At 49.1% G+C, this 280,092-nt stretch overlaps 11 protein-coding genes and 1 pseudogene across 33 annotated transcripts; 5 read left to right on the plus strand and 7 right to left on the minus strand.

Moving 5' to 3' along the window:
• Positions 1-257: 257 nt before the first annotated feature.
• ZPBP2 (zona pellucida binding protein 2) lies at positions 258-10,033 on the minus strand. Of its 2 annotated transcripts, XM_003278244.2 has the most exons (8): positions 9,791-10,033; positions 9,583-9,648; positions 7,310-7,435; positions 6,500-6,661; positions 5,635-5,853; positions 4,998-5,080; positions 2,687-2,867; positions 1,003-1,470 (listed from the first exon to the last, which is right to left on the minus strand). In XM_003278244.2, exons 1-8 carry the CDS (start codon positions 9,840-9,842, stop codon positions 1,343-1,345), a joined length of 1,017 nt encoding a protein of 338 aa, XP_003278292.1. In that variant the 5' UTR covers positions 9,843-10,033; the 3' UTR covers positions 1,003-1,342. The 2 variants fall into 2 exon arrangements, with proteins under 2 accessions (XP_003278293.1, XP_003278292.1); XM_003278245.1 differs by lacking the exon at positions 9,583-9,648 and having other exon boundaries at positions 258-1,470; positions 9,791-9,995.
• A 3,856-nt stretch (positions 10,034-13,889) lies between these two features.
• On the plus strand, positions 13,890-116,977 carry IKZF3 (IKAROS family zinc finger 3). 16 transcript variants are annotated; one of them, XM_030808174.1, is made up of 9 exons: positions 14,014-14,082; positions 41,378-41,431; positions 44,013-44,114; positions 81,572-81,832; positions 82,910-83,077; positions 86,400-86,516; positions 96,740-96,865; positions 96,983-97,099; positions 108,222-116,977. In XM_030808174.1, exons 8-9 carry the CDS (start codon positions 97,015-97,017, stop codon positions 108,923-108,925), a joined length of 789 nt encoding a protein of 262 aa, XP_030664034.1. In that variant the 5' UTR covers positions 14,014-14,082; positions 41,378-41,431; positions 44,013-44,114; positions 81,572-81,832; positions 82,910-83,077; positions 86,400-86,516; positions 96,740-96,865; positions 96,983-97,014; the 3' UTR covers positions 108,926-116,977. The 16 variants fall into 16 exon arrangements, with proteins under 16 accessions (XP_030664035.1, XP_004091442.1, XP_030664030.1 ...); XM_030808175.1 differs by lacking the exon at positions 82,910-83,077 and having other exon boundaries at positions 13,890-14,082; XM_004091394.3 differs by lacking the exon at positions 96,740-96,865 and having other exon boundaries at positions 13,896-14,082.
• LOC100606402 lies at positions 33,861-34,016 on the plus strand (annotated as a pseudogene).
• A 10,402-nt stretch (positions 116,978-127,379) lies between the features above and the next one.
• GRB7 (growth factor receptor bound protein 7) lies at positions 127,380-136,285 on the minus strand. 2 transcript variants are annotated; one of them, XM_030808230.1, is made up of 15 exons: positions 136,208-136,285; positions 132,162-132,321; positions 131,902-132,052; positions 131,567-131,723; positions 131,320-131,441; positions 131,151-131,228; positions 130,433-130,570; positions 129,977-130,087; positions 129,685-129,783; positions 129,346-129,426; positions 129,131-129,247; positions 128,881-128,941; positions 128,669-128,756; positions 128,469-128,562; positions 127,380-127,911 (listed from the first exon to the last, which is right to left on the minus strand). In XM_030808230.1, the coding sequence occupies exons 2-15, from the start codon at positions 132,314-132,316 to the stop codon at positions 127,765-127,767; spliced, it is 1,599 nt and encodes a 532-aa protein (XP_030664090.1). In that variant the 5' UTR covers positions 132,317-132,321; positions 136,208-136,285; the 3' UTR covers positions 127,380-127,764. The 2 variants fall into 2 exon arrangements, with proteins under 2 accessions (XP_030664090.1, XP_030664091.1); XM_030808231.1 differs by lacking the exon at positions 128,669-128,756.
• A 7,889-nt stretch (positions 136,286-144,174) lies between these two features.
• MIEN1 (migration and invasion enhancer 1) lies at positions 144,175-145,754 on the plus strand. 2 transcript variants are annotated; one of them, XM_030808235.1, is made up of 4 exons: positions 144,175-144,494; positions 144,610-144,707; positions 145,141-145,217; positions 145,304-145,754. In XM_030808235.1, exons 1-4 carry the CDS (start codon positions 144,406-144,408, stop codon positions 145,385-145,387), a joined length of 348 nt encoding a protein of 115 aa, XP_030664095.1. In that variant the 5' UTR covers positions 144,175-144,405; the 3' UTR covers positions 145,388-145,754. The 2 variants fall into 2 exon arrangements, with proteins under 2 accessions (XP_030664095.1, XP_030664094.1); XM_030808234.1 differs by having other exon boundaries at positions 144,362-144,494; positions 145,141-145,754.
• Positions 145,755-146,218: 464 nt separating this feature from the next.
• Positions 146,219-189,354, minus strand: ERBB2 (erb-b2 receptor tyrosine kinase 2). Of its 2 annotated transcripts, XM_030808232.1 has the most exons (27): positions 174,736-175,091; positions 167,936-168,087; positions 166,539-166,752; positions 165,622-165,756; positions 165,193-165,261; positions 164,873-164,988; positions 164,593-164,734; positions 163,033-163,152; positions 162,632-162,758; positions 159,589-159,662; positions 159,412-159,502; positions 158,996-159,195; positions 158,502-158,634; positions 158,329-158,419; positions 157,451-157,611; positions 155,082-155,129; positions 151,446-151,584; positions 151,243-151,365; positions 150,897-150,995; positions 149,992-150,177; positions 149,699-149,854; positions 149,501-149,576; positions 149,052-149,198; positions 148,241-148,338; positions 147,877-148,065; positions 147,337-147,589; positions 146,219-147,194 (listed from the first exon to the last, which is right to left on the minus strand). In XM_030808232.1, exons 1-27 carry the CDS (start codon positions 174,806-174,808, stop codon positions 146,839-146,841), a joined length of 3,768 nt encoding a protein of 1,255 aa, XP_030664092.1. In that variant the 5' UTR covers positions 174,809-175,091; the 3' UTR covers positions 146,219-146,838. The 2 variants fall into 2 exon arrangements, with proteins under 2 accessions (XP_030664092.1, XP_030664093.1); XM_030808233.1 differs by lacking the exons at positions 146,219-147,194; positions 147,337-147,589; positions 147,877-148,065; ... (8 more) ...; positions 155,082-155,129; positions 174,736-175,091 and adding exons at positions 180,158-180,351; positions 183,720-183,784; positions 188,634-188,744; positions 189,160-189,354 and having other exon boundaries at positions 157,274-157,611.
• A 13-nt stretch (positions 189,355-189,367) lies between these two features.
• PGAP3 (post-GPI attachment to proteins phospholipase 3) lies at positions 189,368-206,781 on the plus strand. Its single transcript, XM_003278230.3, has 8 exons — positions 189,368-189,604; positions 191,438-191,535; positions 192,820-192,972; positions 203,218-203,280; positions 203,842-203,903; positions 204,247-204,383; positions 204,641-204,845; positions 205,037-206,781. Exons 1-8 carry the CDS (start codon positions 189,424-189,426, stop codon positions 205,098-205,100), a joined length of 963 nt encoding a protein of 320 aa, XP_003278278.1. The 5' UTR covers positions 189,368-189,423; the 3' UTR covers positions 205,101-206,781.
• A 651-nt stretch (positions 206,782-207,432) lies between these two features.
• On the minus strand, positions 207,433-209,643 carry PNMT (phenylethanolamine N-methyltransferase). Its single transcript, XM_003278232.4, has 3 exons — positions 209,220-209,643; positions 208,072-208,279; positions 207,433-207,957 (listed from the first exon to the last, which is right to left on the minus strand). The coding sequence occupies exons 1-3, from the start codon at positions 209,569-209,571 to the stop codon at positions 207,519-207,521; spliced, it is 999 nt and encodes a 332-aa protein (XP_003278280.1). The 5' UTR covers positions 209,572-209,643; the 3' UTR covers positions 207,433-207,518.
• A 1,698-nt stretch (positions 209,644-211,341) lies between these two features.
• Positions 211,342-214,129, minus strand: TCAP (titin-cap). Its single transcript, XM_003278233.4, has 2 exons — positions 212,426-214,129; positions 211,342-212,178 (listed from the first exon to the last, which is right to left on the minus strand). The coding sequence occupies exons 1-2, from the start codon at positions 212,533-212,535 to the stop codon at positions 211,785-211,787; spliced, it is 504 nt and encodes a 167-aa protein (XP_003278281.1). The 5' UTR covers positions 212,536-214,129; the 3' UTR covers positions 211,342-211,784.
• A 271-nt stretch (positions 214,130-214,400) lies between these two features.
• STARD3 (StAR related lipid transfer domain containing 3) lies at positions 214,401-241,136 on the minus strand. 4 transcript variants are annotated; one of them, XM_030808239.1, is made up of 16 exons: positions 240,960-241,096; positions 225,811-225,854; positions 224,109-224,378; positions 220,801-220,878; positions 220,031-220,108; positions 219,857-219,910; positions 219,361-219,478; positions 219,064-219,162; positions 218,778-218,833; positions 218,332-218,424; positions 217,609-217,671; positions 217,356-217,451; positions 216,991-217,070; positions 216,795-216,899; positions 215,534-215,627; positions 214,413-215,076 (listed from the first exon to the last, which is right to left on the minus strand). In XM_030808239.1, the coding sequence occupies exons 3-16, from the start codon at positions 224,325-224,327 to the stop codon at positions 214,972-214,974; spliced, it is 1,338 nt and encodes a 445-aa protein (XP_030664099.1). In that variant the 5' UTR covers positions 224,328-224,378; positions 225,811-225,854; positions 240,960-241,096; the 3' UTR covers positions 214,413-214,971. The 4 variants fall into 4 exon arrangements, 3 of the variants coding, with proteins under 3 accessions (XP_030664096.1, XP_030664099.1, XP_030664098.1); XM_030808236.1 differs by lacking the exon at positions 225,811-225,854 and having other exon boundaries at positions 214,401-215,076; positions 240,960-241,136; XM_030808238.1 differs by lacking the exons at positions 225,811-225,854; positions 240,960-241,096 and adding an exon at positions 224,663-224,816.
• Positions 241,137-241,574: 438 nt separating this feature from the next.
• PPP1R1B (protein phosphatase 1 regulatory inhibitor subunit 1B) lies at positions 241,575-252,453 on the minus strand. The gene is made up of 7 exons (XM_030808240.1): positions 251,618-252,453; positions 249,820-249,880; positions 249,489-249,511; positions 249,006-249,081; positions 244,925-245,128; positions 242,474-242,593; positions 241,575-242,384 (listed from the first exon to the last, which is right to left on the minus strand). The coding sequence occupies exons 1-7, from the start codon at positions 251,696-251,698 to the stop codon at positions 242,335-242,337; spliced, it is 615 nt and encodes a 204-aa protein (XP_030664100.1). The 5' UTR covers positions 251,699-252,453; the 3' UTR covers positions 241,575-242,334.
• An 18,770-nt stretch (positions 252,454-271,223) lies between these two features.
• NEUROD2 (neuronal differentiation 2) lies at positions 271,224-275,553 on the plus strand. Its single transcript, XM_030808226.1, has 2 exons — positions 271,224-271,609; positions 272,737-275,553. The coding sequence occupies exon 2, from the start codon at positions 272,742-272,744 to the stop codon at positions 273,888-273,890; it is 1,149 nt and encodes a 382-aa protein (XP_030664086.1). The 5' UTR covers positions 271,224-271,609; positions 272,737-272,741; the 3' UTR covers positions 273,891-275,553.
• Positions 275,554-280,092: the final 4,539 nt, after the last annotated feature.

Consider the following 280,092-nt stretch of genomic DNA (forward strand, 5'->3'; position numbering starts at 1 on the left):
AAAACAATAAAATACCACCATACACCTATTAGAATGGTCAAAATAAAAAAAAAACTAACAATACCAAATGCTGGGAAGTATAAGGGTAACAGGAATACTTTTTCATTGCTGGTGAATGCAAAATGGTAAGCCACTTTGGGAGACAGTATGGTAGTTTCTCATAAAACTACACATAGTCACACTCCGGCAGTCATATTCCTAGGTTATTTACACAGTTGGGTTGAAAACTTATGTTCATACAAAAACCTGCACACAAATGTTTATAGCAGCTTTATTTTTAATCACCAAAAACTGGAAGCTATCGAGATTTCCTTTAATGGGTGAATGGATAAACACACTATGCTATATCCATACAATGAACATTATTCAGCAATAAAAAATGAGCTATCAAGTCACAAAAAGACATGGAGGAACCTTAAATGCATATTGCTAAGTGAAAGAGGCCAGTCTAAAAAGTCTACATACTGCATAATTCCAACCAACTACATGACATTTTGGAAAAGGCAAAACTGTAGAGACAGTAAAAAGATCAGTGGTTGCCAGGGCTCAGAGGGAGGGATAAATAAGTGAAGCACAGAGGATTTTGAGGGTGGTGAAACTATTCTGTATGAGACTGCAATGGTGCACACATGCCATTATGAATTTGTCAAAACCCACATAACCTCACAACACAATTAATCTTAATGTGAGCTATGGGCTATAATTAATAATAAATTAATATTGGTTCATCATTTGTAACAAATGTGCCACACTAATGCAACATCTTAATAATAGGAGAAATTGTGTAAGGAGGAATGAGGGTATGGGGTGCGGTGCGTGTACGGAACTCTATATATTATCTGCTCTATTATTCTGTAAACCTAAACCTATACTTTAAAAAATACAGTATATTAATTTATCTTAAAAAATAAAATCATAGGGACCAAAATAAATAACTTTTTTGGTTCTAATACAAAGATAATATACATGCCTTTATATCATACAAGAGTGATTCCAAACAAATATATGGAGAGTATAAAATTTTTATTTTATTATACTTTGATACTGTCCTTGACCTTACTATACTCTTAGGTACACAGCAACATACCGTTTGTAAACAATAAAACATTTCATTAAAAATCATCCATTAATACTTGAAGTTTCCTTTGTACACTAGAGATACTGGATTAAATGCCTTCTTAGAAATGCCATGTTAACCATTTATTTTAAAGTTTCTAAAATGCATGTTTTCCAGTGGTTTGGTCTTACTGATTTTACTTAACAGAACTATCTATGATGCTCTGGGATGTGAAAATCATCTCATGTCCCCGACTTCCACAAGTAAGTAACAATGCTTTCGCCTCTAATCTTCATATTGTTGATTTTCGTTTGAAGTTTGTGGGCAAGATTTAGCTCCGTAGGTAAGGACGGAAACGCAGGTCTGACAAGTTACATTAACATCAGGACTAAAAGTTGCAGGACTACAAACCACTGCAGAGGAAAACACAGGTAGTAATTATAATTTAGAGGTATTTTATGCCTCTACCACTTGGAGGTATTCTATACCAACAATATAAATCTGCCTTTAATATCACACCATTTCAGTACCTATATTATACCAGGTAGTGTTCAGCCCATTTAAGTTGTGGAAGATTATGTGAGTTTCAAACTTTATAATTTGATGATCTTAAACATAGGAGAAAGTAAGAATCCTATTTTTTCTTTTACTATCAGCATTTTACAGTATCTTCTGCAGTGCCCCATTTATGAGTTCCTATTTCTAGTTCTCTAGTTCCTATTTCCTAGTTCTCTGCTTTCTAGGTAGGACCATTCTGTTTTCCTTCATTGTACAGTAGCTTAAGACAGAACATTACAGAAATGTTTATAATACAAGAGAGTACATCATGAAGAGTTAATATACATTAAAATAACTATATTTAGAAATTTGGGCTTTGGCTGGGCGCAGTGGCTCATGCCTGTAATCCCAGCACTTTGGGAGGCCAAGGCGGGCAGAGTGCTTGAGCTCAGGAATTCAAGACCAGTCTGGGCAACAGGGCGAAACTCTGTCTCTACTAAAAATACAAAAATTAGTCAGTAAAAATACAAAAATTACAGCTTGCACACTTGTAATCCTGGCTACTTAGGAGGCTGAGGTTGAAGGATGGTTTGAGCTTGGGAGTCAGAGTTGCCGTAAGCTGAGACTGTGCCACACTGCACTGCAGCCTGGGTGACAGAGCCAGACTCCATCTCAAAAAAAAAAAAAAAAAAAAAGGCCAAGCATGGTAGCCCACACCTATAATTCCAGCAGTTTGGGAAGCCAAGGCAGACGGATCCTTTGAGGTCAGGAGTTCAATCGAGACCAGCCTGGCCAACATGGTGAAACTCTGTCTCTACTTTTTACAAAAATTAGCCAGCTGTGGTAGCTACTGGGGAGGCTGAGACAGGAGAATCACTTGAACCCGCGAGACGAAGGTTGTGGTGAGCTCAGATCATGCCACTGCACTCCAGCCTGGGTGGACAGAGTGAGACTCTATCTCAAAAAGACAAAAAAACATTGGGGCTTTGAATTTTTACTTCCCTTTAGCTAAATATATTTTTTTTTTGGTAACAGAATCACTGTAAAGATTCTATTCAGTTATGCCAAGTGAATTACTTATTCTTCTGACTCTATAACCTAAATATTTAGAAATTTATATTTTATAGTTACCACAACAGCTAGCGCAATTACTGTGTAGACTTTCATTTTTTCCAAAGCCTGGTTGACAGCTATCCAGACGTACTACTTGCAAACTGTGGTCCACAAAATGTACTGCTGGTAGAGTTTTATTAAGGTTATGATAGAAAATATATGCTTGGCTCCGAAAAAATTCTTCTATTCGATCTCTTGCCTAAGGTTGAAAAATATCAGAGAAAGGTACAATTACTAAACCATGAACCAAATTTATCCTCCAGTATCACAGGCAATAATGTACTATAAGCATGCCATACTTTATGTAGATAAATTCCTGAAAAGGTGAGTGTTAACACCAAAATTAGTCTAGCCTTGACCTTATCAACTGTTGTCAATTAATATGTGCAATGGTTAAGAAAAATTGGCTGGGAGCGGTGGCTCATGCCTGTAAACCCAGCACTTTGGGAGGCCAAGGCGGGCAGATCGCGAGGTCAAGAGATCGAGACCATCCTGGCCAACATGGTGAAACCCCGTCTCTATTAAAAATACAAAAATTAGCTGGGCATGGTGGCATGTGCCTGTAGTCCCAGCTACTCAGGAGCCTGAGGCAGGAGAATCGCTTGAACCTGGGAGGCAGAGGTTGCAGTGAGCCGAGATCATGCCACTGCACTCCAGCCTGGCGACAGTGAGACTCCGTCTCAGAAAAAATAAATAAAAATTAAAATTAAAATTAAGATTAGGCTGGGCGTGGTGGCTCACGCCTGTGATCCCAGCACTTTGGGAGGCAGAGGTGGGTGGATCACTTGAGGCCACGAGTTCGAGACCTGCCTGGCCAACATGGTGAAACCTCGTCTCTACTAAAAAATACAAAACTTAGCCAGGTGTAGTGGCAGGCACCTGTAATCCCAGCTACTCGGGAAGCTGAGGCACAAGAATCACTTGAATCCAGAGGCAGAGGTTGCAGTGAGCTGAGACTGCACAGCAGCCTGGGTGACAGAATGAGACTCCATCTCAAAAACAAAACAAAATAAAATGAAAAGAAAAAATAAGATTAAAAAACTTGTTTTGAATTATTTGCAATGTCTATCCCATATGTAGATAATTGGGTGTTCATTATATCTAATTTCCATGATCATCGAAGAAAAAGAGCCAAGCAAAATGGAAAGTAAGACTTTTCTTGGCCAGGCGTAGTGGCTCACACCTGTGATCCCAGCGCTTTGGGAGGCAGATGTGGGCAGATCACGTGAGGTCAGGAGTTTGAGACCAGCCTAGCCAACATGGTGAAACCCCATCTCTGATAAAAACACAAAAAATTAGCTGGGTGTGGTGGCGTGTACCTTTAGTCCCAGCTACTTGGGAGGCTGAGGCAGGAGAATTGCTTGAACCTGGGAGGTGGAGGTTGCAGTGAGCTGAGATGGCCACCACTGCACTCCAGCCTGGGCAACAGAGCAAGACTCTGTCTCAAAAAAAAAAAAAAAAAAAAAAAAAAAAAAAAAAAGACTTTTCTTTAAAAGCATTATAAACCGATGATGTAAATTTTGGGTTTTTGAGCACAGAATTTAATAATAACTAATTTTAACTAAGTGCTTCTCATAAGCCATGCACAATACCAATTAAGGATATGAGCTCAGGAACTAGACCAGAGAGTGAAGGGATTTTTAAGACTATGTCCTTAGCCTCTGAGGATGGTAGAGGGAAGAGCAACTATTATGACCAATATAGATATAATTTTGGAAGCACCATTGGCTTAACGTAGGGTGACATGTTTGTGAAGTTGTTCTTTAAGCCACTATTTAATCATCATTTGGGGAACAAAGACCAGGGATCTATCCTTCGGTCACAGATAAAATACATAATACTAACCTTGGGAACTATCTAATATTACAGATGTGCTACTCCAAAATAACACATCTTGATACTCCAGCTCTCTTTTGAGAAAGAAAAAAAAATCACATCTTGAAATAAGAATCTCATAATCTCAGTTTAAAAAACTGAAACCAAAAATCAATAATACTTAAAAAATCAATATTATTAATACTTTATATTCTTTTTAAAAAAATTATTTGTTTCCTCCTTAGAAATGTTTTTATTATTGATATATATTCACAAGATGGAGAAATAGGTTTTTAAAGAAACGTTTCAATACAACGAAGTATTTACAAAAATTTTTCAAATAGCTTTATTGATTTTCAAATACTTCCTCCTTGGCTGAGGCAGGAAGATCACTTGAGCCCAGGAGTTGGAGGCTGCAGTGAGCTATGGTTGCACCACTGCACTCCAGCCTGGGTGACACCCTGTCTCTAAAAAAAGAAAGACAAATACTTCTTCCTTACCATGAAATTCTCACCTGGAGGATATTATGATTAGTGGTATCTTCACAGTCAGCAGGTCCATTGCAAGCACCTTTCCACCCTGGCGCAGAAGGATTAACTGAAGAGAAAAAAAACGATAGATTCACAAAGGGATTCTGAAAAGTTCCAAACATTTCAATAAAGGTCCAAGGGCTGAATTCCGTGTGCATGCAGGCACGTGTTTAGCCCAGCTATCTAATCCTAGTAATAAAACAGGGTGCACAATTTGAATAATTTATACTCGATGGTTTCACTCCATCTGGGGGCTAATGTAAGTAACTACAAGGCTTTAAGATGAATAGAAATGAATTTGGTTTGGTTATTCACTTTTACTAAGTTTTCAAAAATACAATTTAAAATTCTGTAAGAAGTTATAAGTGAAATATTAGCTGCATAAAGGCTGTATTAACATTGATTTTTAAGAAGCAACAATATGTCATATTTGAAAGTAATTAATTAGTGTGTTAAGTTTTAAAACCATAAACAGGCTAAGGTCAACTACATACTTTAGTGCTTAACAAATATGTAAGACCTATTACTTTTAAAATATATTATATTAATATGGTAATTAATTTTGCAATCTATTATGGTTCAGGACTAAATTCAAAATTAAAGAAATTTAAAAAATTTTACCTTGAAATGCTATAAATAGCTCACGGATGAGGCCATGTTCTGGAATTTCAACAGAATGGCATTTATATGATGGCTCTATGACATGGCATGACAAATCAGACATTAGATTATCCAAGATTTTCTTTAGCACTCTAAAGAATACATCATTGTATCTCCCTATACAAGACTTTGTGGTAAAACGTACAGCCATCCGATATGAATAATCAGGTTCCCGATAGGCTTTAAAAAAAGAAAGATAAGAGTGAAAACAATCGTGCCTAGCATTAATTTCCTCTACCAAACAATTTTCAAATACCATGTAATACTAAATCCCATCAATCTTGCAATCAGCATAGAAACTTATCTAATAACGTTTTATCAGTTAGTCCTCACAAAAATACATAAAACTATTAACTTTAATGAAAATGTTATTTTCATCTGATAATTATCTACTTGGTACAACAAGAGAAATGGCTTCTGTGGGTTGGCTATATAGATAACTGTATCAAGAAAAAGAAAGACTTTTTGGGGAGGGCCTTAATTCATAGAAATTGTCATTGCTGTCAGCACAACCCAGTGAAAGGATCATTAACTTGCTTTTATAGAATTAAAGATCAGTTTTTAAATTACCTGCTAAATTGTGATAAAGTAGATGTGCTTGCATATCTAGATAGAGGCAAATAGGGAGCTGAAAGAAGATTATTTAGGATAAACTATCTTGATGTCAACTTAAGAGTTTGTTTAGTCAAATACATCCTGAAATATTTTGTAAGTCATAATTGGTGATAGTCACCTATTACAGGCTCATTTTCATTAAATGAAGAAACCATACACTTAATTATGATCCAAACTAAATGTATAAGTTAAAATGTGCCTAAATTCTTACCAAAGACCATAAAATCATATCTCTTTTTGACTGTTTTTTCTTCTTGGGTTTCTGCTTTAACAGTCTTATAAGAAAGAGTACATGTGTAAAGTCCAGACAAAGGCTCCAAAAAATCTTTCACCATCAGCTGTCCAGTTTTAGTTATATTTATTCTATTATTTCCTAAACAGAATAGTAAATTACTTATTTAACATATAACATATCAAGCATTATTTAGTACACTTGGAGTTACAAATAGATACAAAAATTTTAAAAATTAATGAACTATCTCAATTTTAAGAATCCCACAAAATCTTAATTCTGTCATATTATTCTGTGGAAGACTACATGAGTTAAGTACACTTTTGAAATATATTTTGGTTTTCTTTGTTTCTTGGCATCTAGTTTCAATTGGTTCATACCAGTAATTCAGAAAAAGAGATTACACTGCTCTGCGGTACTATACAATTTCTTCAGACAAGATGGAAACTGATTAATAATACTTACGTTCCAAGGCACTCTAACATGATGAAAAATTATATATTAGATATTTCATCTCCTATTACTGGTACTACAATGATAAATTTTAGGTTTTATAAAGACCTTTGAATTAATACAGCTCTGAGAAGCAGGGCACAAAAATTACTGCTTCAGTTTTTGCATAAAGAGAAAATAAGGAAGTGGCCAAAATATAACATGATTTTTCTAAGTAGGGAGCAAGAGAAACTGCCATTAAAACTAAATTTCAATTTGTTCTTTCCAATAAGTAATAGTGATTTTCTAAAAATATGTTCATATCATTAAAAAAGTACACATTAAAATCAAATTTACCTGTTAACGTCTTTTCATTAGGCCCAATCCATAAGTAGGTGGGGTCCACTATTTCTTTTTTAGAAAGCTTAAAATCCATACAGGTAAGGACTGGACTATTTTGATGTAACTTTACATATATTTTGTCTGTGATGAAATAAAATAATGTATAACTACATTATATAGCAAAGTTAAATTAAGAAATATACTCCTACCATTTTGTGCTGAAGACACGAATTAGTTCTTGTTGGATTTCACTATTTTAAAAATCAATATATAACATTTAGAACGCTCGTCTGAAGTCCTTTTTGCTTCTCATAGTAAGTTTTTTAAAACTCTACACTATTAGTCATGAGTCATGATATTTTTCCATATTACAGTTTTGTTTATAAAAATACACGATACATTTAAAGTTCATTTTAATGTACAGATTCAGAACTCACTCAAATCATAATTTTCTGGAGGGTTGGTGGAAGCAATTCAAAGTTCAGAAAAGGCCTGGGCACAGTGGCTCATGTCTGTAATCCCAGCATTTTGGAAGGCCGAGGCAGTGGATCACTTGAGTCCAGGAGTTTGAGACCAGCCTGAAGAAAATGGCAAAATCCCCTCTCTACTAAAAATACAAAACTTAGCTTGGCGTGGTAATGCGGGCCTATAATCCCAGCTACCCGGGAGGCTGAGGGTGGAGACTCGCTTGAACCCGAGAGGCAGAGGCTGCAGTGAGCTGAGACTGCACCACTGCACTCCCACCTGGGCAACAGAGGGAGACTCCCTCTCAAAGAAAGTTCAGAAAAAGACTTCAGCAAAACTATTTTAAAGATGATCAGCTGGGAGCGGTGGCTCATGCCTGTAATCCCAGCACTTTGGGAGGCCGAGGTGGGTGGATCACCTAGCTCAGGAGTTCAAGACCAGCCTGGCCAACATGGTGAAACCCTGTCTCTACTAAAAATACAAAAAAAATTTGCCAGGCATGGTGGTAGGCGCCTGTAATCCCAGCTACTTGGGAGGCTGAGGCAGAAGAATTGCTTGAATCCAGGAGGCCGAGGTTGCAGCGAGCCGAGATCACACCACCGCACTCCAGCCTGGGCGAGGGAGCAAGATGCTGTCTTTAAAAAAAAAAAAAAAAGATTGGCTGGTGCTGTGGCTCATGCCTGTAATCCCAGCACTTTGGGAGGCTAAGGCGTGCGGATCACTTGAGGTCAGAAGTTCGAGACCAGCCTGGCCAACATGGTGAAACCCTGTCTCTACTAAAAATACAGGAATTAGCCAGGTGTGGTGGCGCACGCCTGTAATCCCAGCTACTAGAGAGGCTGAGGCAGGAGAATCTCTTGAACCCAGGAGGCGGAGGTTCCAGTGAGCCAAGATTGTGCCATTGCACTCCAGCCTAGGCGACAGAGTGAGACTGTCGAAAGAAAAGAAAGAAAGAGAAAAAAAAGAAAGAAAGAGAAAGAAAGAAAGAGAAAGAAAGAAAGAGAAAGAAAGAAAGAAAGAAAGAAAGAGAAAGAAAAGAAAAGAAAGAAAGAAAGATGATCATGATTACCCTAAGGGAAACCTGATGTTTAACTGTAAATTTTCTCCATTGGGAACAATAATTAAGCCTATGTGAGGCATACTGGGAAGATGTGTGATTATTTCTTGTTTCTGGTTTGGTGGACAGAACGATGGTATGCTTGGAATCACTGCAACCCGGAAAGATATTAATTTTAAAGCCTACTGAATGCCAGGCTCTGAGCACATAAAGACAACGTCCTACAATTTGGTTGGGGGTCGGGGAGAGAACCCAAGCACAGAAGGAGTCTAAACATGACAAATTCTATCAACTGGCTCAATTTATCTAAAATTAGCAATGTAACTAATTTTCCTTGGGAAAGTTTCACTGCAGAGATAAAGGACATTTGAGCTGAGCCCTGCAGGATGCGTGGGAGTTTTTCCAGTTAATAAGGGGAGGATTAAAGATATTCCAAACAGAAGGCCTTGGAAATCACTCCTTTGCGTGGGTTTCCCGCGTTGCAAAGCAGCAGAGACACCTGGAAGTGAGATGGCATCAGAGAGAGAGAGATCTGGAATAAATCCCAGCCCCTTGTGAGCTGTAAGGCTTTAAGGCAAGGCGACACAATAGGGGTCGCTGTAAGGATGAAAAAATGCGACCGTCGTGAACTGCCAAGCAGATGCTTAGTATAATAGATGCTCAATAAACGCTGGCTCGTTCCCCTACTCTCCAGAAAGCTCTTCCGGGAAGAGCTTCGCAGTTCCGGCCCCTCCAATCGGCCCGCGTGTGCAGAGGCCCTTATTACCTGGCTGTCCTGTCTTGCCATAAATGAAGCCCTTCGCATTGAATAAGGTAGAACGCGGGCATCGGACTGCGGAGGGAAGAAAACACTGACTTTTAGTTAGAAGAGGAGCGGGGTTCAGAGTCGGGCAGGGCAGGGCGAGGCGAAGGAGGCAGGACCGGGAAGCTCGGGCAGAGGGAGAGGCCTGGGGACCAGGTGGAGGGAGCCCCACCTCCTGTGAGGCACCAGAGCACCGCGAAGAGTAGGACCCACGTTCGCATCATGGCTCAGGGGCTGGCGTCGCAGGAGGCGTCGAGGGACAGACTCCCTCCTACCTCAGCCCTGGCCCAACACCTCCCCACCTCCTCCACAGTGCAGAGCAGAAAGCCGGGGTCGCCTCCCCTACCAGTCGGTCGCCACCGCGAGAGCGGACGCGCAGGAGAACGCATGCGTGCTTCGATTCTCACGCGCGGGGGCGGGGCGACGGCGCTGCAGGCGAACGCCAGATCCTCTCGCGCCCACGCGGCAGCAGGCATGCGAACTTTTCGCGCCTCGCCTCCGGCGCCATTTTCCCGCGCTCCTGGCCCGTTGCTCTCTGAGCGGAGCGGAAGGGAGGAAGAGAATAAAGGAAAAGAAGCCACGGTGTCGCATTCCGGGGATTCCCCAGTCTAGGGGATGGAGGGATCAAGGAGAGAACACCGCGCGTCCCAAGGACCGTGGTGGGGTAGGGCGGCTAGGGGATGCGATGAGGAATCCCCTAGGAAGGGGACCTGAGGAAGGCAGCGACTTGTGACAATTTTCTCCTCACGTGAAGCAGAGGCCCGCGTGGGGATTTCCTACGCCTCTCTTCTCATGAACGCTGAAACTGTGTGTCGAATCTCTTTCAAACTGACACGCGATTTTTACCTAATTGCATTCTTTACCAGCAAGACCAAGACCCAGAAGAGCCACTACTGAGCCAAGAAGGCGCCTCCGGGCCTTCCCACTCTAGAGGAACGTTGAATCTTCATTTTCACTTCAAGTATGAGGCGATGTGAGAGACCTCCCCCAGTGCAAACGTATCTAGGTTGATGAAGTGACCTTGCTTTAAAAATGGGCCCAATTGTAAGGCCCATTGGCCGTTTCTGTAGGGATGGAGCCCGACTGGCCTTTTCTGTAGGGATGGATGATTAGTCAAGATCGGGGAGCTCCAAAGGGGATCATGCCCGCGTCTTTGATGGTTCCTTCGTGGCCACTAGTTTGGTGGCCCGAAAGGCCCTGTGTGTTGTCTGTTTCTTAGCAGCGGGACACCACCCTCAGTAGTGGTTTTGAGTAGGCTGGTTAGTAGAGAGAGCCCAAGGTTCAGACAGGGTGCAGAATGGTTATTTTGGGTGAGACCAAGAGTTTTCGGTTTTATTTCCTTTGAGCCGAGTCAGTACTTGGACTCTCTCATATGGTCCAGGAGCAACCTTTGTCAGTAATTTCATTTTTAGTCACTGTTAATTTTACCTATATAGCATAAGCCATGAAATGTGACTCAGTGAGTCAGATCCACCCATTGTCAGTTACCATGTCTGGATTCATGGTCTGGTCTCAACTGTTCTCTTCTTAAGGTGATGATAATGAAGACAGATTTAGGCATTATCTTTGATTCCCTACAAGTTCGTCATTCCAGTTTTAGTCAAAGCACATTATATATCCACAGTGTGTTTTATTGACTTCTCGGTTATTGTAAGTAATTGATCCTTGTAAATCCTATGTGATAAACTAAATCCTATGAGAGGAGACTTAACCAAATGAGTAATAGTTGTCTGTCAGAAGTACCCATCCACTCTTTTTACATAAACTTTTTATTTTAGAAGAGGTTTAGATTTACAGAAAAATTGCAAAAACAGTACAGAGAGTTTTTACATACTCCCTCCCGATTTTCCCTGTTATTGACATCTTACATTGGTATGGTACATTTCTTACAATTAATGAACGGATATTGATATATTACTATTAACTGAAGTCCAAACTTTATTCAGATTTCCTTAGTTTTTCACTCAATGTCCTCCCTACCTCGTTTGTTTTTTTGCTCCAGGATCTCATGCGGGAAGCCACATTACCTATAGTCATCGTATCTCCTTAGATTCCCCTTGGCTGTGTCAGACTTTTCTTGTGTTTGAAGGTCTTGACATGGCTTTAATTGGTGAGGTATTTTGTAGAATGTCTCTCTACTGGAATTTGGTGTCTTTCTCCATATTAGACTAGAATTATGGATTCTTAGGCGGCAGATTACAGAGATAAAATTACATTCTCATCACATCATATCAAGGGGACATACTATCAACATGCCTTATCGCTTGATGTTAACCTTGGTCTGCTGGCTGAGGTACTGTTTGTCAGGTTTCGCCACTGTCAACTTATTCCCCTGCTTTCATACTATACTCTTCGGAAGGATGTCACTTTGTGCACCCACACTTAAAGAGTGGGGATTTATGCTGCATCTCCTTGAAGGTGGAGTAGCTACATAGGTTATTTTACCAATCCACTTTTAATCCCCTTAAGTATCACTCTTGGGAGTCTGAAATACTCAGTATTGAACTATTTACAGAGTACTAACACGTTCCACTGTCAAATATACAGAACATTGTAATGGAAAATCATAAAGTTTCCTTACAACTTTTTTTTTTTTTTGAGATGAAGTCTCGCTCTGTTGCCCAGGCTGGAGTTCAGTGGCATGATCTCAGCTCACTGCAACCTCCACCTGCTGGGTTCAAGCGATTCTCCTGCCTCAGCCTCCCGAGTAGCTGGGATTACAGGCATGCGCCACCACGCCCAGCTAATTTTTGTATTTTTAGTAGAGACAGTATTTTGCCATGTTGGCCAGGCTGGTCTCGAACTTCTGACCTCGTGATCCACCTGCCTTGGCCTCCCAAAGTGCTGGGATTACAGGTGTGAGCCACTGCGCCTGGCCTACAACTTTTTCATAACCAAATAACTTTTCATCCTCATACCATCCCTGTGAAATTTTACGGTTCCTCTTCTGCTACTTTTGATGTGCTATTTTTGCTTTTAGAAACTAACAAACAACAAATTTCCCCTTTCAGTACTAAAATTAGACCTAGTGTTTAGAGTATTTCTCCAAAATTGACATCCTGCAGAACTCCCAACTCGTACAGTTATAGAGATGCTACTGTGGTGCTTAAAGCCAGTGTAGTTTCTTACCCACTTGAACATATTTATATATACTATATACACACATCACATAGACTGCCTATACCAACGACATACTATGGTTTAAAACTACAATTCATAAAATTACAGCATGTATACTTTAACTTGTGGATTTCTTCTGATATGGACAGCTAATGCACAAACCCTCAACCTTAAGTCTCAAATATATTTGTATGTACTAATATAATTTTCTAATAGCGGTGACAGTGGCCTTTTGAGACTCATTCGTATATTGTTCAACACGCTGGGTATCTTTAGAAGGGCTCACCTGAACAATGTCCCTTAGACCTCAGTGTGAAGAAAAGTTCTGCTTTGAAAAACAGTTTTGTGGTCACTTCCCCTTTCCTCTCTCTGCAGTCAAATGTGTGCTTTACCTCTGGACAGTAGGGAGGGTGTTGGGAGAAGATGTTGACTGATACATATCTGTATACTAACATCTTTAAGTTAATTTTACAATCTTACTGCCCCCAACTTCCACCCTTAGCTCTACTTTCTTTGCTTAATTTTCTGGTACATCATATATGTATTTTTGTAAGGTGTGTATTTAGAAGAAGGCAGGCTGGGAGAAAATAAACACACTCTATAAAACACTCCCTGTATTTATATAGAGTGGGTAGTATTGTGTGAGTGGTGGCAAATAAATCAAGCAGTTCCCAGAGGGAAAACAAAAGTGAGATAATTGCTCCCCAAAATTAAAAAGTTGAATTGATAGAAGTGCCAAAATCCTTTCCAGCTGTCTTTCCGAAAACTTGGACCAAAAACTTTTACCATGTGCAATGAAAAAGTGAGGAAGGAAAAAAAAATACTTTGAAAGAAGGGGGTTCTCACTGATACTTTCCACGGCTGTTAATCACTGAATCTAGACAAAAGTTCCAGATCTTCCTCAATTTAAGATAAACGTCTTTGAATTTGAGCTTGCCAAGAAAGCAAGGCTGACCCCCAACCCTCCGTGTGATGTTACTTTTCTCATCCATTATCCTTCTAAAATAGACATTTTGAGACAATTTAGTGATGCGACATTTCCATCCTGTCGGGGTTCCTTAGGTTTGACATTCAAAAGGGGGCTGAGGCGCGGAACCCGCGGCACTCCGCGGCCAGCGTCCTTTAAAGCCGCCGCCAGCCAGCGCCGCTGTAACCCCGCGCACCGGCAGGTCGCCGGCTCCTGCCCCTTTCAGTCTGCGCCGACGCGGCTGCCGGATCCCGGGGACTCCCCGCGCCGGGAATCTCCCGCCAGCTGCGCGCTGAGTCCAGGCGAAGGCAGGAGCACGTGGAGAGGCCGGGTAGCCACAGCTGCAGCTCCAGCCTGGCCCGTCAGCGACATGGAAGGTGAGCCTCCAGCCCGCTTCTTTTCTCCGGGGTCTTTGAGAAACTTGACCTGTGCAAGCAGCAGAAAGAGTTTCTTCTGAATCTCAGTTTTGCTTCTATTTACTTCTTTTGTCAAAAGTAAATATGAGGTATTTCAGAGGACAAAGCGCGTCGGTTCTCTTACGTCTCTCACTTGTCCTTCCCCCGCCCTTTGGAAAGTGATAACTTCTTCGCAATTTTATTTCTAAAGGGTTGTCAGACATGGGGGTCTACCCTACATCTGCAGAGGAGGAACACTTAAGGGGTGTCCCTGAAATGGCTGCAAATCTGGGGGTGGAATAACCAACCCTTTTGGATACTTTTTCCTTCATGGCCTCAGTGTTTATTGGAATTAGGCTAATCTGAGTAACTTGTTTTCTTCCAAGGGTAAATGGTGTCATATGGGAAAGGTACATTTTAAAGCGGTTGGCATTTGCAGTTCCCTTGGAACTCGATCTTCTAATGAGTCTTCTTTACCCAATGCAAAAATCAGGTTCACATTAGGAGTTTCATATGAATTAATTTTGAAAGTCGTAACACTATCCTTGCTTCTCAAACATTTTTCATTCTATACTTCCTTGGGATACCTACTGTAAACTCTTCAGTGGTCTTTTCAACAATGGTTTCTAAAACCTTGAAAATGGCAAATGCATCTCAACTCGGGGGAGATGGTGGGATTAAGAAATTCAGAATTTCATTCTATTAAAAATGAGATATTGACACCTAACTAAAATGTTACTTTGATAAATATGAAGATTGTGGATATTTTCTTCGTAATAATGGAAGGATCTCTAATTAACAATGAACTGATCTTTGGCAGCTTTATTTCTAGAGTATATGAAGTTGTTAAAATATCACAAACTTTGTGCTTTTAATTTTTTAAATTAGGACTTGAAAACTTTAAAAATTTTGCATTTTTAACGTTTAAATAATGGTTTATTGAAGTGTAATTTTTAACAAACGTTTTATTGGCCAATAACAAGAAAAAAAAGTCGGGCTGTTGTATACTATGGGAAAAATAACTTTTGAAAAGCTCTTATGCTTTAATTATTACAAATGATAAATTTGTTTTTATGAAATTATAAATCAGTACTCTGACACTATTTTTCCTAGCCTTAACCATACCACGTATCAAGGAATAATGTACAGAATCGTGTAAATCCATAGAAACTGGAGTATTTCTCTATAAATGTTAATACTTCCAAATTCATTTATTTAATGTGCAATAAAGAAACTAGCGTATCTTAGGTTATTGGTGTACTAACACAGATGTTTAATAAGCCTGGATGAAGACTCCCTTAAGAAGGAAAGAATGAAAACTTGTGTAGAATTTAATTTAGAATGTGTAGACTATAAATGGAAAGAGAATATAGATCAATAATTTTTTAAAGTTCTGTTTACATGATTAGATTAAATTTATAGGTCCATGGAGATAGATAGTATAGATTATGCTTAATGAAAAAATTTTAACATTTACATTTTAAAAAGAGTTTAATTATGTGAATTTGGCTATTTTAATGTCAGGTCCTTTGCAGATAGAGTATTTGATGTGGTAAAATATCTAGTTCATTATAGCTACCCAAAATAGACTAATCTGGCCCATGTTTTTGATATTTAAAATATTTTTATATCATCTTGTGGTTTTGATCTCAGTCTAGAATAGAGATTTGGTCTATAGTGTATACCTCTCTTGGCAATGTAAGAAAGTAGAATACTTCATGGAATACCTTTATTTTCTGCCCAATTTGGGGGTCACATTGATTCATAACAGTTTATTGTACAATGCAATACTTTATATAATTCCTTCAGCATATAAAGTCATTTAACAAATTCATTTATCTTTTAATTAATTTATTGAGACTTTCTATGTATGAAGATGTCAGATGAATAAGCTTTTGAAATAGAAATCTTGTAGAAATGAAGATTTAATGAATATACTAAATCAGAAGCTATAACTTTTTAATTTTCTCACAATCTGTGACCTTAAATATTTTCTACCCAAAGACTCTTTATGAATCACTAAATTTTATTATTTGTACTATAACATCTCTTCTGTCTGTTATGGTCGGGAAATGAGGTGGTTCACAAATATGAATTTCACAGGTAATGGCAGACTTCTTATTTAATGTAAAACATTTTTATTTTTAACAATATTGAGTAAAGATTTTTCTAAGTATATTTATTACGCAGCTCCTTGCTTTATAAGCAAGGTACACAAGAGATAAATTTATCTCGGCAACTCTTGAGTTACTGTTCTCACCATCAGATCATGTATTATTCCATAATATATTCTCACAGGGGTTTTGAGCTGAATGCCCCTACACCAAACATACCTAGGATATTGTACAATTTTTGTCTGCTTCTTGATGTCAGCTTATATTTCTTACCACATAGATTTTGTGGTAGTAGTTTTTTGTTTCAGGTCCCTTTCTATGTTCTGGATGGCTGAGATTAACAGAGATAAAGCCTGTAGATGATGGAATCTGTTTGCCCTCCGTTGTGAGTGTATGGAGGATGAAATACGAAGGTTTTAAGAAACAAAAGCCACAGAAAGGCCGTGGCGTCCTGGTAGAACATAATTTTTCAAAATTCCTGTTTGTGCTTCCTTTAATCCAGTATGCTGTTTCATGCTTCCATGTCTTTGCTATTATGTTCATCTATTCTCCACTTGCTTATGCCTACTCATCTTTCAAGACTCTGCCCAGGCATCATCGCCATGAAGGCTCTACGATGACCTTCTTCTGATGACCTCTTCTGATGACCCAGTGCCTTCTGGTGATCACCCCTACCCAGTCTCTCATGTTCCTTCACCTCAGCTAAGGGCCTCTCCTTTCTGTGTATACTTCTACCACATTGTGTTGAAATTATTTATTGATTTAGATGTTTATTCCCCTTCTGGTCTTTAAGCTTCTGGAGAACAGAGACTGTGTCTTGTTTTTGTACACTGAATGCCAAAGACAGTTTCTGGTTCATAGAAGGCCTTCAAATTTGTTGCATTCAATTAAAATAGTGCTGAAAAAGTACTTTTTATTATGTTTATTGTGATGCATTTTATTTAAATAAATTTTTAAAGTAGGAGATTGGGGCTAGTAATTCTTTGATAAAACTCAGTAATTTTTTAAGCATTTAAACTGTGTAATTGAAAAAGAAAGCTTGGAAAACAAAAATGTTATAGGATATTTTTTGCTAGACTGTCACTTAAAGCCAATTTTAACAAAATTAGATTTAGGGGGTACATGTGCAGGTTTCTTACATAAGTATATTATGTGACGCTGAGGTTTGGGCTTCTATTGATCCTGTCACCCAAGTAATGAGCATAGTTTCCTATTGGTAGTTTTTCAAGTTTTTCAACCCTTGCCCTCCTCCCACCCTTCCCCGTTTTGGGGTCGTCAGTGTCTAATTTAGGGGTCACATTAATTCATAACAGTCCATGTGTACCCAGTGTTTAGCTCCCACTCGTAAGTGAGAACATGCGGTATTTGGTTTTCTGTTTCTGTGTTAATTCACTAAGAATAATGGCCTCCAGCTGCATCCATGTTGTTGCAAAGGATATGATTTCATTCTTTTTTGTGTAAAGCCAAATTTTAACTGTTAAATTTACATAAGCAGATTTCAGGATCACAATTAGTCCATTAAAATATCCATTGAATATGAGCAGAAACTTGTTTTCTCAGTAAGATATAGATGATGCCATAAAAATAGCATACACTTTCAAGTGATACTTCAAAAATACATTATTATAAACTTTTCATTCATACATAAACGTATATACTTACACTTATTTAGGACTAAAAGATTATTGGTAGATCTTTTGTCAGACATCCAGTTTTTTTTTTTTTTTTTTTTTAAGAGATAGTCCTCGCTCTGTTGCCCAGGCTACCACAAACTCCTAGGCTCAGACGATCCTCCTGCCTCAAACTTCTGAGTAGCTAGGACTACAGGCATCCACCACCATAACATGGTAATTTATTGTACAAACCGCCATGACCTGCTAATTTATTATCTTTTATTTTTTGTAGAAATGGGGGTCTCGCTATGTTGCTCAGGTTGATCTTGAATTCCTGGCCACAAGTGATCCTTCCTCCTCAACCTTCCCAAGTGCTGGGATTACAGGAGTGAGCCACTCTGCACCTGGCCTAGATAGATGTCCAATGATAATTGGCTTATATGTCAAGCTATTGTTCCAGACCAGGTATGAGAAGAACTCAGTGATTAACACAGAAACTTGCCTATAGTAGGAGCTCAATAAATGTTTTTTGTCCTAAGCATTCATTAATTATTTTGAAAAGAGACCCTACACATCACAAGGCCATAGAATGTACTCTGCCATTTCGCCTTTATTAAATTTAGCTCCATATTAACTGGTATATTTATGATAATTAGAAATTATAAGGATGAGGCTGGGAGTGGTGGCTCACGCCTGTAATCCTAGCACTTTGGGAGGCTGAGGCGGGCAGATTGCTTGAGCCTGGGACTTCAAGACTAGCCTGGGCAACATGATAAAACCCTGACTCTACAAAAACTACAAAAATTAGCCAGGCGTGGTAGCACATGCCTCTAGTAACAGCTACTTGGGAGGCTGATGTAGGAAGATGGCTTGAGCCTGGGAGGTCAAGGCTACCATGAGCCATGAGCATGCCACTGCACTGACATGAGCATGCCACAGCCTGGGCAACAGAGCAACACTCTGTCTCAAAAGAAAAAAGAAATCATAAGGATGACACCAAGGCCTTTTGGATCACTAAAAAAAGATGCAATAATGAAACAATAATTATAATTTACTTATAATATATGTAGATTGTTTGAAAAGTAATCTGTGTATAACTTTATTAATTAATATTACTGTATAACTCATCAAGATACTTTTATCCCTAGTGATTCTGAATGAGGTTATTTTTTCAGTCTAATTGAAATCTGGTTTTTGCATCTAAAATTAAAAGTTTTTTTTTTTAAATTAAAACGTTACTTAAAAAATTTAAGGGCTGGGCACAGTGGCTCACACCTGTAATCCCAGCACTTTGGGAGGCCAAGGTGGGAGGATTTCTTGAGGCCAGGAATTTGAGACCAGCCTGGGCAACATGGTGAGGCCCGTTTCATAAAAAATAATAATAAAATAAAAATAAATTGGCCTGGTGTGGTGGTGTGCACTTGTAGTCCCAGCTACTTGGGAGGCTGAGGTGGGAGGACGGCTTGACCTGGGAGTTTGAGGCTTCAATGAGCTGTAATGACGCCACTGCACTCCAGCTTGGGCAACAGAGTGAGAACCTGTCTCAACAACAACAACAAAAAATTTAAGTCCAAAGTGGTATAGAGTAAATGAAAATAATATAGAATTACCATATTATATTAAATACCAATACCATCTGACAATATTATATTAGATATGTGTCCAATCCAGGAGATATTTAAAAACTGGATACTTGATGGTTACAGGCACCTGTAGTCCCAGCTACTCGGGAGGCTGAGACAGGAGAATTGGTTGAACCTGGGAGGCGGAGGTTGCAGTGAGCCAAGATCACGCCACTGCACTCCAGCCTGGGTGACAGAGTGAGACCCCATCCCAAAACAAACAAACAACCAAAAAACTAGGTACTTGATAATGGATATGAAACAAAGTGCATTCCTCTTTACTTATTGTCTACTTAAAATCAGCTTACTGAGTGATTTTTTGTAACAGTGGAATTGGCACTATGTCACAATTTGTACTTAGTAGTGTTCTTAGAGATGAAATTTTTGGCACATTAGGTTATTGTGGGTTTACAAAGGAAACTTTTCCTTCTTTCTTTTCTTTCTTTCTTTCTTTCTTTCTTTCTTTCTTTCTTTCTTTCTTTCTTTCTTCCTTTCTTTCTTTCTTTCTTTCTTTCTTTTTCAATAGAGCAGGGTCTCGCTATGTTGCCCAGGCTGGTCTTGAACTCCTGAGCACAAAAGATTCTCCTGCCTTGGCCTCCTAAAGTGCTAGGATTACAGATGTGAGCCACCAATGCCCGGCCAATGAAGGAAACTTTTAAAATAAGAAATGGAAAACATTTCAATACTGTCACTCATGAAACAGTACAAAACTATTATTTTTCTACTTTGAATTATCTAAGGATTATACAACTAGATTTCTTGTTTATTTTGTTGATTAATACACCTATAGCCCCTTCTAGACTGTTATTTTCCAAAGTTTAGGGATCGCTCTCTTTTTTTTTTTTTTTTAATTTTTGAGATGAGGTCTGTGTACATTGCAGGCTCATCTCAAACTCCTGGGCTCAAGCGATCCTCCCACCTCATCCTCTTGAGTAGCTGGGACTAGAGGCATGTGCCACCATGCGTAGCTAGGGATCTTTTTATAATCGGTGGTAACTAGTACCCAACCCAGTCCCCAGCACATAGTAGGCCTGTAGTCATATTTGTTTAATAAATTAATGAATGAGTTGCCTGTGTGTTTGGTCATTTGACTCTTTTCTTGCCCAGCTTTTATAGTAAAGGGAGGAAGGAAAATAGAGACATTGAAATTGGTAAATTTTGCTGGCTAATTTGTTAAAGGTACTGTTAAAGGTTTAGTAGAAGAGATTGAAGTATTGGCTAAATCCAACGGGTGAAGAAGGCCATTTTTCTAATCCACGCCCCCCACAAAGTACAACGTCTTCTAACTTTTGGCTTTATTTAATAATTTTGGTACATTTTTTATTTCAGGGAAGCACTGTGGTTTCCACAATAAACCATTTCTTCACAATAGATGTTTTGATTCTTAAAATTGTTGAACATCACTTAATTTGAATACTCTATCACAGCAACATCAGTTCATTTAAGAAGTAATGTCTATTAGAGAGACTATTAATTTACCAGACTATTTGGCACATCAGAACAATTTCCTCTAGGAGTCTGTGGATATGAGAAAAAGATCACTCTCACAAACTTATAACATTTTTATGGATATGGAATTACATCATAACTGATGGAAAATATTGTCCAGTATGAAAACTGGAAGTAACTAATTTTTTATAATATATAACAACTAATCATTTTTGCTGTCATCTACCTCTATCTCTTAGTTAAGAAATCCCTTGACCTAGACTGCGAAAAATCACTAATAGTTGATTTATATGCTTACATACAGTGTAGGCAGTGCCACAAATGTGCTTCACGGGCCAACTTGATTTAAATTTCATTTGAATTTCACATGAAATTCCAGACTTTAAAGTATGGAAGATGATCAGTGTGTAAATTTATCCTCTGACCTCAAAATAAGACTTTTTTTTCCAAATATTAACATTTTATAAACGTGATGGGTAAAATCATGGTGCTGCTGGTCTTTTTTCTCCTGTGCATATTTTCTCATGTTAAATTATTATTATTATTATTTTGAGATGGAGTCTTGCTCTTGTCGCCCAGGCTGGAGTGCAGTGGTGCAATCTTGGCTCATTGCAACCTCTGCCTCCCAGGTTCAAGCAATTCTCCTGCCTCAGCCTCCCGAGCAGCTGGGATTACAGGCACCCGCTACCAAGCCCAGCTAATTTTTGTACTTTTAGTAGAGACAATATTTTGCCATGTTGGCCAGGCTGATCTCGAACTCCTGATCTCAGATGATCCGCCCGCCTTGGCATCCCAAAGTGTTGGGATTACAGGCATGAGCCACCGCGCTGTAAAAGTTATTTAAGTGAGAATATTATTAACAGTTTGTGACTGGCCTGGCCAACATGGTGAAACCTCATCTCTACTAAAAATACAAAAATGAGCCGGGTGTGGTGGCACGTGCCTGTAATCCCAGTTACTTGGGAGGCTGAAGCGGGAGAATTGCTTGAACCTGTGAGGCTGAGGTTGCAGTGCGTGGAGATTGCACCACTGCACTCCAGCCTGGGTGACAGAGCCAGACTCCGTCTCTAAATAAATAAATAAATAAATAAGAATATTTCTAACTGTCTTATTCTCTGTACTTTATTAAGTGCCTGTAAAGGCTAAGGCTCAGCTGCTTGGGACATGCTTCTGTCACAGTATAGTAATCAACTACTCACTAACAAAGACATGTAACATGTAACCTTACAAGCATTTAAAAGATTTATAATATACATGTTATATTGTACATATACAATGTACATGTTATAATGTACATATACAATATACATTGTATATTATAATACATGTTACATCATCATTGTATATTATAAATCTTAAAGGCTTATAATAAAGTTGGGGCAATTCTTGTTTGATTTTTATGTTCAGAATGAAATAAAATGAATGTTAAATATTTTTGTGATTCAACTTTGAAGCAAAGATTATTTATCATCGTTTCTCAAGTTTCTGGGAATAGTTTAATTAAAAACTGTTCTGAAATAATAAGGTGAAGCACTCCTGCCTCAGCCTCCTGAGTAGCTGGGATTACAGGCATGTGCCAATACTGCCCGACTAATTTTTCAGATTTGAATTAGTAGGGCTAGGAGACCAGAATGCACACACAAGTACACAGCTTCTAAGTGTGCCAAGCCAATAGCATAGTATGCACATCTCAATAAAAGGAATTTGGAGATTCTCAAAGGACTCTATAGCTATCCATTGCAAACATCAATGACCTAGTATGGACTTAGTTGCCCCAGACCTAAGCAACTAGAACATTTTTACACGTAATCCAATTTGGGGAGGGAGATCCAATCTATATAATAGGACAAATAAAGATTGAACAAGTTGATATTAGGAATTCATGTAGTGCTTATAGATTTTATAACTACTACTCTACACAGTGAGACTTGATGATTATATGATGACCTTGAGGTATTTCACTGTTAGTCTCACGTTTCAACAAGAGTTAGGATTAGACACAAAAACAAGACAAAAACTTGTTTTTTTGCAACAGGACACCATTTATACCAAAATCTTATGTGGGATCAGATGCAAGTGTAATGTTCCAAATGAGAGATTGGAGAAGCAGCAAGAGACCACTGCTAAGCCTATCTTCCTCTTGCCATAGATCAGCCCTGTGGCAGCCCTCTGCAACCCTGGATTCCATAAAACACATTTTGAAAACGACTGATTTAGACCATTACATGTTTTTCTTACCAGTAACCATATATCTAGACGTGCCTCTTTTAATCTGTTTTGAGGATTGCTGCCAGAATGATCTTCCTAAAATATAAAGTTATTCTCCTACTCAGACACCATTTTAAATATTTTTTAGTTGGACATTTAAGATACTCCACAACATAGCTTCAGTACCTTTCCAGTGGTATCTTCTGTCCTGTAATGTGACTCGGGGACTGCTGCTTAGTGTTCCCTGTTCAGGCATTGGTTTCCCTCACTCCCCATTTTTCTAATGCTGTTCTTCCAACTCAACAAGTCCAAGAATGAACTAATTTTCTCTCCAATCCAAACCAACTTCTCCTGACTTCCCAACACTGTTAATAGCACCACAATCATGCCAACTGAAATCCTCACTCATCCATTATGGTCTATTCTAAACGCCATCTCCTTTAGGAAGCCATCCCTCATTCTAAGAGGTATACCTTCCTTTTCTGAAACATAGTGACATTTTGTGCTGTCTAATGACTTCTAGACTCTAACTCCATTTTATGTTCAAACATGAAGCATTTTTGCCTGGTTTTAGTACACTTGAATTTATCTAGGATTGGAATTACCACCTACATTGAGAGAGGATGATTTTTTTGTTTAGTTTAGAGCTTAGCCTCTTTTACCATTATTATTATTGTTTTTCATTTAATCCATGGCTTTATTTCCTTGTTTTTTAAATTTTATTTCCTTGCTTGTTGTTTTTTTTTTTAATTGATGCAGCATGCATCCTTCTGCATTTAGCTGTTGCATTCATGGTGATTCTACAAATATGTCTATCTACCTTATCTGTCTTCTGGAATAATTGTGCTGGTGCATTACATTTTGAAATATAGAATATTATTTACTCATTTATTTCACCTTTATATTACAATTGGGACTTTGTTTTTTTGTTTGAGACGGAGTCTTGCTCTGTCACCCAGGCTGGAATGCAGTGGCGTGATCTCGGCTCACTGCAACCTCTGCCTCCCGGGTTCAAGCGATTCTCCTGCCTCAGCCTCCTGAGTAGCTGGGATTACAGGCATGCGCCACCACGCCCAGCTAATTTTGTATTTTTAGTAGAGACAGGGTTTCACCATATTGGCCAGGCTGTTCTCCAACTCCAGACCTCGTGATCCACCTTCCTCGGCCTCCCAAAGTGCTGGGATTACAGGCGTGAGCCACCGTGCTCGGCCTTTTTTTTTTTTTTAAACCGAGTTTCGCTCTTATTGCCCAGGCTGGAAGGGAATGGTGTGATCTCAGCTCACTGCAACCTTCACCTCACAGGTCCAAGCGATTCTCCTACCTCAGCCTCCCGAGTAGCTAGGATTACAGGCATGCGCCACCACGCCTGGCTAATTTTGTATTTTTAGTAGAGACAGAGTTTCTCCATGTTGGTCAGGCTAGTCTCGAACTCCTGACCTCAGGTGATCCACCTCCCTTGGCCTCCCAAAGTGCTGGAATTACAGGCATGAGCCACCGCTCCTGGCCTGTTATTTTTTTAAAATAAAAAATTTTTTGACAAGCATTGCCTACAGTTTAAACAGTATCAGCAAAACCTATCATCACTCTGATAGCCAACATTGCATCAGTGGTGGGTCATCTTCACATACATACTTAACGTATGCTTTTTATTGTTTAAAAGATTTTAAAAGATAGTTGAAGAACGACAGTTTTATAACGTTTAATTTTGATGAATCTTGTAATACAACATTTATTATACAATATAATTCAAAAGTCAGAAATCTTCATTCTTCATTCTAAAACTATTTATTGAATACCTGTTTTGTGTCACATATGCAAAATACTGGCAATACAGTGGTAAAAAAGCCAGACAAAACTTTGGCCCTTATGGAATTTGGTAAGGTAAGGAAGACAGACCAAAGAACAAGTAATAACAATTGAAATAATTAAATTTATGCTAAGTGCCATGAAGGAAATAAAAAGAATGCTAATATGGAGAGTAATGGTAGGAGGCAGGGTCAGGGACCTCTCCTCTAAAGAAGAGGTCTGGCTAGTGATAGGAATTTGGCTTTGGCTGTCTTCTTCAGCACATAGATGATTTTTTTTTTTTTTTTTTTTTTGAGATGTAGTCTTACTCTGTCACCCAGGCTGGATTGCAGTGGTGTGATCTTGGCTCACTGCAACATCTGCCTCTGGGGTTCAAGCGATTCTCCTGCCTCAGCCTTCTGAGTAGCTGAGATTATAGGCGCGCGCCACCACACCTGGCTAGTTTTTGTATTTTTAGTAGAGAACAGGGTTTCACCTTGTTGGTCAGGCTGGTCTCGAACTCCTGACCTCTTGATCTGTCTGCCCTGGCCTCCCAAAGTGCTGGGGATTATGGGCGTGAGCCACTGTGCCCAGCCAATGATATTTAAAGCCAAGGGAATGAATGGGATCACCTAAACACAGAATACATTGAGAGAAGGGCTCTCAGGATAGTGCCTGGAGACATATCTCATTTGGTCAGTAGAGGAGAAGCCAGCAAAAGAGAAAGAGCAGCCAGTGAGACAGGAAGAAAACCAGCAGAGTGTGGTGTAACGGAATTCAAGAAAGGGGAGTATTTCATGAAGGAGTGGGTGGTCAGCTATGTTGAATGTGGCTGAGAAATCAAGCAAGATAAGGACAAAGAGTGTGGTTGGTTTTGGCAACATAACACTTGCTAGTGACCTTGACAAAAGTGGTTTCTGTGGAGTGGTGGGGATGGAAACCAAATCGAAGTGGTTAGAGTGGGAATGGGAATAGAGGAAGTAGAAACGTTGATTACAGACCATTTTTTCCAGAAGTTTAGCTATGAGGGTGAAGAAGAGAAATCAGTGGGATTTTGCTGGAGGGAAATGTGGATTAAGAGAGGTTTTGTTTGTTTTTGTTTTTCAAAGATGAGTGACATTTACACTATCTGTAGTGTAAGTTTATTGAAAGAAAAATACCAATATCGAAACATTTTGAAATCCCAATTTGCAGGGAAGTTTGGGGAATTAGTGATCACTGAAAATATCTTCATGTTTAGTTTATGCATGACATGTAAATCAATTTCTGTACCACATGATTTTTAAGCTATGTATGGAGCCCATTCAGTGAGTGTTTGGTGTAGATGCAACTTATAAAAATTCTGTAACAGAATCATGAGAAACTCTTGAAATTCAAAGTTTTTTTCAAAAGCAAGAAGATACTGTTATAATTGCATTTCTTAGGTTTAGGATTTAGATATTTGGAGATGTGTGAGTGTTCAATGGATTTTCTTTAAATTAAGGAATAACATACAATTAAAGTGCACATATCTTTTGTATATAGCTTGATTATTTTTCACCTATATACAACATTCCAGATCAATATATAGAACATTTGCACCACCTCAGAAGGTTTCCTTCTGTCCATTTATTGTTAATTTCCCCCTTTGCCCCAAATTAATCACTACTCAGACTTGTATCCTTATAGATAGTTTTCCTGTTGTTGGATTTCATATAAATTAATTATACAATATATGCTTTTCTGGGGTCTAGCTTCTTTTCCTCAATAGATTTTTGAGATCCATCCAAGTTGTTATATTTGTTAGTAGTTCACTCTCTTTTATTATTGAATAGTATGGATATACCACAATTTGTACCTTCTGCTGTTGATGGACAATTAATTGTTTCCAATGTTTGGCTGTATTACAAACATTCTTTTGCATGTCTTTTGGTGGACATATATGTATTCATGTCTCTTGAATATATACCTAGGTGGCCAGGCACAGTGGCTCACGCCTGTAATTCCAGCACTTTGGGAGACCGAAGCAGGCAGATCACTTGAGCCCAGGAGATCAAGACCACCCTGAGCAACATGGTGAAACCCCGTCTCTACAAGAAAAAGTACAAAAATTAGCCAGGCCTAGTCGTGTGCACCTGTAGTCCCAATACTGGGAGGTCAAGTCTGCAATGAGCCATGATCACACTACTGCACTCCAGCCTGAGTGACAGAGCAAGACCCTCCCTCTCTCTGTCTCTCTCTCTTTTTCTCTCTCTCTCTGTCTATATATATAGATACATATATATATATATATAGATACATATATATATATATATAGATACATATATATATATATATATATTTTTTTTTTTTTTTTTTTTTCCTGAGACGGAGTCTCGCTCTGTTGCCCAGGCTGGAGTTCAGTGGTGCAATCTTGGCTTACTGCAACCTCCACCTCCCAGCGATTCTCCTGCCTCAGCCTCCTGAGTAGCTGAGATTACAGGTGCCCACCGCCCCGCTTGGCTAATTTTTGTATTTTTAGTAGAGATGCGGTTTCACCATGTTAGCCAGGCTGGTCTCAAACTCCTGACCTCAGGTGATCCGCCTGCCTTGGCCTCCCAAAGTGCTGGGATTACAGGCATGTGCCACCACACCTGGCTGGATTTTTTTTTTTAATTGGGTTGTCTTTTTTCTTACTGATTTTGTAGGCATTTTTTTTTTTTCCTGAGACGGAATCTCACTCCGTGGCCCAGGCTGGAGTGCAGTGGCGTGATCTCGGCTCACTGCAAGCTCCGCCTCCCGGGTTCACGCCATTCTCCTGCCTCAGCCTCCCGAGTAGCTGGGACTACAGGCATGTACCACCATGCCCGGCTAATTTTTTTTGTATTTTTAGTAGAGACAGGGTTTCACTGTGTTAGCCAGGATGGTCCGATCTCCTGACCTTGTGATCCGCCCGCCTCAGCCTCCCAAAGTGCTGAGATTACAGGCGTGAGCCACCACGCTCGGCCTGATTTTGTAGGCATTTTTATATTTTGGGAATGTATATTTTGTGTGTGTGAGAGACGGAGTCTCGCTCTGTTGCCCAGGCTGGAGTGCAGTGGCGCGATCTCCGCTCACTGCAACCTCTGCCTCCCAGGTTCAAGCGATTCTCCTGCCTCCCCCTCCTGAGTAGCTGAGATTATAGGCACCTGCTACCACACCTGGCTAATATTTGTATTTTTTTGTAAAGACGGGGTTTCACCATGTTGACCAGGCTGGTCTCGAACTCCTGACCTCAAGTGATCCACCTGCCTCGGCCTTCCAAAGTGCTGGGATTATAGGCATGAGCCACCGTGCCCGGCCTCCAATAAAACTTTATTGATGAACACTGTAATTTGAATTTTGTAAAATGTTCAAGTGTATTCTTCTGATTTTTAAAAACCATTTAAAGATGTAAAAACCATTCTTAGTTCACAGGCAGTACAATAACAGGCAGTGAGCTATAGTTTGCAAAACCTTCATCTAGTGCATTCATAGGGATCAACAATAGAGATATAAAACTTCACTTGTTCATTCAACAAATATTTATTCAGTGTCCATCATGAGCAGACACTAGTGTGGGGGCTGAAGATACAGCAATACAAAACAGACAACATCACTGTTCCCATGGAGCTTACATTCTTGTGGGGAAAGACAGATTTAAAAAAATGAGTGATGGTGATCTGGGAGGCCGAGGCAGGCGGATTACCTGAGGTTGGGAGTTCGAGACCAGCCTGACCAACATAGAGAAACCCCATCTCTACTAAAAATACAAAATTAGCCGAGCATGGTGTCGCATGCCTGTAATCCCAGCTACTCGGGAGGCTAAGGCAGGAGAATCACTTGAATTGGGCAGGCGGAGGTTGCGGTGAACCAAGATCGCGCCATTGCATCGTGCCATTGCACCCCAGCCTGGGCAACAAGAGCAAAAAAATAAAAAATAAAAAATAAAAAAACAAAACTCTGTCTCAAAAATGAATGATGGTGATAATGAAAAAATTTTATAAAGAAAAATAAAGCAAGGTAAGAGGAAAGAAAATGACAATGGAAGATGACATTTTATGTAGGGTAATTAGGTAAACCTTGTTTGAATAGGTGACTTTTAAGCAGATACTTGAATGAAAAGAGAAATTGAGCCAAGTGGCTTCTAAGAGGAAAGCATTATAGTCAGGGGGAAGGGTAAATGCAAAGGCCTTGACGCAGGAGCATGCTTTCCCTGTTCAAATAACAGGAGAAATGTAGAAAATTGATGAGATTTATATTTCAACAAATTTAACCCACTCCAAGATTCTTCCATCATTTGCCCCGGATATGTATAAACACCAGTACAGGAAACTATATTTCTATCAAAAGCAATATAGGGACTCTTCCTATTTAACTTTTTAGAGCATTCTTTTGGAAAATATTTCAAAGCTATGTTGACAGCCTACACATTAAAAAGACCACAGTAGACCCCATCAAATGGAAACTTTTTGTGGGTTTGTTAGGGGGGACTGAAGTGTAAAGAAGTTACAAAATGATTAATTAAAAACTAAGATGTTTTTGCTGCATTTAGAAATATTTAACAAGTTTCTGGTCTTCAGTTGGGAGTTCCTTCACCATCTGTCCACCCCTATCTTTGAATGGGCTTCATGTTCTTATAAATACCTTGAAGTTTAGGGGGGAAATATACTTCAATCTATCTTGTTGTTGTGTTTTAATTTAGTAGCTAAGAAGAACATTCATGTGGCCTGATCACAGATGGTTTTCCTATCTCTTTTTTTTTTTTTTAAGAGACGGAGTCTCACTCTGTCACCCAGGCTGGAGTGCAGTGGTGCCATCTCGGCTCACTGTAACCTCTGCCCCCCAGGTTCAAGCGATTCTCCTGTTATGAATGCTAAGGTAGTCAGAATCTCATTTTTCTCTTCGAAACTACACTCAGTTACTTCTGGTGTTATTTACAGTACACAAAGGACACTTTAAAAATATTGAGAGCTATTTAAATGTCAGAGGGTTTAAAATGTTCAGGGGACCAAGACATTTTGCCTTTAGTTCACCAAATCAAAAGCTGTCTTTCTGTGTAGTGACTAAAAGATGTTCCCACATGAAGGTTGCTCATGTGAAAGCTTTGAGCTAGTTTTCGTTCTTTCTTTTTTTTCCCTCCGTTAAGAATCTTCAGCATGCATTTGAAAGTTTCATAGTTAGCGTTTTTAAAAAACACTATCGAACTTACAGAAAAGTTGCAATACAGCACAAAAAAACTTTTTTTCTGCAAGTTTTGAAAGTAAGTTGCTGACACGGTGCTCTATCCCTCTCCTATGCTTTAGTGTATGTGCCCTGCCTTCACAATAAAATCATCAAAACCAGGAAATCAACATTACTACCATTCAGTCCTCAGACCCCATTCAGGTTTCTCCAGTTGCTTCTATGATGTTTTTACCACAAGATATTTCGGTTCAGAATCACACATTGCTTTTCGTTGTCATGTCTCTTTCCTCTCCTTCAGTTTGGAACAGTTCCTCAGTCTTTCATGACCTTGAAACTTTTGAGGATTATAAGGCAGCTGCTTTGTAAACTATCCCTGCAAATTCGAGTTTGGTTGTTTCTTTATGGTTTGATTCGTGTTTTGCATATTTGGCAGGAATATCACAGAAGTGATGCTGTGTTCTACTCACTATCAGAAGGCACATAATTTTTGTTTGTCCCATTACTGATGATGACCACATGTAACTTTCCTCAGTTACAGTGATATCAAACAGGCTTTTCAATTATATAGGTGCTCTTTTCTTTCAACCTTGTAATTAATAAGTATTTTTGGAGAGAAGCAATTTGAAACTATATAAATATCCCATTTGTCATCACACTTTTAATTTATTCATTTATTAACATCAGAATGTACTCATGAATTTCTGGGGTTTTTTTCAACGGGTTATAGTCTAATACTATTATTATTTTATGCTCCCTTGTCCCAGATTTGGCCCATGGAAACCCCTTCAAGATGACTGCTCTATTCTTTTTAAGATATCCACTTAAAAAGATAAGTGGGCATTCTGTGAGCACTTCCTTGCCTGCTGGCACAGCAAAATGTTCCTGACTCATACTTTCAATTCTCATGCCTTAGCCACCCCAGTAGCTGGTACTACAGGCATGCGCCACCATGCCTGGCTAATTTTTGTATTTCTAGTAGAGATGGGGTTTCGCCATGTTGGCCAGTCTTGTCTCAAATACTTGAGGCTGAGGCGAGCCTCAAATGATCCACCTGCCTCAGCCTCCCAAAGCGTCGGGATTATAGGAGTGAGCCACTATGCCCATCTTGGAGTAAACCATTTCTTCAGGGAGCCTCATTCCTTTAAATGGAGAATAATATTTAGAAATTAATATCTAGAAGCTATTGTAGTTTCACTGTTCCTAGGTGCTCTCAGTGAACGGGGAAAGGGACTGTATTTATGTATGCCCATATACACACATATTTTATCTTTTTTTTTTTTTCTTTGTTGTCATCCAGGCTGGAGTGCAGTGGCACCTTCATAGCTCACTGTAGCCTTGAACTTGTGAGTTCAAGTGATTCTCCTGCTTCAGCCTCCTGAGTAGCTAGGACTACAGGTGCACTTCACCGCACCCTTCTAATTTTAATAGTTTTTTGTAGAGACAGGGTCTCACTATGTTGCCCAGGCTAGTCTTGAACTCCTGGCGTCAAGCAATCCTCCTGCCTTGGCCTCCCAAAATGCTGGGATTACAGGCGTGAGTCACCTTGCCTGGCCTATCTTTTTATATGTAGTAGAAGCCATGAGTTCATGCCAGTACATCCACTTCCAATACAGGACCACAGGCTTCCATATTTGTAACTCCTTTCTCTCACAGAAAAACCTGGCTCTCATTATCCTTATTATGTTTACTTATTTGACCATTCCTCCATTATGTAATACAACCAGTCACCCATTGGCACTTGGCATCTCCTACTCAGCACAGTTGTTCTGCTTGACTCATTTGGTTTTGATAATCCCATACTGTGGCCTCCACTCTGTGCGGACATTCTTCTCAACTGCTTGAGCTCTGACATCTCCATGCAGAACTGCCCCTAAAATGTAGATGCCCTCTTCACCCCACTCGAGTTTTGGTACTTTGCACTGGACTACTCCTGGCATCGAAGTTCTCCTCATTCCATTTAGCTTCTAGTGGGGGCTGCCAGCCACTTCATTCCCTCTTCATTCCCCTCTTCATTCCCTTTCAGGCTCCAGCAGTCCAGGCTAGGCAGTCCTCCGCCCTGCATGTCCTCTTATACTGTTTGAGCTCTGACTTTTCATGCTGTCTGTCCCTCCACGTGGAAACTTGCCTCTTTTTTTTTTTGTTCCAGACAGAATCTCTCTGTTGCCCAGGCTGGACTGCAGTGGCACTGTCTCATCTCACTGCAGCCTCGACTTCCAGGGCTCAAGTGATCCTCCCACCTCAGTCTCCCGAGTAACTGGGACTACAGGCTCATGCCAACATGCCTGGCTAATTTTTGTATTTTTTGTAGAGACGGGGTTTCACCATGTTGCCCAGGCTGGTCTTGAACTCCTGGGCTCAAGCAACCTGCCCACCTTGGCCTCCCAAAATGTTGAGACTACAGGCATGAGCCACTGCACGGGGCCTGAAACCCTCCTTACCTCATTCATACTGCCTCACCCTGCATGGACACGCTCTTCATGCTGGCTGGTCTCCAGCAGCCCACCCTGGGCTACCCCTATTCATTGCATGGACATTTTTCTCATCCAGCTTGGATTTTGACATCCCATGCCAAGCTTCCCCTTTGTGTATTTTTAAACTATGTGTATTTCCCCTGCCTTTATGCTTTGTTGGTAAACTCTAATGGCTAACATATTAAAAGTTTTAAATTAGAATACAATGTAACTATAGTGACTGTATTTTTTAAACTAAAAATTGAAATATGACCTGATTATAGACCATTTTAAATCAGTACTTTTCTAAATAGTTTTGAGTAAATGGTCACAGTCAAAATAAAGAACAAAGGAGAGTTTTAATTTCTGTAATGGAGTAGTACCTCCTATTGAACCAACCTTTCCACGGATAAGAATGATAGATTCTGGACAAAATATAAAAAAAAAATTATCACCTGAAAGCATTGGAAAAATGACCAAAAGCAGCCTGTTTTATGGCCTTTTATCCAAGGGCAGGCCCCCATTTCAGCCTCAGAGTGGCTAAAACTTTGATAGAAAATTCACAGTTTTGACAAACCATAACAACCCCAGCAACTGGGAAGTGAGGGGAGACATTCTGGAGTGGAGAAAGCCAGAGAGGGCTTTTTTGGATATAAATTCTCTGACTGATCCACTAATGTGTAGAGTTACACTCTAAATAGCCCAACTGAGGCTAAAATAACTAAACAGATTTATACTTCTGCAAAGGTGACTAACTCATCCCAGTTTCTGTGGGACTTTGAAAGTTCTGTGTTCTAGGAAACCCCTCAATCTAGGCATATTGGGACATTTAGTCACCCCAGCTGCTGCCCACAACAGGTGAGACAGAGTTTGAGTTTAAGCCAAGGCAAGTTACTTGCAAGGTTTAAAAAGTAAAAAGTCTGGTCAGGCATTGTGGCTCAAGTCTGTAACCCTAGCACTTTGGGAGGCCAAAGCGGGAGGATTACCTGAGGCCAGGAGTTTGAGACCAGCCTGGGCAACATGGCGAGACCCCCTCTCTACAGGAAATACAAAAATTAGCTGGGCATGGTGACACTTACCTGTAGTCCCAGCTACTCTAGAGGCTAAGGTGGGAGGATCACCTGAGCCTGGGGAGGTCAAGGTTGTAGTGAGCTGTGATTGCACCTGTAGTCCCGGCTACTCAGGAGGCAGAAGTGGGAGGATTGATTGAGCCTAGGATGAAGAGGGCTCAAATCATACCACTGCACTCCAGCCTGGCAACAGAGTCAGACCCTGTCTAAAAAAAATAAAAATAAAGAAAGAGTCCTCTCTTCCTTTCTCTGCCATTGTGGTGTGTGCTTGCCTCCGCTTCTCACCATGTCTTCTCACAAGACTTTCAGGATTAAGTGATTCCTGGCCAAGAAACAAAAAGAAAATCGTCCCATTCCCCAGTGGATTTAGATGAAAACTGGTAATAAAATCAGGTACAACTCCAAAAGGAGACATTGGAAAAGAACCAAGCTGGGTCTGTAAGGAATTGCACGAGATGGCACACATATTTATGCTGTCTCAAGGTCACAATCATGTTACCATATCAAGCTGAAAATGTCACCACTGTCTAGAGAGTTGAACATGTTTTATTGGGAATATATTGTTTCTCTCTGAATCTCTTATGAACGCGTTGGTTGACTGCATTCAGTAACAAACATGAGACTTTTCATTTCAAAAAATACGAAAAAAAGAAAGAAAATTAAAAGAAAAAGGGCTGGGCATGGTGGCTCATGCCTATAATCCCAGCTCTTTGGGAAGCTAAGGCGAGGATCCCTTAAGGCCAGGAGTTCAAGACAAGCCTGGGCAACATAGTGAGACTCTGTCACTACAAAAAACTTTAAGAGCCAGATGTGGTGGCACACACCTGTAGTCCTAGGTATTCAGTAGACTCAGGCAGGAGGACTGCTTGAGCCCAGGAGTTTAAGGTTACAGTGAGCTATGATCATGCCACTGCACTCAAGCCTGGGCAACAGAGCAAAATCCTATCTCTTAAAAAACAAGTAAAACAAACAAAGAAAAATTCCTACATGCTTCAGAGGAACATATAGAATTCACAATTTATGTAATATATCATTCACAGTGTCCAGCATACAATCCAAAATTATGTAGTCATATGAAGAAGCAGGAAAATATGACCCATACTCAAGAGAAAAGGAAATCAATGGTAACTGACCTCAAGATGGCATACATAACGGAACTGGCAGACAAGAATTTGTATAAACTATAATAATTACACTTCTGTAATTGAAGTTATAGAAGGAAAAGGGTGGGAGAATGGAACAGAAAAAATATTTGAAAGCATTTAGAGAAAAATGAAAAGGATGTAAAGGAAAATATGCTTTTAATTAACAAATAGAAAACCTCAGCAGAGAAATTAAAATGAACTAAATGGAAATTCTAGAACTAAAAATTACAATATCTGAAAAAGGAAACTCATTAGATAGGCTTAACAGCAAATTAAGATGACAGAAGAAAGAGTAAATGAACTTGAAGATATGAAAATAGAAATCATTCTGAATATCAGAGAAAATAACATTGTGGGGGGCTAAAATGACAAAGTCTCAGGGAACTGTGGGAAAATATGAAAAGATCTAACACACATATAATTGAACTTACAGAAGGAAAAGGGGAGGAGAATGGAACAGAAAAAATATTTGAAGAAATAATGGCTGAAAATTTCTTAAGTTTGGTGAAAAACATAACTTTACAGATTAAGAAGTTCCATGAACCCAAGCGGGATATATGCAAATAAAATTACAGCTAGGAATATTATGGTCAAACTGCTGAAAGCCAAAAGTAAAGAGAAAAATCTTGAAAGCACTTAGAGAAAAGGAACACATTACCTATAGGAAAACAACAACACAAGATATCACTGACTTCTCATCAGAAACAATAGAAGACAGGCCAGGTGTGGTGGCTAATGCCTGTAATCCAGCACTTTGGGAGGCCGAGACGGGTGGATTATGAGGTTAGGAGATCGAGACCATCCTGGCTAACAAGATGAAACCCCGTCTCTACTAAAAAAAAAAATACAAAAATTAGCCAGGCATGGTGGTGGGTGCCTGTAGTCCCAGCTACTCGGGAGGCTGAGGCGGGAGAATGGCGTGAACCCGGGAGGCAGAGCTTGCAGTGAGCGGAGATTGCACCACTGCACTCCAGCCGGTCAACAGAGCGAGACTCCGTCTCAAAAAAAAAAAAAGAAAAAGAAAGAAACAATAGAAGACAGAAGACAGTGGAATGCCATCTTAAAAGAGCTGGAAGAGAAAAAAAAACTGGGCCAGGTGTGGTGGTTCATCCTCTAATCCCATTTTGGGCAACTGAGGTGAGAGGATGGCTTGAGGCCAGGAGTTTGAGATCAGCCTTGGCAACACAGTAAGACCTTGTCTCTTAAAGAAAAAAAAAAAAAATTAAGAAAAAAACCCTGTAAACGCAGAATTCTATATCTAGTAAAAATATCCTGTAAGATTGAAGACAAAGTAAAGACATTTCCAAATAAATGAAAACTAAGAAAAGTCCCTCAGATAATTGCACTACTAAAAATGCTAAAGTTCTTTAGACTGTAGGGACATGATACCAGATCAGAACTCAAATCTTTATGAAAAAATGAAAAGCACCAGGCCCGGCACAGTGGCTCACACCTGTAATCCTAACACTTTGGGAGGCTGAGGTGGGAGGATCACTTGAGCCCAGGAGTTTGAGACCAACCTGGGCACCATAGTGAGACCCCCGTTCCTACAAAAAAAATTTTTTTAATTAGCCAGGCATGGTGGTGCTTCTATAGTCCCAGCTACTTGGGAGGCTGAGGTGGGAGGATTGCTTGAGCCCAGGAGGTCGAGGCTGCAGTGAACCATGATTGTGCCACTGCACCCCAGCCTGGCAACACAGTGAGACCCTATCTCAGAAAAATAAAAAAAAAAAGGCACCAGAAATGTTAAATATGTGGGTAAATAGAAAGAACTATTTTTTCATCTTAATCTTTAAAATACAATATGACTATTCAAAGCAAGAATTAGCATTGTATGGTAAGGTTTAAAGTATATGCAGATGTGATACATATGATAACTATAGTTTAAAGGTTGGAGGGTAGGAAATGGGCCTAAATGGTTGCAAGCTTTCTACATTTTATGTGAAGTGTATAATTTTAACTCTAAGAAGACTGGAAAATTAAAGATATATTTTATAGTCCCTAGAACAGAGAGAAATAGACAAATCAACAGTCATATTTGGAGATTTTAATACTCCTTTTTCAGCAACTAAACAACTAGTCAAAAATTAGTATATCCATAGATCTGAATGACATTGTCAACTACCTTGATTTAATTAACATTTATTAAACAGTACACTTGAGAACTGCAGAATACCTAGAAGAAGCTTCTCCACTCCTTATTGAATCTTCCCCTGGTTCTGCCCACCTGCCTCCACTCCTGCCTCCACCATGTCCATCAGGGTGACCCAGAAGTTCTACAGGGTGTCCACCTCTGGCCCCGGGACCTTCAGCAGCCACTCCTACATGAGTAGACCCAGTGCCTGCATCAGTTCCTCGAGCTTCTCCCAAGTGGGAAGCAGCAGCAGCAGTGTCCAGGGTGTCCTGGGTGCCAGCATGGGTCTGGGTGGAGGCTATGGCCAAGCTGTGGTTATAGGAGGCATCACAGCCGTCATGGTCAACCGCAGCCTGCTGAGCCCCCTTAAGCTGGAGGTGGACCCCAACATCCAAGCCGTGTGCACTCAGGATAAGGAACAGATCAAGACCCTCAACAAGTTTGCCCCCTTCATCGCGGTTCCTGAAGCAGCAGAACAAGATGCTGCAGACCAAGTAGAGCCTCCTGCAGCAGCAGAAGATGGCTTGGAGCAGCATGGACAACATGTCCAATAGCTACATCAACAACCTTCTGTGGCAGCTGGACACTCTAGGCCAGGAGAAGCTGAAACTGGAGGCGGATTTGGCAACATGCAGGGGCTGGTGGAGGACTTCAAGAACAAGTACGAGGACGAGATCAATAAGTGTACAGAGATGGAGAATAAAATTGTCCTCATCAAGAAGGATGCGGATGAGGCGTACATGAACAGGGTGGAGCTGGAATCTCACCTGGATGGCAAGCTGACAAGATCAGCTTCCTCAGGCAGCTGTATGAAGAGGAGATCCGGGAGCTCCAGTCCCAGATCTTGGACACATCTGTGGGGCTGTCCACGCACAACAGCCGCTCCTTAGACATGGACGGCATCATTGCTGAGGTCGAGGCCCAGTATGAGAAGATCGCCAACCGCAGCCAGGCCAAGGCTGACAGCATGCACCAGATCAAGTATGAGGAGCTGCAGACCCTGCCTGGGAAGCACAGGGATGACCTGCGTTGTACAAAGACGGAGATCTCCAAGATAAACCAGAACATCAGCCGGCTCCACTCTGAGACTGAGGGCCTCAAAGGCCAGAGGGCTTCCCTGGAGGCCGCCATTGTGTATGTGTGGGGAGCGGTCCATTAAGGATGCCAATGCCAAGGGGTCCAAGCTGGAGTCCGCCCTACAGCGGGCCAAGCAGGACGTGGCGCTAAGGCTGCTCAAGTACCAGGAGCTGAGGACCATCAAGCTGGCCCTGGACATTGAGATCACCACCTACAGGAAGCTGCTAGAGTGCAAAGAGAGCCAGCTGAAGTCTGGGATGCAGAGCATGAGTATCCATATGAAGACCACCAGGGGCTATTCAGGTGGGCTGAGCTCAGCCTACAGGGGCCTTACAAGCCCTGGCCTCAGCTATGGCTTGGTATCCAGCTTTGACTCTGGCTGGGACTCCAGCTCCTTTAGCTGTGCCCGCTTCTCTAGGGCTGTGGTTGTGAAGAAGATCAAGACCGCAATGGGAAGCTGGTGTCCCAGTCCTCTAATGTCCTGCCCAGGTGAAAGGCCACAGCAGCCCCTCCCAGCCTACCCCCTTCCGTGGCTGCCCCAGAGCCTGTGGAGGAGGCCACTGTGCAGGGGAGTATAGGGAACAGGAGACCCACCTGAGGCTCAGCCCTAACCCTCAGCCCACCCTTGGGGAGTTTACTGCCTGGGATACCCCCCTTGCCCATGCCTCCAGCTACAAAACAATTACATCATTTTTTTTCCTCCAAAATAAAGCCTTAGCCAGATCTGCAAAGCAAAACAAAACAAACAGAGAAAACCACCAAAAACCAGAACATACATATGTCTCAACTACACATGGCACATTCACCAAGAACACAAGTCTTAATACTTTTAAAAGGACTACAGTCACACAGACTGTGTTCTCTGACTGTAGTGCAATGGAATTTGACTTCAATAACAAGTTAGCTAAAGAATTCCCGAATTCCCCCAAATATCTGGAAATTAAACACTTACAAATAACCAGTGGATCACAGAAGTCTCGAGGGAAATTAAAAATGAATTATAATCAAAACATCAGTATTTATGAGATGCAGCTAAAGCAATGCTTACAGGGAAACTTATAGCTTTAAATGTTTATAATTAGAAAAGAAGAAAGGAATAGTCAGTCACTAAAATTTCACCTTAAGAGGGCAGAAACAGAGCAAGTTAAGCCCAAAGTAGAGGGAAGAAGCACTTTTGAACAAGTTCTAGTTTCACTGTGTTGAAACTAGATGTATGCCTCCTACCCTATAACCCAGTAATTCCACACCTAGGTATTGACTCAAGAGACATGAAAGCATATGACCACAGAAATACTTGTGCAAGGATGATCATACTGCAGTCTAATCATGAGAAAAACAAACACATCCCAGTTGAGGGACATTCTACAAAATACCTGATCAGTACTCAAAACTGTCAAGATCATCAAAACAAGGAAAGTCAGAGAAACTGTCCCAACCAAGAGGAGCCTAAGGAGACAAGATGACTAAATGTAATGTGGGATCCTGGAAGGGATCCTGCAACAGAAAAAGGACATTAGATGAAAACTAAGGAAATCTGAATACTTAGATAGTAATAATGTATGAATATATGTTCATTAATTATAACAGATGTACCATACTAATATAAGATGTTAATAATAGGGGAAATTGGGTGTGGGGTATACGGGAACTCTCTGTGCTATCTTTGCAATTTTTCCATAAATTTAAAACTACTCTAAAATTTAAAAGTTTATTATTTTAAAAAGGAATATCATAGTAGTTTGACTTATAAATAGCCCAAACTGGAAACAGTCTAGGTGTCCATCAATAGGAGAATGGATAAACAAACTGGGATATTCATATGGAATACTACTTAGCAATAAAAAAGAATGAAGTACTGATAAACACCACAGAATGGATGTATCTCAAAACATTATGTTGAGTGAAAGAAGCCTCGGGCAAAATAATTTATACCATATGTCTGTGTAATTCTGTTTTTATGAAGTTCTAAAATAGGCTAAACTAATCTATGGTGGAAAAAGTCAAAACAGTAGTTGTCTCTGGAGTATGTGGGTGGGAATTGACTAGGAAGAGATGTGAGGGAGCTTTTCTGGGATGATGGTAATGTTCTGTATCTTGATAGGGCTTTGCATTACATGAGGATATGCGTTTTTAAAAACTCATTGAATGGTACACTTAAGATCCGTGCATATCACTGTATGTAAAATTTACTTTTTAAAATCTTGTAAACAGATATTGAATTTTAGTTAATAATAATCATGCTGAAATGTTAGAACTGAGGTATACTGATATCTGCAACTTATTTTGAAATGCATCAAAAAAGCTGGATCGATGAATGGATTGAGAGATGAATGGGTGGAAAGATATGTGAGAAAGCAAAAATAGCAAAATGTTAATTGTAGAATCCAGAGGGTGAGTAATGGATGTTCAACTGTGCAGTTCTTTTTTTTTATTTTTTATTGATACATAATATTTTACATATTTATGGGGCACATGTGATAGTTTGTTACATGCATAGAATATATAATAATCAAGTCAGGGAATTTGGAATGTTTATCACCTTGAGCATTTATCATTTCTATGTGTTGGAAACAATTCGAGTCCTCTCTTCTAGCTATTTTGAAATACATAATACATCGTTGTTAACTATAGTCACCCTACTCTGCTGTCAAACATTAGAGGTTATGCCTTCTATGTAACTATATGTTTTACCCATTAACTAACCTCTCTTCATCCCCCATTCCCACCCACACACCCTGTCTATCATTCTACTTTCCACCTCCATGAGATCAACATTTTTGCTCTCATATATGAATGAGAACATGTGATATTTGTCTTTCTGTGCCTGACTTATTTCACTTAACATAGTGACTTCCAGCTCCATCCATATTGCTGCAAATGACATGATTTTATTCTTTTTAATGGCTGAATAGTATTTCATTATATATGTGTGTGTGTGTCTATATATATATACATATATACACATATATATACATATATACATATATATACCTATATACATATATACATATATATACATATATATACATATATACATATATACATATATATACATATATATACATATATACATATATATATATATATATATATACCACTTTGAACTCTTTTTTTCCGTGTGCTCAAGAGTGTTCATAATAAAATATTGGGGGAAGAATAAAGAATATATGAAATTATTTCTAATGGGACCCACTTTTTGCATATTGTTCTTGGTGTAAGTAGATCTCTGGCAGAAAGTTCTTAGGGTAACATTGCTGCATCAATATTTTTTTTTTTCATGCTCCTTGAAAGGCTTTTAGGGAGAGTATAGAGAAAGAGTAATCTTGCTCTGAAAGAGGAATTCTGCTGCTAAGTTTTCCAAAATGGTATCCCTTATTAAATTTGGAATGCTCAAACCTGTAGAAATGTACCCTAAGTAGCTAATATTTATAACCTCTTTCTTTTCAGATATACAAACAAATGTGGAACTGAAAAGCACTCAGGAGCAGTCTGTGCCCGCAGGTAACATCAGGTCTTTCCTCTCTGGAAATATACCTTTACTAAAAATACCAAAGAAAGAGGAATGTGCTTATTCTGGTTGCAGTAAAAATGCTATGGAAATGTGTGTTTTTTTTTTTAAATATGGTTGTCTCTTGCTGATGAAAAAATAACTCATCCATTTAGATCATGTAAGTTCTTTAGCATCTTAGGGCCAAACATATGCTACCTAATGTTGATCACTGTTTGTTTGTTTGTTTGTCTTTAATTTTTCAGCTCATTGTTCTGAAGACAGTTTTTGTTGAATAATATAGTAGCCTGTATTTGAATGACTTGCGATTTTTACTGTAGAACAGTGGTCTGCAAACTTTTTTGTAAAGGGCCAGATAGTAAATATTTAGACTTTGCAGGCCACATATGGTCTCTGTCACATACTATTTTTTGTATTTCTTACAACCCTTAAAAAATGTAAAAACCATTCCTACCTCCTGGGCCCACACAGAAGCAGGCTATGGTCAGACTTGTACCTCAGGCCATAGTTACTGATCCCAGCTCTAGAATAAATTATAAACATTTACAATAATTTATTACCTGAAAATAACTTCTGTGTCCTCCATTGATTAACCACTGTGTGAATCAAAGCTTACATTACAAAATTTAATTTATCACTGAAATGCCTTTTTGTGTTACTGTAAGTTGTAATCACACCTTTCTTTTTTTTTGAGACGGAATTTCGCTGTTGTTGCCCAGGCTGAAGTGCAATGGTGTGATCTCGGCTCACCGCAACCTCAGCCTCCCGGGTTCAAGCGATTCTCCTGCCTCAGCCTCCTGAGTAGCTGAGATTACAGGCATGCGCCACCATGCCTGGTGTATTTTTAGTAGAGACGGGGTTTCACCATGTTGATCAGGCTGGTCTCGAACTCCCAACCTCAGGTGATCCGCCCGCCTCAGCCTCCCAAAGTGCTGGGATTATAGGCATGAGCCACCGCTCCCGGCCAATCACATCTTTTAACTGAACCTAAACCTCATATTAATTGTTTAGGTGTCCACTGTATTTTTGTCATTTCAGGCTTGAGAAAAGTGAACCATTGTTTAGAATGGTATCTTAGAGTTCACAGAATATACATTATAATATGCAGAAATTAGAAACTTCGGATATTCATAAATCAAACACTGAATCCATGGTGACCACATTTTCAGGGGCTCTTAGTGATGGGTTTTGTGAAACGTGTGTCTTTCACTCCTGCATGTGTTTGGTCATGGCTCAGCTGAAAGGAGTGCCACTGCAGAGCTTCTAGTTACCTTCCTACTTCAGCCCAGCCTCAGTGCCACGGGATTCAGTGTCTTTGACTATTTTTTGTATTAATGGGAACTTAGCAAATATTTTATTGAAGATTGGGAAGGAGTTAAATAAAAAGAGGGTAACTTTTCAGTTCATTTCTTCTGCTATCATCTTTTTGTTAAGCTACTATGCTTATATGTGAAAATAATTCCAGTTGCATTGTTCCTTTTTCTTACTTCTAGTATTATCAATATTTATTATACATTTCTCTTAAACTTATTTTGTAACAAGTTTGCTGTTTGTTTAAGCATGTTTTTATTATGTCTGCTCCCTTTCACTTATGAACTTTAATAACACTTTGTATTTATTTAATCCCTTGTCTGAGCCTACTGTGTGTTAGAGTTGTGGGCTTCTCTTATCTATATCTCAAAGTATGAGCTCCTTGAAGACATAATGACTTATTCATATCTGTAGCCTTGTCAACATTCAGTAAATGTTCAAACAAATAAAGAAACTTGGGGTCCAATATGTTTTCCACAGAATCACATTTATAATGTGAACAGAAGGGAAAACAGAATTTGGCATACAGAAAGCTTACAGATCTTCCTCCTAGGAAAGCATCTTTCCCAAATTAGGTTATGCCAGTGTTTGTATGCTTAGTATTTCTGGTCACTACTTTGTCATAAATAGCAATGGCATCCTACTGAATATCGTGAGATATACCAATGGAGAGATAGTTTTTCTCCAGAAGGAACATGAGTGCCCTTTAACTCAGAAGAAAGAAATATTCAAGAAAGTTGTGTGTATTCAGAGGGTACATGAGCCCTGGGCATATTTCTTTTCTCTTTTTTTTTTTGTTTGAGACGAAGTCTCACTCTGTCACCCAGGCTGGAGTGCAGTGGTGCTATCTTGGCTCACTGTAACCTCCACCTCCCGAGTTCAAGTGATTCTCCTGCCTCAGCCTCCTGAGTAGCTGGGATTACAGGCACGCACTGCCATGCCCAACTAATTTTTGTATTTTTAGTAGAGATGGGGTTTCACCATGTTGGCCAGGCTGGTCTCGAACTCCTGACCTCAGGTGATCTGCCCACCTCGGCCTCCCAAAGTGCTGGGATTACAGGTGTGAGCCACTGCGAACCCTGGGCATATTTCTAAACCTCAAGAGTTTTCATGTATATATCCCTTTTGGGTATGTGTGAAGGGGTACTATCTGTCACTAAAGGATTGTGTGAAGCTGAAAGTTAAATGGGGGTCTACTTAATACGTATTTATAAAAATCCTTTAATGTTGAACCACATACTTAAAACTCCTTTTATCTTTTAGAAAGTCCAGTGGTTTTGAATGACTACAGCTTAACCAAATCTCATGAAATGGAAAATGTGGACAGTGGAGAAGGCCCAGCCAATGAAGATGAAGACATAGGAGGTGAGCCAGAGTGTGCAGACTAAACACTGATGGCTGTAGATATTGCTTAGGCTTAGTGTGGAGAGGAAATCAGTTCTCCAAGGAAAACTTGCATTTGTAGGTTTAGTTAGGAGTGATTCTGTTTTGTTAATTTCACAAATATTTGCATTTCATAGTTGTAGGTTATCAGCAAATTTTGAGAATTTAAGGTGCTTATCCAGTGTTCCAATTATATTAACTTCACTTAAAACATAATGTTTTACTATTTGCCATTATAAAAGTAATACATGTTTATTGTAGAAAGTTTGTCTGGGGTGTTTTCTGACACCAACAAACCAGTTTTCCAGTTTTCCAGACAATGACTTGGTGTCCAACAATTCAATTCAATTTAATTTTTTTTTTTTTTTTGAGACGGAGTTTCACTCTGTTGCCCAGGCCAGAGTGCAGTGGCGCAATCTCGGCTTACTGCAACCTCCGCCTCCCATGTTTTAGTGATTCTCCTGCCTCAGCCTCCCAAATAGCCGAGATTACAGGTGCCCACCACCATGCCCGGCTAATTTTTGTGTTTTTTGTAATAAAGGCGGGGTTTTACCATGTTGGCCAGGCTGGCCAGGACCTCCTGACCTCAAATGATTGCCAAACTCAGCCTTCCAAAGTACTGGGATTACAGGCATGAACTACCATACTCAGCCCACTTCAATTCAATTCTAATTCTAATTCCTGATGTTTGCATAGACCGCACAGGTTACAGGCTCAGTCTCACAGTACTGCACAGTACTCTCCCCATGTTAGACAACAGTCTCAAGTACCAGGTCCCCGGGTAACCTGCACTTCTGTCTGACTTAGCTACAAAATCAGGGACTCCCCTCCACATGTTTAGGAGTTTGCTAGGATGACTCACAAGACTTGTTACATAGCTCATTTATTCATTCCTTTACTCTCAGCTACTCTTCCTCCTTCTTGCTGTTTATGCCCAAACTTTCCCACCTTTGGGAGGAACATTAGGTTTGGCCACTGCGCTGGTCTAGATCGTAAGCAGCAATACTAGTCTAGCAAGTACCTCTCCCTCAGTCAACTCCCATACATACAGGATAGGGTTACACAGGTACAGAACTAGTGGGCTATTTCTACCACTAGGCAATATATCTGCATTCAATGTTAACCCCAGTTTTTCCAGATGGGGTAAAGGGACAGCCTGCCTCATCAGGCTCTTAGGAGTTCTGATATAAAGGTTTAAAGCTATGGTTACACTTTCTTGCTTTAGAAATCATCTCTGTTTCTGGCACTTGTAATTACAGTGCTGGTATTGCAACCACAGCATCTGGTAGGAAAGAGAAAGCTGATGTGACAATGTAGGGAAGGAAAAAAAGAATAGTCATCACACCAATGTCCTCCTCTTTGGCAAGAATTGTATAGTCATATCAGCATCCTCCCCCACCTCCTCTTCCCTAATCCACCAGAAAAACAGAGGAATCTACCTAGTGGGAACACTCCCTTAGCTCATTTGAGTGTGACCTCACACTTATACAAATGCATAAACCAACCCTTCACGCCTATACCTTACCCTATTTTAGACAATCAGTGTTTCAATTGACTGGTCCAATTCTCTATCAAACTATTACTCTGAGGAGGATAGCTCTTTGCCCGTTGTTTGACATTATGGGCTGGAAGTAGAGTGCTCCTTAGTATAAAGAAATGTGGCTCAGCCGTTCAGATTGGTGCAATATCTTCTGTTCTGGTTCTTTCGTGGTACTGACCATTTGTGTATACCACCAGGTAAGCAAAGCCCTGTCTAGAGTCGGTGTTTATCCCTGTCAAAAACAATTTATAGGTTGGGTGCAGTGGCTCACACCTGTAATCCCAGCACTTTGAGAGGCTGAGGCAGGAGGATCTCTTGAGCCCAGGAATTCAGGCCCAGCCTGGGCAACATGATGAGGCCTCATATCTATAAAAAAAAATTATAATAATACAAATGAATTAGCCAGGTGTGGTGGTGTGTGCCTGTAGTCCCAGCTACTCAGGAGGCTAAGGCTGGAGGATCACTGGAGCCTGGGAGGTTGAGGCTGCAGTGAGCTGTGATCCTGCTACTGCACTCCAGCCTGGGCAACAGAGTGAGATCCTGTCTCAAGAACAACAACAGGCTGGCCATGGTGACTCACATCTGTAATCCCAGCACTTTGGGAGGCTGAGGCAGGTGGATCATTTGAGGTTGGGAGTACGAGACCAGCCCGACCAACTGGTGAAACCCCATCTCTACTAAAAATACAAAAATTAGCCAGGTGTGGCGGTACTCACCTGTAATCCCAGCTACTGGGGAGGCTGAGGCAGGAGAATTGCTTGGACTCGGGAGGCAGAAGTTGCAGTGAGCCAAGATTGTACGACTGCACTCCAGCCTGGGTGACACAGTAAGACTCCATCTCAAAAAAAGAACAAAAACAAAAATGATTTGTAGCCCTTGGGACTACCAGCACTGGCTCTTCAATGCAATCCACTTGCCAACTATGTGTGGGGTCTTACCCCTGGGGAATCTTCCCCATAGTCACCTACAGTAACTGTCTCTCTTATTGGCAGACATAATAGTTTGTTGCTATTTTGTGCCTCAGGGGGTCCAAGGGAAATGTGTCCAAATTCAGCCCATCTTCTGCAGTGGCTGTAGCATCCCCCATCCTGTCTACTCATTTCATGGACCCATGTGCTCACCTCAAACACGCACACTGTGATACCTACTAATTGGTTCTGATCAGCTTCCATATCTGGAAGGGGGGTCTTTTACTGAGCATTGACATGTCCTACTTTAATGCACCCCTCAAATTCCCATAGTGATTTCCACAGGGCTTTGTCCCATATGACAGTCCCTTTAATATGCCAAGTTTCCATTGCACTTTTGCCTTACCACATGGCCAGGCTGTTGGCCATTGCCCATGAATCAGAAACCGAAACATATGGGCATGTATCACTGTTCAGTTCTTCCATCACTTCTAGGAAAACAGCAGATTATTCAGCTCACCGAGCTGATTTGTTTTTACCTTCTTTAATTACAGTTGTGGTGTTCCAAACAGGATGTTGTCCATTTATCTTAAAACTACCATCCACAGCCAGGCATGGTGGCTTATGCCTGTAATCCTAACACTTTGGGAGGCCAAGGCAGGAGGATTGCTTGAGCTCAGGAGTTCAATACCAACCTGGGCAATATAGTGAGACCTTGTCCCTACAAAACATTTAAAAATTAGCTAGGCATGGTGGCATATGCCTGTGGTCCCAGCTACTTGGGGGACTGAGGTGGTAGGATCGTTTGAGCCTGGGAGGTTGAGGCTGCGGTGAACCCTGATCGTGTCACTGCTCTCTAGGCTGGATGATAGAATGAGACCCTGTCTCAAAAAACAAACAAAAAAACTACCATCCACAAATCAAGCATCTCTTTGTTGGTCAAAGACTACTTTATAGGGCACTGTCTAAGTGATGATAGAATCCAGCAGCTCGTCACATAGTTCCAAAGTCAATTGTAGGGGAAAAGAGGATCCCTGCTCCTGAGTATATCATCCTTTCATTCCCAAGGTACCATGATTCTCTATAAACTATTTCTATGTTATTATAGAACTCTTCTGGGCACTACTCTCCCCATTAGAGCACTTCTCTGACATCACCCAAGACTTCATTAATATTTTAGGTTTTAAAATTTTTTTTGTCCTTCAATCATAAGAGCAATTTCAATTAATATTCAATAGCAGGCTAATAATTGCCCCTCAAATGGAAATTCTCTGGTCCAAAATCCAATTGTTGTCATTGCTGGAAAGCACTCACAGGTTTTTGCCATAAGCCATTACCCAATTCTCACACACCAAGCCTATATTTCACCTACCCTAAGTCATCCCAGGGCCAGATATCAGTCAACCAGAGACCATCTCTATGCTCTAGAGCCCACCAGAATTGTTAAAACTAGCCAATCCTAAACTGTTTACTCAGCCCTGCCTTGCCTTTTCCACAGAAACCCCAATTAAGGCTCTGACCTAAGCTTTTTCCTCATTCCTCTTTTCTGCCTCCTGACCAACACTGGTGCTTTCTCCTGTGATCTTGCATAGCACATAATAACCACCTCTCTGAGACCTGTGAATGTGATAAACTTCTTTCCAGGCCTTGTTCTTATTTTCTTTGTGTCCACACTGACTTTAGCATACCATATCTGACAGGTACATTCTTAGACACCACTTAACCATGGCATTTACCGTGAACTGGTGTATTAGTCTCTTCTCATGCTGCTATGAAGAAATATCCAAGATTGGGCAATTTATAAAGAAAAGAGGTTTAATTGACTCACACTTCCACATGGATGGGGAGGCCTCAGAAAACTTACAATCATGGCAGAAGGCATCTTTTCACAGGGTGGCAGGAGAGAATGAGTGCCAGCAGGGAAATGCCAGACACTTATGAAACCATCAGATCTTGGCCAGGCGTGGTTGCTCATGCCTGTAATCCCAGCTCTTTGGGAGGCCGAGGTGGGAGGATCACGAGGTCAGGAGATCGAGACCATCCTGGCTAACATGGTGAAAACCTGTCTCTACTAAAAATACAAAAATTAGCCAGGTGTGGTGGTGGGTGCCTGTAGTCCCAGCTACTTGGGAGGCTGAGGCAGGAGAATTGCATGAACCTGGGAGGCAGAGCTTGCAGTGAGCCGAGATCACGCCACTGCACTCCAGCCTGGACAACAAAGCAAGACTCCATCTCAAAAAGAAAAAAAAAAAACATCAGATCTTGTGAGAACTCACTCACTATCACGAGACCAACATGGGGGAAACCACCTCCATAATTCAATTACCCCATTATTCAATCCCACCGGGTCCTTCTCACAACACGTGGGGATAATGGGGGTTACAATTCAAGATGAGATTTGGGTAGGGACACAGCTAAACCATATCATTCTGCCCTGGCCCCCATCCAAATCGCATATCCTCATATTTCAAAACACAATCATGCCTCCCCAACAGTCCCCCAAAGTCTTAACTCATTCCAACATTAACCCAAAAGTCCAAGTCCAAAGTCTCATCTGAGACAAGGCAAGCCCCTTCTGCCTATGAGTCTGTAAAATCAAAAGCAAGTTAGTTACTTCCCAGATACAATGGGGGTACAGGCACTGGGTAAATATACCCATTCCAAATGGGAGATGTTGGCCAAAACAAAGGGACTACACGCCCCATGCAAGTCCGAAATCCAATAGGGCAGTCATTAAATCTTAAAGTTCCAAAATGATCTCCTTTGACTCCATGTCTCACATCCACATCACGCTGATGCAAGAGGTGGGCTCCCATGGCTTTGGGCAGCTCCGCCCCTGTGGCTTTGCAGGGTACAACCCCCTTCCCAGCTGCTTTCATGGGCAGGCGTTGAGTGTCTGCAGCTTTTCCAGGTGCATGACACAAGCTGTCAATGGATCTACCCTTCTGGGGTCTGGAGGATGGTGGCCCTCTTCTAACAGCTCCACTAGACAGTGCTCCAGTGGGGACTCTGTGTGGGGGGTTTTACCCCACATATCCCTTCTGCACTGCCCTAGCAGAGGTTCTCCATGAGGGCTCCACCCCTGTAGCAAACTTCTGTCTGGACATTCAGATGTTTTCATACATCCTCTGAAATCTAAGCAGAGGTTCCCAAACCTCAATTCTTGACTTCTATGCACCCATAGGCTCAACATCACATGGAAGCTGCCAAGGCTTGGGGCTTGTACTCCCTGAAGCAACAGCCTGAGCTGTACCTTTGCCCCTTTTAGCAACAGCTGGAGCAGCTGGGACACAGAGCACCATGTCCTGAGCCTGCACAGAACAGGGGGACCCTGGACCCAGCCCAGGAAACCATTTTTGCCTCCTAGACCTCTGGGCCTGTGATGGGAGGGGCTGCTGTGAAGGTCTCTGATATGCCCTGGAGACATTTTCCCCATTGTCTTTGTAATTAACATTAGGCATCTCATTACTTATGCAAATTTATGCAGCTGGTTTGAATTTCTCCTCAAAATGGGTTTTTCTTTTCTATCACATTGTCAGCTGCAAATTTTCCAAACTTTTATGCCCTGCTTCCTCTTGAACGCTTTGCTGCTTAGAAATTTCTTCCACCAGATACCTTAAATCATCTCTCTCAACTTCAAAGTTCCATAGATCTCTAGGGCAGGGGCAAAATACTGCCAGTCTCTTTGCTGAAGCATAGCAAAAGTTACCTCCAGTTCCCAAGCAGTTCCTCATCTCCATTTGAGACCACCTCAGCCTGGACTTCATTGTCCATATCGCTGTCAGCATTTTGGTCAAAACCATTCAACAAGTCTCTAGGAAGTTCCAAGCTTTCCCACATCTTCCTGTCTTCTGAACCCTCCAAGTCTCTAGGAAGTTCCAAACTTTCCTACATTTTTCTGTCTTCTGAACCCTCCAAACTGCTCCAACCTCTGTCTTTTACCCAGTTCCAAAGTTGATTCCACATTTTTGGGTATCTTTATAGCAGCACCCCACTCTCTGTGGTGCCAATATACTGAATTAGTCCAGTCTCACACTGCTATGAAGAAATACCTGGCCGGGCACGGTTGCTCATGCCTGTAATCCCAGCACTTTGGGAGGCCGAGGTGGGCAGATCATGAGGTCAGGAGATCAAGACCATCCTGGCTAACATGGTGAAACCCTGTCTCTACTAAACATACAAAAAATTAGCCATGCGTGGTGGCAGGCACCTGTAGTCCCAGCTACTCGGGAGGCTGAGGCAGGAGAATGGTGTGAACCCGGGAGGCGGAGGTTGCAGTGAGTCAAGATCGCGCCACTGCACTCCAGCCTGGGCGACAGAGCAAGACTCCATATCAAAAAAAAAAAAAAAAAAAAGAAATACCCAAGACTGGGTAATTTATGACGAAGAAAAGAAGTTTAATTGACTCACAGTTCTGCATGGCTGGGGAGTCCTCAGGAAACTTACAATCATGGCAGAAAGTACCTCTTCACAGGGTGGCAGAAGAGAGAGTGAGTGCCAGAGGGGAAATATCAGATACTTATAAAACCATCAGATCTTGTGAGAACTTACTCACTATCATGAGAACAGCATGGGGGAAACCACCCCCATGATTCATTTACCTCCCACTGGGTCCCTCCTATGACATGGGATTATGGGGCTTACAATTCAAGATGAGATTTGGGTGGGGACACAGCCAAACCATATCACCTGGGTAATGGGCATATTCAGTGTGTGAGTCCTGATTATCACAAAGCCAATTCCACATGGCTTGCATATGAAGCATATCAGCTGCTTCAACTGGGGTGTTCCAGTTGGCATTGAAAGGAGAAGTCAGATAGTTCCCCTTCTCAGGGTAAATAGACCTTATAATAGCTCTTATCTAGTCCATCAGGTCAGCTGTTCCCTTAGGAATGACCTGCTGTGTGTCTGGATCACGTGTAGCCATCTGTGATTGTTCCATAGTGAGCTGTGGATCCTGTATAAACCCAAACATGCTCTTCCACTCTGAAGCATTTAAAAGCCAAGATACTGCCCCTAAATTATTTATTCTTACAATTCATTTTAGTCAAAATTCTTTAGGAAGCTGATGGTACTGATCTACAAAATAAAGTAACTTTTTCACACTATACCCCCTGGTTTCAGTAGTTTCTTGGTTTTGCCCTCCCCTACCTGGACTCTCCTTTTGGTGACCAGAGATCTTAGAGGTATTTTCTGTTTTTCCTACATATTTTTTCCATTAGAGGCAGCTTTGAGTCTAGCATCCAAAGTTCAGGTCCACCAGAATCTGAGCGTGGTTCAGCATCAAGGTCCAACCCAACACTCTTTTTAACTTTCATTTTAGCTGTTACAGATAACAATAACCATTGGATTGTGTATTTCACTTTTTTCTTGTTAGTTTGCATTTCCTTAAGCATTCAGTGAACCAGCTCCGCAGGAGTTTGTTCATCTTTAAATTTCACTGGTAACTTTTATCTTTAGTAACTGATCACAGCCCCTTTGCTGCTCCGTAGGTGACTATATGGCCACTCAGGAATCAAAATTTTCTCATCCCCTACCCTTTTATTTTATCCTTCCAAACCACATGTTTCTGTGAGCCTGGGCTGATCTAGCAAATCCCACTCCAATTCTGGGGTGTTTTCCATCCCCAACCAAATCTCTAGGCAATTCAGTTGTTGGGTGTCCAACAATTCAATTCAATTCTGATACTAACTCTGAGAATTAGTACAGACCACACAGGTTAAGGGCTCAGTCCCACAGACTGCCCCTACTTCAGACACCAGTCTCAAGTACCAGGCCCTCAGGTGACCCACACTTCTTCCAACTTGGGCAAATTTGAGTGTTCCCACATCCTTCCTCAGGTTTAATAATTTTCTGGAATGACCCACAGAGCTCAAAAAGTTTCTTTACTTATCATTACCAGTTTATTATAAAAGATACAACTCGGGAACAGCCAAATGGAAGGGAGGCATAGAGCAAGGAAGGGGTGACATGGAGCTTCCATACTTTCTCTGGGCATGCCACACCCCCAGCTCCTGAAGCTCTCTGAATCTTGTTGTTCAAGGACGTTTATAGGACTCAATCTCCAGTTCCCTTTCCTCTCTCTTCTTCCCTGAGGTCACTGGGTGGGGCTGAAAGGTCCAACGCTCTAATTACCAGATCCTTCTGGTGAACAGCTCCATCCTGAGGCTGTCTAGTGGCCCCAGCCTCAGCTACCTCATTAGCATAATCTAAGGTGCTATTGAAAGGGGCTCGTTATGAATACAAAAGACACTCCTGTCCCTGCTACTTAGAAGCTGAGGTAGGAGGCTCTAGTGAGAAAAACAAAACCAAACAAAACAAAACAAAAAAACACTCCTATCACTTAGGAAATTCCAAGGGCTTTAGAAGTTCTGTGCCTGATCCTGGGAGCAGGAACAAAGACCAAATATGTTTTTGTATTATACCACAGTTTGGAAAGTTCATTGAAATAGAAAGAAAAAGGAAAACCCCACCTCTATCCTACCACCCAAAGATAGTCTCTAATAGCATTACAGAGTACTTACTTCCAGGCTTTTTTGTGAGTTTTGAGCATTATATTCACATTAATATTGCTCACATTTTATGGTAATATTTATGTTGATAAATCTAATCACTTTTGCTTTATGAATGTTACTCTGTTACTCACATTTCATCTTAAATGTCATTTCTTCAGAAAAGCTTTTCCTGACAATTCAGTCACTATTTTAACACAGCCCTATTTTAATTCATCGCATGACACTGAACACAGATAACTTTGGAGTTTTGTTTCGTGTCTACTCTCCTTCCAGCCTTCTTGGGCTATGTTTTTCCTTGCTAGATATTTACAGTACCTAGAACAGTACCTGGCCCTACTGTGGTAGGTGTGCAATAAATATTTGTTGAGTAAGTGACTAAATGAAAGCCCTAGGTCAGTTATATGTGTGTATATATGAGTTTCTTAAAGGAAGAAAAGAAAATAGGCTGGGCGCAGTGGCTTGGCTCATGCCTGTAATCCCATTACTTTGGGAAGCCAAGGTGGGTGGATTACTGGAGGTCAGGAGTTCGAGACCAGCCTGGGCAACATGGTAAAACCCCATCTCTACAAAAAAAAATTTTTTTTTAATTAGCTTTGTGTATGCCTGTAGTTCCAGCTACTTGGGAGGCTGAGGTGGGAGGATCACTTGAGCCCAGGAGGCAGAGGTTGCAATGAGCCAAGATCATGCCACTGCACTCCAGCCTGGACAATAGAGTGAGACTCCTTCTCAAGAAAAGAAAATCATTTCTCAGAGTCTTTTTCTTTTGTCTTAAATTTCTTAAGAGACCAAGAAATTGAGTTATTTGTCTAAAACTTCTGAGATTCAAATCACAGCTTCAACTAACATTCCAGCTGTACCGAGCTATACATTAATTTGTACCAGTCTTTAACCACAGAGACAGAAAAATGCTGCCTGGCACAGGATGTGGTCATTTGTGCTGAGGGAAGGCATATGATGTTGTATCAGCTTCATGCAACTTCTTGAAGGTGACATCCATGGAGTCTCACTCAGAATGAGGCAAATGATAGCTGTGCCTGTGGCTTGTTTTTTTTCTGAGTTACAGTTTCTGAGTTCTAGTAGGTAATACCATTAAGTTTGTAGTTGAAATAGTGATCCCTATGCCACTGTTGGTTTGGGAATTTATAATTTATGTTATAAATTTACTTTGGGTTCAGGGGTAGCCTATGAGTTTTATATTTTCAGATAGTTTGGGGTAAAAAAAAAAACAGATTAAATACTCAAACATAAACAAGAAACCAATAATTTCCATTCAACAATAGGAATTTAAAACAAATATTGTAAAAACCCAAGTGGTGAAGCACCTTGTTAGGAACCCATACAATAGTATCACCTTACCTCCAACTACATGTCAATGGGTTAATAGGATGTTTGTGTAGAGAAATTATTTTTCTCAGTTGCTAGGGGTCTAGGAGTGTCATGCAGTTCTTGATAGAGAATAGAAGATATGATCAATCACTCTAAATAATGTGGGAAAGAGAAAAGAAACTGTTATTTACTTTAAGCTTCATTTAGAAAGAAATGAATACGCTAATTTTGTTGTTGTTTTGTTTTTGTTGTTGCTCTGTTGCCCAGGCTGGAGTGCAGTGGTGTGAGCTCAGCTCACTGCAACCTCTGCCTCCTAATTTCAAGTGATTCTCGTGCCTCAGCCTCCTGAGTAGCTGGGACTACAGGCATGTGCCATCATGCCTGGCTAATTTCTATATTTTTAGGAGAGACGGGGTTTTACCATCTCTACTAGATGGCCAGACTGGTCTCAAACTCCCGACCTCAAGTGATCTGCCCGCCTCAGCCTCCCAAAGTGCTAGGATTACACCACTCCTGGCCTGAGTAGGCTAATTTTAATGTTGAAAGATCATTCCACTATTTTGTGATTAATCTGCAAACAGATTATAGTAGTCCCCCTTCTCTGCGGTTTCACTTTCTGCAGTTTCAGTTCCATGGTCATGATCCCAAAATAGGTGAGTTCAGTACAATAAAATATTTTGAGAGAGAGTCAACAATTACGTACCTTTTATTATAGTATAGTGTTACAATTGTTCTATTTTGTTGTTATTATTACTAATTTCTTACTGTGCCAGATTTATAAATTAAAACTTTATCATAGGTATGTATGTATAGGAAAAAACACAGTATTCAGTCATATACCACATAACGTTTTGGTCAATGATGGACTGCAAAAACAGTGGTGGTCTCGTAAGTTAAGACCTATTTTTACTGTATCTTTTCTATGTTTAGATATACGAATACTTACCATGTGTTACAGTTGCCTACAGTATTCAGTACAGTAACATGCTGTACACATAACATGCTGTACAGTCTAAGAGCAATAGGGTGTACCGTATACCCGAGGTTTGTAGTAGGCCATATTATCTAGGTTTGTATAAATACAGTGTGCTCTATAATGTTTGCATAATGATGAAATCACCCAATGATCCATTTCTTAGAATGCATCCCATCGTTAAGGAGCATGTGACTGTATATAGGGTTTGGTACCATCTGCAGTTTCAGACATCCGCTGGGGTTCTTGGAAAGTATCCTCTGTGAATAAGGGGGGACTACTCTACTGTACTATTAACACTGGCACTTAATCTGGGTCATATATGTTTGGAAAAGGTGGTTACCAGGACCCCGCTTTTATAAAATATATAATATGATCAGTATGTATAAATTATACATGCTAAATTATAAAAGTAATAGAATATAAAAACAGCATTGCCTGATAGAAGTTATACCTATTGCATAATAAGGTACCACTGCCATATGCAGCACAGGAAAACATTAAGACTAGAGTTAGGCCCGGTACTGTGACACAAGCCTGTAGTCCCAGCTACTCAGGAGGCTGAGGCAGGAGGATCACTTGAGCCCAGGCGTTTGAGGCTGTTGTACATCATGGTTGCACCTATGAATAGCCAGTGCACTCCAGCCTGGGCAATATAGCAAGACTCCATCTATAAAAAAAGAAAAGACTAGAATTCGAATTATACTTCTAAAGGTAATTAAGGGAATTTAGCTATAATGTAATAATTATTTAAAAATGTTAGAGAATTCTATTCTGTTTAAATTTAATGGAAGCATTTATTTTTTAATGTCATTTGAAAGATTTTAGGAACCAAAGACTTGTCTGGAGTGTTTAAAATTCAGAATAATTGCAATCATGTTTAATTTATATGTTAAAAAATGAAATATCATGTGCATCTTTATAAGTTTCCAGCTCTTAGAAAATTGTTTTATAGAAAATTTCACACCCTGATGGAAACACTCACTTTATTTTTTCTCTTGCGGAAAGACAGACTAATTTCTAGGGGAAAAGTCTTTACCCAACTAGAATAAGTTTGGCAAACAAAACAAAAATATTTGGAAAAAACTTTTAAAAACTATTAATATTGGCCGGGCATGGTGGCTCACGCCTGTAATCCCAGCACTTTGGGAGGCCCAGGCAGGCAGATCACCTGAGGTTAGGAGTTCAAGGCCAGCCTGGCCAACATGGTGAAACCCCGTCTCTACTAAAAATACAAAAATTAGCTGGGCATGGTGGCACATGCCTGTAATCCCAGCTACTCGGGAGGCTGAGGCGGGAGAATCTTCTGAGCCTGGGAGGCGGAGTTTCCAGCAATGAGCTGAGATCGCACCAAGTGCACTCAAGCCTGGGTGACGGAGCGAGAGTCTGTTTCAAAAAAACAAAAACAAAACAAACAAAAGTATTAACTTTGAACATAAATACACTTGCTTATGATCCCACAGACATTGTGGTAATTTTTTACAGTGTATTCCCAGGAGCCTAGTGCAGGTATTGGCAAACTTTTTCTGTAAAGGACCAAATAGTAAATATCTTAGGCTTTGTGGGCTATACAATCTCTGTTGCATCTTCTCAACTCTGCCATTGCAAGGTAAGACAACTGTAGAAGATACATAAATGAATGTGAGTGGCTTTGTACCAATAAAACTTTATTTACAAAAATAGGCAGTGGGTTGGATTTGACCTGCAGGCCATAATTTTCTTACTCCTAACCTAGTGTATACATTTATTGTATGATGAGTTAAGAAAAGATTTGGCTCTTGAGAGGAACAGTGTTTGTGTAACCATTTCAAAAGGGCATCAGTGAGGATTCTAACTATTATTTTAAAAATTAGAAAAATATATATCACTAACAGCTTTTTATCACATGCATATATAGTTGATATAGCTCTATTTACATAAATTAATTGGACATAAATAAAACCATATGTAGACTAAATGTTGTGTTACCATTTAGTTGGTTTTCTCCTTTATTCCTGAAAATTTAAGTCTAACAATCACTGGCAAATATTTACATCAACTCAAGTTTATTTCCTCCAGGAGGCCTTTTTATACTATCCCACCTCCCACAGTGTGGTCTCAGAGCTGAATTTTTAAGGGTGTGTTCAGTTAGTACTTATTTAAACATCTAATTATATTCTATTTGAAATCGTTTGTGCATGACAAGCTTTCACCCCATTATATCATAAACTTTTTGAAAAAAGGAGCCCTAACCTATATTTACATCTTTCTAAGAATACTTACCTATGAAGTGGTATAATCCAACCAGATTGGAAAGCAGAAGAAATGAAGAAATTCAGAGTTCTTTTTCTAGCCTGCTCATTCACTCTTATGAACAATTATTATTTCTCTTCCTCTTAGTGACCAACTGTAACTATCTTCAGACTAATCTTGAGCCATAGGAAATAACCCAGAGATCCCCAAGTCTTTATTTTTGTTTAGCATCCAATGAGTGCTGGGAATATCACAGCCACTTTACTGAATACAAAAGATCTGGGACCTTCTACTTGGATCTAAAATGTCAGCAAGATACTGTGATGTCAAAAGCAAGAGTTAAAACAATTTTACAACATATCATGGGAAAGAATATTCTTGTTGCTTATGTCTTGGCCTGTGATCACAGAGCAACTAACAATAAAATAAAAACCTCTGAGTATCAAGGCTAGAGGGAAGATGTGTTTCATGCTAGTGTACTGAGGGATATTAACTAGGTAGAGATAAGACTCGAGATGGTGGAATGTCATCCCAGCAAGAATTGTCATGCACAAACAATTTCAGAAAGAATGTAATTAGGTGCTTAAATTAGTGGAAAAGACATGGCCTTAAGGCCTGAATGACTGAAATAGAACTCTTGCGACTTTTTGTTTCAGTCCTTCTTCCTCTGAAATTGGATTCCCGTCTTTGCCATTTCCCACTTAGAAAATGGAAGGAAAGATTCTGTCATGAGCATGTATGTTATGAGGGTATGATGCATTTGCCGATGGTATTTTTTCCTCTTTGAATAGTTGAGGAATGAAAGTTGGGCTACTGACCCCCTGTATTTAACACTCTACCGGCCCCCCATTTTTCAGCAGCCCCCATCTCCACTATCTCTATTTACACAAGCCATTTGTTCTGGAGCTGCCGTAAGGGTAAAAAGTACACACTATACCTTGATACCCATCAACACTAGCTGTTTACCCTGCCTGAGTTGCACATTTACCCTGTCTTAGTTTTCCAGGGCTTCCATAATAAATTACCACAGACTGGGTAACAAGACACCAGTTTGTCATAAAACAACAGAAATTTTTTATCTCACTGTTCTGGAGGGTAGAAGTTCAAAATTAAGGTGTGAGCAGGACCATGGGAAGGGCCTAGGGAAGAATTCCTTTTTGCCTCTTTCTGGCTTCTGGTGACTTCCAGCAATGCCTGGTGTTCCTTGGTCGTGGCAGCATAACTCTAATCTCTGCCTTCATTGTCATGTGGGCTTCATCTCTGTGGGCATCTCTTGTTTCTCTCCTCCTCTAGGGAGACTAGTCATTGGATTTAGGGCCTACCCTAATCCAGTGTGACCTCATCTTAACTAATTACATCTACTATGATGATATTTCCAAATAAAGTTACATTCTGAGGTTCCAGGAGGACATGAATTTAGGAGGGACACTATTCAACACAGTACACGCTTCATCTCCTGGCTCTACAACTAAATATCAAACAGACCCGATACCCATCATGAAATAGATTTCTTTTTTAATTAATTGTACAGTGGTGATCAATTGGTGTATGTATTTAATTACTTCTGTACAAGCTATGGGTCTTGCCTGATTCCATGAGAAAAGTTGAATTTGATCATTTTTGAAAGGCCTTACATTTTCTCTATTGTGACATCTTATGCAGTGTAGATGCTTAGATCAAAGATAAGAACTTTAATTAGAAAGTTTGCTGAAAAAAGTAATTCTTCTCCCCCTTAGGAGACATAGCTCCCATCTTCAGTAGCTTCCCATGGCATAGCCTCAGTCCCTTTTGAGGTGTACAACTCTTTGGTGCTTATAAGAAGTACAAACTACTTTGATGCTTCTGAAAGGGGAAAAAAAAAATAAGCCACATGTGTGGTTTATGGATGCTAATTACCGCCACATTTAGATGTGTGAAGAAGGGTGGCTGGAGCGAGCTGGGAGAGACCGCGTCAGCCTCGCTTAGGCACTCGCTGAGGCTCCCGCGGTACTGCTCAGCACACGCAAATATATGCTTCAAAAGGAAGTGCCATTTTTTATCAAAATATTACATCTTTCAAGCCCAGATCAAGACCTGTCACTCATGGGATGCAGGGGTTATCTTACAAAATCAGCAGTGCTCTGCTGCAGAAGTTCACTCACAGGGGATTTCTGTAAATGCTTACCATGGGCAGAGCTTTCCAGCTTGTACTGTGTCAAACGGGTAACTTCTGTTGATGATAAAACCAAGACATTTCTCCTTGAATCTCTTTTTTTTAAATCATGCTGTCACCCAGGCTGGAGTGCAGTGGCACGATCTCGGCTCACTGCAGCCCCAACCTCCCAGGCTCAAGTGATCCTCCCACCCCAGCCTCCAGAGTAGCTGTGACTGCAGTTGCATGCCACTATGCATGGCTAATTTTTTTTTTCTGTAGATACGCGGTCTCGCTATGTTGCCCAGGCTAGTCTCAAACTTTTGGACTCAATCAATCCTCCTGCCTTGGCTTCCCAAAGAGCTGGGATTACAGGCGTGAGCCACTGTGCCTGGCCCTTGAAACTTTTTAACAGAAAACATCTCTGGATTTTTTTTTCTTTTCTTTTTTTTTCATAACTAAGCTGTGTAGCACAGCAAAGTAAAAGGAATGTGTAGGAAGATATTTGACATCTGCAAAAGAGCCATAGACAGTTGCAATGGTTAACAGAAAAATGGGGCTGCCCACTGTCCTTAGTGGATCCTCTGTAGAGTTTTCTCCCTTCTTTTTGCATTCTTTTTATTTATTTATTTATTTTTGTGAGATAGAGTCTTGCTCTGTCGCCAGGCTGGAGTGCAGTGGTGCGAACTCAGCTCACTGCAAGCTCCACCTCCCTGGTTCACGCCATTCTCCCACCTCAGCCTCCAGAGTAGCTGGGACTACAGGCGCCCACCACCACGCCCGGCTAATTTTATTTTTGTATTTTTAGTAGACACGGGGTTTCACCGTGTTAGCCAGGATGGTCTTGATCTCCTGACCTCGTGATTCGCCCACCTCGGCCTCCCAAAGTTCTGGGATTACAGGCGTGAGCCACCTCGCCCTGCCTCTTTTTGCATTCTTTGTCCGTTAAGCAGTAGTGTTGGTGCCTCCTTCCAGCTGGATTAAGAGAATGTACGAAACACCCTTATGTGCCTGCTAACTTTCATAGCAGCTTTTCTTGCCAAGTGAGTTCTGCTTCTCAAATAAACTTTGGCACCAGGCACGGTGACCCGAGCCATTGTGTACCTTGGTGGCATTTGATAGCTACAGGAAGATACCCTGCTGAGGGATAAATGAGGAGTCCCAGTGGTGTGCCAGAATCAGCTCATAGCTGCTTGTTAAATTTTCAAGAATTTTGTATGCTGGCTGACTCCATGATGGTAGCTTGAAATTGGCCATAGTGGAGTATTTATACCACTGAAATCAGCAAATGCCACAAATAAGCCCTTCCTCCATCCTGAGCTGGTTGTTAAGCAATTACCAGAACACCACTAGACTGAAGACTGAACAAAATCCTGTCCTGGCTCACGAGAACTATCAATTTTTTTGTAATTTGTCAGCCCAAAGGGATTTTGGGTTTTGGGTGTTCTGTTTTGTTTTTGTTTTTGTATTGTAGTTTGCATGAAAGAGAATAGTGTCGGAGACAACAAGAGTACATGAGCTCTCTCCACAACATAGTAGATGGGATCCTGAAATTTTACCTTGTAAAATATGGGGGTCACATTATTGCAAGTAAATGAAATATAGTAGGTGGTTTTGTGGGGGTTTTTTTATACACTGTTACAAAAAGCACAAAGCAATGACAGTGAAGTTTAAACTGGACACAATTGTAAACCTTAAAAGACCCAAATGATCATGAAGCAGTTACTTCCTATCCATTCCCATAAGAACTTTAGCTTGCTCTTGTCTGAGAAATGGGGAAGGGTGGACAACTGGAGGCAATCAGCAATCCTGTTACATCCAAATTTGTACACATTGTATCGTGGCAGGGTGTTATTGTACTTGATTGTGTCCCAAAGACATGGCAAGAACAGTCTTTTATAGTTGTGTTCTTTTGTGCTGAAGCTCTGGGAATATAGTAAATGCTCAGTGTTTATCCATTCTTCTTTCTGCCTTTCCATCCAACCATCCATTCATCCATTTATCCCCTGCAGTGTTCACAAGTGCTCACTAAATAATTATTGGTTCATTAACTAAAGTGAAGAACAGCATGTGAGTACATTTTAGCATTGGGGTCTTTTATTTTAGTAGTGTTCTTCAAATGCTGGGAAAACTTTCCAAGGATTGTATGGAATAATTTTAAGAGAATCAATTTCCAGGTCCGCAACTTCAGTATATTCTCTTCCCTTCTTCCTAAAACTGATCTGCCTAGAAGACTGCTGCCATTGAGCTTGCTTGCTTTTTCTTTTCTTTCTTTCTTTCCTTCTTTCTTTCTTTCTTTCTTTTCTTTTCTTTCTTTCTCTTTCTTTTTCTTTCTTTGTTTCTTTCCTTCCTTCCTTCTCTCTCTCTCTCTTTCTTTCTTTTTCCTTCCTTCCTTCCTTGCTTCCTTCCTGCTTGCTTGCTTGCTTGCTTGCTTGCTTTCTTTCTTTCTTTCTTTCTTTCTTTCTTTCTTTCTTTCTTTCTTTCTTTCCTTCCTTCCTTCCTTCCTTCCTGCTTTCTTTCTCTCTCTTTCTTTTTTTTTTTTTTTTTTTTTTTGGAGACGGCGTCTCACTCTGTCACCCAGGCTGGAGTGCAGTGGTGCAATCTCGGCTCACTGCAAGCTCCGCCTCCCGGGTTCACGCCATTCTCCTGCCTCAGCCTCTCCGAGTAGCTGGGACTACAGGCGCCCGCCACCACGCCCGGCTAATTTTTTGTATTTTTAGTAGAGACGGGGTTTCACCGTGGTCTCGATCTCCTGACCTCGTGATCCGCCCGCCTCAGCCTCCCAAAGTGCTGGGATTACAAGCGTGAGCCACCACGCCTGGCCTCTCTCTCTCTCTTTCTTTCTTTCTCTCTTTCTTTTTTTCCTTTCCTCCCTCTCTCCCTCTTTTTCTTTCTCTCCCTCCTCTTTTCTTTCTTTCTTTCTTTCTTTCTTTCTTTCTTTCTTTCTTTCTTTCTTTCTTTCTTTCTTTCCTCTTTCTCTCCCTCCTCTTTTCTTTCTTTCTTTCTTTTTTTCAGACAGGGTCTTGCTCTGTTGTCCAGGCTGGAGTGCAGTGGTGTAATCACAGTTCACTGTAGCCTTGACCTCTTGGGCTCAAGCAATACTTCTACCTCAACCTCCTGAATAACTAGGTCTACAGGCACGCACCACCATGCCCTGCTAATTTTTTAACTTTTTGTAGAGGGGTCTCACTGTGTTGCCCAGGCTGGTCTTGAACTCCTAGACTCAAGTGATCTTCTCGCCTTGGTCTCCCAAATTGCTGAGATTACAGGCATGAGCCACCATGCCCAGCCTTCCTTCTCCACTTTATAAAAGAAAAGAACATTTCTCACCCACCTCTAAGGTGTAAGTACTTCCAAGATGCCAAAGAATCAATTAGATAACTTCTTTTATCAAATTTTCGTAAATTATTTCCTCTCTATCCTTCTCATTAGGAGATACGTTCCCAATAAATTTTACTTTCTGTATTTGGTAATTAGTGATCAAAATTATAATATACCTAAATTGTTTTACTCAATTGTATGTTAATAATTGTAATGCTAATTCAATCCAGAAGAAAACACATTTTGACACATAGCACTTCATGTTAACAAAAGTAACTATATTTTATTGGGTTTTTTTTTTTTTTGCTGCAGATACATATAATGGGATGAACGATAGATGACTCAAGCATGCAAGAGTACTGCATTAGGATAAAATTCCATGGGGGTAGTGAAATGGAAATAGAAGTTCAAGGAGAAATTTCCTGACTTTCTTGAAAAGCTTATTTATGTATTTTTAAATTTATGATGGAGTAAATTAAATCACAGATATGTATATATTCCTAAGTAGATACATTTGAAAGGGTGTGGTAATGGTTTAAACTATCATTATTTACAATATACAAACTGTATTCTTTTGTTTAAAAATAGTTAAACTCATGATGAAAAATTATAGATGTCAACTTAGTATGTACTTAATGTCCACTATGTATAAGAGAGATATATAATTTTTCAAAATTCTTTTGAGGATGCTTGAGCAAAAAATTTGAAAAATGCCAATCACTATTACATGAAGTCTACAAAATATAACACAGAGGTGTCTTTAAGCCTGAGCCTATTTAAAGGCCTAAGGCAGAGATTCTCAACTTGAGATCTCAGGATTTGAGAAATCAATCAATAGTATGTGAAATTTTGTGTTTATGGGCATGTGTACCTTTTTCTGGGCAAAGAGTACAGTTCTCAAAGATGTTCACAACCTAGAAAAGATTAAAAAGATCTGACCAAAGCATGTAAAGTCTTAAGAAACTTGACTTTGCTGTTTTCGTATAGTTTCATATTCATTGGCATGTGGGATTGCTTCCAACATAAACAATTTTGGTTCAGTTGTTTGTATATAGGATAATACTAATTATGAAAAATAATGAAACACGCACAGAGGTGAACAGAAACTGAAATATTTTGTCCATAACTTCACAGGACGTGGCCACACTGGGTTTGCGTTCCAACCTGCAAAACACAAATACATTTTTTTAAATCAAGAAAATTTAAAAAGACAAAAAAAAGAAGAATTCATTGATAATTCTAACTCAGACTTTAACAATGGCAGAAGTTTACTATGCGCAAATACTGTGAAATGCCCGCCAGTGTTACAGCTTTCTGTTACAGCAGATAAATGCCATGTTGGGCAACTATGTCATAGATTTCTGCTCCTCCTTTCTTTTAATGAAATAACGTGACCACTAACGCAAGTAACTATTTATTGTTCACCCTTTTTTTCCTTAAGGACTCTTCCAAATATCATCCTATGAACAGCTCTTCAGAAAGCCCATTGGAAGTTAAACTATTTAACGTGAAATCCATTAACTGGAATAATTGAGTTTCTTTATTTTTACAATAAATTCACTGAGTAAATAAAAAAAAGAAAAAGAAAAATAATGAAATAGATTCAATCCCCCTTTCTTCATCATCATCCTGAAATCTATCCTATGTCAATCTTTTAATTTTATTCCTTGCTTATTCAGAGGCCTTTTCTTTTTCTTAATTTTGATGGAGAAAATTACAGGTGCTTCATCCATAGAAAAATGCTGAATGGAAATGTGGAAAACAGTTTTTAAAAGAATAGACATCATCTGCCCCTGACAGTTCTGTCTTGCGGTTTCTTCCAGGATCTAATGAGCAGTCTAGCAATAGGTTGACATAGTATTCAGGCTTAGAATTAGGAAAATTACATTTGGAAGTGACTAATAACACAGTACTTTCAAAGCTTTGGATTTTAAAGTGTCACACACACAGCAGGTGAATGAAGATGTCAGAGCGAGGCCTAAAGGAGGACCCTGGTAATCCAGCCCTTGGTGTATAACCTTCAAACACCAATAAACAAGATTATCTGGGTTTAACATGTGACCTTTCTCATTTTGACTGGGAGGTCCAGATGTTTTCTCATTTAGCTGCCTGGTTGAAATCTGCTTTAACTGACTGCATTTGGATCTAGATTTGAGGTTGCAGGAATGACAGTCTTGAAAACTACATTCTGCACTGGGTGATGCTGTCTAAACAGTAACATATGGAGACCTATGGTTTAATAATTAAAAATAATTTGTGACCTTACCCTTAATAGATTTGCTAATTATGTCAACTGAATAAGTAAAAATGGGATCCCGATAGATATTTCACTATATTCATCAGTCTGGTGGCATTAAAGACATTGACAAGATGTGTTAGAACCAGCCTTTTCTGCACCTGTGTCTACAGAAGCAGAAATCTCAGCCAGGGCCTTTGTTATCCTTTCTTACTCCTCAAGTAATTTCATAGCAGCCCTTGAGAAAATAGGAAAGGCTCTTTGTTAACTTCTGTTAAGTCAGCCTAGGCTGTGGTCATACCTCCCATCCACCGACATTTGAACAAACACTACTTAATGGTCCATTATTACTCTTTTCATTACTTGGAGCTCAGAACTCTTCTCTGGCATTTTTATATGACCTATTCCTTACTTACTATCAGCTTGATTTTCCGGTTCTAGTCCTTCAGGTTGTACTAGTTCTCTCGCTCTCTGAGACTGTATAGAAAAGATAATTCTTTATTTTCTTATTTTGTCTTGTGAGAGAACTCACATTCCTGAATGAACCCTCAGTGAACTTCCCCAGGTGCATTTATACCACTGCTGCTTTGCAGTCCAGAGATAGTGCTCATTAACTAATTAATAACCACAGCCTAGTAAAACACCCTAAATTATTAGCAGAATAGAAAGTGAGACAGTATGGTCCATAAAAGCACAAAATATGACAAAGAAGTAATATATCCTTATGTATCTGGATCCTTATGGATTTTAGCCCAATTTAGAAAGAACAAAAATCAGTGGTTAGGTATTTGTCTGAAATTGATAATAAAATAACTAAGTATGGGAAATGTCCAATCAGGCCAACTCTTTTATACTTGATTTTTTAACCGTCCTTTCCTACTGTCAAGTAGCAGGTGCCCTTGTGTTTTTCAACAAGCTAGTTCTTGTTAATTTTGTTGAAAGGGAATGAAATCAGTTGTACAGGAACAAAAGGAGTTAAAAATAGTCTTCTGAGCATTTGTCATACGGAAGTAATCATAGCTCAAAAACTATACTTACCATGATACTTCTTGTAATCGTTGGTGAATGGGTAGCTAAACATTCCCATTTTGAGACAGAGTCAGTATCAGAGTCAGTATCAGAGTCAGTATCAGAGCTATCAATTTTATTTTGTTTTGTTTATCTGTATAGATTTCTTTTTAAAACAGCTTTAATGTGGTTATAATTTACATACTTTAAATGTTCAATTCAATGACTTTTCTAGTAAATTTACAGAGCTGTACAACTACCACCATGTTTTAGAACATTTCCATCACCCTAAAAAAACCCTTTGTACTTGTTTGTAGTTGATCCCCATTCTTGCCTGCAGCCTCAGGCAACCACTAATATTATTTCTGTCTCTAAAGATTTACTGTTTCTGGGTATTTCATATAAATGGAATAATACCATATGTAATATTTTGTTTCTGGCTTCTTTTACTTAGCATAATGTTTTTGAAGTTCATCTATGTTGCTGCATGTATCAGTAGTTTGTTTCTTTTATTTCTTTTTTCATAAAATTTTTGAGATGGGATCTCACTGTGTTGCCTAGGCTGGTCTCAAACTCCTGGGCTCAAGTGATCCTCCCACCTCAGCCTCCTGAGTAGCTGGAAACATAGAGAGGCCCCGTCTCTACCAAAAAAAAAAAAAATTTTTTTTTAAATAGTCCCAGCTACTCAGGAGACTGAGGTGGAAGGATTGCTTGAGCCCAGGAGGTCGAGGCTGCCTGGTGAGCCATAATCATGCTGCTGCACTCCAGCCTGGGTGACAGTGAGACTCTGTCAAAAAAAAAAAAAAAAAAAAGAATATCATTGTATTTATATAGTACATTTTGATTATCAGTTCACTGATGGACATTCAATTGTTTGCATTTTTTAGCTTCTATGAACATTTATGTGCAAGTCTTTATGTGGACATAGGTTATCACTGCTTTTGAGCAGATACCTAGAATTGTTGGCTTGTATGGTAAATTTATGTTTAATTTTATAAGAAACTACCCCTATATTAGTTGTTGATTGCTGTGTGACAAATGACCCCAAACCCTAGCAACTTAAAACCTATTATCTCAGGAATACAGGCACAGCTTATCTGGGTCCTCTGCTTCAGTGTCTCCCAAGGCTGCTAACAAGATACTGACCTGAACTGTGGTCTCACCTAAAGACTTGACTAGGGAAGGATCAGCTTCCAAGCTCACTCATGTGGTTGTTGTCAGGATTCAGTTCCTGAAGGCTGTTAGACTGAAGGCCTGTTTCTTCACTGGAGGTTGGCCAGACACTGCCTTCAGCTCTTTGCTCTCCAGCTTACTTCATCTGAGAAGCTTGCAAGAAGCACCACAGAGAGAGAGAGAGAGAGAGAGAGATGGAAGTCACAGTCTTTTATAACCTAAACACAGAAGAGACACCTTCCATCACTTTTCCATGTTTTTTTCATTAGAAGCAATCACCTAGGTCCAGCCCACACTGGAGGGGAATATTACACAAGGGTGTGAATGCTAGGAGCCATTTTAGAAGGCTGCCCACCATACTGCCAAACTGTTTTCCAAAATGACTGTATCATTTTACACTCCCACCAGCAACAGATGAGGGTTCCATTTTCTTCACATCCTTGCCAACGCTCTTTATTGTGTCTTTTTTATAGCAGCCATTCTAGCAGGTGTGAAGTGGAATCTCATTATGGTTTTAATTCACACTTCTCTAATGACTGATGATGATGAGCATCTTTTCATTGGTCTGTTGTCCATTCATATAATGTCCTTGGTGAAATGTTAATTCACATCTTTTGTGCATTTTAAAAATTTTATTTATTACCTTAGAAAAGCTAAAGACTACTTTCGTGCATTTTAAAATTGGATTATTTGTCTTATTGAGTCGCAGGATATTTTCATTTATGAATCATGTTTTCAGTGTTGTATCTAAGAAATCTTTGCCTGTCTCAAGGTCATGAACATATTATGTGCCAGCTACTATGCTACGCCTTTATATACATTATTTTGCTTGATTTCATTACTGTAACAGCCCTATTAGGTGTAGATATTATCATTACTGTAACACAAACGAGAAAATTCACGGAAGTCAAATTACTTGCTGAGGTCACACAGCTAGTTAGTACAATTTGAAGCTGGGTTCTGTCTTACTCCAAAGCCCATGCTCTTTTATCAGAAACTTTAAAAAAAAAAGTCATTCAACTCTATTTTCAGTGGAAAAAATAAGTTAAATACCATATTGTTCCTTCCCTGTAATTACCAATACCCATCTGATATTACTTGAATATTGTTAGTAGAAACCTCTCTGTGATCATTAGAAGCTGCTGTTTGAAATAGAAAGGACATAGATTCCAGTTTATTGGCCAGATTCCATTCTAGTTTTATTCTGCCAGACGATATTCCCTCTGCAGTTTCCAGTAGAGCTAGGATGCATCTTTGCTTGCAGCCTTGAAGTATGTTACTGGGCAGCTGTTAAGCAGTTGTTACACTTTACCCCCAGGGATGAACATGTTCCAGTGACAAGATAGCTCATTCCCTTGTGTGCTTTTAATGATGTACATTCACCCAGGAGAAGTCAGTGCTGAGTTTCTTCTATTATTTCTCAGTGCTCTAATTCCATTACTTGAGAACCAGGGAAGAAGGAAGGGAAGAACCAGAGATGGGTAAAAGTCTAAATAATATGTTACAGATGGTAAATGTTAATTTTTTTTATTTTGTATTTTAACGTAATGCTAAAAAGAGCAAGAATCTTCTAATTCTTAATCCTTATACTCATTTCCTTCTCCTCCAAGAATCCTTTATACCCTTTGGGTCTGATTGTTATACCTTAAGTTAGAAATAACAATTTATTGTTTCCCTCTATCCTGGGGTAATATGCTAGCTTTAGGCAAAATTGCAATCTGTACAATTTTTAAAAACACTGTCAACCCTAATTTTGTACCTGAAGCAAATAATAGTATAGTTGTTCACGCTTTCCTTTCCTCCTTCTTATCTTCTTTCCTTCCTTACTTCCTTGTTTGTTTGGTAAGTAGTCACTGAGCTCTGTATCAATGCTAAATGTTGATAGAAGCAGCATAATATACAGACGTTGACATCAAACAGCCACTATGTAGAGAGGACAACGGGGAATATTATAGGAAAAGTGGAGAAGAAATGGGAGAGATAATGAGCTTGTTTGCAACTTGTTGAGTGTGAGAAAGTATTGGAAATTTAGGAAGTGATTGTACATGTCAGGAAGTATATGTCTATGGCTTTCCAGGTCTACTGGAAATAAAAATTTGAGAATCAACAGCAATAAAAACTTGGATCAGGAAACAGAGTATGTAAAATGAAAAGGCAAAAGTTTCAAGAAATAGGCCCTAGGAAATAATTCACATCGAGGAGACAGAGAAAGAGGAATAAACAGAGGATGTAAGTAAATAAGTGAGGTAGGAGTAGAACCAGCAAAGAATAAGCTAAGGAAAGAGGTTTAAAAAGCAGGGACTGGCCAGTGGTATCCTATTGCAAAATGGTGGAGCAGGAAGGGCAGAAACCAGACCACAGCGGGCAAAGAAGTCAACTAGAGGACTGGCTAGCACTGTGGGCCATGGACCTTATTCTGATGCATTAAGAGAAACTACATACTGCATGACAGCATCAGAATCTTGTAGACAAGTTAGGGGTATATTGTGATTTACTACTTCTTCTCTGCCTGGCCTAGTTATCATCACTAAATTGGTTCAGGCTGCCCAAGAAGTTCATTCATTCATTCATTCATTCAATTTCTTTTTTCTTTTTTTTTTTGAGACGGAGTCTCGCTGTCACCCAGGCTGGAGTTTAGCGGAGCTATCTTGGCTCACTGCAACCTCCGCCTCCTGGGTTCAAGCAATTCTCCTGCCTCAGCCTCCTGAGTAGCTGGGACTACAGGCGCATGCCACCATGCCCAGGTAATGTTTTGTATTTTTAGTAGAGACAGGGATTCACCATGTCAGCCAGGCTGGTCTCGAACTGCTGGCCTCAAATGATCTGCCCGCCTTGGCCTCCCAAAGTGCTGGAGTGTTGGGATTACAGGCATGAGCCACCGCACCCGGCCCATTCATTCAATTTCTAAAGTAACAAGACCCTTGTTAGGTTCTGGGGACACAAATATTATTTAAACCTGGTCCCCAACTTGAAAATACTCCTAGTCTATATGGGAAATAAATACACTAATTGTGATATAACACAAAACATGCTATATACACCAAGAACTACTTATGCTCTGGATATAGAAGACTTTTTCATTCCTTCCTTTACCTGTGACCCTGAGTTTGGTATTGTGACAGTCAGAATGTTTTTTAGCCAATTTAATTGTGTTTGGATGACAGTTTTTGAATTTTACTGAGAATTGTATTTTAACATGCTTTAAACTTTTTCATTCCTGTTTTAAAAAAAGATAGAGTGGGCGGGCGCGGTGGCTCATGCCTGTAATCCTAGCATTTTGGGAGGCTGAGGCGGGAGGATCACCTGAGGTCCAGAGTTCGAGACCAGCCTGACCAACATGGAGAAACCCCGTCTCTACTAAAAATGCAAAATTAGCCGGGCATAGTGGTGCATGCCTGTAATCCCAGCTACTCTGGAGGCTGAGGCAGGAGAATGGCTTGAACCCAGGAGGTGGAGGTTGCTGTGAGCCAAGATCGCACCATTGCACTCCAGCCTGGGCAACAAGAGCGAAACTCCGTCTCAAAAAAAAAAAAAAAAGATAGAGTGAATATTCTATGCAAGGGAATTTTGAATGGAAAAGGAAGTTTTTTTTCTTTTGGATTTACAAATGAAGTTTCTACCAGGTAACTACTTTAGTCTAGCTTGTTTAGGCAACATCTAAAACTTCAGCCTCTTTAAATGTATTTTCATCCATTATTTTTTGATGGGTAGCAGTTATTTCTCAAAAATATAAATACAAAAGAGTTTAATACGTAGATGAAAATAATAGAAAAAGTAATTGTTATAATGGGCAGAAATGAAACAATATACTTGTAGACTCTTTATAGTTAGAAAGACCTTTCATACATCATGGCCTTCAGTCCTCACAATTCTAGATAAAGAATTATACCTGGCCCCGTGACATTTGAAGAGCTTAGCCCAGCTGAGCAGCTGGAACCTTACCTACTGCTGATGTATATTGTATTTCTGTTGTAAAAGTAGTAAATCTCCCCTTCTTCTAATGGGGAAGCAAAGAATTGCACTGAAATTATTAAACAAAATTATTTTTATTATTATGCCCATGAATTAGCTATTTGATAGTCAGATAAGGCAAAGATTAACATTATTAGTAAAATTGAGGGTAGTTCCTTTGCAAATGAAACTTTTTACATGCTAATGCTCTTACATTTGAAGTGATGTGATTTACTGATGGCCAGTTTAGATTCTTTTTTTTTTTTTTTTGAGGCAGGTCTCACTCTGTTGCCCAGGCTGGCTGGAGTACAGTGGCATGATCACAGCTCACTGCAGCCTGGACCTCTCCAGGCTCAGGTGATCCTCCCTTCTCAGCCTCTTGAGTAGTTGGGACTATAGGCATGCTGTATTCCCAGCTATTCCCAGGTATTCTACCATACCTGGCTATTTTCTCATGACTTTAATTTTTTTTCTTTTTTTATTGAGACAGGGTCTCGCTCTGTCTCCCAGACTAGAGTGCAGTGGCACGAACACAGCTCACTGCAGCCTTGACCTCCTGAGTTCAAGGGAATCCCCTGCGTTAGCCTCCTATGTAGCTGGGACAACAGGCACACACTATCACACCTGGCTAATTTTTTGATTTTTTGTAGAGACAGGGTCTTACTTTGTTGCCTAGGCTGGTCTCAAACTCCTGGGCTCAAGCGATCCTCCCACCTCTGCCTCCTGAAGTGCTGGAGTTACAGATGTGAGCTATTGCACCTGGCCAAGAATGTATTTCAATGAGAACTTAAATCTATAGAATTTTATCCAAACCTGTATTGAGATATCAGTATTTCATCTCTCTCTCTTTTTTTTTTTTTGAGATGGAGTCTCGCTGTGTCACTCAGGCTGGAGTGCAGTGGCGTGATCTCGGCTCACTGCAAGCTCCACCTCCCAAGTTCACAGCATTCTCCTGCCTCAGCCTCCCGAGTAGCTGGGACTACATGTGCCCGTCACCACGCCCGGCTAATTTTTTGTATTTTTAGTAGAGACAGGGTTTTGCCATGTTGGCCAGGATGGTCTTGATCTCCTGATCTCGTGATCTGCCTGCCTCAGCCTCCCAAAGTGCTGGGATTACAGGCATGAACCACTGCGCCCGGCCAGTATTTCATCTCTTGTTAGCCGGATTCACCTTTTCCAGTTTTTTCCTAATTTAAAAGTAGGCATTTTCAAAATTAACAGATGTTCATTATTTTAAATCTTAAAAGAGAAAAAAAGAAAACATAATAGATTTTATAAATCAATGACCAAAAGTTTAGTTTGTATTGAAGCTTTATAATTTTACTGGTTAGCAAATATTAAAACTTTCCTTACTCTTTAGTTCTAAAAATATCATCAGTTTCTCTCTCTCATTACTTTACATACAAAAATGTAAATTAGAAAATGAAAATGACCCATCGCTTCAGTGTTCTTCTTCCTAATACAAAGAGGTCATTGTGGGAGAGAAGTATAGACATTAATTTTATAAGGAAAACTGTTCTAGTTCATCTGTCTGTGCTAGATTGGGTGACAGTAACAAACTTTGTAGACTGAATACCTACAATACATATATTTCCCATTTTGCTCTTTAGTGCTTCAAGCTTCTAAATCCTATTAACAGCTGTCAAAACCTGGTAAACTATTTAGATGCTTTCACAATTTGTTTAATTGGATAGTTAGAAAATGGCATGCTAGAAAAGCCCACCCCCCCTTTCTTTTAGCCTGGCTGAACATCTGTAGCATTAGGGCCTCATTATCTCTGAATTGGCATAGCAAATCAGTGGCATCATTAAAATGCCACATTAAGATGATTAAGCTTCTTTGTTATCCAGTTGACTTTTGCATTTGCTGAAGATTTCATGGTTATGACCCCCGATCCTTGTAAAACACTTAAATAACATCACCCTTTTGTGCCTTCCCTAACAGCCTCTATCTTGTTTTGTCCCTTCTCACAATATCTCTGGCAGACCTGAGGATATTACTTCCAACTATGTCCTTCTTAGGGTTGGATTCTGAGATCTCATAGTTTAAGGTGGAAATTCAGAATCTCTTTTTTCCACTGGGAGATTCCTAGTACCAACATGCTCTCCAAGATACCCAAGTTGTCTGTTCTGTTTGCCATCTTTGATAGGTTCTTCTCTCCAACTGAGCATTTTATGTGCCTGTAAAAACAAACTGAAGCACAGTTGGCTGAGACTGCTATTGCCCCTGAAGGATTTAGATGTTGGATCCTTTCCAGGACCCATTGTTTTTGCAGTGTCTCAGGTGAAACCAAAAATGTCTACTCTGGAGTACAAGCCTTTCATGTGATAACCATCACCCCAGGAAATGAAACCATGTGCATCAGCCCCAGTGAGCCAAACCTTTGTTCTCTTCAGCCTACAAAATTCTCTCTGGGGTGTGTGTGTGTTCGTGTGTGTCATCTTCCTAACAGGCCTGAAAACATAGACAAAGATGGGAGCAATTATACCCTAGAGTAGCTCCTTTAGAAAGAAGTTTAGTTTAATCTCATTTCCTATGGGTTAGATTCAATTTAGACATCTTTTCCCCACCTCCGGGAATGTATAGCAATTACCTTTATCAGCAATTTTTGGTTTGGTATATTCTTTTCTCCACAAGTTCAGTTATAAAAAATGTATTCAGGAAGCCTTTAACTTTTTTTTTTATTATAAAATAGATCATATGTACAAAAAGGCAAGTGTAATTACATGTATAGATTAAAGAATAATAAGAAAACATCCATACACCCACCACCTGACTTAAGAAATAAACTTTTACCAGTGTCTATGAGGCTTCTTGATAGTCTTCTAAGTGTCAACTTAAGATGTATGTCTAAGAAACCTGATATATATTATAAGAAGATTAGAACTTACAAAACCAAAACATGAAATTATTCATACTATAAAAGGTTTATTCACTTTACAAAAGACTTCAGGATACGATCAGGCAGTTCCCCAAATATATTCAAGTATTTGTTGCCAGATCTTTCAGATTTTCTGCCTTTATTAAACGAACGGGTGTTGCCAGTCACTGACAACTGAAATCAGGGCAAAATAAACATTTCTGAATGTAGAATGTTAATCAGCAGGACAGTGTTATTGGTTTTGCATGAAACATTTTATGAACACATCAACTACATAAAAGCAGATCTGTAGCAATGTAATTATATCATACTAAATATAAAGCAGAATAAGACGGATGTATGAGAACAAAGAAACATAATTTTTTTTCTAGTTAAGGGTATCAAGGAATACTTCATGGAAGAAGTGGCATTTAAACTGCATGTGGAAGTTTGAATACACTATTGAAATGGTAGAAGGATATTTTAGGTGTGGGAAAGGCTGGAGAAGAGGCTTGGAGAACTGTGATTAGTCAGGTTGCCGCTGTGCTTCTCAGAATTTAATGTGCATAAGATCCTTGAGGATCTTGTTAAAATGCAAATTCTGGTCCAGTAGGTCTAGGTTGAGGCCTGAGCACCTGTATTTCTAACAAGCTCCCAGGGGGTTGCAGAACTGCTTATCCAGGGACCTCACTTTGAATAGTAAAGTTCTAGTATAGAGAGAAAGGTGATTCAAGAAGACTGAGAAATGAGATGATTAAGTAGTCCTGGGGCAAGTTCTGGACAGGTGCTTGAATACCTCATTAAGGAGTTTGGACTTTATTCTATAAGCAAATGAAGTCATTGAAAGTTTTAAACAAGAGTTTCATTGCTACAGCATGATTATTCTGGCGATAGGATGCAGTATAACAGAGGTCACATGTGCCGTGGGCCAGTTAGGAGGCTAATGCAATGATATATTCATACACCAGGAATTTATTGGATGTCTACTTTATGTAGGGCACTGCGTCTAACTCTAGGCAGTGGCTCTCAAACTCCATTGTGCATAAGGTTTATCTGAAGAGCATGGTTTTAAATGAACATTTCCAGTCTCCACCCCTAGATTAGCAGATCTATGGTAGGAGCCCCAAATTTTCTATTTTAAAACCACACAACCTCTGGTCTTACAGATACAGGTTAAGCAGTGTCATAGGGAATACTGAGTTAAACACACACACACACACACACAATCTGTATAGCTTCTGCCCTCAGCTAGCTTACATATTTATCAGGGAGACTAGGGGAGGTAAGTTCATAAGTAGCCCAGGAAGAAGGAGCAGGCTATTTTCCAGCTGGGGTAATCAGGGAAGGCATGGTAGCCAGGAGATAGCATATTAGTTTGACCTTTAAAAATGTGTAGGACAGTGGCCAGGCGTGGTGGCTCATGCCTGTAATCCCAGCACTTTGGGAGGCCGAGGCCAGTGGATCACGAGGTCAGGAGATCGAGACCATCCTGGCTAACACGGTGAAACCCCGTCTCTACTAAAAATACAAACAATTAGCCGGGTGTGGTGGCGGGCACCTGTAGTCCCAGCTACTTGGGAGGCTGAGCCAAGAGAATGGCATGAACCTGGGAGGCAGAAGTTGCAGTGAGCAGAGATCGCGCCACTGCACTCCAGCCTGGGTGACAGAGCAAGACTCCGTCTCAAAAAAAAAAAAAAAATGTGTAGGATGTGTAGGACTTGCACCTGTGGCCATGTTGAGGAAAGATCTTTTAGGCAGTAGAAATAAGTCTACTTAGAAGTTCTTTAGTTAAAGATCTAACTAGTCAAAATTAATATGCCAAAGATAGGTTGAGGCCAGATCCCGAAAGGCCTTTTAAATTATTTGTTTCTGAGTTTGGACTTTATTTTGTTGGCAGTGGAAAATATTGAAGAATTTTGACAGGGCTATGACATGACTAGAGCTAGAATTTAGGAAGAACAATCTTGAAGCAATGAACAAGATGGGCTGGAAAGGAGAAAGAAGGGAGGCAAAGAGAACAGTGCAGGGGCTACAGCAATAAGTAGATCATGGAAAAGTCATAGGGTCTGAGAATTAGGTAATGGGCATGCAAAATACTGGAGTGGAGAAACAGATTAGAGATTGGATACACAGATAGAACCACTGAATGATTGAATGTGGGGCCCAATCAGGAGAAAGGAAAGATGACTGTAAGGATTCTAGCCTGAGTAACTGGGAAGATACATAGGATGCCTTCAGAAATAGAGGACTAAAGAAAGGGAGAGAGATTACACCTAGAGTTATATATATGGGAATTAATCATATAAGATGTTAGTTGAAGCCTTAAGAATGAATGAAATTGCCATACAAGAGGGGTATAGAGGGAAGAAAAAAGAAGGTTAAGGACAGTATTTAGGATGCAGAAGGAAGAAAAGGGGCAAGGAAGCAATCAGAAAGGCAAGGAAAGAAGGTACATTTTCATTGAAGAAACAGGAGTGCAGGGGCCAGGCACGGTGGCTCACGCCTGTAATCCCAGCACTTTGGGAGGCCAAGACAGGTGGATCACCTGAAGTCAGGAGTTCGAGACCAGCCTGGCCAACATGGTAAAACCCTGTCTCTACTAAAAATACAAAAATTAGCCAGGTGTGGTGGCACGTTCCTGTAGTCCCAGCTACTCGGGAGGCTGAGGCAGGAGAATTGCTTGGACCTGGGAGGCGGAGGTTGCAGTGAGCCGAGATCACACCACTGTACTCTAGCCTGGGCAATAGAGTGAGACTCTGTCTCAAAAAAAAAAAAAAAAGAAAAAAAGAAAAGAAATAGCAGTGCAGAAGAACAAGGAATGGTGAGTGGTCAGTAGTGTTGAGGACTACAAAGAAGTTGGGGAGAGTGGCATACCAAAAGGCTCTGAATCTAGGAATCAGGAGATTATGGTTGTTGATATTCAAGGGAGCAGATTAAGTGAATTGTGGAGGCAGAAGCCATATTACAGAGAATTCTGAGTCCTTTTTGAGGTTGTAGAGGCAGAAGCATAGTTTACCTATGTCTTTTTTTATTTTTTTCTTGAGACGGAGTCTCACTTTGTCACCCAGGCTGGAGTGCAGTGGCAGGATCTCTGCTCACTGCAACCTCCACCTCCCAGGTTCAAGCGATTCTCCTGCCTCAGCCTCTTGAGTAGCTGGGACTATAGGCGCACACCACCAGGCCTGGCTAATTTTTTTTATATTTATTAGAGATGGGGTTTCACCGTGTTAGCCAGGATGGTCTCGATTTCCTGACCTCATGATCCACCTGCCTCAGCCTCCCAAAGTGCTGGAATTACAGGTATGAGCCACCACTCCTGGACCATCTGTGTCTTAAATCTGTCTAGAAAGGAATGTTGAGGCCGGGTGCAGTGGCTCACGCCTGTAATCCCAGCACTTTGGGAGGCCAAGGTGGGTAGATCACAAGGTTAGGAGTTCAAGACCAGCCTGGCCAAGATGGTGAAACCCCATCTCTACTAAAAAAAAAAAATTTTTAAAAATAGCCAGGCTTGGTGGCGGGCACCTGTAATCCCAGTACTCAGGAGGCTGAGGCAGAAGAATCGCTTGAACTGGGGAGGCAGAGGTTGCAGTGAGCCGAGATCACACCATGCACTCCAGCCTGGGCAACAGAGTGAGACTCTGACTCAAAAAAAAAAAAAAAAAGTTGAGAGAGGATGAATTTAGGTATGATGTGATGAAAGGTGAAACCAAATTGCAAAAGGAAAGGAAAAGAGGAGTTGGCACCTAGAGATCCTGAAGACATAGAGTCGATAGATCTTGGAGACTGACTTGATGTAGAAATTGAAAGAGAAAAAGTTCCACAGTTTCATGACTTGAAGACTGGAAGAAGGGTGATGCCATTTGTCAACATAAATAAGACATAAATTAGAAGCAAGTTTGGGTTCAAAGATGACAAGTTTGATTTTAGATGTATTCATTAGTATTTTCTAATAGAATTTTTCTAAGTAGAACACCCCTTTTCTCTGCTCTAATAAGTCTTCCAGGGAATGGGATGAATCCCTTCATTAGAGCAGGCTAATGCCTTTCCTGGTTTTGGTGGACTGTGTTTGGAGGCTGAGTACTAAGCCTAATATCTCTCAGGAATCTCATTCATACCTTAAATTCTAATTTATTTTATTTTATTTTATCTTTTTTGAGATGGCGTCTCACTCTGTCGCCCAGGCTGGAGTGCAGTGGTACGATCTCGGGTCACTGCAACCTCCACCTCCCAGGTTGAAGCGATTCTCCTGTCTCAGCCTCCCCAGTAGCTGGGAGCCACCATGCCCAGCTAATTTTTTGTATTTTTAGTGGAGACGGGGTTTTGCCATGTTGACCAGGCTGGTCTCAAACTCCTGACCTCAAGTGATCCATCCGCCTTGGCCTCCCAAAGTGCTGAGATTACAGGCATGAGCCACTGCGCCCAGCTGGCAATTTATTATGGCTTACCTTGAGAAGGTAACAGAGTTGAATATTAGAATAAATTAGAATCTGGTTGGGCACGGTGGCTCAGGCCTGTAATCCCAGCACTTTGGGAGGCCGAGGCGGGTGGATCACTTGAGGTCAGGAGTTCAAGACCAGCCTGGCCAACATGGCGAAACCCCATCTTTACTAAAAATACAAAAATCAGCTAGGCGTTGTGGTGCACGCCTGTAATCCCAGCTACTCGGGAGGCTGAGGCAGGAGAATCACTTGAACCTGGGAAGCAGAGGTGGCAGTGAGCCGATCGTGCCACTACACTCCAGGCCGGGCAACAGAGCAAGACTATGTCTTGAAAAATAAAATAGAATAAAATAAAAATAAATTGCTAATCCCCAGTAACCATGCAGAGAGGTCATTCAGGTCATTCATCTAAAACTGGTAAGACTCCAAAGGCAAACCAGCAACTACGTAAGCCCAAAGGACTTCTCTAATGCCCTGTCCCTGTGTCCTTATGTCTCTGGGTCTCAAATACTGTCTTCCTTGCTCTATAGCTGACTCCTAAAGGACTAAAGCTAAGATCTGCTCTTGAGCCAAGATGGTGTCGTATTGAATTCCAGGTCAGGCCAACTAAAGCCAAAATCCTGAGGGAGAGGAGCAGCTCTCTTATGTCCTCTGTTTTCAGAAAGACTCAACACATTGATCTTACTACATTTTAAAGTTCAGTGACCATGGAGTGGCCTGAGTCTGGTCATGTTCACATTTTCTAACCAAAATGGAAAGGATCCTTTACTGCCTTTTCTATCTGCTGTTTTTGGTTTTAAGTAGCTGAAATTTTCCGTTGAGGTTCTTTTAAACGCCTACATGCAAACTGAAGAGCACTCAAGCTTTGGTGGGATATTACCCACAGCTGGAGTGATGGAGGAAGGGAGGCGGGTACAAGCCTCAGGTGCATCCTTCTCTTAAAAAAATAAATAAATAAAAAATAAACACTTAAGCAAACAAATTCCACTTGAAAGCAGGGAAGACCTATCCAGAGAAAGAAGTAAACCTCTTTCCAAGTAGGAAACAGATATCATTTCTTATATAACCCAGATTCATAGGGTGGGCAAATTTGAAACATGTTGGACTTATCCTACAGCCCTACATCTTTGCTAGTCAAAGAGTGAAAAGTTGTGAACCATGAACTGTGGTAGGAAGCAGTGGAACAGTGTGGCAGCCCTGGCTCCTCTGATGGTGGTTAGGCCCTGTCTTGCTCTATTAAGCAAACACAGTTAATATAGATGAAAGGTAACCTTGATAGAAGTGAAAATTGAAACTTGGGTTGAAGGTAGCAAGCCAGGCACAGCTGCAGTTATACTTCCTCCTGTGTGGCAAGAGGAGCAACACTTACTGATGTTTTTTGGAAGGGATGTAGTTTTTTAAAATACTTTTTTTTCAGAGTGTTTTGGGTTTTAACATTTACACCATTGATGGGAGGGTGTGTAATATAGTTGGTAAGAACCCACTTAGGCCTTATATGTCTAGTGCATGAGGTCAAATCCAAGTAATTGATAGTTCAAGCTTAAGTTTTGCATTCTAATCACACCTCTGCCAGTAACTGGATGTGTAACCTTCAACAAATGACTGAAAACATCTCTGCTCCCAGATTTCCTCATCTGAGAAACAAGAGGGTTGGATTAGATGACCTTAAATTCCCTTCCAGCCCTACACTCCATTGATTTGTGATTCCTCATGGGGAGGTACAACCTTCGATTTCTAAGGACCAATGGTTGAAAAAGGGAGCATTTATATAGCATATTTTATATATGAAAAATCCCTTACAAATGTTTATTATTCTTACATCAGGCAAATTCTTAGGTTTTACTAGTGTCAGTGCAAGTACATAAATTTGCCTTCTTTGTTTCTTATGTTCTTCATATTTTTCCCACGTTCTTCATATGTTCTTATGCTCTTCATGAAGAGTATTACAGCTCTTCTTTGAAATTTCATTCATTTACATTGCAGCTCTTAAGATAGTACTTGGTCAGCCAACTCACTTGAGCCAGTCCCTCCTCTCCTATCCAGTCCTATTACACAATCCTTGAGTCCTTGAGTTTAGTCCTCCCTAACTTGGGACCTAAGGATCCTTCCCCTTATTTAGATTGAGCCCCACTTACCTGTGTCAATGAAAGTGACTCCTTAGGTTATATGAAAGAATTACTTTTCCTTTTGTCTTTCTCAACACTTTTTCATTAGTACTGACAGCTTCCTCTACAGTCAGTGTTGTACCTTTATCAGCTCCAAGAGAGACAGAGATAAGATGTGTTTTAGCAATTCATATACGTGGAAGGGGAAGAGGCAACGCATGGCTTAAAATTAGAAAAACTATGTTAACTAGTCAACTCTTAATCTTAATGGCTTACATTGGATGCATTTGAAGGATTCAAACAATATTTTCTCCTTGAAACCTAAGAGTACATCACCTTGCCTTTTTAACTGTAGCCACCAAAACAGTACTAGATCTGAGAACCCTTCCTCTCCCCTAGTACTGGAGAAGAGTTGCTCAGTGTTTGTTTCATGGCCACTTTGAGCAAACTTAGCTAAAATCTATTATCTGTAATTATCTGGATAGCCTAAAACGCTATCGTCTATTTTTATGTGTGTAAGTATATGTGTTTTCCTCTGACTGTGGTTCCGAATTTAAATAACGTGCTGTCATGCTAATGGTGCTTTCTTGTTTTGTAGATGTACAGTGTTTTGTTAGCTTCGTTTGGTATTTAATCGTCAGTTGTGGGTCTCTGCTGTTTGAGCTGCTTTGATAGCTTCAAGTACAGTCATTGTTCATTTCTTGCATTTTCTTCCCTGCAGATGATTCAATGAAAGTGAAAGATGAATACGGTGAAAGAGATGAGAATGTTTTAAAGCCAGAGCCCATGGGAAATGCTGAAGAGCCTGAAATCCCTTACAGCTATTCAAGAGAATATAATGAATACGAAAACATTAAGTTGGAGAGACATGTTGTCTCATTCGATAGTAGCAGGCCAACCAGTGGAAAGATGAACTGCGATGTGTGTGGATTATCCTGCATCAGCTTCAATGTCTTAATGGTTCATAAGCGAAGCCATACTGGTAAATAGTCTGCTTTTTTCATTCTTCTGAAAACTATCCTAATGCAGCCACATGAGAAATGAAGTGGTGGAATTTGGAACTTTTGGTTACTTTCACTGATTTTTGCTATAATGCTGATGTATCTCTCTCTCTACATTGCCATTTACTCAGTGCTTTTTATTCCTGCCTCACCATGCATTTGGCAAACATATTGCAAATGCTATGAATAAAAAAAGACTGTAGAGAGCACGGTGTTCTAGGTCAGCCAAATACCTTTTCTTCAGTTTCTAAGTAGGAGTTGAATTGTGTGATTTGCTTCTTAGCCATCTTTTGTGTATTTTTGCATAACATTTTTAATAAGAGCAGATCTTATTGTATTGGGTTCAAATTTGGCAAATGAAAGGACATAGTTTTTATTTCCAGTTTAAAATAATGTATCTTCAGACAATAAACAGGTAGTCTATAAAAATGCATACAAACACAACCATCGCACTTGAGCCAGTTGATTCCATCCCGCATCTCATATGAAGACTTTAAAAAGGAGAATTTCTAGCCCTCAACACCTTGTAAGGACTTTAGTTTCTGGCTCTTTTTTTAAAGGAGATTATATTCAAAAGGAATACTAAAAACTTAGCCAGGCATGATGGCAAACACTTGTAGTCCCAGCTATTCTAAAGGCTGAGGTGACAGGCTCACTTGAACCCAGGAGGTCAAGGTTTCAGTGAGCCATGATGGGGCCATTGCACTCCAGCCTGAGCAACAGAGTAAGAAGACCCTGTCTAAAAAAAAAAAAAAAAAAAAAAGGAGTACCAAGTAATATAAAAACTTAGATCTAGAAAGCACTTCTAGAGCTACTCTTGTTTCTTTGCTCTGATTCAGTATGATACCTAAAATAGCCTTGCTAGTGGGTGCTTTTTCTGTTCTACAGAGGAGATTTCATAAGTAAGTCTTAGGCTTGCCTTGAAATGCAGCTCCCAACTGATCCCAATGTGAACAGTAACTGTCTAAAAGATGAGCTTTTGCCCTAGGCATCTAATCTGTGCATATGTTTCTCCACTTGCCTGTGACCAGAAATCTCCTTTTTTGTCCTTTTTAAAGGTGAACGCCCATTCCAGTGTAATCAGTGTGGGGCATCTTTTACTCAGAAAGGTAACCTCCTCCGCCACATTAAACTGCACACAGGGGAAAAACCTTTTAAGTGTCACCTCTGCAACTATGCATGCCAAAGAAGAGATGCGCTCACGGGGCATCTTAGGACACATTCTGGTAAGTGAGAGAAATGAGCATTCCATGTCTAGGAACTGCATTCCTCAGAGCCCAGTGTGGAAACTAGAAAGAGTTAAGTAGGAAGGTTTCAATCTGTCATTCTTGTTCTGAAGGGTTACAACAGCAGAGACCTCTAGGGCTAATTACACGACCATTAAGGCACTAATTGCTCTCCGTCTGCCTCAGTGGAGATGATCATCTCCTCACCATCCTCGCACCCCTGGAGAACAACACAGTCAGATAGGAAGAGCCCACCCTATAAAAAATGTCTTTTTAATTTTTGTGAGAAAATTATAGCCATCAGTATTTTCTTCTGGTAAACTTTATTAGAAGATTATTTTCCTAACACACACACTCTTTCCATTCAAAAGACGAGACAAGCAAATGATGTACAGTTTGTAAATTATGAAAAACTGTAATCTGGATATAAATCATTGTTTGGGGGCTACTTTTTGGCCATTCGGGATAAATTTATTAAATCCAACTTTCCTCTTGATCGGCCCACTTTTTTTTTTTTTTTTTTAAATAAACATGAGGTCTCACTATGTTGCTCAGGCTGGTCTCAAACTTCTGAGCTCGGGCATTCCTCCCACTTTGACCTCCCAAAGTGCTGGGATTACAGGCATGAGCCACCATGCCCAGCCAGCCTACTTATTTTAAATCTCTAAAAGATTGAACAACAGTAAGGATTTGTAAACAGGTTTGTGCTGTCTTGATGTTTTTACTCCTTATTTTGACCAAGATAATACTTTTTTTTTCAAGATTTAGAATTTCCATCCTAGAAAAATAAGACTGAGTTTATTTTCAAATTTGGGACCTCATGTTCTTGATGTTATCTGGCAAAATTTTAATTGGAAAAAAAGGCTTGTTTTTATGTCAGTTCACATCTACTGCTTTGATTAAAACCTATCCCCAAACTCAAAACTTGTTATAATTCAGCCACTAGGATTAAACAAGTCAGCCCCAACAAAACCCACCATGAGAGATCATAATTGGCAATTGAAGGGTTTCTCTCTTTTACAGCTCATTTTTCAAAGTAATGAATTAAGGATGAGTTTGGTTCGAAAAAATTAGAATAGTTCTCTACTGTTGCCTTTTTCAAGTAAGAAACAATAGTAGGCTTTTTAAAGACAGATTCCAGAGAACCCAATTTATGCAGAAACGTAACATTTTTAGCCCTAGCAAACCTGCATTTGTTTTAATTTAGGATTCCATAAGGATCTTTTAGTGCTTTAAATCCCAAAGCCTCTGTTTTAAACAGAGCAAGAGGAGTTAGAAAATAAAAATTTTAGCCGGGTGCGGTGGCTCACGCTTGTAATCCCAGCACTTTGGGAGGCCGAGGCGGGCGGATCATGAGGTCAGGAGATCGAGACCACGATGAAACCCCGTCTCTACTAAAAATACAAAAAATTAGCCGGGCGTGGTGGCAGGCGCCTGTAGTCCCAGCTACTCGGAGGGGCTGAGGCAGGAGAATGGCGTGAACCCGGGAGGCGGAGCTTGCAGGGAGCCGAGATTGCGCCACTGCACATCAGCCTGGGCGACAGAGTGAGACTCCATCTCAAAAAAAAAAAAAAAAAAAGAAAAGAAAAATTTTAGCCCCTAAAACTGACAAATGAATTGAGTATATTCTATCAACAATCAGAAAGACCAGTCTTGCACAGATAGTTGAAGTTATTACTTACATATTTCAAGCAATAAAACATTTGGGGAGTTGGCAGAATAAAGGTTGCATGAATTGTATGGGTGAAACTTTTCCTTCATCTTAGACATTTAGACGAAGTCATTTTTACAATTCATTTTTCTTTCTTTCTTTTTTTTTTTTTTTTTTTTGAGATGGAGTCTTGCTCTATTGCCCAGGCTGGAGTGCAGTGGCGTGATCTTGGCTCACTGCAACCTCCACCTCCCAGGTTCAAGCAATTCTCCTGCCTCAGCCTCCCTAGTAGCTGGAATTATAGATGCCTACCACAACGCCTGGCTAATTTTGTTTGTTTGTTTGAGACAGTGTCTCACTCTGTCACCCAGGCTGGAGTACAGTGGCGCCATCTCAGCTCACTGCAACCTCCACCTCCCAGGTTCAAGCGATTCTCCTGCCTCAGCCTCCCTAGTAGCTGGGATTATAGATGCCTACCACGACGCCCGGCTAATTTTGTTTGTTTCTTTGTTTCTTTGAGATGGAGTCTCACTCTGTCGCCCAGGCTGGAGTGCAGTGGTGCAATCTCAGCTCACTGCAACCTCCGCCTCCCAGGATCAAGCGATTCTTCTGCCTCAGCCTCCTGAGTAGCTGGGACTACAGGCTCACGCCATCACGCTTGGCTAATTTTTGTATTTTTAGTAGAGATGGGATTTCATCACATTGGCCAGGCTGGTCTCGAACTCCTCACCTCGTGATCCGCCCACCTCGGCCTCCGAAAGTGCTGAGATTACAGGCGTGAGCCACTGTGCCTGGCTAGTAGAGATGGGGTTTTGCCATGTTAGGCAGGCTGGTCTCGAACTCCCGACCTCAGGTGATCCGCCCACTTTGGCCTCCCAAAGTGCTGGGATTACAGGTGTGAGCCACTGTGCCCAGCCTATTTTTATTTCTATTATTCAAAAATATCCAGGCCGGGTGCAATGGCTCACACCTGTAAGCCTCTCACTTTGGGAGGCCAAGACTTCACCTGAGCCTGTGAAATTGGGGCTGTAGCTAGCTGTGATTGCGCCACTGCACCCCAGCCTGGGTGATAGAGTGAGACCCTGTCTCAAAAACAAAAAAACAAAAAAATCCGTAGTTAATTAGCTCAGTTTTTGTTGTTTCAGCCTAGACTTTGCTATAGCCACGTGGCAAGGATGAGCTAAATTTACCCAAATATGTCAATGTTCTGAAAAGGCCATCAGTTTCTAGCCGAATGGCTAACTCCCACAAACTACAGCAATCTTTACTTACAGCCAGATGGATGTCCAAAATAAGGAATCCTTTCCTATTTCATTGCTTATACCACATTAACCTCCTTGAAGAATAAAAGGGCCCTATTTTCTTTTTCCCAAAGGAAACAAAAATTTGACCTGGAGCCAAAACACTATGCTAAATGGTCATCACTAAATCCAAATTCTTCCATTTGTGATAGGAGGCGATCCTTTCGAAGAATACTCTGACATAATAATTGATTATAGACCATAACCTTATTTAAGCTTACCAAATTTAAAATATAGATTCAAAAGTATCCAAATAATCTGGCTTCACTCAGCAGTCTCATTTCTAGTGAACAGTTGTCACAGAGTCCCAGTGCCTGACCTGTGTGGAACCCCTGAGGGTCACTGAGTGCCCCTTATGTTCTCCTTCTAGTGGAGAAACCCTACAAATGTGAGTTTTGTGGAAGGAGTTACAAGCAGAGAAGTTCCCTTGAGGAGCACAAGGAGCGCTGCCGTACATTTCTTCAGAGCACTGACCCGGGGGACACTGGTGAGTTCACGCAACACAGGTTTAGTGAGCATCTGCTGTCCTGGGTGGTGAGATACAATAGTAAGTAAAAAGACTCGCGGAGTTTATATTTTACTGGGGGCAGACAGATTATAAAGAAAGTAAATGAGCTAACTGTAAGTTGGAAGGTTAGAGGGTGGTAAGCGCTATTGAGAAAAATGAAGCAGTTGCTGAGGAGTGAGGGTGAGAATCAGGGAAGGCTTCAAAGAGGTTAACATTTTAACAGGCTTCTTAACTGGGTGAGTGAGCCCTGCAGATAACTAGGAAACAGCAAGAGCAAAGGCCCTGGGGCACAAATTTGAAGAAGTGTATATAGTCCTGTGTGTCTGGAATACAGTGAGTAATGGGATCTGAAGCCAGAGAGGAAATGGGAAACCAGATCTTCTCAGGCCTTGCAGGCCATTGTAAAGGCTTTGGCTTTTACTCTGAGTGAAATTAAAAATCTTTAGAGGGTTTTGTACAAAGAGGTGACATCATTGGCCTTCTCATTTGAAAGAATCACTGTACTTGCTTTTGAGAAGAGATTGTATTTGGGGCAAGCTTGGAAATTGGGGGTCCAATTAGGAGGCCATTGCAATAATTCAAGCAAGAGAAAATTATGTCTTGTTAGTGGTAGAGGTGGTGAGAAGTATTCTAATTCTCTGTATATTTAAAGGTAGAGTCAACAAGATTTCCTAACAGATTGATGAAGAATGGAGTTGTCGTTTACAAAAAATGGCAAAAATTGAAGGTAGAGGAGGTTGGGGAGTGGCTAGGGAAGAGTCAATTAAAACTACAAGGATTTTCTTTGCACAGGGCCCAATTTATATCCTTTTCTACTCATATGATTTATTGTGATGCTTTTATTTGGCTTTGGGGATTCGTTGTTTTATTCAGTGATTTGAGTTAGATGCCTACTGGCAATTGGTTGAAACACTAGATGTTCTTCTATATCTCAATTGTGGTTTTATTTCCTTTTAATCCTTTGTTGAAACAGCCTGAAACTTTTTTGTGTCACATCTCTGCAGCTGTCCTTTGTCCCATTGAGTTGGCTATCAGCCTGGTTCTGCAGCTTGGGTTGTCTGACATTTTTATTTGGTAACTTGAACCAATTGCTTATTTAGAATAGGTACAAACCTCATGGGATTTAGTGTTTGACAGCAATTGTTGCAGTTGAGTAGTTTGAATAGGCTAAAACAGAAAAATTACAAAAAGATGACAGAAATAATGTGAAACTCAGGAAAAATGGAGTAGAAATGACTACTTAAACTGCCCTCATTTTGAGTGACAGGAAACTTTTGTTTTAGATAAAACCTATTGCATGATGTTAGGAGCTGGCCAACTGAATTCTGTTGGCTTGCAGTGCCTCTGCTTTTTATCCTAATGGCATTGGTTTTATCAAGGAGTTGGACTTCTAACTTGATAAAGGAAATCCAACTTATTTGGATAAAGCTTATCCAATAAAAAGAAGTGTTTACTCCCTTATAAAAAACAAACAGGTCAGACACTGTGGTACACACCTATAGTCCTAGCTACTAAGGAGGCTGAGGCAAGAGGATTGCTTGAGCCCAGGAGCTCAAGCCCAGCCTGGGCAACAAAGCAAGACACCATCTCTAAAACAATAATAATAAAATAAAAAGAAAAACCTAATATTTGGGCTTTGACATCTTCTTCTCTTTGTTTTGCTTTTATCTGAGTCTGCTTGCTAGGAAAGATTTCGACATCTTAAGTGGCATGCTTCATGGCAGTCAGGCAGTACTCGCTCAAGACGGAATGTAGGCATCTCTACTTGCAGTTCTGTATTTCAGACAATAGGCAAAGCTCCCACTGTAAGAGATTCCCAAGCTATGAAAATCTATCATATTCCAAGTAGAATCACTGATATTTAAAGATAGAATGAAAGAGCGCATCTGACCCTACTTCTTCATTTTAGAGGTGACAAGACTGAGACTCACCCAAAATTCAGTGACCTACTTAAAATTCACCAGAACTTTAGTTGTTTTTGTGATTAGTCATATTTTTTTAATTTTCAAAAACTTGAGACATAAGTCACATGCTATAAAATTTACCTTTTTAAAGTGCACATTTCAATAATTTTAGTATATTCACAAAGTTGTACAACCATCACCACTATCTAATTTCAGAATATTATCACCATCCGCAAAAGCAGTGCTGTGCTCATTAGCAGTCACTCCCTATTCTCCCTCCATCTAGCTCCTGGCAGCCACCAATCTACCTTCTGTCTCTATGGATTTGCCTGTTCTGGACATTTCACATAAATGGAATCATACAATATGTGGCCTTTTGTGTCGGCTCCTTTTACTTAGCAAAATGTTTTTGAGGCATTTATATATGCTGAAGCATTTATCAGGACTTCATTCCTTTTTATGGCTGGATAATATTCCATTGTTTGGATATGGCACTTTCCATTTATCCATTCATCAGCTAATGGACATTTGAGTCTTTTACACCTTTTCCACTTTTTGGCTTGATTAGCTATATTTCTTAAAGGTTGTATATTATCTGGTTTGCAAAAGAAATAGTAACACACATACTAATAGACACACACATATATACATATATGTGTGTCCTGATTCTCCTGGAAGGAGGGGGAAAAATCAGAAAACTACACTCTATAAACAGTAAGTTCAAAATTACTGATTTTGAAGTAAGGTCACCACCTTACTTCCCATTCTCACAACCTTTTTTAGGAATTTCAAATAAGGAAAAGTATCAAAAGTAATATTTTAGCTATTCTCAGTGATATTAGGTGATTCAGGAAATGCTGAAATACAGAGGTTGAGTTAATTTGCATTTCATAGGGTGGTTTGGTGGATGCGTGCACCATACTTTAAGTCTCAGCAAAAAAAGATAAAGGGTTAACTAAGTCAGCAAGTTTTTATTTTTTTTTTCAAACAAATATGTTGTAATGGTGGTTTCAGGTTATAAATGTGTAAATTCACAGCTTAATCAAGTTACTGCATCTCAGTTCATACATTACTCTTTTATATTTCAAATAGTTCCTATAATTTTTCCTGAGGCCAAAATTTACAGAATATTTAACCCAACATAAGCCAATTCTTTAACTATTTTGCACCCTTCCATGTATGGTTTCCATTTCTGTTTCCTTCTTAGAATTGGGAGTCCATTGTGGACATGGGGTTCCATTCTGAGCCTGAGCAGGATAGTACATCTTATGCCTCATCCGTCACTTGTAAAGAGGTGATGCTCCGTTGCTGTTGTGCCTGCAGCACTCATTCTTCAAGTGCTTATTGTAAATTGAAGTGCAGCGTAGTGTGAGAGCCAAGCCTGTGGACAAACCTGCCTGCAAGGGGAAGCAGGACTTTCTGGAAGCAAGCAGATGGGTAAAAAGGCCTTGGAGTGAAGACCAGCCTGCAAAAAAACGCAGGTATTGGGCAACAGGACTTCTGGCCTTGCTGATCATTTCTTTTATCCAGATAGCATTTGTTGAGTTCTCTATGTGCCAGGCTTCGTATCAAAGCTGTTTGTAAAGATGAGTTGAGGTTAAGCCCCTACACTTTAAGGATTTACAATCCTGGCCGAGCGCAGTAGCTCATGCCTGTAATCCTAACACTTTGGGAGGCCGAGGCAGGCAGATCACAAGGTCAAGAGATGGAGACCATCTTGGCCAACATGGTGAAACCCTGTCTCTACTAAAAATACAAAAATTAGCTGGGTGTGGTGGCGCTTGCCTGTAGTCCCAGCTACTCAGGAGGCTGAGGCAGGAGAATCGCTCGAATTCGGGAGTTGGAGGTTGCAGTGAGCTGAGATTGCGCCGCTGTACTCTAGCCTGGCAACAGAGCAAGACTCCATCTCAAAAAAAAAAAAAAGACACAAGTGATATTGCTACTTTAGTCCAAGTTTCTACATCAGGCATCACAAGTGACACCATCAGAATATTCCAATTCTGTCTTAATGGAGTATATATGAAAAGAAGGAAAAATACAAAAGACCATGGACTGAATTTTCTCATTAGCTTGATTCTTATTTCAGAAAGAGACTAACAGCTGGTATAGAGATTCATTTAACCTCATTTCACACAGATTATGAATACTTGGAGCAGGAAATATTTTTATGTAACAATGAGTTCTAGCAATAATAATATTTTTAAGTAATTGAATAATCACATCTATTTATGAATCTAGGACTCCAAACTTTTCATCTTCAATAGCTCTTCAAGCTAATACAAGCATGGGGGCTTCAGAATAAATTTATATTTTTACCAATTTAGCAGACCAAAGAAAATGTTTAAAAATTTTTAAGTTTGTTTTCCAAGCCTATTTTTTTTTTTTTTTTTTTTGAGACAGAGTCTCGCTCTGTCACCCAGGCTGGAGTGCAGTGGCACGATCTCAGCTCACTGCAACCTCCACCTTCTGGGTTCAAGCAATTCTCCTGCCTCAGCCTACTGAGTAGCTGGGATTACAGGCACCTGCCACCACGCCCAGCTAATTTTTGTGTTTTTAGTAGAGACGGGGTTTTGCCATGTTGGCCAGGCGTCTCAAACTCCTGATCTCAGGTAATCCACCCACCTTGGCCTCCCAAATTGTTGTGATTACGGGCGTAAGCCACCGCACTTGGCCCCAACCTATCCTTTTTAAAAATCAATACTGGCCGGGCGCGGTGGCTCACGCCTGTAATCCCAGAACTTTGGGATGCTGAGGTGGGTGGATCGCGAGGTCACGAGTTCCAGAACAGCCTGGCCAACATAGTGAAACCCCATCTCTACTAAAAATACAAAAATTAGCCAGGCATGGTAGCATGCGCCTGTAGTCCCAGCTACTCGGGAGGCTGAGGCAGGAGAATTGCTTGAACCCAGGAAGGAGAGGTTGTGGTGAGCCAAGATCATGCCACTGCACTCCAGCCTAGGCAACAGAGCAAGACTCCGTCTCAAAAAATAAAAAATACTATCTCACACGTAGTATTCATTTTACTTGTTCAAAAAGGCAACAGTTTTATGAAACTTTTTTGTTAGAACCTGCCTCTGTCTTTGATACCAATCTCTTGTTAGACAATTTCTGTTGCATAATAACACCACTTTTTTCCACTCTCCATTAGTTACTGACTGACCACACCATAGAAGAAACAGGAAGCAATACTTCTTATTTAAGCTCCACTTAACGCTTCAAGATCTAATGAAGGATTTTGAACAAAAACAAAAGCACAGCACAATTACATAGTTAAACCTCCAATGACTTTGAAATAGAAATTGTATCATGGAAACAGTTAACTAAAACCAAATATTAAGACTTATAGAGGGAATAAAGGTAGTAACCTAATCTGTAAATGTGACTTTATACTACATTTTATTATTTTTTCAGCACGTCTTTAAAATAACTTTTCTAATGAAAATTAGTATATCTACTATTTAGTAGGCAAGCGATGTGAAGGGAAATTGATCCACAATGACAGTCCTACTTATTCTGTTCTCACTCATGAACTGAATGTGCAAATTGTTCCTTGCCACCATCCCATATTCCCCACACCCACCGCTTGCAGCATTAAACCACCAAACACCACCCAGGAACGGATTTCCTATTTCGTCATTTAAACCCATTATCTTGTTCCCTTACTATCTTGCCAAACTGGTTTCCCTCCACTTACATTTCTGAGACATGATGTGGCAAGATAACAAGTCTAGACTGTTTGTATAAATAGACAGTTGGGTCCTAAAGTTGGAGAAAAGGACCAAAAGCCAATAGTCCTCTTTTTTTTTCTTTTCAGTGCACTGCCTAAACCGCTCAGTAATCCCAAAGAACTTGTCCAGTTACAAAGCATTTCTTTGTGTATGTGTGATGTGTGTGTGTGTTGTTGTTGTTGTTGTTGTTGTTTAGAGACAGGGCTCACTCTGTTCCTCACACTGGAGTGCAGTGGCAAGATCATAGCTCCCTGGGCTCAAGCAATCCTCCCGCCTCAGCCTCCCAAAGTGCTGGATTACAGGCGCAAGCCATGGCACCTGGCTCTTTGTGTTTCAAAGGGCGCTCATTTCATGGTATTGTGCATCAGCTGTCCAACAAGTGTGAGGCAAAAGACTAGCAGTTTAGGAAAGAAAATGAGAGTGCCATCTTCAATTGAAAACTAGCCTTTGCCTAATTTATCAACTAGAAAACAAGGTTAATTCAGTGAAGATCAACTGAATCAGTAGGAGTGTGTTCACATGTACAATGAGGGTGGGGCTCTTGTAGTTAATATTTTGAGTGAATGACCCAGAAAGAGGGCGTGGGTGAACAGGAGTCCTCTAGATTCGTTTCAGAGGATTTCTTTCAATCTAATCGGAGTTGTGGAAATGGAGAAGTCTCCATCCATGCCTCAAAATATGTCCATCCATGAACACTGCAGAATTTTATGTTTTTAAATGTCAGGCATTTGGTCACTGATTTACAGAGTAATGTTTATCTGGAAATGACTCTGAAGACCAGTTTGGTGGGTAACAAGGAATAAAAGGTGATGTTATCTCAAAAGTTTGCCATTTAGTGACCTGCCCTAATTACAGTTATTTAGGTCAATGTGTCCACACTTCAGCATCCTCCCAAATGTAGAGGATGTTGATTACGTGTCCTCAGAAAGCTGCTTGTTGTAATTGACATTGACTTCAGTAAAATGTAGACAGCGACTGCTGAGAAACAAATGGGAAAACTAGATGGGTAGCACTGTGCTTGGGGTAATTCCTGGGTAATGATTTGGCAGTGAGAGGAACCATAAGAGACTAGTAAGAACAATGGTAAAATGGGCATAAAAGGTAAACATTCCCAGAATACTGTTTTTCATTCTTTTTTTCCCTATAAATTTTTTGTTGATAACTGCAGGGTTGAGGGGAGGCTTACTTAGATTTAATCTTCTCAAAATTGCTGGAACCAGGATGAATGTTCCTAGTCAAAGCGCAAACTTAGCTGCCTCTCCCCTGATTCTAAGAAAAAAGTCTCCTTCTAACAGCCCCAGGAACTTACTGCAAATTCCAAGCTTTGTCTTTCATCTCTCTGTTCTTGGGGCTTTGGGTAGTGCCACATCTGGTGGTGGTTTTGTGTGAAAGGAAATAATATATATAAATAATTTCCTGTTTGGTCATTTAAACCTATCCCTGTGCTGGACAGAATTTGACCCTCTTCACTCAATAGCAGTGTCTTGTGGCTGAAGTGCCCGTTATTTACAACTGCTGGTCAGCCAGAGTCAATCCAGTACTTTTGCACTAGCCCAAAAGCCACTCAGGCCCCCTATTCTGACCCTTACTGCTTTCATTTACACAAATAGTTGTTAATAGCTTCACTGAAGTCTATGATTTATTTCTTTAGAGGCTAGAGTTATTTTTGACAAGAAACTCACTGTCTAGTAAGTATTGTCATTATTATCATCCTCTTCCCTTTCTCATTTTTGGAGCTGGATTTCTTTTTAAGAGATGGGATCTCACTGTGTTGCCCAAGCTGAACTTGAACTCCTAGGCTCAAGCCATCCTCTCACCTCAGCCTCCTGAGTAGCTGGGACTATGAGCTAGTGCCACCACACCTGGCAGAGCCAGATTTTATGTTATTCCAGAAAAAAAAAAAAAAAAAGCTGAGTTTTGGCTGAGTGCAATGGCTCATGCCTGTAATCCTAACACTTTGGAAGGCTGAAGTGGGAGGACTGCCTGAGGCCAAGAGTTGGAGACCAGACTCAGCAATATATTGAGACTAATAAAATTTTTTTTTTTAATTAGCCAGGCCTGGTGGCTTTAGACTGTAGTCCCAGCAACTTTGGAAGCTGAGGTAGAAGGATTACTTGAGCCCAGGAGGTTGAGCCTGCAGTGAGCTGTGATCATGCCACTGCACTCCACCCTGGGTGACAGAGTTGAGACCCTGTTTCAAAAAGATGTAAATAAATTAACTAAATAATGAAAACTGAGCTTTATAATGTATTGGGTAATGACTAACATACAGTTTTATAAGGCCACCAATAAAATTAGAAATATTTAATACTTTGGGGCTTGTTTTTTTTTTTGTTTTTTTTTTTTTTAGACACTGTCACTCAGGCTGGAGTGCACTGGCACTAATAGGTTGGTGCAAAAGTAATTGCGGTCTTTGCAGTTACCTTAATAGTTCACTATAACCTCAAACCCCTGGGCTCAAGGAACCCTCCCACCTCAGTCTCCCAAGTAGCTAGGACTACAGGTGCATGCCAACATGCCTGGCTAATTTTTTAAAATTACTTTTTGTAGAAACAGGATCTTGCTATATTGCTCAGGCTAGTCTCGAACTCTGGCCTCAAGCAATCCTCCTGCCTCAGTCTCCCAAAGCACTGGGATGACAGGGGTGAGCCACTGTGCCAGCCACTACTTGTTTTTTACTCTAATCCCTTAAACTAATTTCAATTTATTCTTCCTTAGACATAATAGAAATGTATGGATAGTTCATTTTAGTTTGGATCTCCTGAAGTGTTTATGAGAAAACAGAGAAAAATGTTTACAGCATCACAATATGTTTGCCCAGGGTAGGTGAAGACAAACTGTGGCACTCTGGGCAAGTGCAGCCAGTGGCCTGTTTGTGTACTGGGATTTTTACATTTTTAAAAGGCTGTGGGACAGGAAAAAAAAAAAGAATATAACATAGAGACTATATATGTCTGACAAATTTTTAAAATTTACTGTCTGGCCCTTTACAAACAAAAGTTTGCTGATCCCTGGCTCAGGCTAGCATCATGTGTTAAAATGTCAAGCCTTGTATTTAGAGCAGCTGGTGTCTCTTTGAACTTTATTTTATTTATTTATTTATTTATTTTTTGGAGATGGAGTTTTGCTCTTTTTGCTCAGGCTGGAGTGCAATGGTGCAATCTCGGCTCACCGCAACTTTTGCCTCCTGGGTTCAAGCGATTCTCCTGCCTCAGCCTCCCGAGAGCTGAGATTACAGGCATTTGCCACCACACCCAGCTAATTATTTGTATTTTTAGTAGAGATGGGGTTTCTCCATGTTGGTCAGGCTGGTCTCGAACTCCCGACCTCAGGTGATCTGCCCGCCTTGGCCTCCCAAAATGCTGGGATTATAGGTGTGAGCCACCGTGCCTGGCCCCCTTTGAACTTTAGACATAAATTTGGGCACTGCCTGCTGAATTGAGGTAAATTATATTCATTACAGTTTACTATTTTAGTTGATTAGATAGTGCCACTATTTATATACTCTTCTAGTAGTTCTCAATTCTGGCTGCATTTTAAAATCATCTGGGGAGGTTTGAAAATATTCTTGCCTAGGCCCCTATACCAGAAATCCTGATTTAATTGATCTGAAGGGGGGCCTGGGCATAGGTATTTCTTACATGCTATTCAGGTGAGTCTAATGTGCAGCCAGGTCGGAGAACCACAGGCCTACACCACTCACAGGTCTATTTGTGGATGGTCAATTAGCCCACATTCATAGCAGGTTTTTTTGTGTTTTGTTGGTTTCTTTGTTTTTTGAGATGGAGTTTTGCCCTTGTTGCCCAGGCTGGAGTGCAATGGTGCCATCTCGGCTCACTGCAACCTCCGCCTCCCAGGTTCAAGTGATTCTCCTGCCTCAGCCTCCCGAGTAGCTGGGATCACAAGCACGCACCATCACGCCGGGCTAATTTTGTATTTTTAGTAGAGACAGGGTTTCTCCAAGTTGGTCAGGCTGGCCTCGAACTCCGACCTCAGGTGATCCGCCCACCTCCGCCTCCCAAAGTGCTGGGATTACAGGCATGAGCCACCGCACCCAGCCCATAGGCAGTTTTTATTCACATTTTTATTAGAAATTCAATAGAGATGCGTTATACAAATTGTTCTTTAATTTCAAGGCAGAAGTGTTGCTTAGGGAAATTTTAACTGAGACTATTTTGAAATGTGAAGAGCATATGAAACAGATAATACAGAGCCCAGAGAAACAGAATATGAAAGATAGGAACTGAGAGGAGAGTGCTGAAAAAAAAAAAGAAAAAGAAAAAGAAAGAAACCACTCAGAATTTCAATACACAAATCACTGAGTAGATGTCTTGCTATCTATGTGAGTGTGTCTATTTTCAAAAGTGCTGTTAACATAAACAGAGCAGTAAATCTGGGGCACCATGGTTTTTTTTCAAAGTTGTTAAGAATTATATCAGTCTGCAGGTGTCACACGCAGTTACTCAGAATCAGAAAGAAGGCTGATCGGGGGTTAGATCTCCATCTATCTATCTTTTTGCAACCAACCACGTCCAGGCTGTTTATTTAATACTTCCTCTTGCTAATGAAGGTACTGGTTGGGGATGGGTCGAGCTTTCCCATCTCGGCATAAGACTGCAAGATTTGAATGTGCCCTGGTGTCGGCTTCACTGACCACAGCAGGTACCCCAGGCAAGAATCTGAGCAGTTATAACAGGTAACAACAATAGAGTGTGCATCCAACTTCGGACACTTCTCCTTCCAGTTTATTTCCTTTTCTCCCCATGTACCAATGTGTTCTTTTCTCTCTTCGTTTTACATTTTTCCAAACCAGCAAGTGCGGAGGCAAGACACATCAAAGCAGAGATGGGAAGTGAAAGAGCTCTCGTACTGGACAGATTAGCAAGCAATGTGGCAAAACGAAAAAGCTCAATGCCTCAGAAATTCATTGGTAAGAATACAAACCTTTTTCCTGCTGTTGTTAGCAGATAGTTTGAATGAAATAACATAGGATGTTGCTACACAAGGCCCTTCCTAGCTTAACCTCTGTTAAAATAATTAGTTTTTCATTGTGTACTTTTATTCTTCGTGGTTCATTTTGATAGCTCTGGAAAATCGAATAAAAGATATTAACTAAAGCATCATCATGACAGGAGATGGGAGTATTTGATATCCAATTTCCTAAATGGATGTGATGTTTAAAATCCTGTTCCTTCCTCTTTACTCTGAATGACATATGTTGCATGAGAGAGTTTATGCAATTTATACCAGTAAGATGTTCAAGATAGCATTTTTGTAATCTTTTGTAATTATATTTTACAAGTTGGTTCGTTAGCATGCTCAAACTTTTTTCATGCTCTAAAACATATTGCCATATTTTCTTGAATTTGATTGAGAATTGGCTTTAAGGGAAAGTGGTTGGGCAAACATAGATTTAAATAACAAGGTTTGATTTAATCATTTGTCTTACTGGAGTTCATTTTTATGCCATTGGTTTTCACATTGTCAAAAAATACAGCAGAATGAGATGGCTATGAAATAATTATGTTCATCGAAGTGTTAGGACTTCCAAATGGCAGAGATATTTTGCTGAACTCTCCCAGATGTTTACATAAATGTGACCATGATATTTAAAATAGACTTGTATTTGTGAAGTAGACAGCTGAAATTGAATGTATCAGTTTTGCTATAAATTGAAAGTTGGTGATATTGAACAAAAATAGTTATCACATGAAAATAGACCTCCCTCAACATCAGTAATATTTTAGAAACCTGTCTCAGCCTCTTTTTCCAAAGCTGCTTGCAGCTGTTGATTTTTTATTTCAGTCCTTTTGTATTTATTCTTCTCAATAGCTCTTACAGATAATAAGTTGCCTGCCTGGTTTTTAAATCTGACTAAATTTGATTCCGGTATAGATAATGTTTTGACAAGCAAACATTCTATGTGAATTATAGAGGTCTATTGAAAGAACCCATATATTTCAAAATTACCTAATTTGGTATTTCTGCCTACTTATTTTATTTTGACTAGCTGAAAGGTTTTCATGCACTTTTAGTCACCTTAAGAATAAATTTTGTCAGAGTAAAGTTGGTATATTTCAGTTTAGGGAGATCCCCTCCTCCTTGCTGTCCTCCCTCCCCTTGGTGAGACATGTCAGGGGAGCATGTAGTGACTTCCATTTAGAGTTTAGGCACAGTAAACAAATGGTGAGTTTAAGACATTGTCTACAAATATTGCCCATATATCTTTTGGGCTTTACTTATGTGAAGAGGTTCTGACTGGAGTACAAAAGAAAGCTTGCCTCATTATTCTGAGTGTATTAGTTTGGAGAAAGTTATGGGTTTTGTTTGTTTGTTTTGAGACGGGGTCTCACTGTACTGCCTAGGCTGGCGTGCTGTGGTGCAATCACAGCCTCGAACCCCTGGGCCCAAGAAATCCTCCCACCCCAGCCTCCCAAGTAGCTGGAACTATGGGCATGCACCACCAGGCTCAGCTAATTTTTAAACTTTTTTGTAGAGATGGAGTCTCCTTATGTTGCCCAGGCTGGTCTGGAGAAAGTTTTGACTCTAGAAATGGCTGAAGCCGACATGAGGAGGGACATCACAGGGAGAGCTGGGCAAGAAAAAAATGTAAAGCGACTTCATTTCTTTTTTTTTTCTTTTTTTCGAGACAGAGTTTCACTCTTGTCGCCCAGGCTAGAGTGCAATGGCACGATCTCAGCTCACCGCAACCTCTGCCTCCTGGGTTCAAGCAATTTTCCTGCCTCAGCCTCCCGAGTAGCTGGGATTACAGGCATGCACCACCATGCCTGGCTCATTTTGTATTTTTAGTAGAGACAGGGTTTCTCCATGTTGGTCAGGCTGGTGTTGAACTCCTGACCTCAGGTGATCCACCCGCCTTGGCCTCCCAAAGTGCTGGGATTACAGGCGTGAGCCACTGCACCCAGCCATGACTTAATTTCAATCCAGTTGTGGTCTATGCATTTTGGTCTAAGAGAACTAAAATTTGAGAGACAGTCCCTAGTATTTACGGTTGCCCTAAACCTATAGTTGAACTAAAGCCCTACTTAATATAATAAAAGTTGCTTTGGTATTTCATGGGTTCAAAAATATAGCATGTTTCATATGTGCAAATTCATGCCATTTTGCCTGTTGCCTCGGGGATCTATTTCGTTTGTTTGCTACAACTGCAACCAGAGGATTTTCACTTCACTACTTCCAGACTTGTGAGAGATGCTGATCTTGTAGGTGTTGATTTCTCTCATCTTCTGAACCATCACATTCTCTCTGTGCTGGAATCAGAAACCTAGTAGAGTTAGCTCTTGATTGAGGTAGCAACTTCAGGGCTTTGGGCCCAGAATAACTGGGGGAATTTTTTTTTTTTTTGTAAATTGTGTTGTAGTGCAATAAGAAGAGTACTGGATTAGAAGCTAAAAGACCCAGGTTCTGATCCTAGCTCTGTCATTTCTTAACTGTGTGTTTAGACAAATCACGGAACCTTTCTGGGCCTCTCTTTACTCATCTGTGAAATGAGGAGACTGAATAGGTGATGAAGTGACCAGGAAGTTTCCTCCTACGTACAAGTCTGTGAGATTAATTAGAAAAGAAATAAAAGGCAGCAACTATTGATACCACTGTGTGTTTAGAAAGCCCATGTGCATAACTTCAGACAGCCTTTTTCTCAAGGCTATACAGATAACGGTGTTTATGCTGTAAACCATATCCTAGGTTTTTAGGGTCTTTTTTTTTTTTTAGGAAGATGGTATAAATCTGAGAATCTAAAACACAGTCGTATCAGCCTGACATTCGTGTGTTTTACTTAGGGCAGTACTACTTGTTCATTCACTCTTTTGTCCATTCATTCATCATACAGAAGGTTAAGAGTTCCTGTCATATACGTGGTATTCTTGTTCTTGGGCACTGTTCTAATCTTCTTGCATTAACTTATATCCTAAACTTTTGTTTGAAAGGTTTTTAAAAACTAAAAATAAAAGAAACCCATTAAATTATTTAATTGAATCAACTTTTGTGATAGAAAGTAGTAATGTCAACGGAGGGAAAAAGGAACATTATCTGTGACACTGTGCAGTGTATGAGATGAAGTGATGTAAAACGTGGGGCTACTGTTTTCTCTCCATCTCCCCTCGCCTCGCCTCGCCTCGTCTCGCCTCACCTCACCTGTCCTCTCTTGTCCTCTTCCTTCTCTTTCCCTCCCCTCCTCTTCCCCCTCCTCTCTTCTCTTCTCCTCTTCTCTCCTTTCTCCTGTATTTCCTCTCTAAGGCACTGTTTTTTGAAGATTCAGCTGCCAGGGTAGTGGCAATGGGTAAGGTGTGAAGGAAGAGTGAGTCATTCCCTTTAATCCTTGCTGACGGTTGCACAGCACTCAGACCAGCCTTGACTTCCCTGACCTCCTGAACTGTGAGGGTAAAGGTGAAAATAGACCAACAGGTCAGCCCGCTGCTATCTCAGGCGGGCTGGAGATAATTACCAGTAGGGAGCATTTTGCATCCATTAGAGATGAACTGGGGAAGAGGGACAGATTGGATCAAGTCTAAATGTATTTTGAGACACAAACATGCTCTCAAGTTGGAGAAAAATAATTTTTTTTCTAATTCTCCAAGAAATTTTGTATGTCTTTGTTTCAAATGGGAAAAAAAATGGACACAAGTCCATCGGGAATCACCATCTTTACATTGTCAGAATAATTCTGTTCAAGTTGTTCTTTTCTAAGGACAAGAAGACCTTCCTTTGCACATACTGTCCTTTAGGGGATTTCCTTTCTCTGAATCTTGTTCTCCTGTTATAAACTTGTTTGACTACACTTCAAACTAGGCCATCCTCAAATACTTGGCTCAAAATGGATTTCTCTCTTGGATGCAGAAGAAAAATGACTACATTTCTGCATATTTCTCCTGATTTTTATTCTTTCCCAAAAAAACAGATGTTATTCAGACCAAATTGGTTACCATAGCATCTCCTTATTTTAAAAGTTTTATGTATTACTTTATTAAAGGAAGTTTTCATATCAAAAAGAACATGAAAAAAAGATCTCACTCACCTGTGGTAAACATGTTAATGAGGTTTTGACACTTCAACAAACCATCGGATCTCCCTGTGAAGTAACTAATGAGAAATTGCCTGCTTTGGTTAACAGCAACAGGAAGCAGTTTTAATACCTGTTTCTATGAGAAAAAAAGTATTTTTCCAACCCCTTCCCAAAGGCCTGATGTCCATAATCCTGTAAGCATTACAATGTCATAGTATTTTTGGGATATTAGGAACCACCAGTGAGGCTCTTTTACCATGGAAGGAAGGAGGATCAGAGAGGTGGAGTGACACAGCTGGCAGGTGACAGAGCAGCGCCAGACCTCGGCCTATAAGGCACTGCAGTCCAGGCTCTTCCTTCCCCAGGAGGTGAACAAGAGCAGTGCATGTCATGCGCGGGGCTTTGGACAGCGAGGAGTCTGGTCATTGAAAGTTGGTGGGAGAGGCCAGGTGCAGTGGCTCACACCTGTAATTCCCCACTTGGGAAGCCTAAGCAGGTGGATCACTTGAGGTCAGGAGTTCAAGACCAGCCGGGCCAATATGGTGAAACCCTGTCTCTACTAAAAATACAAAAATTAGCCAGGTGTGGTGGTGGGTGCCTGTAATCCCAACTATTTGGGAGGCCAAGGCACAAGAATTGCTTGACCCCAGGAAGCAGAAGTTGCAGTGAGCCAAGATCGCACCAGCTTGGGCAACAGAGCAAGACTCTGTTTCAAAAACAAAACAGAAAATGGATAGGAGGGAAAAAACCCTTGAAGAAGGGCAATTGTTCTCCCTCAAGGGTGATTCTATTTAGAAAAGAACAGTCTTCCCTGGTGACTCCATGAGAACAGATGATATCCACACAGCACTTCCCAGTGTCTCACAGAGGACAAAGACTTCTGCAGCACCAAATGTGGTCTCCAGCTCAGCTTTCCCCAGCGCCACCCCCACAGCTCTCTGTTCTTTCCTCCTTCCTGTTTCTTCTTGTTCTCTGGCTCCCCTCTGTTTTCCACCTCCTGCAAGAAGTGTTAGTTTCACTTAGGTTGAGATCAGAGCCATGATGATGATTGGATATTCCATTTTCCTGCCTTTTTTGTTCATTTTCTTTCAGATGTGTGCTGATAAGAGTGAGGGATAACACTTGTGGGAAATTATATGATGCAGCAGCAAGCACATTTAAGTGACTTGAAGAACTTTAAGACTTAAAACCTGAATATTTCACCTTACCACATCATGGTGACTATAAATATTGGATTTCTGTTATTTTTCTAAAGGTTCGATCATTTTGCCCCCCTCTTCAAGAAAACCTTTCAATGGCTCCCAGTGGAATCAAATCTAAACCATACAGTCAGGCCTTCTGAGCCCTCCACAATCTGTCTTCAACTTACCTCTTCTAATTTTATCATTTCAGCCAACCAGTCCTTTGCTTCAGCCACAGTGAACTCCTCCTCCCTCTTCTGTGTAATATCTCACTCTTGTCTGAATGGCCTCCCTCACGTCTGCCCTTAAAATACACATTGTAGGCCAGGCACAGTGGCTCATGCCTATAATCCCAGCACTTTTAGGAGACCAAGGCAGGAGGATCACTTGAGCTCAGGAATTTGAGACAGGCCCAAGCAACATAGTGAAACTCTGTCTCTGAAAAAAAAAAAAATCAAAAAATTAGCCAGGCATGGTGGCATGGGCCTGTGGTCCCAGCTACTTAAGGGGCTGAGGTGGGAGTATCGCTTGAGCCCAGGAGGTTGAGGCTGCAGTGAGCTGTGATCACGCCACTGCAATCACACCTGGGCAACAGAGTGAGGCCCTGTCTCAAAAAATAAAAAGAAAAAGAAGCACACATTGTCCACATTCCCATACCCCTGTGTTCTCTCTCTGCTCCATCCTCCCTCTGCACTCCAGGCAAGTTTACTAGTCTGCTTCTTATTATAGATACGACTGTCTCCACCACCGTCACTATCACCACCTCTGATTTCATGGAAACTTTAAAGAATAGATGAATCTTTGCCCCATATTAAGTGTGGCATATTTGAGAAGTAGCTCAGTTTTCTCTTTCTACTCTCTTGGCTACTCTATGTTTTGTTCTACCATGTAGCATTAAGGATACTGATTTGTCATGAAATGGTGTAAATGCTGCATCTCCTCTAGTGGATTGTTGTGTTCCTCAAATCACCTAACCATGGTGGTAAGCAAATAATGAGAATAGAGTGCTTACACATGCCTGGCACTGTTAAGCACTTTATAGACATCGTAGCAACTCTGCGCAGCATATACTTCTTGAGTGCATGTGCTGGTCCATGTGGAAAAAAGCAGTTGCTGCCACTAAGCCCCCTTTCCCTCTGCTATGGGAACCATCGCAGCAGAAAACCTGAAGTCACTGCTGGTGGTGGGGTTGTGCAGCCATGGGCAAGGTAGCAGCCAGGAAACATCAGTTAACACTTAAACATATACTGGGATATGTGGGCTCTTGGTTTACATCCTGGTTCTCTGTTCACCAACTGGGCAATCTTGGAAAGTGAATCAAACTGTTTGTGCTTAAGTTCTTCATCTAAGAGATGATAATTCATACCTTAAAAGGTATCATACAAAAATTAGCCAGGCGTAGTGGCACGTGCCTGTAGTCCCAGATACTTGGGAGGCTGAGGCAAGAGAATCACTTGAACCCGGGAGACGGAGGTTGCAGTGAGTCAAGATTGCACCATTGCACTCCAGCCTGGGCGACAGAGAAGACTCTGTCTCAAAAAAAAAAAAAAAATAGTATCAACCCCTAATGGGCTGGCAAAATGAGACAGTATGCAAAATATCTAGGATGGCACGGTGGATACAGCAGGGGCTTAATAAATAGTACTTATCATTATTGGGATTATTGTATATAAGGCACAATGCAAGGTACTGTGAAACATAAAGACCAGAAGTAAACGTATTAGGGTGGTGGGTCTTCCCCCTCAACCCTGCAGACAGAGTTCTGAATCCACTAGCTCAGTTAAGGGCCCTTTTAGCTCTAGCCTATAATTCTGTACTTCCAAGTTGGCATTTAGAAGCCAACAACCATATGTCCTCACCACATTGCATCAGTTCAGGTCAGGTGGTTTCTTAGTTTAGAGTTAACAAAGCCAAGATATAAGACATTGACACCTTTAAAAAGAACCACAGGTAGGGAATGGCCCAACCAGGCAGCCTTAGTTTCTAAACTTAGGACTTGCTGTTGCCGTGTGTATTTTTGTTGGAAGAAGACCTCTAATTCAGCCTGAAGCTGGTATCATGAATCATTTAAAGGCGTGGTGTGATTTTGACTAGAAGCTGGACCAGATGCTCCGTGCAGGTTTGGAAGCAGTTACACTTTTGTGGTTTGACTAACCTTTTTTATGAGTGTGTTACTAAAGAAACGTGAGCTGTTGGCTTTTCAATTACTGTAGTTTACCCTTTCTGAGTTTCATACACATTGAGTCATCGTGTCTACAGGTGACTGATAATCATCTGCACTGCTCAAGTTACCGTAACTCAGAGACGAGGGGATCTGATGATTGCAAGTTGCATGCACGTGAACATCTGAGGCTGCCCCATCTCCTTAACAATGAACAATGGTCTGTGCTAACTACAGAATTCAGTCACATATTTCCACTCATCCAGGGGTTGTTTTGCCTTTTACAATTTTAGCACTCAGCTGTTTTCTGACATATGCTGCAGGTGGTATAGATTATGAAATTGTAGGCCTTGTTAAGTAAAGCAAACTCTTGGGAGAAAGGATAAAATCAGAGTTTGTGATGTGCCTACCCCACCCAGAAACCTTCTGGAGCCTCTCTGTTGGGTGAAAAGAGAAGTTTCTCAAGGACCCCTGGTATTTAGGGAGATGAATAGAGGTGGCCACAGTGGAAAATAACCAATAACCTTAAAAAGGCCAAGAAACCGAAGTTCATCATTTCTGTGTCACATTCTAGGGAATGAATGTCTGTGACCTTAGCTGGCTCTCATGTTCTCAGTCTTCCAGATGGCCTTGACCAAAGATATATCCAATCTGGAAACTGAAAATAAAAAAAACATTGATTACTTTGGCCAAGGTCTACTCTGCTGTTTTTTCTCATTGAGTTTCCAAGACAGGGTGTCTTCCTTTGCATATTTTTTTTTCTCTCAGGTATTTCTCTGGAAACTATCAGGTTGGCCTTAAGGTCAGCTGCTTGTGGGGATGCAAAGACAAATTCATCTCATGGGAATAGATCTTTTAGCTGGTTCTTCTGGCTCCAATTTCTCACTGTTCTGGTCTTCCTTACACATTGCTGTTACGTTAACCACAAACCTGCCTTTCTCAAGGGCAGGTAGCCTTGGCTCTTTGTTAAGATTCACACCCTACAGTGGGCCATTCGGAATGCCCACCATTCGGTCCTACCATGCATTATCTTTTTTCAGTGTTTCCCCAAATGTAGGATGCAAATTGCCAGCAGGCACACGGCGCGTTTAAAAACCTGGGTCCACACAGCAGGACAATTATTTTCTTTCCAGTTCTCTTTCAGTCTCCCGGATCATAATAAGGAGAAAAATTTAGACTTAATTTGATGCCAGTTGTCTCTAACACTAATCTCACACTTGGTAATCTCTGGTTTTAACAAAGGGGGAAGGGATCTTAGTCTCCAATTTCTCACAGTAGTATCCGATCAAAATTTAATGAAATTCTGTTTCATTGTCTTTATTTTTCATAGTTACCTTCTACTTGTGGAAAGTGATTCTGGTTTTCCGTTTATGTTAGTGATATAAAGTTTCCTTAAAAACCACATTTATTTTAGAAAAGAAAAAAAGAAAGAAAATGTGAACCAAATCAAACAGAGAAAAAAACCCAAGCATTTACCAAGTGTTTTCCATGTGGCAGGCCCTGTTCTAAGTGCTTTCCAGTGACCCTGTGAGGTACATACAATTATCTTCACTTTACATGAGGACACGGAACACAGGTTAAGTGACTTGCCCAAGGTCACAAAACTGGTGACCAATGGAGCCAGCATCAAACCCAGCCCATCTGACACCAGAGTTTGTTCTCTCAACCACCACACTGCCCTGGTGTGTGGATATTGCAGAATGTGAAGGAAGAGTGAAGCCTGAGAAATACTGTATTTCATACTTCTTGATCACGTTTCAGCCAGACTCGCTTACTGTGCATGTCCCGTGTAGTCCCACCTCTCTGCCTTCATTCCTGCACTCGCCCTCAACTAGGATGTCCTCTCCCGCTTCTCTGAAAATCTAAATTCTTCCAGTTCATCAAGACCCTTCTCAAAATTTAGATTTTCCAAGAATGCTTTCCCTTCCCCAAGTACTTCTGAAGTTTCTGCATTCCCTTAATGCCTAAATATACAATTTATACCAAATTGTCTTGCCCGTGCCTGTATGTTACCTTATTATTCTTTTTAAAGAACATGTTACTTCCCTGCCTAAATGCCTCAAATGTGGGCATTTAGAATAAAAGCAAAGACCTCCATAAAGCAAAACAGTCCTTCTACAACTTTTTTGTTTTGAGACAAGGTCTCACTCTGCCACCCAGGCTGGAGTGCAGTGGTGCCATCTCAGCTCACTACAATCTCCGCCTCCCAGGATCAGGTGATCCTCCCACCTCAGCCTCCTGAGTAGCTGGGACTACAGATGCCTGGCTAATTTTTATATTTTTTTGTAGAGATGAGGTTCCTCCATGTTGCCCGGGCTGGTCTCGAACTCCTGGGTTCAAGTGATCCTCCCTCCTCGGCCTCCCAAAGTGCTAGGATTACAGGCCTGAGCCACCGCACCCGGCCAACTTTTAACTTATACTTCTTCTCGAGTTCCATATATATAGGTCTTATTTCTCATCCACTAGGTTGGAGACACCTCAAGAACCGGAACTGGTTCTTCCAAGCCTTTTGTTTTCTCATGGCATTTTTTCTTCTCCTTTATTTTCATTGCTGAACCCTTTACTGTATGGCAGTGACAAATTTTGGAATCTCAACATGCCTAGGAAACATTACGAAGGGTATGCTTTAGCAAATCTCTCCAGAATCCGACCTGACAGAATGGAGAGGCTCAACAGTGACCTCAGCCTCACCTCCAGCACTTGGCTCCCCTTCCTCGCTTTCTCTCCCGTCTCCCCACCACTCACCACTGAGCACATCTGCCCTCACTGCAGTCCCCATCCCTGCCTTCCCTGTGACCAGAGAGCCTCTGTTTTCTAACACACAACACCCACACACCCTGAAGGTGGCTAAACTCTGTTTTCAAAACTTCTCAGCAGTTTGACATGAGAAGTAGGAGAGGGTGACCACAAGTATATTTTTTCAGTTAAGTGTGAGATAGGCCCTAATGATCACATGTGTATCAGAGATACACTTGCCAAGCAAAGGAAGAGAAACACACTTTAGGAAAGGGACAAAGACCATGATCTCTTCTCAAGAAAACTTTTCTCAAACTTTCTACATTTGAAGCTCTTTCACTTCAGTCTCAGTCAGCCAGGACTGGTGAGTTTGGGGAGTAGCCAGTTGGAGTCTGGGGGGCTATTTTCTCTATCTCTGTAGCTATTTAAAAAGCTGCCAAGGTGAGGCACTGAATGTCCCCACTCCTTGCAGCACTTCCGTCCCCCTGGCCACCTAATATTGCAAGCAGAAAATAACAAGCAAAAGCAAAATAAGAGTTGGGAGCTGACTGTGTCTTAAGAGATCACGAACTATAGCAGAAGCCCCAGGCTCCTGTGGGCTGGTGGCTCCCTTGTCCCTCTAGCCCCATCCTAGTGTTCTGCTTCTTTCCCTCCTTTCTTGAGGGCTCCCCTCTGACATGCACAGTGGGCATACCTTACCATGTGGCCTCAACTGAACCACATCTCCGCCCCTCTCTTCTGCCTGCTGGCTTTATTTTAGCCATCCAAATACATTGCTGCCGACCAGTGTCCCCTGAGACAGCACCATGGGAAACCATTCTGCCAGGCTTGGTCTTCTTGAGCAGCAGGCAACTTAACTCTCCTCCCTTTTTGAGGTCTCTAGAAAATATTCACAAACTCTCTGCCTTGGCAGTGTTCCCTTTGTAACCCTTTCTGTCCCTTGTTCCAGGTGAGAAGCGCCACTGCTTTGATGTCAACTATAATTCGAGTTACATGTATGAGAAAGAGAGTGAGCTCATACAGACCCGCATGATGGACCAAGCCATCAATAACGCCATCAGCTATCTCGGCGCCGAAGCCCTGCGCCCCTTGGTCCAGACACCACCTGCTCCCACCTCGGAGATGGTTCCAGTTATCAGCAGCATGTATCCCATAGCCCTCACCCGGGCTGAGATGTCAAACGGTACCCCTCAAGAGCTGGAAAAGAAAAGCATCCACCTTCCAGAGAAGAGCCTGCCTTCTGAGAGAGGCCTCTCTCCCAACAATAGTGGCCACGACTCCACGGACACTGACAGCAACCATGAAGAACGCCAGAATCACATCTATCAGCAAAATCACATGGTCCTGCCTCGGGCCCGCAATGGGATGCCATTTCTGAAGGAAGTTCCCCGCTCTTACGAACTCCTCAAGCCCCCGCCCATCTGCCCAAGGGACTCCATCAAAGTGATCAACAAGGAAGGGGAGGTGATGGATGTGTATCGGTGTGACCACTGCCGTGTCCTCTTCCTGGACTATGTGATGTTCACAATTCACATGGGCTGCCACGGCTTCCGTGACCCTTTCGAGTGTAACATGTGTGGCTATCGAAGCCATGATCGGTATGAGTTCTCATCTCACATAGCCAGAGGAGAACACAGAGCCCTGCTGAAGTGAATATCTGGTCTCAGGGATTGCTCCTAAGTATTCAGCATCGTTTCTAAAAACCAATGACCTCGCCTAACAGATTGCTCTCAAAATATACTCAGTTCCAAACTTCTTTTCATACCATTTTTAGCTGTGTTCACATGGGTAGCCAGAGAAACACTGTCTTCCTTCAGAAATTATTCGCAGATCTAGCATATTATTACTTTTGTGAAACCTTTGTTTTCCCATCAGGGACTTGAATTTTATGGAATTTAAAAGCCAAAAAGGTATTTGGTCATTATCTTCTACAGCAATGGAATTAGTGGTCCCGGAGATGTGCTATATGAAACACTCTTTCTGAGATATATCAACCACATGTGGAAAAGCCTTTCAGTCATATGTGCAAATCCACAAAGAGGAAGAGCTGACCAGCTGACCTTGCTGGGAAGCCTCACCCTTCTGCCCTTCACAGGCTGAAGGGTTAAGATCTAATCTCCCTAATCTAAATGACAGTCTAAGAGTAAGTAAAAGAACAGCCATGAAATAAGTATCTGTTACGAGTAACTGAAGACCCCATTCTCCAAGCATCAGATCCATTTCCTATCACAACATTTTTTTAAAAATGTCATCTGATGGCACTTCTGCTTCTATCCTTTACCCTCCCATCTCCAGTGAAAAGCTGAGCTGCTTTGGGCTAAACCAATTGTCTATAGGAGAAAATCTATGCCAGAAGAACTCATGGTTTTAAATATAGACCATCATCGAAACTCCAGAAATTTGTCCACTGTGGATGATGACATTGCTTTCCTTTGGTCAAGGTTGGCAGAGCAAGGGTATAAAGGGGGAAATTGTTTGGCAGCACCAACAGAAAACAAACAAACAAACAAAAAACAGCTACCTAAAACTTCTTGAAAGAGTTCATGGAGAATTGGTGATACAGACCCAAAGCAAATTTGCCAATGATTTTTTTCCACAAAAAAAGTCCAAAAAGTATGGCTTAGCCTCCCCCTCCCCACAGGAGAGGAACTGGAGATAGATGGCATGTGTGTTTAGATTGGAGTTGAGCTCCGGAATGGGGTGAGGAGGGACACCTCTATTGAGAAGTTCTCCTTGATCAGGCAGGCTTCGGCCCTTTTTTTCCCATTGAAATGGAACTGCTGTATTCCATGAAAATTCCTGAAAGTCTGATCACGGTTCTGCAGATGTATAAGTCATCCTTGTCACTCATAATGTGTACATACTATCAGGAGGAGTGCTGTTATCATTGTAAAATTAGCACTGGAATAGGAGGTCACAAAATGCTTGCTAATTAGCTCTGTGACTTTGAGTAAATCGTTTAACTTTTTTTTTTTTTTTTTTTTTTTTGAGACAAGATCTCACTCTGTTGCCCAGGCTGGAGTGTAGTGGTGCAATCATGGCTCAGTGCAGCCTTGACCTCCCCAGGCTCAGGTGATCCTCCCACCTCAGCCTCTTGAGTACTGGGACAACAGGTGCACACCACCATGTCTGGCTAAATTTTGTTCTTTTTGTAGAGATAGGGGTCTCACTATGTTGCCCATGCTGGTCTTGAACTCCTGGGCTCAAGCAATCAGCCTGCCTCAGCCTCCTAAAGTGCTGGGATTACAGGTGTGAGCCACGACACCTAGCCTCATTTAACTCTTAAAACTCAGTTTCCGGCCAGGCTTGGTGGCTCACACCTGTAATCCCAACACTTTGGGAGGCCGAGGCAGGTGCATCATTTGAGGTCAGGAGTTCGAGACCAGCCTGACGCACATGGTGAAACCCTGTCTCTACTAAAAATACAAAAATTAGCTGGGCAGTAGTGGCACACGCCTGTAATCCCAGCTACTCCGGAGGCTGAGGCAGAAAAATCGCTTGAGCCTGGGAGGCAGAGGTTGCAGTGAGTGGAGATCGCACTACTGCACTCCAGTCTGGGCGACAGAGTGAGACCCTGTCTCAAACAAAACAAAAACAAACAAAAACAAAAAAACCTCAGTTTCCTCATCCATAAAATAGGAATTAGATTTAAACGTTCTCTTAGATCCCTTCTAGCTTTAATTCATATGTGATTATGCAGTAACCACAAGGTATTTTTTAAACCTCCTAATGTATGGATATTAAGCAGAAGAGTATTTATATGAATACATGTTTCACATTCCTTTGGTATGAAAATGGTGTGTTAAGTTTTTCCTTTAACCACTGAGTTGTGAATGTGAAGAAGGTGGTGGAGAGGAACAAAAAACAGAAAAGTATTTTGATCTTGCCACAAAGCGTACACACAAATTGGCACATGCAGCTGTTTGCCAAAGCCTTTTTTTTTTTTTTTCCTTTTTAAGAAATTATGTTAGGGAAAATAAATTCTGCTTCCAGGGACAACTTCATGGAGCCTATTTACAAATTAAGAGTCAGCTTTGTGAACATTTCTACCAGAGCCAAGAATCCCAAATTCCTGGTAGATTAGCGTTTTATTTCTAAAGGGCTTATGCATTCGGCTCCAACTCAACTCGTCTATGTGCTGCCAGTAATTAAAATGTTCCACCTCAGACTGCACAAATGGCTTATCCTTCTTTGTGGCATGGCGTCTGTCTCAGGAAAAAAGGTTTTATGAAATTCCATGGCAACAGTCCCAACATGTTTGAGACTTCAGCTAAAGGAATGGATGTATTTTGGTGTGTAGTCTTCAGTATATCACTGTATTTCCGTAATACTAGACTCCAAGCTATGCCAGATTGCTTATTCCCTTTGTGAAAGAGGAGTTGCTCATTATGTTCTTGAAATATCACACATCCTGTTGGTTCTTCAAGGGACAAGAGAAAGGGAATTTGGAAGCAGGGATTAGTAGAAGAGAAAACGAGGGAAAGGAAGCCTTTCCACCAGTTTAGTGTTCAAGTCTTTGCAGAGGAGACCAACTTTTTTTGTTTTGTTTTGTTTTGAGACAGAGTCTTGCTCTGTTGCCCAGGCTGGAGTGCAGTGGCGCAATCTTGGCTCACTGCAACCTCTGCCTCCCGGGTTCAAGCAATTCTTCTGCCTCAGCCTCCCAAGTAGCTGGGATTACAGGTGCCCACCACCAAGCCCAGCTAATTTTTGTATTTTTAGTAGAGACGGGGTTTCACTCTGTTGGCCAAGCCAGTCTCAAACTCCTGACCTCAGGTGATCTGCCTGCCTCGGCCTCCCAAAGTGCTGGGATTACAGGCGTGAGCCACCACGCCCAGCCTGAGACCACCTTCTGCATCTCAAGATTATGAAACCAAGGCCCATTCCACCAGCCTCGGGACTCTTTTTATAGATATGATCCTCCTTTTTCCTGTGACTAATGAATTTGCTGCATGATTTCTATTCTTCTGAGGTTAGTTTTCTGAGTAAGGTGACCACTCACAAAGGCACTTTCTTTGTGGCATTCTGAGCCTAGATTGGGGCCCATCAATTCCAGATAAAATTTATGTGTGGCAACTCTGCATCCTTAAGTCTTGAAGTTGAACCAGACATGCAGTGGTTACCATCACACAGATAAACGCTTCCTTCTGTACATACCCCTTATGCTGTACTAATTAACCAACCCCTTGCCAAGGCTGGGGAGGTGAGGGTGAAGGAGAATCTTAGCAGAAGAAGGGCAGAGTCAGGACTTGCATCTGCCACTGCTGGGCACTGAAGCCCTGGAGCAGCTTCAGGTAGTACCTGTACTTTCTCATGCAGACTCCCTCTGAACAAGAGCCTTGTAGGCCCCTCTCCTTCATTTCCTACCAGCCTCTTATCAGGTGGGCCTTCCACCATACACCCAGGAGGCCACGGTCTGAGGAACAACCAAACACATGCGAAGGGCCAGGCGCGGTGGCTCACACCTGTAATCCCAGCACTTTGGGAGGCTGGGGCAGGCAGATCACCTGAGGTTGGGAGTTCGAGACCTGCCTGACCAACATGGAGAAACCCCATCTCTACTAAAAATACAAAATTAGCCGGGCGTGTTGGCGCATGCCTGTAATCCCAGCTACTCGGGAGGCTGAGGTAGGAGAATCGCTTGAACCCTGGAGGCGGAGGTTGCGGTGAGCCGAGATGGCACCACTGCACTCCAGCCTGGGCAACAAGAGCGAAACTGTCTAAAACAAAAACAAACAAACAAAAAAACCCATGCAAAGTTTCCTTGCAGCCAAGGTGACAGAACTGGGCTGAGGGTGGAAAAGAAACAGAACCAGTGCTCCAGGTGTTTTTTAATTTTTTAATTTATTTTTTTTGTATATATATATATATATTTTAGAGGACCAGGGTCTCACTATGTTGCCTAGGCCAGACTCAAACTCCTGTGCTCAAGCAATCCTCCTGCCTCAGCCTCCCAAGTAGCTGGGATTACGGGCATGCACAAACAGTGCCCGGCTCTCCAAATGTTTTCTGTCACTACCTGAAGTGTTGCATCGGTACTTCCTACGGAGAGAAAACTAAATAGAAGTGTCTCTCCCTTGAGCCCCCACCACTACCACCAGAAAAAAAAAAGAGAGAAAATGAACTCATCAGTCTTTAGTTTCCTCAAGTTATTCTCCCAAAAAGACATTCGCCTTGGCACAGATAAGCCAGCTAATCTTATGCTTTATGACCCATTGTGAGCTGTTCCTGACACAGCCTCTGACTTTGTCAGTGACAAAATTTCTCACCTTTTAAATGCAGTGCTTAACATTTTGTTAGGCCCATACTCAAAATGGTCCAGATATAAAATGACCTCAGATTTTGACCTCCTAGACTCAAACAATCCTCCCACCTCAGCCTCCTAAGTAGCTGGGACTACAGGCACACCACCATGCACAGCTAATTTTTTTGTATTTTTTTGCAGAGATGGCGTTTTGCCATACTGCCCAGGCTAGTCTCAAAATCCTGGGCTCAAGCAGTCTGCCCACCTCAGCCTCCCAAAGTGCTGGGACTACAGGCAAGAGCCACTGCTCCCAGCCACAACCTCAGATTTCTTTGGCAAACAGAAATGTTTAAGAACACAAAATTTTGCTCAGTTGAAACACTGTGTTACTATCAAATCTCACATCCACATAAAGTTTTTCTTTTCGGCTTTGTTTCGTGAGGAAGAGACAGAACATAAAGTTTTTCCAGGTAGCCTCTGTATCACTATTATTCTCCTATTTCCTGCCCCACCCCCACCTCCCTAACCCCTACTGAATGTGAGGTTTAGAATGTTTTAAGGAGGGTCAGGTGCCTGTAATCCCAGCACTGTGGGAGGCCAAGGCGGGCGGATCACCTGAGGTTGGGAGTTTGAGACCAGCCTGACCAACATGGAGAAACCCTGTCTCTACTAAAAATACAAAATTAGCCGGGCGTGGTGGCACATGCCTGTAATCCCAGCTACTTAGGAGGCTGAGGCAGGAGAATCACCTGAACCTGGGAGGCGGAGGTTGTGGTGAGCCGAGATCGCACCATTGCACTCCAGCCTGGGTGACAGAGCGAGACTCCATCTCGAAAAAAAAAAACAAAATTAGCTGGGTGTGGTGGTGCGCACCTGTAATCCCAGCTACTCGGGAGGCTGAGGCGGGAGAATTGCTTGAACCTGGGAGGCGGAGGTTGCAGTGAGCCAAGATTGTGCCATTGCACTCCAGCCTGGACAACAGAGTGAGACTCCATCTCAAAAAAAAAAAAAAAAAAAAAAGAATGTTTTAAGGAAAAAAAGTAGTACTGTTACATATAATCCCAGGTGATAAACCACAATGGAAATGTTTCTTTTAAGTCCTCACTTTAAAGCGTACCCCACTGAGAGGAGGTATGTTGGACTCTAGCAGAGATTTGGAAACTCTGGGACACTCAAGATGTGAAAGAGCCTGGCTATCTGAGGACTCAAAGAGTCAGCATCGGGACTTGTGAGCTCAAGAAAAGAAAAGGGAGTGGTGAAACTTTGTCCTAAAAGCACCAGGAACAGAAGGAAAAAAAGCGATATATAGTGATACCTCATCTTTTAGAGAATTGGAAGCTATTTTTGTGTTCACACAGAAAGTATAGTTCAAAAAACCTCTATATCCAGAGTTCAGACAAGGAGAATGATTTGAGATATAAGTGCCGATGAAGGAGGACAATTTTGATCTGAAACCAGCAGCTGGACCAGGGCCACCTCAGGAAAAGGACTCTGTTCTCCAAGGCTGCACAACTGAATGGTTCTGAGAATGAGCCCAGGGTTTGGGACTCCTGACCCTTTAGGACCATGGACTCAGAAGAGCCTGAAGGAGAGTTGTGGGCTTTAAACTTCTGAGAGCTTGTAAAGTAACACAAGACTGTGCCTCTCCCTTGCCCCAGCTGTAGATAGTCTTTGCCCCACCATTGTTATGAAGATACACAGGTTTTTGCAGTTTGAATAAATTGGATACAAGTTTCCTCTCTTTTTTTTTTCTTTTTGAGACAAAGTCTCACTCTGTTTCCCCAGGCTGAGTGCAGTGGCACAATCAAGGCTCACTTGCAGCCTCAACCTCCTGGGCTCAAGCAATGAGCCATCCTCCTGTCTTAGCCTCCCAACTAGCTGAGACTACAGGCGTGGGCCACCACACCCAGCTAATTTTTGTCCTTTTTGTAGAGACAGGGTCTCACCATGTTGCCCAGGCTGGTCCTGAACTCCTGGGCTCAAGTAATCTGCCCACCTCAGCCTCCCATAGTGTTGGGGTTACAGGCGTGAGGCACCGCGGCTGGCCTGAGTTTCTTCTTAATACTGTATCACAATAGTGGGCTGTCTTATGTGTTGGTATCGATTGAGCTATTTGAAATAGGAATGTTAATGGGTGTATTAAATTTTTGTAAGGATATAACAATATCTACCTTCCAAGGATGTTGTGAGGTTTTCCATAATTTTGTATATGAGCTAATGTTACCTTTGAGGGGTGGTGTGCATTATGTTGGATGGTTGTAAATTTTCAGTGGAAAATGTACCGTGTCCTAAATTTAAAGATGTGAAAAATATCCCAAGACCATACTAGATCATAATAGTAATTCCTTTACAAATGAATTATGGAGGTAACTGATCTCTAACACAGTTTCCTTCATGTTGTTTTAATGCACAAGGGCAGAGGATCTGCTGACCCTTGGAACCAACATGAGCTAACCACGTGCTATAGATACTTCATGGTGTCGCACCCAGGGAAGTCAAAGCGCTTTGCTCCCTCACTGTCTGTGAGTCCTCAACCATTAGTACCCCACCCCCCGCTGCTCCAGAACTTGAGTTTCTTCAAATGCTTCTCACTGTTCATCTCTCCACTGACCCCACTCTAGAAAGCCTGGAGAGAGTCCCAAGATGCCACCCACCTTCCCCAATCACTTGCCGGAGATCTGTGAGTCTATCTCACACTCTGTAAGTGCCGCTTTGCTTCTCTTGAAAAGACTGAGAACACACATTTTAACATGTTAGGAAAATGGGGCAGCCTTAAAAATGACTGATCCCACCGCCAGTGACTCATGTATACTCCAGGCTAGCAGACAAGGCCCTTTTTGGTGGGCCTGCTTCTGTGGGTTCACAGAAACCAAATTACTGTGGGTTGCAAAGAATTAGCAGGTCATTTACAAAGCAGACATCCCTTCACCCAGACTGTGGTTTTGCATGCTCAGGTTCTCAGTCTATGAGCTTTGGTGCAGGATCATTTTGGCTACTGGAAAAACCATAGCTTATTTTAAATTTCTGGTTGCCAAAGCCACCACACATGTGGTCTGTGGATGACCATTGTCTGCAGAATGATGAGGAAGGAACAGAATGTGGTTTGGGGTTCAGGGTGGCCTTCCCACTGGGAGGGAAGGCGGGAGGGAGCCCTTGCCCTGGGTTTTGACACAGCCTGTGCTCACAGCCTCTCCTCTCATCTGCATTTCTCAGAAATGCCCTCCCTGCCCAGTGGTGACTTTCCCTCGTCACTCCTATGGAGTTCTACCCGGAGCCCAGCCATGTGTGGGACTGTGAAGTTTACTCCTCTGTAAAGACTGTTTAAAGAAAGTCAGCTTCTGAAATGTAGCAATGCTAACCCTTGCTGGAACCCTATAAGAAATAGCCCTGCTGATAGTTTTCTAGGTTTATCATGTTTGATTTTTACACTGCAAAATAAAAAAATCCTGGTATGTTTGAAATTAGTCCTTGTGCCTCCTTATCATTTGTGGCTGCTGGTGTCAGGATGTAGATGGGTTTCATCCCGCCCCAAGGAATACTTTCGTAATTTTGCCCCTCTATTTCTTAAAGTCCGGTTATCAAGAAAAATGAATTATCACTGAAATAAAGGTTCTCACCTGACGCCTTGCTGAGCCTACCACTGTGATCCTGCTGCTGGCCCCTGTACCCACTTGATAGAGTTCCTTGTTCCACTGGTTCTTAGTTCACTAAGGAAACTGGAGGAGGTTGAGGACCTGGACTTAGCATGATCAACACATTCAGCATGGTGCACCCCTATTCCAAGTCACTGCTCTGCCTTCCTCCCTCGACAGAGATTCTTCTTAAAATACAGTCAAGTTCTGACTTTTTCATGTGTGGGGGCTCATAGGCATCCACATTGGGAAACTTGAGTTGCAGTCCTTAAACTCGACCATATTTAAATACAGTTTTTAGATACTTGGAGACCAAAACTGAAGGTGTTAGGGGGAAAAGTCCTAGGAGAATGGCATAGGGATGGGGCTGCTTTCTTTCCATCGTGATTGTGTTCTCTCTTAGAAAACATTAGAGAAGGTAGAGAGAGTCTGGCCTTCTGCTCAGCCTCATCTAAAGCACCCTCCATTTTCCGTCTTCTGTGGAAGAGGCATGAGAAAGATGGTCTGAAGTTTTAAGACCAGCAAGTGTGGGGCCAGGCTGGCACCAGCACCCTCTGGCTCCATGATCAGCATCATCTCCCTCCCATCAGCACCCCAAAATGTCCAAACTGGCTGAGGGTCTCCTACAGGTTTCCCAGTCTTGCTCAAGCTGAGGAGGAGAAAGGAATGGCATGGCACCCTGCCTTTGCATTTTAGCACTGAATACATTCACAAACGGCCCCTCAGTAGCTGGTTTTCAGCCCTGGAGAGAAGATTATATGCCCTTCCCCATCCCCAATCCCTCCCCAAAGCAGAAGCAGCTCAGGCAGAAGAGAGGGAGACAGGGAGACCCTGACCCCCTTTGCCAGTGAGCAGGACCAGAGGTCCACACTGGCGTTGGGGTTGAATGGACTCCCAGCCTGAGAAGAGTTTTCCTTCCTGATCTTGGGAGCTAATTCGATGCCCTAGAGGGTGGTGGGCCTGGCAGTGGAGGCCACCCCACACCTGCACCCTCCTTCTCCCCCTCCCCCATCACTCAAAACCCCGGACCATTCACTTAGGTTGCTGTGCCCAAACCTCCACCTGCAGGCAACTGCCACTCAAGGGCAGGCAGGGGGAAAGGACCTAGCTTCCTGCCCTCATCTCCTGTCCCTCAGAATCCAGGGTCTGAGGAAGAGTGAAGGTCACAGCTCCAGGAAGACCAGAAACACTGGCCCAAGGGATGGTGGAGGGGCACATTCGGCCCAGGCCACAGTTCCGGCTGTGGAGCATTCCCGGATCAGACAGTTGTTTGCATAAAAGCCAAAAGCCACTGCACCTGGGGTGGGGAGGCCCTCTGGGGAGGTGCTCCCTGGCTTAGGGGAGAGGGGGGAAGGAAGGTGTCATGGAAAGTCCCTGAAGGACACGGGGTGTTGAATTTGCTGTGGTTTTGTTTTTAACTCTGTCTTGACCTGTGAAGTAGGCAGCTGCCTCCCTTCTCTGCAAATAACAGACCTTCCCCCAGAATAACACATACCCAAGGAAAGGGCTGCAGTGGAAAGGCCTGCGGGTGATGGCAGCTGCCCCCCTTCCCCAGGAGTGAGGGGGCAGGAAGCCCCAGAACAGTCTTTCCCATCACCTCGCCTCTCCACCCCAGTCCCCTGGCCCCCTGGCCCAGAAGAGCGCCTAGGCAAATAAACCACAGCACTGGGGGTGGTGGTGGATGGGAACTAGGGGGGCGATGCCACCTCCTCCCCCGGGCTTGTCCTTCCACCGCCCAATCCCCATCCCACCCCCACTGGAATTGCATTCTCAGTGTCTCACTGAGAATGTCTCACTCACAGACCTCAGCTGCCCCGCTAGACTCCTGGGGAGCTGTGTGTCTCTTTGCGTGGTGTGTCTGTCTCCATGTGTGCCTGTCTCTCTCCCTGCATGTCTGTCTGTGTTTGTGTGTGTCTGTGTATCTGTGTGTGTGTGTGTGCGCGCGTGCACGTATCTCGTGTGTGTGTGTGTTTGTGCATGTTGGGGGAAAGCAGGCTGAGTCAGTGAATCCAGCAAAGCTCTGAAGTCCCAAGCAAAAGACAGTCGCAGACTCCCGCAAGTATTTGGAGACCTGGTTCCAATCCCAGCCCTCTCTCCCTCTCGGGATGAGTCCAGACACTTGACTTCCCCTTCTGGGCATTGATTTTCCCCAGAGCCAGGGATCTCTGAAGGGCCTTCCAGCTGGTACTCCTAAGACTGGCCTCAACCTCACTGCACCAGCCAGGCTCCAGGTCATCCCTCTCTCTCCTCTCCTCACTGGGCGCTGGAGCTAGAGTAACAGTGGCCCGGCCCGTGACTCTCCAGATGTCATTTTCCTAACTGTTCTATCAAATTCCAAACCTGGGCCCCAGGGGTAGGGGACACGGTCCCCTCACCTGTGGAATTGTAGGAGGCTCGGAATAATGCGCGCTGAGGCTGGGTCTGAACCCCCGGCCCCCGCCCTTTCTCAGGTTCTCCTCTTAATTCTGCGTGGACCCAGACCCCAGATTCCCGGCTAGGGTGCCTGGGAGAGGAAAGCGAGGCCGGCGGAGGGGGGGCAGGGGTGCGGTGCGCGGTGGGAGTGAGGGGGGTGTGAGGGGAGGGGCAGCTGCACTTCTGAGAAACAGCTCGGCGTCTCAGCAGCCCGCAGCCTAACCCCCTGCCTGCGGCTTCACAGCTCCCTCCTCCCGCCGCCCACGCCGCTCGGGGCCTCTCCGGGGGTCGGCAGCCCCGGCGGAGGCGGTGTCTGCTGGGGAGGAGCGGCAGCTCGGGGGACAGCAAAGTGGAACCCATGCGGGGTGGGAGTGGACACGGAGGAAAGCGTGGGTCGCGTGACACCCCGGGAGTAAAAGGCCTCCCCTCATCGGGGTCCCGAGCGCCGGATCTCGGGGTGCCCGCGTGTCCCCCCGCCGCCCCCACGCTGTCCTATCATAGCCCGAGCAGGATCCAGAAGTGAAACTGCCCGGGTCACAGCCCAGCGCCGCTGCTGCACCCCGCCCCGCCCTTCCGGGCACTGCCGCGGCGCAGGATCTCCCGGCGCTCGGGCGCCTGCGGGGAGGAAACGGGGGAGGGGCAGGGGAAGTGCCCCGCGGGCATCTGCAGCGCGCGGCCGCTCTCCTCGGGGGTGCCCGCGCGTAACCGGGGTGGGAACCTCGAGAGACAAGAGCCCGGGAGGCCTGGCCGCGGCGCCCGCACTTCCCGCGACGGCCGCTGGGTGTCACTGCAGCCGCGCGGCTGAATCGGCTCGGCGCCTGCGGGAGTTAGGGACGCCGGGACGCCGGGACTAGGCCGCCGCGCTGCACTCCAGTCTCGCCTGCCCGCGCCTGTAGGCTCCGCGAAGTTGGGATGCGGCGCTCACACCTTCCTCCACCCGCCTGGCTAAGGGAGCACCTCCCGCCTCGCCCACCGACTCGCAGCGAGGCCCGGACTAAGCAACGCCGCGCGGCGACTGGCTCGTTGCTGCGGCTCCACGCAAGCCACGAAACCGATGGCGCATCCCCTCGCGGGGCCGAGTTCAAAGAGCCGCGACCCCGACGCGCGCCGCCTGGCGAAGCCGGCGGCCTTCCCTCCGCAGAGGCGCGAGGGGCCGCCACGACCGCGGGTGGCTCGGTGGAGCCTGGCGCCCGTCGGCTCCGGCGCGCGCATGTGACCTGGGTGGTGGCCGAAGGGCGGGCAGCGGGGCAGATCGCCTCGGGCACCGGCCCAGAAAGGCTGGGAGACGGGTCCCCCGTGTATCCTCCCCTACCCCAACCTGGCCTGACAAGTCTGGGATCCAGCCTTACCCAGCCACCCCCTGGCCCCAACACTAAGTCCCTCCAGTAGATGTGTGGGGAAGGGTGCCTCAGCCTGGGAGGAAGGAACCCTCCCTTGGGAGGCCAAAGCGGGAGGATCACTTGAGGTCAGGAGTTTGAGATCAGCCTGGCCAACATGGCAAAACCCCATCTACTAAAAATACAAAAATTAGCTGGGCGTGGTGGCACACGCCTGTAATCCCAAGCTACTCGGGAGGCTGAGGCAGGAAAATCGCTTGAACCCAGGGGGTAGAGGTTCCAGTGAGCTGAGATCAGCTACTGCATTCCAGCCTGGGCAACAGAGACTGTCAAAAAAAAGAGAGAGAGAGAGAAGAGAGATCCCTGGAATCTTTTGGGAAATCGGGGTAGTGCCAGTAGGAATGCCCTGGAGGACAGGACTCAGGGCATGGGAGTTGGGCAGGTGAATGCGGACGACCGTGCCTGTTGGTCACAGCTGTGTGAGGGTGCGGGTGGCCCGTTCCATCCCTGCTTACAGCTTCCCCTCCAACTCCAGGGTCACAGAGCCCAGTTCCACTACCCGGACCCTAAGGAGATCCACGTGGTTGTCCTGAGGGGGTGGTTTCTGCCTTCCAATCTCCCTCAGCCTGCCCCAAACCACCCTAAGATAAACTTAATCCAAGTAAGAACAAAGTGCTTACAACAAAAATGCAGCTCCAGGCCGGGCGCGGTGGCTCACACTGTCATCCCAGCACTTTGGGAGGCTGAGGCGGGAGGATCACCTGAGGTCAGGAGTTCGAGGCGAGCTTCACCAACGTGGATAAACCCCATCTCTACTAAAAATACAAAATTGCTGGGCGTGGTGGGGCATGTCTGTAATCCCAGCTACTCGGGAGGCTGAGGCAGGAGAATTGCTTGAACCCAGGAGGCGGAGGTTGCGGTAAACTGAGATCACACCATTGCACTCCAGCCTGGGCCACAGAGCGAAAGTCGTCTCAAAAAAAAACACAAAAACAAAAAAAGCGAAGCAAATAAAACGAGGCTTCAGCTAAACAGCCCCCCAGGTGCCCATCAAAGAAAAACTTGCCCCTTCCTTGGGGTAGGTGCAGCTCTGTGAGAGGGTGTCAGATGACATCATAACTCAACCCACATGGGATTGAATTTCAGGCCGCATCCCCATTTCCCCACACCGCCCCTTCCTGTATGGAGAACCTCGAGAACCCTTGTGGAGCAGCCTCAGCCCCGCCCCCACACCCCAGGATCGCGCACACCCCCAGGCTCTGGAGTCCAGTCTGCAACATCCAACTCCCTCAGGATCCAACTCCTTCTTTTCTCTCCTCCCCCAACTCAACTGAGAGCTCAGCGTCCTTTGTCCTAATTGCCACTGCAAACTCCCCCTCAAGTCCCAAAGCTGAGGTTCTGCCAACAGCACAAGACAGGAAAGCAGTCTCTGCAGACCCCCCACCACTGTGCGAGTTGGACCAAGCCCTGACCTCTCTGGGCCCTCTTTCTGTCTGTTGGACCAGATCAGTACTTCACTGGTTCAAGCCTTTTTCCTGAATATACCATAAGGCTCAAGTTCCAGATAGAAAGGCAGTGCATCCCCCATCACCACCCCAACCTGCCCCTCAAGCCCCTGCCAGAACCCTTGGGCTCTGGGAAGGAGTTAGAAAACTGCTTATGTGGATAGTTTGGAAGAAAGAATCCTTCCAAGTGGCTTTGGTCTCCCCTCTCTGTGTCCTTTCCTTCCTCTCTTCATCCCTCACCAGGGTGCCTGGCACTGGGGCCCAAGGAAGGAGCCAGGCAGGGTCCCTGACCTGATGTTGAACCCTCGGGCCTGTCCACCACCCGTGAACTTGGATGTTGCAGAACTGGCCAGGGCTTTGTCTGGATGCCCCGCCCAGGGAGGTGGGCTCACCCAGAATCATGCCCACCCCCATCCCAGAGTCCAGAGCGTTGGCAGCAGTTCTCCCTCCCCTCCACACTTGAGCAGGCAGGGAGGCCAACACTGTAGCCACACCCTCCACAGAACCCCTACCCTAAAGGCCCATGGTGCTGCCAAGGATGGCAATGTGCCCTGGCACCCGGCTCCCACTGGCCACGCTGGCCCCGGGAAGCTGGAACGTGTGATGCATGGCAGGCAGCACTTCGTGTCAGCTCCCCAGATGTGGGCCCTGTCACCCTCTCTCAGTACTGGGTCCTCCTCTGCATGGAAAGATGATGAGGAATTTCCTCTTTGCCCTCAAGTTTTTTTCTGAAATGTTTTTAATGAGTACATATAATTTTATAATGAAACCCAATAAATCAATTTTGAAAAGACAGTATCTGAGGTCCCAGCCCCCACCCTCTCCCCCAGAGAAGCCCCTGCTTCCCCTCCCACCAGCCCAGATTTTCTCAGAACCACCAGCTTCCCCGACCTAGCACTGCAGCTGTCCTTGGCAGTCCTTTCTGCTGTCTGACCACTGTAGGTCATGCTGCAGTCTCTGAGGTAGAGCAGCATCTTTCCCACATCCTCAGAGCGGGGGGATCTTACCCAGGGGTCCCACTGTGAGCTGGCCCTGAGAGGGACCCTGTCCCCCCAAACTCTTAGCAGCTACATCTCCAAAAAGCCAGAAATCTCAGACACTCACCAAGAATGGGCTGCTGCTGGTCTCAGGTAGCCAGATCAGGGCCAAATGCTGCCCCCTCTAAGGGCTCCCAGCAGCCTAGGTCCCTCGCTGTGGCCAGCACTGAGAAGGGAGTGGGCAGAGAACAAAGGCTAGAGCAGGGCAGGGCTGCATTTCACCACCTGCCACTGGGCCGAGTCTGGCCTCTGTCCCAAACTCCCTCTGTGACCCCAGGTGAGTCCCTGTCTTTCCCTGAGCCTCAGTTTCCCATTTGTAAAGTGGGAAGGACATCTGTTTCACAGTCTCCAATCAGCTGATTGACAGAGACGCTTTGTCCCTGCCCAGTGCCTCAGGCTGTGAAGGGACACTGGGTCCTCTTTTTGTGCAGTCTGAACCCCTGGACATGCCGAAGAGGTGACTCATCTTGACCCCTTTACTCTCACTGCAGCCTGGAACCCTGGCACCCACACCTCGGAGGTGGTCGTGGGCACCCATGGCCAGCCCCACAGCTGACACTGCCCTGTTCGGTGCTCGAGCCGCAGCCTGTGGTGGGGATGGCTCTGGGAACTGTGGCAGGTGGCAGGCAGCAGGTTGCACTGGGTCCTGCCTCCAGTCCTGCTAAAAAGAAGCAAAATCTGCCACCCTTCCTGCCCTTGGGCTGCAGTAAGTTCTTCCAGCAGATTCCCAGGAGGTCCCAGGCTGGGGTGTGCATGAGACCTCTCTGCCTACCTCTGTCTGCTGGACCTGGCCCCAGCTTCCCAGCCTGGAGTTAGCCAAGGATGGGGGTGCCTTGGTCAGGAGTGGCTGCCAGGGCTGCCAAACCCAGCCCAGGGGCTCACTGCAGAGGCTGCGCGGTCTCAAGGTCACCTCAGGACAACCCTCCAGGCCAGAGACCAAGGCTGCAGGGAAGGGAGGGGCTCTCTAAGGGAGGACCCCCTTAGGCCACTATTGCTGTCACTGTGGCTGAGGAATGCCACCTGGACGTCAGCCAGACAGGGGAAGCAGAACATGCCCAGACCTGGTCCTCAGACCTGGGTTGGAATCTTGGCTCTCCCACTGTGATCTGGGGCCAGGCTGCCCACTGGGCCGTCAGTTTCCTCACCTACAAAACAGCATCTCACCACCTCCTGCCCAGTCAGTCCCAAAGATTTGAGGAGGGGCTCTCCATTAAAATATATCAATATATAATAGAATATCCAAGCATATACAAAGGTGGAGAGGATAATTTAACAAATCCCCACATACCCAGTACCTGTCACCAAGCTTCAACCAATATCAACAACCAATGTCAACTCATGGCCATACCATGACGATGCCCACACCCTCTCCTTTAACCTCTGGATTTTATTTTTTTCTTTTTATTTTTTGAGACAAGGTCATGTTCTGTGGCCCAGGCCGGAGTGCAGTGATGCAATCACGGCTCACACCAGCCTCGACCTCCTGGCTCAAACGATCCTCTCACCCCAGCCTCCCAGGTAGCTGGGACCACAGATGCATGTCACCACACCTGGCTAATTTTTTATTTTTGTAGAGAGAGGGCCTCACTCTGTTGCCCAGACTGGTCTCAAACTCCTCCCACCTCAGCTCCCAAAATACTGGGATTACAGGCATGACCCACTGTGCCCAGCCACCTCTGGGTTCTTTTAAAAACAAAGCTTCAGCATTACTCAATATACCCAGGTAATAAACCTGCATATGTACTCCCTGAATCTAAAATAAAAGTTGAAAAAAAAAAAAAGGAATAAAAACAAAGCTGAGACATCATGTGATTTCACCTTTAAATACTTCATAATGAATTTCTTAAAGATAAAGACTCAGAAAAAGCCATAACCGCAATACCATTATTACACCTTAAAAAGTTAGCCATAATCCCTTAATATCATCGAATATCTGATCAGAATTCAAATTTCCCCCAATTGCTCATAAATGCTTTTTACAGTTTGGATTTGAATCAAAGGTCAACACATCATTTGGTTGATATATGTCTAAATTTCTTGAAATCTAGAGATTGCCCATCTTTTCTTGTAATTTTGTTGCTGTTGAAGAAGAAACTGGGTTATCTGTTCTGTAGAATTTCCCCATCTGGATTTTTGTCATTGTTTCCCTTGTATTTCCCGTAAATTAGTTGTTGAATCCAAGGAATCAGATTCAGGTTTGGTGTTTTGACAAAAACAATGACTAGTTGGGGTTCACATGTCTGCAGGAGGGTCTGTCTCCTGAGTTAAACAGCAAGTTGAGGTGCAGTCAATCTGACACATTTATTAAAGAGCTCCCATCAAGTAAGAGCTCAAACTAAAAAACTCTTAGACAAGGCTAGGCGCGGTGGCTTGCGTCTGTAATCCCAGCACTTTGGGAGGCCAAGGTGAGTGGATCACTTGAGGTCAGGAGTTCAAGTCCAACCTGGCCAACATGGTGAAACCCCATCTCTACCACAAATACAACAAATTAGCCAGGCGTGGTGGCGAGCACCTGTAATCCCAGTTACTTAGGAGGATGAGGCAGGAGAATCGCTTGAACCCAGGAGGTGGAGGTTGTAGTGAGCTGAGATCGTGCCACTGCATTCCAGCTTGTGCAACAAAGTGAGACTCCATCTCAAAAAACAAAAAAACCTCTGAGACAAAAACATAGACTGGCATGAGCAGTGGGCAGAGGCCAGACATCTGTCTCTTTTTTTTTTTTTTTTTGAGACTGAGTCTTGCTCTTGTTGCCCACGCTGGAGTGCAATAGCATGATCTTGGCTCACTGCAACCTCTGCCTCCCGGGTTCAAGCGATTCTCCTGCCTCAGCCTCCCTAGTAGCTGGAATTACAGGTGCCCACCACCATGCCTGGCTAATTTTTGTATTTTTAGTAGAGATGGAGTTTTGCCATGTTGGCCAGGCTGGTCTCGAACTCCTGACCTCATGATCCGCCCATCTCGGCCTCCCAAAGTGCTGGGATTACAGGTATGAGCCACAGCGCCTGCCAGGAGTGGTGAATTTATATTTGGGAAAGATCACTCTGGGTGCTGAAGGATGTGTTGGAGATGGAAGCAAGATGCAGAGGGCTGAATGCTAGCAGGCTCCATTTATATGGCTTTCTGGAAGGGGCAGAACTAGGACAGAAAGGAGGTTTCAGGTTGGGTAGGAGGGAGCATGGCTGATAGTAGGGGGCACAGGGACTTGCTGGGGGAGATGGGGCCGTTCTGTGTCTTGGTGGTGGGGCTGGATGCATTAACTGTGTGCGTGCTGGGGCCGACTGTCCCACCAGCTAGTCCAGGACTAGCGGAGGACAAGCATGCTGTCGGACTCATCTCTGAATCCCAGGCCCTGTTTGTTACCTCTCTAGACTTAGACTGTCAGAAAATCTCTCTGGGATGATGGTCTCTTGTCCATTCACTTACTTAATTAGCAATGACTGGGCGCCCACTGTGTGTCAAGCTGCATGGTGGGCACTGGAGACTCTCAGATAACCACGACCACTCCTGCCCTTGAGGAACATCCAGGCAAGCTGAGACATGGCCTCGATCCATTTGACACTTTCACCAAGGCCTCCACAGGTGCCCACCTCTCCGGGTCTCCCGCCTTTTTTTTCCAGACGGGGTCTCACTCTGTCACCCAGGCGGAGTGCAGTGGCACAATCTCAGTTCACTGCAGCCTTGACATCCCAGGCTCAAGGGACAAGGGATCCTCCCACCTCAACCTCCTGAGTAGCTGGGACTACAGGTGCACACCACCATGCCTGGCTCATTTTTTTATTTTTTGTAGGGACAGGGTCTTGCCATGTTGCCCAGGCTGGTCTCAAACTCCTGGACTCAAGCAATTCTCCTACCTTGGCCTCCCAAAGTGCTGGGATTACAGGCATGAGCCACCACGTCCAGCTCTGGTTCCCTTCTTGATTCAGCCAGCCAGAACTCATAGGTATATCAAAAAATAATCTTTATTGTCACTAGTATAAAACAGAGCAGATCAACTGGCTTCTCAGTCTGTACAAAGTGTGGGGCGTGAAACCGCCTGGGCTGCCCCCACTTCTCCCATAATGCCCTGCCCTAGAACAGCACCTCCGGAGCTAGGAGAAGGAGAGGGGGCCACCCTAGGCCTTCCCTTGAGGAGAGGGGTCAGGAGTGGACTGTAGTGCGGGCTGTTTTCTATCTGAGGGAGGCAAAGAAGCAGAGGAGAAAACTGGAGTGGCAGGACCCTCTCGCTCCTCATCCCGTCCCCCGCTGCCCGCCCCAGAGTCCACTGGACGGGTAGAGGGGCGGCGGGCAGCCTGAAGGGGGGCCGAGGCATGAGCCAGTCCGTGGCCTGGTCAGAGGGCCACCCGCGTGCAGCAATGGCGCAGCAAGCACGGCAGGATGCCGCGGTTCAGCTGGTGGAACTCCACGAGCTGCAGCAGGTCAGTGAAGCGGGTCTGGCCATCATCCATGCTGAAGTACAGGCGGCCCTCCTCCTCGCTCTGGGGTACAGTAGAGGGGGTGGAAGGTCAGGGAGGGACCCAAGGCTTGGGAAGCTCCCTCCTGGGCCAGGGCCCCACCCATTTCCTTTTATTCTTTTCTTTTTTCTTTTTCTTTTATTTTCCTTTTTTTTTTTTTTTTTTTGAGACAGTTTTCTCACTGTGTCATCCAGGCTGGGGTGTGGTGGTGCCACCATAGCTCACTGCAGCCTTGACCCTCTGGGCCCAAGCAATGCTCCCACCTCAGCCTCCTGAGTAGCTGGGACTACAGGTGTGCACCACCGTGCCTGGCTCATTTTTAAATTATTTGTAGAGATGGGGTCTCCCTGTGTTGCCCAGGCTGGTCTCGAACTCCTGGGCTCAAACCATTCTCCCACCTTGGCCATCCCAAGTGCTGGGATTACAGGTGTGAGCCACCGCACTCAGCCTCCCACTTCTTGTGCGGGGAAAAGGGAGACACACTGGGGGCCAGGGAGCCTCTGGAGCGGCCTGGTGAGGAGGACAGATTGCTGAGAGTCCTGTGTCTCATTGCAGGACTCCGGGGACGCAGGGAAGCTCACCGGCAGGATGAGATAATGCTTCACTTTCTGCAGGTGGCACAGAGAGAGGACAAAGCCCTGGGGGTTCCGCTGACTCTCCCGGACCAGGAACAGGCTGCCAGAAGACAGGAGATGGGGCAGCATTACCCAAGAACCCATGGCTGCCACCTGGACCCCGGTCTCTCTTATCCCTGGGTCTGTTGCCCGGCCCTGCCCCTTACCCGTCTACCAAGCCCTGCTGTCCAATAAGCCGCTGGCTCTCCTCACGGGAAATGCGCCCGTGGAACCAGAGTTGGGTGCGGTGGATGGCTGCGGTGGGGAAGGATATGGGCGGTCACTTTGGGGAGGGGACCCCTATACCATCTACTCCCCGCTGGGAATGCAAAGAGAAGTCGAGGCAGCCCCCGCCCCAGGACTTGGGGCTGTCACCCACCTGCACTGAGGCTCGTGCCGGAGGCCGGTGTGGGCAGGCTGAGGCGGTGGTTTGTCTTCTTCTGTGGAGCAGTGGGAGATACGGGAGAGTCGGGGCATGCTTAGGGGCATTACCCAGCACCTCAGGAAGGTAGAGCACTTCTCCCCAGCCGGGGGCCTCCCCCCACCCCCTCTTCCTCCCTCCTATTTCAGGGATCCCACCCAGAGAGTGGGTCCCCAGCACAAACACACACACAGGCAGCAGGCCTCACCCTCCAGGCCTGGGCCTCCTCCAGGGCCACACTCAGAGCCTCCCGGGGGTTCTCGATGACACGCCCAGCATGGCCAGAGAAGTCCATGGCCACCAGGGTATTATCTGAGACACTTCTCTGGAGATGGAAGGAGAGGGGAGAGGTCAGAACAGGGCCCAGATACCCGTAAGACAGGGTCTGCGTGTCCACCCTCCCATCCCCTTGTGCACACTCACCAAGGGTGGGGAGCCCAAACAAGATGGATGCAGATGGCGAGACTGTGCCTGCTGGTAATTCTTGTACAGCTGCACTCCGTACTGGGGGTGGGGAGAGAAAGAGGGCTTGAGGTCGACAGGTCCTGGGGGCGTGGCTGTGACCCCCCCCTCAGACCAGGGCTTGCCCAGACCAGGGCTGTGTTTCTGCCTTTGATGGGCGCTTCCTATAACTTCAGGCTTGGACTGGGGGTTATCAGAGAGCAAGGCCGTGATGCCCTCCTCATTCCTGCGACTTCCTGAAGGCAGAGCTGGGGATCCCTCTGGCCAGGCCAGTCCCCCATGCCACTCCCAGGGTCTCACCTTGAAGAGGCGGAAGGCAGCCAGCCAGCAGGTGCGGCTCTGCTCGTCTTCACTGCAGAAGATCCGAAGCCCCTTGTGGCCATTTCGAAGCTTGTTGGGCTGCAGAGAGAAGAAATTGACTGGTCCCGTATCTGCGTTTAGGACCACATGTCTGTCCCTGCTCCAGCAGGCCGGGGTGCAGGGAGAGGAGTCTAGGCGTCTGAATTGGGGCTCAGAAGCCCCGGGCAGGATCCAGGGGCCTGAGCAGTTCCTGCTTCCCCAAGCCAGGGGCCAGGCCTGGCCAGGTCTTCACCTTGACACAGAAACCGAAGTCGGTGGGCATCCCGTAGAGCTTGCGGCCCTGCGTCACCACGTACACGTTGGACTCGTTCACATCTGCCACGTACTGCAGGTGCCTCGGATCCTAAGCAGCACGAGAGAGCAGGACTTGGTACAGGTGGACCCTGCCCACTATTACCTCCCCCTACAAGCCAGGTGGGGAGATTTCAGGACCAGAGAGGGGCAGGGGAGTGCCCAGGGTCACACAGCAAATAGAAGTAGAGCCAGGACTTAAACGAAGGTCATCTTTTCTCCTGCTACCTCCCTGGGCAGGTGAGCTAGGCAAGGATGTAGGGAGAGATGGTAAACTGGAGGTGGCTGGCCTGGGGGGCCCAGGGGGAGAAGGGCTCAGGGGTTCCAGCAGAGAAGGGGCAACTTCTAAAAGGACCAGGGACTGGAGGGGCTGGGGCTGGCACCCTCAAGACCTCACCTTAGAGGTGCCCTTGGTGGAGTAATAGAGGCCAGATCGGCGCAAGAAGCAGAAAAAGCGTTTCCAAAGCTTCCGTCCTGAACCCCGCAGCTGCAGAAAGCCCTGGATCTCAGGAAAGCTGCCAGCATTCAGGAAGTTCTGAGCCAGAGGAGAGCAGAGGAGAGTGAGAGGTCTGACCTCCTCCCTTCCCCTCTACCACCAAGATGTTTTTCTTTTTCTTTTTGAGACAGGGTCTCATGCTAGTGCAGTGGCACGATCACAGCTCACTGCAACCTCGACCTCCCGAGCTCAAGTGATCCTCCCACCTCAGCCTCCCAAGCACCTGGGACCACAGGCTCATGCCACCATTCCTGGCTTTTTTTTTTTTTTTTTTTTTTTTGGAGAGATGAGGTCTCGTTATGTTGCTCGGGCTGGTCTCAAACTTCTAGGCTTAAGTAATCCCCCGCCTCAGCCTCCCAAAGTGCTGGGATTACAGGCATGAGCCACCGTGCCCGGCCCCCCTCAGGTTTTTACAAGAAAATGCTCCACATGCATTTCTCGCCCCCATTTAACAGAAGAAACTGATGCACAGGCAGGGAAAGTGACTGTCCCCAGTCACACAGGACTGTGATTTGGCTCTTTCTACCACATAGAGGGGAGGCACAGGACTTAAGGGCGGAGAAGCACTGGCCAGTGCTGGGGAGTCGTGAATATGCAGTGAAATGGGGGGTCCCCCCACCTGGATGAGGTCTTCATGGGATATACCAGTGTGTGCATCGAGACAGCTGGAGACCATTTTTTCTGGGAACAGGGAGTGCTGTGGGTAGACAAGTGTCAGGGGTCAGGGCTCCAGCATCCAGGTTGAGGATCAGGGCATCCCAGCACCCAGACAGCCCTCATGCACTCACTGGGGAGCTCTTGAACAGTTCGTACTTGGCGAAGTTTTTCCGGAAGATGAAGCGGCTATCTCCGCCCACGGGCCAGGCAGCCTGCACTTCCACTACGGACTCGTGGTCCTCCAAACCCCGCTCTGGGGTCAAGGGCAAAAAGCAGGGGTTATTGGAGATCAACCAGATCTCCTGGATGAGCCACATGCCTAGCCCAAGATGCAAGGCATCACCTCCCAGCCCGGGTAGTTCCATGCACCTGACTTACCCAGTGCTAGGTGGGGGTGGCACTCCACCAGCCCCCAGGTCTCGTCGCTCAGGGCGTGAGCTCGCTGCACCAGCATTTCACACACATGGCGAGCTGTGGCACCTGCCGCCACCTCCACAGACCTGCAGGCCCCATCCTCACTGTACACCTTTACTACCTGCGCCCCAGGAATTGCACACGACTTGAGGGGAGGCAAAGGGTGATTCCTTCCCTTTCCGCACCTGCTAGACCCTCAGGGACTCCTAACCAAGATCCCCTGCCTCCATGGAAGCAGCTGTGTATCTCCCACAGACCCAGAACCCCTCCCTTCCCTTCCCTTCTGAGGGACAACTCACATGGGGGCGGCTGGCATCGCGGGGGAGCAGCCCCCTTGCACTGGAGGGGCCCCCGAGAATGGGGCTCTGTGAGGGAGGACTGCAGAGCTCAGGGAAGGGGTTGGGGATAGAGGGGAGGGAGGTGGCACGCCGCTCCTCCTCTCGAAGTTTCCTGTGGCAAGAAGAAAAAGGGAGAGAGGTGTGGGGAAGGGAGCAGTGGCCTGCAAGCCTCTGCGTATTATCCAGCACTGACCTCCCCCAAGCCCCATGCCCCATCATACCTGCCGGTGGTTGGGATGAGGAGAGGCTGGGACCTCTTTACCTCCTCAGGCAGAGGGGTATCAGGGGGCTGGGGAGTCCCAGGAGGGGTCCCAGGGGCTGGGCAAAGGTCTTCCGGAGAGCTGCCAAGATGAGGTGGAGACAGATCCAGCTCCATGGCGTCTGAGGGAGAGCGGGGCTTAATGGAACCAGTTGTGTGCCCTTGTCCTGGGGAGAGGGGATGAGAGAATTCAGACCTCCCGACCTCACACGGCAGTTAGGGTGCTCCTCAGAGTTTACCTAGCACCTCACTGCTCTAACTGGAGTTTCCCTGAAGCCCTTGGGGAAGGATAGAATGAGCCTCATTTTACAAAAGGGGACACCGAGTCTCTGAGAAGGCAGCATTCTCGCCCTCAGTCACAGGTGAGTCGGGAGTAGAACCTGTGTTTAGACTCCAAGTCCAGTGCTCTTTCTGTTTTTTTCTTCTTCTTTTTTTTTTTTTTTTTGCAATGGCGTCATCTCCGCTCACTGCAACCTTCACCTCCTGGGTTCAAGTGATTCTTGTGCCTTAACCTCCAGAGTAACTGGGATTACAGGCGCATGCCACCACGCCCGGCTAATTTTTGTATTTTTACTAGAGATAGGGTTTCATCATGTTGGCCAGGCTGGTCTCGAACTCCTGATCCACCCGCCTTGGCCTCCCAAAGTGCTGGGATTGCAGGCGTGAGCCACCACGCCCGGCTCCAGTGCTCTTTCTTTAGCACAAAGTTGCTCACAGGAAGAGCTAAGGGTCCACCCACCACAAGCCTGGTGGTCACAACAGATTTCACCACCCCACAGACTCTCAGGCTCAGCCCTCAGGGCCAGGGCAAAGGCCCACTCCTTTGCTTCCATGTGTGGGGCACTCACTGCGCTGGGCTCTGCCCCCGGGTTTTTCCAGCACTTTGTTGCCAGACCCAGTTGCCAGAGCCTGTTCGTACTTGGCGAAGTTTGGCCTGCCCAAGTGATGAGTGATGCAGAGGGGAGAAGGAGGTGGGGAAGGATGGGAGCCAGAAAGGCAGGAGAGCCGGCTCCGCTGCAGTGCAAGGGGGAGAGCGGGCCTGGGGTGGGGGTCCTGGCCCCAGCAGCTGCCAAACCTTACGTACCCTCCCCAGGCCATCCTCCTGCCCAGCTCTTTCCTGAAGCCCCAATGCTAGAGCCACCTCCTCTGAGAAGCCTTCCTGGCTTTCCACATTCAGACTGAACCACTCCCTCTCAGCACTGCGCAGGGGCCGCATCATCCGTTACCGTGCACCTGTCCTATCCACCCATTTGTCCGAGGGCACCTGGTACCCCCAGGCAAGGTCAATCTCACTCATGTCTTATCACTTATAGGGGCTGCACAGACACTCAGGACAAGTAAAGACAGGATGGCGGGCAAAGACGAGCACTAGAGGTGGAGGTGGGGCTGGCCCCTCCTCCACAGGAACCCAGCAGACCCCTTTGGCCGGGCTGAGACCTGGGAGAACCTGCAATCCCAGCCCCCAGCCTCTTCTCCAAACACAGCCAGTACTATGAGGCCACCTGGGGCACCTGGGATTGATCCCTCAGGAGGGAGCAGGCACCTGACCCTTCAGTGAGGGCATCAGGGGATTTGGGGGACAGGTGAGTCAGCGTGGGCGGGACAACACTGCCTAGGGCTCTCCATTCAACCTTGACTCATCCACACAACTTCCTGGCTTAGGAGAAACAAAAACAGCCCTGCCTCTACCCTCCCCCAACTCCCCAACCCAGTGGTAGCCAGAGCGGAATGGGGGAGGCACGGGGCTGGGAACAGGATGGGGGAGGAGGATGTGGGGCCTGAGGCTTCTCTGACGTCACCTCCTCCTCCCCACCCTCAGCCTAGCTCCAGGCCAGGTGAGACCTGCGATCTGCTCTCACCCCTAGTCCCAAACCACTGCCTCGCCAGGGAGTCCCTCACCTTGGAAGGAGAGAGGCAATGCCCGGCCTGGATTCAGAGGCCTACATGAAGAGAAGCCAGCATCCCAGCGGTGCCCCTCCCCACCCAAAGCATCGCTCAGAGCCCCTGCCCTGTGTGGATGAAGTTCCTCCTGACACATTCTCCTGGGTGTCCCGGCCAGAGGGGTACCACAGGAGCAGGAGTGGAAAGGGAAAACACTCAAGAAGACGGACAGGATGAAAGGCCAGGGAGGGGGCTCAGGGTCCTGCCAAGAGGGGCAAGACACACCCACCACCCGCTAGCAACAGACACCAGCACCTCAATACCAGAACCCAATCCCCCATTCCCACCCCAGTCTAACCTCCAAACAGCCCCAGTCTCCAAACAGCCCCAGTGACTTCATTTCAGGCTGCAGGGGGCCACGCCTGCCTAGAAATCACAGACCAACAGTGGGTGGGGAGAGGAGCAGAGAATTCGGGAGGGCAGTGCTTGGAAGGGGTTAGAAGTGGATTCGAATCACATTAGAGCCTGGCCTCAGAGATCAGAGAGGGCCAGCCCAAGGCTGGGGTTTGCCTTCAGAGCCCCCCAACTGTGCCCTTAAGCCCCTTCTAAGGCTGGAGGGGGGTCCAGACCAATGGGGTGAGCAGGGAGGAGGAAGGGGTCCTGGCTGTGGGCCTGGCAGCTTAGAGATCTGGAGTTTTCAAACTGAAGCACCGGGAAAGCTTCGGTTGGAAACACCGACCCCCAAAATCAGTTTGTCCCCTCAACGAGGTAACTCCAGCCGTGGCTTCCCAGCTGCCTCCTCCCCCAGTAGCTCCAGCCCCACTCGCGTTCCCGTCCTCCCAACCTCCTTGTTTACTTCCTGAATCACGCCCCACCTGACTGGCCCTAAGGGCGGGTGGCGGGGCCCAGTGTTCAGGGCCAACAGAAAACAACTCTGCTTCCCAGAGCAGGGGGAAGGGCTTGCGGGACTGAGGCCTGGGCCAGGGGCCTGGACGTGGCGGGAGAGCCCCCGTCCGCCCAGTACTCCACACCCCGCCCCCACGGGAGAGGCTTATAACCTTTTAGGGTGCAGGGCCCAGGTGAGAAGGTGAGAAACCCCTGGATGACTCCTAGTATAAGGGAGGACCCAGGACTCTGAGGCCCCGCCCACTCTCTCACTCAGGAAAAATACCCAATGGGAGAAGGCGGGGCAGCTCTTTTAAAGTTTAATTCGGGAAGAATGCTGGAGTGTCTGTGCGGTTAATCATTACAGGCTGCCCGCCTCCATGAGGTCCCCCCACCCCGCATACAGCAGGATATCAGGAAAGGGGAGAGCAGAGTCCAAGACCGGCGGACCAAAAGAGGGCATTCCTGGGGGGCAGTGCGGCTAGTTGGGGGGGGCGTTCCGCCTTGCCAGCAGGTGCATTCTGTCCTCAATCTGCCAGGGAGACCCAAACCGGGAACCTGGGTCTCTCCCTAGCCTCATCAAGCAGAATAAACCATCTGCTACCCCCTACCCCACTCTCCCCAGGCCCCACCGCACTGCAGAGCCCCTCATACACCCCTCCAGCCTTCCTGACCATTTCGTGCTGAAGCCAGGAGGGACCCCGGCTCACCCGGCCTCCACTTTCCCATCGGAGGGCCAGAGGCGGTGTTGCTGAGAAGGGCATACAATCTGGAGAGATGGAGCCTCAACAATTTAGAGGATCCCTCTCCTTCACTGCCCTCCAAAGTGGAGGGGGCCCTCCCCACATCTCCCCGCAGCCCGCGGAGACGTCTGTCTTAGAGACTTGGGGAAACCCAAACTGGAGTAAACTGGGCGAGCCAGGGAGTGAGGGCGGCTCTCCCCGGATGTGCGGGGAGGGGCTAGTTTCAGCGGGAAAGCCAAGTCGGAGGAGAGAATCAGGTCTTCCTTCCCATTCTCAGCTTCTGGCTGCAGGGAGGTGTACAGGGAGGGAACAAGGAGGGCTGGAAACCAGGATGGGGACGAAAAGAGGGTGGGTGGGGAGGAGGGGGCGGGGTGGGAGATGGGCAGAAAAGAGAAAAGTGGGAGGCCGAGCAACCCATCAGGAGACCCAGCCTTTCCCTGCCGGCCTCCAGACCGGCCGTGCCTGCCCCCAAAGGATGAATGCTCGCTTGGGTTCTTACCTGAACCCCGACGTCAGGACACCCGGCTGGGACCACGTCTTCAGGGAGGGAGACGCCAGGCCCTTAACTACCTGTCCCCCTCCAGCCCCCGCCCCTGGCCTGACATCACCGAGCGGGGGAGGGGGAGAGCCAGGTGGCTCCAATCCGCCCACCTGGGCCGCTGGCCAGTTCAGCCGGAGACGGGCACAGCCTGGGGCCCTGGTGCAGCTGGGGGTTGCCTGGCAGGCTGTCGTCTGAGACCGATCTCGGTCCCCTTACCTGGAGGAGCCCCAGCAGGAGTAGCAGGACACCCGTTCCGAAGTCTGGCTCCGTCTAGGAATCCCCAGATTCTTGGATTTTATTTCAGATCCACTCCCGCTTCTCTACAGGTGGTAGGAGGGTGTCCCGACTTCGGACAGAGAAGTCAGGGGCGGGGGGAGCCCTGTGTGTCCAGATTCCAGGCCCAAGGAAACTAAAATTATCTTGGGCAGATGGGGGCGGGTCCAGGGGAGGCGCCTGGGAGGAGGAAACCTGGGAGGAGGGCGGAGACTCCCTGACACTATGCCAACTGGGATTGTTTTTGCCCTTCCTAGCCTGGCAGCAGGTGCCAAGGGAGGAGGCAGGTGCCTGGGGAGAGGCGGGGAAGACAGCCGAACAGACAGTACCAAGAGCGAAGATCAAGAGTCCCGACCACCTGGGAGGGAGGGGGGAGGGTCTGGGGGTTGCAAGGTAAGGGAAACCACCCCGTCCACTCTTTCCCACTTTCCCAACACCCTCCCTGAACCTGGTCTGTTCATTGGCCAAGCCTGGGGGCCTGTCTCAGCTCTGGATCCCACCCCATGGGGCAAAGAGCACCCCGCCAAGGAGGGATGCCAGCCAGGGGGGTGTTCAGCAATATGGCCTGCCCCTCAATCGGCAGTCACCCATACCGTGGTGGCTGCGCCCTGGCCCCTCAGAGGTACCCAGGGTAAGCCCCCACTCCCCCGCCCCCCACCTTCTGAGCAAAGTCCAGAGTCTTGGCTTCCCCTTTAAAATCGAGGGGGTTAGGTAGGGTGGCAAAGTGGGAGGAGCCATGGTGACCTGGAGAAAGCTCTGGCCTGGGCCCCTGGGGATTCCTCTTAGAGGGATCACTTTATTTTATTTTTTTTTGAGCCAGAGTCCCGCTCTGTCACCCAGGCTGGAGTGTAGTGGTGCCATCTTGGCTCACTGCAAACTCCGCCTCCTGGGTTCAAGCGATTCTCCTGCCTCGGCCTCTGGAGTAGCTGGGATTACAGGCGCCTGCCACCACACCCAGCTAATTTTTGCATTTTTAGTAAAGACAGGGTTTCTCCATGTTAACCAGGTTGGTCTCGAACTCCTGACCTCAGGTGATCTGCCCACCTCGACCTCCCAAAATGTTCGGATTACAGGCATAAGCCACCACGCCCGGCCTGAGAGATCACTTTAGTTCTCTCAGGGATCACTTTAGCTCTCTCGTTCATTGCTGGGCAAACACAGGGTACTTGGGAGAGGGGTTAGGAGGTGGAGATCAAAGGCTGTGGCCACCACCCAGCTTGATGTGGGTGACAAGAAAACAAACAATCCTTAGGGTGATAAGAGGTCCACCCTGGAAGGGGCACAGATGAGTGGCTCCTGCCTCAATTTTCTCCAGAGTTTTCCTAGGAAAACCGGTATGAGTGGGCCCAGCAAAGAAGCGGGGGAGGAGGCAAGGTCTCTTGGGTGATGGAGCAGCTTGTGCAAAGGCAGAGTAGACAATTCACTCATTCATTTATTCAACTATCTGTTCAGTACCTACCATATGCCAGCCCCATGTTTGGTGCTGGGGATACAGGCATAAACAACAAAAACAGACCCCGCCCCATCCTCACACAGCCAATCACGAAGATTGATGTTAATCAAAGAATCACACAAATAAGAAATGACAGGAGACAACTATGCTGGGAAAATGACTCACATAGGGAGTAAGGAAAGACTTCTCTGTGGAGGTGACAGCTGAGCAGAGAAGAAGCTGGCGGACATGGGAAGCGGGCTGGAATCGGTGGATGGGAATTGGGGAAGGAGGCCACTTTCCCCAGTGAGGAAACCAATGCCAGAGCTCTGGGCAGGAGGGGATAGGGCATGCGGAGACAGAGAGTGGGGTTGGAGGAGAAGGGAGGAAGCAGAGGCCACGTGGGTGAACCTGGACAGGTGTGGAAGGTGTGGAAGGTGTGGAGAGAGGAAGCTGTGCTTCTGCAAATGTGGCCTCTAGACCTCCCTAACCTTGTGTGGAAAATAGATTCTTGGACTCTTCTCCAGCAACTGAATCTCAGTCTCTGGGGCTAAGACCCAGAAGGAAGGTGTGGTATTGACAAGCCCTCAGGTGGCTGTTCTGCAAGCCAGGTTTGAGAGCCATCCATCCTGTTTGTCCAGATGGGCAGGAGTAGCGGTCAAAGACCAGACCCTGCAAGTTGTATTTAGACTTAAGTAGAAGCACAGAGGAGAGGGCACATTTACATTTCGGAAAGATCATCCTGGATGTTGAAGGATGGGATGGAAACAAAGCAACAGTCAGAGGGAGGAGTGCTGTAGGAATCAACTTATATGGCTTTCTGGAGGGGGTGGAACTGTGTGAACAAAAACCAGGTCTGGGGTTGGGGAGGAGGGAGAGGGGTCCACAGTAGGGGGCACAGGGACTTGTGGGAGGTGATGGGACCATACTGTATCTTGGTTGTGGGGTTGGATGCACAACTGTGTGTGTTTCTTAGGACTCACAGAAAGGTACACTCAAGGCTGGGCGCGGTGGTTCACCCCTGTAATCCCAGGACTTTGGGAGGCTGAGGCGGGCGGATCACGAGCTCAGGAGTTCAAGACCAGCCTGACCAACATGGCAAAACCCCGTCTCTACTAAAAATACAAAAATTAGCTGGGCATGGTGGCGTGTGCCTGTAATCTCAGCTACTCAGGAGGCTGAGGCAGGAGAATCTCTTGAACCCACGAGACGGAGGTTTCAGTGTGCTGAGTTCGAGCCATTGCACTCCAGCCTGGGCGACAAGAGCGAGACTCCATCTCAAGAAAAGAAAAAAAAAAAGAAAGGTATACTCAAGAGGATGAATTTTACTGTGGGTAAGTTGTATCTGAATTTAAAAACAACAACAACAATAAGGCCAGGTACGGTGGCTCACACCTGTAATCCCAACACTTTGAGAGGCCAAGGCGGGTGGATCATGAGGTCAGGAGTTCGAGACCAGCCTGGCCAACATGGTGAAACCCCGCCTCTGCTAAAAATGCAAAAATTACCTGGACATGGTGGTGTGCACCTGTAATTCCAGCTACACGGGAGGCTGAGGCAGGAGAATTGCGTGAACCCAGGAGGCAGGGGTTGCAGTGAGCCAAGATCATGCCACTGCACTCCAGCCAGGGCGACAGAGCAAGACTCCATCTCGGGGGAAAAATAATAATAATAATAATAAATAAGAATGCGTTTATAGGTCAATGGAACAGAATCCAGAGTCCAAGCAGAAACCCGTACATTTCTGGTCAATTGATTTTACAAGGTACCAAGACAATTTGATGGAGGAAAGGATAGGCTTTTCAATAAATGGTGCTGTCATCAATTGAATAGCTACATGCCAAAAGGTGAATTTAGATCTTTTGCTCACAGGATGCATAAGAAAAAAAAACTCGAAATAGATCAGATACCTGAATGTAAGAGCTAAAACCATAAAACTTCTAGAAGAAACCATGAGAGATAGTTTTCATGACCTTGGGTTAGGCAGAGAACTTAAATATGACAGCAAAAAGATAACTGACAAGAGAAAAAAATTGATGTTAGACTTTGTCAAAATTTAAAATTTTTGCACTTCAAAAGCCACCATTAAGAAGAGGCCAGGAGGCCGGGCACAGTGGCTCACACCTGTAATCCCAGCACTTTGGGAGGCCGAGGCAGATGGGTCACCTGAGGTCGGGAGTTCAAGACCAGCCTGGCCAACATGGAGAAACCCCATCTCTACTAAAAAAAAAAAAATACAAAATTAGCCAGACATGGTGGCGCATGCCTGTAATCCCAGCTACTCGGGAGTCTGAGGCAGGAGAATCGCTTAAACCCAGGAGGCGGAGGTTGCAGTGAGCCAAGATGGTGCCATTGCATTCCAGTCTGGGCAAGAAGAGCGAAACTCCATATCAAAAAAAAAAAAGAAGAGGTCAGGCATGGTGGCTCATAGCTGTAATCCCAGCACTTTGGGAGACCGAGGCAGGGGAATCACTTGAGCCCAGGAGTTTGAGACCAGCCTAGGCAAACTGGCAAGACCTCATCTCTACAAAAAATATAAAATTTATCCAGGCATGGTGGTGCAGGCCTATAGTCCTGGCTACTTGGTGGGGCTGAGGTGTGACAATCACTTGAGCCTGAGAAGTTGAGGCTGCAGTGAGCTGTGATTGTGCTACTGCGCTCCAGTCTGGGTGACAGAGCAAGACACTGTCTCAAAGAAAAGAAAGAAAAAATGAAGCCAGGTGAAGTGGCTCATGCCTGTGACCCCAGCACTTTGGGAGGCTGAGGTAGCCAGATCACTTGAGGCCAGAGTTCTAGACCAGCCTAGCCAACATAGTGAAAATAGCCTGGCCATTGCTACTAAAAACACAAAAAATTATCTGGGCTATGGTGGTGCATGCCTGTAATCCCAGCTGCTTGGGAGGCTGAGGCACAAGAATCTCTTGAACCCAGGAAGTGGAGGTTGAAGTGAGCCAAGATTGTGCCACTGCACTCCAGCCTGGGTGACACAGTGAGACCTTGTCTCAAAAAAAGAAAGAAAAAAAAAAGAAAAAAAACTAGCCAAAGACTGGGAGAAAATAGTTGCAAATCATATACAACTATATATGGTTGTATATATGGTTGTATATATTTTTGTTGGTATCCAAAATATATAAAGAACTTTTACAAATCAATAATAAAGAGACAAATAAAAATGGGCAAAAGACTTGAATAGATGTTTCTTCAAATAATATGTATATGAATGGCTAATAACTACATGAAAAGATACACAACATAGTCATTAGATAAATGAGAATTATAATCACAATTATATACCATGTCATGTCCACTAGGATGGTTATAATCAAAGAGACAGAACACAAGTATTAGTGAGGATATGGAGAGACAAATCCTCATATATTGCTGGTGGCAAAACTTTGAAAAACAGTCTGGCCATTTCTTAAAAAGTTAAACACTAGCCTGGGCAAAATGGCAAAACCTTGTCTCTACAAAAAATACAAAAAAAGTTAGCTGGGCATGGTGGTGCGTGTCTGTTGTCCCAGCTATTCAGGAGGCTGAGGCAAGAGGATAGCTTGAGTTTAGCAGGTCGAGGCTGCAGTGAGCCGTGTTTGCACTGCTGCATTCCAGCGTGGGCAACAGAGCGAGACCCTGTCTCAAAAAAAAAGTTAATCATAAACTTAACACAGGACCCAGCAGTTTTACCCTTAGGAATCTACCCAAGAGAAATGAAAACACACACCTATACAAAGACACCTAAACATTTGTAGCAGCATTATTCAAAATAGACAAAAAAAACCTGGAACCCTAAATATCCATCAATTGGTGAATTAAGAAACAAAATGTGGCATAACCACACAGTAGAATACGACTCAGCAATGAAAAGGAACAAACTACTCTAGACGCTACAGCATGAACACATCTCAGAAAACATATTGAATGAAAGAACCAGAAGCAAAAGACCACATAGTGTATTATTCTGTTTATATGAAACATCCAGAAAAGGCAAAGTTAGAGACAGAAAGCAGATCAGTGGTTGCACAGGACTGGAATTGGGAGCTGGATTGACCAGAAACAGGTGGGAAGGACTTATCAGGTTGACGGAAACATTCTGTAACTGGATTGTAGCGATGGTTAGGCAACGGTACAAATCACTGCATTTTCTTTTTTTTTTTTTTTGAGACGGAGTCTCGCTCTGTCACCCAGGCTGGAGTGCAGTGGCGCGATCTCGGCTCACTGCAAGCTCCGCCTCCCGGGTTCATGCCGTTCTCCTGCCTCAGCCTCTCCGAGTAGCTGGGACTACAGGCGCCCGCCACCACACCCGGCTAATTTTTTGTATTTTTAGTAGAGATGGGGTTTCACTGTGGTCTTGATCTTCTGACCTCGTGATCCGCCCGCCTCAGCTTCCCAAAGTGCTGGGATTATAAGCGTGAGCCACCGCGCCCGGCCATATCACTGCATTTTCTTTTCTTTTCTCTTTTATTTTTTATTTATTTATTTTTTGGAACACAGTCTCACTCTGTCACCCGGGCTGGAGTGCAGTGGTGAGATCTCAGCTCATTGCAACCTCCACCTCCCAGGTTCAAGCGATTCTCCTGCCTCAGCCTCTGGAGTAGCTGGTGCACCACCACACCCAGCTAATTTTTGTATTTTTAGTAAAAACAGGGTTTTGCCGAGTTGGCCAGGCTGGTCTTGAACTCCTGGCCTCAAGTGATCTGCCCACCTTGGCCTCCCAAAACGCTGGGATTACAGGTGTGAGCCACCACGCCCTGCCTGGTTTAAAAAAATAAAATAAAATAAAAAATGAGCCCGGGTGCAGTGGTCCATGCCTGTAATCCCAGCACTTTGGGAGGCCAAGATGGGCAGATCACAATGTCAGGAGTTCGAGACCAGCCTGGCCAATATGGCGAAACCCCATCTGTACTAAAAATAGAAAAATTAGCTGGCTTGGTGGTGGGCACCTGTAATCCCAGCTGCTCAGGAGGCTGAGACAGGAGACTCACTTGAGGCCGGAAGGCAGAGGTTGCAGTGAGCCGAGATCGCGCCATTGCACTCCAGCCTGGGCAACAGAGCAAGACTCTGTCTCAAAAAAATAATAGTAATACAAAAGTTAGCTGGGCGTGGTGGCTGGCACCTATCATCTCAGCTACTAGGGAGGCTGAGGCAGGAGAGTCGCCTGAACCCAGGAGGCGGAGGTTGCAGTGAACCGAGATCGCGCCACCGCACTCAAGCTTGGGTGACAGAGTGAGACTCTATCTCAAAAAAAATAAATAAATAAATAAATAAATAGCCTAAAGGGACACTCGAGTGGGTGGCGTGTTAGGATACCATAGTGGTACTGTAGGCAGGGAAAAGGCAGCGAGGACTTGAGCAGACTCCATTTCCAGAGCTGCGAAATGGGAATAATGACACCAGCCCCCAAGTGAGAGGCTGAATGAGAAGGGATGTGCAGAAACTGTTGGGGGCACAGAGCCTGAAGAGCATCTACTGTTCTCCAGTGCAGGCAAGAAGCAGTTGCAAAAGACTGGAAAAAGCAGTTTAGAGCTTTGGGATCAGAAACATTTGTGTATGTAACTATAGGGCGGTTCCAAATGCCATCAGCGCCGGGCGTGGTGGCTCACGCCTGCAATCCCAGCACTTTGGGAGGCCAAGGCGGGCGGATCACTTGAGGTCAGGAGTTCGAGACCAGCCTGGCGAACATGGTGAAACCCTGTCTCTACTAAAACAAACAAACAAAAAACTGGGCCAGGCGTGGTGGCTAATGTCTATAATTCCAGCACTTTAGGAGGCCGAGGCTGGTGGATCACCTGAGGTCAAGAGTTCGAGACCAGCCTGACCAACATGGTGAAACCCTGTCTCTACTAAGAATACAAAATTAGCCGGGTGCGGTGGCACGCGCCTGTAGTCCCAGCGACTCGGGAAGCTGAGGCAGAAGAATCGCTTGAACCCGGGAGGCGGAGGTTGCAGTGAACCGAGATCGCACCATTGCACTCCAGCCTGGGCAAAAAGAGTGAAACTCCGTCTCAAAAAAAAAAAAAAAAAAAATGCCATCGGCATGTTAGCGAGAAAATGTCAACTATTTCATACATCAGCCACACCCACCCCCATCCCCAGGATGCTTGCCCCACCACTTTCTCTTTCTTTTGTAAACTGAAAAGCACTTTGCAGTCTAAGATAGTCCATTAGAGTAAATGAAGCCATTAAGTCCAGCGGACACCGCGAGTGGGGAGTGGGGAAGCCCGGTACTCTGGGAGACCGGGCCAGGGAAGGAGGGTCTGGACCGGTCCTCCCAGCCCCTGCCCGGGGCGCGAGCTCCGGAGCTGCCCTACGACGTCAAAACGTAGCAGTGGCGGAGGCCTGCAGGGGGCGCCCGGACGCCACCCTTGGCCCCGCCCCGCTCCGGAGGCCCCGCCCCATCACGTGCCCGCAGCTCGCGTCACACCCGGAAGCAGGGGCCCGAGGGGAGCCGGCCGCGATGAGCGGGGAGCCGGGGCAGACGTCCGTAGCGCCCCCTCACGAGGAGGTCGAGCCGGGCAGTGGGGTCCGCATCGTGGTGGAGTACTGGTGAGCGGCCCCGGCTGGAGGACCCCCACCCTGGTCCCGCGGGCCGGACGGAGGTGGGTCCACGGGAGGCCCCACCCCCGAATCCCCAGCCCAGCCCCATATCTTGACTCCCCAGTGAACCCTGCGGCTTCGAGGCGACCTACCTGGAGCTGGCCAGTGCTGTGAAGGAGCAGTATCCGGGCATCGAGATCGAGTCGCGCCTGGGGGGCACAGGTGAGGCTCGCGGAACACCTGCTGAGTCAGTCTGTGCTCTAAATCCCAGCTCTCCCGCTTTCTAGTTCTGACATTGGCTGCTTTATGTAAAGTGCCCGCAGTGCTTGGCACATGGTAAAATGTCCGGCCAACATGAGTTCCCTTCCATAGGTCAGGGGGCGTCACAGAGGCCTGTGGGGAAAAACCTATTAGACTGCAATCGTGTAGGGTTGGAGGGGAGTCCTTTATTGAGTGTTGCGAGGGGCACACAGGCGAGGCCTCCCTCAGGTTCCCTGGAGTTTGACCCAGGGTTGGGGAATGGCTTAAGGAGCTACAAATGGGTCTCCAGTGGGACTGATGGGGGACTTGAAGGCGGAGGACCCCTTTGGAGGAACTCCTGACTTCTGCCTATGTTCTCAGTATACAATTTATTTATCTGTTGATTTCCTACCAGGTGCCTTTGAGATAGAGATAAATGGACAGCTGGTGTTCTCCAAGCTGGAGAATGGGGGCTTTCCCTATGAGAAAGATGTGAGTATTTGCAGCGTTGGGAGGACCTCTTGGTCACCCTACCCCAACAGTGCATCATCCTATCATTCCACATCTCTGTCCTGTAGCTCATTGAGGCCATCCGAAGAGCCAGTAACGGAGAACCCCTAGAAAAGATCACCAACAGCCGTCCTCCGTGCGTCATCCTGTGACTGCACAGGACTCTGGGTTCCTGCTCTGTTCTGGGGTCCAAACCTTGGTCTCCCTTTGGTCCTGCTGGGAGCTCCCTCTGCCTCTTTCCCCTACTTAGCTCCTTAGCAAAGAGACCCTGGCCTCCACTTTGCCCCTTGGGGTGCAAGGAAGGAATAGAAGATTCCGTGGCCTTGGGGGCAGGAGAGAGACACTTTCCATGGACACTTCCCCAGCCACCTCATACCCCCTTCCCAGGATAAGTGCCCACGAAAGCCCAGTCCACTCTTCACCTCAGTAATACCTGTCTCATGCCACAGATTTTATTTATTCTCCCCTAACCCAGGGCAATGTCAGCTATTGGCAGTAAAGTGGCACTACAAACACTAATGCTAACTAGTGTGTGTTTTTATATGTCCGGTCTGGGAATGTGGGGGGCACAGAGTCTGGCCAGCCCAGCCTTCGTGCCACCAGGGTGGCTGTGCTGGCTGGGTGGGCTTTCTGGACAGCTACTCCTTAGGTCAGTGAGCTCCTCTGGCATAGCCAAGGCAAGGAAAATGAGTCCCACAGTAGAGCCTGCCTCATGTTTCCCCCACCCTACCCGCCACTCTCCTCACTCACAAGGAGGAAATAACCCATTCTGGTGAGTGGCCTTAGGAATTAGTTCGTTCTAAATAAGAATGATCTGGCCATCAAAGGGCTCTCAGATCTGAATCCAGCTTCCCGATCCCCCCCAACCCTGAAGCTGGAGAACTGGATGTCTGGCTCCTCTTCCAGGCTTTCTGAAGATTCCCAGCCACTCCCTCCAGGAAAAGAGGAGTTAAGTGTAAGGTGACCAGACATAGGCTGGTGCCTAGCTGTTTTCCAAAATATATTTGCAAATGGACAAAGTGGGTGTGGAGAAGGACCCCCCACACCTACCTCCCCATACAACACCCATTCTCCCCCTGGGTCTTTATTTCATCTTTTAAAAAACAAAACAAAAAAAGTAAAAACTAAACAGAAAAGCACTCTGTACAAAAGCACTCTGTACTGACACCATTGCTGCTCTTTCCTCATGGGGGGCAGTACTAGGTCTCAGGGACAGTCTCTGAATGGGTTGCTCTTGTTCTTAGACACTCCCTTAGGGCCGCTTCCCCTCTCAGGCCAGCTTCCCTAAGGCTTTCAGTACCCAGGATCTGGAAGGAAAGGGCCAAGCTGGGCTGTGGCATCCACTGGACCCTACAGTCTCACTGGGCAGGGCCCCAGAATCCACCAAGACTCCCCAGTGCTGTTCCTCTTCCAACGAGGCTGGACCCCTTCCAGCCATCTGGGAACTCAAGCAGGAAGGAAGGTTCCTTAGGACAGGTTCCTGGCATGGCAGGTTCCCCTGGAAGTGGTCGGAGGGCCCTCCCACCTCTTGATGCCAGCATAAGTCAGGCCTTCCCTGCTCCCTGAGGACACATCAGGGCTTCTGTGGACTTGGCCTTCTGGTTCACACTGGCACGTCCAGACCCAGGTACTCTGGGTTCTCTGCCGTAGGTGTCCCTTTGAAGGTGCTGGGTGGAGCCCCCCGCTCTGATGGGTCCTGGTCCCAGTAATAGAGGTTGTCGAAGGCTGGGCTGAAGGCCGGAGGAGGGTGGGGCTGAGGGGCAGCTCCTCCCCGGGGTGCCAAGTACTCGGGGTTCTCCACAGCACCCCCAAAGGCAAAAACGTCTTTGACGACCCCATTCTTCCCTGGGGAGAGAGTCTTGGGCCTTTCCAGAGTGGCACCAGCAGGTCGGGCAGGAGGCAGAGGGCCCTCTCGGGGCGAAGGGGGTTGTGGCCGAACATCTGGCTGGTTCACATATTCTGAAAGGCCAAGAGAAGATGACCTGTTAGGGGAAGGAACCCCGGTGTCTCTGCCACTCCCTCTGCCCCTACAGTGGACCCTAGGCTGAAGGTCCCCACCTCCCCTGCCCATCAGTCTCTCCGCTTAGACTGGACTCCATACCGGGCTGGAGGCTGCAGGTCAGGGGGGTAACGTAGCCGTCAGTCTCAGAGGGCAGGGGTACTGTGGGGTCCTCACTGTACCGCTGTAGAGGGCTGGGGTCATGTGCGGGGAGGCTTTGCAGCCCCTTGGCTGCCCCCATTCCCAGGTCACCATCAAATACATCGGAGCCAGCCCCTTCGGAGGGTGCCAGTGGAGACCTGGGGGCCTCCTCTTCTGAGGGCTCCAGCCCTAGCGTCAGGTCCCCACCGCCACTCTGGGGACAAGAAAGAAAGTCATGATGGAGGTCACTCATGGATCTGGGATGGGGACTCCATGGGAGGTGACAGGGTCACAGGAGAAAAACAGGTCACCTTTGGGGTATGACAGTCACCGTGGAGAGAATGGGGTCACGGGGGTTGGAAGACAGTAAGAATTTTTTGTAGGGATAATGGGGTCTCCTTGAGAGGTGACAGTTGAGGGAACATCAGAGAAAGGGACCCTAGTCCACCGGGCTTGGGGGAGGTAAGCAGACAGCTACACAGTGTGACTGAGGGCACTGACCCTGGTAGATGAGCTGCGGTGCCTGTGGTGGACCATGCCCCCAGCACCCGGGGCAGGGTCTGGACAGAAGAAGCCCTGCTGGGGTACCAGATACTCCTCAGCATCCACCAGGTCCCCCATGTCATCATCCTCCAGCAGTGAGCGGTAGAAGGTGCTGTCCAAGGGACTGGCAGGGCCCAAGTCCTCATTCTGTGGAGGAAGGAGAGGCGGGATGGCGGCCCCTCCCCAGCCCAGCATGCAGCCTTCTGTGAGGAAGCCTTATCGCAGGTGAGGGGCCTGGCATGCTGGACTCATCTCCCCTTCCCACCCTCTGCAGGAGGGTGCTCTTAGCCACAGGCAGGGATGGGGCACAGAGGCCCAGTACCTGGATGACCACAAAGCGCTGGGGGTCCCTGGCCATGCGGGAGAATTCAGACACCAACTCCCGGAATCTCGGCCGACATTCAGAGTCAATCATCCAACCTGGGGCAGGAGGGAGGTCAGCATGCTAGTCCCGGGCCCTGTGTGCTTGCTGCCTCTCCCCTCCCACTCCCCCTCCCCCTCCAGTCTGGTCTAGACAGTCCCAAGGGACAGCCCAAAGCCCTCAGGCGGTAGAGAAGTAGTACCAGACTCTGGGGTCTTCAGCCAGAACCTTTGGGCATCTCTGCTAGTTTCCCTTTTCATTCTTTTTTCTTTTTGTTTGCTTTTTTATTTTTTTGAGATGAGGTTTCGCTCTGTCACCCAGGCTGGATTTAAGTGGCGCAATCATAGCTTACTGCAACCTTAAACTAGGCTCAAGTGATCTTCCTGCCTCAGCCTCTCCCGAGTAGCTGGGACTACAGGCACACACCACCACACCCAGCGAATTTTTTTATTTTTTGTAGAGATAGGATCTCACTATGTTGCCCAGGCTGGTCTTGAACTCCTGGCTTCAAGGGATCCTCCCACCTCAGCCTCCCAAAGTATTGGGATTACAGGCATGAGCCACTGTGCCCAGCTTAATTTTGTACAAGAGTGTTCCTCAAGAGTGGCTTTGGACTTTGACTGTAAAAGGGATACAAGAAGGTTTTGAGGCTCCTAATATACCAGGGCTCCTGGGTTTACATACATCCTGGTCCCCTTTCATGCCCCTTGGGGCTCCTCCACCCAGGACCTCCCACCCTCCTCCAGGCAGCCAGCACAGCTCAGCCACGAACATTTGACCATGATCATGTAGACATCAATGGTGCAGATGGGGGGCTGGGGCAGCCGCTCCCCCTTTTCCAGCAGGTCAGGGATCTCCCGGGCTGGGATCCCATCGTAAGGTTTGGCCCCAAAAGTCATCAGCTCCCACACAGTCACACCTAAGGCAAAGACAGGGTCAGGAGTGGGAGGGCCAGAGGGAGCTTTTAGTGTACTGAGCCAGAGGTTCTGCTCAGGAGTCTAGCATCATGGCAGCGGGGGGGAGATGTGATGCCAGGAGACAGACTCTACCCGGTCTTTCCCTAACCCTGGGAAGTGCATAGACCCTGCAAGGTGGGGCACAGACAGCCCCTTCCCTCCCTCCACATGCCGAGGTGGCCCCATAATTCTCCCCATCCCAGCTCTCATCCTCCCTCCAGCCATGGCTCCTCACCCACCCCTCCCAACACCCTCCACCACGCACCATAACTCCACACATCACTCTGGTGGGTGAACCGCCGGCGGAGAATGGACTCCAGTGCCATCCACTTGATGGGCACCTGGGAGGGCAGAAGAGGAAGTCCTCCAACTGTGTGTTGTGGGGAGGTGGCCACTCAGAGTTCTCCCAGGGGCCAGACACCACTCCACCCAGCTTCCTCTGCTCCTTGCTTCTTCACCTAACCTTGCCCCCATCTGCATGGTACTCTGTCTCGTCAATGTCCAGCAGCCGAGCCAGCCCGAAGTCTGTAATTTTGACATGGTTGGGACTCTTGACCAGCACGTTCCGAGCAGCCAAGTCCCTGTGTACGAGCCGCACATCCTCCAGGTAGCTCATCCCCTGGAATGGGAAGCACCCATGTAGACCTTCTGGGAGGGCCTGGGCCTGGCCACATGCCCAGGAAGAGTCCCCATCCTAGCCCCTTGTGGACATAGGGGCTTGCTCCAAAGAGAACTGCAAAGAGCCCAGGTGCATACCTTGGCAATCTGCATACACCAGTTCAGCAGGTCCTGGGAGCCCAGGCGTCCGCGGTTTTCCCGGACATGGTCTAAGAGGCAGCCATAGGGCATAAGCTGTGTCACCAGCTGCACCGTGGATGTCAGGCAGATGCCCAGGAGGCGGGAAACATATGGGGAGCCCACACCAGCCATCACGTATGCTTCCTGGGGACAAGGGTACACTGAGAGGGTATGGGAGACCACACACCCCCCAAACACCACACAGCCTCCCAACCATCACAAACCACAGCCATGGCCCACAGCCTGTGAAGGCTCAAAGTACCAGTCTGGACAACATGGTGAAACCCCGTCTCTACTAAAAATACAGAGATTAGGCCAGGCACGGTGGCTCACGCCTGTAATCCCAGCACTTTGGGAGGCCGAGGCGGGCGGATCACGAGGTCAGGAGTTTGACACCAGCCTGGCCAACATGGTGAAACCCCATCTCTACTAAAAATACAAAAATCAGCCGGGCGTGGTGGCTCGTGCCTGTAATCCCAGCTACTCAGGAGACTAAGGGAGGAGAATCACTTTAACCTGGGAGGCTGAGCTGAGACCGCGCCATTTCACTCTAGCCTGGGTGACAGAGCAAGACTCTGTCTCAAAAAAAAAAAAAAAAAAATTAGCGGGCGCTTGTAATCCCAGCTACTCAGGAGCCTGAGGCATGAAAATCGCTTGAGCCCAGGAGGTGGAGGTTGCAGTGAGCCGAGATCATGCCACTGCACTCCAGCCTGGGTGACAGAGCAAGACTCTGTCTCCAAAAAAATAGTCTAGGTTTGCGGGAGTCCTGTCTCCGCAAACCCCAATGAAGAGAGACCAGAGCCCAGACCTGCAGCCATGGGGTCCTTCCTGTCCTCCTAGCAGGAGAGGGTGGAGGGGCTTACGTCTAAGATTTCTTTGTTGGCTTTGGGGGATGTGTTTTCCCTCAACACTTTGATGGCCACTGGAATTTTCACATTCTCCCCATCAGGGATCCAGATGCCCTGGGCAGAAAGAGGAGGATATGAGTGAGAAGAGCGTGGGCTGGATCCTACCTGCCTTCCAGGAGATCATTACTTGTGCTCCAAACATCCTTCACCACCCTGGGGCTTGGCCCCGCTCCCTTCTTCTCACCGCCCTCCCCCAGACACTGCCTCCGGCTCTTGCCCCTCCCATCGGAACTGCTGACCACACCCCTCCAGGCACCGCCCCCATCCTCTGGGGCCGCCCACCCCAGGACCTGGCCCTGACCTTGTAGACTGTGCCAAAAGCGCCAGATCCAAGCACCTTCACCTTCCTCAGCTCCGTCTCTTTCAGGATCCGCATCTGCGCCTGGTTGGGCATCGCTCCGCTAGGTGTCAGCGGCTCCACCAGCTGGGGTGAGGGGGTGGTGGGTCAGTGCCGGGGGCCAGTGCAGACCCCACGCGGGCTGGGAGGCCTTCACCCCGCCTCACCTCCGTTTCCTGCAGCAGCCTCCGCATCGTGTACTTCCGGATCTTCTGCTGTCGTCGCTTGATGAGGATCCCAAAGACCGCCCCCAAGACCACGACCAGCAGGATGCCCACCACCGCAGAGATGATGGACGTCAGAGGGCTGGGGGCGGGAGCCAGGGTCAGGGATTGAGGGCTAGTTTGGGGTGGGAGGGACAGAGGGGGCCCACGGGGGACATGAAGGTGTTTGGCATTCGGAAAGGGAAGTCGGAAGGGTGACCCACAGGCTTGGACCCTCTCCTACTCTAAAACCTGCCTTGGTTCCCCACTGCCTCCACAATAAAGTCCAAACTCCTTGTAGGCAATCAGAACGCTCTCCGCATCTCCAGATTCTCTATACTCTTCTTGCCCTTGGCTCTGGCTTAGGGCTCCAACAATTCATGGTGTAAAAATTACTAAGGACTCTGGGCGCGGTGGCTCACACCTGGAATCCCAGCACTTTGAGGGGCTGAGGTGGGCGGATCACAAGGTCAGGAGTTCGAGACCAGCCTGACCAACATAGTGAAACCCCGTCTCTACGAAAAATACACACACACAAAAATTGGCCAGGCGTGGTGTGGGTGCCTGTAATCCCAGCTACTTGGGAGACTGAGGCAGGAGAATCGCTTGAACCCGGGAGGCGGAGGTTGCAGTGAGCTGAGACTGCGCCACTGCACTACAGCCAGTGCAAGACTCCATCTCAAAAAAAACACAAGTCACTAAGGAGACTGTTAATACACATGCCCCTCAACACCACGGGGCTACGTCCTGATAAACCAATTCTAAGTTGAAACTGAAAATGCATTTAAGACACCTAGCCTGGCTTACACGTGCTCAGAACATTTACACTGCCAGCAGCTTACAGTTGGGCAGAATCATCTGACACAAAGCCTATTTTATAATAAACTGTTAAATAAGTTTGTGTTATTTATTTATTTATTTATTTTTGGGACAGGGCCTTTCTGTGTTGCCCAGGCTGAGTGCAGTGGTGAGATCATGGCCCACTGCAGCCCTGACCTCTGGGCTCACGCAGTCCTTCCACCTCAGCTGCCGAAGTAGCTGGAACTACAGACAGATGCCACCACACTCAGCTAATTTTTTTATTTTTTGTAGAAATCGGGTCTCACTATGTTGCCCAGGCTGGTCTCGAGCTTCTGGCCTCAAAGGATCCTCCCACCTTGGCCTCCTAAAGTGCTGGGATTACAGGTGTGAGCCACGGTGCCTGGCTATGTAATTTATTGAATACTGAAAGTAGGGCTCGGCATGGTGGCTTGAGGCTGAGGTGGGCAGATCACCTGAGCTCGGGAGTTGGAGACCAGCCTGACTAACATGGAGAAACCCCGTCTTTACTAAAAATACAAAATTAGCCGGGCATAGTGGTGTATGCCTGTAATCCCAGCTACTCTGGAGGCTGAGGCAGGAGAATCATTTGAACCTGGGAGGTGGAGGTTGCAGTGAGGTGAGCCAAGATTGCGCCATTGCACTCCAGCCTGGGCAACAACAGCAAAACAACGTCTCAAAATAAATAATAAATAAATAAATAAAAATAAATAAAAGTGAAAAACAGAATGGCTGTATGGGTATTCAAGGTACGGTTTCTACTGAATGTATATTATTGCTTTTCCACCATTGTAAAGTCAAAAAATCTTAAGTAATATCATCGCAAATCAGGGTACCATCTGTATGCATACAGTTTTGGGGCCCCACCCCCAGAGATTCTGACTGCTGCATGGGTACAGGAATGTACACCCGATGATTTTGATGTTCTAGCCAAAATTTCCACCCACAGGTCATGATTTTCCACACCTCCCAGTGTTTGCATAAGCTGTCCCTTCAGCCTGTACCACCATTTCTCCACAGGGTCATCTTTTAAGACTCGGCTCGGCCAGGCGCGATGGCTCACGCCTGTAATCCCAGCACTTTGGGAGCCCGAGGCAGGTGGATCACCTGAGGTCAGCAGTTCAAGACCAGCCTGGCCAACATGGCGAAACTTCATCTCTACTAAAAATACAAAAATTAGCCGGGCATGGTGGCGCATGCCTATAATCCCAGCTACTAGAGGGGGCTGAGACAGAAGGATTGCTTGAACCTGGGAGGCAGAGGTTGCAGTGAGCCGAGATCGTGCCATTGCACTCCAGCCTGGGCAACAGAGCGAGACTCCATCTCGAAAAAAAAAAAAAAAAAAAAGACTTGGCTCATTGCCAGGAGTGGTGGCTCACACCTGCAATCCCAACAATTTGGGAGGCCAAAACTGGAGGATCACTTGAGCCCACAAGTTTGAGACCAGCTTGGGCAACATAGTGAGACCCTGTCTATAAAAAAAAAATTTTTTTTAATTACCCAGGCATGGTGGCACGCTCCCATAGTCCCAGCTACTGCAGAAGGATCACTTGAGTCCAGGAGGTCAAGGCTGCAGTGAGCCTGTGATTACACCACCACATTCAAGACTGGACAACAGAGCAAGACCCTGTCTCAATCACTCAATAAAAAGATAGCATATCTGGCTGGGCACGGTGGCTCATGTCTGTAATCCCAGCACTTTGGGAGGCCGAGGTGGGTGGATCTTGAGGTCAAGAGATTGAGACCCTCCTGGCCAACATAGTGAAACCCTGTCTCTACTAAGAATGCAAAAATTAGCTGGATGTGGTGGCATGTGCCTGTAAATCCCAACTACTCGGGAGGCTGAGGCACAAGAAGCGCTTGAACCCAGGAGGCAGAGGTTGTAGTGAACCGAGATGGCGCCGCTGCACTCCAGCCTGCAGGCAGAGTGAGACTCTGTCTCAAAAAAATAAAAAAAAAGATAGTGCATCCTGGGATAGATGGAGCTCCTGGGTGTTGATCCAATATTCTTGTCACCCTGTCCTCTTCACACCCCCTTGCTTAGCACAGGGTCTGGTACATAGCAAGCCTGTAACGCATGCTCATTTCATGGACAGATGATTGCCTAAGACAGACTCCAGTCTGTTTTTCTCCCCAAAGTCCTTCCCAAAGGTCCCCACTGCCCAGACGGTCAAGTCCCACCCTGTGGCTTGGGGATCAGGGCCTACGGCATCCAGGTCGGACCCCACCCTGACTCTAACTTGACCCCCTTATTCCTGTGCTTACTCAACAGCCCCCAACACCAGAACTTTGAAGACACCCTGGATTTCCTGATGCTTCCCCCTCCAGTGTCACCTTGCACCCCAATGCTTTCTACCTAAATGCAAGTGCAATACCTGCTCCTCTCTCAAAGCCTAGCTCAAATGCCACCTCCCACTCGAAGCCTCCCACCATCCCCAGTTAAGAATTCATCACTCCCTCAGTGCTGCAGCTGCACTCTTCTCAGTCTCCCTTGACTTCTAAGGAATTGAACTTTGCCTGTGTCCCTCACAAGGCATCAAGTTACTCCAGGGTATGGAGGGACTGGGTTTCCTAGCCATCTTTCCTCGCAGTCCCCTCCCCTCAGCATCTGAGCGGGTCCTCTGTCACTTGTTGAAGTGGAAAATGACAGGAGGTTCCACAGTGGAAGAGTGGGTGAGAAGGGACATATGTCAGGGGGTCCCCTCCCTACAGCAGTGACCACCCAGCATCCAGTAGGGGAGTGAAGGGCAATGAGGGGTACATCCTGGGGTCCAGGCCAACCTGGCTCTCTGCTCAGCGGGGCAGCCCTTGTCATCCAGGTCCACACAGCTGCAGGAGAAAGAGTCTCATCAATTCTGGGAACCACCCTCTTGGGAACCACCGTTCCAGCCTCACAACAACCCTGGGAGGGGTGTGGCTGGGTCATTATCCCCATTTGACAAAGGCAGAAACTGGGCTCAAGGCCATCAGTGCTCCTTCTACCACCCCACAAGGAGACTCCTTCTCTAGCCAAGGAACCGGCATGCGCCGCTCCCCTGCAGCTCCTTGTGGTGGGTAGGAAGCAGGGAGGGGCACCCAGAAGAGCAAGCCCAGGAGCTCAACTATTCCCTCCATAGAAGAATCCCAGGGTAAACCGATACCACTTCTCCAGAGAACGGTTTGGCAACACCTATGAAATATTATCTATGACCCAGCAGTTCCTCCTCTGAATATAGACCGTATATACTGTTTGCAAATGCTTTTTTCACTTAACAGAATCTTGCAGTGTTTTTCCATGTTCTAACACCGTGATCCGGATCTAGGATCCATATGGATCTGGACCCATATTCTTTTTTTTTTTTTTCTTTTTTTTCTTGAGACGGAGTTTCGCCGTGTTGCCCAGGTTGGAGTGCACTGGTGCAATCTTGGCTCACCACAACCTCCACTGCCCAGGTTCAAGCAATTCTCTTGTCTCAACCTCTCAAATAGCTGGGATTACAGGCACCCACCACCACGCCTGGCTAATTTTTGTATTTTTAGTAGAGATGGGGTTTTGCTATGTTGGCCAGGCTGGTCTTGAACTCCTGACCTCAGATCATCTGCCTTCCTCGGCCTCCCAAAGTGCTGGGATTACAGGCATGAGCCACCGTGCCCAGCCCGGATCCATATTCTTTTAATTTTTCTCATTTAGTTGTCTTTAAATTGAAATGCATGAATACATCCTTGTGATAAACATTGCCAGCACTGTATACTCTAAAAATGCCAACACGTGGACACTAGGGGGCATACAAGAGGGCTCACTTGTGTATGGAGCTCAATTGCAATAAACTGCAAAAACAGGGAAACAAGCTCAATATCCCTCAAAAACAAAGTGAAATTACGTTCATGTTACAGGTTGAGTAATTAAAAAAAAATAAAGATGGTAGATCTGTCTGTACTCACAAGAAAGGATACCTCAAGTCGGGGGGAAAGCAAAGTGCAGAACAGCATCACCACACCTGGCTAATTTTTGTATTTTTAATAGAGACAGGGTCTCGCTATGTTGGCCAGATTGGTCTCGAACTCCTGATCTCAAGTGATCCGCCTGCCTCAGCCTCCCAAAGTACTGAGATTACAGGTGTGAGTCACCACGCCCAGGCTCTTGACCATTTTTGGTTTACACAAACAGCAATCTTATTTGACTCGACCTAATATAAATGTAGTATGTCTATACAAGTGTGCAGAAAAGAGCCCGGAAGGATGAACACACAAGTCAATGCGGTGGTTCTCCCAGCAGACAGGAGAGACTGGGTGGACAGGGAGTTGAGTGAAAGGGCACATTGGCTTTGTAACATTTATACTTTTATGTTACTGAAAATGTTTATCACAAGGATGTATTCATGTGTTTCATGTGTAAAGACAACTAAATAAGAAAAATTAAAAGAATAAGGTAGATCACCATGTTAGAACATGGAAAAACATTTCAAGGTTCTGGAAAGTGAGAAAAAGCCATTTGCAAACAATATGTATGATCTATGATTCTATTTGGTAAAAAGAAATATATGACTGGGAATGGTGGCTCACTGCTGTAATCCCAACACTTTGGGAGGCCGAGGCTGGCAGATCACCTGAAGTCAGGGGTTTGAGACCAGCCTGGCCAACATGGTGAAATCCCATCTACTAAAAATACAAAAATTAGCCAGGCAAGGTAGCACGTTCCTGTAATCCCAGCTACTCAGGAGGCGGAGGCAGGAGAATTGCTTAAACCCAGGAGGCAGAGGCTGCAGTGAGCCAAGATTGTACTACTGTACTCCAGCCTGGGTGACAGAGTGAGACTCCGTCTAAAAATATATACGTGTGTGTGTGTGTGTGTGTGTGTGTGTGTTAGAATGTGCACAGATAAAAATAACTGGAGAATATTAATATATGTTAACTTATATATACATATTAGAATGTGCACAGATAAAAATAACTAGAGGAAAAATATTTCAAATTATTAACAGTGAGGATAGAACTGCTAGGGCATTAATTTATATTTCATGTTTTAATTTTACAATTTTAACAATGTGTTATTTTTGTCATCAGAAACAAGATATGATAAAGGGAGAGTTGGTCCCCTTTTATAGTAAGAGCCCCAGAAAGACCCCTGAAAGGAAAGTCCTCCTTTCTGCAGAAAAGACCCTTGGACTCACGAGTGGGTGCAGTTGATGGGGCAAGGCTGGCACGTGCCCTCCTCATCTGGAAACTTCCAGATGGGCATGTAGGAGAGGTCAGGTTTCACACCGCTGGGGCAGCGGGCCACGCAGAAGGGAGGGTCTTTATAGTGGGCACAGGACACACACTGGTCAGCCTCCTGGGGGGGGCAGAAAAGGTTTGTGGGGGGCTGGCACTGACACCCCCAGGGCAGTAGGATCAGGCCCTTAGTTGGGTCCCCTTTGTGCTTCCCAAGGCCACCCAGCAGCAATTTTCACCATGCTCCTGGGACAAACACCCTTGCTCTTCACCCAGTCTCTGTGGACCCTCCCTCGGGGCCCTCCTCCAAGCTTAATCCTGGGAGGGGACTTGAGCCAGAGAATGGGAGGCACCCAGAGAGGAAAACGCATTACCTAAGGTGTAACAGTGAGTAACAACAGTCACTGCTCTGTAGAAAGCCTTTCCCGTGCTTCACTGTGCCAAGCCCTGTTTAATTTCATTCTTGCCACACCCCAGCAAGGTAGCTGTTATTACAATACCCATTTTAGGAATAAAAAACCAAGGCTGGAAGCAGGACCTGGGTCTGAATCCAGGTAGTCTGACGCCTGAGCCCACAGGGCTAACCACCCTAGCACAGCCACAGTCACAGCCACAAACACAGACCTCCTTAGAACATTTTCATAGGGTTCCCGGGCTCCAGGGTCCCCGGGGCCCCTTTCCTGCCACTCTGCTGCTGTTCAGGTCTGAGCGCTGAGCCCTCTCCGGGGATATTTTACCAGACAGAAGCACACCCTACCGCATCTCGCCATCCTGCCAGGTCCCTGGCAATCCCCCTCGCTGACCCCTCCACCCAGCTCTGAGCCCGCCAGCAGCTCACCGGTCCAAAACAGGTCACTGAGCCATTCTGGGGCTGACACTCGGGGTGGCATGGCAAACAGTGCCTGGCATTCACATACTCCCTGGGAAGCCTGAGAGAAGGGACAGTGGTGAGGGGGTCTGAGAGGAGCCCCATGCACCCCTCCAGCCACCCCTCTCCTCCGCCTCTCATACCCCTGCAGTACTCGGCATTCCTCCACGCACTCCTGGCCCCGAAGGAACTGGCTGCAGTTGACACACTGGGTGGGCCCTGGACCCCAGCAGTGCCCTCGGGCGCACAGCTGGTGGCAGGCCAGGCCCTCGCCCACTGCAGTGAGGAGGAAGGGACCGCAGGGGACTTTTAGGGGAGGCCCCAGGTCCAAGTGAACCAGGGAACTGGCTGTGGGCATGGCTCTGGGCTGGAGGGGTGGGGACAGGTGGGGCCGATGTAGGGAGAGGAAGAGTTCTGAGATTTCAGAAACAGAGGGGGAGGGAAGGATGCCAAGGCAGGTAGGACCCAGCTACAGAAGCCATGCCAAGAGGCCAAGCCAGCCAGAGCTGTGCTGAGTCAAGAAGGGTGCACAGGGACGGGCAGTCTGCACAAGTCCAAGAACGCTGCTGCCAGGGCCCTGTGGGCACTGCTGTGTGCTGGCAGATGGGGAGCGCACACACTGGGCTCCCTGTCTTACCACACTCGTCCTCTGGCCGGTTGGCAGTGTGGAGCAGGGCTTGGTGCGGGTTCCGGAAGAGCTGGTCCCAGGGCACCGTGTGCACGAAGCAGAGGCGGTTGTTATGGTGGATGAGGGCCAGTCCACTGCCCAGTTCCCGCAGCGAGCGCAGCCCCAGCCAGCTGATGCCCACCCCTTGCAGGGTCAGCGAGTAGGCGCCACTATGGGAGAAAGGTGGGCACCTTACCACGGACCCCTTCCCGATCAGCAAAGGCTAGTCTCATCTTCCTCCATCCCCAGCACACTCTGCAGACTTTCATGGAAAGGTTACTGCTGTGTCCCAGGGGAACAGGAGTACTCCCTCAGGCCCAAAGCTTCCCACAGGGACTCCTCTCTGGGACTCCTCCCCATCAAGCCCCCTCTTTCTCAGTGCTCACTTGTGCAGAATTCGTCCCCGGATTACTTGCAGGTTCTGGAAGACGCTGAGGTCAGACAGGCTGTCTGGCCATGCTGAGATGTATAAGTAACCTGCAGGCAGAGGGTGGGATTCAGGGAGTGGGGACAGGACAAGGACTCCCAGCCCCTGCAGAGCAGGATGCAGAGACAGAGCCCACCTGTGATCTCTTCCAGAGTCTCAAACACTTGGAGCTGCTCTGGCTGGAGCGGGGCGGTGTTGGAGGCTGGGTCCCTGGAGGGATCAGGAGAGGAGTCAGCAGAGCCAGGAACACGGTGGACATCACTCCCAGCACTGGCCATGCCAGCCACTCCCCACCATGGATGCCTTCACTCAAACCCTTTGCCCATCGAGCCCAGCTGTCCCCATCCTGGGCTTCAAAGCCCAGGCCTTAGTTTGGCAACATCTATCAAAACAGTATTTATATCCTTTGATCTAGAAATCTTATTTCTGCCCGGGCGCAGTGGCTCACGCCTGTAATCCCAGCACTTTGGGAAGCCGAGGCGGACGGATCACGAGGTCAAGAGATGGAGACCATCCTGGCCAACATGGTGAAACCCCATCTCTACTACAAATACAAAAATTAGCTGGGTGTGGTGCCGCGCACCTATAGTCCCAGTTACTCGAGAGGCTGAGGCAGGAGAATCACTTGAACCCGGAAGGCAGAGGTTGCAGTGAGCCGAGATCACACTACTGCACACCAGCCTGGTGACAGAGCGAGACTCCGTCTCAAAAAAAAAAGGAAAGCTTATTTCTAGGCATGTGGCCTAGGGAGACACTGGCCCATGTTCCCAGAGCCACATACAAGGTGGAACTCTTTGTAAGATTGAAAATGGAACATGATCTAAATGTCTATTAGTAAATAGGGGAGCTGTTAAATAAAACCCTGAGCCACCCAGCCACATAATAAAAACCAACATTTAGGAGCACTTAGTATCTGCCAGGCACTGTTCTAAGAGCTTTACAAATATTAACTCATTCAAACTTTATATCATCTGGCCAGGCATGGTGGGACAACCATCTTATGAGGTTGGGACTGTTCTTGCCCCCACTTTACAGGTGAAGAAACTGAGGCACAGCACAAGGGTCACATGCCTAGTAAGTGGTAGAGCCGGGTTTCAAACCCAGGCAGTCTGGCTCCCAAGTCCGGGCTCTTAGCTGCCTCTCCTTGCCACCACCTGCTCTGCAATTATTGAAAGAATGAGGCAGTTCGACAGGAACTGTCATGACCAGCTCTCAAAGCTAGGTGCAGACAGTGCTCCCCATAAGTTCCCATTTACAGAAACCAACCTCCCCACCAAAACGATGAAAATCACACTTCACTGTGTGTGTGTCGACAGATGCATAAACAGTCTAGGTGAACACACACACTGTTAACCATGGTCCCCTCTGGAAAGGGGAGTGGAGGTAAAGGAAGTGTGAAAGGGAATTCCTTTTTTTTTTTTCCTGAGACAGGGTCTCATTCTGTCACCCAGGCTGGAGTACGGTGGCATGATCTCAACCCACTGCAACCTCCACCTCCCAGGCTCAGGTGATTCTCCCACCTCAGTCTCCCTAGTAGCTGAGACTACAGGTGCGTACCACCATGCCCGGCTAATTTTTTGTGTTTTTTGTAGAGATGGGATCTCACTATATTGCCCACGCTGGTCTTGAACTCCTGGGCTCAAGCAATCTTCCTGCTTCAGCCTCCCAAAGTGCTGGGATTATAGGAGCACCACCGCGCCTGACCCTTTTTTTTTTTTGAGACAGGGTCTCAGTCTGTCACCCCAGGCTGGAGTGCGGTGGCGAATCTCAGCTCACTGCAACCTCCACCTCCCGAGTTTATGCGATTCTCCTGTCTCAGCCTCCCAAGTAGCTGGGACTACAGGTGCATGCCACCGAGCCTGGCTAATTTTTTATATTTTTAGTAGAGATGGGGTTTCACCATGTTGGCCTGGCTGGTCTTGAACTCCTGACCTCAAGTGATCTGCCTGCCTCGGCCTCCCAAAGTGCTGGGATTACAGGATGAGCCATCTTGCCTGGCCCCATTTCATTTTTTATTGAAGTATAACTTATATACAATAAAATGCACTGGGCGTGGTGGCTCACGCCTGTAATCCCAGCACTTTGGGAGGCTGAGGCAGGCTGATCACGACGTCAAGAGATCGAGACCATCCTTGCCAACATGGTGAAACCCTGTCTCTATTAAAAATACAAAAATTAGCTGGGCGGCCGGGTGCGATGGCTCACGCCTGTAATCCCAGCACTTTGGGAGGCCGAGGCGGGCGGATCACGAGGTCAGGAGATCGAGACCATCCTGGCTAACATGGAGAAACCCTGTCTCTACTAAAAATACAAAAAAAATTAGCTGGCCATGGTAGTGGGTGCCTGTAGTCCCAGCTACTCAGGAGGCTGAGGCAGGAGAATTGCTTGAACCCAGGAGGCGGAGGTTGCAGTGAGCCGAGATTGTACCACTGCACTCCAGCCTGCTGACAGAGCGAGACTCCATCTCAAAAAATAAAATGAAATCAAACAAAAATAAAATAAATAAAATGTACAGACTCTTAGCATACAGTTTAATGAGTTTTGACAAATGGATTCACTCATGTATCCACTACCCCAATCAATATACAGAACATTTCTATTACCCCAGAAATGTCCTTGTGTCCCTCCCTTTTGAGGCCCCCCACCCTAGGGCAACCACCGTTCTGATCTCTCCCACCACAGAGTGTTTTTTTCTGTTCACAGCCTCACATAAAGGGGATCAGACAGTATGGAATCTTGTCTCTGGTTTCTTTTGCTCAATGTAATGTTTCTGAGATTCATTCATGTTGTATCGGTAGTTCGTTTCCTTTGGTTGCTAAGTAGAACTTCACCAAATGGATACACCGCCACTTGGTTATTCCTTCACCTAGTGATGCACATTTGAGTTATTTCCAATTTGGGGATATTTTGAATAAAGCTGCTATGAACTCAAAGGGAATTTTACTTTATCTATATGGTCTGACCTCCATACAAGTCCTTGTTCATGGATAGCATGTCATTTACAAAAATAACCACCCCCACCCCAAAGGCCCTGTTCCCTCTGGTCTCCCATCTGCTTTCTTTGCATTCTTGGCCCCCCCACTTCTCTCTCCTGCCATCCCCAAGAGATGCTGCCACATCTGGATCCTCAGGACTCTGTCTGCCCTGACACTGTCTCAGGCCATCGTGCCCACTCTTACCCATCAAAGCTCTCCGGCAGAAATGCCAGGCTCCCAAAGATCTTCTTGCAGCCAGCAAACTCCTGGATATTGGCACTGGTGACTGCCCTCACCTCTCGCAAGTGCTCCATGCCCAGACCATAGCACACTGAGGGGGTGGGGGTGGGTGGGCAAGGGGCCGTCTCAGCCTTCACACTGGGACAGGCCAACAGCCGCATGGGCATCAAGGTCCAGGCCCCTCCCCACACTGACAGGGGATATAGGGACACTTGTAGGGCTGAGGGGGGCCAGGGGTAGACAGTAGAAGGCAGAGACTGGGTCCCAAGAGGGTCTGAGGAAGGATGGGACAGGGTGGGCTGGGCCAGGCTGCATGAGCAGAGGGACAGGAACTGCAGCTGGCCTCAGGGGCAGTGAGTGGGTACCTCGGGCACAGGGCTTGCTGCACTTCTCACACCGCTGTGTTCCGTCCTCTGCTGTCACCTCTTGGTTGTGCAGGGGGCAAACGAGGGTGCAGGATCCCACGTCCGTAGAAAGGTAGTTGTCTAAGGAGATCAGGAACATGTAGCCACATACTCTGGCCCTTCGTGCACCACCATGAGCAGCATTACCGTGGCCAGGCACAAGAAGAATAATATCAACCAATACTTAAATGCCCTACCACACATCAGCACCTGACATCCATTTACTCCTCACAACAACCGGACGGGATCAGCACTGTGAGATTCCCATTTTGCAAAAAGGGAGACCAAAGCAGAGAGTTCTGTAAATCATTCAAGGTCATTGTGCTAGTGAGTGGAGGAGTGAGGATTTGAACCCAAATGGTCTGGCTCTACATTTTGTCCTCTCCCTAACACAGTCAGCCAGGATCTGAAGGCCCATTTCTGTTCCTGTGAGAGGAGGAAAGAGGTTCCCCAGGTCTGAGCCCAGTCCATAAATGCCCATCAGTAAATAGGTGATCTGTTAAATAAAACTGAGCTAGGCTGGGCACGATGGCTCACACCTGTAATCCCAGCACTTTGGGAGACCAAGGCGGGTGGATCACTTGAGGTCAGGAGTTGGAGACCAGCTTGGCCAACATAGTGAAACTCCATCTCTACTAAAAATACAAAAATTACCCAGCCATGGTGGTGCAAGCCTGTAGTCCCAGCTACTCAAGAGTCTGAGGCACAAGAATTGCTTGAATGCGGAAGGCAGAGGTTGCAGTGAGCCAAGATTGCACCACTGCACTCCAGCCTGGGCAACAGAGCGAGACTCTGCCAAAAAAAAAGTCCGTGTGCAGTGGCTCACGCCTGTAATCCCAGCACTTTCGGAGGCAGAGGCAGGTGGATCGCCTGAAGTCAGGAGTTTGAGACCAGCCTGGCCAACGTGGTGAAACCCTGTCTCTACTAAAAATACAAAATTTAGCCAGGCATGGTGGTGGGCGCCTGTAATCCCAGCTACTCAGGAGGCTGAGACACAAGAATAGCATGAACGTGGGAGGCAGAGGTTGCAGTGAGCTGAGATCCCGCCACTGCGATAGAGCTAAACTCAGTCTCAAAAACAAAACGAAAGGTAAAACTGACCTCGCCAGACTATAGAATAAAAGCTAACATTTAGGAGCACTTAGTACATACCAGGCACTGTTCTAAGAGCTTTATAAATATTAACTCTTTCAAATGTTATAACCATCTTATGAGTTTGGGACTATTCTTGCCCCCATTTGACTGATAAGGAAACTGAGGCACAGCAAGAGGGTCACGTGCCTACTAACTGATAGAGCTGGGTTTCAAACCCAGGCAATCTGGCTCCCAAGTCTGGGCTCTTAGCTGCCTCTCCTTACTGCCACCTGCTCCACAGCTGTTGAAAGAACAAGGCAGTTGGGCAGGAACTGTCATGACCAGCTCTCAAAGCAAGATGCAGACAGTGCTCCCCATATGCTCCCATTTACAGAAAAAAACCTCCCCACCAAAACGATGAAAACTGTGTTTCTCCCTGGCACTCACAGGGACAGGCAGTCACACAGCTGGCGCCGAATGTATACCGGCCCTCGGGATTGGGCATGGACTCAAAGGTGTCTGTGTTGTAGGTGACCAGGGCTGGGCAGTGCAGCTCACAGATGCCACTGTGGTTGAAGTGGAGGCAGGCCTGGGGGGACAGGTGGCTGGTTTTCACTGCGCTGTTTTGCCCTGGTGTGCCAGGGGCAATAGGGCAGTACCAGGCAGGGTGCCCACCCCTTGCATCCTGGGGGATAGGGCACATTGGGCACAAAGCAGAGGCACATACCAGGCAATCAGAGTGCTTGGGGCCCGTGCAGCCGGCAGCACACTGCTCATGGCAGCAGTCAGTGGGCAGTGGCCCCTTGCAGCGGGCACAGCCACCAGCACAGACAGTGCGCGTCACTGTTGGGCAAAGGGCAGGATGAGGGCTGAGTGGTGCCCTGGGCACCAGACCCTCATCAGCATCACCTTCTAGGGAGACTACCTGCCCCAGGGAAGACATCCCAAGCCTGCTATCCCACCCCTCCCATGTCACCTGTATGACACCTGCATTCCACCAGGCCCCAGCCCTCCCCTTCCCTGACTCCAGGCCTCCCTGAGACTCACGGCTCTGACAATCCTCAGAACTCTCTCCCCAGCAGCGGGAGCCCTTACACACCGGAGAACAGGGCTGACCTGAGGACAGAATCAGAGACAGGCAGTGAGAGAGATGTCTAACAGCGAGAGGACGGGTTAATAACAGAGAGAGGCACAAACAGCAGCAGAGGCCACGAGGCCAACTGCACAGCAAGGGAGGGACCCAGACAGGCTGAGAGGCCCCCAAACCAGAGGCACAACCTATAAGCAGAGGGAGACAGGACAGAGAACCCCAGAGATGAAGAGGCACAGAGAGATGGCAGGAGGGATGGAGAGGGAGGAAATGGGTGGTGTAGGCAGCTGGGGCAGTGGCGGGCAGGCACTGGGTTGTAAGTCGGGAGTTTGGGGCTGGGGTCAGGCTGTCTGAGAGAAGAGGCAGCAGGGAGGGGCATGGCTTACAGGCCCGAGAGCGGTTGGTGTCTATCAGTGTGAGAGCCAGCTGGTTGTTCTTGTGGAAGATATCCTTCCACAAAATCGTGTCCTGGTAGCAGAGCTGGGGGTTCCGCTGGATCAAGACCCCTCCTTTCAAGATCTCTGTGGGGTGAGCAATGATCAGAGGACCCTTTCCCCTTCTGTCACTTTCTGCTTCCCTTGGGGCCCTCCTGCCTTCTAAAAGAAGAGCAGGCCTTTTAAACAACCCCCAGATTCCCCAGGGAGGAGAGAAAGATATCTTCACCGTCTTTGAGCCCCACCACCACCACACCCACAACAAGAACAAAGCGAGAGCCAGGGAGGAGTGAATTGTCCATGCTAGGTCCAGATGCTCACGTGGACCGCAGCTTTCTCCTTCCCTCTCACCTCTACTCTGGGCATGCTGCTTGGTGGTTAAGGGACTGTGGAGTCTGAAACTCAGCCCCATCACTCACTAGCTGTGTAACTTTTGGCCCTTATATCTGCAAGCCTCAGTTTTCTCATATGTAGAATGAGAATAACACTGATTCTTTCCTGACAGGACTGCAGCGTGACTGAAATGGGCCATGCGGGCAAAGCACCTGGCACCCAGACTCTGGGGCAGAGTCAGCTCCAGGGCCAGCAAATAGTTACACAGGTTGTTCACTGTACACTTCACTCAGCCAAGTAGGGGCAAAAACCCAGCCTGCATTCTCATGATTGAATTATGTGTGCTGACGCAAGCTGCAACTTCCTAGGAAGAAGGGGAATCTTTTTCCAGTCTTCTGAGGGCGTCTTCCTGGGCTCTGCCTGCGTCTGCCCAGAAGGACACCATTTCTAATGCACACAAAGCCTCCCCCTGGTTAGCAGTGGCCCTGGTCAGCTCTGAATAACCAAGAGAAGGTTTCAATGATGGTGAAGGCCACCTGTGAGGCTTCGAAGCTGCAGCTCCCGCAGGCCTCCTGGGGAGGCCCCTGTGACAAGGGTGGTATTGTTCAGCGGGTCTCCATTGTCTAGCACAGCCAGGGCATAGTTGTCCTCAAAGAGCTGGGTGCCTCGCACAATCCGCAGCCTCTGCAGTGGGACCTGCCTCACTTGGTTGTGAGCGATGAGCACGTAGCCCTGTACCTCCTGGATATCCTGGGAGGGAGAAGCAGGGTGGGGCTGAAACAGGAACACTGCCACCCCCCAGGGCCTCCCTGGGGTTCCCCCAGTACTTGGAGATCTTGGGCAAGGCCCCCAGCCACTGAGCAGTCCTGTTCCTGCTTAAATAAAACGATAAAATGGAGATAAAGATCACGCCCCACCTTGCCTCACCAGATTCTTATATGATCAAGAAAGATAATGGTGGGGGGGCACTTTATAAACTCTGAACAGGTGCCCTGCCCTCTCTGTATCTCAGTTTCTTCATCAGTGAAAGCAAAGGCCTGGATGGGATGGCGTCTGCAATTTTTTTTTTTTTTTTGAGACGGAGTTTCACTCGTGTTGCCCAGGCTGGAGTACAATGGCACAATCTAGGCTCACCGCAACCTCCATCTCCCAGGTTCAAGCGATTCTCCTGCCTCGGCCTTCCCAAGTAGCTGGGATTATAGGCATGTGCCACCATGCCCAGCTAATTTTGTATTTTTAGTAGAAACAGGGTTCCTCCATGTTGGTCAGGCTGGTCTCAAACTCCCAACGTCAGGTGATCTGTCCGCCTCGGCCTCCCAAAGTGCTGGGATTGTATGCATGAGCCATCGCGCCCAGCCGGCGTCTGCAATTTGACAAACCAAGCATGTGGCCCCACTCCAGGGTCCGTGGACACGATCTAGCAGCTTGGTTTCCATTCTCTCTCCTGTTCATAACCTTTTCACAGACATTTCTCTTTTGAGCTTCACAACTGCTCCCAACATACAGACAGGGAAACTGAGACCCAGTGAAGCCAAGGGGGTATAGGCCACATTCATAGGGCTCGTCAGTGGCAGAACTGGGCCTGTAATCCACCTTTCTCACCAGCCCTTTCTGCTGCTGTAGGTGGGAGAGGGATAGTGGCTGGGGCAGGTGGACAGGGGACATGATCGTGCTGGCAAGAGAGCACAAGATTTAGCGGAAACACAGACGCATCCCATCCAGAGATGACCTCGGCCAGCCACGTTATAGAGAGAGTCAACTGATTCTGCAGTAAAATGAATGGGGGTTAGACGTTAGAAAGGACTTCCTGGTTGAGAAACCACAACAAGAGAGGAAACAGAAGGGCAGGGCACCTTCTTCTGCCACCCACCTGTAAACAGAGGGCTCAGCCCAGCTGGAGGCAGGGCCTGGCTGGGTTGCCCACGGGCCTCACCTGCAGGAAGGAGAGGCTGGCATTGGTGGGCAGGTAGGTGAGTTCCAGGTTTCCCTGCACCACCTGGCAGCCCTGGTAGAGGTGGCGGAGCATGTCCAGGTGGGTCTCGGGACTGGCAGGGAGCCGCAGCTTCATGTCTGTGCCGGTGCACACTGGCAGGAGGGAGCAGATGGGTCAGAGGACACTGGCGGGGGACCTTCTCGGACCTGGCCACCCCATCCAAATTCACTCCGAGTCATGCCACCTCAGATAGGGAGAAGCCTGACTGAAGGACCCCTCCACCCATATCCCTTGCACACTGCAGGTGTAACAGCAGGAGAAAGCTTGTGTGCTTGGGAAGTAGAGGGATTTCAGGGGAAAGGCTTCTTCTGACTAGGCCCACCCTGTGCATTCAGAGGCTGCCCCAGCGTGCCAGCCCTGGGGAGCTCGCCCGCCAGTACAGGGTGTTGGCTGGCAAAGAAAGGCTTCCTTTGTCCCAAAGGCACAACTCAGGGCAAAGGGGTAAAAATCCCCCAAGAGCGGCGATGACGAATCATGAATCTTCTGGATACCCCCTGCCCCTCTCCCAAGCAAACAAACTCGGTGCATTCTCCCTATGCCATTCCAGCACACCCACGTGCCAACCTCCTGGCAAGGGATCCACACCCCCGTAATGCCACCCAGAGAGTGGGGAAGGAGGGTCAGCTGGAGTTGCATCTGGGGCATGGGGCAACCGGGGCCCTGGTCATTGTAGAGACCTCTGGGAGTCCCCCATGAAGAGAAAAGGAGTGTCAGACTCCAGTTGTGGGCATCTGGACCCAGACTGCAGATCCCAGGCCAGGGTGAAGCATGCGCCAAAGGTTCCTGCGCTGGCACCTTCACCCTGGCCACCTCCTCAGGGCAAGACTCCAGAACCAGCTGGCAGAATCTGTGCCACGAAACTGCTGCCACAAAGGCACTACGTCAGCCCTGCATACCTGCCCAGCGCCAGCCATCAGCCATGGGGCATGGGGCTGAACTGCCACACCTGGCCCACCTGGACCCCAGCCTGGTATCCCTGAGACCAGAAATGCCCACTAAGGCCATGAATACTAGAGGGGGTAAAGCACCCTTGGTGAGGGGCGCCGGGGTAGCAGCTCACACCGGGCCTGCCAGTGGGGGGAGATGAAAGTGCCCAGTTGAACTTGTTTTTCTGCACTGGTGAGATGAATCACCTGGCGTGTCTTGCCCTGGAGATCAGAAGGGTGGGGGCAGAGGGCACCCTCAGGCCCACAGGTGCCTGAGCTGCCCAGAATTCCTGCCGGTCACTGCTCCGCCTCCCACAGGCTACATGCAGATTCAGGGACAGCACAAGGGCCGGCTTGGGGTCTGACACCAGGGGCACTTCTCTCCCAGCAAGTTGGAGCCTAAGGTCAAATCCTAGGGGGTAATATGAGGTACCCCCTGCGTTCAGAGAGCTGGGAGAGGCTAGTAGGGCGAGCCCCCAGGTTCCCTGCCCCGGCCAGTGGCCAGTGGCCACCAACTGGTGGTCTCCTAGTGATACCCAGAGTGGCCTCTATTCCCACCTCTCTAGGCAGATACGGACAAAGAGGGAGGAACAGGAGGGAGGAACAGAAATAGAACTCAAGGGTCCATGTCCCTGAGGGAGGCCTCCCCACTCCATGCCTCACCCACTTGCACCCCCTCCTCTTCCCCACGCTTCCTCCCCCCAACAGACTCCCAAGAGCAACAGGAGCTGGGGGTGGCAGGCCAGGCCCAAAATAACGCCCTGCTGCCAGGACCTCCCCCGGCCTCAGCCCTTCAGCTGCTTTATAGACACAGCTGTCTGCAGGCCCAGACCCCAGGCCCTGGCCCAAGCCCAGGGTCCCCACAGGGCTGGGGCAGGGGCTGACTCCACCCCCTGTAGCCCTTTTCAAGGGATACCAGCTGTGGCCACCAGGCAATAGGAAAACAACAACAATGGGGAGTGGGGGCTGCCACAGTAACTGAGCTGAGCACCTACTGTGTGCCTGGCAGGCACTCTGGGTGGATCTGCATAACACGCTCCAGAGACTGGGGCTGCAACCTCCATCTTGCAAAGAAGACAACTGAGGCTGGCAGGGGTTAGCTCTCGCATCATAAAGCTTGTGAGCAACAGGCAGGACTGGAACTCAGGCCGGCCTGCCTTCAGATCCCACCTTCCTTCCACTAGGCCTAACTGCACACACACAAATCCACCCCACACCCCACGCCAACATCAATACACACTAATTCTCCCGATGCCACCGATAAACACCACAGGCTCTAGGGAGGGCAGGGTGGCTGGGCTGGGTTGGGCTGGAGGGTCAGAACGGGTGGTAGCCCCACCCCACTAGCGAGTTTGTTTACCTGATTTGTGGCCAATTTGAGTCTGATTAAGAATCTTGAAGTGTTTGCAGACAGGTGGTAAAATTGGTACCCTGAGAACGGTTCCCAGGGAACTGGAGGCTTGCTGGCTAACACCCCCACCAGCCTACATGAAGTCAAGAAGGCCTTCCTGACACCTCCCTCCCACTCTCCCATCTCCTTACCATTGTCCCCATATCTGCCCTGTCCCATTGATTTTCTTTTTTTGAGACGGAGTCTCGCCCTGTCGCCAGGCTGGAGTGCAGTGGCTCAATCTCGGCTCACTGCAACCTCTGCCTCCCAGGTTCAAGCAATTCTCCTGCCTCAGCCTCCTCAGTAGCTGGGATTACAGGCGCCTGACACCACACCTGGCTAATTTTTGTATTTTTAGTTGAGATGGGTTTCACCATGTTGGCCAGGCTGGTCTTGAACTGCTGACCTTGTGATCCGTCTGTCTTGGCCTCCCAAAGTGCTGGGATTACAGGCGTGAGCCACAGCACCCGGTCCCCGTTAATTTCCTGGGGGGTAGGTCCTGATTCTACCCAGGAGTGTCCTTGTCTCCAGGACCCTGCCCCTCAGGAACCCCAACCTCCAATTCTCCAGAGCAAAGACAGTATGAGGCAGGACCAGCCACAGGGAGCACTGGAAAAGCGTCTGCTGAGTGAATGAATGAATGAGTGGATGAATGAAGTCCAATCAAGAGTCTCTGAACAAAAGGGACCAGCTGAGGTCATGGTATCCATCTCTCTGCTCAGAGCTGGTCACAGTCCTTCATGTCTCTCTGGACTCTGGCGGTCAGGACTTGACCCCAGTCCTGAGGTTTCTCTCAGGTGGGTTCTCTCCTCCCCACCAGCTTGCAGCCCCATCTGCTCCTCTTGCTCACGGAAGAAAAGCCAACACTTCCCTTGGTTTCCATGAATACTACAGTAAAATGACCTGTGTCCCCAAAGCTCAGCTCTTCTAGACCCATAATGTCACAGCCCATTCCAGTGACACTTGGATTCCCCGACCACAAACACCTGGTGTATCAGGCCTGACATCAGACCAGGGCCTGGGCCCAGGGTCTTCAGATGAGAACCCTAGCTCGGCTACTCACTGAGTGATCTTGAGCAAGTTCCCAGACCTCCAGGGCAGAAGCTAAATTGGATTCATCTCTATGCCCCGCAGTACCTGCAACTCGGTGAATATTTACTGACCTAAACTTGGCTGTAACAGCTCTTACTCCCTCAGAAGTGGTATATGAGAGTTAAATGAGGTAATGAATTGCGCAGCCATCTGTAAACATCACGAGGCTCTGTAAACATCATGAGGCTTTGTAAACAGAACTGGGACAACACAAACATTCGCTAGAATAATTCTCCCACTCCTTGAAAGAGTACACATCCCTTACCCCACCTCGGCTCTCTTCCCAGGGGGAGGATGGGTGGCCAAACATAAGATGGAGGTGCCACTCTACAGGGGCTTCTCACAGGTGGAGGGCAGGGAAGGGAATCTCTTTCCAGATCATTCCATCACCCAAGGACAGGGACAACTACCCCAGGCCCCACCCCAGCCCTCCCAGCCGCAACCCCATACTGGCCCCTCACGCTGACACTTCAGCTGTCTCTCTCTCTCGCCCACAGCCCTGTGTCAACGTGGCCTCTGTCCCCTCCTGCCCGCAGCCCCCTGTCATGCTGGCAGGGCCCAAAAGGAAGACAGGCATTGGCTGGACAGGAAGGGAGAGGACTCTGAAGTCAGGAGGGGACCTCAGGGCCCCCCAGCTCAGCCTCACTTTCTACAGCCTAGAGAAGTGGATGGAAAGGTCATTCGCCTGAACAAGAGGAGAGCTTCTCCTCCCATCTGGCCACCTGCCTGCCCCTAAGGCTTTGTTCAACCCATTATTGTTGGCTGGAGTAAGACTCTAACCACCTCTTAATGCCTCCTCATTAGAGTCCAAAAATGCCCTGGACATTACTGGGTAGCTGGGAGCCTTGGATAAGTTGCTTCATTTCTCTGAACTTCCATTTTCTCATCTGTGCAGGATGAGACTGTCGCAGAGATTAAATGAAACCCTGGATAAAAACCTAGCATACAGGAAGTACACCATACATTTCTTAAAAGTTAAGACAAGACAGGTTCATACAGCAGGAATATGGGTAATCCCAAACCACGAGAAAATTAAACATGCTTTGTGTTTGACTTTGGAATGCCACGTATTTTTTCTTTTTACATTTGATCCCTATCTTTTCAATTGTTTTTTCTTGACAAATAAAATGAGTACTTTCCCCAAGTATAGTAAAGAGAGGAGGCTGTTGGAAGAATCATACTGGAATTAAAATATGAAGGAGTTCTGCAAGACTAAAAGGATGCATTTGCTGCAATTTGTAAAACTCATACCTCTAAGAAAGGATCTCAGCAAAATCCTGACCCCTCTGGGGCTCCCCCTAGGCCTCCCCTTCTCCCACATTCCTGCCCCAGCCCTCAGCCCTTGAGTAAAATCTGGGTGCTGGAGGCGACTGGGTGGTACACTTTTTTTCTGAAACGGGGTCTCACGCTGTCACCCAGGCTGGAGAGCATTTGTGATCACAGATCACTGCAGCCTCAACTTCCTGGGCTCAGGTGATCCTCCTGCCTCAGCCTCCAGAGTAGCTGGGACTACAGGCACGTGTCACCACATCCAACTAATTTTTGTATTTGTTGTACAGACAGAGTTTTGCCTTGTTGCCCAGGCTGTGCAACGACTTTTTAACCAACTCCTGCACAACACAATCAATAGTGCAGGTTGAGGGGTGAGGACATGAGGAGGCCCCATCCAGAGAACCCAGCCCTCAAATCCAGCTCTGCAGCAACTGCCATTCGCTGATCAACTCCCAGCCCAAGGTGAGGAAGGGCAGCACCTCAGCCTGACAGCTCAGTATGGCTCACCCTTCTCATCAGAAGATGAGAGGTGAAGATGCCCGCCTGGGAAACAGGGAGGGCAAGGATGTATTCCCTGGAAGAGAGGAACCTTCTTCCTCAGCAAGAAGGCATGGCCATAGAAGGCTACCTCCCTCTGTTTATGGCAGATCTGGCCCAGCACCTTGAGGGAGTTCCTGCAGAGGACAGAGTTCAGCCTGTGTCCCCAAGTCAGCAGAGAGACTGCTGTTTGGCAACACAAAGCCCAGACACACAAACACAAAGACCATACAACTGAGGAACACCCTGGCATAGACATGCAGAGATAACACGGCCACGCACTCACTCACCGAGGGCCCCACCCCCTCCCCAGACCCCCTGACCTATGGAGACCACCCACGACTCCCAGAACACTTTCATTTTGTCTCCCCTGCAGCCCAGTGACTCAGGGAGCAGCGTCCTTCATTGCTCCAGGTGCACTCATTCATATAGCGATTTCGAATGCATGGTTGGGGGTAGCACTGCCTGGGGTCCCATCTTGACCCCACCACTTACTAGCTGCTACTCAACCTCTTTGAGTCCAGAATGCTGGCAGAACTTCCACTATAGAGGTGTTCTAGGATTAAAGGAGAATGCGTGCAAAACACCATAAACAGTTCCTGGCAGAGTATACCTGGCCCAGGCTGTATGTTAGCTTTTATGATTAATGCACACAGGTGGACAGATGGGTCAGGATACACACTGCCCCTACTCACCCTTCCCCATGCACGCACCAAGGAAAAGGCAGCAGAACAACGCAGCCCTCCTTAGTTCCCCATCTGGCCTATTTCTTAGCTTCCTTCCCTGGGAATTCTCCCACTTTACACCCTAAGAAACTCACCCCCACCCCTCCATGGTCCACGCGCTCCAAAAGTCACAAAACACAGTCCCTAAGCTGGCCCCAATAATCTGTTCAAAGCAAACGTCTCCCCGCCCCCAATCCAGACCCCAGCAAGAGGCCACCCTCCGGGCCACCCTTTCCTCCCCGGCTCTGGTTGGGACAGGTTGCTATGCCACCCTCCACCCCACCACACATACACACACCCGATCCCGCCAGAAGCAGGAGCAACCAAACCAAAATCGTCTGAAGGGGAGCGGGGAGGGGCTGGAGGAGGGGCAGGGCAGAGGACCCCCCCAAGGAATCCAGCCCAGGCCAGTCCGGAGGCGGAGGCTGCCAACTGGAAAGGCTTTGAGAAAGCTTGAGGGGGCTCAAGAAGGGGGGAAACGCGCGCGCGCGCTCTACGCAATACACCCTTTGCGGGAAAACTTTCTGAACAATTTCAGAGAACTTGTTTGACAAGTTCCCGGAGCCCCTCGGAGCCTGGAAAGCGCCAGTCTCTTGGATGAGCCATCTCGAGCCGCTGCCGTGTAACTGCCCTCTCCGGCCCGAGGGCCCGGCTGCCCTGAGCGTCTGGACTGTCCACAACTTCGGGATGGGAGAGTCCGTCCGGGCCCCTCTGGCCCCGCCGGCCGCGGGACCTCGGCGGGGCATCCAGAGGACAGGGTCCCGCCGCTGCTCCGTCCCCTCCCCACACCAGACCCACCTTGGGTGCTCGCGGCTCCGGGGGGCAAGAGGGCGAGGAGGAGCCCCCAGCCGCACAAGGCCGCCAGCTCCATGGTGCTCACTGCGGCTCCGGCCCCATGGCTCCGGCTGGACCCGGCTGGGAGGGCGCGGGGCGCGGGGTGCGGCGAGGGGTGGGGGCCGGGCGCGCGGCGCCGGAAAGGGCCCCGTGGGAAGGGGCGAGCGGCTGCCCGGGGGTCTCCCCTGGTTTCTCCGGTCCCAATGGAGGGGAATCTCAGCTCCACAACTTCATTCTTATACTTCCTCAAGCAGCCCTCCTCCTCCACCTCCTCCTCCTCCTGTGATTGGGAGCAAGCGCGCTCCCAGCTCGCCCCCTCCAACTGCATTCCAACAAGTCTGGGAGTGGCAACTCCCAGCTTCACTTTCTCCCTCTCTTCGCGCAGGCCTGGGTGCGTCCCTCCCAGCGCCGGGACGCCTGGGTTGCCTGCAGCCGTTCTCACACTTTTCCTCGGAGAATCCCTAAACGCAGAGGCTAGTGATTCTGCCCTCTCCCTCGGAGTCCGGGATAAATTCCCTAGGCTGCCACTCTTAACACCCTTTTAAGTCTCAGGTTTTATCTTAAACTTTCCTGGAGAGCTTGCATCCTATTCCATCCCAAGCCTACTTGTTTTAATATCAAATCATGGTTTTCCCACCACATCCTCTAGTAAAATTGATAGTCAAGGAAGGGGATGTGCTGTGTTTGCCTTGTGGCTTCCAGCACCCCGGGCATATCTTCTGGAATCTTTGAAGTATCTGAAAAGCATGATCTTAAGAGGTTCTACAAATCTGGGAGGAGACAGTCACATCGAAAGGATTTTTTTTGTTTGTTTTTGAGACGAACTTTTGCTCTTGTTGCCCAGGCTGGAGAGCAATGGAGCGATCTCTGCTCACCACAACCTCTGCCTCCCTGGTTCAAGTGATTCTCCTGCCTCAGCCTCCCGAGCAGCTGGGAGTACAGGCATGTGCCACCACGACCAGCTAATTTTTTGTATTTTTAGTAGAGACAGGGTTTCTCCACGTTGGTCAGGCTGCTCTTGAACTCCCAACCTCAGGTGATCCTCCCACCTCAGCCTCCCAAAGTGCTGGAATTACAACCATGAGCAACTGCACCCAGCCCGAAAGGACTTCTATCTCAATCCTTCAAAGTGCATCCATCCTTCTTGCTTTATTAAGGAGGCACCCAGCACCCAATGCATTCAAGGTTTCTTCTTTGTCCCTTGCCTTCTATTAGCCTGCTTAATTCCACTTCCCAACCACATTCTATTTGGAGCCCCTGACCCTATTCCTTAGGCCTAGTGGTAGGGGTGGGGATGGAAGGAAGACTTTTTTTTTTTTTTCAACAAGATATTGCATGGGACATATTTATACTAACAAATTATTCATTGTTTATCTGAAATTCAAATTTAACTGGGCCTTCTTATTTTTGTGTGCTAAACCTGGCAGTTCTAGTTGGAATGCCCCAGCCATGAACGCAGCTATACTGGTCAAGAAGGGATCAAAGGCACCTATCAGGGACTGGAGAATGAAGGACACTAGCATCTCTTTCTCTCTTCCCTCCCCCCATCCCCCACACCTCTTTACAGGTATATACTTGCATTTCTAAACTTGCTTCCATGTGCTGAGCACACTTAAAGCAGGCACCTCTTGTGGGACAGGTTGCTATGCCATCCTAGGGGGTTGAGAAACAGGGGCCGCTGGGACCAAGAGGACCTGGGTTCAAATCTTGAATCCGGCCAGGTGCGGTGGCTCAATGCCTGTAATCCCAGGACTTTGGGAGGCTGAGGCAGGCGGATCACAAGGTCAGGAGATTGAGACCATCCTGGCTAACACGGTGAAACCCTGTCTCTACTAAAAATACAAAAAATTAGCCAGGCATGGTGGCGGGTGCCTGTAGTCCCAGCTACTCAGGAGGCTGAGGCAGAAGAATGGCATGAACCTGGGAGACAGAGCTTGCAGTGAGCCAAGATCGCGCCTCTGCACTCCAGCCTGGGCGACAGAGTGAGACTCCGTGTCAAAAAAAAAAAAAAAAAAAAAATCTTGAATCTATTCCATATCAGTCATGTGACCTTGGGCAAGTGACTGAGCATCTCTGGTCTCAGTTGGCTCATCTGTAAAACAGCATCTGACATACTATGCTGGGGTTAAAGGAGATAATGCTCTGGAAGCACTCAGCGCAATTCTTGGCACATAATAATTGCTCAATAAATGGTCCCAGATTTAGTTATACTGGGGCAGATCCAGGTTTTGTGGGGCCTGAAGCTTATATAATTTGGGAAACTCTCTTTAAGAAAGTCATACAAAGTTGGCCGAGTATGGTGGCTCATGCCTGTAATTACAGTACTTTGGGAGCCAGAGGCGGGCAGATCACGAGGTCAGGAGTTCGAGACCAGCCTGGCCAACGTGGCAAAACCCCATCTCTACTAAAAATACAAAAATTAGCCAGGTGTGGTGGCAGACACCTGTAATCCCAGCTACTCAGGAGGCTGAGGCAGGAGAATCGCTTGAACTCAGAGGGCGGAGGTTGCAGTGAGCCGAGATCTTGCCACTGCACTCCAGCCTGGGCGACAGAGTGAGACTCCACTGAAAGAAAGAAAGACAGTGGGCCGGGCGCGGTGGCTCACGCTTGTAATCCCAGCACTTTGGGAGGCCGAGGCGGGCGGATCACGAGGTCAGGAGATCGAGACCACGGTGAAACCCCTCTCTACTAAAAAATACAAAAAATTAGCCGGGCGTGGTGGCGGGCGCCTGTAGTCCCAGCTACTCAGCGAGGCTGAGGCAGGAGAATGGCGTGAACCTGGCAGGCGGAGCTTGCAGTGAGCCGAGATCGCGCCACTGCACTCCAGCCTGGGTGACAGAGCAAGACTCCGTCTCATAAAAAAAAAAAAAAAAAAAAAAAGAAAGAAAGACAGTGAGAGAGAGAAAAGAATGGAATAGAAAAAGACCCTAGCACGGCTGGGTGCGGTGGCTCATGCCTGTAATCCCAGCACTTTGGGAGGCCAAGGCAGGTGGGTCACCTGAGGTCGGGAGTTCGGGACCAGCCTGACCAACATAGAGAAACCCTGTCTCTACTAAAAACACAAAATTAGCTGGGCATGGTGGCACATGCCTGTAATCCCAGCTACTCGGGAAGGCTGAAGCAGGCGAATTGCTTGAACCTGGGAAGTGGAGGTTGCGGTGAGCCAAGATCACGCCATTGTACTCCAGCCTGGGCAACAAGAGTGAAACTCTGTCTCAAAAAAACAAAAACAAAAACAAAAACAAAAAAAAACCCTAGCACATTCATATAGTAAGGATAAGGTGGAGTTTTGTACAGGTGTCCGGAGCGATGATGTAAAATTGACTTATTCCTTGGATCGTTGTCACAAACATTCGAGAAAGATTGCTGTGTATGGAACACAGCAGCCCTTCTGGATGGCCATCAATATCCCTATTTTCTCTTGGGCTGGTGTTAGGGTTAAGGTGAGGATCAGGGGAACTGAGGTAAGCAATTTGCCCAGGATGTCTTAGGGCTAGAGAGAAAAGTTGAGCATGTATCAAAACTGACCCCTTACTCTCACCCCATCATCCAGCCTAGGACCTGGTCAACGTGCCTCTCAGTCCTGCAGCTTACAGCCCTGCGGGAAGAGGATGGGCTGACCTGGCTCCGGGAGTCACTGGTTTGTCACACCTTGGAGGGCTTGCACCTGGACGAGTGCGCAGGCGGCCTTAGAGGCCATCGGGATGTTAGGATCAGGGTTAGAGGTGTCCTTTCTCCCCAGGCCCCACCCCTGCCCTGCTGTTGTGTCCCGAAAAGTTAGTCCAGTCAGAAAAGCTACTGTGGATGCCATGCTTCATTGGACCCTATTCTGTGCCACTGACCTAGAGCCACATTCCTCAGAACACTGAGTCCCCAAGGCTCCAGAGGAGGCAGGTGTTATCATTCCCCATTTTGCAGAAGAGGAACCTTGAGCCTTGAGATTCCATGAGCTAAAGGAACTTTCCCAAGGTCACAGAGCAGAGCTGGGAACTGAGCCATGGCGGCTTTGGCTTCACCCATTACCCTCAAGAGCCCCAGTCAAGGGTACCAAGCGGGGAGACAGAGGAAAGAAGTCTGGGCAACTGCAGGTCCCTCCCTCTACAAAGATCCTGCCTTCCCCCCTTCACTCTCCACCCCCGGCCCAGGCAAACCCATCCTCTCTGCATCCCAGATCCCAGGAAGAAACCCGGGCTGGCAGACAATGCCCAGTCCCAGTGGGCGGTAGAGAGGGTGGAGCCAGCTGGAGTGGGGGCTGGAGTGGGGATGGGGGGAGGAGCTGGGGTCAGAACTCACGCCCTGGGGAGGAGGCTCAAGCGGGCCGAGCCTCTGAAAGAGAATGAGCCCATTCAGAGCTGGGAAGCCAGAGGAAAAAACCTTGTCTGGTGTCTGACGAGAGGAGAGGAAGGGGGGCAGGGGTGGGCGCTGCTGATTCGATTTCCTCCTTAACTGTCCCTCCAGCAGGGCCTGGCAGGAGAGCCCAGGAAAGAGGATGTCTAAGGGACAAAGACAGTGAGGGGGACCCTCAGGGAAGGGAAGGGGGTGCTGGTGAGAGGGGTCTAGCTAGGGGGCTGGGGAGAGGGAGCGGGAACAGAGTGGGGCTGACTGCGGGACAGAGGGCAGCAAACTCAGATCAGGGCAGATGCATGTGTTTTGCCCAAGACCCCGGCCTGTGGGCAGTGGAGTGACCACTGACACTGAAGAAGCAGGATGGGCTCTAGCTTCCGAGGGTGACCTCTAAGTCAACAGATTGGGGCTGCAGCCAGCGGCCTGTGAAATGCCAGTCAATCATTGACCAGCCATGGAGACTGGGGGGCACAGGAGACTCGTGTGTGTGTGTGTGTGTGTGTGTGTGTGTGTGTACGCGTGCACCAAAGTCTCCTTCCTCTACCTACTTCACCAGCCAGCTTGGGGTCAGAGGACTGAAAACAAACAGAAATCGGGAGGAGCCGTCGGTCCACAGTCCGAGGTCCAGGCCACAAACTGAGGCCTACCCCACAGTGCCTTGAGGCTGAGGCACAGGTTGCTGGGGAAGTGACTGTAGGAATTAGTTCATTGGAAAGAGTTCCTCAGAGTAGGCTTGAGGTGTCCCTTTGGGCCAAAGGAGGATAACTTAGAAGCTTCTGATAGTAAAATTGGTCCGTCCTAGGGGTGGCCTTTGATGAGCACTTTACTTGTATCCTAACCACTGGGAGGCCACTCCCTGAGCCCAGGGTTAGCCCTAGTCTCCAGGACAGCAAAGGGGCAGAGCCAAGCTTGCCAGACACTCTGACCCTGGGCCCCTCTCATCCGCATCTCAGGAATGCAGGCCCGGGCCCCAGGAGTAGCTTTTATCTCTCCCCAGGCTGCTCTGCTGAAACAAAAAGCACTCTTCTGTCCTGGGACTCACCTCGCTTTTGTGCATGTCCACAACAGTACATGTCACTCTCATCACTGCCTGTGCAAGCATGGCTGTCAGGGTCTGAGTCTCTGTGCTGCACTGCATTTGTCCTGGCCATTCTACTGGTGCCCCCGTTTTATCTGTGACTCTTTGCTCAGAGAGTAGCTTTGCATGTGGCCTTGAATATAGCTTTGCTTTGCCATCTGCAATAGAAGAGTTGGACAGAATGGTTCCTGGTCACAATATTTTTGGATTTGGTATAGGGACAGTGACCCCTTCAACCCCCACACATGTCTCTTGAAAGCCCCACTGAGCCATCCTTCTCCCAGATTCTGGATTCCTTGTTTCAGGAGCACTAAGTCTTCCTGCCCGCTCCATTCCACTGATCCACGGGGCCTTTCAGGACATCACTTGCTCACTTGACTTGCTGCTGGAGGTATAGACCACTGGGGTGTGAATGAGGGCATTCTTGCCTCTGACTTTTGGTCCGAGGAAGAGGAGACGAGGAACCTTTGAGAAGCATACAACTAAGGCAATCACAAAGTCTTGATTTCAGGGGACAATTCGTTTCTGATGGTTTCAGTCACTGAACCCACCTGGCTGATTCTTCTCTTCCTTTGCCCTTCAAATCCAATCATTCTTTAAGATCTATCAACTCCTCTTTTTAATACATTTATGCTTATTCTACCTCCATCACCAGCTAGTCTGAGTCTCTATCATTTCTCCTTTGAGCTAAAGCACCAGACTTTGATCACTACCCCTCCACCAGTGCTACTTTTGACACCCTGCAATGCTCCCCACGGCAACAGCAGCCAAAGTAAATGTTTTATTATTATTTATTTTATTTTATATACATATATATTTATTTTTTTTTTTTTTTTGAGACAGAGTCTCACTGTCACCCAGGCTGGAGTGCAGTGGCATGATGTCGGCTCACTGCAACCTCCGTGTCCCGGATTCGAGTGATTCTCTTGCCTCAGCCTCCCGAGTAGCTGGGATTACAGGCATGCACCACCACATCCAGCTAATTTTTATATTTTTGATAGAGGCAGAGTTTCTCCATGTTGGCCAGGCTGGTCTCAAACTCCTGACCTCAGGTGATCTGCCCAAAGTGCTGGGATTATGGGCATGAGCCACTGCGCCCGGCCTATTTATTTTTTAATTGAGACTCCTGACCTCAGGTGATCTGCCCGTCTTGGCCTCCCAAAGTGCTGGGATCACAGGCGTGAGCCACCACACCCAGCCCTATTATTATTTTTTTATTTTTATTTTTATTTTTTTATTTTCGAGATGGAGTCTCGCTCTGTTGCCCAGGCTGGAATGCAATGGTGCAATCTCAGCTCACTGCAACCTCCGCCTCCCGGGTTCAAGCAATTCTCCTGCCTCAGCCTCCTGAGTAGCTGGGATTACAGGCGCGCACCACCATGCCCGGCTAATTTTTGTATTTTTAGTAGAGATGGGGTTTCACCATGTTGGTCAGGCTGGTCTCGAACTCCTGACCTCGTGATCCACCCACCTCGGCCTCCCAAAGGGCTGGGATTACAGGCATGAGCCATCGCGCCCAGCCCCTATTATTATTTAGAGACGGGGTCTCACTCTGTCACCCAGGCTGCAGAGCAGTGGCCTGATCATAGCTCAACTTTGAACTTTGAACTTTGAGTGATCCTCCCACTTTGGCCTCCCAAAGTGTTGGGATTACAGGTGTGAGCAACCGTGCCTAGACTAAAGTAAATGTTTTAAACATAAATCAAGTCATGCCATTTGCTCCAGGACCAAAACACTCCTCATTGGCTTCCCGTTGCCTCAGCTCTCCACCATGACCTGAGACCTGTCTCTGGCTGCTGCTTCAGTCTCACAGCAGTCCAGCCAGTAGCTTCTTTTCTGTTTTTCAATGATGCCAAGCATGTTCCTACCTTAGGGCCTTTGCACTGGCAGTTCCCTCAGCCTAGAACAATCTGTCCCCAGGTGTTATTTGTGTGTGTGGTTTTTTGTTTTGTTTTGCTTTTTGGGACAGGGTCTCACTCTGTTGCCCAGGCTGGAGTGCAATGGCATGATCTCGGCTCACTGCAACCTCCACCTCCCAGGTTCAAGAGATTCTCCTGCCTCAGCCTCCTGAGTAGCTGGAATTATAGGCACATACCACCATGCCTGGCTAATTTTTTTTTTTTTTTTTGAGATGGAGTCTACCTCCCATGCTGGAGTGCAGTAGCATGATCTCAGCTCACTGCAACCTCCGCCTCTCGGGTTGAAGCAATTCTCCTGCCTCACCCTCCTGAGTAGCTGGGACTACAGGCGTGCACCACCACACTCAGCTAATTTTTTTTTTTTTTTTTTTGTATTTTTAGTAGAAACAGGGTTTCACCATGTTGGCCAGGCTGGTCTCGAACTCCTGACCTCCAGTGATCCACCCACCTCGGCCTCCCAAAGAGCCATAATTACAGGCAGGAGCTGCTGTGCCCAGCCCCAGGTGTTAATATGGCTGTTTCCTTCTGGTCATGCTGGTTTCAGCTCAAAAAAGCCTTTCCTAGCCACCCAATCCAAAGTAGGCTTCCCATCCCTCCCCATTCCCCTGCCTCCTGCTGTCACTATCACATTATTCAGTCATACAGTTCACTTGAAAACAACACGGAGGATAGGGGTGCTGACCCTTATGCAGTCAAACATCTGTGCATAACCTTTTTTTTTTTTTCTGAGACGTCTTGCTCTATCATCCAGGCTGGAGTGCAGTGGCACAATCATAGCTCAATCCTCCCACCTCAGTCTCCCAAGTATCTGAGAATACAGGTGCAGACCACCATGCCTGGCTAATTTTTAGAAAAATATTTGTTTTGTAGAGATAGGGTTTTGCTGTGTTGTCAGAGTGACCTGGAACTCCTGGCCTCAAGCAATCCTCCCTCCTGCCTCCCACAGTGCCAGGTGCTGGGATTACAGGCATGAGCCACCAGCATACCAGCATGCCCAGCGCTTTTTTTTTTTTTTTTTTTTAAGAGACAGGGTCTTGCTCTGTACCGACGTTGGAGTGCAGTGGTGTGATCATAGTTCACTGTAACCACAGACTCCTGTGCTCAAGCGATCTGTGTATGTATCACTTTTGACTCCCCCAAAACTTAACTACTGGCCCGGGTACCATGGCTCATGCCTGTAATCCCAGCACTTAGGTAGGCTGAGGTAGCAGGACTGCTTGAGCTCAGGATTCAAGACCAGCCTAGGCAATAGGGAAACACTGTCTTTACAAAAACTTTAAAAAATTAGCTGGGCATGGTGGCAAGCACCTTTATTCCCAGCTACTGGAGAAGCTGAAACAAGAGGATTGCTTTAGCCCAGAAGTTTTTGGCTGCAGTGAGCCATGATCACACCACGGCACTCCAGGCTGGGTGATAGAGCGAGATCTTGTCACAAAACAAAAAAAACTAATAGTCTACTGTTTACCAGAATCCTTATCAATAGCAAACAGTCCATTCACACACATTTTGTATGTGATATGTGTTATATACTGTATGTTTATAATAAAGGAAGCTAGAGAAAAGAAAATGCTACTAAGAAAATCATAAGTAAGAAAAAACATATTTACCATTCATTAAGTGTAAGTGGATCATCACAAAGGTTTTCATTCTCATCATCTTCACATTGAGTAGGCTGAGGAGGGGGAAGAGAAAGGAAAAGAGATGGGGTTGGTCTTGCTATTTTGGGGGTGGCAGAGGTGGAAGAAATGTGAGTATAAATGGACCCGTGCAATTCAAACCTGTGTTGTTCAAGGGTCAACTGTATTTAACTCGATGCTTGCTACTGCGTGAAATTGTTTTTACATTTTTTCTTTGTGGTTTTTTTTTTTTTTTTTTTTTTGAGACGGAGTCTCGCTCTTTCACCGAGGCTGGAGTGCAGTGGCGCGATCTCGGCTCACTGCAGGCTCCGCCCCCCGAGGTTCACGCCATTCTCCTGCCTCAGCCTCCCGCGTAGCTGGGACTACAGGCGCCTGCCACCTCGCCCGGCTAATTTTTGTATTTTTAGTAGAGACGGGGTTTCACTGTGTTAGCCAGGATGGTCTCGATCTCCTGACCTCGTGACCCGCCCGCCTCGGCCTCCCAAAGTGCTGGGATTACAGGCGTGAGCCACCGCGCCCGGCCTGTGTTTTTGTTTTTGTCTTGAGACAGAGACTTGCTCTGTTGCCCAGGCTGGAGTGCAGTGGTACAATCTTGGCTCACTGCAATCTCTGCCTCCCAGGTTCAAGCGATTCTCCCACCTCAGCCTCCCAAGTAGCTGGGATTACAGGCACCTGCCATCATGCCCGGCTAATTTTTGTATTCTTGTAGAGATGAGTTTTCACCATTTTGGTCAGGCTGGTCTTGAACTCCTGACCTCAGGTGATCTGCCACCTGCCTCGGCCTCCTCAAGGGCTGGGATTACAGGCATGAGCCACCGCACCCGGCTTTTCTTTGTTTTTAATTGATTATATACACAGACGGTACACAATTTTAAAAGTACAAAAATAAAACGCGTTCCTGGCCAGGCGCGGTGGCTCAGGCCTGTAATTCTAGCACTTTGGGAGGCTGAGGCGGGCAGATCACCTGAGGTCGAGAGTTCAAGACTAGCCTGACCAACATGGAGAAACCCCATCTTTACTAAAAATACAAAATTAGCCGGGCGTGGAGGCACATGCCTATAATCCCAGCTACTCAGGAGGCTGAGGCAGGAGAATCGCTTGAACCTGGGAGGCAGAGGTTGCGGTGAGCTAAGATCGTGCCATTGCACTCCAACCCCGGCAACAAGAGCAAAAACTCCCGTCTCAAAAAAAAAAAAAAAAAAGTGTTCCTTACTTCCCTATTGATCAGGCACATAGTCCCACTTCCCATCAGAGGCAAGAACTATTTCCATTTTCTTTTTTATCTTTCTAGATATATTCTCTAAAATAACAACCATAATACTACGCGTGTAACACGTGCCCTTATTTTTCTTCACATGGGGTACTGTATATAAGTGTATAGGTGTACATACACATGCAAACACACACACATTTTGTTCTGCACTGTGCACTTGATACTTATCAAAAATATTTGGCCAGGTGTGGTGGCTCATGCTTATAATCCCAGCACTTTGGGAGGCTGAGACGGGTAGATCACCTGAGGTCGGGAGTTCAAAACCAGCCTTACCAACATGGTGAAGCCCCGTCTCTACTAAAAAATACAAAAATTAGCCAGGTGTGGTGGCGCACACCTGTAATACCAGCTACTCGGCAGGCTGAGGCACAAGATTTTATATATATATATATATATATATATATATATATATATATATATATAAAATGAAGGTTTTACCATGCTAGTACATTACAAATCTACCCCATTCCTGTTAATTTCTGTTCAGCCTTCCATTGTATGGCTCTCCCTCCATTAATATAATTCATTCCCTATTGATGGACATTTAGTTGTTTCCTTTTTTCTTCTTGCTATTGAAAACAATTACTAATGCTACCACAAACAACTGTACTTACACAAATTTGCACTTGTTTAGGTATACTGGAGCTTATGTAGGTATACCCAGGAGTGAAATTGCTGGGTTAGAGGGTACGTATATGTGTAAATATATATATATATATATATATTTTAATGTAGATGGAGTCTCGCTCTGTCACCAGGCTGGAGTGCAGTGGCACAATCCAGGCTCACTGCAACCTCCGACTCCCTGGTTCAAGCAATTCTCCTGCCTCAGCTTCCCGAGTAGCTGGGATTACAGCCACGTGCCACCATGCCCAGCTAATTTTTTTGTATTTTTAGTAGAGATGGGGTTTCACCATGTTGGCTAGGATGGTCTCAACCTCCTGATCTCATGATCCACCTGCCTTGGCCTCCCAAAGTGCTGGGATTACAGATGCGAGCCACCGCGCCTGGCTTCGGTCTTTTGTTTGACACTTGTTTATGGCCTGTCTCCCTCCTCTGACCATGAAAAGGACAGTGCCTTGTTCATCACTCTTTTCCCAGACACTTGCACATGGTAAACTTCAATAAACATTTGATGAATAAGGAACCCTCATTGTAGACTCTCTACCAATTTTTATCTAAGAATATGGTCAGCTTGCCGCCGTTGAGTCTTTAGCATACTATACTTTTTTTTTTTTTTTTTTTGAAATGGAGTTTTGCTCTTGTTGCCCAGGCTGGAGTGCAATGGCATGATCTCGGCTCACCGCAACCTCCGCCTCCCGGGTTCAAGCGATTCTCCTGCCTCAGCCTCCCGAGTAGCTGGGATTACAGGCATATGCCACCACGCCCGGCTAATTTTGTATTTTTAGTAGAGACGGAGTTTCTCCATGTTGGGTCAGGCTGGTCTCGAACTCCTGACCTCAGATGATCCACCTGCCTCGCCCTCCCAAAGTGCTGGGATTATAGGCATGAGCCACCGTGCCTGGCCAGCACACTCTACTATTAACATATGCTTTGTCTTTCTCTTTTTTTCCCCCATGAGTACAATGGCTGATACACAGTAGGACTCAATAAGCCTGAGTTGAAGGAATGAATTAGTGACTTTTCAGACTGTGGCTCACATCTGAAGCCAAATATAAGTTAGGAAGAAGGACAAGCTAAGGAGTCTCAGGGGAGAACTAGGGGCTCCAGGCTAGAAAGTTGGGAAGAGAGGCCAGGTAATCGCCATCTAGAGATTGTTATCTGGGGCTGTGCTGGCAGGGAAATTCTCAAGAGCTGTCCCAGAGAGACAAATACCCCATCTTCCAAGAAGTCAACAGAACAGAAGTCTCTACTCCTCCTTCCACCATTAACCTAGGATTGCTTTTTCCATCAGGTATGTAGGCATGGGTTTTCAAGGACCTCCGAAATACTTTAGACCTGAACAAATTTCCACTGTTAGTTCTAAAATATAAGAAAGCTGCGAAAATTAATATTTTATGGCCGTGTGGCATGGCTCATGCCTGTAATCTCAGCACTTCGGGAGGTTGAGGCGGGAGGATCACTTGAGCCCAGGAATTGGAGACCAGCCTAGGCAACGTAGCAAGACCCTGTTTCTACAAAAAATTTAAAAAATTAGCCAGACATAGTGGTGCATGCTGCAGTTCCAGCTACTCAGGAGGCTGAAGTGGAAGGATCACTTGAGTCTGGGAGGTCGAGGTTGCAGTGAGTTGTGATCATGCCACTGCACTTCAGTCTAGGTGACAGAGTGAGAGGCTGTCTCGGAAAAAATTTTTTTTAACTAAATGTATATAAATGTAGCAATATATCAACTATTAACAGCAATTAGATTGAATTATATACATGTATAGTTATTTATAAATCTTATTTAATGTGGGGCGTTACTATATTTCAGTATGTTTGACTAATATAGGATGAGGCCTTCAAAATTGGAACCTTCAAAATTTTGAAGGAATTTTCTTTTTCTTTCTTTTTTTTTTTTTTTTTTGAGTTTCACTCTTGTTGCCCAGGCTGGAGTGCAATAGCGCAATCTCGGCTCATCACAACGTCTGCTTCCCAGGGTTCAAGCGATTCTCCTGCCTCAGCCTCCCAAGTAGCTGCAGGCTACTTACAGGCATGCAGCACCACACCCAACTAATTTTGTATTTTTAGTAGAGACGGGGTTTCTCCATGTTGGTCAGGCTGGTCTCAAACTCCTAACCTCAGGTGATCCGTCCGCCTCGGCCTCCCAAAGTGCTGCGATTACAGGAGTGAGCCACCGCCCCCAGCCTTACTTAGGAATTTTCTAAAGGGGAGAATCCCTACTTTGTCAGAATTTCATCCTCTTTAATCCTAAATGAGGATCCTCATAAAAAGACTCATCCCAGAGTCACAGTAAGGACAAAATGAAATGAAAAAAAAAAAGCATTGTAAAATAACTAATCTGTAAGATGCAAAGTAGTATTAGCACTGGATTTCCGGTCAGCTCCTGGAGGGCTAAGGGGTTGTTTTATTCATTTCAGCTTCTCAGTATCAGTTGGGTGGTCAACTCCAGGGGACACTATTCATGTTTCATTTAACTGGAAGAATTTGCCATTCACAGAAAATGCAATGTGAATGCTGCTCCCCAGAGCACCATTCACAGAAAATGCAATGCGAATGGTGCCTCCTGGAGATTTTGCCTTGCTCAGCAAGGTGCTAGAGCTGAGGACTCAGAAATGTTTGTTAAGTGAGTGAATGGAATCCCAGGCTACTTCTTACTCATTCCAACTTCCAGGACAAAAAAAGAAAAGTTGACAAGGGGTGAGGAGAATGGGGGAGGAGAAAGGGTGATCCTTAGCTACAAGGCTTCTATGAGATTGGGTGTGGGTCGGTGCTGGTGGGAGTGCAGGGGAGGTGAGCGGGGAGAGGATACTAAAGCAAGCGTCCTGTTCCCAGGGTTCCTCCTAATTTTCCTAGAAATATTACATCTCTCCGATCTCAGTGTAGAACCATACTGATGATTTTACAGCCCTAGATTTGTCAAGTTCTTATGTTGACGTATGCTGTTCATTCATTAAACAGGCGAACAAACAAACGCACTTAGCGCCTACCATAAGCCAAATTCTGTGCTAGCATTGGAGGTAGAGTGGTGAACAGGACAGCAAAGGTTCTACCCTGCATGGCGAAGCAATCACCCTCGGGAGGTGGTACTTCAATTGCGACTAGAAGAAAAAAGAAGAGTGAGTGATTCAGACCAGGTCAGGCAGTCAGGAAGCTTGAGGGACATAGCACTCTGAAGCGGGTCTGGAGCAAGGGAGTGAGGGAGACCAGTGGGCAGGGGCCAAATCATGCAGGGCTTGTGGAGACTGTATTTTACCCAAGGTAATTGGGAGCCAGTAAATAATTTTAAGAAAAAAAAGTGATATGGGCAAATTTTAATTTTTCAAAATGGAGCGCAGGTTGGAAGGGGCAAAAGTAGAGGCAGGGAGAGACATTAAGAGGCTACTGCGGCTGTCTTGGCGACACATGATGATGTCTTTAACCAGGGTGGTGCCAGAAGAGATGGAGAGAAGTGGATAGTTACAGGTACGTTTAGGAAGAAAATCCGACAGGGCTGGTGACGGTAAGCAGTCCTACCTCAAAAAAGATCATAGAAAACACTTCAGTTTGCTCATTAACCCATCAGGCGTCCCCCTTCCCTCAACCCTATCGCCTCGATATATGGCCCCAGCAGGTGGGCGAGAGGCGGGTCAGACGCCCACAAAAATCCGGGAACTTTAATTTAAACTGGGTGGACGTCAGCGGAGAGTAGAATAAAGAACACAGGAACTTCCGGTTACTCCGGAAGTGGAAGCTTCATACTCCTAAGCTCCTCCCCCGGCGGCGAGCCAGGGAGAAAGGATGGCCGGCCGGGCGGCGCGGTTGGTTCTGCTAGCTGGGGCCGCGGCGCTGGCGAGCGGCTCCCAAGGCGACCGTGAGCCGGTGTACCGCGACTGCGTACTGCAGTGCGAAGAGCAGAACTGTTCTGGGGGCGCTCTGAATCACTTCCGCTCCCGCCAGCCAATCTACATGAGTCTAGCAGGTAAGCCCCACCCCCACGGTAAGCCCCGCCCATTTGTCTTGCTCCCGCCCCCTGCGCCCCCAATACGCCTCTGCAATCCCTGAACCTTAGTTTCCCCACTAGGTCTCTTATGAATGTAAGTGAGTGAAGCCCCTAAGGTGATGAGAGCCTTACGAGCCTCTCTTACTTTCCCAGAAGCTTTCATTTACTTATTTATTCAGTCAAAAGGGTATTTATTAAATACATTAGGGCTACAATGTCTAGGAATGGCACAGAAATCAGACCAGGGTCCCGCCCATTGGGACTGACAGTCCCCACGGGGACATGAGCCTTCTCAAGTGCAAGGCAGAGAATGATTTGAGCCCCTGAAAGACTCTTTGATTAGGAAGCATTTGGGATAGGAAGGCGTCAGTTCCAGCTTTGAAGACGTGGGGGCAGGGATCATCTTGGAACGTTTTGTGTGAAGGAGGGACTTTGGACTGGTACATTCAATTTGGACCATAGTGGGCAAAGAACCAACGTATTGAGCACTCACTGTGTGACAGGTGTCACAATATGTCAGGTAATTTTTATCACACCCTTTGAGATAGTTTCTCTAATCCCAGTTTTACAGATGGGGATTAGAGAGATTAAATGCCCTGCCCAAGGTCACAGAGCCAGTATGTAGTAAATGGAGTTTCCAGTTCTGGCCTGTTTGACCACAAGCTTGTCCTCTTTACTATTATACCACTTTGCATTCCAGACAGAGAGAACAGAGAGAATGGATGCCCTGGGCAGATGTGGGCACATCCAGGAGCTTTATTTACTCAGGGAGCAGGGTACATGAACAGGAGTAGTGACCAATACGGTTGGAAAGGCAATTTGGAGCCTCAAAAGTCAGGTTGAAGAATTTGGGCTTCATTTTCGTAGGAAGGGGGTAAGACAGCAAGAACTCCTTCCAGGAGAGTAAAAGCAAATCCTATATTCAGGAAGGACAAACATAAACCCAGGTTTCCATAGATGAGTTCGTCAGATGCCAACACCTTGATGGACTTGAGCAAAAGGAGAGGAAATGTCTGCCAAGGTAGAAAGATCATTTGAGCCCTGGAGTTCAAGACTAGCCTAGGCAACATGACAAGATGCCTTCTCTACAAAAAATAAAAGAATTAGCCAGACATTGTGGTCTCAGCTACTTGGGAGGCTGAGGTGGGAGGATCGTTTGAGCCCAGGAGGTCAAGGCTGTGGTGAGCCATGATCTCCCCACTGCACTCCAGCCTGGATGAAAGAGCGAGACCCTGTCTCAAAAAAAAAAAAAAAAAAAAAAAAAATGCCGGGTGCGGTGGCTCGTGCCTGTAATCCCAGCACTTTGGGAGGCAGAGGCAGGCAGATAACCTAAGGTTGAGAGTTCAAGACCAGCCTGACCAACATGGAGAAACCCCATCTCTACTAAAAATACAAAATTAGTTGAGTGTGATGGTGCATGCCTGTAATCCCAACTACTCGGGAGGCTGAGGCAGGAGAATCACTTGAACCCAGGAGGCGGAGGTTGCAGTGAACTGAGATCGCACCATTGCACTCGGTGATCTTGTTGCACCAGCCTGGGCAACAAGAGCAAAACTTCGTCTCAAAAAAAAAAAAAAAAAGACAAATATCTCTAATTGCTCACCAAAATATGCATACATACATACACCTTCCCCTATGTGTACGTCTCACCATCTCTCATTCATTCAAATGGGAAGCTAGAATTTTGAGATTTCTCCTGGTTCTCTCCAACTTACAGGCCCTCTTGGCCTGCATTTCAGCTTGGACCCCATTCATGCTCTCTCTTTCCTCTCTGTGCTGGGGAGTTCACCAGGCCACATTTGTCTGTTTCAGGCTGGACCTGTCGGGACGACTGTAAGTATGAGTGTATGTGGGTCACCGTTGGGCTCTACCTCCAGGAAGGTCACAAAGTGCCTCAGTTCCATGGCAAGGTGAGTTGGAGGGTCAGGGTAGGCATATGATAGTAGTGTGGTAGGAGTAAGATACCCCCTGGTTGGACCACACTGTCCAAGCAATCTGAGGCATGTGGTGATGGTTGTGTTTGGGGCAGCTACCTGTTCTCCCCAAAATCTGCTGGTTTCCATAAAATTGGATAGGACCCATGTGTCCTGCCTCTGGATTTGGAGTAGCAATATCTGGAAGGCTTTGGAGTCTCCCAAGAGAGTGGTGCTGGTCCTCTTAGAGTGGTTGAGATTCCCACCTTACTGCGGGGACAAATTCCCTTACCTACCGTGGCTTGTTTCCTGTTGCTTCTCCAGTAGGGGTCTGGATTCACAGTAATACGCTTCAGCTTGTCTAGCGAGGCACAGTTTGCTGGTACCTTCCTTCCTTCCTTCCTTCCTTCCTTCCTTCCTTCCTTCCTTCCTTCCTTCCTTCTTTCCTTCCTTCCTTCCTTCCTTCCTCCCTTCCTTCCCTTCCCCTTCCTTCCTTCCTTCCTTCCTTCCTTCCTTCCTTCCTTCCTTCCTTTTTTTTTTTGTTTTTTGAGACGGAGTCTCCCTCTGTCGCCCGGGCTGGAGTGCAGTGGCACGATCTTGGCTCACTGCAACCTCTACCTCCCAGGTTCAAGCAATTTTCATGCCTGAGCCTCCCGAGTAGCTGGGACTACAGGTGTGTGCCACCACACCCGGCTAATTTTTTGTATTTTTTTTTTTAGTAGACACGGGGTTTCACCGTGTTAGCCAGGATGGTCTCAATCTCCTGACCTTGTGTTCCTCCCGCCTCAGCTTCCCAAAGTGCTGAGATTACAGGCATGAGCCACCGTGCCCGGCCTGCTGGTACCTTTCAATCCAGTATTATCTCATTCTGGCCTGTTGAGGTTGGCAGGAAGTATTCTCCCCTGTTTTTCACTGAGTAAGCTGAGGCTCAGAGGACTGTGGTCAGTGGTAGAGGAGGGGTTGGGACCTGTGTCTTCTGGATGGCAACTCTGTGCTGTTTCCACCAGGCAATACTGAGTCATCTACCCTGACCCATCTGGTCTTCCCAGAGATCAGGACTTACAGTGTTGTGCCTGCTGGCCAGGATGGGGGTATAACTCTTAACCAGGCACTGGAGGGTGGCTCATTGGTCTGAAGAGGTCCTGAACCTGAGGCTTTGGCCGAACTCCAGAGCTGAGGACCCAGCTGAGGACCTGTTGCTGCAGCATGTCAAGAATAGGTGGACTGGGCCAGTTGAGGGTTGCCTGCCCCTCAAACCTCCTTCATCTGCTTCTTTTTCAGTGGCCCTTCTCCCGGTTCCTGTTCTTTCAAGAGCCGGCATCTGCCGTGGCCTCTTTTCTCAATGGCCTGGCCAGCCTGGTGATGCTCTGCCGCTACCGCACCTTCGTGCCAGCCTCCTCCCCCATGTACCACACCTGTGTGGCCTTCGCCTGGGTAGGTAACCTAGCAGGACTCCTGCTGTCTCCCCTTATCTAGGAAGGAGGAGCTCTAGATCCCTATTAACACCCAACAGGGCTTCTACTTACCAGCTTCCCCTCTGTTTTCCAGGGCTAAAGTTGCAGCTACAGGGTGGTAAAGCCTGGGGAGAAAACAGGGAGTGTGCTGAATCGGGCCTTACCTTTCCAGCAGAGCCCTAGGTCAGGCTGTTTGGGAAGGAAAGAGGAAAGAAGGGCATTTTTCTTGTCCCGAAGAAGGAAACCACTAAAAGACCCAGTAGGACAGTTTACAAACACAGAAGGGAGATGGGGGGCTGGAAAGGATGCTGGGACCACAGGTCTTTCCTAGGGCCCTTCTGGAGGACTTGGAGCAATCTCAATTCCAGCCCAGGCCTGGTGGGGAGTCACAGCCATAGTCTCTGTCTGGAGCTCAGCCTAGTCTTTTTTTTTTTTTTTTTGAGACAGAGTCTCACTGTGTCACCCAGGCTGGAGTGCAAATGGTGCAATCTTGGCTCACTGCAATCTCCACCTCCTGGGTTCAAGCGATTCTCCTGCCTCAGCCTCCCAAGTAGCTGGGATTACAGGCACGTGCCACCACACCTGGCTAATTTTGTATTTTTAGTAGAGACGGGGTTTCTCCACGTTGGTCAGGCTGGTCTCGAACTCCCGACCTCAGGTGATCCACCCACCTGGGCCTCCCAAAGTGCAAGGATTACAGTTGTGAGTCACTGCACCTGGCGAGCTCAGCCTAGGCTTAGACCATCCCTGGAGAAGCCCAGGTCTGGTTACATCTGCAGGTGCAGAAAGGGCTGTCAGCTTCACAGTATGGCTGGTCTGAAGAGCTGTATTCAGGGCCTGGTATTGTGTGATAAGCACAGACTGGGGTGCAGATATGAACTGTGATAGCCTTGGGAAGGGTATGAGAATAAAAGGTTGCAATGTCTCTAGGTCAGAGCTACCCCTGTAAGCCTTAAGGAAAAAATTTCCATTCACTCACCTTCCTGCTCTCACAGAAGCCATTCACTCAGGTGTTGAGCACCTACTATATGCCACGCACTTTACTGGAGATCCGGAAGTCTGCCCTCTGGTGCTAATCATACAATTGAATGTAAGAGTACAACTATGAAAAAGTGCAGTCGGGGAGAGGTGCTTCAGGGATGTGTGTAAAGGTAGACCGAGACCAGCATGGGGCCGTCAGGGAAGGCTTCCCTGGGGAAGGGGCATTAAAGGTAAGGTGGGAAGGATGCATGAATGTTAACTAGGTAAATTTGAGAAGAGTAAGGGAAGGCTTCTAAAGAGAAGTCTCAGAAAGTGTCCAGGTGGGAGAGAGTGAGGGTCATTCCAGGCACCCTGACATGCAGGAAATCAGAGAGTGGGTGTGAGCTGGGCAGACTGATGGGTGGTGGATGGGGCCAGCCATGGAGAGCCTCACATTGGAGATCTTGACTCTGAAAGCATCAGGAAGTACGGAGGGATTTTATTTTATTTTATTTTATTTTATTTTATTTTAGACAAAGTCTCACTCTGTTGCCCCAGCTGGAGTGCAGTGGCACTATCTTGGCTTGCTGCAACCTCCGCCTCCCAGTTCAAGCAATTCTCCTGCTTCAGCCTCCTGAGCAGCTGGGACTACAGGCATGTGTCACCATGCCTGGCTAATTTTTGTATTTTTAGTAGAGATGGGGTTTCACTATGTTGGCCAGGCTGGTCTTGAACTCCTGACCTCGTGATCTGCCCGCCTCGCCCTCCCAAAGTGCTGGGATTACAGGTGTGAGCCACCGTGCTCGGCCTACGGAGGGATTTTAAATGAGAGTTAAGGAGAAAAGTGGTTTCATGAATAGATTTGCCCTTTGGAAAGCTCATTCTGGCTACTGTGTAGAGAACAGATGGGAGGGGGCGGGAGTGGATGCAGTAGACCAGTTGGTAGTTTTAGCACAGGGCCCAGTAGCTAGACTAGAGAGGTGGCATGGGTCTTGGGCATTGAAGAGAAGTACACTTGAGCTGTGTTTTGGAGGTAACATTAAAACTTTTTAAAAATTTATTTCCGCCGGGCGCGGTGGCTCACGCTTGTAATCCCAGCACTTTGGGAGGCCGAGGCGGGCGGATCACGAGGTCAGGAGATCGAGACCACGGTGAAACCCCGTCTCTACTAAAAATACAAAAAAAAATTAGCCGGGCGTGGTGGCGGGCGCCTGTAGTCACAGCTACTCGGAGAGGCTGAGGCAGGAGAATGGCGTGAACCCGGGAGGCGGAGCTCGCAGTGAGCCGAGATGGCGCCACTGCACTCCAGCCTGGGCGACAGAGCGAGACTCTGTCTCAAAAAAAAAAAAAAAGAAAAGAAACCTGATTGGTTAACATCAGGTTGGTTTGTTTGTTTGTTTGAGACAGAGTCTCTCTCTGTCGCCCAGGCTGGAGTGCAGTGGCACCATCTCGGCTCACTGCAAGCTCCGCCTCCCGGGTTCACGCCATTCTCCTGCCTCAGCCTCTCCGAGTAGCTGTGACTACAGACGCCCGCCACCACGCCCGACTAATTTTTTTTTTTTTGTATTTTTAGTAGAGACAGGGTTTCACCACGTTAGCCAGGATGGTCTCGATCTCCTGACTTCATGGTCTGCCTGCCTTGGCCTCCCAAAGTGCCGGGATTACAGGCGTGAGCCACCATGCCTGGCCAACATCAGGTTTTTTTAATAAGGGTTAAAGCAGAGGAGACTTCCTTACTTGAGTAGACTGGACTCTCCTGTTTTCAGGAAAAAGTGGTCTGTTTTGGGACCTATCAGTTCCCTTAAAGTTTCAGTTTGAAGGTCAAGTGCGGTGGCTCACGTGTCTAATCCCAGCACTTTGCGAGGCCGAGGCGGGTGGATGACCTGAGGCCGGGAGTTCGAGACCAGCCTGACCAAGATGAAGAAACCCCGTCTCTACCAAAAATACAAAATTAGCTGGGCATGGTGTTGCATGCCTGTAGTACCAGATACTTGGGAGGCTGAGGCAGGAAAATCACTTGAACTCGGAAGGTGGAGGTTGCGGTAAGCCAAGATCACGCCATTGCACTCCAGCCCGGGCAACAACAGTGAAACTCCATCTTACACACACACACAAAAAAAAGTTTCAGTTTGATTATGTGGCATTTAGCATGAGTGACTTCATTTTGGTCTGGTCTCTTGGGTCTAGTGCGGGGGCTCAATCCAGAACAATGGCCTCCCATAATTTTTGTTTAACACAGCTTATAGGTATTATTATTCTCATCCCCAGTTTATGGATGAGGAAACCAAGGACTGAAAAGGTTAAGTCCAGCCACAGGTCACCGAGCCAGGGTTTGAATTCAGGCATCTGGCTCCAGAGTCCACACTTTCAACATCTTGGCTATGCTGATAAACTTCAAGAGTGGATTAGATGAGGAAAGAGCAGTAAGGGATGACCCCTTGCGTTTCTGCTTATAAGACAGTGATGGAGGCCGGGCGCGGTGACTCACACCTGCGGTTCCAGCACTTTGGAAGGCTGAAGTGGGTGGATTGCTTGAGCTCACAAGTTCCAGACCAGCCTGGGCAACATGGCGAAACCCCGTCTCTACCAAAAATACAAAAAAAATAAGCCAGGCCTGGTGGCACATGCCCGTAGTCACAGCTAGTAGGAGGCTGAGGTGGGAGGATCGCTTGAGCCCAGGAGGTTGAGGCTGCAGTGAGCTGTGATCCTGTCACTGTACTCCTGTTGCTCTAGCCCAGGTGACAAAGGGGACCCGTCTTTAAAAAAAAAAAAAGACAGTGATAGAAGCTGTGGGTGTGGATGAGATCACCCCAGGAGAGCCTAGTGAAAAGAGACAGGATCTAGGGCAAAGCCCTGGGGAACCCCAAAACGTAATGGCTGGCTAGAGGAAGATGAGCCAGACACCGAGACAGAAGGAGTAGCCGGAGGGGCAGGTGGAGAACTGGGAGATAGTGTGCTTGGATTGTGCCTCCCGGGATGAGCACAGGAAGGAGAGGCTTCTGCTGTCCTGAATTTTACACATGAGAACTGAAGGAGACCCCGGAATCTGGAGATACAGAGGTCTCTAGGACCTTAGGAAAGCTGATAGATGGGGTGTGCTGCGAAGTCCAGGCCGAGCCTTAGACTTGGGAGGTGGGCGTGGGAAGGAGGTCAGGGAAGGAGGCTGTTAAACCTCTGGGAAATATTGACCCTTCTTAATACTTCCTGTTCAACAACTATTAATAATAGTTGTGATAAATTAAGGAACACGAGCCATGTGACAGGCTTGTCTGAAGCACTTTACATACATTTCCTTATTTCATCCTCATAGTACCCTTATGAGCTCTGAGTTAGACTCAGAGGGGAAAAAAAACTTGCCCAAAATGAACAGCTAACAAGTTAGCAAGGAATAAAGACATGGTTGGCGTCCAGGGCTGTCTGGCTCCAGGGCCTGAGAGCTTAGCTCTTCTTCTGGGCCACTCCAGTGTTCATTGAGCATTTGCTGGGGGTGGAGACAGGGTTTAGCACTTGTGGGGGCTGAACCCCCTGCCCCAGGGAGCTAAGCATAGTGGGAGGTGCAGGTCTGGGCAGCCTGGGCAGCAGACGGCAGGCAGAGTCAAGGGGTATTCCGGTAGAGAGCCCTGGGAGTCGTGAGGTGGGGAGACCGCGTCTTCTAACTGGGGAAGTCTGCCAGGCCAGGGAAGCCCGGGGAGGAGGAGAGGTTTCATCTGAGACTTAGACACATACATGTGTGGGGCAAGGCTTAGACACATACATGTGTGGGGACAGGGGATTGAATTCGAGCATTCCAGAAAATATTGGCGCCATTGTAGCTGTGTGAATGGGAGTAGAAGAAGAGTAGATGGAGCAGAGAGGCCCCTGAGTGCCAGGCTGAGGGCTAGGGGCTCTGATGGAGGCAGGGCCTGGCATCGGCACACACTGTCACAGGCTGGGTGAGATAAAGCCACCACTTCCTGTGTAGGCCTCTTGGAGCGAAGCAAATTTAGTGCTGGCTAAGAAAGCAGGAAGGGCAGGGAAGCTGAGGACGTTACACCTGTCTGCTTTCCTTTGGGGTTCTTCCACGGACACTGCTTGTCTGGGCCCACAGCGTGTACCACCACCTTGTCCCCACCTCTACTAGAGAGCATGGGACAGCCCTGCCTGAACTCTGAAGAAGCTTAGAGCCTCCTTAGATAGGCCACAGGCCTGAGGGGACCTCGGAGGGTCCCACCCCTTGTCTTCATAACATGTGCCAGAGGCCAGGGGTCACTTCACATCTCTGGTCTTGTCATCCCTGATTCTCAGATCTTTCACCTCAATGGTATCTGCAACTCAGCTTCCTTCTTAGAGAGGGGGGTCACATTTCCCCAGGGTAGCCTGCAGTCCAGTGTGACTAAGGACCCTAGAGAAAAAGCAGCAGATGGCCGGGCATGGTGGCTCACGTCTGTAATCCCAGCATGTTGGGAGACCGAGCCAGGTGGATCATCTGAGGTCAGGAGTTAAGACCAGCCTGGCCAACATGGTGAAACCCTGTCTCTACTAAAAATACAAAAATTAGTCAGGTGTGGTGATGGGTGCCTGTAATCCCAGCTACTTGGGAGGCTGAGACAAGAATTGCTTGAACCTGGGAGGCAGAGGTTGCAGTGAGCCAAGGTGGTGCCACTGCACTCCAGCCTGGGTGACTAGGCAAGACTCCATCTCAAAAAAACAAAAACAGAAAAAGCGGGAGATGTTAGATGTTGGGGTGGTAGAAGGCAGATAGTTGGGCCCCGTGTGTCTTATGGGATGTGGGGTTCTGGGACATGGGACCCCTCATGCTGTCACTAGGCCTTCGAGAAACAAAGCCTCAGAACCCACACTCCTGGCCGGGCACGGTGGCTCATGCCTGTAATCCTAGCACTTTGGGAGGCCGAGGCAGGTGGATCACGAGGTCAGGAGATCGAAACCATCCTGGCTAACACGGTGAAACCTTGTCGCTACTGAAAATACAAAAAATTAGCCGGGCGCGGGAGCGGGCGCCTGTAGTCCCAGCTACTTGGGAGGCTGAGGCAGAAGAATGGCGCGAACCTGGGAGGCGGAGCTTGCAGTGAGCCGAGATTGCGCCACTGCACTCCAGCCTGACGGACAGAGCCAGACCCCATCTCAAAAAAAAAAAAAAAAAAAAAAAGAACCCGCACTCCTGTGGATGGCCTAGTTTGGCTTTCCCAGTTGCTCTTGAGCTTCCCAGTTGTCCTGTGAGTTTCTGCAGGAGGGAGGGATCCTGAGCTGTATGGAGGGTGCGGCAGTGGACTCTGACCTGGGCCTTCTGGGGCACTGAGGCTCCTGATTTCTGTTGGGGTGAGGATAGGAAGGCAAGGCCCCTCACCCGCTCCGGGCTAAGTCTTGGGGGAAGGGTACCTCAGCTTTGCCTCTGGGAAATGAGGAGACCCCGCCCTCCAGCAGGACTCATGATTACGTTGGCACAAGAAGGCAGCCCTTGCCTTGCCATTTAGGCCTGGGCTTGGGCTGGGGGGCAGCCAGGCGGCGGGTGGGAAGCCTACCAAAGCTCCGCATACCATGTGTCTTTGACTTCACGGTGTAGGGGCCCCTGCTGTGTGCCGAAGCCAGGAGGCCAAACCAATTCCCCAGGCCTTCATCCAGTCAGGAAAGGTCCTCAGGTGTGGAGAGGAAGGTGAAGTGGTGGGAAGCCCAAACCGTCTCTGTAGAGTGGTTTGTGTAGGTGGGGACCGATTCTTCTCCTCCTCTGTTAAGCAAACTACAAGAAGAGGTAGGTTGCGGCTGTAGTAGAATGATGGTTAGACTTCAGGAAGGGCTTCCCATGGTCAGACAAGAGCTAGTGGAACAGGCAATGGCAGGAAATCAAGGGATCCTCTGGGATGGTGGAAAAAGCCCTCCTTCTCCCATCTTCATCCATCTCTGTCTTCCTTCTCTCAGGAGTGAGCTGGGGCTGGCCTGCCCTGCCTGAGGCAGGGGGTGAGACACTGTGGCCTCCAGAGGAGCCCAGGATGGCAGCAGGTGTCATATTTAACATTCTGCCTCCCCCACTTCTGAGACACTGAGCTATTTTAAGCCCCACTTGTCCCCACCGCCATGGTGTCAATGACAGCCCCGAGCACTGGGGCTTAGCGCCGGGTCGAATTCCTGACAGATCTGGCTCACTTGGCATCCAACCAGTTTCACGGCTGTGATATTTTTGTCTCGATTTTCTTATTTCCAACAGACTGAAACAGCCTCTTGCTCTCCCTCCACCCAGCCTCTGATTCCACCCCCACTGGCACCCTGCCCCTGGCCACCCCCTCTCCTCAGTGTTTACGCAAAGCTCTGGGTGCCTGCCGCCCTCCTGGCCAGTTCCCCTGCCTGTCCCCCTTCACTTGAGTGTGGCGAGAAGTCCGAGAGTAGCTGTGCCTTGGCATCTTGGAGCTCTCCTTCCTTCCAGAGCCCATCTTTCCCCTTTGCTTGCTCTTGATGACAAACTCTGAGTGAGGAGAAATGGATCTGTGCGGTTCACATTGATGAGATCTCGGCTCCAGAGGAAGGAGGAGGGCCTCTTCCTATAGCTGAGGTGTCTCCGTTCCGGAATGGAGAGACCCTGGGGCCCCATAGTTTGACCTCGAACTTTGTGACCCTTGAGGAAAGGGAAGTTGAGGGGCAGGTGATGGGGCGTGGAGAGTCAGTCTACTGGACCTGATGAAGGAAACTGACATTGATGGGCACCTACTATGGACCAGGCAGCAAAACCAGCAGCCATTCAGAGGAGTTCCTTGGTGCCAGGCATTCCGCAGGCCTCGTCCTCACGGCCTCCTGTGCAGTGGGCATCATTATGAACCTGTTTTGTAGGTGAGGCAGTGGAGGCTCACACATACTGGTTATGTGTCCAAGGTCACACAGCTGCTTAGAGGCTGAGGCAGGACTTGAATGCAGACTCTGTCTCACTGTGGAGACTGGACACTCTTCCCCCAGCCTGGAGCTGTGGAGGTGGGCCTAGGCAGCTAGGAGACCACCCCTTCTCTGCCTAAACATCCTTGGCCTGCAGGGAGAATGGGAGGCAGACATCCTCTTGGGCCTCAGTTCTATGGGAAGCTGACGGGGTTCCGTGCTGGTCAGGCAAGTGGAGAGAACACTCATGTTTCAGCCTGTCCTGGGCTCTGTGCTGTACGCTGTATTTGTATTGCTCATTAAACCCTTATCAACTATGATTATTCCCATTTTGCAGATGAGAAAACTGAGGCACAGCAAGGGTAAATAACTTGCCCAAGGACACACAGGAAATGCAGAGCCAGGAACTGAACCCTGGCAGTCTGGCCGTAGGGCTTGCATTCTTAATGATACTACTACCTCCCAAATCTGAGGAAAGGGTGAGAAGAGGAGCGCCCCCAGAGTGGGATGCTCCCCAGGGGGGAGGGGCTTTTCAGGGGTGCAGAGGCCAGGCTTCAGGTGGGTCTCTGTGAGTGGAAGGCACCCAGGGAGGCGGTTGGAGAGGGGACCCAGCAGCCCCACCCATCCTGTGACCCTACGCACATGTTTGCCCACACACACACCCCCTGCTTTCCGTGTTCTGAGCCACTTAGCTCAGTCCTGCAGTCCTCTTGTCACCGCCCCCTTCCTGCTGTGGGTGACAAGGAGGCCTGGCTGGCTGCCAGTCCCTGCCGCCCTCCCTTTCTCCCTCCCACATTGGCTCCAGGGCCACTCTCCTCCCTAAGGATGTCCCTGTTCTTGGCCTGCCAGGGAGAACTGGTCCATGTGATTGCCTGGGCCCCATCTCCAGCCCAAGCCTGCTCCTCTCCCCATGCTGACCCTAAGCTTTTCAGACTGTGGGAGCAGTGTCTGAGAAGCCACCAGGTTCAGTCCCATTTTGCAGCCTCCATGCCTGTCTCTGGGGAGGGGGCTGCAGCAGGGCAGAGCCTTGAGTCTGGTGGAAGGGACAGAGTGGCCATCCTCAAAGGAGGAAGCAGCCTGCCCTAGACCACACCACCTAACACCAGGCTGGAAAGGAGCTGAAGTTTCACTTGAGCCATGATTTGTCCCGGGGGAAGCTTGGGCTGAGAAGGGCAGGGCCCTTTGCCCAGGTCAAGAGGAGCAGAAGCAGCAAGGCTCAGCCCAGAGACCAGGCCAGACAGGTGCACTAGGCGGCTTTGCGCCTTCCAGAGCTTGGCACCCCGAGAACCTGACTGGCTGTGCAGCAGTTCTGCCCTGCCTGCACCCCTTCTCCTCCCATTCTCTCCTGAGCTCCCCAGACCTGCATTTGGAATGCATCTTACTGTCTGACCTGCCTGCTACAGTGCCCAACAGAGCGTGGCTTCTTGCCCTCTCCCTCTGTCCCCTGCCTGGCCAGTTTTCCTGGTACATTGGAGCCAACTGAGCAGTTCCTGGCCTTTCCTCATCTCCACCAGGCCTGTCCCACCCTAGCGCATCCCTCCCCACCCCCAGGCCATTCCTGGCCTGGCCTGCTGTTCCTTTGGTTGTCACGGTTTCCCAGCCCTTCCCCTCAGCCCACCCTGCTTTCAGCAGTTTGGGCCTTTGCTGTGGACACAGCAGTCCCTGAAGAAAGTGCCAGCACCAACGCCCACAAGCTCTTAGGCTCATTCACTAGATAACCTTTGTGCTCTCTCCACGCAGCTAATTTCCAGGAAGAAGGCCTCAAACATTCCCCTGGGCCCTGGCCCACCCCACAGCCCCTCCAGTCCTGCCCTCTGCTCCTCCCAGGCTCGGGAGCAGCCACTGGTCTGGCGGGTTGGGCAGGCCCAGCCAGGAGGAAGCTGGGCTTGGTTCACCCTCCTCCTGGGAGCCTGTGCCCCAGTGGGATCTGCTTGATCTCCCTCCCCTGCTGCTCGGAACACACCCCAAGCTGGCTCGAGCCCCTCCACCCCACCCACCTCATTCCCGCCCCCAGAGGCTGAGGTCACTGGCTCCCCTGGGCCCGGGTGGGGCTGTCAACACCTGCTGGTTGGAGGAGGAGGCAAGGCCCCTGGGGGCTGTTGTCTTAGCAATTGAGTAACTAGGGAGCTTGGCTCTGCCAGAACTGGTTCCCAGGCCAGGCCGGAACCTGTGGAGGCTGCAGCCCCCTGTGGCCTTGGGGGTTTGGGGTGGCAGGAAGTCCACCCCAGGGACCCTGGCTGGGTGGGGGTAGAGGGACATAGGTTTGTTCAGAGGGCTCCAGGGGCAGGAAGAGCACATTTCTTGTCCCGCAGAGCCCCTTCCCAAAGGTGAAATGGATGTGAGCAAATGGGGGCCCCTGCCTTGAGGTCAGGGTTGGGGGCAGCATGCTCACCAGCCCCTCCCTCCTTAGGTGTCCCTCAACGCATGGTTCTGGTCCACAGTCTTCCACACCAGGGACACTGACCTCACAGAGGTGAGCACTCCTCCAGCTCCCCCTCCTGCACAGGGTGGTCCGAGAGGAGCCCAGAAGTGGGCAGAGGGGCCCTAGAGGGTCATGCCAACTCCCTCTAAGGAGCACTGGGAGGAGTACGGGGTGGGCATCCTAAACCTGTTGGTGCCCTTGATCCTCACTGAGCCTCGTCAGGTGGGGATGAGTATTCACTCTTCTTGCCTGATGAGGCAGCTGAGCCTTCGAGAGGTGGACCACATGCTTAGGGGCACCCAGCTAGTGAAGGGTCGCCATAGGACATGACCCCATGGCTGTCAGACTCCACACTGTGCTCTGATTCTGTGCAGCGTGGTCATGTCCTGGAGCCTCAGCAGGAACCCTCCACCAGCGTCCCTAAAGCCTTGTTCCTGGGCACATTTTTAAAAAATTGTACAGTGATGTGAACACAAGACTCAGTCAGAGTGAAACAGTGATAGGCAGGCCCAGGACCCTAGCCCCTCCCTGCCACCCCTCCATGCCCCCATCCCCGCGGGTCCTCCCCGTGAAGTCTCACGCTGGTCCCTCACCACCTTTCCCTGTCCTCAGAAAATGGACTACTTCTGTGCCTCCACCGTCATCCTACACTCAATCTACCTGTGCTGTGTCAGGTGAGCCTGCCTGGGTGGCTGCAGGGGCAAAATCGAACCCTGGGGGCAGAAAGGGGTCACCCAGCCCTCCCCTGGGGGCCTTCTTCACTAGTCTCCCAACACCTACGCCCCTCCCACCCCCAACCACATCAGCTGTCCTGGGTGAGGACTCTGGGGTAGGACTGGGGGCCCTGGTTCCTGACAAGGAGCTGTAGCCTTGCTGCCCAGCTGTGGCCTGTTTGGTGGGGAGAGGGGTAGTGACTTCAGGGGCCATGCACTGATGTTGGGGGGAGGAGATGCTTCAGGGAATGCTGCTCTGGGGATGGGCCACCCGCCCTCTGAGCAACCCTGGACGGTGGGGCAGGACCGTGGGGCTGCAGCACCCAGCTGTGGTCAGTGCCTTCCGGGCTCTCCTGCTGCTAATGCTGACCGTGCACGTCTCCTACCTGAGCCTCATCCGCTTCGACTATGGCTACAACCTGGTGGCCAACGTGGCTATTGGTGAGGCCCTGGGGGGCTTGGGCCATCTGCAGAAGTGCTAGCTTGGGGTGCGAGTGGGAGGTTGGTGCCATTCCTGAGAAGGTGGTTCTAGAGAGACCCTTGGGGTAGAGGAATGGAGAAGAATTTGAGGTGGGACGGAGAGGAGGCTGGGAGGAGAGTCCGAGGATGATCCTGGGGTCAGAGAGCATGGAGTTGGGGGCGGCCTTGGGGAGAAGGAGCCGAAGGAATGAGTCTCTCCTGCCCCCACTGGCACCCAGGCCTGGTCAACGTGGTGTGGTGGCTGGCCTGGTGCCTGTGGAACCAGCGGCGGCTGCCTCACGTGCGCAAGTGCGTGGCGGTGGTCTTGCTGCTGCAGGGGCTGTCCCTGCTCGAGCTGCTTGACTTCCCGCCGCTCTTCTGGGTCCTGGATGCCCATGCCATCTGGCACATCAGCACCATCCCTGTCCACGTCCTCTTTTTCAGGTGGGTGCTGCCCCCTGCCTCGTGCTCAACTTCTTTGGACCCTTCCTTGCCCACTCCTTAGGGGAGACTGGGGGCTCTGTGTGCCCATCCGCCCCCTCCCGCCTCCCACCTTGCCTGCGCACACCCTACCCTTGTCTCCATGCGAGCTCTCAGAGCTGTGTGCCTCAATGGGCTACTCCTTCGGCCCACAGCTTTCTGGAAGATGACAGCCTGTACCTGCTGAAGGAATCAGAGGACAAGTTCAAGCTGGACTGAAGACCTTGGGAGCGAGTCTGCCCCAGTGGGGATCCTGCCCCCACCCTGCTGGCCTCCCTTTTCCCCTCAACCCTTGAGATGATTCATTTTCTCCTTTCAACTTCTTGAACTTGGACATGAAGGACGTGGGCCCAGAATCATGTGGCCAGCCCACCCCCTGCTGGCCCTCACCAGCCTTGGAGCCTGTTCTAGGGAAGGCCTCCCAGCATCTGGGACTAGAGAATGGGCAGCCCCTCTGCCTCCTGGAGCTGGGGTGGAACTGAGTGTGTTCTTAGCTTTACCGGGAGGACAGCTGCCAGTTTCCTCCCCACCAGCTTCCTCCCCACATCCCCCGCTGCCTGGCTGGGTCCCGAAGTCTTCTGTCTACTTGGGAGACTAGGGACCACAGGCCTTAAGGATACAGGGGGTCCCCTTCTGTTACCACCCCCAACCCTCCTCCAGGACACCACTAGGTGGTGCTGGATGCTTGTTCTTTGGCCTGCCAAGGTTCACGGCGATTCTCCCCATGGGATCTTGAGGGACCAAGCTGCTGGGACTGGGAAGGGGTTTCACCCTGATCATTGCCCTAGCCAGGTTCCCAGGAGGCCTCACCACACTCCCTTTTGGGGCCAGGGCTCCAGCAAGCCCAGGCCAAGGATCCCGTGCTGCTGTCTTGTTGAGAGCCTGCCACGGTGTGTTGGGAGTGTGGACCAGGCTGAGTGCATAGGTGACAGGGCCGTGAGCATGGGCCTGGGTGTGTGTGAGCTGAGGCCTAGGTGCGCAGCGCGGAGAGGGGTGTTGTGGGGGAAGAGGTGTGGTTTCAATGGGTGTGCAGGGGGTGGGTGGGTTAGCGTGGGTTAGGGTAACATGCGTGTGAGCATGCTGGTGGGCATGTGAGATGAGTGACTGCCGGTGAATGTGTCCACAGTTGAGAGGTTGGAGCAGGATGAGGGAATCCTGTCACCATCAATAATCACTTGTGGAGCGCCAGCTCTGCCCAAGGCCCCACCTGGGCGGACAGCCAGGACCTCTCCATGGCCAGGCTGCGTGTGTGCATGTTCCCTGTCTGGTGCCCCTTTGCCAGCCTCCTGCAAACCTCACAGGGTCCCCACACAACAGTGCCCTCCAGAAGCAGCCCCTCGGAGGCAGAGGAAGGAAAATGGGGATGCCTGGGGCTCTCTCCATCCTCCTTTTCTCCTTGCCTTCGCATGGCTGGCCTTCCCCTCCAAAACCCCCATTCCCTTGCTGCCAGCCCCTTTGCCATAGCCTGACTTTGGGGAGGAGGAAGGGGCGATTTGAGGGAGAAGGGAAGAAAGCTTATGGCTGGGTCTGGTTTCTTCCCTCCCCAGAGGGTCTTACTGTTCCAGAGTGGCCCCAGGGCAGGCAGGGGCCACACTATGCCTGCACCCTGGTAAAGGTGACCCCTGCCATTTACCAGCAGCCCTGGCATGTTCCTGCCCCACAGGAATAGAATGGAGGGAGCTCCAGAAACTTTCCATCCCAAAGGCAGTCTCCGTGGTTGAAGCAGACTGGATTTTTGCTCTGCCCCTGACCCCTTGTCCCTCTTTGAGGGAGGGGAGCTATGCTAGGACTCCAACCTCAGGGACTCAGGTGGCCTGTGCTAGCTTCTTTTGATACTGAAAACTGTTTTAAGGTGGGAGGGCGGCAAGGGATGTGCTTAATAAATCAATTCCCAGCCTCACCTGCCCTTGTTCACCTCATTTGTGTGAATAGAGTGGGCTGGAGGGCAGGAGAAGACAGTTGTGACGGCAGGGGCAGGTCCCAGAGCTGGCTGGAGGCAGTAAACCGAGGTGAGGTCTCTGCTTGGGCATGTGGCATGGGGAATGGTAGACCCCAGCGGCAGAGCTGGGCAGAACTCAACTCCAGTTGTGAGAGGGAGCCGGAGCCAGTTCTTTCCCTTTCACTTCCCTGGGCCATTGTGCGTCAATCATAACACCCCCACCTCCCCACCACCTTGCAGATTCTACTTCCTTCTCCTCATGATCCCCACTCTCCCCTGTTCTGGTCTGAAGCAGGCTGCACTGTTTGTGACTTCACCTCTCTGAGCTTCACCTGGAAACAGACTAGCAGGACCTGCTGCTGAATGCAGGAATGAATGATGAGATGGACAGAATGGCATATCACAAGTGCCTGGTGCACTGCAGGTGCCCGGTGAGCTCCCCCTGACCTTGGCTCTCCTTAGTTTGGGAAGAATGAGTGGTACAGAATGCTAGCCTCAAGGAAGCTTCTGGAAAAAAAGAAAGCCTAGGGTGAATGTCTCCCCTACCCCAACACTCAGATCTCTGGGCCCTTGCTGCTTCCCAGGAGAGCCACAGACAGCACTGACCACAGCGGCAGGGTGTTATTTCTTTATTAGGTGCCACTTCAAAGAACAGGGAATCCAGGTGGGTGGGGGCCACAGGGCACCAGGTACAGCCCTCACAGCCCAACCTTCTGAGCCCAGGCGAAGAAGACGCCTTTGACGTCATCTACGCCTGTCTGAAGGTGGGCAGGCATGATGTAGGTGCGGAGGTCCCGGACCTTGTAGCCACTATGCACCAGGGCCTCCCTCACCTCCTCCTCAGACACTGGCACCACCGTCAGCCTGGCCTCCCCAGCCAGGTACCACGACTCCTCCAGGGCCCCGATGAGGAGGAGGTGCCCCCCAGGCCTCAGCAGTGTGGTGATGTGGTCCAGGGCCCGCTGGAAGCTGGCAAGATCTGGGCTCACAGCCTCCAAGCAGAAGGCAGAGACCAGGGCATCAGCAGGCAGGGGAGCTGGGCTCCCAGCACCCAGGGGCTGGGGCTGGTGCACGTCAATGGGCAGGACCCGTTTCACCCTGGCTCGCAGCTGGCGCTCCTTCTCCCGCCAGGATTCCCTGTGCAGGAGGCACAAGGCAGGGTTCAAGGCTGTTCTACACTCAGGCCTCTGTTGCCCCCACCAGCCACTCTATGGGAAGCCTCCTCCCCAACCCTCAACCCCCAGTCCTTACCCCTTGCCCTCAATGAGGCAGGCATGCTGGCTGTACATGGTCCAGTTGAAGGCCCCCGGCTCCTCCTGCAGCCAGCGCCCCAGCTCCTGGCGGTTGACCTCCAGGAAATCTGTCATGGTGATGTCTTCAAAGTGGCTGCAGGCGCTGAGCAGCTGGTACACGGTGGGGCCTGAACCAATGTCGATGAGGGTGCGTCCAGACACTTCACCTGGCCAGGGCAGAGGAAGCGGGTCCTGGTGCCAGGCCGGCCCAGGCAACCCCTGCCTCCTCACCCCTCCCTCCCCTGCATCTCCCTGCCTCTCTCTAGTTCTTCCTTCTCCTCTGCAAATGTGTCTCCATCTGGGAAAAGCATTGGCCTCAGAGTTAGACTGAACCCAGCTCCAACATGCCCTTCGGAAGGGAACTTCACCGCTCTGAGACTCAGGTTTCACATCTAGAAAACTTTACCTACTGGCCGGGCGCAGTGGCTCACACCTGTTTGTAATCCCAGCAGTTTGGGAGGCCGTGGCGGGTGGATCACCTAAGGTTGGGAGTTCGAGACCAGCCTGACCAACATGGAGAAGTTCCTGTCTCTACTAAAAATACAAATAAATTAGCCAGGCATGGGGGCGCATGCCTGTAATCCCAGCTACTAGGGAAGCTGAGGCAAGAGAATCGGTTGAACCGGGGAGGCGGAGGTTGCAGTGAGCCGAGATGGCGCCATTGCACTCCAGCCTGGGCAACAAGAGTGAAACTCCGTCTCAAAACAAAAAAAAAAAATTTAAAAAGTAAATAAATATAAATAAAGAAAAGAAGGAAAGAAAGAAAACTATACCTACCGGCCAGGCTCAGCGAGGAAATCCTGGCGGTTTCTCGCCCCTGTCCCACATCTGCCTCCATTTCCTCCTCTGCATCTCCACCTCAGTCTGACCTGCATCCCCCACCTTAGCTCTCAATTCTAAGCTCTCTCCACCTCTCTCCCCTCTGCCCCTCTTCTAAGGGATGTTGCTTCTTTTTCTCTTCTGTTTGCACCTCTCAGCTATCTCTGTTTCTTGGTCCCCATCTGTCAGGCGCCTGGTCTGTCTCCCTTTCCTTCTTTCTGTCTCCCCGCGCCTGCTTTCACTCCCCGACGACCTCTTGTCCCTCGTGCCTCAGTTTCCCCCGCTCACCGGTGGCGAAGGTCTGCGCCAAGCAGCGCAGCTTCCACGGCCCGACGCCGTCCGGGTTGCACAGGTCCCCGCGAGGGGGCGCGTAGTTGTTGCGGAGGTAGGCGCGCGGCTCGAAGCGCTGGTAGGCCGAGGCCACCGCCGCCTGGCCCGGGGCCGAGTCAGGGGCTGCGCCCGCAGCGGGGCTCCGGTCTGCGCCGCTCATGCTGCCGCCGCGGTCCGCCCAGTGCCCTGCTCGCCTCGCGGCCCCTTTTTCTACCGCCCGACCCCCGCCCCGACCCGTCCTCTGTGGGGGTGGCAGCTGACCGCCGAGCCGCCCGGGGCCACGTGCGCCGCATCCTCCCCACCCATTCATCCATCTCCCTTAGTGTCCGGGCGGCAGACGCACCGGAGGTGAGTGGGGGGGCGGCTGCAGCGGCAATCGTCCGCCACACCCCCCGCTCCGTACTTGCTCCCGCAGCCCTCGCCCTCAGCCTCGCCTACCCCTGTCCGAGTCCCGCCTCTGCGCGCCCCCCACCCTCAGTTCCTGACCCCTACAATCTTTAGACCCCCTCACCCCCGCCGGCCGGCCCCTCCCGTCTCTCTTCTCTAGCCTCTGCAGCCATTCACCTCTTTTGCCCAGCAGCCCGCCCCTTCTCTTTCCTGATTCGAGGTGGAGACTGGGGAATTAGGCCCTTTCCCCAGTTTCCCCCTCGCAGCGCCCTCCCCGACGAGGCCCCAGACCCCGCCAGGCTCCCCTCCCTCCAGGACACCCGTCCCAGCACCCACCCTTCCCTTAGCACTGCCACACAACTCCCCTTCCCCGCCTCTCCTCCAGGTCTTTCTCGTCCGTTCCTATGCCACCCGGCCCTCCAACGCCACCCCTCCCCCCCGCCCCAGAAAGGACAGTCCGTTCCGGCCTCCGCTGTGGTCGCTCCGGGGGCCCCAGAGCAGGGCGCGGCACTGCCCGTCCGATGGCAGGCGCGATAGGGGAGGTGAGCTGTGCTAATGCACTTAGCGGGCGGAACAGCCGGGCCTCCCCTGCGGGCCCCGCGGGTTCCCAGCCGCTTATCTGGGGGCTGCCGAGGACAGAAGGTTCGGGTTCGGGTTGTTCCCGCCACGTCGGGGGCGGCGCCGGACCCAGGTGAGGGCAGAGGGCTTGGGCAGGGGAGGGGCAGGACGCATTCGCCGAGGGCCGCCAGGGCCACTAGGGAGCGCAGTCCGGGCCTTGGGGCCCAGCCGATTTGGGTCCTGCGGATGTAGGGGCTCTGACCCCACTCCTCTCGCAGCCCACACTCCAGCTTCCCTCCAAAGGAGCGGCCAGGTCAGGCCTGAAGGTTCTGCTCAGCGCCCCAGGTTCTGGCTGTCAAAATGCCAGGGTCTCCCCACCTATCTCCCGGATGGGAAGCCAATTCTGCCTGTGGCATCTCCGTGGTCTCCCTGAAGACCCCTTCCTTCCCCTCTGGATGAGTCCGGGGCCCTTCTGCCCTGGGTAGGTCACCAGCCCAGCTCCTGCCACCGTGGGTTCCTGGCCCCGCTTGATGTGGGGGCCTTCTGCATGCCCTTCCCTCCCGCTTGTCCCCAGGGGAAAGTCTCCTTGGGAGAGGCAGCTAGATTGGGACATGAGTCACCACAACAGCTGCAGGGGTCACAAAGGGGAAACTGACCCCCTAGCACCTCCAACCTTCCCTGGCTTCCAGGGCAGCGGGTGTGGAGCGAGACACAGCTGAGGATTGATTCTGTCTGGATTCAGAACTGAGAGGCAGGTTAGCTTTGAGGTCACTGACCCCGTTCACACCCCGAGGCAAAGCCAAGGACAGTCCTGGCACCAGCCCCTCCATATTCTCCATGAGACATCATTGAAACAAACCCTGGATGCGGATGCCAGCTGGCTTGCTGGGTCCCAGCCAGTGCCAGGGGGCTGGACAGAGAAGCCAGGACTGGGCAGCGGTCAGGGTACGGGAAGGAGACTGGAGACAGCACCCTGTTTACAGCTCTGTCCTGCCCCCCCGCCCCAAGTATGGGGCGTACTCATTAGCTCAGCCATATTTAGCTCAGATGCGGAGCCTGGTCCCAGAAGTGGGCATTGAGGGGACACCCATGGGCCAGCCCCCCCCCCCCAACCACAAGGAAAGAGATGCAACTGTGGTACATGATTGAGCATTTATTGCGGCACTAACAGAGGGTGCTGGGGGCCCCACCATCCTTGCCTCTGCCCTTTTCACCTCCCCCTCCCTCCCAGCTTCTTCTGCCTAGAGCGTTCCAGATTCCCCTCACATTTTCCTGGATCAGGGCCACTCCTCCCAGGCACCTCTTGCCCTCACCAGTACCTTTTGTCCCTTCTCCTGGGGCTGAGGGTCCTCAGCTGTGCTGGCCCCCAACTCTCCACCCTTAGTGCCCACTGTCTCTGCCACCCTCCCTTTGGGAACTCAGGGGGCTCAGGCATCCTGGCCTCTGGCTCCCTCCTCCCCTAGCCCCCAACTCTGGGCAAACTACAAAGCAGCCATGGCCAGCAGCTCCCCTCCACAGTCCTAGCCAGGAAGGGCCCAGCCCAGGGCGGGCACAGCAGAGCCCAAGTCACAGTCCCTCTCAGCCTCTCTGTGCTTCCTGGGACATGGAGCGGGACAGGGAGCGACGAAGGGCACCGGGCTTGCTGACAGGCACCACAGGGGGCAGCTGCTTTGTGATCTCAGCCACCTCCTGGCGGTCCACACACTGGCCACCCAGGGCTGTCTCCAGCGCCAGCAGCTCCTGAAGCTGGATGGGGGTGTCCTCGCGCTCCTCCTTGGTGGCGCCCATCTTGGCAGGGGTGAAGATGGGCAGTGGCAGTACCCGCTGGTAGGGCAGCTGGTACTCCTGCAGCCCACGGCCGAGGATGCCCATCCGCATCACCAGCCAGGGCGAGCGCTGCACCAGCACCTGGCACTGCCCCTGCTGGTGGTAGGTCTCATGTCTCTGGGTGTCCTCCTCATGCAGGGAGCAGCTGGGGAGAGGGGAGGGGCAGTGAGCTCCTGGGAGCTGTTGCTCTCTGGGCACAGGCTGGGTGGGGGGCTCCCCGGGGCTGCTGGGACCTGGGGGGCAGGAGGGGTGGTTCCCCTTTGCTGTCCCCATGGGGCATTCTTCCTGCCCCCACCCTCAGAAATTTCTCCAGGGCTTCATGCTCTGGCCTCATGGCTCAGTGAGGGTGCTCTGGGGGAGCAGAGGCAGGGCTCTAGCAGACCCACACTCACCCCTCCTCGGGCCGTGTGGACAGTGTCAGATCCTTCCATTCCGCCCAGAAGGCCTCCCGGCGCTCACAGTTCTCCTCGGACACCTCGCAGCTCAGCTCTGAGGTAGCCATGATCACTCCTCACTCTCTCTCCCCTCCCAGGCCCTTTAAATAGCCCCCTCCTCCCCCTTCTCCAGGGGCTATTTTCGGCCCCTCTGGTGTCAGATGCTATAAGCAGAGCCAAGACTCACTAATGGGGGGACGCCGCACCCAGGGCAGGGGTTGGGGTACCTGGACGCTGGCTGCTCCCCGGTCAGAGGTCTGGGGTCCAGTCCAGGGTCCTGGGGTCAATGCCTCCAGATGCCTGACATTACTCAGACACCATCTCATGCCAGCCACATGCCCAGCCTCGTGCCCCCCTGGCACTTGCCCTCTGCCCCACCCACTCCCCTTTGCAGGGAGGACAGCAGCTTGTCTGTAAACAGAGCAGGACCAGCAGGAACTGATGCCCCCTCTGGGCTCTGTACCCGGGCTCCCAGGTCCTGCCCTGGCTGTGCTCTCCTCTGCCTGGGCTCAAGGGCACATCCCCAGAAGGGACAGTGCAACCACGTCCTCAGGCGCCTGCACCAAAGGCCTAGTGCCTAGTCCCCAGTCACCCTCACCACACCAGCAGGGGCGGAGACAGTCAACTCCATGCCTGGGAACCTGAGGCATGAGCCTTAGCCAGGTGTTTTCCTTCCCCATGGCCGGTGGTCAGATAAGTGGTCTTAGGCAACAGGTCTCAGGAGACAGTCAGGCCAGTAGGGGTAGAGGGGGCCCCCAGTTCTACCCCAACACCTGTGTTGGGTGAAATGGCAATCCAGGGGCTCTGATGGGTGACAGTCAGAAGACCTGGCTCCAGCTCCAGATCAGCCATAAATAGGCTGTGTGACCATGTGGTCAGTCCCTGCCCCTCTCTGGGCCCCTTTCCCCACTTTCTGGCCACTACAAGAGGACCAGAAGACCTCTGGAGCCTGCCCGCTCTGATGTGCTACCTGGGAGGGGACTGGCTGTCCTTCATGGGGAGCAGGGGAGACAGATGGCTGTGGGGACAGTCCAGCACCCAGAAGTAGCAACTCATGGTGCAAGAAGCTGGCAGACAGGTGGTGGGTGTGGGGGGATGAGGAGTGAGAACACTGCCGAGTGGACAAAGGGCGGCAGGAGAGGCAGTGACGGGCTGAGCTCAGGACCCTGTGGGGTCAGCAGAGTACCCAGAAGCACGTGGGTGCAGAACTGCAGACTATTGATTACTGAGCACTGTCCCCGGTTCTTCATATCTTTTAATCTCGTAACAACCCTGTGACATCAGTCCCATTTTCAAAAAGTAGGACGCAGAAGCTGAGAGAGGTAGATTCGCCCAGGGTCACACACCTAGGCAGGACCGAGACAGGATCCACCTGGCTCTGAAGAAGCTGGCTCTGCTGGAAGCCTGCATACGGGCAGGCAAGGGGGCAGGCCAGCTGGGAGGGAGGAGGAAGGCAGGCACTGGCCTGCCCCTGCCCTGCGATCCGGGCTCCAGGCCGCCCCCGGTGTGAGTGCAGTGCGGGGAGAGGGAATGGGTGAGTGGAGTGTGGGAGGTCCGGGGCTCCAGGTGGCCTGGATCCCAGAGGTGCCTCAGTGACCCTGAAGCTCAGGCCCCATCTCCAGGCCACACAGTCAAGGCTTGCTGTGGGCACTGCCAGGTGCCCATACCCCCACCTCCACTCCTGGACTAGAGACTTTAACTTGCCCTGCTGAAGCCTGGCAGGGGGTGGGGCATTTTTTTCTGACTAGTCATCTGCTCAGTTGAACAAATCAGGAAAGCAGGGGGGAGCGGGGGCATGTTCCAGGAACTGGGTCCCGGGGCTCCGCCCTCCTGTGAGCCCAAGAGCGGCTGTGTGAGGGGTCTTCCCTCTTCATCCAAGCTGCTGCCTGCCTTCCTCTTCCCTCAAGAGGCAAGGCAGTGGGAGGGGCTGGAATTTTTTTTTTAGTTCATGTTTTTAATTGGCTTAAATTACAAAGGTCCCCCAGGAGGCCCCGGGAGGAGGGCACAGCCTGGGAGAGGCAGAGATCCATGGCCAGCAGCCCACCCCCACCTGCCACCCACTCCCCAACAAGGGTCCCAGACTCTTTTAATAATCCTAAAAAAACCGATGAGAGCGCAGGCAGATGAAGAGCCCCTTCATCTTCACACGGGTGACAGGCTGCCCTGCCCTGCCCAGGGCCCTGGGCCTCCCCAGCCAAGTCAGGTGCCCAGCCCAGACCCTACCCTGGCAAGGCGGGGGACAGCAATCTGCTCCTCCAGGAGGCAGGGCGCCATGTAAACATCAGCAGGCCAGACCCCGCTTCCTCCAGCCAGTGGGGCCCCGGAGTCCAGTGCTCCACCCCACAGCCTGCTCAGACAGTCTACTCCAGGCACTGCGTGGCTTGGTGGAGGGTGACAGCCTGGGGCCAGGTCCTATGTGGGCAGCGCAAGCCCAGCTGGCACCCTTTCTGGCTCTGGAAGTGGTGGCGACAGGACCCTGGCCTGCAGGGTGGGAGGGGGCACAGTCACGCCTGGGCCCCCAGCTCGCTGATGCGCTGTCGCAGGTGAAAGGCAAATTCAAACATGGTGGCTGCGAGGCTCTGGTGGATGAGGTACCGGGGCAGGCGGCCCTGGGGGAAGGCAGGCAGAAGTCACTTGATGGCCTGCCCTCAGCAGGGTCTCCCCTTGCAGCTGGCACCAGCAGGGGGGCTCTGGGCCAGAATGCAGGTGCAGCTCTGGAATCCAGCCTGGGCTGCCCTCTCCCACTCACCCCTGGCAGGAAGAACATGCTGGGCCTGGCTCTTGGCACCAGCCACACAAACAGACCAGGGTGGGGCTGGGCTGGCCGCCAGCCACCCTTCCTCAGGGCCTCAGGACTCAGAGGTAAGAAGGAGGGGCACATGCCCTACAGCAACCCAGGGCTAAGAGACCATCTGGACCCTGACCCAAATTTTCAAGTAAGAAAGGAGGCTGACAAAGGGGAGGCCCAGGCATGGCAGAGAGCCCCCAAGGTCATGCAGCAATCAAGTCAGCAGCAGGGTCCCCTCCACTCCACGGAACCCACCTGGCAGCCCCCCAGCACCCCACCTTGAGATCTGTATTAAGAATCCAGACAAAGGTGCAGACACGGGGGTTACTGGCCGACTTGAGCACGATGAAGCCCCCAGGGCCATTCTCTCCCCTATGGAAAGAGGCGTCACTGGGGGGGCTTTGGAACAGAGTGAGGCCCTGACACCCCCCCGCAGTCCCCACCACTCACACTCCATTCTTGGCCCAGCTGGGACTGGGCTGGAAGCAGAAAGGCAGAGCTACCCTGTCTGAACAAGGCTTAGCACAGGTGTCCCACGGGCTGCAGAATCAGCCCTCCACCCCCACCCACTCTGTGATGCTTGAATCCTCCTACAACAGCCTGTTGGTGCTTGCACACCCCCAGGGACAGAGAGCTCACCACCTTCCCAGCCATCATCCACTCTGTCCAGAGATTCTAGGTCAGCCCTGCTATGGCAGAGTAGGCTGGGCTGGTGCTTCTTACCCCTTCCCCTTCAGGAAGGGACACCTGCTCAGGAGAAGGCTAAGCCTGGGAGGCACAGTTCACATCCCGTCACCATTTCATTCTCCCTCAGCTCCACTGAGCACGCCTAAGCCCATTCTGCAGATAAGGAAGTTGGCATCCAGAGAGGAAGTGAGCTTCCCTGCACCCAGCAAGTCTGTCCAATGCCCAAAGCAGAGCCTGGCATCCTATTCAAAGAATAGTGCTCCTGCCAGAACCCAGGAGGGGACGGGGAAGAGTGGGGTCTATGGGAGGGGGTCACCCGCAGCACCACAGCCTGACTGGACAAAAGGGAAGACTCCAGAAGCCCAGGCACAGATGCGGGAAGGCCATAATCCCTTTATCTTTGGGGGACTCCTGAGCCAGCCACTCCAGAGAAAGATGAGGGAGTGAGGACAGGGTGAGGGGGACAAAGGGGACCCGAGTCTCCTTAGGCAGGAAGATGAAACCCAGAGCATAGAGCCTCCTGCTCAGGTCAATCAGCCCAGAGTCAGCACATGGCTCTCAGGCCCCTTCCCTGCACGGGTCCCCATCCATGGTCTACCCCAGCCAGCCACTGCCGCACGTCCTGTCCAGCCTTGGTGGCTTGGTTCCAGCTGTCCACCACCCCCCACCTCCACAGACAGAGCAGCAAGATTAGCAGGATTAGTGGCCGGGAGGAGCAGAGCCCAGCGGGACAGGGAACAGGAACGCAGCCTCAGCAGGGGAAGTGCCCAGCTGTACACGCTGTACTCTGCACTGCTCAATGCTCCCAGGGGAGGGGCTGGCAGGGGTGACCCCAGGCAAAGTGAGGCTCACCGGACATATTTGTGCGTCGGGGGCTTGGCACTGTGTATGGTGGCGATCCCTGATGACAAGTATCGGTCCCTGCGCCGCTCAATGCGCCGGACATTCACGAAGTCCCTGGGGGAGGGAGGGTTAGTTCAGGGGACAATGACCCAAGGCCAAAGTGCAGAAGACCTGGCTGAGAGGAGGGGGCCCGGCAGGGACTCACCTTGGGGAGACCACGCCGCCCGCAGCCCCTGCAGACACGTCATAGGAGATGAGGGTGTTGTCTTCCACTCGCTGCAGGATCTGAGGGCCGTCAATGGAGACTTGGAACAGGTCGCCCCAGGAAAACCCCAGGGATGGGAACACCTCAGGCCCCTTTACTAACTAACTGCTATTGCCATCCGCAGGCCCTGGGCAGCGCCTGATGAGCACTCCTCCTGCCCTCCTCCCGACCCTCTCGAGCAGGCACTGTTACCATCACACCCACTGTACAGATGGGGCAGCTGAGGCGCTGAGTGCTTCAGTGATCCCACTGGGGAGTGGCTGTGCCCCCATCTGTGCCTTAAGAGGCAGCCAGGCTGGGCTCACCTGGCAGGCAGTCACTGTTTTGTTCCACAGCACCATCCTCTCGGGCTGCAGGATCACCTCCTGGTACACGAGCTCCGCAGGGCAGGGCAGGAAGGTCTGGGACAGGGCGGCAGAGGGCTGGGTGGTGCCAGATGGGCTCGGGCAGACCAACCCTTCCCTCTTGGTGGGGGGCACCCACCAGAGGGCCCCTCGGCCCCTTCCTGGAGCCTCCTGTGCTGTCTGGGGCTCCAGGACACCCGCTCCCCTCACTTACCTTCAGGATAAACGTCTTGCCGTGAAAGGGAACTTCGATGGTGTACACAGTGTCCCCATATTCCTGTGGCAGGGACAGAAGGTGGCAGGGAGGAGAGTGGAGGCAGGGGGTGGGCTGGTGGCACAGAAATGGGTGACAGGCAGGGCAGGTTTTTAACAGCTCAGGGTGGAAAACTCCAGGAGTTTGGGGATACCTGAGCAGCTGTTACAAAACAGCAGCTCTAACAAACCTATGGCACTGGTGAGAGAGAGGCTTTTGATGCCGAGTTAAAAGATGGGGGGACAGCTGTGGCTGCAACCACAAAAAAACCATGTCTCCAGGCCAATGGGGCTGCCACAAGAACTGGCCAGAGAGAGGGACTGGGGCATGTTTCCTTCTGTTTTCCAAGCTCTCTACGATCTTTGTAGATAATGTTGTTTTGATCATGAAACGAAACAACGGATGCAGAGCAGAAGCCTGGCTTCCCCTTCAAAGCCTGGAGCCAAGGGGGCAGAACAGCAAGGAAGTAACGACAGGGGGGTGTGGGGAAGGGGGGTCGAGGGGTGCGGGGGAAACGTCCAATCCAGCCCAGCCTCCTGCCAACCCGAGGGCCCAGCTCCCTCTCTTGGGGCAGGAATATGGCTCCAACCCATGTAATCTTTGGGTTTCTTCCTCAGGCCTCAGAAAAAGAGAACAGAAACTCCTAACACGCATGGGAAGGTCAGGTGGGAGAGGGCTTCTTACATTATTCTTCTCAAACTTCCAGTTCTCTTCCTGGGCCAAGATCTGGTCCACCACTGCTGTGGCCTCCTTCCCCTGGCGGATGTACTCCCGCTCCTGGACGGAAGCAGGAGGCAGGAAGGGGTCAGCCTGGGGCCTGCAGCCTACCATGTTCGTGGCCTGTTCTCTCTCTAGACATACCACATGCTTCCCAGAGGGGCCTGGCCCAGCCACATGTGGGATCTGGGCTGGTCTCCCTGGGCCCTGCAGGCTTGTGGCTGCTCCTCCTGTGCGCCCAGGCATGAGGCAGACCGGGGGGCCGGACTGGTGGTGGGGCAGACACTCGGATGGGCACTGCCCAAGGTTCAGCCTCTACTGGGAAACCCCTGCCCATCCCGGCTGACCCCCGCATCGGCCCTCCTCCAGGCACCCATTCCAAGGGCAGGGGTTAGGGGTAGGCAGACAAATACCTGAGCAGAGAAACTTTTCTTCCCAGCAACTTCTTCATCTGATTCATTGTCAGACCCTGCAGAAAACAGGCGCAGATGACAATGGCAAGGGGTGGGGAGAGAGTGTGGGGAGGTAGTGGGGTTCGGGTATGTGAGTGCAAGGATGTGGGGGATAAAAGTGTGTGGGAGAGGGTTGTTGGCTTTCCCCAGGGAGCCTGATAGAAGGAATAGAAAGAACAGACCCAGCCTACCCCATTCCTCACAAGGCCCCTCCCTGAAAGCAGTTACCCCACACACCAGCCCTCACCTGCAAAGGATTCTGGGGGTGAATAGAATTGTCCCTCGGACAGAGCACCGGAGAACAGCAGGGGTCCACGGGCAACAGCAGCCTGGGCGGCAAGATACCCTGGAGGAGCAGACTCCGTCCCAGACCGAGGACAGTTACACCCTAGCAGCCTGGGGTACCCCCACCCAAGCTCCCCCTCAGGCTACTGGAGGCTGCTCAGAGGTGGCGAGATGCTTCAGACTGACTCTCATGCCCACAACTCCCCTCTCTTGGGGCTGGGGTAACCCTCGCTGCACCCCCCTACCCGCGAGCACTCACATCGCTCCTCTTCGGCTTCCTGGGGTAGGACTTTGAAGTCAAGGAACCAGGTCTCCAACCAGGCGAGGACAAAGGAGACGATGGGGAGCAGGTAGCCAAATGCCCCTTTGCTGAGCAGCTGTGAAGGGAGGGGGCTGAGCTCCATGGCAGGGGTCACCCCAAACCCAGAGCCCCCTCCTGCGGCTACCAACTCTAGCCAGCCAAACGGGCATACACCCCATTCCTGGTAGCAGCTGCTTGGGAACCCTCTCAAGTCTGCAGCAGGATAAACTGGGGTTAGGCTGGAGAAGGAACTTTCTGATTCCTGGAGCTGCAGGGGGCTAAGTCAGGGAAGCAGGTGAAGGATGATTCCTTAGAGATACCAAAGGACAGGATTCTCTCTCCCTCTAACCCGGACAACAGGGGCAGACACCCCAAATTAGAGAAATGCTCCTCTCTAGAAGCATACCACTCAGGTCTGATGCCCACCAGACCGGCCAGACCCTGAGCCACTGACCTCAGAGAGGATGACCTTGACAATAAGGAATGCACTGGACACCAGCGTCGTGACCTGCCCAGGGGAGGGAGGGAGGAAGGGGAAGGCAGAGGCTGGGAAGTGAGTTCTCCTCCATCCCATCCCTTCCACCAACCCTGCCAAGGCCCAGAAGCTGCCAGGAAAGTGGCATCTTACCGCAATCACCCACCAGTGCCGGAGCCGCAGCACGGCATAGCCCAGGAGCAGTCCAGAGAAGCGGAAGAAGGCCAGGACCTGGTGGGGGATGGGAGCCAGGCAGTCACAGGAAGCTACTGCCCCCCACCCTGCTGCAGGCTGACCTCCCCTCTGGTCCTGCCCCCACGTTCCCTTCCTATGGGCATGCACACCTCAGGGGACAATGACTGAGTTAGCATTTCTCTGGGACAATTTGGATGTAACCTTGGACAGGGGTCTTATCTTCCCTCTCCCACCTGGGGCTCTCTGAAGGGGGCTTTGTGGAGGAAAGTTTTTTTTGTTTTTTTTTTGAGATAGAGTCTCGCTCTGTCGCCCAGGCTGAAGTGCGGTGGCACGATCTCAGCTCACTGCAACCTCTGCCTCCCAGGTTCAAGTGATTCTCTTGCCTCAGCCTCCCAAGTAGCTGGGATTATGGGCACGCACCACCATGCCCAGCTAATTTTTTGTATTTTTAGTAGAGACGGGGTTTCACCATGATGGCCAAGCTGGTTTCGAACTCCTAACCTCAAGTGATCCACCCATCTCAGCCTCCCAAAGTGCTAGGATTACAGGCGTGAGCCACTGCACCCAGCCTTGTGGAGTAAAGATTTAAACGACTGATGGCTCCTGAAGGATGGGAGCCGAGTCTCTGATCAGACTGGATATATGCTGCAGAAAGAGAACCCAGCGGAAGTCATTTCCTTGCTCCCTCTCTGCCTCCGGGGTCCCCAGGATCTCCCAAGGCCACTCACGAAGATGTCGAAGAAGGAAGTTTTAAAGTTGTACTGGATGATCTCCTGCTCTAAGTTCTTACGGATGCCTGTGTTGGTCTGTGAGAGGGAGACAGGAAGAGCTCTGCAGGTAGAAGAAAGGGCCTGGGGCTGCCCCTCACCTCCCGGAAGGGGCAAGAGGTAGGGGATGGAGGAACCTGGAGGGGAGGCTGTTGGTGCTAAGCCACCACCCAGGGGGCCCTGGAAGCACCAAGGGAGCTCAGCCCAAGGCCAGAGACCTCAGGCACCAATACCACTTCTCTAAGGATCCAGGCCGCCCCTATGGGCAGGGCTAGCTTCCAGCACCCTGCCCAGGAAGGGGCAGGCTTGGAGGCTTCCGGGCTGTGCAGGGGAGGCAATGCGCCCTACACAGGGCCAGCAGAAGGGCACCGGAAGCCCACCTCTGACAGAATCCCATCTCCCTCCCAGCACTGCGGTGCTCCATCTTCCCAGCCATAATTCATCTGGGCTGATAGGGGGTGGGGGTGGGCAGTGGTGTCAGACGGAGCCTCAGGTGGCAAATCAATTGATTAGGTTTATGCTTAATGGGCAAAATCCATTGCGCTGCTGGAGAGGGTGAAGTGGAGATGGAGTGGATGTGTCCTTGCCCCTGTCCCTACCCCAGCCTGCCAGACATTTTCACCAGGACCCCTGAGGCCTTGGCCCCGACTCCAGTGTCCAGAGGTCTGAGGGAACTGGATGAACACCAGGCCAGACTGTGGCCTGACTTCTCGGAAGGACGGGGATGACAGGCCTAGGCTGGAGAAGGGAGGACATAGGGACTCTGGGCGATGGAGCCCAGGAACCCTGGAGAGGAAGACCCCTCACAACCGCCTAGACTGGGGCTTCGGCTCTCCAGCAGGGCAGCCAAATCTGGGGGGGCTTTTTAAAGATACAGATGCTCCCGCACTGAGCACACAGCCCCACCATGTGCCTCTTCCCGAAGCCCACCCCAGCTCCACAAAATCTGATGCCACCTCTCCTCCGGCTGCTGGTGAGGCCCCCAGGCCTGCCACCTACCCACCCCATCCCACCCAACCTACACCACCCAGCACTCCTCTTGCCCCTCAGACTCTGCCCTGGGCTCTGCAGCCCCTTCCACCCTCAGTCAATGGGCCTCAGAGCTTTGTCCTCCTTCCTCTTCTTTCCAGCCTGGGCACCCACCAGTGCTGACTGATCAGGACTCGGGAGAGCCAAGTCTCAGCCCCTGCTTTGCCACTCTCTGGCTCCAAACCCCCTGCTCAGCACAACCCTACTGAATCCTTGTAACCACTGGGCAACACAGACACAGTCTGTCAGCGAACTAAAAATATATGCTCCCAAATACAAAAATAAAACTACAAGACTGAAAATCAATACAATTTTAATTAAATGTCTGCCAAGGGAAACATCATGCGGACTCTACTAATTGTTCAGTGCAGGATTCTGAAATGTTTCATGACATCTGAAAACAATTAGTAAGTTAGATCTTCTCACTTTGCGAGAATTCCCAGGTACGCATGAGGACTACAGAGCAATCGCAGCCAACACAGCCAAATAACTTCAAAAGCACAATTACAGAGGCCAGGCACAGTGGCTCATGTCTCTAATCCCAGCCCTGTGAGGGGCCGAGATGGGAGGATCACTTGAGCCCAGGAGTTTGAGACCAGCCTGGGCAACATAGTGAGACTCCATCTCTACCAGAAAAAAAAAAAAATAGCCAGATGTGGTGGTGTACCTGTGGTCCCAGCTACTGGGGAGGCTGAGGCAGGAGGAACCCATGAACCTAGGAGTTGGAGGCTACAGTGAGCTATGATCACACCACTGCACTCTGGCCTGGCCAACAGAGCGAGACCCTGTCTCAAAACAAAACAAAAGAAAAATTATCAAAATCTTTTCAGCTCTTCTTGGGTAAGGAAACATGTATTCAATGAAGGATACAGGTAAATTTTAGTGTTTGCTTTGATGTTGGATGGGACCTTGAAAAGGAAGTCTGCCTAAGACCTCAGAAGCTCTGCAGAAGGCCCTGAGCCTGCTGGGCCACAGCTTTTTAATGGGTAAGATGGCCCCTAGGGCCATCCATGGCCGTGGCTCCAGCTCACTGAAGGTGCCCGCTCATCTCTGGTGCGCAATCGACAGTCACCCTCAGAGCCCTGTGTCTCCCTCCAGTTCAACATGCCCAGAATCAAACTTAATCTCTTTGCCCCGAGCTGGCCCCTTCTCCGAGCTCATCACCTGTACTAACAAGACATCGTTTTCTTGTCACATAAACTTGAGACCTGGAGGAAGGGCCCTTGCCATCCAGAACTCTGATGGGGAGCCCATGCTGCAAAAGGAAAACGAGGGGAGGACTCGAGGGGCTGAGTCCCTCGCTGAGGTCATCGGGTCAACGCCGAGGAGAAGCTGGGACAGAACTGAGCCTGGGGTGCCCTGCTTCCAGGGCTCCTGCTTCTGTGGGCTTGGCCCTGCCCGGAGACCAGATCAGGCCACTGCCAACTAGACTGTGTTCCTGAGGGTGGGCCAAGCACTGCGTGGGGTGGGGGTGGAGCAGCTCTGGTCTCCAGGCTGCCCAGCAGCATCTCATTAGAGCCACTGGGAACTGGGAGTTTTTCCTGTTTTGCTTCCCACTGTGCCCTCTGCTTTTATTTACTTATTTATTTAAGTCAGGGTCTCACTCTGTCACCCAGGCTGGAATGCAGTGGTGCAATCATGGCTCACTGCAGCCTCAGACTTTTGGACTCAAGCGATCCTCCCACCTCAGACTCCCTAACGGCTGGGACAACAGGTGTGCACCACCACACCTGGCTAGTGTCTGGTTTTAACACAGTGCCTAGGACACAGCAGAGACTCAAAAAATGTTTGCTGAATGAATGAACGAATGAATGAATGAGTGATCAAACAAACGAATGACTGAACCAACTGCAGCCAGAGGGCAGTGGCAGGCAGAAAGAAGACAAAGGTTTCAACAGCTCCGCCAGAGCTGGGTCTCCCCCTCCTCCTCTCTTGGGAGCCTCCACTAGGGGGCAGTATGGGGCAGAGGCCAAGAGCATGAACTCAGCTGGAGGGTGGGTTCAAGGCCGTCGCCTTCACACACATGCGTGCAGAGGGACCTTGGCCAAATGACGCAATCCCTCCGAACCCCTCCACATCCCTTCATCCAGGATATGAGAACCCCTGTTGTTCCTCCCAGTCTTCATTTTACCCAGCTAACCAACCCCAGGGGAGAGGCAGCCCTCCCATGTGGCAGATGAACAAACTGAGGCCCGGGTGGCCTGCAACATGGCCTGTGCCCCCACCTCGCCCCCACTCACATTCAGTTCGATGATCCAGAGCAGGGAGATGAACAGCAGGTCGAAGGTGACGAAGAGACAGAAGGTGCGGCGGACATCAGAGATGGCCCTTCGCTTCTCAGGCTGCGGAAGGAGGTGTGAGGAGAGGCTCTGGCTGTGGGACAGCGAGGAGCCCAGGGAGGCCACGGCGGGCAGGCTGCGCTCCAAGTCTCGAGTCAGCTCCCAGGGCAGCTTGCTCATCCTGGTGGGCCCCCACCTCAGGGTGGGGAGGGCGGGGCCTCAGCGGCAGGGCTGGGGGTGAGGCAAAGGCAGAGTCCTGTCAACCTCCTCCTGTCCCTCCCACACAGCCCCCAGGGCCGCCATTGGCTCCCAAACGCATTTGTCTCCACACTGGGTCCCAAGCCCACGGCCCAGAGCACTGTTGCCCAAATGTCCTCCACCAGCCTGGCTCCCAGGCTGCAGGGTTAAGCATTCCGCTAATTATCTGTCCTCCTTCCTGGTGCTCCTTGCCCCAAGCCCAGCAGCCACAGGGTTCACCCCGGAGGGCTCTGGGGTCCCTCTGCGTGGGCACCTACCCACTCCTGGATCCCTGGGGCCGCAGCCTGCTCCTGTCAGGCCCAGCCCTGAGCTCCAGCCTCTGGTCCTGTCAACAGCCTCTGGGCCTGCCACCACCCCCAGGAGAAGAGGGCCCCAAGCTCTGTTCTTTGTTTTCCAAGCACAAAGCCACATTCCCTCCCAGCAGCCAGTCTTCCCCTCCCACCCCCTAATCCATGGCAACTGGGAGGGCCTTCCTAGAGCAGTGTCTGTGTGCTTGGAGCTATGGAGAGCAGGCATCTTGGTCCCTCTCAGCTCCACCACCCCTTGTCCTGCCCAGGTCCAATCACCACCATCTCTGCCTGGACCACGGAAATCTGCTGCTCACGGGTGGGCCTCCAGGCTGCCTCTCTCACCCTCCTGCTCTTCACATAGCCGGCCTACAGAATGCGTTCCAATGTCCTCCCAGGGTTCCCCACCCTTCTCAGGCTAACAGTCTCCTCCTCACCAGGCCCTCTCAGTCCAGGCCTACAGGGTGGCCTCTGCCCAGCCCTTCTCCTTGTCTTGCTGCCACCGCCACTCTGGCCCTCTTTTACATCCCTCAATATAGCTGCCCTGTCCTGCCTTGGGACCTTGGATCCGGCTCTCCCCATGCCTGGATGTTCTCCCACAGACCTTTCAACAGGCAGCTCAAAAGTCCTCTCCTCAGAGAGCCTCCCACCCTCCTGCTCCAACTCACAGTGTAACATGATACTAGGCTGCCTTCCTTTCTTCAGTGAGCTGGGTCACTATCTGAAATGATCTTTATTGTTTTATTTCACTGTTTACCCTTCTCTCACTAGACTGTAAACTCCACGGCCTCATGGGCTTTATCTGACATGGTCACTGCTGTCTCCCTGGTGCCCAGCACAATGCCTGGCATGCAATAGGTGCTTTGTAATTGATTGTTGAATAAATGAATGCTCAGTGGGTCTCCTGGCCCTCAGCTCCATGCTATACAGCAGACAAGAACAGGGCAAACCCTAAAGAGAGCAGGAAGCAGCCACTCTGGAGGCCAGCCCAGTGCTCTACTGCCCCCCCGTCCCATGCCCACAGATCCACACCCACGTTCACGTCCACTCAGGGCAGGGACGGTTCCTCTTCTTTTACAGATACGACAACCAAGGCCCAGAGAGGTGAATGGACTTACCCAATCCCTTACCATCCTGTGCCAGCATCGGGCTCTCAGGAACCCTAAAGACAAAAGGAACTCTGGCACTCCCTCCCTGCCATGTAGCCCCCAGGCCTAAAGGTCTCTGCCCCACCCATGTGCTGGGCTCTAAGAGGCCCTGTCCCTTGGGTGAGAAGGAAAGGTCCCACTGAAAGAGAGGAAGCCAGGCGCGGTGGCTCACGCCTGTAATCCCAGCACTTTGGGAGGCGGAGGTGGGAGAATCAAGAGGTCAGGAGATCAAGACCATCCTGGCTAACATGGTGAAACCCCGTCTCTACTAAAAATACAAAATAAAAAATTAGCCGGGCGTGGTGACCAGTGCCTGTAGTCCCAGCTATTCAAGAGGCTGAGGCAGAAGAATGGCATGAACCCAGGAGGCAAGGCTTGCAGTGAGCCGACATCACGCCGCTGCATTCCGGCCTGGGCGACAGAGTGAGACTCCATCTCAAAAAAAAAAAAAAAAAAAAAAAAAAAGAGAGAAGAGCTGATCCGGGGAGGCAAAAACTCACCAGCTTGGTGGGGCCTGAGCTTCTGGGACTTGACCAAGAGGCTCCCTGAGTCTCCCGACATTCCAGCACCAGGGAGCAGTTTGGGGGCTAGAGGAAGGGATGCTCTAGATGTTTGCCCTGATCTTGGGAAAGCAAGATCTAACCACTCTCCCCTCCTGACGTGTCCCGCCACACTTTCGCTATGTGGACTACCTTCCTGGGCCCCTCAGTCTACCACGTCCAAAGCAAGCGCAGCTCAGTTTGTGGCTGGCAGGAGGTTCTGAGCAAGCCAGCTCGTCCATCCCTCTGCCCCTGTGCAAGCCCCCACGAACAGGAACTGACTGTTCGCAGCAGAGTCTGAGGGCAGGCGCGGCAGAGGCACCAGGCCAAGGCTATTCCCAACACCACACTCTGAGCCCCATGACAGGTTCATCTCCACAGTGCTACGGAAAAGCTGGGCTCAGCTCTCGAAAGAGGCGATGGGGAGGGGATGTGACAGGCTGCTGGCAATGGGACCCTCAACATCCATCAGCCAGATCTGTGCCAGACTGCATGCTCAGCGCATCCCTCATGGTGACAGGCCACAGCTCCAGGGCAGGTGACATTTCCCTGCCTCTGACGGCCCTTTTGTTTGCAGCCAGACCTGTCTCCCTTCCTCACTCTCTCCATCTCTCCTCATCTTTTGTAACTGTTTCACAAAGTAACTTTCCATCTGTGTGGGGTTTTGTTTTTTTAGAGGCAGGGTCTTGCTCTGTCAACCAGGCGGGAGTGCAGTGGCACGATCATGGCTCACTGCAGCCTTCAACTCCTGAGCTCAAGCGATCCTCCCGCCTCAGCCTCCCAAGTAGCTGAGACCACAGGCGCCCGCCACCACGCCAGGCTAATTCATTTTATTTTTTTTAGAGACAAGGGTCTCACTGTGTTACCCAGGCTGGTCTCAAACTCCCTGGCTCAAGGATCCTCCCGTTTTGGCTTCCCCCGGTGTTGGGATTACAGGCGTGAGTCACTGCGCCTGGCCTGTATTTCCTTTGTAAGTATCTTTTTACCTGTCTCCCTCTCCCTCTCCCATGTCTGTCATTTTAGGTTTGTTTGTTTGAAATGATGGACATTTATCATCTCACAGTTCAGGAGGCTGGAAATCTGAGAAAGGTATTGGGAGGGCCGTGCTCCCTCTGACCCCTTCCTTGCCTCTTCCTGGCTCCTGACGGTGTGCGAGCAATCTGGTGTGACTCGGCTTGTAGCCACACACGCCAACCGGTCTTCGTTGTCACATGGTGCTCTTCCCATGTGTCCATCTTCACACCGCCATCTCCTGATACGGACACCAGTCATACTGGGCCCACCCTCCTCCAGTATGACCTCACCTTGACAGATCACATCAGCAATGACCCCGGTTCCAAATAAGATCACATTCTGAGGTACAGGTGGTTAGGACTTCAACGTATCCTTTTTGGGGGGGACACGATTCAACCCCTAACAGTAACCTTTTTTTTTTTAAGAGATGGGGTGTTCTTGAAGTCCTGGGCTAAAGCAATCCTCCCTTCTTGGTCTCCCAAAGTGCTGGGATTACACGTGTGAGCAGTAACTTATGGCTTTAGTGTCTGCTTTATCCTTTTTATATTTCTTTTGTACAAAGGAATATGCTTTCTTTGTATATATTTCTTTCTTTTTTTTTTTTTTTTTTTTTTTTTAAGACGGAGTCCCACTCTGTGGCCCAGGCTGGAGTGCAGTGGCACGATCCCGGCTCACTGCAACCTCCACCTGCCGGGTTCAAGCGACTCTCCTGCCTCAGCCTCCCGAGTAGCCTGGATTACAGGCGCACACCACTGTGTCCAGCTAACTTTGTATTTTTAGTAGAGATGGGGTTTCACCATGTTGGCCAGGCTGGTCTTGAACTCCCAACCTCAGGTGATCTGCCTGCCTTGGCCTCCCAAAGTGCTGGGATTACAGGCGTGAGCCACCGCACTCAGCCTTATATTTCTTATATCCTTTCTTTCTTACATGGACAGTAGCTTACTACAGATGCGCCCTTGCTTGTTATTTTTTCACTAAACAGTATATCCTGGTGAGCACTCCATGTCAGTTTTACATTGTCTTTCTTGTTCTTTGATAGATGCTTGGTACTCCATTTTATAGACAAACCATAGTTTATTCAGTCTCCCATGAATGAGCACTTAGATTTGTAATTCCAGAAATGCTGCAATGAATAACCTTGAGCATATATATATATATACATATTCCCGTTGTTGGAAATAGATCTTCAAGACAGATTCCTAGAAGTGGTATTGCTGGGTCAAATTGCATATGGTTTTGTGAGGTATTGCCAAGTTCCCTTTGCAGTTTGCACTCCCACTAGCAATGTACAAGAATGCCTGTTTCCCCACAGCCCACAGAACATATCGTCATCCATGTCTGTCTTTATTTTTCCCCATCTGGGTCTTCCTCTCAATCTATCTCCCATTTATGAGTCTTTCTCTCCACTCCCAACAGTCTCTCCCACTTTCTCCACATTTCTCTCTCTCTTCTCTTCTCTAGCTGCCTCTCTCCTCCCTCCCTCCCTCCTTGGTCCTTGCCTCACTTCCAGGTGCTGTCGCTTGCCTACTCCAGTCTACTTCTGTGTCTGTCTGTCTTTCCCTCTGACTTTCTCTCTCCCTGGGGACAGGACTTGGATGGCAGCAGCTTGGGTGTGAGACGCACTTGGAGTGGCAACCACACTGACACTCACATGCCCAGACGTCCCTGTCGAAGCGAGAGACGCAGATGGGGCTAGAGCAGAGGTGTTGCGGGAGCCCGGGAGAGTTGAAGATGCCAGGGAGTGTGGGAGCCAAGCACGGGGGCTCAAAGGCAGGGGCGGGGACAGTTGGCCAAGAGTCAAAGAAAGGGGGTTTGATATCACCCTCCCACCGAAAGCAGCTCAAAGTCCAAATGACAGCCTGTACAGCAGGCAGAGCACTGGCCCAGAGTTAAGGAACCTGTACCCCAGTCTCTGGGCAACCACTAATTCCGCGTAACTCTGGGCAAGTCTTTCTCACCAAGCCTCTGTTCATCTGGGGGAAAGTCAGTGGTTTTTTTCAATCATCTCCCTCCGCCTTTTTTTTAAAGAGAGGATCTCACTCTGTCATCCAGGCTGGAGTCCAGAGGCGTGAACATGGCTCACTGTAGCTTTGACCTCCTGGGCTCAAGTGATCCTCCTGCCTCAGCCTCCCGAGTAACGGGGACCATGGGCACATGCCATTATGCTCCGCTAATTTTTATTTTTTTACTTTTTATTAATTTTTTTTGAGATGGAGTCTCGCTCTGTCGCCCAGGCTGGAGTGCAGTGGCACGATCTTGGCTCACTGCAAGCTCCGCCTCCTGGGTTCAGGTGATTCTCCTGCCTCAGCCTCCTGAGCAGCTGGGACTACAGGCGCCCACCACCATGCCCGGCTAATTTTTTGTATTTTTAGTGGAGACGGGGTTTCACCGTGTTAGCCAGGATGGTCTCGATCTCCTGACCTTGTGATCCGCCCGCCTCAGCCTCCCAAAGTGCTGGGATTACAGGTGTGAGCCACCGCACCCGGCCATGCTCAGCTAATTTTTAAATTTTTGGTAGAGACGAGGTCTATGTTGCCCAGGCTGGTCTTGAACTCCTGGGCTTAAGCGATCCTCCCACTTCAGCCTCCCAAAGTACTGGGATTACAGGCATGAGCCACCGCACCCGGCTACAAACCACCTCCTTTGCAAAGCAAGAGAAACATTTAAAATAGTAATACCTTACTTGGAACCTCAATATATAAAACAGACAAAAACCAGACTGCTATGGGTAAAAGCAGCTACTGAATCCCACCTGTCAGCCTTTCCTCAAACTCCAGCATCACCCTGAGTGAGGCCTCATTGGCTAGGATTTGAAAATGGGGCTCACTCAGATGACTTTGAAAGGCCTTTGAGCTCCATCAGACCACCTGCCAGTCTAAGTGATGAAAACCCACCGTGGCGCGGAACTGCCCTGTGCAGTCCCCAAAGTGCTCATTCTCTGGCTGACTGTAGGCTGCCTAGCCCTGGAGGCATCACAGCTAGCGCCAGCCCCCACCCACCACACCCACCCTCCTGATGAGGGGGAGGCAGGAATGGACAATTCGGAGACAGCCCAGCCCCCTGGGAGCAGCACCCCACCCACTGCCAAAAAAGCCCACTGGTTGCTGTCACTGGCCTCTCCCAAGCACCTTCAGAGTGTCAGGAGGGGAACAGCACGTGTGGTGTGAAAGAGTCTGCCTGGGATGGCTGCAGACTTGACAGTCGAGTGTCTGCGGAAGCTGAACTGCTTGGGGAGGGAGTGAGAGTGGGAGGTAGGGGGGAAAGTGGAGCGTTGTGTTTTTTTCACTTTTTTTGAGACAGAGTCTCGCTCCGTCACCAGGCTGGAGTGCAGTGGCGCTATCTCGGGTCACTGCAACCTCCGCCTCCCAGGTGCAAGCGATTCTCCTGCCTCAGCCTCCCGAGTAGCTGGGACTACAGGTGCCCACCACCAAGCCTGGCTAATTTATGTATTTTTAGTAGGGATGGGGTTTCACCATGTTGGCCAGGATGGTCTCGATCTCTTGACCTCGTGATCCGCCCGCTTCGGCTTCCCAAAGTGCTGGGATTATAGGCGTGAGCCACCGCGCCCGGCAAAAGTGGAGGTTTTACCATCCTGGGTTAGAGGGGGAAGCGGGTGGGGAGGGGGGAAAGTCAGGTAGCAGGGCACAGTGGATTATTCGTGAGGCAAAGGAAAGGGGTGGGCACAGGCCCCCACAACGCCTTCCCAGGCCTTCTCTTCCTTACCCCAGGATACAATAGTACCAGCACCACTCGTAATAGGATTTTGGGTGGTGTTCTGGACTCAGGGCAAACAGGAGGTGGCTGGTATCATGGAAAAAGGAATGGACTCTAAGGTCACGGTTCAAATCTCAGACTGTCCCCTTCTTAGCTGTGTAATCTGGGGCAAGCCATAACCCTTCTGAGACTCAGTTTCTTCAGCTGCATTAAAACAGGCAACAATAGGCTGGGTGTGGTAGCTCAGGCCTGTAATCCCAACACTTTGGGAGGCCAAGGAGGAAGCACTGCTTGAGTTCAGGAGTTCAAGAACAGTCTGGGCAACACAGCAAAGCCCTGTCTCTACAAAAAATACAAAAATTCGCCAGGCGTGGTAGCGCACACCTGCAGTCCCAGCTACTCAGGAGCCTGAGGAGGAAGGATCACTTGAGCCGGGGAGGTGGAGGTTGCAGTGGGCTGAGAATGTGCCACTGCACTCAAGCCTGGGTGACAGAGGGAAACCCTGTCTCAAAACAAAACAAAAAACAACAAACAAAAGGTTAAAATGGTAAGTTTTATGTTATGTATATTTTACCATGACAAGAAAAGGCAAGAAGCCAGACACGGTGGCTCACGCCTATAATCTCAGCACTTTGGGAGGCTGAGGCAGGTGATCACCTGAGGTCAGGAGTTTGAGACCAGCTTGGCCAACATGGCAAAACCCTGTCTCTACTAAATATAGAAAAAATAGTCGGGTGTGGTGGCGTGCACCTGTAGTCCCAACTACTTGGGAGGCTGAGGTGGGAGGATTGATTGAACCTGAGGGGCGGAGGTTGCAGTGAGCCAAGATCCTGCCACTGCACTCCAGTCTGGGTGACAGAGTGAGACTCCATCTCAAAAAAAAAAAAAAAGGGCAAGAATCCCTATGTCACAGGGCTGGGTGTTGAGGTAGGTGTCAGGAGGGAGTATGGTAAGTGCTTGGTCAGTGGTGGTTGAGACAGACTAAGTAGCTGGCAAGACTTTTCGGGTAAGACAGGGCTAGAAGCGGTGGCTCAGCCCTTTGGAAGGCTGAGGTGGGAGGAACACTTGAGGTCAGGAGTTTGAGGCCAGCCTGGCCAACATGGTGAAACTTCGTCTCTACTAAGCATACAAAAAAATTAGCTGGGCATGGTGGTGCGTGCCTGTAATCCCAGCTACTTGGGAGGCTGAGGCAGGAGAATCATTTGAACCCGGGAAGCGGAGGTTGCAATGAGCCGAGATCACACCATTGCACTTCCGCCCGGGTGACACAGCGAGACTCTGTCTCAAAAAAACAAAACAAAACAAAAACCTTTCAAGTAAGAGGGAAATTTTGAGCAGGGGAGGTTAAATACACTATAGTGACATGTAATAAAAATCACCCTAAAAGGGTTCAAATCTGAACTCTACAATTCACCTGCTGTGTGGCTCAGAGCAAGCTCCGTAACCCTCTAGCCTGGTTCCTTCATCTATAGAAAGGCCAGGTTATTCCAGCTGCAGGCAGAGGTGAATTCCAGGTTGGGGGAGGGGCAGGAAGTAGAGGACTGTCCTGGCTCCTGGCAGAGGCTCTTAGGGGAGTGCAGGGGCTGATCTCTACTCTGTCCTCTTGAGACTGACCCCTCTGCAATTGCAAGCTCCCACCCAGGGAGCAGCATCGGCTGCCCCTTCACGCAGACAGAAGAGGAGGACAGCAGGATGGCTAAGCCGCCTCCCACTCACCCACCCCCAATTTTGAATTTCCACAAATCTCAGGCTGCAGAGCCACAGACGGGGGTTCCTTGCTAGCCCTTCGTCATACCCCAGGCCAGAAGCTCCAGCCACCTTTCTTCAGGCAGGCAGCTCCAAAGCCAGGTTGACCAACGGCAGCTCTCAGTAGGCGTTTCCTAGCCAAGGCAAGTCTGAGATTTTTTTTTTTTTTTTTTTTTTTGAGACAGGGTCTAGCTCTGTCGCCCATGCTGGAGTGCGGTGGTGTGATTACAGCTCATTGCAGCCTCAAACACTCCCCGGCTCAAGTGATCTTCCCACCTCAGTCTCCTGAGTAGCTGGGACTACAGGCAGACACCACCATGCCTGACTAATTTTTCTTTTTTTCTTCTTTTTTTTTTTTTTTGTAGAGACAGGATCTCACTATGTTGCCCAGGCTGGTCTCAAACTCTCGGACTCAAGCAATCTCCCCACCTCAGCCTCCCAAAGTGCTGGAATTACACCACACTTAGGCTTTTATACCTGGCCTAGGTCTGTGATTTGAACAAGCCACCTACTCATTGTGCAAGCCTCCACTGCTGCATCTGTAAACTGAGGCTACCTGTCTTGACCCTGGGCTGTCTGAGGCACCAAAGGAGACAATGATAACTATAGCGTGCCTAGGACAGTGCCTGGCACCACAGAGTAACTGGTTAACGTCTAACCACATAGACATTAACTACCATCACCACTTCGAGTCTCCTGGCCCTTCCCCACCTCCTAGCCTCCCAGGGAGGGCTGGGCCAAACTTTACGAGTTCCAGCTAGAGCTTATTACACAGAGCTGTGCCCTGGGATTCAGGGGGAGGGGGAACAAGTCTCATCTATATCCAAAGATGACTCACATCTCTGGGCAGAGTGGGTTCTCCAAATCCCCCAGATGCTAGAGGAACAGTAGACACAGGTCCTCCACACAACCCCCTCCCATAATCCACAGGAAATGCTAGCACCAGCACCCCCTGCTCATGGGGGCTTCCCAGGGGGTCCCTAACTCAGTACAAATCAGGAAGGATCCGTGAAGCTAAGAGAACTGGACTCCACGCCAGAAGATGGGTCAAACCTCAGATTTCCACCTTGCTAGTCACTTAACCTCACCATGCCTCAGTTTCCTCCCCTGTAAAATGGGGTTAACAATATCACCTATTCCTTGCAGGTTTATATGGATTAAATGACTTACTCAATGCAATGGCCTAGAAGAGATTCTGACACAGAGTGGTGCCTGCATGAGGGTTAGCTGGGATTACTTTCCTGCTCTTCTCCAGAGAAAGAGAGAGTCTTGAGCTCTGACTGACTGGTGAGATGGCTTCAGGCCAGGGCTGGGGTTGTTTTGAGTCAAGCAGCCCTGTCAACGCCAAGTTAATGGAGACTCCACAGAGGGTAGAAGGCAGAGGCCCTGGGTGTAGAGGAGGTTGGCCTTGGTCTGTGTCCTGCTGCTGGCTGGCCCAGGAGGGTGCTAGTTAGGGGAACGCAGGATAACAGACCAGACAGGCTGCACTGCATCCAGATGGGTCGGTGCAGAAGACACAGATCCAGCTGGCCGTGGCCTGCGATGGCACCCTGCAGACACCATCTCCTTAATGCATCACACCCCTTCCCAGAAGCTGTAGTGATGACTCATGGGAAGGAGAGCTGCCCACAGTCCCCCAGCCAGGAAGAGGCAGAGTGGAGCCTACCCCAGAGGAACATGACCTTCCCCCATGCCAGGCTGGGACCTTCTAAGTACAAATGTTGCTGCCTGCAAGAGTCCTTGCTAGCTGGGGGACAGTGTGTCAAGAGGCCCTCTTTGGGCTTAGCATTCACCTGGTCACACCTCCCTTCCACATCCAAACCATGAGCAAATCCTGTTGTCTCTTCCTGCAAAATCTGGCCAGTATCTGCCCACTGCTCACCTACCACTATGTCACCCTGTCCAGGCCATCACCTCTACCTGCCACTCTTCCTTGTCCTCACCCCTTCAGGCTGTTCTCAACACAGCAGCCAGAGGGATCCTGTTAAAAGCCAGATCACATCTCCCCAGTGCCCCAACCTCCAATGGCTTCCCCAGAATAAAAGCGTAAGTCCCCACCCTAGCCTACAAGTCCTCCTCTTCCCCTTTCCTCTTCCCCTCGAGCCCTCTACTCCAGCCATACTGGTCCCTCGCTGTCCGCGGACACATCAAGCATGCTCCTACCCCAGGGCCCTTGCACCTGCTGCTCTGTTGGGAGCTCCTCCCCAGGTCTTTGCATGACTTGCTCTCTCATTCCAATGAGGTCCCTATGCAAATGTCCCTTTGGAGAGACCATTCCTGAACCCCTATTTAGCCCCCACCCTCCATCCCTTACCCTGCTGTATTTTTCTTCACAGCACTTGTCACCCCTGACATACGATACATTCACTGGTCTGTGTTTACTGCCCATCGTCTCCCACTGGCATGCAAACTCCATGAGAGTAAGGACTTCCTGTGCTTTGCTCCCTGCTGCATGCCCAGTGCCAGAACTGTACCAGGCTCAGAGTGGGTTTCCAGGAAATGCACTGAACGGCCATTTACACGCTTCCCTACAGCAGCACATGCACAAGTGCACATGGACACTCACGCCCAGCCAGGAGAGCGGCCCCTCCCTGCCCAGGCTGCCTCTCCTGGAGCTGGACTTCACCCTCTGCGGGGGTCTTCCCTGCCCAGAGCCCAGGCACTCCCTCCACAAGAAGGCAAGAGGAACTGGTTTCCTGGGGGCCCTCAGGCAGGGTATCTGCTCCCCTCTCTGAGCCTGACTTGCAGGGAGAAGACTCAAGGTGAGTTAACCTTGAGTCTTTGATAACAGGGGAGGGTTAAGGAGGAGGGAGGACTCCAGAACCCAGCACTCTTCTTTTGCTATGGGGGTCAACACTCGCTGCCTCTACTCTGCTGATCATTGGCTGCTCCCAGGACACACCACAGCCCATCGCCTGGGCTCCCTGTTTCTTCATTCTTGAATGACTCCTTCCTTTGGGGAGAACTCTGGCGCTTCAGAGACTAGTTCAAATGTCACCTCCTGGGCAGAGCTTCTCCTCACCCTCCAGACTCCCCTGACCTTTCAGAACTCTGGGTCAGCACTTCCCTTATCACAGCTAGATGTCTCGAGGCCATCTGTCCTAAGCCCTTGAGGTCCAAGTCACAGTCACAGTGCCTGGCCATGAAACATGTCTAGTAAGTTAGCCTGTGGATCCATAATGCCCACCCTGGAACAGGGGAAAGGGTGTGGGTTTGGGGTTGGACACCAGTCCTGGAGGCAAAAACCTAAGGCCATTCCTTATTAGATTGTGTGCCCTTGACCAAATCACTGGGTTTCTCTGAACTTCAGTCTCCTTTTCTGTAAAGTGGGGAGAATATAGTACCTACTTCATAGAGCTTGAAGGGATTAGAAATAACACATGCACAGTGTCTGTGCTTAATTAATAGCAGCTATTACTACTATTGCCCATGGGGACAGTGTTAGAGGCAGGGCCCTGGCCAGGCAGGTCCGGCATAGCATTTTGCCCAAACTGAGAGTCCCAGCAGTACTGCTGAATGGAAGGGTAGACCCTGGCTTCAGGGGGCTGACCCAGAATGACACTTTTTTTTTTTAAGAGACAGGTCTCACTATGTTGCCAGACTGTAGTGTAGTGGCTATTCACAGGCGTGATCATGGGACACTGTGGTCTCAAACTCCTGGGCTCAAGCAATCCTGCCTCAGCCTCCCAAGTAACTCTGGGTCAGCATTTCCCTTATCACAGCTAGATGTTTCGAGGCCATCTGTCCTAAGCCCTTGAGGTCCAAGTCACAGCCACAGTGCATGGCCACGGTACATGTCTAGTAAGTTAGCTAGTCCGTGGATCCGTAATGTCCACCCTGGAACAGGAGAAAGGGTGTGGGTTTGGGGTTGGACATCAATCCTGGAGTCAAAAACTTGGGAGTAGGTTCCCAAGTAGTTGAGCCTACAGGCATGCACCACTGCGCCTGGCTAGGATGGCACATTCAGGGTTACTGGCCCATGCCATCAGCCTCGGGACGGTTGGCTGACTGGCCCTACTGTAGCCCTCCACAGAGAGTTTGGGAAATCCCCTGGAGAAGTGGGAGTGTAGGGAGAGGAGGACACAGCTACAATGACAAATAAGACCCAAAGACAAAGCCTGGCTCCGTTTCTCCTTTCCTTCTGAGGAAGCGGAAGGGGAAGAGTTAAGCCAAATAGAAACAAGACTCACCACCACCACACACTCCTCCCCCCAGCCGGGGAGGCTCTGCGGGTGCAGTGTACAGGAAGACCCTAACACACTGAGATCTACTTGCCCTCCTTTCCCCCTTGTGCCAGGCCCTGTGAATCATCAGGGATGCCCCCAGTTCTGTGATTCCATGACCCCTGACCCACTCAGGACCAGTGAATCAGGCCCCACCTGCCCTCTTCGTGCTGCTACGTAAACCAATGAGGTCGAGTTCCCAAGGTTAGTCTGGAAGTGGCCAGTCATCTTCCAGGAGAGATCTCAGCCCTCTCAAGAAAAGGCCCCCATAGGGCAAGGGACAAGGGGAGGTGGGGGGGGGGGCGGGGGGGAGCCGGTTTCAGCACAGGATCCTCCAGGCACCAACCCTGCCTGGACAAAGCCAGGATTAGCCTCTCCTCAGCCAGAAAAAGGGACACTTATCTTTTGTCCCACTGATGTGGCACCTGCCCCCTTGGAGGCTGGAACCCCAATGCAGTTTCTGGGAGACATGCAGACCTGGAGTCAGGAGACAGCTCTTTAAATCCCTGCTGAGTGATCTTGCCCTTACCTCCCTTGAACCTCAGCTTCCTCAACTGTAAAGTGGAGGCAACAGGCTCTCGCACTCAGTGGAACAGGCAGAAGCTGCCAGATGTGCCGGATTTTTGATCTCCCCCACACTGCTCTCCCTTAACAAGTCTAGCTGTGTGAGAGCCCAACTTAATGCAACACGCAGGTTCCAAGGGCCTACAGCGTACTGAACACAGTGCAAGTCCTGGGGCCACAGGACCCTGCTCTGGTCCATCAGGGACTCTGGGTCTGGTGAGGAAGACTGGCAGATAAATAATACCACGCTGTGATCAGCGCTTTCAGGGAGGAATGAACAAAGGACCGTGGGCTCGGCCGGGCGCGGTGGCTCACGCTTGTAATCCCAGCACTTTGGGAGGCCGAGGCGGGCAGATCACGAGGTCAGGAGATCGAGACCACGGTGAAACCCCGTCTCTACTAAAAATACAAAAAATTAGCCGGGCATGGTGGCGGGCGCCTGTGGTCCCAACTGCTTGGAGAGGCTGAGGCAGGAGAATGGCGTGAACCCGGGAGGCGGAGCTTACAGTGAGCCGAGACTAAGCCACTGCACTCCAGCCTGGGCAACAGAGCGAGACTCCGTCTCAAAAAAAAAAAAAAAAAAAAAAGGACCGTGGGCTCCCAGAGAAGGGATCATCTGACCCAGGCTGGAATGAGTGAAGTCAAAAAAGCCACGGGGAGGAAGGGCCATATGACCCTGGCCTTGAAGAGTCAGCATCTATCAGCTGGAGGCAAGGAGGGTGGGCATTACAGGGAGGCAAAAGAGCTCCAAAGAAGGCCCAGCCCAAAGTCATGCACAATGGCCCTACCCAGCAGGCCTGGCCCCAAACACCAGGTATTAGGCCTCCGGAGCATAGTTGCCCCCAGGCATGGTCCCTGCTGGCTCCCAACTCAAGGGATGCTTCCTCATGGCCAATACAGGAAAGGAATTGCCAGCCTCAGCAGAGGACGCTGCCTCTGTCTTCCTCAGCTCTGTCTCCCCTGTTCCCCCACCCAGCCACCATCTACTGGAGCTCTGTTCAGAGGACCCAGCTTTCTCATCTCTGAGCCCACTCCAGCCTCTGCCTCCATCTGATAAAATCCTCCCGTCGCTTTATAGGCCCCATTAACTGTCAGCTCCTCAGAAGCCGCCCCTGGTCTTTTTCTCCCTCTAGTTCCCAGCTCTATACATTTCTCTAGATTTAATGCTTGCCATGTAACACGCACACACTTCCAGACTGGTTTTCCTGAGCAGACCAGGTCTGAGCCTTTTTCACTCTTGAATCTTCACTCAATAAATCCAGATCCTGTCCCCAGTGTCCTCCACTCCAGCATTTTATTTATTGACAAAGAGCCAGGCTCTATCAAATGACTAGTAAGCCATTTCGACCATCCTCAGGCAACTTATGAAATTAAAAATCATAACTAGTGAACTATGTTGTCCTTACATAATAGTAATAACTATCTTTTTATTTATTTATTTTAGAAACAGGATCTCACTCAGTCCCTCAAACTAGAGTGCAGTGGCACAACCATATCTCGTTGTAACTTCAAATTCCTGGGCTCAAAGGATCCTCCCACACGTACCACCATGCTCAGCTAGTTTTTTAAATTTTTGTAGCGATGGGGTCTCACTATGTTGCCCAGGCTAGTTGCAAACCCCTGGCCTCAAGCGATCCTCCTGCCTTGCCTCCCAAAGTACTAGGATTACATGCATGAGCCACTGCACCCAGGCAACTCACTTTAATTTATTGGGCATTCTTGTGCCTAGCACTGGTTTAAGACCTAAACATACAATATTCCATTCAATCCTCACAACTCTATGAAGTAGGGACATTCCTACCTCCATTTTACAAGTAAGGAAATTGAGGCACTGACTTCATCAAGGTTACCAAACAGGTCAGAACCCAGGCAGTCTGATCCAGGAGTCTGTATTCTCAGCTACTATGCTATTATGGACAGGGTGCTACAGGACACAGAAGGGCAATTAACCTTGGGGGTTAGGCGGAGGCAGCGCTGCCTGCGCTGAAAAACATGTAGAAGGTAGCCCAGCAGACAAGAGAAGGAGGAGGTTTCCAAGCAGTGGGGGCTGGTGTGTGCAAAGTCATGAAGATACGAACAGCAAGGTTAGGCATGGCACATGCTGCAGTGCCGTATTATTGGACCTTAGGGTGCACATAGGAGACTGCTAGGTCAGATCACAGAGAGCTGTGTAAATTGTGCTAGGGGTCCAGCACATAGGCAATAGAAAGCCAGAAAAAGGTTATCAGCAAGGAACTGGCACCATAAGACTTGTGTTCTAAAAGAATCACAAGAGTTACAGTTTAAAGACTGGTTGCAAGCTGCCAGGGCTGGACTGTTGGGAATTGACAATACATCAACAGCATGGTAACAGAAGAGATGGAGCCGGCCCAGGATTGAAGGATGTTCAGGAAGTTGGCAGTACTAGGTCACTTTTAAGATGTGGGACTTGAAAGAGAGGAGAAAGTGTAAGGTAATTACCAGACTTCCGGCTGGGTTGGGGTAGAGGAAGAATTAATCTGCACGGATAAGACTAGTTCGAGTTTGGACCCAGTGAGCTCCATGTGAAGCAGAGCTGTCCCAATGGCCGCTGGATGGGCAAGTGTGGCGCTCCAGGGAAGGGCTGCGCTGAAGACGTGGATCTGGGTATTTAGTTGGTGTAAAGCTGAAGCCGTAGGGGAAAATGAGACCACTGAGATTCAGTGTACAGAGCGAGGGGTTGGGCGACAGAGGAAAACGTGAAGCGGGACTTTGACCGACTGTCAGAGCGGTACGAAGAAAACCAGGAGACACTGACTAAGCCAAAAACGCGGGATGGGGGAACGTGTCATTAGGAATGAGTGTCAATGGTACTATGCACCTCTAAGAACTCAAGACTTTAAAGGGCCCTTTTAATACCAATTAGGAAGTTATTCACGGCCGTTTCGAAAGGAAGGTGGGAGACACGGGATGACACTGAGACGCAGAGCTACCGGAATGCGTAGATGTTTTCCTCTCATCCCAGATTCCGACCCCTCCCCATACCTGCCCCTGCTCATAACACCCAGACACCTCCCCCTCGCCTCTCCCCTCAGTTAAGACGGAGGCTTTGGAAGGAGATCCCGAACGCCCTCCCCGGCCTCCCCAGGATACGCGGGGTCGCCAAAAGTCAGTGCTGGAGACCCCGACCCGCGCGGGGCGGCGCGAGGCCAGGCAGAGGAAGGGGGCGGAACCTGAGACGCAGCGGGTGTGGGAAGGATCGGACGGAACCCAGCACGGACAGCAGGCGGGGAAGCGGATTCGACCGGCGGAAGACGGCCCTCGCACGCCACCCGCTCCCCGCGACCGCTCCGGGACCCACCTGCTCCATGTCAGCCACGGCCCCGGCTCTTCCCGCCCCAACCGCAGTCCGGCTCCGCGGCCTCAGTAGCGCCTAAGAGCGGAAGAAGATCTGCCGGCGGCGCCACTTCCGCCGCTGAGTCCGCCCCCGAGAGTGAAGCGGCACTTGCGTCCGCCTGCGGCCCCGCCCCTTCGCCCCGCCTCCAGCCCTGGCCCTGCGCAGAAGTGGACTCAAAGGCCGGAGTCGAAGTGCTTACCTAAGGGTAGGGGAGTGGGAAGAAGACGAGGGCCGTCGTTGTTAGGCCACACAGGCCTGGCTCTGAGGGAAAAAGGGGAACTTCCCGAGGGGAGTCCTGTGGGGATGGGGAAATCTTTGGAGGAATCCAGTTATTCGAGAAGGACTTCCCCACCCCACCCACCCCACTTGCCTCCTTCAGCCATCCCAAGCAGCAGCTAGAACTTCTGGGGTTCTTCCTCTGAGTGCCCCGAGCCTGCTGTCTGCCAGAAAGACTCCTAGACTAGAGGACTGGACAGTAGGATCAAAACCCTAACCCTTGGTTGATCACTGGCCTTCCCTATCAGGACGCCCCATTACGTCCCTTTTCCTCCTGCTTCCCCTGAAAGAGGAGTCTCAGCAGTTATTTACAAAGATTTATTACAGCACGGGAGGGGTTCAGGTCTGGAGTCAGCGAAGAAGGGGAAAGGGGCAGAGCAGCTGGGGGACAAGGAAAACCTGGCACCCCCCGCTATGTGCCCCACTGGGGACATAAACTAGGCGGCATTCCTGGCATCAAAGCACAAAACGCAACAAAAAAGTCTCTGCCAGTCCATCTTCCAGGCACCCAGGAGGAGCAAGGGTGATTAAGGGAAGATTCCCAAAATGTTGAGGCTGTGGAGAAAAACGCCTTAGTCCTGGACCCTGGTAGAAGCCGGTGACAGAAGTGGTGACTTGGAATCCTCCGTAGGAAAGTGGATGGAAAAGGATCTAAGGGTACCTCAAGGTTCTCAGGACCTCCTTTCCCCAGATCTTAGGGTCCTGCCCTGTGGGTCTCCTGTGTCCAGGGGAGAGGATCTGGGGAGTAGAATTGTGAAGGGCAAATCCCTGTTCCCGGTTTTCTGGATTTTCCAGTGTGGGCTGTCTCACATCCTACCTCCCGCTGGGTGAATGGAGGAATGACTGGCAGGGGTGGGCATCAGGCAGCAAGTGCCCAGGTTCTCTGGGCATCAGCCAAAGGTGGGCAAACAAGCAAACACAGACCAGCCTTAGTCTTCTAGAAGTCAGAAGCCGCAGCCCTAGCAGGCGAGGGGAAGGGCACAAAACAGGGTGAGGATAGAGTGGGTTTCTGGGGAACAGCGATGTCCCCTCCACTTCCTCCTGGGAGATGCAGGCTGGGTGCCTATGTGCCAGGCTCAGAGGGGGAAGGGCGCTGAGGTTCCTCCCCAGGCTCTGAAAGGCAAGCAGAGAGGGACTCAGGGCCTCGCCCCACCCACCAAGATCCCAGCCCCTCCTCCCCATTCCACACTCCCAAGCCTTACCACTTAGTGCTGGGTCTTCCACTTGGTCCTCAGAGCTTCCATCTCTCTCGGGCTCATCCAGAGGGGGTGGGCGCTCCCAGGGCCCCTCCAGACCCTGGCCACAGGTTGTCTTTTGCCCGGCTGGGGATGAGAAAGAGGAGATAACACAGGCTCCGCGTATCCATCTGGCTGTCCTGGAGTGTGAGCTTAGTGTCTGATGGCTGACGTTAAGCTTTCCAGGGGCATCATGGCAGCATGGAGAGAGCACTGGGCTAGAACAGCTCTCCCAGCGACTAGCGATATGGCTTAATAAGTCAGTTAGTACCTTTCTGAAGGAAATAGTAAGGGGGAAATTGTGTAGATGACCTTAAACAAGATGTAATAGTGAATACCCTGCCCAGCCCAGCACCAGCACCCAGGAGCCACTAGGATTCGTGGTGGTTTATATTGCTCTATCATAGGACTATCATTTGACCCGGTGCCCTTCTGCATTTGTTTTTTTGTTTGTTTGTTTGTTTTGTTGTTTTGGTTTTTTTGCTTTTGTTTTTGTTTTTGAGATGGAGTCTCACTCTGTTGCCCAGGCTGGAGTGCAGTGGTGCGATCTCAGCTCACTGCAACCTCCACCTCCCAGGTTCAGGGGATTCTCCTGCCTCAGCCTCCCAAGCAGCTGGGATTACAGGTGTGTGCCACCGTGCCTGGCTAATTTTTGTATTTTTATTACAGACGGGGTTTCACCATGTTGGCTGGACTGGTCTTGAACTCCAGACCTCAAGGGATCCACTGGCCTTGGCATCCCAAAGTGCTGGGATTACAGGCATGAGCCACTGCACCCAGCCACCTGCTGCTTTTCTTGAGGGAACAGTCTCCTCTCACCCCTCTTCCACTGTTTTGGAGGGGTCTCAGTAGGAACTGATTCAGCTCTTCCAGCTGTCTCTTGTCCACAAAGGGACTGAAGCCCAGCAACAGCTTTTGCCCCCATGAACAATCTCCTCACTGCCAGATATGCAGGCAGGAGGCCCAAGGCCTTTTGTTTGTGTGGAAGAGCTGACAGCTTCTGGTAGAGGTGGTTGACTCTTCAGTATTCCCATAAATAATGAGACTAAAAAGGTTAATGGGCCGGGCGCAGTGGCTCATGCCTGTAATCTCAGCACTTTGGAAGGCTGAGGCGGGTGGATCATGAGGTCAGGAGATCGAGACCATCCTGGCTAATATGGCGAAACCCCGTCTCTACTAAAAATACAAAAAGTTAGCTGGGCGCGGTGGCGGGTGCCTGTAGTCCCAGCTACTCGGGAGGCTGAGGCAGAAGAATGGCGTGAACCCGGGAGGTGGAGCTTGCAGTAAGCCGAGATCATGCCACTGTACTCCAGCCTCGGCGACAGAGCCAGACTCCGTCTCAAAAAAAAAAAAAAAAAAAAAAGGTTAATGTACCCTAGGAGGGACAGATGTGGCACAGCCTTCCATGGCCAGGCATGGAAGAAACAACCATGGAAGGGGGTGAAATCTTCCTGCTTAGAAAATCTCTGGGCCTTGGGACTTTTTTGTTGTTGTTGTTGTTATTTGTTATTTTTTTTTGAGACGGAGTCTCGCTCTGTCACCCAGGCTAGAGTACAGTGGCGCTATCTCAGCTCACTGCAACCTCTGCCTCCCGGGTACCTCCCGCCATCACGCTGGCTAATTTTTTATATTTCTAGTAGAGACGGGGTTTCACCAAGTTAGCCAGGATGGTCTCGATCTCCTGACCTCGTGATCTGCCCGCCTGAGCCTCCCAAAGTGCTGGGATTACAGGTGTGAGCCACCGAATCCAGCCTGGGACCTTTTGTGGAGTGTTTTGGATCTGGAACATCTGGCTTAGAGGCCTTCTGTTACAAGTATTAGGCCCCTCCCTGGCCCCTCTCCCAGGCAGCTGAGGTTGGAGATGCAGAAGACAGGATTGGTTCTTGAATTTTAAATTCTACATCTAAACACTAGAGGGCACCCTCCCACTCCATCCTAGGAAGGAAAAAGAGGAGAAACAGACAACAGTCCTGGAGAGGGCAAGTAAATCAGGCAGCCCTCTGCACCCCAGCAGAGACCACATCCTAGGTTCAAAAGTGTAGGTGAAATGCAGGTGACGGGGATGTTGGACTCTTCTGGTCCTCCATCCCTGAATGTCCTCGCACCCCCTTACTGCCATAGGTGGGAAGTCCTTTTCTGGCTCTAGCCTCAAACCCCAAACGGCCTTGGCCTTAATTCTCAGGGAAGAGAGGAATTATTAGCGAAAACCTGATTGGGAGAGGGACTGAGCCAAGGATGGAGGAAGCCCATGTCTCAGGTAGGACTGAGTGCAAGGCACCCCATGGAGCGAGAAGACAGGGAGGCCCCTGTGGTGTCACTACAGTTTGCGTGTGTGAGACACTGAACTAGAAGGGGACGTCCCCATATACTCAAGGAGGACCCATACCTAACCCACATGTCACAGGCCCTTCAGCTTACCAGACTGCCTGATGACCTTCAGGACTTCAGCCTGGCTGTCCTCTTCTTCCTCCTCTTCTTCATCATCCTCCTCTTCCTCCTCGTCTTCCTCTCTTGGATAACCCAGCTCCCGAAGCTCCCCCAGCTCATCCTCCTCCTCTGAGGCCTGGTTCTCATTCAAATTGCTGATAGACTGCAGGTGAGACTCAGCAATGCGCTGCACAGCTGGCACAGAGGAGACCCAGGAAGGCAAGGGTCAGCCAGACCCTTGCCTGTCACCCAGGCATGGTGACATCACTCCTCCCATGATCTGGAGATAGCATGTGGCCCAGCCCCCAGCCTCCTTCCCATAGGTCTGGGGCAGAGAATACCCCCTCAGGGGCCCAAGTTCAAAGGTCAGCCTGATGGGGGTCAGACCAGGGCAGAGGCAGCCAGGGATAGATTTGATCATGTTTGGCTCTTAAGCTGTCCCAAGATGCTAGCCCCCAAGAGGCTGCCACCAGGCAGCTCTCCCACACCATAGGGCACCAGGCTGGGCAAGACCAGGCGGGCACAGCAGCAGCTTAACATTCCCTGGCTGGAGAGCTTGATTTGCCAAGTACCCAGTACTGGAGACAGTGTCTCCCAGCTTCAAGCCCAGGCAGAAGACACAGGGCGTAGGGACCAGGGCCTGGGGATTTGCCACTTTCCATTTCTTGGGGGTGCCCAGCCTGCTGAGGGCTCACTGCTTACCCTGATCCTACCTCCCATGCAGTGCATAGTCCCCACTCCCTGGCACTGCCCAGTCATAGATGCCAATCCACATACTCCTGCCCTGGGCTCCAAGGGACAGAACAATTCCGAGGCTGAGGACATAGTAGTCTGCAGCCAGTGCAGTCTGTGCCTGGGGATGCGGCGTGCTCAGATGCGGCCCCCACAATCTTGACCCACATCCCCAGGTTCCCAGCTCCCTCTGCGGTGACCTAGAAAGCAACCCCCCCAGCCTCCAAAGACCTGCTCAGATAAGGCTGGGAAGGGAACAGTGTGGGCAGCTGGAGACAAGTTTCCAAAAGGTGGAAAGGAGCAAGGGGTTAGAGAAAGGGGCCAGGGCCAGGGATTCTGGGGGATGGCAGAGGTTGAGGGGCCACTGAGGAGAGGCTGCAGGAGCTGGCGGGATCTTAGAGCGTATGCGACACAAAGTTCACAGGCCACAGACAAGATGCTGAGGAGGGGCTGGGGGTGGGGGGATGGGGAGTTGCTGCAGCTCCTTCTTGGTCTGCCAGTGGCCCCTCCCCTCAGAAGGCCCAGGGGGGTAGGGCCAGGCTGGAAACCTCCGGCACAGTGAGCAGGGTGCCATGCTCCTGCCAACTCGGGGACAGGCACAGAGGGTGCTTTGTATGTGCCCGCTGCCCCACCCAGCCCCCAGCTCCCAGCCCAGTACCTCCTGCTGGCTCTGGGCAAGCTATCCAGGCAATAAAAGCACAATAAATCACCCTACCCTGACCTTGGGGACGCGGCAGAGCTTCATCTTGAGCCAAGTGTGAGAGCTCTGGCCTTGGAGCACAGCCCCTCAAGCCAAGACTTAGTGCTGTGCCCCTCTCTCCAGGGCCCTCGATTCTTCCCTGACAAGCCCCAACCCTGCCAGGCACCTTCCCTTGCCCACAAAGGGACTGAAGCCTACAAAACAGTGCCCTCCTGGTAGAGAAGGATCCAGGAGGGCTGTGGGGGGAGGTAAGGCAGGAGAGCAGGTGGCAGCCCAGGCAGCTTCCTTCTCCCCCAGCGGGGGAGGAGAGTTCACTTCGTGAGCCGCAGTGACAACAGAAGGTGTGTGCAGCGCTTGCGCTGGTGCCCCGTGAGCCTCCCTCGCCTCCCTCGCCTCCCCCACCTCCCTCATGCCTCCTGGGCTCTCTGGGGTCTCCCCATCACTCCTTCCAGGCTGTCTTCTTCTCTGCCACACTCTGTGGGGCCCTGAACTCCCCCCACCCCAAGTCTCCCTTTTTCAGTTGGAAGGTCCCCAGCCTTGCCCCAGACTGGCCACCCCTCTCCTGATCCCTTTCCTCTTCCCTGCCTCTACTCACCTGTACTCTCCTAAGATGTGGCCTAAAGGGGCAGTTGAGGGGGTGCACAATTTTGAACACTGCACGATGCATGGTAGCACCCTGGCCCTAACATCTTCATCCCGGCCTGTTCCCCCATGCTCACAGTCAAGAGCCAGGTCTTCCCCTCACATTCACCCAGCCTCTCCCTACCCAGCCCAAGGTGGGTGGGAGAGGGATTTCTTAAATTCTCTCCTGAGAAGATGACACTCTGTCCCTCATGCCTGCTTTGGGGCCCTTCCATACACCCCTCTAGGTGGGGAGGTCATTCCAGGTGCTGAGCCACACTGCCCACTTGCTGCAGCTCTGACCCTTCGTTTTCCTGTCCTGGGGAAAGCAAAATAACCCCTTCCCTTCTCTCCTCCCTTCCCAGCCTCTCCTCTCTGTTCCCAACCCTGGCAAGTGGGCTGACAGGTACACCTGTTGACCTTGGCTGGTGCTGGGAACTTATTAAACCCTCCCCCGAAGCAGTTCCCAGCATACTCTTCCGGTAGCTCTCCCTCCCCACCTCTGTGGGAGCGGAGGGGGCTGGCGGAGGGGGCTGGCCAGGCAGGAAAAGCCCCAGGCAGGAGTTGAGGTGGGGGTTGGTAGGCAACAGGGCTTAGTTAGGAAGAGGCCCTCCTATCTCCTTCAGGTATATCTCCTCAGCTCCCTGACTAGAAACGAAGCCTCCTCCAGGTTGGCCCAAAAGTCCCCCTCTGACTCGCATCTCCTTCTCTTTGCACACCTTCTTCCCTCTTCTTAGACCTGGGATGCCCTTGCCTGCCTGTTAAATTCCTATGATGCTTTAAATCCAAGCTTAAATATCTTTGTGTACCTTCCTTGACCCTTTTCTTTTTTTTATTTTTTCCTGAGACAGGATCTCACTCTGTAGCCCAGGCTGGAGCACAGTGGTGTGATCATAGCTCACTGCAGCCTCAAACTTCTGGGCTCAAGCAATCCTCATGCCTCAGCCTCCCAAGTATCTGGGACTACAGGTGTGCACCTCTATGCTTAGCTCACTTTTTTTTTCTTGAGACAGAGTTTTGCTCTTTTTGCCCAGACTGGAGTGCAATGGTGCGATCTCGGCTCACCACAACCTCTGCCTCCCGGGTTCAAGTGATTCTCCTGCCTCAGTCTCCTGAGTAGCTGAGATTACAGGCATGCACTACCATGCCTGGCTAATTTTGTATTTTTAATAGAGACGGGGTTTCTCCATGTTGGTCAGGCTGGTCTCAAACTCCTGACCTCAGGTGATCTGCCCGCCTCGGCCTCCCAAAGTGCTGGGATTACAGGCGTGAGCCACCGCTTAGCTCACTTTGTAAGTTTTTCATAGAGATGGGGGTCTCACTGTATTGCCCAGGCTGGTCTCGAACTCCTAGGCTCAAGCAGTCCTCCCGCCTTGGCCTCCCAAAGTGCTGGGATTTCGAGTGTGAGCCACCTTACTTGGCCCCTCCCTGACCCTTCGAGGCAAGGAGCCCCAAGGGGGCAGGGACCAAATCTGACTCATCTTATTCTGCCCAATGCCCACCAACTTGGCCTGGCATATACTAGGTGTTCAGTAAGTGTGTGCAAAAGGAATGTCTTGCTTTTCCATGGAGAAAGGGAAGCAGGAAAGAGGAGACCAGTGTGCAGATCTGTGCAAATGGGATGCGAATGGGAGGGGAGGCCAGGAGTGAAGCCCACAGCAGAAGGTGCCCTGGATGAGCAGGGGTGGGAGGTGGTCCAGCACAGGCTGGTGAAGAGGAGCTGCAGGTGGAGTCCCTTCCACGCGGATGCCTGCTGGTTGTCTTAGGCCAGCCATCTCTTTTCTTTCAAGCCCACAACCCTATGTTAAGGCCCATAGCTGCCCATTGCAGCCTCGGGACTCCTGTGTTTTGCAAGGCCAGACTGAGAAAAAATTGGTCTTTACGTTGGGTTGTTGCGCCACGCTGACAGCTGGCTATGTGTGGCGAAACAATCCCTCCCCACTGACGAAAGCTCCCCCAGCGTCTGCCCAGTTCCAGGGATCAAGCGGACAGTCAGGAAGGTCGGTAGGGGGATAGTACCTTTCAGCGAAGGTGGTGTGTAGGCACAGGGGTTGGGTCTCTTCGACTTGAGATGGTGCCCCTCTCCTGAGGCTCTCTGCCAGGGGAAGTGCCAGGTTAAAGGGGCTCAGCAGAGGCCCCTTCCCTTCACCTTCCCTCCATTCCATCCCACCCATGGCCACCTAAGCGGACTGATTTAGCCTCTGCTAATGGGTCCTGCACCTAGGCTGAGCCTCCTCACCCTGTGGCTTTGGGGGGGCCCCCATAAGCCGTGGCCTGGTTCAGGGCAGGACTCTAGGTCCTGGAGGTTCCACCCTGAGTCTGAGCAGAGGAAGATCTGCTGGTGGCACCCTGGCATGAGGCACTCTCAGAGGACTGTCCACTGATATGCTAATGTGTCCTCTTGGGTGGCACCCCATACTGGTTGGTTGTCACTGCAGGCACCCGTCCACCCCACCCCAAGGGACCCAGGCATCCCTCCTTCCAGCTGCCCAGGAAACTCACCTGGTGGGGGGAGGCTTCCTCCTCTGAGGAAGGCCACCAAAGCCAACCGAACCAGAACCAAGTGAGGAGGAAAAGAGAACAGGGAGAGAGAGAAAGAATCCGAGTTATTTTCCCCAGGGTCTCAGTCTCCGGGGACAGGGAGAGTGTGCCCTCTCCCTCCTGCGGCTGGGAGGTGTCATGGCAATAAATAAAGCCAATAGAGTTGGGTTCCCAGACCTTATCCACTCCCAGTCTCCAGCTTTGACTCCTGTTCATGGGACTTTGGCAGGGCCCCTAGGAAGGCATCAGAGCTAGGGTGGGGCCAAGGCTAAGTGGGCAGGGAGGGGCCTACCTGGTGAGGAGTGCTCTGAGAGCCGGAACAGCATGGCAGGCGTTGGTCTCCTGCGCCGGATCTAAGGAGATGGAGGGAGGGGTGACAGGATGGACACCTGCAGCCCTCCTCCACCCCCAGGCAGCAGGGAACAAACAGTGCTTTGGAGTCCCCAGGGAACCTTTGAATCAAAGTCTGTCAGAGCCAAAAGGAACTCTGTAGCTCACCTAACCCCCTCATTTTATAGAGGTGAAAAAGCAGGGCTCAGAGAGGTTTGGCAATGTGCTTAAGGCCACACAGCACACCAAGTCCAAAGGACGAGAAAAACCCCAGTCACTGACTCCCAGCCCATGCCTGTCCCACTCCATGGCTACTCCAGAACAGACATCTCCCTTCCTATCTTCTCCCACCAAGGCCCTTCCTATCTTCTCCCACCAAGGCCCTTCCTCTCCCCAGTTTCTGAAAACATCAGACCTCAGAAGCCAAAGCTGGCTACAGCTCCAGCTGCCAGGGCTGGGCCCTCTGGGGAAGACACCCCACGGGCCATGGCACCCACGTGGCCCTGCCCACATAAGATCAGCTCAAGGGCTCCAAACAAGCTGGATCCAGCTTTTCAGAAGGAGACTGAGCCAGGGCACTGCAGGCACTCCCCACCTCCAGCTGAGGCTCAGGGACCCAAAGGGGCCTGGGGGACCTCTCTGGGGGCCTGGGTTTGGGCTTCTTTGCCAGTCTCTGTAAGGCTGCAGAACTCTTCACCAAGTCCTTGTGAGAAATGAAAAGTTGCCCTCCTTGCTAGGTGAGCCAAGCTGGATTGGGGGGAGGCGAGTACTGAGCACTCCCAGCAACTGACCCCCCCACCCCCCAGCTTGGCAATCAGACCAACTGTCAGTTAATTAGGTCCCTGTTGAGCTCCAGGGAAATGCACAAAGAGAACCAGGTGAGTTAAGCTGAAACTGCCACCTCCCCAGCCAAGCTCCCCATGACACCCTCATGACCCAAAGCTGCTTAGGCCCAGGACTGTACCCCCTGCCCTCTATCTCCCCCCACAATGACTTGGCCCCCTCATCACTGCTCGGTGGGGAGCCAGCTGCATCTCAGCAACAAGTGACCCCTGCTCCACTAGGGATGGGAAGTGAAGCCCTCTGTCGCAGCACCCGCCAGCCTTTGGAAGCCCCTCAACCCCCAAGAAGGCCCTCGGGAGGACTCAGTAGTCTGTGGGAAGAGGTCTGGCTTTGTGATGACTCCTCACCTCTCCCTCCTTGGGGATGGGGCTCTGGGGCCTGACAGCAGGAGGCCAGAGCCAGATTCTGGCGACCCCGGCCCAGGCACACACGCGGGATTAGAGAGGGGCAGGGCAGTGGGGTTACCCGGTGGCGACCTCACACTCCTGCCCTGGGTGACAAGGTCAGTGTCCACCGCTGCTCACATCTGACCAGCTCTGGGCTAGAGCCAGGCGGAGCGGTCCCGGTGGTAGCCTAGGAGACTGACTACACTTTGGGGACTGTGCTGGGACCAAAGGACGCCCCCACCCCACTCCTGGGAGGTCTGGAATCGGCCTGTCCCCCCACCCCCGCACCCCCAGCCTCACTGCCAGGAACTCTCTGGCCCCGGGATCAGGACCGAAGCCGCGGGGAAAAGTTGCATGAGTCTCCAGCTAACTTCACACGCGGCCCCGCGCCCCGTCCTGACGGAGGCAGAGCCCGGCTCTCCTTGCGCCCTCACCCCCAGGCCAGTCCGGCCGGGGCAGCGCCCTGGGAGCGCGAAGAAGCCCCGCGGGGTGTGTCGGGGACGCTGCCGGGGTGGGGCACGGGCCCCTTACCATCTCCACCTGGCGGGGGTCGAGCTGGCTAGGGGGCGCGGGCACCGAGAACTGGATCTTCTTGCGGTCCTTGGGGTCCATGGCGCGCGGGGTGGGCGGTGGGGCTGGGGTGCGCGACTCGGGGTCCCGGCGGCGGTCTGTGCTGGGCTCCCCCGCGCAGGCGGCGGGCTGTGCGGCGGGAGGAGGAGGACGGCTGTTCGCGCACGGATAAAAATACCGTGCCCGCCGAGGGGAGGGCGCGGGAGCGGGAGGAGGGTCGGCGCCTGGGCTGGGCGCGCCCCTAGGCTCTCGGGACTCGGGGCTCGCCCCCCGCGCCCGCTGAGCCGGGTCTGTGCCTCGCTCCCTCGCACTCCCCGGCCTGGGTGTCTGTGGGTCTCGGTGTCTCTCCCCTCCTGAGTGTCTCTGCGTCTCGGTGTCTCTCCGCTTCTGAGTGTCTCTGCGTGTCTCCTCTCTCTGCCTCTCCCGCCCTTCTCCACCTCCCTCCCTCAGCCTCTCTTCCTCTCCGCGTGTGTCTCTGCCTCTGCCGGGCTCACCCCTCCGGTCCCAGCTTTGGGGTCCCCAGCCCGTCCCCTCCGCCTGGGACTGGCCCCCGGGTGCTCGGAGGGAGGGTTTAGGGGAAACTGGCCAATGAGCATGGAGAATCGTGTTCTCCTGGGGGTGGGAGGAGGGTGGGAGTTAGAGCCAAGGCCTGGGGAGCCGGCTGGGGTGCCCCCTGCGGTCTCCCCAGAACTTGAAGCTGCATTATTGATGGAGTCCAGCAGAGAGGATAAAGGGGGAGGAGGGGGAGAGGGGCAGCGGGGAGGCAGGACTCTGGCTTTAACCCCTTCGTGGTCCTGGTACTGGGAGTTTCAGGGAGGCCTGCGAGGTCGTGGGGAGAGTACCAGCCTGTCACGCTGTGAATGGGGGTGTCCTGGAAAGGGAGCGAGTGTGACCGAGTTGTGTGTGGGAGGACACGTGTCAGTCATCGTGGCAGGGAGAGTGTGCAGGGGTGTGCCAGGGGCCTGTGGTGCCCATAGCCAGGGAGTGTGTTGGGGGGTTGGTGTGGTGTGAGTGTGTCTGTGTAAATGTGTCAGAGTGTCAAAGATGCAGGTGTGAGTGGCAGGGTGTGGGAGGACTGCGTGTGTGCGGGGGAGGGTGTGGGTGTCGGGGAGGATGTCAGAGGCTGTCAAGGTGATGGGCAGGCGTGTGCCAGCTTGCAGGTGGTGGGGGACTGTATCCACAGCTCCGCTGTGCAGTTGCTGGGGTATGAGGTTGTGGATGTGTGAGCGCTCCTGTGAGGGAGAAGGGGAATGTGCCCTGCCATGATGTACTGTGGATTCACGTGGCTCCTGTCTTTCCTCTCCGGATCTAATGGGGTGGGGAGGACAGGACCGGCCCAGAGTTGGCGGGGGGGGGGGGGGGGGTTTGGGGGCTGCCTGTACACGTGCCATCACGTGCGTGAATTTGGTGCATTCAGAAGCAGGGTTGGGGGAGACAGGTGTGAGCCTCTCTCTCTCTCGAGGTGTTTGTGTATGTCTCTGAAGCGGGAGCGGGAGGAGCTGGCCCTGTGGGTGGAATGTCCCTGTCTATTTAGTCTATTTGTCCGGGCCTTGGGTACCTTTGCAGGAGCTGCTGTTTCCCTCCTTGGAGCTGTGCAGAGGGTCTGAATGCTTCTGTCTAGCACTGAGAGGGTGCGTGTGTAGACATGTACGTGCATGTCTTCCTGGGGCTCTGTTTATGTTGGCCTCCTCTCTCCTGGTCACTCTCAGGCTTGAAACGTCCAGGAGCCCTCCCTACCCCCAATCCTCCTGCAGCTTTTCCACTCCCAGCCCCAGCATCTGGGTCCTGGGTGGAGTGAGAGGCCAGAGGAATCTTCTGGAATTGGGGTCAGGGCCCACTCTGGGGGTGAGGGAAAGGGTGGCAGGAGGGCCAGAGTGTTGCTCATAGGATTAGGATGTCCTGGCCACCCAGCTCCACATTGGCCAACCCCAGGCCTGGCTCAAGTCCCTGTGTGTTTGTTGACTTATATACTTGTTGGGAAACAGCCGGATGCCAAGTTGTTGGCCCAGGGGTGTAGGCATCTCTGGCAGCCCCTGGCTTGGCCCAGAACCTCTGTCAAAGATGGGGTGTGGTGGGGAATGGCAAAGGCCAGTTTGGCAGTGCCTTGGGAGGGTAAATAAGGAGGTCATGAAAGGAAGAAGGGGTACGGGAAGGGCATGGCCCAGGCAGTGGCCCGGACAGCCACTGGGTGGGCAGAGGTGGGGAAGGGGCTTGTGGCTTCCAGGCTGGCGGTGTGGGGAAGGATTGTGGGGATGAAGGGGACAGAGGACAGCTGGGAGGGTGATGAGAGGGTGGAGACGGAGGCATCAGCACCAGTTGCACCTCAGAGCCTGTAGAAGCTGAAAAGGCCTCAGGGAACATGGCAGCTGAGCCCCATTTGAGCAGGAGGGCTTATTTACGGAGGCTCTGCTGAACCGATTGGAGCTCTGGGAGACCCCAGATCAGGAAACATTCCCCGGATCCCGGGCTGGGGCAGCTGAGAAGGGAGATAAGGGCAGAGAAGCCTCCCTCTCAGCTAGGCCTGGAAAATGAGGTCTTTGGGAGCGGAGGGAGGGTGTTTGCCCATCTCCCCCAGCCTGTGGCCGGGCACCAACACTTCTGGCATCTAAATCCTGGGGCCAAGAAGGGTGGGGAAGACTGGCCGACAGAGGGACAGACACGGGGACAGACACGAAGGAGGAGGAAGAGACTGCACAGAGACAGGACGTGAGAGAGAGATTGGGGGAGAGAGGAGAAAGCAAAGAGAGACAGAAAACATGGTTGAGAGACGGAGAGACAAAGGGAGGCAGAGAGAGAGACAGCGAGCCTCACAACGGAGAAAGGCAGAAGACAGAGATGGAGAGAGAGTAAAAATAGCTCAGCATTAAGATAATTGCAGCTCGCAGCTCTGCCCTCCGTTAGGAATTAAATGAGGTTTTATTACTTTGATTTTTTCTCTCCTGGATCCTACGCGACTTCTCAAGAACTTGGGGAAAAGTTTTTCAGGTGGGCGGCCAGGTGGTGGGGGCTGCGTGGGCGACAGAGGAGGAAGGGAATGGGACTCCTGAGAGCTGGGGGAAGGGTGGGCAGGGGCAAGGAGTGGGGAGGAGCTGCTGGGGACAGTGGAGCCTGGCAGGGGCTGGGGGAGGTGGCCAGGACCAGGCACCGGGTGGGGGTGGGAAGGCACTGAGAAGCAAGGGGCCAGGGTGCCCTGCATTCACTTTGACTTAGAATTAATCATATGCAAATAAGATGTAAAAATAATATGCCACTTCTTGGTTATTATTCTTGGGTTAGAAGCACAGGCGGTTGGGTCCAAGGAACAAATTCAAGACCTCATTTGACTTAACTCTGATTGAACTGTGGGTCTCTCTGCTTGGACTGACAGAAAAAGTTGACGGTAGGGTGTCTATTAATGTACTATGGGTCTGAGCACACTATTTTGAGGCGTTTCTTTCCCATCACGTATCTTCACGCCATTGCTGGATGCCTGCCGCGGGGCCTGGCGTGCAGTAGGCCCTGCATTCACCTTTGGAGGGAAAATTTGGGAGGGTGGTGTGAGGCCTTTGCCCTCTTCCCCGGATGGGGGGAGAAGGGACACTCGGATCTGTCCCTCTCTCCTCCCAAGCAAGATGTGTTTACCTGGACAGAACATCAACTGGAAAATCCCAGCCCTGGGTAGAATTTCAGGTCTGTAACTTACCGTGTGAACTTGGACACATTTCTTAGCTATTCTCTGTGCCTCAGTTTCCTTATGGTTCAGAGCCCACCTCACATGGTGGCTGCGACGATTCAATAGGAAGAAAAAGAAAGCCCCCGCCAGGGCAGGGTTCCTGATAGCCCTTGACCGAGGTTCCGGCTTCCCCAGAGCTCTCGGCATGCACTTCCGGAAAAAGCCGGCAGGTGGCGGAGTCGGCCAGGGTTTGGGTAGTTGCTGCAGGCACTGTGGGTCTGGAGTTGGGCATCACACACGCGACCTTGGCACCACAGAGCTGAGCCGGAGCTGGCTGGGTTGGCATGTGGCAGCTGTAAGGGAGGCCCCGGAAGTCCCAGGAAACACCCTTAGAGGAGCCGGGCAGTGCTGGCTGGGAGCACTGCGGTGTCTTTCCCTGCCCTTGGGGGAAGGGAGAAGGGGGGACGCGGGAGGAAGAGGAATTCCAAGGCCCACCTCTCTGGGGAAACCCGTGTACCCGAGAGGAGAGGGCAAGGACACCCTCGGTAGGAGCAGTGGTGGCACCAAGACAGGTGGACAACCATCTGAGACTCATTTACACACGCACTCATTCATTCATTCATTCACCCATCGTCCATCCCTTTGCCCATTCGGTAAATTCACATTGGGTGCTTAGGTGCTTTTTTTCAAATCAGCTTTGTTGAGTTACAGTTTGCCTACAAGAAAGTGTTAAATATACATTTCAATGAGTTTTTGGAAATTTATATAGCATTTGACCACCACAATACAGATATATAATGTTTCTGTCACCCCAGAACGTTCGTTTTTGCCCCATCCAAGTCAATCTCCCTTCTCCCCTCATTGGGTGTATCGTAACTCTTAGCACACTATTTTGATACGTGTCTTTCTCACCTTTTTTTTTTTTGACAGGATCTTGCTCTGTTGCCCAGGCTGGAGTGCAGTGGCGCCATCACGGCTCACTGCAGCCTCGAACTCCTAGGCTCAAACGATCCTCCTGCCTCAGCCTTCTGTGTAGCTGGAACTACAGATGTGCACCACCACACCCGGCTTTTTTTTTTTTTTTTTTTTTGTAGAGACAGGGTCTCACTTTGTTGCCCAGGCTGGTCTCGAACTCCTGGGCTCAAGTGATCCTTCCGCCTCGGCCTCCCAAAAGGCTGGGATTACAGGCGTGAGCCACCGTCCCTGGCCGCCATCTCTTTTTACATCATCACCGACCTGCCACCGTACCCAGAATACAGCAGGCACTGCATGACGCCGAGAGGATGGTTTGAGAAGTGAATGAATAGATGAATACATGAGTCAGAAATTGACAACGGTGACATATATGGAGTCTCTGTGCTGGGCACCGGGGCTAGGCCCTTCCTATGCACTCTCATTTAATCCTCGCTAGTATCCTTCCAATTCACAGATGAGGCTATTAGATTCAGAGAGGTTCAGCAGCTTTTGCCCAGAGTCTGGGTTCAAACTCAGACAGTCCAACTCCAGAGCCCTCCCTCTTTAACTGCTGCTTTTTTTTTTTTTTTTTTTTTTTTTTTGAGACAGTCTTGCTTTTCACCAGGGAGTGCATGCGCTCCCCACCCCCCCCCCCCCCCCCCCCCCCCCCCCCCCCCCCCCCCCCCCCCCCCCCCCCCCCCCCCCCCCCCGGCCCCCCCCCCTTTAACTGCTGCTTTTAACACATTCAGGATGGACGCGTGAAAGATCGCTTGCACGCACTGCAGTCGGCTCCTCTCTTTCTCTGCCCTGGACCAGGTTTCTCTCTCTCAGTCCCGCCGGTTTGGATAGTTCTCGGGAGCAGCAGAGATCGATGTGCGGAGGCTGCCCTCTGGCGGCACAAACGAGTACAGCAGTATATGTGCCCTCTGGCGCCCCCAGGTGGGAGCTGGGAGGTTGTTGAGAAGAGAGCAAGCTGCAGCCCACAGCGGTGGCAGCCTCAGCCCCCGGCACCTGGAGACCCCCTGCTCTGGCCACTGCCTGGTGCCCCCCGAGGTGCCAGCTGAGGCTGCCCCCGTAGAATGCCAGCTGCCGGAGCCCCCGCCTCCCATTCCCTCCACCAGCCTTACACACACTCCAATGCCCGTCCAGTCGGCTGCTTCCATTCCCTGAAGAAGAGGCCCTAAAGTTAAAACAGCTGTTAATTTATAAACCAATTTTTCCGTGACTGCTTAATAAATCGCCAGCAGCTGCTCTGCCCCGTCCTCCTGCCCAGGCACCCGGCCCCGGGGGCTGCATGGAGAAGCTCAGAGCCGCCAGCCTGCCCCTCCTGCCTTCTTCCCCCAACCTCTCCAACTTGCCCCCATTCACCCAGAAACTGGGCATCTTGTGGGGCAGGGGGGTGGGGGCGGGGGTGTGGACCCTGATGAACCCAGCTTCTCTGGTCTTCAGTGGAGTGCTGAGACAGGGATGGGTTTTCTTTCCTAATGGGCTGCAGCCCAAGGGCCATCCCTCCCTAAGTCCCACAACCCCCACATCCCACCCGACTTCCAGGTCCGGAAGGTGGGTGTCAAAGGTTTCTCTAGTTCTGGGGAAATGAGGGTGTCCAGATTCCCTGGGGATGTCCCCCTGAGCCACCAGGAGGTAAGGGGACCCTGAGAGCATGGGAATCCCAGTGTTCTGTCTCAGGGTGGTCCCCCTGACAGATGCTAATAGACTCCCTGACCCTGCTGTGCTCTCAAGGGTGGGCTGGGAGGGGGCAAGGGATGCTGGGAGAGCATCCTGTGCTGGAGGTCCCAGTGCCCACCCGTCCTGAGGCTCCAGTGTGGAGGGCTCAGGGCCACCTGAACCCTCACTTTGCCCAGTTCCTACTAGCATATAAACAGCACCATGAAAATTCACATGGGGCAGGGCCATGTGAACTGCGGGCTTGAGACCTGTTCTTTCTCCTTGCATCTGCAAGTTCCAAAGGCACCCAGGGTGAAAGGCCACCTGCCACCATGATCCCTGACTGCTGGGCAAGGGGGTCAATCTGGTTCAGTGTGTGCAGGGTGGTGAAGCACCCCAGCTCAGAAGCTCAAGTCCCAGTTCTACCACTTAGTAGCTGTGTGACCTTGGCCAAGTCATTTAACCTCTCTTTCCTTCCTCGGTGTCTCCATTTATAAAATGGGGATAACAATAGAATTATAAAAACTAAGCAAGTTGATGCTCATAAGCACACAGTTTAAAAAAACAAGTGATTTATTACAAAGTGATGCTTAGTATTATCTTCTCATCCCCCTGCTGGAGACCGAAGCTCCTGGAAAACCCAAATAGGAAACCCAAATAGCAATTATTGAGGTGGGGGTGCCCAAGAGATTTCAAGGGACAATGGGTGGGGGGCAGGTAGGAATGCAGGGACACATTTTTTTTTCTTTTTTTTTTGAGATGGAGTCTTGCTCTTGTTGCCCAAGCTGGAGTGCAGTGGCAGCGATCTTGGCTCACCGCAACCTCCGCCTCCCAGGTTCAAGCAATTCTCCTGACTCAGCCTTCCAAGTAGCTGAGATTACAGACGCCCGCCACCACGCCTGGCTAATTTTTGTATTTTTAGTAGAGACAGGGTTTCACCTTGTTGGCCAGGCTGGTCTCGAACTCCTGACCTCAAGTGATCTGCCCGCCTTGGCCTCCCAAAATGCTGGGATTACAGGTGTGAGCCACCGCGCCCGGCCTATCAGGGACAAAATTTTTAAAACCCAGCCAGGATTCCTGAGTTATGTGGTCCTCACAAGGCTTTATCATTCTGGGCCCTTCTGTTCTCTCCCACCCCTCCACCCCCATCCCCATTCATCTCCCACTACACAGCCAAGGCCCTTCCTTGGCCTGCTTCTGGTAAAGGAAGATAAGGCTCCATCCCACCCCAGCCCCCAGAGCCACCACCTTTCAAGAAGCAAGTTCTCCCTACCACCTAACTGAAAGCCCTTCCATTTCTCTAGTCAGCAGGGGCTACCACGACGCCCTCTTGCTCTGCCTGGAGGCAGAGATCCCAGCAGGCAGAGATGGGGAGGGATCAGAGGGCCTGGAGGACTCTGTTGGACTCTGCCCTCACACAGGCCAGGTGAGAGCCTGGCCTTGCTACATCTTCCCTGTGTGTTCCAGAGCAGTGTAGTCAACCTCTCTGAGCCTTGTGTTCCACATGGAGATAATTCCAGAACCTACCTTCTGGGTTGTTGCAAGGTTTGGATGGGATACTGCCCATGAAGTTCTTAGTAAAGTACGTGGTTCAGAGCAGGAGCTGTAGAAATGGTGGTGGGGAGAGGTGGTGTGCTGGAAAGAACCCAGATGCCAGAGCTGGACTGTCTGGGTTCAAACTCCACTCCACTACTCACAGCTGGGTGACCTTGAGCAGGTTGCTTAACCTTCATGTGCCCCTGTTTCTCCATCCTTAAAACGGAGACTGTAATAGAACTTGTGTCACTAGGGGGTCGTGAGGCACCTAGAGCTTGCTGAACAGTTCTCCAGCTAAATAAATGTTTGCCGAGTTAACAGTCTTGTTAGTTGCTGTCATTATCATCAGCCCCCACTAGAGCACTGACCCTCCTTAGGCTGTGCCTTATCCAGGGGCTTGTTGATGGCAGAAGGTTGGAGGCTGAGCAGAACCAGACTAGAGACCCTGGCACGGGGAATACCGGCTCAGGACAAGCCCACAGTCCCCACCTCCTTAAGGTGCCCACCTCTGGCATCCTCCTACACCCTGGCATGAGCATAACTGGTTCCCTGTGCCTCCCCCAGTCAATGGCCCTGCAAAGCAGCCAGCCCCCTCCCTGTGCCCAGGTCCTGACTACCTCCTGGAAATAAAGCAGGGTCCCCAGGGCCCACTCAAGCCAAGGACTACTCTGCCAGGGTGCCAGCTGGTGCCCATGGGGGCGGGTCAGTGGCTTGATCATGTGGAAGGGGAAAGCTGGAGGCATCCCCAACCTTGTGGCGCCCATCAGATATAAGAAAAGGCTGGGGCCACCCAGAACATCCTTCTAGCTTCGTTCCTCTTGGGAGAAGAGGGGTAGGAGCTAAGATTTGCCTGTCCTGTGCCTCAGTTTACTCAGCCATCCAGGAGATGGAGTCTTCATTCCTGTCTCCCAGGCTACCTGGGGCCCCAAAGCCTTGGCATTGGCCTCTCACATCTCCTAGACCTCTTTCCTTTCTTAAAGAATCGTAGCTCAGCTCCTGGTCCCCGCCCAGGTTCTCTCCTTAGAAGCCACTCAGGAGGACACTGAGCCCCAGAGGGGGAGGCAGAAGCCACCGCACGCCGGAGACGGCCCCTGCAGAACGTGAGGCCGCATCTCCAAGCCCGTCCAGGGCGCCAGTCCCCGCCGGGGTCAACGGCGATCCCCGCCGCTGCCCCTTCCCGCCGCCACTGGCCCTTTAAGAGCCTCTCCGCGCGCTGCGGTCCCGGATCAGCCAGAGAGACCATTAAAATTTTATGCAGAATGAAAATGGGCCAGGTCTCCAGCTTCCTCGCTCCCATCCAATGATTTATTACTCGCAAATACCACAGAACTAATTAGTATAGTAATTAATTAATACGCATTTGCATATTTGCATGTGCAATTAGTGCAGTGGAGTGATTACTGGGAGAATGAGGGGCCCCGATTGTCAGACGTGAGGGGGAAGTGGCCTGGAAAAGAGTTAGTGGAAATGAACTTTGTAGGGAGCACGATGGCGGGGAGCGAGGGGAGGCAAGCGCGGGCGAGGTGGGAGGCACCGGGGCACCTCACTGGGGCACAGGGCGGCCGCGCCCGGGAGCATGGGGCAGGACTCCCCTGCGGGCCCAGGACACAGGTCCGGGGTCGAGACTCCGGCGCCCCCGCCCCGCCCCCGCCGCGTGGCATGGCTCCAAGCGCGCGCCTGATTGTTATGCATTGTGTTTCTTGTAGCGAACGGAGCCGGGCGGAATGGGGCTGGCACAAGCTGTTTCCCTGCCACGCGGCGGTGGCACCTTAAAGGGGCAGCGTCTCCTTCCTGCCGCCGCGGCCGGCCCGCCCGGCCCCCGCCGACCCCACCTCCGAGCCGGGGCGACCCGCGCCCCCAAGCCCGGCTCCCCCAAGCGGGATGCCGCGGGGAGGCCGCCCGGGAGGGCGCGCGGTCCCAGGGGGCGCGGGGCACGTGCCGAGGGAGCCCGCGGGCAGGAAGTCAGGGCTGCGGGCCGGGATTGGGCGGCTGGGGCGCGCCGGGCGCCGCGCCAGGCGCGGGGCGGGGGTGGCGAGGAGAGAACCGGGAGCAAGCCAGAAGGACAAGGAGGAGAAGGAGCGAGTGGCGCGGGCTCACCGGGCGCCAGGTGCTTGCTCCTAGGACGCCGCTGCTCCTCCTTACAAAGATTTTGTGAGGCGGGGCTCCTTATTCCCATTTTACAGACAGGAGGGCAGACGGGGGCGGGGGCGACGGGTAGCTGGTGAGCAAGTGGTGAAGCTGGGGCTCCTGAAGCTGGTCTGCCCATCCCCAAATGTTCAAGGCGGTGCCAAGGGCCAGAGGCGGGAGCGCCATCAGGGGACATCAGGGAGGACTTCCTGGTGGAGGCAGCACCTCGCTGAGTCTGCAAGGGCTAGGAGGGCGTCTTCTGAAGAAACTGAGGGAAGTGGCATACAGGGTGGAAAAACTCCATGGTTAATGTGACCGCTCCCTCTCTGTGTTTAGAAGCAGCCTCCACTCACCCACCCACCCATGAGCAGAACTTGATAGATCCAGGCCAGGACATCATGGCTCCTGTGACTTGGGGACCTGGCCAGAGGGCAAACCCTGGGCACAAGTCCTTCCCAGGGCACCCTCCTTTCCCTCTCCATTGCAGGGTCTGCTGGTCCCTCGGTGTGGAGACCACAGCGGTTTCAGAGAAAGGGACACATTTTATAATAGTGAGTAAGAGCATGAGCCCTGGAGTCAAGCCAAACTTGGTTCAAATCCCAGCTCTGACACTTTCTAGCTGTGTGACCTTGACACATCAGCCTTGACGGCAACCTCTCTGTGCTTCAGCATCCTGGTCTTTAAGTGGTGGTACTAGGAATCTCTCCCACAGATGTCTTGTCAAGAATAAAATGATTCCTGTGAAGGCCAGTGCCTGGCACAGATAGCACTCACCATTGTCATTATTACATTATTAAGTATGTTATCACACAGAGTGCTGAGGCTCTGGGAACGGGAGGACCCCAAAGTGGCAAGAGAGTCCTGGTTTCCAGTCCCAGCTCTGCCACTCACTTATTGTGTGACACCAGACAGGCTGCTTCCCCTCTCTGTGGCTTCTTCATTTGTAAAATGGGGAGTGGCCCCTGAGACCCTACCTCTCTAGACTATTCCCTTCCCTCCCTGTGGACCCCAATTAAAAAGTCAGGCAGGGCACAGTGGTGTGGGCCTGTAGTCCCAGCTACTTGGGAGGCTAAGGTGGGAGGATTGCTTGAAGCGAGGTGTTTGAGTCCAGCCTGGGCAACATAGCAAGATTCTTGTCTCTAAAAAAAAAAAAAAAAAAAAAAACGGCTGGGCATGGTGGCTCACACCTGTAATCCCAGCACTTTGGAAGGCCAAAGTGGGTGGATCGCTTGAGGTCAGGAGTTTGAGACCTGCCTAGCCAAATGGTGAAACCCCATCTCTACTAAAATGCAAAAATTAGCTGGGCGTGGTGACGTGCGCCTATAGTCCTAGCTACTCGGGAGGCTGCGACTGGAGAATTGCTTGAACCGGGAGGCAGAGGTTGCCATGAGCTGGGATGGTGCCACTGCACTCCAGCCTGGTGACAGAGCAAGACTCCGTCTCAAAAAAAGAAAGAAAGAAGAAAGAAAGAAGAAAGAAAGAAAGAAGAAAGAAAGAAAGAAAGAAAGAAAGAAAGAAAGAAAGAAAGAAAGAAAGAAAGAAAGAAAGAATCTTCACCCTTTATGCCAGGCAGTCCTTCCCAGGTCCACTCCTGGGGCTGACTCAAGAGATCTCTGGTTAAATTGTGACCTCCTGCCCTGACTGTGTCCTGCACACACCATACATTCTGCCCCAGTGACCCTTTGGGGCTGTCCTCCTGAGCACTAGCATCACCACTATGGTGTGGGTCATCTGTGCCTACTGTCAGGCCCATATGTCCCCTGCACCCATGGGCTCAAGGGACGTTCCAGGGAATAGTCCAGCACCAAGCCCCTAAAATTCCCCATCCCAGATCCCTGGCTCTGATTTCCAGGGGCAGAAACTGGGAAATGCCCAGGTCACAGGGAAGGTCACAACAGAGCCCGCCCTAAGGAAAGAGGGCCCAGGATACAGCCTGGTCCTGTGCTGTCCCCACTGCCCTGTGCTGCAGCATCAGGGAGGAGTTCCTCAACCCCCATCCACCAGCACTTGGCCACCCAAGTGCACACTTCATAACCTGCTGTCCTTTTGTTCCTCCCATCAGTGCTGAACTGCAGGTGACCAGGTTAACCGTGGTGCTAGTCCCATTTTACAGATGAGGAAGCAGGGGGTTACATGATCTGACCAAGGTCACGACGCTGCTAACTCTGGTACAGTTGCCACCTTGAGCTCCCTGTTCCTCTGCCTTCCTGTGTGGACTCTGGGAGTGGGTTTGGGAGGGGCTGGAGCAAGACATCAACTTCTCCATGGAAAACTCACAAGAACAAAGATATGGTGATGAAGAGAGCTGCAGGAACAAAATAAAAAAAAATAACATTGGGCCAGGTGCAGGGCTCACGCCTGTAATCCCAGCACTTTGGGAGGCCGAGGTGGCAGATCTCTTGAGGTCAGGAGTTCGAGACCAGCCTGGCCAACATGGTGAAACCCCATCTCTACCAAAAATACAAAAAACAGCCAGGCGCGGTGGTGTGCGCCTACAGTCCCAGCTACTCAGGAGGCTGAGGTGGGAGGATTGCTTGAGCCCAGGAAGTGGAGGCTGCAGTGAGCCAAGACTGTGCCATTGCACTCCAGCCTGGGTGACGGAGTGAGACCCTGTCTCGAAAATAAACAAACAAACAAATAAATAAATAAGAAAAAAGAAAGGAAAAAAAATAACACTGATTTTGCTTGAGGCAAAATCAGCCACCTCTGGAGAGAGCTGTTAGCTCATTTGAAGCTTATTAGCACGCCCATTTTACAGAGGGGAAAACTGACATTCCATGTCAGTGCTGATATTGGCGGGGAAGCTGAAGAGAAAAGAGGGAAGATTTTGAGGAGGGACTTCCTGTGGGTAGAGGTCCTGTGCTGGCTTGCAGCCTTCCATTTTGGGGGCAGAAGAACTGACACCACCACCCTCCCAACAGGGGCAGGACAGGTCTTGGTGCCACAGCTATATATTGAGGATATTCTGTGTGCCAGGCTCTGGGTCCAGTTCCTGCCTTCGTGAAATGTGCTGCCCAGAGCGGCCTCCTGGAGGAGGTGATGCTTAGGCTTAAGGGGTGAGGAAGCTGGACTGGACACCTCAGGAGGACAGAACAGCCTGAACAAAGCTCCCTAGGCATGAGGCTTGTAAAACCAGAAATAGTTGGAGCTGCTGAGGGCACCGATAAAAGCAGCAGCCAAATCACGGGTGTCCCTAAAGAGCATGGCCTCATCTTAGGGACACTGGGAGCCATGGAAGGCGCCAGAGTAGGCAAATACCATGTTTGGATTTGCATTTTGGATAGGATGTGCAGGATGGGTAGCCTTGGTCCCATGAGGTAAGCCAGAGGAGCAAGGGCCCTTAAGAAGTCAGGGCCAGCTGGGCGCCGTGGCTCACGCCTGTAATCCCAGCACTTTGCGAGGCTGAGGCGGGTGGATCTCCTGAGGGTGGGAGTTCGAGATCAGCCTGACCAACATGGAGAAACACCATCTCCACTAAAAATACAAAAAATTAGCCGGGCATGGTGGTGCATGCCTGTAATTCCAGCTACTCGGGAGGCTGAGGCAGGACAATCGCTTGAACCCAGGAGGTGGAGATTGCGGTGAGCCGAGATCGTGCCATTGCACTCCAGCCTGGGCAACAAGAGTGAAACTCCGTCTAAAAAACAAAAAAGAAGAAGAAGTCAGGGCCAACTTCCTGGAGGAGGAGGGCCTGGGCCAGGCCCAGAAGGCCAAGGGTTCTGAGATACTGGGGAGCAGCATCAGCAGAGATGCAGCAGCGGGAGTGGGACACAGCTGTGTCCCTGGACCTCATCTCTCCTCAGAGTGCCCCATGCAGGGCAAGAGTGTGGTAGGGTAAGAAGGAGGGGGCTCTGAGCCTGCTGAAAGGTGAAGGTGTGGGGACCAAGCAGGGGGTCCACAGCAGGGCAGGCCCTGTGGCCTCAGGATCATGGCCTGGTACCAGGGAGCAAGAGTCTGGCAGTCCCAGGCTCAACCTCCTCGCCCTACTTTGGGGGGAATCTGTGACCCCCCATCCCAAGTCCACCTCCTCAGACTGCAATTTGTGCAAAAGGCAAGGGAAGGGGCTGAGGACTCTGGGATTGACAGGGACCCTCAGCCTTTCTGCTTTAGGAGAGTCTCAGGAGAAAGGTTTCAGGACCCAAACTCTCTGGCCCAGCCGGGCATTAATGCAACAAGCATTTATTAAGCACCAACTCAGTGAGAGCTATGTGCATGGCACCAGGCAGGTTGAATCAGCCCCAGGCGTGGACCTGGGAAGGACTGCCTGGCATAAAGGGTGGAGACTCTTTCTTGGGCTTTTTTTTTTTTTTTTTTTTTTTTTTTAAGAGACGGGAGTCTCACTATGTTGCCCAGCATGAAGCATGAGACTAAAGAGATACAGAACAAGTCGTCACCAGGGTCCAGGCAAGAAGACAGATGGGTAAATGGGTCCTTCTAACAAAGGGTAGTAAGCTCCCCTGCCTGGGGAGGTCATGGAAGGCTCCCAGGAGGAGGTGTCCAGGAAACATCTTAGTGAGGAATGAGAATGCATTTGACCAAAGGGAAACTCAGAGACCAGTGCCCATCAGGGAAAGAGCTCTTCTCAGAAAAACAGGGTTCAGAGGCCAGAAGTCAAAGGTTACGGGAGCAAAAGTCACGTCACCTTTAGAGCAAGGAAACAATCCGGAGGGGACTGGCTTTGGTGCAGGACTGGTGGGTCTCCTCTATCCATCCTTTGTCCCTGATTGGGGGTGGGACGGGGGACAAGGATGCAACAGAGGTCTGACCTCAGTCTCTCAGCATCAGGCTGGTCCCACCCATCTTTGGGTGGGGTCTAGGCCCGCAGTGGGAGCCCAGGGAGCAGGCGGAGGACATTGAAGAGAATCCTGGCCCGTGAGTGGAAGTCAGGACAGGAGGTCGGCACGGAGGAGGGGGCTACACCTCACTGGCTCTGCCCTCCCCTCCCCCATGGCACCACAAGGCACGCAGCCGCATATCACCCGTGGCAGCCCTCACCTCCCGGCAACGTCGCCGCATTCTCAGCCACGCCATCTGGCGTGCCCGCCGCTCCCCAGCATACTGCGGCGGGCGGGGAGGAGGGGGCAGTGGGGCAGGTGCCCACCCCAGAGCCAGGAAGAAGCTGCAGGTCCCCCTCCCCCAGCATCCTTTGGACTTGATGTGGGGCAGGGGCTGGGGAGGGAGGTGGCAGGTGCTCTGATGCTTCAGGAGGAATCTTCGAGCATCCTGAACTGCTGGAACACTGCTGGGCAGTGCCAGCCTGCCCCCTCCCTTTCCTCCTCCCCCCATAGCACGGCTAATGGCAGAAACACAGGTCTCTCAAGGATCTCCAAATTCCTGCCCTTCCCCTCAAATCTGAGGAGGGGGGTGAGAAGACAGGTGGCCCCCTCCCTCCCCGTGCTCCCAAGCTCACTGGGTTCTCACCTGCTGGCCCCACTCAGCCCAGAGAGGCCTCAGGAGATAGATAGATGTGTGGCTGAGGCCAGGGGCTGGACACCTGGGTTTGATCCACCTGCCACCCCCCTCCCTGCCTGGAGCTTTGGTGGGAAATCAAGTCTCCTTCAGCACATTTACCCCCACCAATCTTATTTGGGTGGTGGTGACTGGCTAGCTGTCCTTCTGGGTGTCAGAGGGAGTGGAGCAGTTAAAGATTTATGCATGTATTTTGGTGGAGCGGGGGTATAACAAGAGCAGTTTCTAGAACACTCTTTCTGTCCCCTGAGCAAGAGTCCCCCAGACTGCTCAGGTATGACCTCCCACCTCCCCCCACACACACTCTGCCCCCCTCACCCCTGCCCCCAGGACCTGAGCCTGTACAAAATGGCTGCCACCCCTCTGAGGCAGCCATTTTAGGTGCCCAGACTGTGGCCTCCCTTGGGATGGGGCTATGTCTCCGTGGGAACCTCAGGCCCCCCAGCTCCCAGCTCCTTCCAAGAGGAGTGGGCAGCAGCAATGGGGGCCTTCCAGGCCTGGCTGAGGTGCCCATCACTCCCTTTTTTCTCTCAGAGACCTGGAGGGGACCAGGCCCCTCACCAACTCCCTTCCCCCAATGCCAGGGGGAGGAACAGATGGCATCTCTGGGTGTCCTTCTCCTTCCGTCTCCTTCCTTCCATTTCTGGCTCTTTCTGTCTCTCCGTCACTGCATCTCTGCATCTCTGGTGCACAGAGAGGCGTGCGTATGTCCCTGCATGTTCATGCTTGCTTGTGTGTATGTGAACACACGTGTTGTGCCTCTTTCAAGCCCATGTCTGAAGCAGGCCCATCCCACACCTCCCTCTGTTCCAATTTTCCCCTGGTTTTTATTGTATCTTCTAAAAAAAAGTTGAAATGTGTCGAGTGAGAAAAACTTGTTCCATTTTTCTGAAGGAAGAAAAGACGGGCAGGAGACAGAGCGAAAGGGATGAAGTCCCCAGGTGCACACCCCCCACCTCAGGCCTCCTTCTCTGGGTGACTGAGGGGAGCTTCTCAGACCCAGAGAGTTGAGGTCATTCCTGACAGGTGGCTGGAAGGGTGGCAGGAACCCCCCAACCAAGGGCTCCCCTATCCTGAACAAGTTTTTGCCTCCTGCCTGTGAGACCCCTGGTGGGTTTAACCCAGCCCTCAAGGTCCAAGGGAGAAGGCAGGGAGAGAGAACTTTCTCCCCTAAGGAAGCATTTATTGACTTATTCATCCATTCACTCGCCCATCAATTTAACAAAAATTCAGTTTCTATATAGACCAAGCATTCTGAATGTGTGTGGGGAGGGGTATGAGCAAAAAAATTAATATTGTAAAGCATTTTACAGTTCACAAGGTGTTTTAATTAAGAGTTGGCATTTATTGGAGGCTCATTCATGGTGCGGATTATTCCATTTAGTATTAACCACAGCCTTATGAAGGTGTAGCATAATTTATCCCATTTTACAGATGAGGAAATCAAGACCAAGAGATGTTATATAACTTGCTCAAAGCATTCAGCATTTTTTTTTTTTTTTTGAGACAAGGTCTGGCTCTATCACCCAGGCTGGAGTGCAGTGGCGTGATCTCTGCAACCTCTGCCTCCCGGTCTCAAGCGATCCTCTCACCTCAGCCTCCCGAGTAGCTGGAACTACAGGCATGCGCCGCCATGCCTGGCTAATTTTTGTATTTTAGGCAGAGGCAGGGTTTCACCATGCTGCCCAGGCTGGTCTCGAACTCATGAGTTGAAGGGATCTGCTGGCCTCAGCCTCCCAAACTGCTGGTATTACAGGTGTGAGCCACCATGCCGGGCCCCGCATTTTTTTTTTTTTTTTTTTTTTGAGATGGAGTCCCACTCTGTCACCCAGGCTGGAGTGCAGTGGCACGATCTCGGCTCACTGCAAGCTCCGCCTCCTGGGTTCATGCCATTCTCCTGCCTCAGCCTCCTGAGTAGCTGGGACTACAGGCGCCCGCCACCACGCCCGGCTAATTTTTTGTATTTTTAGTAGAGACCGGTTTTCACCGTGTTAGCCAGGATAGTCTCGATCTCCTGACCTCGTGATCCACCTGCCTTGGCCTCCCAAAGTGCTGGGATTACAGGCGTGAGCCACCATGCCTGGCTGGGCCCAACATTTTTTTTAAGTTGGTAATGGGGTTGGCCAGGAATCAGAAGCCCAGAGCATGGGCATGTAATTGAAATACCACAGAGCCAGGAGACTCCAGGAAAAAGGCTACTAGTCAGGATTGAGGACCCTGCTTCAGTAAAGGGATTGCAAAGCCTTCGAGGCTGTGCCCAAACTTGGTGGAGGCTGGCCAGCACTCTTGAGTCTCTGCCCTACCTGAAGCCCATCCTTTGGCCTCTTTCTCTGCCATGCCCAGAATCTCCCCACCACGACTATCTGCCAGAGATGGGATTTGCCTTGCAGACCCAGGATTCGTGAATGAAGGGAAGCATGGTAAGCTTATTTTTAGAGACTACTGAGGCAGATTGTGGGCTTATAAGTGGAGCACTGGCCTGTGGGTCAAGTGCCTGAATTCTAGGCCCAGTTCTGTGTTTCCCCTGTGTGTTCCTAGGCAGGTCAGTTTCCCTCCATGGGCCTCTGTAAGAGGAGGAGTTGGAGAGGTACATTCTCAGGCTACTTTCAACTCCCGGCCCAGTGACTCGAGAGTCCCAGGCAGCACCAGCACCCCTATCTCCAAGGCCTCCTGATGTGTGTCTCTATTCAGAACTTAATCCAACCTACCCAACATCAGATCAGTGTCTTACCAGCCCAAGGTCCCTGGGGAGCCTCCTAGAGGGAGAGAACCCTGCCCACCCAGATTGAGGGTAAAGGCCTTCCCGTGCTCATTTTTGTACCACCACAGTGCTTGGCACATGGTAGACATCAAAATGTGTGTGCTGAAAGTATAATTGAAGTTGTGTGCATATGTCAGCCAGAGTGTCTGGAGGGGCAGGAAATGTGGGTCTAAAACATACAAATGCTCGAAATGGGGTGTGGGCAAGGGTCTGTCTACACCAGGCTGTGATTACCTGCTTACATATGTGCGTCTATCTGAGTAGGGGTATGTTATCTATTTTTCTACACCACAGGGTGAGGAACAGGTATGTGTGTGCATGTGTATGCATCCGTGTGTGTGTGTGTGTGTATGCATGAGTGTGTGTGTGTGTGTGTCCAAAGCCACCTCTTCAACCTGTGCCATTTGTGTCTGTGTCTGGCCCAATGAGAGGGTTGAAAGGTGAGCCACAAGATAAAACAGCAACTTCCTACCTTCCTTATCAAGACAGCTGTCTGACCTACCTCCCCTTGGCCACTCTTGGGATTACTGGAGTTGGCTTCAGTATTTTCAGATTTTTCAGAAGGGGAGGAGAATGCTTGAGTCTCATCCAGGAACTTAGGCAGTTCTCAGCACTGCCTGCTCCTCCTCCCTCAAATAACCAAGTCTGAAGACCAGGAGAGAAAGCCGCTGGTGGACTGGTCACCTGTCTGGCAGTGGGAGGAGGAGAGTGAGAGGTTTCTAGGTTAGGAATCCAGACTTAGACCCTCCCCTCCACCCCCAGATGGGTGGTGCACAGGCTCATCTCACCGCCCCTCCCCACTCCACCCTAACATGGATACGCCCCCAACAACCAAGGAAAGATCTCCCATCGGCTGACTCCACAGATACACACATGTCCCCACAGACACACACACGCCCATGCAGAGGCACAGACATCCAGGCACATCTTTCCCTTTCTCTGTCTTCCCCTTGGTTTGAATTTCGTTTCGCCACATATGTTGTGTGTGCGTGAGGGTGGGTGGGGGAGGGGCAGACAGGGATGAGGGATGGCATGGTGCCAACATCTACCTATGGGGCTCGGGCCAGGGACGCGCCTTACAGCCATCCTGGGATGGGGCCTCAGCTGTCCCTTTGTGGCCAAGGGGACCCTCCTGGGGAGTGGGGGCAAGCACAGAGGTCCCTTCTCCCCAACCCAGGGTCTGGTCCCTGACCCACCTTGGGGGCCTGCAGGGGAGGAAATGGACAGAGCGGGACCCTGAGGGAGCATAGAATTGGCCACCACGAGCCCCCAATGCCCAGCCTTGCCACACCATTGTTTCCGTGTGGGGGGCTCTATATACAGGGGGGCAACTCCTCCCACCTTCCTCTCAATCCCTGCTTTCCCTGCGTTGGGCGGGGAGGGGAGGGCGGCAGAAATATTTATTTATTTCCTTTATTTATTTAATTTTTTTTTTTTTTTTTTTGGAGTACAGAGTGACAGATGGCGGCGGGTCCCGGGGGAGCCGGCTCTCCCCCAGTGCAGACGCATGCCAATCACCGTCTCTCATGTGATAGCTGCTGCCCGTGACGTGCCAAGCCCATATGGCCTGGCATAGAGGCTGGTACCCCGCCTGGTAGAGATGCCACACTCGCTCCGCGGTTCGCATGGCGCTCTGAAGACGCCGGCGCCCGCCGCCTTGAGGAGCCGCTGCCCCCGCTCCCTGAAGATGGGGGAACAATGAAATAAGCGAGAAGATCCCTCTTCTCCCCCCTCTCTCTCTTGCCCCCTCCCCCCCTCCCCTCCCCTCTCCCCTTGACTCCTCTCCGAGGTAAGTTGTCCGAAAGGGAGCTAGATCTGACCCGCCGGTTGGGAGGGGGGGCGGAAGCTTCGGCCGACAGGAGAGTCCTCAAATACCTCCTTCCTGGGATGATGCCCCCCTCATTGGGTGGGCATCGGAGGCGCCCCAGGTTCTCTCTCCCTTAGGGGCTGCAGCCCAGGGAGTTGCAGAGGAGGTGTCTCTGCCTGCGATGGGCTCGGTGGCGGGGGGGGGGGGGAGGCAGGATCACGGAGGGGGAGATGCGAAGAGGCCGAGACGGAGGACCCCTCCATGGTTGTCCCAAAAAGCCTGCGACCTTTCCCCACCACCAAAAAAAGGGAAGCAACCAAACAAATTTGGATTTTTCCCCCATCAATCCCAAAATACAACGAGATCTGAAGAGCCTTGTGGGAGGGAACCTTGAAGGGGGAAGGGGGTCCCTGACCGCAGAGGGGAAGGACTGGGCTCGCTTCTCTCAGTCTCCTCCCCACGCCCCGCTGCTTCAGTCCTCGCCGCCCAGAGCCGGCTCCGGGAGCTGGGGACGCATCGGCTGTAGGAGACGATCCTCCCGCCTCTGGAATTGGGGGTGCGGGGGTGGGGGCCGAGCAAGGGGCGGCGCGCAGCCAAGTTGCAAATTGGATTAGGGAGCGTGGGGGTGAGAGCCACGGGAGGGGTGAGGGAGCTGGGCCGAGGGGCCCGGGCCGCGAGAGCGCGGAGCGGGGCAGCTGTCCTCGCCGGCGGCCGACCAGCCTCTCTCCACCGCCAGGAGAGAACGGGCTTTCAGGGCGAGCGCGCCGCCTCCCCTGGCAAAGATATCTGGTCCCTAAAACCCCCACCCGGTCCCCGCCCTGACCCTGAGAAGAAGCAGGCGCGGGGAGCGGCCCCCTATTCAAGCGAGGGGCGGAGCCGGGGCCCAGCGCCGGGGAGAGGGCCTGGGCCGAGATCCCGGGCCGGCAGCCGGGTAGGGCTGGGCCGGCTCTGGGCGGGGCAGGCGGCGGAGGTGGGCATCAAGGGTAGCCTAGGCAGGAGCCCGCACGAGACTCGGGGGTGGAGGAGGGTTGTGGGGGGGCGTCGTGACCCCAGCGCGCCCCTCACTTTGTGCTGTCTGTTTCCCCTTCCCGCCCGCGGGGCGCCCTCAGGCACCATGCTGACCCGCCTGTTCAGCGAGCCCGGCCTTCTCTCGGACGTGCCCAAGTTCGCCAGCTGGGGCGACGGCGAAGACGACGAGCCGAGGAGCGAAAAGGGCGACGCGCCGCCACCGCCACCGCCTGCGCCCGGGCCGGGGGCTCCGGGGCCAGCCCGGGCGGCCAAGCCAGTCCCTCTCCGTGGAGAAGAGGGGCCGGAGGCCACGTTGGCCGAGGTCAAGGAGGAAGGCGAGCTGGGGGGAGAGGAGGAGGAGGAAGAGGAGGAGGAAGAAGGACTGGACGAGGCGGAGGGCGAGCGGCCCAAGAAGCGCGGGCCCAAGAAGCGCAAGATGACCAAGGCGCGCTTGGAGCGCTCCAAGCTTCGGCGGCAGAAGGCGAACGCGCGGGAGCGCAACCGCATGCACGACCTGAACGCAGCCCTGGACAACCTGCGCAAGGTGGTGCCCTGCTACTCCAAGACGCAGAAGCTGTCCAAGATCGAGACGCTGCGCCTAGCCAAGAACTACATCTGGGCGCTCTCGGAGATCCTGCGCTCCGGCAAGCGGCCAGACCTAGTGTCCTACGTGCAGACTCTGTGCAAGGGTCTGTCGCAACCCACCACCAATCTGGTGGCCGGCTGTCTGCAGCTCAACTCTCGCAACTTCCTCACGGAGCAAGGCGCCGACGGTACCGGCCGCTTCCACGGCTCGGGCGGCCCGTTCGCCATGCATCCCTACCCGTACCCGTGCTCGCGCCTGGCGGGCGCACAGTGCCAGGCGGCCGGCGGCCTGGGCGGCGGCGCGGCGCACGCCCTGCGGACCCACGGCTACTGCGCCGCCTACGAGACGCTGTATGCGGCGGCAGGCGGTGGCGGCGCGAGCCCGGACTACAACAGCTCCGAGTACGAGGGCCCGCTCAGCCCTCCGCTCTGTCTCAATGGCAACTTCTCACTCAAGCAGGACTCCTCGCCCGACCACGAGAAAAGCTACCACTACTCTATGCACTACTCGGCGCTGCCCGGCTCGCGGCCCACGGGCCACGGGCTAGTCTTCGGCTCGTCGGCTGTGCGTGGGGGCGTCCACTCGGAGAATCTCTTGTCTTACGATATGCACCTTCACCACGACCGGGGCCCCATGTACGAGGAGCTCAATGCGTTTTTTCATAACTGAGACTTCGCGCCGGCTCCCTTCTTTTTCTTTTGCCTTTGCCCGCCTCCCTGTCCCCAGCCCCTCAGAGCGCAGGGACACCCCCACCTACCGCGGCGCGGGGCGCGGGGAGCGGTCCACCGGTCCTGCCGCTCTCCTGGGGCAGCGCAGTCCTGTTACCTGTGGGTGGCCCGTCCCAGGGGCCTCGCTTCCCCCAGGGGACTCGCCTTCTCTCTCCCCAAGGGGTTCCCTCCTCCTTTCTCCCAAGGAGTGCTTCTCCAGGGACCTCTCTCCGGGCGCTCCCTGGAGACACTCCTCCCCCATTCCCAATATCTTCGCTGAGGTTTCCTCCTCCCCATCCTCCCTGCAGGCCCAAGGCGTTGGTAAGGGGGCAGCTGAGCAGTGGAACGCGTTTCCCCCTCTCATTATTATTTTAAAAACAGTCACCCAGCTGCCGAGGCAAAAAGGAGCCAGGCGCTCCCTCTTTCTTGAAGAGGGTAGAAGTCAGGGCGCCGGAGCCCGGGCGTGGAACGCCCTCACCCCCAACCTCCAGTCTCCGCGTTTTGCGATTTTAATTTTGGCGGGAGGGGAAGTGGATTGAGAGGAAAGAGAGAGGCCAAGACAATTTGTAACTAGAATCCGTTTTTCCCTTTTCCTTTTTTTAAACAAACAAACATACAAAAAAAAAAAAAAAAAAAAGCTAAGAGGCGACGGAAGCCGAACGCAGAGTCCGGATCGGAGAGAAAACGCAGTAAGGACTTTTAGAAGCAATAAAAGGCAAAAAAAACAAAAAACAAAAAAACAAACAAAAAAAAAACCACTACTACCAATAATCAAAGACACAAATATCTATGCAAGGAGGCTCCACTGAGCCTCGCGGCCCGGCCCGGCCCCGGGATGCCCCGCCCGGCCCGCGGGCCGCCCCGCCCGAGCGCGGATCTGTGCACTTTGGTGAAGTGGGGGCCCGCGCCGCCCCCTCCCCCTCCCCAGGTTCTTACAATCAGTGACTCGGAGATTTGGGGCCCCAGTGCCACTGCCCTCCCCCGCCCCGTCCCCGTTGTGCGTCATGCTGTTTTTTAAAAACCTGATTCCAAATTTGTATGGAATGGCAAACTGTTGGGGGGTCGGTTTGGGGAGGGAGGGTTTGCATGAAAGACACACGCACACCACACCGCACGCACAAGCAGGCCAGGCGCCGGCGTCCGGGGGGCAGAAGGAGGTGAGCTCGCCGGCTGCTCCTCCCCGCGGGCACTTCTGTCCCCTCCTGGGGTGAGAGGTGGGGATGGAGACCTGGGGGCAGCCCCACCCCTGCCCGGACTGTGCCTCGGTGGGTGCCAGGCGCCCGGCGATTTCCGATGTCTGGAGAGAGTATTTTTTGGTCCAAGGAGTCCTCCTGGCTTTAGCTGGTGGGTGGGCGGGGAGAGGTCTGAGGGTTCCTACTGGAGGTTCCCCCAAAAAGGGGCAAAAGGAGACCCTCTGCCCACCGGAGGCAGGGGATCAGGCATCCAAATACACGATGCAAAAATGCAAACCCACAGGCGACACACCCACACACTCACCCACACACATGCAATTTTACCTTCCTCTTGTAGCGAAGATGAAACTCTCGTCGGACACCCGAAGTGCATTGCGTGTTTCTGTTCAGTTTAATGACGATTAATAAATATTTATGTAAATGAGATGCAAAGCCGGACCGGTTTCTCACGGTGGCCTCATTTCATTGAGGGGGGAGAGAAGGTTTGAGCTGGGGCTGGGGTGATGAAGGCAGAGTGTCAAGTGACTGTGCAGAGGCCAAAGAGAGGGACCCTGGACATTCTTGGGTAGGATTCTCTCCCTAATCACCCCCCATACACCCACTGGGCTATACTAGCTACCCCTCCCAGACCTAACCCAGGCTCTCACCTTCCCAGCACTAAAACACTGATATCCTTACACTTCTTCATTCCCGAACATGCACAGGCACCTCCCTTGAAAACAAAATACCTTTTCATCACTGAAAAATGATCAAGTTGGGAACAGCAGGTCATTTTACAACTCTCTGCCCACTGTTGCAAAAAGCAAGTGGGCAGAGACAAAGAGACAACCATTTGAATCAGACAGGGGTATTTTTAAACCAAAAAAAAACATTATAAGGTCATGAAGATGAAATATTAATGAGGGAGGCCCCTTTTTCATCTTAAAATTGTGTTTCGGTGGACTCAGGGGAATCGGCCATTTTGGTCTCAGGAATGTTGACATTTTTAGGGGTGTCGACAAGGTTGGAGGAACACCCCTAGAGGTCTGTGAGGTGGCTGAGTCTGGGCGCCCACCCAGTAGAGAGGAGCCTAACCATGTACTCCCTGGGACAGGGCAGCAGACGCCCACCCGGTCCAAATCTGGGTTGATTTCTTCCTGCCTGGTACAGTTCTGAACAGAGGGAACCCTAAGGGCTTAGAAGGGAAGAAGGGCACTGGATGAGCATCTCCTGCTCAGACAATTTGGCCTCACAATTCTTTTTTCTCTGAACCTGAGAGGCAGGGGCAGCTCTTAACTGACTTCCCTGAAAGCCCCTCCTACTCCCCCTGCTCAGCCCTCAGTGCACGCTGTAGCCCTAGAATATTTGAAGAGGGTTCTGAGCCCCAAAGACTCCCATCCTAAAGCCTGAACACATTTAGGAGTCCCCCAAGGAGGCTGTTTCTGATGCTGCTCATTTAAATGATTTCTCCAAACACTGTGGCTCGTTTTAGGGCTGAAATGGGGTTTGTAGTGTTGGGGTTGAAGATTAAGGTCAGGCATGCAAAGGTTTTTAAAGATTGGGTCCAAGAACCCAAAATAATATCTCCCTGACAAGCAGGAAAGGGAAAGATTGTTGAAGAAAGAAGTCCTACATATTGAAGGGTGGATCAAATTATACTCTGAACTTGAGCTCATTGCATCCCCTAAATGGCTGTCCTCAAACCTCTTCTGTCCCCCAGTAGAAAGAATACCCTCCTGCTGGTCAGGACAGCTGTCGGCAGAGGCGCCAAGGCCAGGAGCTGTCCACTGTGGCGTGCTGACCCTTGTCCAGTGTCTTTTCTTCTGGCTGCAGAGGGAGGTCCATGTGCCAGACCCAGGGGAACATGGAGTAGGAGGCCCTTTCCAATGCTGCGCCGGAATTCTCCAGCAGTTTTCAGAACATTTTACCAGCATTCTTTCAAAATTTCACTGCCTTCTCTGGAATTCTCCTGGCATCGCCTCTCTAGAGTGAGATCACAGACTAGGGCCTTCATCCCCCGGATGTGTCCCTGTCTTCAGCATCTTATAAACCTCTGAATCACTCCTATTCATGGAATAAAGGAGTTGGCCCATCTTCCTTCCCCCTCACTTATTGCAGGGAGTGTAGAGCAAGGCACATATCCCAGATCCTAACCTGCAAAAGTCTGATCTGCTCTCATGGCGTGGGGCAAGGCCTGGCAGGGGCAACTGCAGAGAAAAGGAACTTGGCACTTATCCCGAGGCCTGATTCTTATCCTGCCCTGGGAACAAGGTTAATTGGGCTTCTCCCCTACTCAGCCAGTTTCCTAGAACCCGCTCAGAAGTCCAGAACTGGGCGGGATCCAGGTGGCTTGGGGCCTGAAGCAAAGGACCCCTCCATGTGGCTCTCCTGGCCAGACCACAGACTTCTTTCTATGCATTGTTCTTCGGCTACCCTACGTGGCTCAATTCTGTTTTTGAAGCCAGATTCCAGCCCTTTTAGAAAGATGCTGACGACTCTTGGGCCTCTGTGAGCTGTGATCACATTGGGTGGGGGTGCACAGGTCCCTTTTGGGACAGAAATCCCACCGAGTGACTCAGCTTCTGGTGAATCCCGGCATCCACACCAGTCGCCCCTTTCCCGATTTCTGACCCTTCCCCCCACATTCCCTGCACTCTGGCTGGCTCTAGCCTCTCATCAACCTCCTCCCCAGTGCTCAACTTCCTTGGCGAGATGCTGTGATGAGCAGGAGAAGAAGATGTGCGCGGACATGCGGCCCCAAACGTCCCCTCGCAGGTCTCTTTCTCTTGCTTGCTCTCCCGCCTGCGCACACACACCCAGAGATGCTCCAAGAACAGAAGCAGGGGAGGGAGGAGAAAAGGGGCCAGCGCAGTGCCTGGCCTGGGGAGAAGGCACAGAGAGGACGCCCTTCTTGCCCTAGCCTCAGCGGCAGGATCTCCAAGCGCCCACCAGCCGGCTCAGCTCAACCCCTGGGCCGCTGAACCCGACGGCTGGATCCAAGTTCAATCAGGAGGACATCTTCCTCTTGATTTTCCAGACCCCATTCCAAGTCCAGCATTTGGAAGATGACAGAGAAAAAGAGGTATCTCCAGTCCAGGCCATTTGCCCATCTGGCGGGAAAGGGAAGGAAAGCAGTTACTCCCTGTCCCTTCACTGTTGAGCTGCGTTCCTGTCCCTTCACTGTTGAGCTGCGTTCCTGTCCCTTCACTGTTGAGCAGCGTTCCTGTCCCTTCACTGTTGAGCTGCGTTCCTGTCCCTTCACTGTTGAGCTGCGTTCCAGCCGTGACTCGAACAGTGAGCCATGGACCCCCAGTGAACCCCCAGCCCTGATTTTGTGACTCAGGGAGACAGCCCGATAAATCACTGGGGTACACCGACCCCCATGAGGGTCAGTGGCAGGAAAACCCTGACACTCTGGAAGCTCCACGGGGCTGTGCCTGCTTCTATTTTTCCCTTTCATGGGAAAGTCCACAAGCTGGTGGATACAAGAATTTCTGGGCAGAGGTCAGAGATTTCGTTCTCTCTTGGGCAACCTTTGCTTCCTCCTCTTCCCCAGAATCATTGACAGGAATTTACCTGCTCTGAGGGGAGCCATTGATTTGAGGCGGGGATTGAGACTAAGGTATGGTTCTAGATTCCACAGGAATCTGGGGAGAAAGAGAAGGCAGAAGCCAGGACTGAGCAGCTTTAGCCTGACCTACGGTCCCAACCCCTCCATGACAACAGAGGGGCAGCGCAGAGGGACTGCACCTGACCTGCTCCAGTGTGCTCAAAGGAGGATGCTGCTTTTTGCGAAAAGTGGGAGGGGCAGATGGGCCTCTGCTGTCAGAACAGGCTTCCCAACTCACGGCCCAAGACACTGTCATTTTTCCATCCTTCAGGGCTGGTATACCCAGGCGCTGGCCACGGGGGTGCCAGAGCAGAAATGACACCTGAACTGTGAGAAACCTTAAAACCCTGCCCCGTTCTGAATCCTGAAGCAGCTTCTGCCTTTCTGTCCTGCAGCTTTAAAAATTCTCGACAAAGTTTCCCTGGGTGAGAAGTGGTAAGAAAGGGCGCAGCTGCCTTGGGAGGGCTGTTCTGCTCTGGAAACTTTCTCCAACCTAAAGCACTGGGACAGGGGCGCCAGCCCTGGGACTGTGGACGCGAGAAGGCCAAGACCAGGGCTGGGTTCACAGGAAGGAGGGCAACGGATTTCAGGAGGGAGATGCGAGGAGCGGAGTCACCTTAGTTCCCTAGTGCAGGGAAGGGAAGCTGGGGCTCTCCGAGGGGAGGAGAAGAGGGAACCTCTAGGCGCCGGCCATGCCCAGGGAGCTGGGGCACAGCGTTGGGTGGAGACGCTGCCCAGATGTGAGCCAGGGTATGGCTCTAGCGCAGCCAACTCTCCTGCCCGCTCCAGCGCGGGAGCGCAGCGCGGTCTCCCCGCGCTGACAGGGGCTGCGGAGTTCCATACCAGAGTGTGTGTCTGGTGTTCGGGTATTTAAACCTCTCTCCCAGCCTCTCTATCTGTCTGCGTCTCATTCCTCTTTTTGGAATTAATTGAATTAGGAACGGGTCTTTCCGGGTCTCTTCCGCCTCCCGCCTGAGGCTGCGCTGGCCAGGAGGCCAAGGCTGCGAGGTCAGGTCCCACAGCGGTCGCGGGAACCCCCGAACCCCTTTGGGGACCTGCATGCCAGTTCCTACCCTTAGCCAAGTCTTCACCAAGGGCACAGCTGGGCGGGGTCTGGGCAGTTCGCCCGGTTTGGGACATCTGTTCTCGCCAGAGTAGCATTAAAAGCGAGAGGTGGGGGTGGGGGGCTCAGAACCAACCCCTCAAGCCTGAGCCGGTGCCCCCTTTCTTGACCGCAGGCGGAGGCAGGAGGGGACAACGGACTCACATAGTTTTTTTCTTCTCCCTTGGGAACAGCGCGAGAATTGGAGTGAGGGCACTGGGGCTTTCTCTCTTCCCTTCATCTCTCCCACTTCCCAATCAGATGCCACATCCAGCCTCAG

Source organism: Nomascus leucogenys, unplaced genomic scaffold (genome assembly GCF_006542625.1).
Source record: "Nomascus leucogenys isolate Asia unplaced genomic scaffold, Asia_NLE_v1 Super-Scaffold_285, whole genome shotgun sequence".
Lineage (NCBI taxonomy): Eukaryota > Metazoa > Chordata > Mammalia > Primates > Hylobatidae > Nomascus > Nomascus leucogenys.

What these genes read in the sequence shown, in the direction of transcription:
- IKZF3 (XM_004091394.3), top strand. An exon ending in TCATAAGCGAAGCCATACTG is followed by an intron (nt 81,833 to 82,909) that starts GTAAATAGTCTG and finishes TCCTTTTTAAAG; the next exon opens with GTGAACGCCCATTCCAGTGT. An exon ending in CACTGACCCGGGGGACACTG is followed by an intron (nt 86,517 to 96,982) that starts GTGAGTTCACGC and finishes TTTCCAAACCAG; the next exon opens with CAAGTGCGGAGGCAAGACAC.
- TCAP (XM_003278233.4), bottom strand. Translation starts at nt 212,535, where the DNA reads ATGGCTACCTCAGAGCTGAGCTGCGAGGTGTCCGAGGAGAACTGTGAG. An exon ending in TCCACACGGCCCGAGGAGGG is followed by an intron (nt 212,179 to 212,425) that starts GTGAGTGTGGGT and finishes CCCTCTCCCCAG; the next exon opens with CTGCTCCCTGCATGAGGAGG.
- PNMT (XM_003278232.4), bottom strand. Translation starts at nt 209,571, where the DNA reads ATGAATGGGTGGGGAGGATGCGGCGCACGTGGCCCCGGGCGGCTCGGC. An exon ending in GGCGCAGACCTTCGCCACCG is followed by an intron (nt 208,280 to 209,219) that starts GTGAGCGGGGGA and finishes TGCCCTGGCCAG; the next exon opens with GTGAAGTGTCTGGACGCACC. An exon ending in TGCCTCATTGAGGGCAAGGG is followed by an intron (nt 207,958 to 208,071) that starts GTAAGGACTGGG and finishes CCTCCTGCACAG; the next exon opens with GGAATCCTGGCGGGAGAAGG.
- MIEN1 (XM_030808234.1), top strand. Translation starts at nt 144,406, where the DNA reads ATGAGCGGGGAGCCGGGGCAGACGTCCGTAGCGCCCCCTCACGAGGAG. An exon ending in CGCATCGTGGTGGAGTACTG is followed by an intron (nt 144,495 to 144,609) that starts GTGAGCGGCCCC and finishes TTGACTCCCCAG; the next exon opens with TGAACCCTGCGGCTTCGAGG. An exon ending in GTCGCGCCTGGGGGGCACAG is followed by an intron (nt 144,708 to 145,140) that starts GTGAGGCTCGCG and finishes ATTTCCTACCAG; the next exon opens with GTGCCTTTGAGATAGAGATA.
- NEUROD2 (XM_030808226.1), top strand. Translation starts at nt 272,742, where the DNA reads ATGCTGACCCGCCTGTTCAGCGAGCCCGGCCTTCTCTCGGACGTGCCC.
- GRB7 (XM_030808230.1), bottom strand. Translation starts at nt 132,316, where the DNA reads ATGGAGCTGGATCTGTCTCCACCTCATCTTGGCAGCTCTCCGGAAGAC. An exon ending in GCGATGCCAGCCGCCCCCAT is followed by an intron (nt 131,724 to 131,901) that starts GTGAGTTGTCCC and finishes CCTGGGGCGCAG; the next exon opens with GTAGTAAAGGTGTACAGTGA. An exon ending in CCACCAAGGGCACCTCTAAG is followed by an intron (nt 130,088 to 130,432) that starts GTGAGGTCTTGA and finishes CGTGCTGCTTAG; the next exon opens with GATCCGAGGCACCTGCAGTA.
- PGAP3 (XM_003278230.3), top strand. Translation starts at nt 189,424, where the DNA reads ATGGCCGGCCGGGCGGCGCGGTTGGTTCTGCTAGCTGGGGCCGCGGCG. An exon ending in AATCTACATGAGTCTAGCAG is followed by an intron (nt 189,605 to 191,437) that starts GTAAGCCCCACC and finishes TGTCTGTTTCAG; the next exon opens with GCTGGACCTGTCGGGACGAC. An exon ending in TGCCTCAGTTCCATGGCAAG is followed by an intron (nt 191,536 to 192,819) that starts GTGAGTTGGAGG and finishes CTTCTTTTTCAG; the next exon opens with TGGCCCTTCTCCCGGTTCCT.
- ZPBP2 (XM_003278244.2), bottom strand. Translation starts at nt 9,842, where the DNA reads ATGATGCGAACGTGGGTCCTACTCTTCGCGGTGCTCTGGTGCCTCACA. An exon ending in GCTCTGGTGCCTCACAGGAG is followed by an intron (nt 9,649 to 9,790) that starts GTGGGGCTCCCT and finishes TTCCCTCCGCAG; the next exon opens with TCCGATGCCCGCGTTCTACC. An exon ending in TAATGAAAAGACGTTAACAG is followed by an intron (nt 6,662 to 7,309) that starts GTAAATTTGATT and finishes TATTCTGTTTAG; the next exon opens with GAAATAATAGAATAAATATA.
- STARD3 (XM_030808236.1), bottom strand. Translation starts at nt 224,327, where the DNA reads ATGAGCAAGCTGCCCTGGGAGCTGACTCGAGACTTGGAGCGCAGCCTG. An exon ending in GCAAGACGTTTATCCTGAAG is followed by an intron (nt 217,452 to 217,608) that starts GTAAGTGAGGGG and finishes GCCCTGTCCCAG; the next exon opens with ACCTTCCTGCCCTGCCCTGC. An exon ending in GGCGGCGTGGTCTCCCCAAG is followed by an intron (nt 216,900 to 216,990) that starts GTGAGTCCCTGC and finishes TCCCTCCCCCAG; the next exon opens with GGACTTCGTGAATGTCCGGC.
- PPP1R1B (XM_030808240.1), bottom strand. Translation starts at nt 251,698, where the DNA reads ATGGACCCCAAGGACCGCAAGAAGATCCAGTTCTCGGTGCCCGCGCCC. An exon ending in ACCCCCGCCAGGTGGAGATG is followed by an intron (nt 249,881 to 251,617) that starts GTAAGGGGCCCG and finishes CCATCTCCTTAG; the next exon opens with ATCCGGCGCAGGAGACCAAC. An exon ending in GGAAGACCCAGCACTAAGTG is followed by an intron (nt 242,385 to 242,473) that starts GTAAGGCTTGGG and finishes CTTGCCTTTCAG; the next exon opens with AGCCTGGGGAGGAACCTCAG.
- ERBB2 (XM_030808232.1), bottom strand. Translation starts at nt 174,808, where the DNA reads ATGGAGCTGGCGGCCTTGTGCGGCTGGGGGCTCCTCCTCGCCCTCTTG. An exon ending in CACCAACCGCTCTCGGGCCT is followed by an intron (nt 165,262 to 165,621) that starts GTAAGCCATGCC and finishes TTCTGTCCTCAG; the next exon opens with GTCAGCCCTGTTCTCCGGTG. An exon ending in ACCGCAGCTCATCTACCAGG is followed by an intron (nt 147,590 to 147,876) that starts GTCAGTGCCCTC and finishes TCTTGTCCCCAG; the next exon opens with AGTGGCGGTGGGGACCTGAC.